This window comes from Mugil cephalus, chromosome 1 (assembly GCF_022458985.1).
Source record: "Mugil cephalus isolate CIBA_MC_2020 chromosome 1, CIBA_Mcephalus_1.1, whole genome shotgun sequence".
NCBI lineage: Eukaryota > Metazoa > Chordata > Actinopteri > Mugiliformes > Mugilidae > Mugil > Mugil cephalus.
The window spans coordinates 19978548-20255605 of NC_061770.1; the positions used below are offsets into that span (position 1 = coordinate 19978548).

A 277058-nucleotide genomic window follows, 5' to 3' on the forward strand; every position below is an offset into this window, starting at 1 on the left:
AATAAAGGGCAAGTCCCCTGCAACCCCCTGCCCACTCTCCGATAAAAGACAAAGTACATTTTAATTAAAGCAAAGGCAAAACAGCTTGAATAAACAGATGGACCTTATTTTCCGAAAATCTTCTTTGGTTCACTTGCCTCTGCGTTGTTTCCACGTGCTCTCGCCATCCCGTTTCTCCGATCTAGATGCCTCAGACCAACTTTATTTACAGAATATCTAAATGCGCTTGTAGACTGACATACAATGTAAACACGTAATTACACACAGTCGCAGAGTCGCATGAAATCCAAGTAACGGACTGTCAAAAGCCTCGCAGCAGACATTACCTGAGACCAATGGGCAGAGAGCATTCGTCATGACCAATCAGAAGAGCCAGCAGAGTTTGTTATTAGAGCTCTGATTTTGGACCAGGGGTGCTCAAACACTCAGCGGTAGGTAATGCTGACAAAGTCCTGGGTTGTGTGCGTCTCATTGCGAGTGTGCGGCACGCTCTATTCCTATCAGACCCCTCTCCCCTCTTGAAGCAGAACAGATCCTCTGGATAAGCTCACCCAGTGGCAGAGGAACCCCCCCAAACCTCCCTCGCATGCATGCACATATGTACATTTCCTCCTACATTGCATGCCACCACCATCTCTCCTGCTTTTTTGCCTAATGCTCTGTACATAAAGGAACAAATACAATTGGGATTTTTCTGTTTTTTTTTCTTCTTAGTTTTAGTATGCCTTTTCAGTTTGTGCGCTTTAGATGAAGGTCCAGTTTCCTGGTGCAGCCAGACAGACAGACAGACAGACAGACAGACAGACAGCCAGACAGCCAAGACAGAGCCGGGCTGAGCTGCTGGGAGCAGACAGCAGCCGATTGTGAATGTGAGGAAACAGATCAGTCTGCCTGGCTACAAGCACCGCAATGTTTTTCTACTTGATTGGTGACTGATGCTGCTTTATCGACACCCGTCCCGCTCATCTGTCATAGTCAAGCACAAGCACACATACCAGCACATGTTTGCCCTAAATGCATTTATTTTAGTATTTTTCCATTCAAGTCTGCAAAATGAAAGAAGATATACCGAATGATGAACATCAAATAATAAAATTTTACATATATTCAGATCATATATTCAGATCGTTATACAGACAAACAATAATTTTACATCCAAAAAGGTGGTTGACATGAAAGAATATTTTTTTTTTTCTGTTTTCCTGATAAAAAACTGACAGTCGTTCTCTTTTCCAAGGTGGAAGGTGATGAAAAATAAATTGTTATTGACCTAAAGACATTTGATTGCAGAATCGCTGCAAAACGGTCAAATTTGCGACATTCAGGAGTTGTGGTTTACCGGAGGGAGGCTGAATCCCAAAAAGCATTATAAAGTGTCAGATTCATTTCCTCTTCACTGGCACTGGAAAGCTGACCGTAGCCGAATTGTCAGAAGACAGTGCTAACCACCAGTTACTGTAAATCAGTCCTTGAAGTCTCGGTAACGCTGGTGGGAACACGCTGAAGCATGTGATGGAATGATAAAACTTTTACATTTCAGTAACCTTTTCTTAAATGGAAATTCATGTGGCGGTAGAGACCATCTGGTAACAATGACCATTACAAAAAAAAAAAGAAAAAAAAAAGCGTTTTCGTAGAGGAGTTCTTGTGATTTCCTTTTTAGATTTGCTTAGTTAATGTACTGGACAATTCCCAGGAGTTAAGTGTAGGGTTACAGAAGCACGCACACACAGAGCAGAGCAGACCATCCCACAGGACTCAGAAAGTCGAGAGGTGCCACCATGACCCCGGGCCTACAGGTGTCTGTAAGCCCAGTCCTCCACACACCGAATTCCTTGCAGCTGACAGGCTATAAGTGTCCCACAGTAGCCTTTTTCCAACTGACAACTTCAAAAGGTTACACTGCATGGGTCACAACAAAACATTATATTCAGCGTACGTGTGACATGACGGTGGGGGGAAAAAATCTCCAAAATAGAGTGGCAAGTTGTCCACTTTTACCACATGGCAAATGTCACAGTGCGACATATATGGGCTCATGAAAATGGCAAGCGAGGACAGGGGCGGATCACAGATCCGACCGTCTGTCGCACTTTATTAGGACAACCAGAAAAGAAGCAAGCTTTCCCCCGTCTTACTCTGTGACACATTTGGTCCACAGATGAGCTCGACTGTAAAACAAGCCCTGGGATGTTAACAGAAACCGCGCTGCCAAATAAAATCCTTCCGATGATGAGCAATCAGCGTTAGCGTGCCGGCTAACCTTAGCACGCCAGCACCATGCTGAGCGACTGTCACTCAAGCGTTCCTCCCCGACCTCATCTAAACAAACATAACTTAATCGTTCATGCCAAAGCTGCACATTCACTTAGATGTGTTTTTGTTTTAGAAATAAGAGCAGAAGGCCCAAATGGTACCAATTTGAAGTCAATAAACTCTTCTCCTCTGAAACGCTCCGACATCAAAAGAGTCATGTGGGTGTCCTGCTCAGTGGTAATGGAATTGTTAGGCGTGCTCGGAGATTTGGCAGCCAGCTCCCATCGGAACAGAGCAGGAGTGGAGGTTGGCAACCTGTTAAATTCCTTTTGCCTCTTACAATTAGGTGAAACAATCAAAACACACAAACACAACACATGAAACGTGTGGATAAAGGTTCATAGGATGTAGACGTTTTTTTTTTTTTATATAAATAGACACTATTTCTTTCATATGCTCATTTTAACAGCATACGTCCAGCTCCAGTCAGCTCACTCATGATATATTTCGTATTTCACGCTCTGACCGGCTCCTGTCTTCCAGCGTAGAAGCGATGCCTCCTCGAAAAACTGGAGAAAGACGGAGGCCCGGTGCAAGCCCATTGTGCAACATGTGTTTGTGCGTCTGACACAGGAGGGCAGTCTTTCAACGCTTCACTCCGTCTGCGCCATCGATCAGTTCAGGTACGAGCCTCTGCAGCTGTAATTATTTTCCAATGCCGCATCGAGCGTTTGATTATCGGACGCCTTTATTCGGATCTATCAGAGCTCTGCCTCCCTTTTGTTCTTTTCCATTCTCTCTGGTTACGTCAGGTCGTCTCGCTCTCCTTCTCCTCTCCCGATATTCCTCATTTCACCTGCCTCTCTGTCACCCTGTCACCCTCTTTGTCCAAGAATGCTTACAACTCCTGCTCGAGCTGTCAAAAATGAAACATGTCCCGGGTCAATATTTATCCAAGTTGTGCATGAAGCTATCTGCCATTTCAGCACTTGCTGTGCCCCTTCAGCAAACAACATGCGGCTCAGATGCACATTGCAACTTCTTGCGCGTGTTTTTCTCTCCTTGCCTCTTTCTTCCTCCACTGTTTTTCGCACTAAGCTCAATAATTATACAGTTCATCCAGTCTTTTTTCTTGTGGGTGAGCGTGTCTTAGAGACGTTCTTCATTAACTCTTCCCCACTGAGCCACCCTGGGGTTATGTGCTGCTGTGTGGAGGAGATTTGGGGAAGTGGGGTGGTCCTGCAGAGGAAGTGGGGGAAAACCCCGGGAAGTGCTGTTGTTTTTGATGTGTTGCCGAAGTCCCACCCAGCCCCCACCTCCACCCAGCATCGCCATCAACCCCCCCACCCCACCCCACCTCCCCACCACCACCCTCCCACCCCCCCGCAACCCTCCACAGGAGCTCCTATTAATCATCTTGTCAGTCCGGCAACATGCACATTTGCTTTCTTGCCGCAGACACACATATACAACACCATGCAACAAAACAAACAAATAAATTATGTAGCTGGTCACTGCCTGTTCTGCGCGAGTCTGAAGAGAGAATGAGAGAATAATCTCGATGGAAATGGAAACGGTGCAGGAGAGCTGCCGGGGTTTGTTTGCTGCTTGCAGTGTTTGTGCTTCAGTTGTTGAAACCTTTATTGGTCTTTGTTGGGTTGTAGAGTGTTTGGTGTTTTATGGTTTGTTTCCTATGTGATGTCAGGCTTATAGTGTAAGTGTGCAGCTCGGCCTAACTTAATTTTTTTCATGCTGGGAAGCCATCTGCTCCTGTTGGGGGGGAAAAAAGGCTAAGTTGAAAATGTTTTTTAGCCAGAACGCAATACACAGCGGTGCTCTGCAGCCCTGTACTGGACGGAGTAAGGTTGTGCTCACACATGGCTGAGTATGTGTCTTCATGAGTGTGTGTCAGGTAAGTTTTACTCATCTTTGTGATTTGTTTATAAGTAAACCTCGGACCAAGGGTCTGTGTGCCTCGGCATCCATTCACCCCGAGACCGTGACATCTGAATGTTATCGAAATAGATCCATGCGTTTCTGAATATTTGGACAAAGTCATATGCTTTCACGCATGAGAAATAATTCACTTTGCTGAAGCAGAATGGAGTTTCATAAGAACAGCTGACATGTTGGCCGCGCCGCACGTGTTTTCGCTTCGGACTGGGCGGAGAAAAGCCTCCGGCGCTGAGCCTTTCGGCGTGCCTCCTGCTAAGCATTTTCACCACTACGAGTGTGTGTGTACGCCGTGTTGTGGGGCCCCGCTATAGTAGCAGGCTACAGTGACGTCACTCCCCCCACATACATTATAATTCATCAGGGCTGAGTCAGTGTTTGCGCGGAGACTGTGGGATATGAAGCTCTTCAGAAAACCGACCACGTTCTACGCTCCTGAAAAGAGATTTTTATTGGTCAGGAAAGGAAACAAGCTCTGATTCTGTTTTTTTTTAAGCTTAATTCAATCATTATTGCTGTGATATAAATCTGCAGCCACGTTCTCCAAGGTATTATAGCTGATGGTGTATTACTTTTGATAGAGTAAAAGACACATCTGTCCATTGCACTTTCTAACTACACATTTCCCCCCCGAGTTATCAAAGCTGCTATGATGAAGACCAAATCAGATCTTTACAGGAGGCGAGAACAAAAATCTCAGGTTAGACTTTCAAGGGTTGTGCGTTTCAAAGATGAGAAGCTGAAATCCCAGGAGCTGGTGCGCTTCAAAGAGCTGTTGAGGGGTGGCAGACTCCTCTCCAGAGTCCTAACCCGCCGCCATGCCAGGCTGGTGTGAAATGGACACTTGTGGGCTCTGCCTGTTCTGTCTGTCCACAGTTGTTAATGATAACATGCACCGGCCTTGGCACTTGATGCTGCTCGCATGAGCCTCTTATATCCTGCCAAGTTGTGTGTATGTTCCCAGCGCTAATGCGTCTGCGCCCGTGTTTGTTACCTACCGGAATCATTCTGCAGGATGGCTGTCACTACGTTTAGCCGGGGAAGTCGCTGTCCACAGCAGCTTTCACTTCAGTGATAATCAGTTATTCAGTAGCCGGGCACTTTTTTTGGGGGGGATCAGATTTGACCATGTTTCCATGGTGATTGATTTTTTTTTTTTTTTTTTTTAAAGAGCACAATTACATTTGTCTTAAAATATGCACGCTCTTTCCTTTATTTGAATGAATTCACAGAGTTATGTTCAATCAGGAAACTAAGTCAAACCATGTGAAAAAAAAATGTACCCAATATTAATGAAACTAGTTTGCTTCTTTTTTAATTAAAACATATTTCCATTTATGACATTCAAGAAAATCCCCAAATAATCTACTGTATCACAAAAAATCATTTGTGAACATGTTTTGTGTGACTGTAGTACCACACTGTCGCCATCGTCATTTTGACCATCAAATAAATAAATAAATGAAAAAAAATAAATAAATAAATGAAATCTAGCCTACACGATTGGTGCTTCCTGCAAAGCCTAACACTGAATATATTGTCTCCACTGCTATACCATCTATACCCATATTGCACCGGGCTTTTCCCGTGCCACTGAACTTGCATAAAACCGTGCGCTCTTTGGCTGAGTTGTAAAATATGACAGGCTATTTCCCCCCCCTCCGCTCTAAACTAAAAGATTAACATTGTGATTCCCAGTGTCCCAGCAGACAGCTTTGATTGATTACATCATATTAAGGTCATTTCTACATCGGGGTAATTTTCACTCAAGCCTCCCGGCGATATTTTAATGTGCATTTGTTTGGCGCGGGGTTGTCGGCCGCTCGCTGCTCTGATCTGCGGGGAAATGAATGGCGACATTAACGAGCGATTAATTAAGAACAACAACATTAATGATGATGCCACGAGAGGGACAATTATTTATTTATTTTCTATTATTTTTATTCTTTGGAGGGAGGTACACCCTATTCCCACACAGGCTTAATCGGATTTTGTTTACATTTTGCAAATTCATCGTCAAGTCATCCTGGGATTTGAGCAAATATTTTTGAGCGGTATTTTTTTTCCCTATGAAATTTATCACATTATGACGTAAAATGTGATAATTCGTTTGACTAAAATATATATATATATATTTATTTTATTTATTTTCGGTATTATTTATTTGCAGGTTACTGCAGGTAGTCAGTGTGTGTGTGTGTGTGTGTGTATATATATATATAATAAAGACAAAACATCTAATTATGTATTTAATGTTTTGTTGTTTTCCTGATCGAAGCGGGCATAGTGTAAAGCATATTTTCAGGCAATATAGATTTGATATGGAATTAATAAACATAAACCCTACAATTTAATTATTTTTTTTTTAATTTATTTTTTTGCAAGATGTTTAGAGACCAGTAGCCAAATGTGCTGTCAGAGCATTTCAGTTAAGTTTGGTTTTCCTCCCTATGTATTTTTCATTCACAATCACCAGCACAATTTAAAATTCACATATTTTTTTTTGCAACATTTTTTATTTATTCGCATTGTTTTCCAGATGTGAAGCGCACTGCATATCCGTCGGAAAGCTCCTTCCAGCGCAGCCCCTCCCCTCCCTCCCCCGCAGAGCTCCCGCGTCTGTCCAGCCTCTGCCCTCTAACCTCTCCATATTCCTGCTCTCGGTAGCTGTGGCGCAGAGCCCGTCCGTCTCTGACAGCATGTTAACAACGCTGCAAAAAGGCCCCAAAGAAACGTCTTGGATTAGCGGTCAGATTTCCCATTTCCCATAGAAGCGCAAGGTCCTGAACCCAATTAATGGCTAATAATTACCAAGGCAACATCACTGTGACCGCTTCTGGGGACTTCATTAGACGAGAGGAGGGAGCGGCCCGCTGTGGAGTGCCACTCCAAACTAAGACTACAGAAAGAGGGGGGGAAACGCGGGGGTTTGTAATTGATGGCTGCTGGAATCTTGGTGAATTTGTGCTTATCGATTTGCGGGGCAGAAAAAAAAAAAAATATTGTGTTCACTCTTGTCTGAGGTGGCATGGATGCCATCATCATCACAACCATCACGGCCCTCGTGCTCGCAATCACACCGAGCAGTGCGCCCCGCCGCAGCTAGTTACCGTGTTTACTCTCCCATTACATCGACTGTGGCAGAATTACAGTTAGCAAATTTACAATGCTCGCTGCGCTCACAAAAGGGCCCGCCGCGGCTTTTTTTGATGCCCCCCCCCCCCGACTCGCCTCATCCGCGGGGCCGGACCGCGAGGTGCTCCATTTCACATATCTAATGTGCGCTGATGTTATCTGCGCGTAACGTCTAATCCAGAGACCCGGAGCCTTTTCCACCGCGGATAAAGCTTGGGTTTCAGCGGCCTGTGTGGGTGTGTGTAAGGGGGTGGTTGGGAAGAGGGAAGAGGGGAGAGTGGAGAGGAGGGGGAGGAGGAGGGGGACGGTGTGGGGGTGTACAGTCACCGCAGTCGAGCCACACCAGTCCAACTAAAGTTCTGTACCCCCACACGCGCCTCGCCTCCCCCAACGCACCTATCACCATCGAGCGGTTAAAGATGAACGGCTGCGATAATAGGTTATTTGGGTGAGATTTTGAAATGCATCTTTTATCATTATTATTATTATTATTATTATTATTATTATTAGAGTTATGTTTTAATAAATGAGTACACGTTACCCGTTGGGTTCTGTTATATTACTGTCCCAATGAATAACTTTCTAAAACCAGGATTTACCATGAAATCAGACAAATATTTTAGTTGTGCGGTGTGAGGCCTGTGCTTTACGATACGGCATATGTGGAGATACGTGGAGATATGTGCAGACTTCAACAATTCATCAAAACGAGATTAAGAAACACGAACCGAAGTGGCGCAAATGCGTCCTTCTTGTCGTATAAGCCGCCAAAACGATTAGGCTGTAAAGAGTCCTCAGACCACTTAAAGGCTCTAAACTCTAGGGGCCACTGAGACAATGGCTCCATCTAAACAATGGAATACCAGGGCGAATTTAAACGCTGATTTAAATCGTAATAAATATAAAAATAATGTGTATAATTATGCCAAATGCACCGCGTGGAGGTGGATCTTGTGTCTGTTTGCTCGCCGTCTCTTGCAGCCGATTGTGAACCTCGCCTGCTTCTGTTTAGTCTTGATTATAGGGATTAATAAAAAAAGCCGAGAAGGGACCCTGTGCAGGGTGCAGCAGCAGCAGCAGCAGCAGCAGCAGCAGCACATCTCTCTTCCGGGGACGCAGCCAGCGGTGCTGCCTTCCTGCGGAGCGAGGTCGGGCCGCAAAAACAAAAGCAAAAAAAAAAAAAAAAAAAAAAAATCCACATCCACTCCTCCAAAAACGAGTCCTTTCCCGCGCGGCCGTTCTCTGTTTCCACCAACCTTTTTAAAGGCCGACGTTTAAATGGTGCAGAAAACTATCCCCCAACGGGTCAGTGTCGGAGACGCTCGCAAACATAATCACAGTTAATTGCTGCTTAAAAAAAAGGTGTTGCACCACGTGAAACGTGTGCCCAACACGCCGTGCAGGAAATGTTTAAAGGCCTGATTTATTTTTTAATTTTCTCTCTCTTTATTATTATTATTTTCGAGCGGCTGGTGGAAATAATTCCGACAAACTGAGAAAACTTTTGCTAAATTTCCCCCTTTCCCTCCAGGTTTTCCTCTGGATGAAGGCCATCAATAAAACTAATCGATTAAGACAATGGATTATTGACATGTTGTAGCCACGCTCCCACGGTCCTTTCAGACACCAAGAAGGAATAAACAGAACCTTTGTACACCGGTGTTCCCATATTCACATAATTTATTATTTGTGTATCGACCTGTTTCCTCTCGGAGTCTTTAAAAACGAATCCCTGGACGTGTTTCAAATGATAAACTTTGCACAGGGACAAAAAAAAAAAAAAAAAAAAACAGTTTTGGGTCGCGTATCAAGGTGGCCACCTCCTGATACCTCACCCTCCCCGGAGCTGTAGCTACGAAAGCGTTAACTCACATCTGGAGCGCTCAGTCAGGCCGGTAAAACAAACCACCTCGCCCCGTGATGCTAGACAAACTCCCTAATATACACAGCTAATGTATGCTAATTACTGCTGATTATTATTGATTAATGATCATTCGTTTCGCCTCAGCTCAGGGGAAAACATCCCACGGCAATTTCTCTCCGGGACAGAGTGGAGACGTGTTTGATGAGCTCAAGCCTTTATTCAAATCAGTTGTTGTTGCGTGAGCAGTGCAATGAGCAACAAGCTGAGGGTCAAACGTGAAATGGCAGCACTTATTTGCATCGGTTAGAATATGAAAAAAACACCAACAAAATATAAGAAAAGGAAATTATAATTTTAATAATATAATGACAATAATAATAAGGATTCCGCATGGATTTGAAAGTGACCCATGTAAATACGGTGCGATTCGCGTCCAGGGAATTGATCCCTGAGGCTCTCCCTCCCAGCAGAGTGCAGTTGCTCCATCACCACCGATCTTTAATAGGCTCCAACATAGAGCCGCCTTTATTCAGCTAAACTAGACGGAAACCATTCCCATATGACATGCAGGCTAAAGGCCCGGGCACCACATGAATATAACGAGCAGCCTACCACCGCCAGGAAACACTAGACTCTGCTCCCTTTCAGCAGAATAAAATCCAAATAAATGTTAATACGCAGAAAATCCATTTTTTAAAGTTATTATGAGAAATGCAAACAAAAAATATTTAAGCTGAACAATAAATAGTTTTAAAATATAATTATTAATAATATTATTATTATTAATAATAGTAGTATATGTATATATTAAATTAATCATAGCTACAGTAAATTATATTAAATAATAAAATACTATCAAATTGTGTGTTAGAAATGCACATGTATGTAAATATATAAAAAACTTAATATGAGCGTATGGTAAGAAAAAAATTATTTCTGCAGAATTATCTTTGATACTTGCTCCTCAATAAATGCTAGATAAAAATGGTCGTTTACAGAAATCTAAAAAAATTACCTCGTCGTCCTTCAGGCTACATCGAACTGCCAGGCGCACGGATTAACGTAACAGGCTCTCTCCTGCCTGCAGCAAGCAAGCAAACAAACAAACAAATAAACAAACAGGTGCAGAAGTCACAGTGGCGCAGAGAAAGTGTGCAGCCCGTCCACATCCGCTCAGGTGACCGGCGCCCATGTGCAGTGTGCTGCTGAGGGTGAGCGCTTCTCCCCGAGAAATAGCTGCTGCACAATACGGTTGTTACAAATGTGGAACATGGAAGGAAGGAAAGAAAGAAAGAGGGGGAGAGAAAAGAAAAAGCGTGGACTGCTCCCCGGCTAGGACTCTGCTGGTGGAGGCTTTATGCGTGCGTCAAAACAGCTGCTGGCCGCTGCTTGTCCTGAGGGCAACACGGTTTACACACACGCGCGCACACACACACACGCACACACACAACCAAATCATAGCCCCTGCAAAGTTGCATCAACAATCGAGCCTCGGACTGTTTTACGCCTGCATGTGAATAAATGAAGTTAAAAATAACCCCTGGAATTCGAGCACTTTTTGGCACACGATGAGAAATCAGCTGCGTCAACAGGCTGCGCACCACGTTTCTGCAAATCTATAAATTAAAAAAAAAAAAAAAGAAACTTCATTCGTCAACATTTATAGCAAGCATGTAAACACAAAAATTTAAACATAAAATAAATAAATGTATATACGAATGTAATCAATAACCATGTGATTAGTAATAATAATAATAATAATAATTGACGTGTTTCCATTTTTTTCGACCTTGACCTCACCACCATACCTCACTGTGTCCGCCGCTGTGTTGGAGAAAACCGAGTAGGCGCTGTTAAAGGGGTAAAAATCCAAGAGGGTGCTGGCAGGAGCTGAATGGGGCGGGTGGGGAGGAGGGGGGGGGGCGCACGGGTGAGAAGGGGGGACGAGGGTGAGGGGGGGAGGGAGGGAAGGTGAGATGGTGAAGAGAGAGCGGGAGGAGGAGGAAGAGGAGGAGGGGAAGAGATAAGTGATCTAAAGGGGAGACGATAGGACAAAAAAGTGATGATGATGAATACATTGGAAAGTTTTTTGGCCCCGGCGAGGGTGTCAGATTGAATGGCCTGTGCGCATGTGCGAAGGTGTCCAAACTGACAATGCTGGTGAGATGAAGATAGTGTTGTTGCTGCTTCTGGGCTCACGGAGGACGACGAGAGGAATCTACAAGCCGACAAGATGAGATCCAAGGCGAGGGCGAGAAAACTGGCCAAAAGTAGGTCTTACTTTTTCCCCTTCTTATCGCTTTCAGCCGCCCGGCTCCAAACTCCCGGTTCCGTACATGTCCAGTGAGTCCTTGTCATTTGCCATACCCTTAACAGAGGATGGTGCGACCCTTTGTCCAGAGAACAACTTTTTCTGCTCCAAATAAACGCGTCCGGCTCCGGGTGTCTGGTAGCGCCGTTCCCCTGCATGCTGCGGTCTTGGCTTCGCTGGTTCCAGTGTCAGAAAGTTTCATGTGTGATGAGAAACGCCGCTGGTGCTTTAGTTGACTACAGAACTGTAAAGGCGCAGATAAACACTGCCGTCCAAATCTGAGCTCCGTCTCGTATTTCGCCGTTTTCGGTCGTCGGAGGGGTTTCTGCGGAGCCTCGGCTTCATTTCCCCGAAGCTACCGAGAAAGTTGTCGAAATGGATAGTAACTTTTTTTTTTACAGAGCCGTTCCAAGTCTTGTGAAATAATATTCCCGGCTTTTGAAATAGTGGGCGCTGTGGCACTGCTCTGCCGCGAGTAGCTGCAGCAGCTCAGAGCCGAGCTGGGCGCACTCAGTCTCTGCAGAGGGAGACGCCGGGACGCACATTTAGAAAAGAAAAAGAAAGAGGGCAATATTTGAAAGCAGACTTTTTTTTTTCTTTCTTTTTTTTTTTTTTACTCGGTCCTGCTCGGTTTAGCAGAAGATATCGCTCTCCGGCAAATGTGTTTGGTCCCAGGGACAGCGGACTGCTGCAGACTGGTTCCTCCTCGAGGGAATGCCAATCAATAATGTGTCTTGAAATCGCCCTTACCACCACTGCTGCTCGCGTCACACGGAAAATTCATGTATTCGTTTTTTTTTTCTCTCTTTTTTTTGTGAACATGAGCACTTTGTTGTTGTTGGAGATGGACCATGTTTATTGTTGGCTTTTGCTCATTGTTGGTGGGTCGATGTCGGAATCGCGTTTCTCTGAACCGTATTTTTATTTCCCTGCATGCTCAAGTTTTACGGCCTTATTATATGGGTCAGCCTCTGTGCTGTTTGTATTTTCCTTTATTGTGTTTTTATAGTTTTATTGCATTCATCGTGATTTATCTCTGTGTAGTTTTGTGGGAAGCCAAATCTTAAAAATAAGACACGTGTATCCTGTCCTTATATTTATGTTTTTAAAAATAATAATAATAATGATAATAAAAATATTAAAAACTGTGCCTGTCGTTTTGTATGTCGGACAGGCTTGACTGCATGTTCACAGGCCTTCATAAAGTTTGTAACTTTGCCACTGGCCTTGTTAATTCAGCCTGCACCCTGACCTCATGTTTCACACAAGTCAGGCTTTTTTTTTTTTTTTTTTTTTAAAAAAAGAAAGAAAAGAAAAAGAACACATCTAAAGTGAAATAAATACACGCATAAGTACGTTTTAAACAAAACTAAAGATTTATTTTACCTAATCCTAAAAAAATTATAATTGCGCCTAATAATAATTAAATGGGATTATTATAACGTTTTAATTGTTTTTTTCCCCCGAGTGTATTCTGATGTAAAATAATAAAAATGAATGAGCGTTAGCGTTATAGTTGTTCCTATTTTAATTTATTTATTGCCGCCATTTTTTTATTTATTTATTTATTTTTTTATTATGTTCTGGTCTTATTATTACCCTTTCACCTTCTACGTGATTGGATGGAGGGGGTGACGGGGATCAAGTTCCCGTTCAAGTTTAAGACAAAGTGGGAGAAAATGAACGAAAAGCAAACCGCTAATTGGGCTACTTTGGGGGTAAAAAATACTTAAACACGTCGAGGATCCCGCTCCTTGCCAGTAATTGCACTTGGTCTTGATCTCTAAACAGCCTTGATAGTCTGTTGATCCGGGTGCTAATGAACACAAATACCTGGCTTTGTGGCACTCAACGTCGGAGCAGCCTGTGCAGCCCGGAGGCCTCAGGTCTGTTGTGTTGCAGCGGTGTAAGGAAAACAGAGCAGACAGGAGACATGAAAAATATCTTGTTCTTCTTAACATTCAAAAACATGCAGGCCCACGACTTTTGAATACGACCTGTGGAAGTGTGTTTCAGTCTCTCTTCTTCTTCTTTTTTTTTTTTAAAAAAAAACAAAAAAACAACTCAGCTATATGTGAGGCCCACAGCGGTGCGCACCAGCTGGTTTATCATTTTATGTTTAACCCTCGCGTATTATTTCTTCTCTTTTACGCACACATTAAAGGCCACCATTTTTTTTGACTCCACAGTCCTGCAGAATATTAATATGTGTTTGCTTTAGTAAAAGCCTCCCATTGATCACTAGTATGAGGCCGTTCTGTTTGTTTACATGCTGCGTTAATGCGTCTTTGGATTATTAAGGAAACTCTCAGTTGCTCCGTCGCCGTTTGTAGTACACACATATGTATAAATATTTCAAATTTAACACCGATTTTTATTTTATTTATTTTTTACTTTGCATTTGTGAAAATGTATTTTCCCATATTTACTAAACATGGAGTAGTCGTCGATTCCTGACGCGACATCTCTTTTTCTCAAAGATACCGGGTTTGATACGAGGCTTGGCCTCGCGTTATCTCAAAAACTAAAGATCGATACAGGCAATCTGCTAGGGAATAAAGACCCAAACCGACAATATAAATGCCTTTGGCACCTGTAAGTTCACTGCTCAGACACTGAAGCTGTGTTTACCATAGCCCGACCCCTGCGTGTGTGTCTGCGCGCTACAGAGGGCTGATTGTGTTTGAAAAGTTTAACACCTTGCGGCTGTTTTGTTGTGGTATTCTTCTGGGCCCATATGTAGCCCTTAAATTGGTTTTGGATCAATTAGGACTTCCGGTTTAGTGAGCGTACATGTATTTAGTTATTTAATCTTTTTTTTTTCTTTTTTCTTTTTTTTTCCTTTCCAGTGGACAGGTGAGACGCATAGAGACGCACGCGTCTTTCTCCCTCTCTCGCTCTGCTGCATGCGCGCAACAACTGCACAGGAATATAATTAAAACAGAAGCAGCTTTTTGTCACATGTGGAGGAACAGGAAGGCGCTGAATCCACGCTGATTCTCACCAAAGCTTATTTATTTAATAGACTTATTTTTTTGAATCCTCTCCTTTATCAGGTGACTACAATGAAAAGTAACACCACATTTTTGTAGTGCTTGATTTTGTCGTTTGTGTGATTTTTTTACGCTTATTATTTGTTTTTAATAATTTTTTATTTTTGCACAAAATGCCCCACTCCTCTCCTCCGCAGCCAGTTCCCATCCACCTCTCTCTGTCTTTCTCTCTGGCTTATTTCTGCTAATTGCCAGATATCCTATTGATCTCTGCGTTAAAGGGCCCTTATTAGATGGACTCCCAGTCATGAACTTGGCCTGGCTCAACAGCTTCTGGTGTTTTGACAGAAGTAATAAAACCCAACCCATAACACTTTAAAACCAACAATGGTAGCTATGTTGAACTTCTGGCTAAACGTTCAGGGTCCCGTGCAGGCTCCAGTGTATTACTGCTATGCAGCTGTAATGTGTGTCAGATAGCACTCCTTCATGTTCACAGATTAGAGCCTGGACATAAAAATTATAGGATCATCAAATGAAACGGAAATGTAGGGTATGGAAGTGCGCTCTTCGTGACCTTTTCCGTGTCAATCCGAGTTTTAGCTGCTTTTATTTTGAAGCTAATTAATAGAAATTCTAGTAATGACTCACGTTTTGGTCATTTTAGAAGACTTCCTCAGTTAAATTTAATTCCAAATTCGTCACTAACGGATGAATGCTTGTGATTTGCTTGCTGTGGCTTTACATATAAATTCTGGATGTACCTATAAGATCTTTACCTTATGGCTGCAGACCTTTCACAAATAAAACAGGATGAGTGTTCTTTAAAAACCCGTTCACTTTCATGTATGATGATCTTTCAAGGAAACTGTTTCAAGACTTGAAGTTTTACATCTCAAAAATGATGGACAGTGGCCTAGGATGATCATTAAAACGTACACCTGGACAAAAAACGCACCAAAAAAATGGATGACGTCAAACGACAATCTGTCCTTTTCTTTATTTTTATTTTTCATTTCACGGGAGCGTTGCTTGCCGTCTCACAGCATCACAGGGGACATCCTGCCTCGCAGTGACTTGTAAAATCCAGTTTCCACGGTGTCGGGAGTTTCGCTCCAAACATTTGGACCGATTTTAGGAGCATTTGTGTCAATCTCTGAATGATTGAAAAATTGTGTAGCCTAACTAATTGCATCATTCCGCACTTGGCGAGGCCACGTTAGCTGCATAAGTACTTGATTATGGAAGTTGGTGGGATGTCAGTTCCTCACGGCGCGCGCGCGTGCGGGACACAGTTCGGCGCGTGAACAATGGGTCCGTTTCGACTTTTTCCATATTTGTTTCCTATTGTTTTCCACTTTGCCCGTGTTTGTTTGGTGAAGTAGTTTTGTGCTTTGCAAACTATTCTCAGAATGAGTGGTAATCCAAGAAACGTTGGGCAATGTACGCGCGATCTTGCCAAAGTTTACCATTCGGTTGTAGCGGAGGGGAAGGTATTTGAGGTCGCTCAGTGTTTTGGACATGGTCAGCTCCCTATCAAGACACTATCTGTTGCCCTAACGCATTTACCTCACGTAATGTAACACAAATAAAGATGCAATAGTTTTTGTAACTATATCTCCCAATCTGCTGCGAGAGGCACATTCTTGAACGACTCCGAGTCTCCACATTACCCAGAAATGTGGAGGACAGTGTTGTCTGACGTCTCCGGTTTGCTTACGAGTCCTAAATCTTTGAAACAGTCAGCCCGTAAAGAAAACTTCTGTGATCTCTTCCACCTGTGTGGGGAGTAAACAGGAGAGAGAATTAAGGAACTGGTTAGGCTTTGATTTACGGCAGCTGTAAAGCTCTAAATCGGGGAGATTCATTCATTAAAGGAATATTCCAGTTATTTGTATAAATAGTGCGTTTTTTACGACCTCTGCTCTGCAGCCGGTATTTAAATGTTTTCTTTCACTATCTTTGACTCCTCCTCTTCCTGCTGCACATTAGGTAAGACGGTGTTTTACCACCGGGGAAATGCTTTTATTGTTATACAGTTGCCTCTGCTGCTGGTTTGGCCGGAGTTAACATTGGAAAGACTCTAATCCGGTCAAATACGTGCCATCCAATGTGAATCTGATGCAAACATATGGATACTAGAATGTCTTCACGCGAGACATTTAATAATTCACTTCTGATTTCATATTTAATAACCAACTCCAGGCCATCTTCTCCCCCCAGCAACCACCCTCCATTGCTTGTTCACTCCAAACTACACACACGACGAAGACAGAGCTTGGTTTTTAAAGTAAGCTGAAGTCGTATTTTTTTTTTTTTTTGCACAATTATGAAGTCGCAGCGACTCCTCTGCACCGGGCCGAGTCCCGGCGAGAGCTCGAAAAAACATTCGTCCGTCTTTCCGTAGTTGCAGTTTGCAGTGACACATGCCCACGCACGCACGCACGCACACACGCACACACGCACACACGCACACACGTAGCGAAACACCCCGCGCGCGCACAGCGACGCGGACGGACGCGCGTCACCCCGCACACCTCGGCGGTGACAGATTTTTTTTGTGCATTGGTATGATTTAACCCCAATCAATCACAAACCAGAAAGGTTGAGTGTAAATGTCACCCGAGCAGCGGGAGCTGGCAACTGCTGGCTGCTGCTAAATGTGCGTGAGCGTGCGAGAATCGGCGTGTGCAGCGTTTTTTTTTGTGCAGTTGTTGGAGGTCCCGTCACTGCTTCGAGCTCTGACCTTGGCCAAGTCTGGCGCGGCGATGGGTGGGCACCTGGACACACGCAGGCTCTCTCACGCCGACACACACACACACACACACACACACACACACACACACACGTTGCGGCCCCCATGCTCCCAGCCCGGTCTCATGCTGGCTAAGTCAAATTTTGAGTTGACATACAAATACCATTGCATTAAGCTCTTGCACATGGCTCTAAATCCCATTCATTCCATTGATACGTTGACCTCACATTATCCAGTTGGCAAAAAAACGCCTCTTTCCCTCCTTGCACCGTGACCTCATCCGCCATGTTTGGAAAAAAACACAGCGTTCTCCCGATCGCTTTGGTAGTGGAGACTTTGACATGCCTGAGAGAGTCGAAGATATATCGCTGATGTTTTCTTTTTCAGCGGCCCCCTGTTTTTCGTCTCTCCTCGTACCCCCTTTGTTTTTCAGCCTGCAAATGAGGGAGGGTGAGGGGGGGGGGGGGGGGGGGGGGGGGGGGGGGGGGGGTTTTGTTAAAAATAGCCGAAACAGAATTCAGACAGCGGCATGTGCTGGTCAAAAAGAGGTTCAAAGAAATGAAAAGCCATTACGCTGAAGTTAAATGCATTTTGTCTTGACCTGTAGCTGCTTATCAAATTGCATATCAAATTACCGAACACCCCCCACACCCCCCACACCCCCTCCTTGCTGGGGTCGTGTCTTGCAGATTCCGTCGAAGCTCCTCCGAGCTAAGAATACGCCACGGCTGCCGGAGACACCGTCCCGTAGGAAATGCCTCATCTTTACTTGGTAGCGCGCTGATTAACGCTAAATGATTATCTCTCCGTGTGTCTGGTGTGATTGTGCACCACCCGCTGCTGAACAGTGTGCGGTGTTTGCAAAACAAGGGGGCAAATGTGTCGGGTCCCTAATTAGCGTGCTCCGGCGGCCCTCATGATTCCCCCACCCCGCATCGTGATATCCCAGGGATTGCTCAGCATTGTGACCAGTCTTATCTGGGTCTAATCCCGATTTGTTTGGTATTAACCCGCTCACTTTTTCTCTCTCTCTCTCTCACACTCTCTCTCACTTTGTTTTATTTCTTCATTTGCAATCGCCTCTCATTCATTCTTGAACTCTCCCCCCCCCATCCCTCCACCCGGCCCCCTCGTCCTCAGCACAGGCGAATCTTGGCGAACGCGTTAAAACAAATGGTTCCGAGGAAGTCGTAATTCCAATTTTGCCAAAAATAGTTTGACATATAATCAGAACCACGTGTAAATGTGAGAATATTCATTATTTTAATCTCTGGTTTGATGTGTTTAGTGAATAGTTTTGCATATAATTGTAAACTTTTAACGTCTCAGTATGTAAACATGTTAGAGCACAATACTAATACTGCAGGTTTTGGATTGAAGGCCTTCTCATCCCATTGTATAAACCCTAACTTTTTTTTTCAAGCTGCAGTCTGTCCCTTTCTCTGCAGCGGCCTCACAAACATGTTGCTCATCTTCACACACGTATGGACGCACACTGTCCATTCCCAGTCCGCTCCCGCTTGATGACGGCTCATCCTGTCCAGATACGATAAGCAGACAAACTGCTCTGTCCCCTGGGCTCCGCGTCCGCCCCCGTGTCCTCCGACAGACAGTGGTGAGCGGAACGCAGCGTGGCTCTAAACTCCCTCCGCCTGCTTCCCCCTTTCATCGCGCCGCCAGTTCAAAGCCTTGGCTCCATCTCCCCTTCCATCTCACCCTCCCTCCCTCCCTCCCTCCCCGTGTCTTCCTCGCCGTGTCCTCGTCATTACCGCAGAGATGGGCAAGCGGTGTCTCATTAAAGCGGATTAGAGGCACATCTCCGCGTCTCACAAGGGGGCCGAGCGGGACGTTTTCTCCCTCTCTGGTCCCCCCCCCCCCCCGCCCCTTCTCTCCCAGAGATCAGGTTCTTTGATTTGGCCAGATAAAGGCCCCTTTCATGTCGGTCGGGACGGTTAGCGATTACACTGTCGGGCCCGTCGTTTTGGGGGAGTTTGACAAATTTGCCGCGCTGGGTGGGGCAAATGCGGGGATTGTGCTAGAGGAGGGAGGGTTGGTGGCGGTGGTGGTGGTGGGGACGGCGTGCAAGGAGATTCACAGTAATTGAGCTGTCATTATCCAGTGACCCTGCCAGGCGCTAGTGCATAGGGCTCACCAGTTCTCTATTTGTTTAATACTTGGCTAACTTTCTTTGTGAGTATGATGGATAGGACGAGGAGGAGGAGAGAGCAGAAGCGGGGGTACGGCCGGTCCCCCCCCCAGATGAATGCCTCCGCTTATTTGACCACCTCTCTCGAGCGCTCCTGTCCATGAAAATTGGCTCCACCGCTCACGTCGGCGCTGAGAAGTTTCCCCTCTCGCCCGGCTCCTCCTCCGGCGCAACACAATTAGGCCCATATCACCAGCTGCCATTTATTTTCATACAAAATGAAAACTGGTGGCATGTTGATTACTGAATCCCCCGGAGACAAAGGGCCACTATTGGTGTGGTTTAATTTCATTAAGTAGAGTGTGGTGCACAGGATAAATATATTAGGCGTCCCCTCTCATTGCAGCACCCCTCCCTCCACCCCAACCTCCACCCTCCCCACCTCCTTCACCCACTCTGTATGCTAAACAAATCCTTAGGTGTCGCGGAATTGGAACAAATTTCTTTTGTTCTCGGATGCAACGCACTTGAAAAAAAATAAATAAATATGCGACGTTGAAGTTTCTGAGTTTTTAGAAATCCTGTTCATGTGTTGGAGACGTAGGCTGGAAAGATGCTGTCTGGAGGAGTGAGGGAAGGGGGGGAAAAGATTTTTTTTTTCTCCTTCTCTCTGGCGGGGTAGTGTGGCTGTATTAGCACAGAAATTTTGATGAAGGAAATAAGAGCCCTCCTTGTTAACCTGGAGTCAGATTGGTTGTGAAGCGATGAGTAGACTGGAATGTGTGTGGAGCCGCTCGTGAGTGCGCACTTGTTTGTGTGTGTGTGTGTGTGTGTGTGCGCGTAGGTGTCGGAGGGGTCCCGGTTAAAACATTTCAAGATGGCCCATTAGCCGGCACAGGCCCTTCCCCTCCTGACACTAGGATTCCTCTGTGCTGACCCCCTCTCCTCCACCTCTCAGCCCCTCTGTCCCAGAGGCCCCCCCCCACGCCCCCCCAACAGCCTCATCCTGCCAAGTGTACGGTTCCAAAGTAACGATGAAGCTGCCTTCGTGTGAAAATATTGAATTGCAAAAACATCCCTGGGTGAGAGGGTGTGTGAATGGAGCTTTCAGCGCCGGGCCCGACCCGAGCCCCGCGCTACTGACTGACGGACAACAAATGGCATTTTGTGTCCAGAGAGCAGGAGCGAGGGGGGACATGGAGAGGAAAAGGAAAAGAAAGGAAGGGAAGAGACACGGAGAAAGAGGGAAGGGGCAGAGAGGGGGGTGGGCCCTCTTCAGTCTGGGGCCCTATATGCAGGTCTGAAATGCCTTATCACATGACCCGTCTGACCTTTGGCCCCCGCTCGGCTAAGGCTGTCAGGCTGCTCTCCAGCCTGAAAGGCCGCCATTCAGCCCCCCCCCCCTCCTCAACGCGCAGCCGTGCTCCAAAGGTAATAGGTAAAAGTAATGTCGTTGACCTTCACTTTGCAACTCTCTGCAGGAGGGCACAACTCTTAAGATCCCCTGATAATGTCAAAGGTAGAGGGCGGCCGCTTTGACTCCTTATCCACTCTCACGAGAGTTTGAAAAGGAGCTGAGGAAAACATTTACGCCAATCTCATGTTTTTGGGGGCGAAGCCGCACAGGTCTTGCACGGTTCTGCCCGCTGCCAATGACGGACCTGGATCCTCATGTTCATTCGTGTGAACGGCCCGATACGAACATCATCACCCCCCCCCACTCTCGCCCCTCACCCCGACACCTCGTAACAGCGACGACGTCAATGGCGGACTAGAGGCTGGTGATCGTGGCCGGGTCCAATATGTCCTGTTGCTTCACCACTACGATGACGGAAAGGAAGGCTGCGCGACGTTGATGCGCGAGCTCCTCCTCTTCTTCTTTTTCTGACTGAGCTCTGTGACCCGGGATACGCACTACAGCCCTCCTACAACTAGATGCGGTTTCGCAACGCATCGACATTTACGGGAGAAATGTCTTTTGTTTTCTTTTACTTACAGAGACACTTCATGTCTCTCGTCTCCAATGCGAAGGGCATGGAAAATGTTAGAAATGTTTAAAAACAACATTTTACTGTTTTCAGTTGCTATGCACTGGGAATATCCTTGGGCGGCTCAGCGCTATGTGTTATCTAAGCGTGTGTGTGCGTGTGCGTGTGCGTGTGCGTGTGTGTGTGTGTGTGTGTGTGTGCGTGTGTGCGTGTGTGTGTGTGTGGGACATTAGTGAATTTCTGATGTCTCAGAGGACCGGCTGGGTCGCAGTATGACCGTAACCTCCTGTCTCGCTTTGCAACCCACACACTGGCATCTCTCTCCCCTCTCCCTGTCCCTCTCCTGACCAGTCCTAGGATTCTTTCTTCTCCTCTCTATTTCTCCCTTTTCCCCTCCTTCCCTGGAACACTGGAGTTTCTCTCTCTCTCCGGTCCCCTTTGAAAAGATGCGGCGTCTTTGTCCGGCCTGATAAAGGATGCCATAGTTCCCCTTTTCCCCTTCTTTGTGGCCCGGGGCTGGCGGCTCCTGTAGAAGTGCAAATGGTATCCTCTCGGAGGGGCTATCCCCGCGGGCCCTCGAGGGCCCTCTCTCTCCTCCAGGCTTGGCTAATTACCACCCTGCCCACCCACCCCCCCTCCACACACACACACACACACACACTCCACCAAAGCTCTCTGGTCCCTGGAACCATGGACGGCACATTCCCACAACCAGCACCTGGCCTTCTTTTCTCCTGGTCTGCTTTGATGGCTGACACCCCAGCCTGCCCCTCCCTCCTCCCTCCTCCCTCCTTCCTCATCCTCTTCTTCTTCTTCTTCTTCTTCTTCTCTCTGCCCCACTACCTCATCTTTCTTTCTCTCCCTCCCTTTAACTTCTCCCTCCCTCCGTCTCTCTCCCTCCCTCTCTCTCTGGCTCTCATTAATAGAGGTTTTAAATTGCTTTCTGACCCTGACAAACTGCTCTTGTTGAAAAGGGAGACGTCAAAGAGGAAGGGAAGCGGATGTGAGCAAGAAATGGAACAGGAGAGAGGGGGAGGCTGTTATATATGTTAGTGTCTGTTAGGGCTGGGCGGTATACCAGTTCATGCTGAATACCGGTGTTTTTTTTGTTGTTATGATATGAATTTTTAATATACGGGCACACCGGTGTATTTGATAACACAGCGTCTAAACACACATGGTGCGACTGTGTCACTGGGACGAGTGGTGGAGATTGAAAAGGCCGAAAAGTGAAGCAGTAGAACGAGAAGATGTGCCATAAAAAGGTGCCATGTTGGTTATTTTGTTTTTTTTTTGTTTTTTTGTTTTTTTTTAGGGTGACCAGATGTCCCTGATGTCTGGGGACAGTCTCCCGGATATAGCTGTCCTCGAAAGTGTCCCCAATTTTAGCTTTTTATGAATGAGGAAAAAAAAAAAAATGTTGCACGCAGTCTACAATTATTACGGTAACTGGTCACACTGACATTACAGACATAGCATTTTAAACATGTTCAAATATGAATAAATATGTGAAAATAAATGAAACCGTCATCTCATCTTGATAACATTTCATTTTTTAAATTTTCTTTTTCTTCTCTGAGCTGTAAACGTCCTTAGATTTCCACATCAGCAGGCAGTGCTAACACGGGGCCATGCAAACCCGTTATTCTACAAACCGGTTATTCTACAATATTTACTCACAGTAAACTAGTCCATCCGTAGTCAATCTACTGTATTAATTCGTCTCTCAACTGGTGGAAAATGAACACGTGATTATGCATGAAAAAATAAAAAATACCATGATACTGTCAGAACTTTGAAAAATACCCTGATATACATTTTCGGTCATACTTCCCAGCCCTAGTATCTATGGTTAGATATTTGATCCAATCATCACACAAGCCAATCATCACACAGCCCTCTCCAAGAGAAAAGTGCAGGTTTTGTCAAGATCCAGCTTTTATCCCATATTTATTAATTCAATTAAAAAAATAAAAATAAAAAAAATAAATGGTTTGTATTTCTCATCAAATGTGAGTGCTGCTTTCTTTTTATCACCAGGCACTGCCTCTGTTTAATCTGCTAAGAAACATCAAATAAACACAGTATTTGCGTTATTGACACCTCCATCGCAACATTAAAAATGACGTTGCATTTAAAAGTCTCGCGCTTTATAAGATGCAGATTAAGTTGATTTCACCTCAGCGCACGCTCGCACACAAACACCAATATCTAATTTAGCTGCATATTTGCGTTCCGCTAGCCGCGGGCCTAATCAATAAAGCGCCCCAGTGGATTTGAGCAATTCATAGCTGGCCTTTGTGCAGTCTGGCGATCCCGGCGAGAGCGTTTTGGACAGCTTTCTGAGGAAAACAAATAGCTCTATTACGAGCTCGCGTCTCTGTGATGCTCGGTGTCCCAGAGGCAGACTGATCGGCCCGTATTAATTGTAAAATGTTCTCCTTGCTGGAAAAGGGGAAGGCTTTCAGCGCAACACGGGCTCATCTGGCGCAGTCCTGAGAGAAGAGGGTTAGGAAACGTTTTCCTGAAAAGCAGTAGTTACACAAACAAACCTCCCAATGTGCTACTATAATTATAATAATGATTCTTTTTTTTTTTTTCTTTTTTTTTGTGGTTTTCATTCAGATAACGATAATTAAAAATCTAGCCTTAGAACGACAAAATAAGTTACTGACATATTCATGCATTTTTTAACTTGCTCTATCATATGATGCATTTTTGAGGAGGAAGGATTACCACACATGGCGGGACAGAGGAGCGCGTTTGCGGCCGGGCTTTTTATTTTTACTCTTTCCAGTAAAAAGATAGCTCGCCCACGCGGGCCTCTGTTCAGGAAAGCAGCAGCGGCTGCGTTTTCTGCGCCGACTCCAACAAAACACAGACAGAAGCAATGGGTGGTACGAGGGATTTGAACACACCCAGACCAGTTACACAAGTGCGGCAGTTTCACGATCAAAACTGGGCTTAACCGTGGCGAGCAGACAATGCCGGCGCTGCTGTGATTTTGAAACGCGAAGACAATGCCCTGATCACTTGGTTTTTAATGTTTGTAACCTGAGCTTTTATGTGGGGGAAAAAAAACATCACTCGGCTCCAATCAAGTTTCTGTGTGAAACCCGGCGGCCTTCCCCTGCCATCTGAAGAAACTCCCTGTTGGCGCTGTCTCCCAGACACAGCTGCCCTCCCTTGTGCATTTCACACATCATCACCTATAGGATTCGGGTGATGTCATGAACTGGGCCGCTTCTTCAGTGTCGCTCTCGCTTGGATGTTACGTCTACGTTGCACCGAAAGGACGTCCCATGTTTGGATACTTTTACGCTGTTAGATGTCAGTCCGGGACGTCTTCGACGTCCTCCGGGACATATCTTCTTCTGCAGCCACAGCTGCTCATTCGTTTTTTTTTAAAGAGGAGTGCACTGAATGTGATGTCAGTGTTGGAGGTGCTCTCCGTGAAGAAACCGGTCATTTCTCCTGTTTTCGCTGATAGACGTCTCCCCGAGGTGCTGACTTTACGTCAGACGGACTTCATTGTCTTTAAAGCCTGAGACGATCGAATTAGAGTTTTTATAGCTCGGGGTTTAAGGAGAGAGACTTCCCAAGTCTCATGCCTCCCTCACTCCCCACCTCTATCCTCATCAAGTCTAGCCACATCCTCTTTTTCGAGCACAGAAAAGGAAAGAGGAAGATCCGGTTTCTGAATTGTGTTTTATGAGTGGTTAAAACGGCCACTTGAGTGGTTTCTGTCTGTCCGCGCTGACCGTTCGGCTCAGGGTTCACGAGCTTTTCCAGGCGTGTCAATTAAGCAGCTTTAGCGGCAAAGATGCTATTCCAAACAAACGTTTGCGCCCCGCGACGCGCACACTGCTCGTTTCAGGGGGGCGGAGGCCGCTGGCTGCTACTGTTACTTTTTTTTGGGTTTTTAGCGCCGTGTTGGCTTTTTTCAAATCTGTTTCTCTTCATTTTCCCGAATGCAGTAAAAGTTCACTTGGATGACCGCAAGCACAAACACACACACGCATACAAACACACACACACACACACACGGGCTGACAGAGACATCTTGTTTTTCAGCAGTGCTGAAGAGCAGTAAGGGCTTAAGAATGGTGAAGCAATGACAAAGCAAACAAAAGAGGCAGGTGGGTGAGGCTGCTTGCGGCCTGTCACCGGCCTCGGCCTCGGCGCCATTTTAATCTCCATTTTTCTATATTGCCTCACGTTATTTAGGGGGATATAGAGACATGAAGTAACACTTCCATCTCACACTTTTCTGATTATTTGTAGCAATAAAAGCTTGATTTAAGGTTAAGTCGCATTTTTTTATTTTTTTTTTTGCATAGTTTAGATTATGATGACGCAATCGCACGCATACGACCCTTTCTTCAACGTAAAGAGAAGAGTGTCACGTTTCTGTGTTTATTATCCCTCCCCCGTTTTAATTAGAACTAGGTGTGAAGTTTTCGCCGTCTCCTCTTTTGACGCCTTCAAATTTATCTGCCGGATGCGGGCTGAGCGCAGGACCTACGGAAAAGAAGGGCAGGCTTTTTTTGTTTGTTTGTTCTTAGTAGAGAAGCGGGGGTGGGTGGCGGGGAGGGAGGGGATCTGATGCCAAGTTCATCTGCGGCAAAAAAAAAAAAAAAAAGGCAAGGCCCCGAACCAGCACATCTGAGAGTACTTTGGTGAAATAACAGCAAATGTTTGTCTTGTATTGTATGGCACGCTGCTGGAGGAGCACTAAAGCCCCTTCTTCCAGCGCCTAAAGCACCTCTTAATAAAATAGTCAAGAATAACTCCTTCACCTTAATCTTCCCCTCAGATTACTGCACTCAGGGCGGGAAATTAGCAGCAGGCCCACGCGCTTCCTTCTCCCTTTAACGCTGTTACATCTTTACTTGCAAGCGCCTCCTCCTCCTCCTCCTCCTCCTCCTCCTCCTCTTCTCCCATGCTCTTACATCCATCACTCGATCCCCTCCTTTGCTGCCTAATGTTTTGTTTCCCTGTCTCCATCCCTCATGGCTTATTGGGTCAGTATTAGAGGCAACATGTGGCCGATGGGTGGCTGCATTTTCCAAGGTCTGGTCTTCATCAGCGGAGAAAAGAGGCCTAAACAACTAAACATGGCTGTTGACAGTTGATACGAGTCCTTTTAAGTGGATCTGCTTCATTAGGGTGGGGGTGTCGGGGATATGTGTGCGCGCGCATGCACGTGCACATTTACTGTTGCGTGTTAATTGGAAAACAGACACATGCACCGGTGGCCTGTCCTTTGGGGAGCCGTGAGTATGTGTGTGTGTCCGTGTGTGTCCTTTGTGTCCGGGAGTGTAACCCACACCTTGAGTACGGTAGCGGCAGGAGCTTTGAGCGTGCTTCGTCCTGCCTCTGATCCTCGTAACCAGAACTCTCCTTTACTGCTTCCTGTCCGCTTTGCCCACCTTCCCCCTTGCCCGCCTGCCATCTGGGTCTACCAAGACACACACACACGCACACACAACATAGTTAGAACAGTGGTCGTCATGCTCTAACCTGTGTCTTTCACTTACAACTGCACCTTTGAAACCAATATCTCACAGAGGAGACGCGATAAATGGACTCCATCTATGTTCTCAACTTTTCTCTCCGCTCCTTTGTTCTGATATAAGGACTTCAAACCTGCTCTTTTCATCTTGTTCTAACTGTGTTTTTGCTCAGCTACATTACGTCTCCGGCATACGTCACGCACTCATTTCGGCTGTTGGGATTGTTGGCGCTTAAAATGCCTGATTTCACTACAACTTTTCCAAAGTGTTGCAAGTTCTGCTCTAAAATTACATTGGGTTGGTTGAAATTCCCCCCAAAAATGTCAACCTTCGTTTCTAACACAAAACGAGTGTCCTGGTACGGTAAAGGCTAGAAAACGCTTCATCAGTACATCCGTAGTATCAGTAGTCTTGGATCCTGGTCCACACAGGTCCGCCTCTTGCTGCCCCCGGGCCCTTCACTAAACATCACTGCTAACCATTCACATTTAATCTGAACCACATTAATTCTCTCCGCACTAGATCTGGAGGCAATAGCCTCTGTCGTGGTAATTAGTTTGGTCTGTTTTCGCTCACTCATTTCAGCCGTTGTTTTGTGGTAGAAAAGTGTTTTCTAATCAATGACTTTTGTTTGTATTCCACCACCACAGTTTATCCCTGCATTCGTGTAGAACATCAGGAAGTTGCCTCGCAAAGTCTCCAGCAGCAACTTTCGTTGGTGAAAGCGTGTTTGCGCCAATGGGGTGAGGAAGCGAGCTCGGTGCTCGCGCCGTTTTTGCGCGGGGGGGAAATTGCTGCAGCGCTGCAACGGCAAATTTGCGTAAAGTTGCGGTGGTTCCACGACGGCAATTGCAAGGTTGAGCAGCCGCCTTGAAGGATCGGATGAATTTGTGTTGATTGCTGCGATTATTGGGCTCTGATTGGGGATTTGCAAAACTCATAAAGGATTTGCGTGAGACTTCAGCTGTCTTTCCTGTTGTGATTACAAGGAATAAAAAAAAATGTTTTATTCCAGAGTGCTCTTTTGAGACAATCTAATATCACTGTTGAAAACGTTACGCCTCATTTCCATTACTGCTGAGGCTCAGAGGCATCATTAAACACTGAGCATCTTTTACATTCCTGAGGAACTTGACGTCTGGCCAACGTCCTTTTTGGGAAAGTCCAATATTTAAAATTCTTTTTTTTCTGAGCCTGTGTCCAAAAGTCCAGTTTTCTACATCAGAACGTACCGTTAGATTCTCCTCGTAGTGAGCTAGTAATAGTCCGGCTAAAACTTTAATCCTCCATTAAACCAACATCAAAGCCTTGTAGTACTCGCGGCGGGTATCTAAATTACCTGAGTAGATAGCGTTTCCGAGCAGGGGGCACCGCGGGTTTTCGGTATCAGGGGCTCTGGTTGACACTTTGATCACTTCCTCCTCTCTTCATTCCTGCATTGTGTTTGAGATCACATCGCACACAGACACACAGCGCGGGTCTAAGAGGCAGTGTCAGGTGTAGCGGCGGGGAACAATGCAGGGATGCGTAGCAGCGAGCCAACACGGTGTCCGTGACAGGGACGGCGGCGCTCGTCAAAGCTGCTCCTCTCCGTTTTCATCACCTACAGCCACGGAGCATGCGAGGAGTGCTTCTGTCGCCCTCCTCAAAAATAAAAAAAACCAACGGGGCTAATCCGTGGAAATAAATCTGTAAAACGTATTTTGGGCTGTGATCTCCTGTATTTATATGAAAAAATGTCTTTTAGTTCTCTTCAATCTCCAAAGGATTTTCTTTACTAATGAATTAATTGATTTAAATGTTAACGTTTAGGTCGGTATTTGCACATTCCTCATGCATAGAAATACAACACTTCTGTGTCTTAAACAGTAGTGAGTAGTGATTTTTAAAGAGAACAGGTGTCAAGCATAAGGCTCGTGGGCTAAAAGCGGCCCGCCAGTGGGTCAAATCCGGCCCACAGCATGTATTTGCAATTTTTCAATGAAAATAACTGCTGTTCCTGATGTGTCCACTGTTTTAGTAAGATCAGTGGACCGAACACAAACACTGAGAACACAGAAGACAGCAATGTGCCCAGATTGCACTTTTTTTTTGCAAATGTAAACAATCTCCTAATTTGTTTGTTCTTCTGTGCGCTAAAACTAATGTAAGAAGTCTGGAGTTGTCATTTACATGTCATTATTCTGTTATGTCGCTGGTCCGGCCCACTTGAGTTCAAATTGGGTCGTACGTGGCCCCCAGACTAAAATGAGTTTGACACCTCTGCTGTAGAGCATGTGCAGGATGGACGTCTTCTCATTTTTAAACGGCTGCCACGGAGCAGACGCTGCGTGGACAGCTTTGGCTGCACGGAGGGAGCGGCTACCTGATGGAAATGGATAAATCAAATTGTTTTCTCAGGTTGTTCATAAGGCGATGAGGGTGTAAGCAGGGTGGGAATGAAAAAAAAAAAAAAGAAAAGAAAAAAGGCAACGCAACTTATTTATTTTCAGTGCCGCAGGTGCCCACTCACAGCTTATTGGTTTTTTGGATGACTCTTTTACTTTAAAGAGGGCAATTTATGTCTCTCTCGTCTCCCTCCAGAGGCGAGGGCTGAAGTGGCTCGCTTATTTTAGCAGGGTCTCGTGGTCATGACTTGTGGTGACATATTAATTGAGCGGTTCCTCTTAAGGAAAGAAAAGGCCGGTGTCGCCATTGGTCCAACGGTGTTTGTAGAGCTTTGAAAATTGGTTTTGTTTGGCCAGAAAGCTCTTAGGTGTTTATTTACACGTCAGAATGTTTCAAATGGCAGCTGGCTCTGCCTCGCTGCTCTTTCTGTCTGTGAGTCTGTGTGTCCACGTCTGGTTGCGTATAGGCTGTGTTTGCTCTCTGGTGTTATATATATGTACTGGAGACTAGAGACTAGATATGTACTAGATATATTCCAGAGACTAGATACTACATATATACTAGATACTAGATATGTACTAGATATATTCTAGATACTAGATTCTGCATATATACTAGATATATTCCAGAGAATAGATACTACATGTATACTAGATACTAGATATATTATAGATACTAGATATGTACTAGAAAGTACTAGTACTAGTACTAGATATAGTAGATATATACTAGAGACTAGGTACTACATATATACTACATTTTTACTAGAGACCAGAGTCTAGGTACTACAGATATACTAGAGACTAGATACTAGATATGTACTAGACACTAGATACTAGACGTGTACTAGATATATACTAGAAACTAAGTATTAGATGTAGTAGATATATACTGAAGACTAGATACTACATATATACTGGAGACTAGATACTAGATATGTACTAGATATATTCTATATACTAGATATGTACTGGATATATACTAGAAACTAAGTACTAGATGTAGTAGATATATACTAGAGACTAGGTACTACATATGTACTAGATATGTACTAGATATATTCTATATACTAGATATGTACTAGATATATTCTATATACTAGATATGTACTAGATATATACTAGAAACTAAGTACTAGATGTAGTAGATATATACTAGAGACTAGGTACTGCATATATACTAGATATATTCCAGAGACTAGATACTACATATATACTAGAGACTAGATATATTCTAGAAACTAGATATGTACTAGATATATACGAGAAACCAAGTACTAGATATAGTAGATATATACTAGAGACTAGGTACTACATATATACTAGATATGTACTAGAGACTAGATATGTACTACATATATACAAGAAACTCAGTACTACATATAGTAGATCTATACTAGAGACTAGGTACTACATATATACTAGAGACTAGATACTAGATATGTACTAGATATATACTAGAAACTAAGTACTAGATATATTCTATAGACTAAATATATACTAGATACGTACCATATATATATATATATATAATATGCCAGTTGTGAGGTGCATGTTGATGAGATAACGAGTGGCAGGTCCGAGGAGACAGCAGGGAGGAGGTTAGCGTGGCTTACTTTCTCCCTGGCTTACTTGCCTCTTGAGTTTCCACATAACCAGTCGTCCTCGCTGTCCTCCCTCATCCATTATTGACCGCACTCATTCTCACCAGCCTCCAGAACTCATTACAACATCGGCGCTTACGCAGTCTGATCGGGATCATGTGCCACAGAAAACGGCCTCTTTCTGTCTTAATTCGCCCTCATAATGTATATATATTTACATGGGGAAATGTTCAGTTACCTCTTGTACATTTCTGTGCGAATGTGGGGCTTCTTCTGCAGGAAGAATAAAGAGTTGCATTCTTTTCCTTTGTGCACAGACAAAGTGATATCTTTAGACAATCTCAAGACATTCTGGGGAGGGAGCTAGTGGTTAGAGAAGCAGCGTTTGGGCCCCTGGTTCAGTCCCCCTCTATGTCCATGACTGAGGTGGTTTGAATAATCACGAAAAAAAAAAAAAACTCCCCAAAACTTCTCCCTGATCCTCGTGTGCTCACTGGGAGGGTTTAAATGCAGTAAAACACATACCTTGGCATACATGGCAAATGCAGCTGATTTGATTAGGCTCTGCTAGACAGTTAGTTGGTCGTCCTAGTGATTAAGTCCCATAGTCTTGAGCTGTGACACTTCCTGTGTGGGTTTTTGAAGAGTACATTTTGTTTCCCGACTTCTGTCCAAGTAGTGATCTAATCACACCGCTGTGTGTGTGTGTGTGTGTCATTTTATGGTATGAGCTCATCTCCGTGGTAAAGGTGGCCGCCGCCGAGTGTAAACTGTCAACAGGGTAATTTACAGATTTGCCGAATGTTTTCCGAGCGCATGCCATGAAGCTGGACGTCTGAAATTCAGACTTGCGTGCGTTGCGCAAACAACGCATGCACAAAAAATAAAAAAAAATAAATAAAAATATTAAAAAAATAGGGCCGTAAAGGTGTAATTTATTTTCTGAAGCTCAGGGAAGCGAGCTCAGCTGTTCGGCGACGCCAGTGACCGAGGGAAAAGTGACTGCTCCAACTTCCTGCCATATCTGAGCGCGGTAACCGAGACAACAATTGTTTAAGCTGGCATTTCCATGAAGAGAAATGTTGAAATAACAACGCGAGGCCACAACAAGTCAGCCCAATGGAAACCTGGACATAATGACACCATTTTTCTATATTTGTTCTGGAGGGAATACTAATTGGAGTTTGCTTCCATCCATTGTTTTCGATCTGATCTGATTTTTTTTTTTTTTTTTTTGTGGGAGATGCGAGACGGGAATTATGTTTGTATTTTACAAAATAGGATGGGCTGATCTCAAGGCGATATGGAGAGAAAGCTGGACACGGCTGAATATATGGCCTTGACCAAACTAAAACCCAAGCTGTCCCACGTGAACCGTTCCGTCCTAAACTTCCACAGGCAGCTAAATGATTCAGATATATTAGCTGTCTTTTAATGAAGTGAGACTGATCTCTCCCTCTTTCTCTCCCTCTCTGTCTTTCTGCTCAACTGAAGTATCAATAATAAGATTTATCTGTCTTCCCCCGCAGCCTTGATTCAATTATCTCCGTCTCTCTCCCGCTTTCTCTCCCCTTGGCTCCCTCCCTATTTGCCCCTTCGCCGGGGATCCGTTTCCAATTGAAGGCAGGTCATGCTTTGTGTTTCTCTTTGTCATGACAGGGTTCCTTAACGAGTGGAGGCTCCCTTCCACTGCGGCTTAATAAGATCTGCAAAGGAGGGAGGTAGGTAGGGAGGGATCGAGGAGAGGAGAGGTGGGGGTAACCAGGTAAACGCGGGGTCACAAATAGTTTAGGTCCAGATCCTCATTGTCCGCATTTCCCCTTTTTAGGTAAATTAGATTTGTGTCGTCCCTCCTCCTCCTCCTCCTCCTCCTCCTTTTCCTCCTCGTAATGTGTGTTTTATGTCCAATCTGAAACCTTTGAAATTTGAAGGCTCCCTTTCCCCCCTCCACGGGCCCACCTCAGCCAAACCCCCTCCAACGAACCTCCCAATACCCCTATCTTATCTTGCCCCTCTCCACCTACTTCCAGACATACCTCATTACCTGAGGCTGTATTGAGTGGCGGCTAATCAAATTGACTCCACTGGTTTTCTGCCATCAGAGGAAGTGGCGGCCATTGAGGGGTCACCGGTTCAACGCTGGGCTTCAGTAAAAAAAAAAAAAAAAGTGGAAGAAATAATCATACTAATCCTAATAAGAAGTAACCGTAATATTCAACCTGTGCTTTGGCGTATATTTATTTTTTTAGCGGAAATGCCAGGGGGGAAAACTAATGCAGACAGAACATTGACGATTACATGCCTCCACTCCAGTGGAAAACACAACTGCTTGGGGTGAACCTAACCTCAGCGTCCCCAATACACATCCAGGTGGTGACCCATGAGTCACCTGCAGCCGCACCACAAAGTCCAACATCACTTATCAAACAAAAAGAAACAAATTTGCCATTTTATGGATCAGACCGTCTGCTGCACAGTTACCTGTGTAATTTTACCATAACTACGCTGGCATGGTAGCAGTAATTCCGGTGTCATTGTGCGGCGATTATTTGAAAAGAAACCCCCTCTGAAAGTGCTGGTTCTCTCGTCTGAATCTGAGGTATGCCATAAAAAAACAAAAAAAACAAAAACAAACGGAGAGTGAACGAGGTCTGAATTCGGAGGGACAGAGTTGAGTCTGTTTACCGCTGGCAGGTCCGGAGTGCGAACATCTTGAGGTGAGCCTCTGGCTAACTTCACAGGAGCTGTGAATGAAGCCTTTCTTACGGCCCGGCCCGATGCAAATGGCTTCCTGCTTCATACCCGCGCGTACAGTAAGTGCGCGCATGCACAAAGCCGTTCCTCCTGCAGGAAAACCACACACATCACTTGGAGGAGGAGGAGAAGAGCGACGCAGCTGTTGAGGCAGCCGAAGGCATTAGTTAGCGCGGTCCGTGCGGCTTTTGCGTCGGGCTTAAAGCGCGCAGGTTTGTTGGGGTGGCTGCGTTGTTTTGAGGGTTGCTAGCCATTTGCAAGGCTCTTGGATTTCCACAGGGAGCGCGGGGCATGTGATAGATAGCGAGCATCTGTCCTATTGTACGCCGCTAGATGGGAATCCCACGAGAAGGAGGTTGGATGTACATTTCTATCGTATAGGTTACACGCTGATGGAAAACCCCCAGCCATTCGAATGACAAATCGGTTACCATGCGCAGATGTTTTTTCACATGCACTCACTCATTGACACTTTCATTCAGAGCGACCTACAATTAGCCGCCGATGAAGAAAGTAGGTAGAAGTTCAGCTGCACGGGACATATGGACACGAATGAGCTGGGACCAGAGTACCACCACGTTTTACCGCGGAGGCCCTTTACTGTGCAGTGTTTCCCGTAACTTATTTTGGGGACGAACACGATCGGCGTCATTGTCCTAGAAGGAGTCTTTGTGTGGCAGCTGTCATCAGCCTGAACGGTTGCATCACACACACACGCAGCCATTGACGTATTTATGATCTGTGTCATGATGGCTGTAAATTCATGAATTGTTCCCTTCCTCGGCCGAGTCGTAAAAGCACAGAGACTTCTAAAAAGCAACATTCACAGGCCGCAGCGTAATCATTTTTTTACAGGGTATTGTTGAAGCAGCCATTCACATCTCACAAATCACCAGTTTTCTCTGCTTTTTTTTTATTTTTTTTTATTTTTAAGTCTTTTATTTTCCCGACGGACAGTTGCAAATGAAACGGAGAAAACATCAGCCGATGAGCAATTTATTCGTCATGCAACGGTTACGTTTTAAACGAGAGCCGTTTAATATAGATGCGTTTCCTCCCGTTGCGGTTGCGTTAATGGCGTGTGTGACATTCTGACCCATCCCTGGTGCGGCGTGCCTGTCAATACTGTGATTAATTAATCCTCTGTGTATTTGCGGATTTGCGTGTGTGTACACTGGACGAGCGCGATGGGAAGCATGGATATGTTTTATATGTGTGTGTATTGGCAGAGGGCAGGAAAAAAAAAAGAAAAAAAAAGACATGCTATCTTCAGTAAGAGTCCTCCGGATTTGGCTTTGTGTTGACCTCTCACCTAAATTAAACTTCCACAGCTCTGCCTCTCCTCTCTCCTCTCTCCACTACCCACTGCCAGGCACTTTTGTTTTCACATGGCCGACTTCTCAGGGAACACGCTCATATTTGTGGCTTTAGGGGTTGGCAGCAGAGTGTGCTGCGCCTGTATAGTTTTTTTTTTTTTTTTTTTTTTTTTCACTCCAACTTACCCCAGTACCCAAATTGAACTGTTCAGTCATTTCCTGTCATCCCCACTCAACCACCTCCCTCATCCAAGAGTTGCCAACAGTGTCGCATTTTATTGTCGAGGGCGAAAACCTCACGTGTTGCGTAGCAGTTGCGCACTTTTAACTTATAAAGTTAAAAAAGAAAAAAGGAAAAAAGCCCCCGCGAAAAACACAGTTGCTGAAAAATCACTTGAATCCAGATAAGAAACTGACAAACTGCCCCGCGGCGCTTTAAATAACCGCGCGCTCTTGAGGGGCATATTTGTTTAAATGACCTACAAAGCGAAAGCAAACATTTTCGACCTTATTGAGTACCCGCAAAATCATTAGCATAAGCTCATGGTGAGAGGAATCCTCCAAGAATAAGCGTCGGCCCATCCAAAGCACATCGCCGGAGCGGGAGGGAAAGAAAGAGAAATGCAGAGAGGAAAGGGGAGAGAGCGAGATGGTTATCTGAAGTGAGGTCAGAAATGAAACATGTCATAGCAAATTAGAGCCATGTTGTTTGAATTACTCCGGCCTGCTTCTTAAAGAACAGGCTGCCCACGGGAAAAAAAAAATAAAAATAAATACATTTTCAAAAAAAATGGAGGATCGTGGAGAATGCTCGCTGAGTAAGAGAAGAGACGGAGGGAGAAATGAGAGGGGGGGGGGGGATTTTACAGTGGGAGCAAAAGAGATAAAAACACGGGGCGATATGAAAAGAAAGAATAACAGTGCGAGTTAGCGAGGGAGAAAACAGAGGGAGAGAGAAGCTAGACGGAGAAAAAAAAAAGATGTTTTCTCTGGAACAAATAATGTGACTTGGGCTGAGTCATGGGCCTGCCGAGGAATGATGATGATGATGATGATGATGATGATGATGATGAGAAGAAACCTTGGAGACGTTCCCGCTCTGAGCTAAGTTTGGGGCATCATTTACCAAACTACTGGAGAGGGGCCCCTGCGTGTGTGTGTGTGTGTGTGTGTGTGTGTGTGTGTGTGTGTGTGTATGTGCAATAATAACCACATTCTCTAGAGCTATCTTCGGGCCAACCGAGGGGACTGTTTTATAGTGGGACGGGATGGGCAAAACTCGTTAAGAAGGGACTTTTGGAAGAGGGAGGGTAAACTGAGGGGAGGATGACCAAAGGGTGTGCGAGGCGGGGAGCCCGCGGCCTTCGCAGACAGGCCCCATCCAATCACTACGTGTTGCACCAGAGATGAGCCAAAGATTTGGCTTTCTCAGGGAAAATGGCCTCCTGGGACTGAGATCCGAACAAGCTTCCCGGACATGATTTCACAACTCTGTAAGAGCGAGAGACACTGAAAGAGAGGAAAAAAAAAAAAAAAGCGTTTTGAACAGTGGTAGAAATGGCATGAGTGACTAAAGTAAATCATCACCAAAGAAGGTTTTTATTTATTTTTTTCCTTTTTTTTTTTTTTGTCGTCATGCGCCCGCATCTCCAAGTTGAAATTTGTTCCGTAGCGGTTTCCTGGCAAAGACGGGGGCGTCACGCAGGCGCAAATTACACCAGAGAGCTGGACGGAGGGCTCTTGAATTCGGGATGTTGCGCAGGTATTAGCTGATTGGAAACACGCGCGCATAAAGGGCAAGGAGAGCAAAACAAGCGGGGATAAGCCGCGCTGGTAATCTTCCCTCCAACAAAGGAATGCGTTTACGAGACACGTGTGTTTGTCTGTTTGTGCGCGCCGCCGTGTGTGTGGCTGAGGTTGTGTATTCGCACGGTGTAAGTATCTGACTTTGCGTTCGTGTTGCGCAGCAGTCTGCCACAGTGCAACTCATGCCACCATAAACATAACAGGAGAGAGTGGGGTGGGGGAGGGGGTGTGTGTGTCGGGGGGGCAGGCGTCTTTGTGTAGCGAGCAGTGTGTGTTGGAAGACATCGGGCGGTGAATCCATCACGTTACCACTGACAGGCCCAGCGATGGGAAATAAATATTTACGCTGAGCTTCCCCAAATCACATCCAGAGATTTCTCCCCGTGCCCGTCTCTTCTTCTTCTTCTTCTTCTCTTGTCCTTGGTTTCTGCTTCTCCCTATTTCAGACTTTTTTACTTTTCAAATGAATCCCTTCCACCGACTGCGCCGTCTTTACCTGTGCACCGCGTCTCGTCTGACTCATTCCTTTAAACACAAGACGGCGCAAAGTAGCAGCGCGGCGTGCCAGAGTTCACGTCTATTAACGCAGGTCACGGTTCCACCGAAGCACGCGGCAACAGAACGCACACACAAACATACCCATCGCGCGCAGAGGCGCGCATCACAGGCTCAGACTAAGATATCCATCTGGGATTTGTCATGTCAGACATGGCCCATGTCTCTCCCTTCTGTAATTATGGCAGTATTTATTTTTTCAGATCATCCCGCCGGGTTAGGAGCGTCCCGTGGTGTGGTTTGGACATGGAAAAGCGCTCGGCTCGAGACATCTAGTTTAGCAGGGAGAAAAAAAAAAAAAGAAAAAAAAAAGTGGCACGTAGTGCACTGACTAGAAATTGGTAACCCATAATTCTAAGATTTAATGTAATGTGAGTGTGGGCTATATTTCTTCTTCTCTTTTTTTTTTTTGGGGAGGAAGCAGTTGTGCGCTCATGAGAGCTGGTTTGCAGCTGTGAGTGTGAGTGTGAGGGGAACGAGGCTGTCATTTTTCACGGCGCAAAGTAAAAAGCTTGACAGGTTGCGTCTCAACATTGCCAAGATCGAGATATTTGATATTATAACTCTGTGCTACATTACATAACATGCATAACACTTATGACCCAGAATCTAACATATTTGCGGAGTCGAACCGTTTTGCCCTGTGTAAGGTGATCGTCTGACGTTTCAGTGCCACTGCCTTGTTGGAAATTGTAATCAAAGTTTGTGAAAACTCTTTTTTCTTAATCTACTCACACATACACTGATCAGCCACAACATTAAAACCACTAACGGGAGAAGTAAATAAACTTTGACCATCTTGTTGCAATCCAGTGTTCTGCTGGGAAATTTTTGGACCTGGCGTTCGTGTGGATGTTACTCAGACATGAACCACCCACCTAGACCAGACTTCCCTGCCCCATAACAATGACACTCAGCAGAATGCAGCCTGACACAGACACAAACACAAAAATGGGTTAGGAACCAAAAAAATAAAAACTGCACAAGGTGTTGACCTGGCCTCTAAATTCACTAGATCTCAAACTGATCAAGTATCTGTGGGATGGTCCACAGAGGCCCCTCCCCTCTACCCAGTCTTAGGAAGGTGGTCATAATGTTATGCCTCATTTTGCACAGAGATATTGTGCAGCGTCGTTATATGTGAACTCCAGATGTGACGACAGAGTTTTAAAAGACGACACTCGAACAACTGGTTCATCTAGAAGCTTATAAAAAGGTGTTTCTCTTTGTTCCGTCGTTGGGCGTCGTTTTAGCTTTGCTCCCGTTCCTAAAAAGGTTCCCATGTGGTCTTGGGAGAATCCTGCCGGCACAGGTGAATCCGAAATCGCATCTCTAAAACTGTGTGTCTGCGTAACCTTTATAAAGTCAGGATTTATTGAAATGCCTCTGCATTAAACTCTCTGGGTTTAGTGGTGAAAGTTACCCTGTGACAACTTGACCACACGAAATCCTGGAAAATCCTGCCTGTCGTAAAGACGGATGTCTCCTTCCTCTCTTCCTCGGGGTTGAACGACTCATGGTAATGAGTGTGTGTGTGTGTGTGTGTGTGAGAGAGAGAGGGAGAGACAAAGTGTGTGTCTCCTCAGCTGAGTGGAATCACCCTCTGTCCTGGGCACATTCAGTGAACTTGGCACTCACGCCACCGCATTCAGCCTCCTTTCACTTTCTCCTCCTCGTCTGTCTGCCTCCTCATTTCTCTTCTCCTCGGTGCCTCACCTTCTCACTATCTTTTTTTTTTTATCTCTTTCCTCCAAGGTTCTTTTATTCCTCTCTCGACAAAAACACAGATGAGTCCCCGTTTTTTTTAAAAAAAAAAAAAAAAAAAAAAAAAAAAGGAACCCCGACAAGATAGAGATAATGGCTTATGTTCAATCGGCCCGTGGTGCTAATCAGCGACCATCGTGGGAAAAGCACAGAGGGATGGGGGCGCTGGTGGTGGCGGAGTTGGAAAACCAGGCCCATTGTCCCGGGGAGATTAAAGCTCCCGAAAAGGCGGCATTGTCCATCGACGGGGATAAATCTTCCTCCTCCCGTCACTCAGGGGCTGAATTCAATTCTCCTCAACCCGTCCTAAAAGAGAGGCTTATCTCCTGCTCAATAGCTTGTTGCGCTACAAGCCAGGCAGGAATGCACCGAGTTGTATCCCTGACACCCGCTCACTGAGTTAAAAAGGAATTAGGTGGAGGGGGGGAGAGAGGGAGAGAAAGTGAGCGCCTGAATTGCGACCTCTATTTTGCCAGAGGATGTGCGCTGGGAGGCAGATTGAGGTGCAGATAGAAGCTGACAGAAGGAGAGGGGACCGGAGTGCGGGACTGATTGACTGCTGCCGGGGGATTGAGGCCAGGGGGAGAAGAATGGAGGCCCGCTCAGTCTGCCTTGTCCGGGGGCTGCGAGCAGCATGGTAAACTGCTGCCCCGTCGGTGGACGGAGCGGGGAACCTCAGCGGAAGAAACCACTTGGGATCTCTCCGCACGCAGTCCTGATGCCACCTAACAAATTCCCTCCTTCCCTTTCTACCCTGCCCTTTGTCTCCAATTGCTACAGCAGCAGCAGCATCCCTCTTGCTCCAGTCTAGGGGGCATCACCAGTTGCTAAGACCCACTTCTTCACAACACTCGGATGCCCCGTACCCCCCCCCCCGCCTTCCAAACGGCTTCAATTCAGACCCCCCTGGTCCCACGAACAGTGATAGACAGAGACAGAGAAAGGGTAGTTGGCGAATAAAAAGAACTTGTACAGACTCGGGCCCATAGTCCAGCTCTGTTTGGCCCGGCGAGAAAAACAAGCCCAGCGTCCCCATTTTTCACCCCTTTCTCCCTTTCTCTTTCACTCCACCCCCATTGGAGATATCTCCGGGAAGAGACACAAAAAGAGAGAGGAAAGAAAGCAAGAGAAATGGATGGTGAAAGAGGGAGAGATATCGATATAACATTCACTGAAAGCCCCTTCACTTCACCACTCCTCCGCTTAGAATAGGCGAAAACAGGATTTTTTTCCCCCCCACTTTTCCTCTTTGTCGGTTCATACCCTGCTCCTCTTGCCCCTTGTATGAATAAAAAAACAAAAAAAAGAAAAAACAGGATTTTTCCGCTTTGCCACCTATTTCCCCATTTGTTGTTTATGCCCACTCTGTCCTCGCTTACACAATGCATCCCTCCTGCCCCTTCACCCCCCTCCCGTTTACTGTGACTTGGCTCTACTTAATGACGGGGCTTACACCTGCTTACAGGATTAAATTAATTAGCACGAAACGGGGATCGGCGGAGGGAAGGGGGGAGGGGAGGGGGGTGAGGGCAACAAGAGGAAGAGGAGGGGGTGGCAGAGGGAGGACAACAAGAGGGGGTCAGGAGGAAAGTACAGCAGGAAGAGGGCACAATAAAGAACAGGCTGCTCGGTGGCTGGTGCTGGGCCTCATGTTCTGCCGGATGCTGGGGGTGGTTGTGGATGAAGGGGGGGAGGGGAGTGGGGGGTAATGGCTTGTTTTCAGAGAAGGAAACAAGGTTTGCCAGAGAGACGGGCTAACTTAAGCGGTTGGTCAGTTTGTTGCAGGGACAAATGATCTCCTACACAATGTCTGGGTGCGTAGGGTAAGAGGTGATGGCTGCCACTGGGGGGGGGGGGACATGTCTACGTATCTGCTGTTTGTTCTTGGTTTATTCACAGTGGTTGCCAGTCTGACACAACAGAAAATGGTGGAAATACGTTTAGGTTTGTGTATCTTAACGGACTTTCTAGAAGACGTTTATCTGAGTAACTTCTTCAGTTCTAAAGGACTGGTGGGGAGTTTGGAACATCTGTGGCATTAGCCCATCAGAAACTCACCCTTGTCCTCTTCCTCTAATCAATGGTTCCCTAATGGCCGGTTCTCTACTTTTTGTCCTGTGAAGTAAAAAAAAACAAGTATAGCTTTTCTGGTCGAGAATTTCAATGAAAACAAATTTGAGAACACAACATCACTTGAACTGTTGACAACTTTGGTGAGGCAGCACGTGTTATATCAAAGTGTGTCTAAATAACAATCCATCAAGCCGGTGCCGTCGACTCCGCTGTCCGTTATGGCTTTTGATCTCGTGCAACGTGTAAACGCACAGGCCTTCCCTCCCTGGTTCGGCCTGTCCTGTGTCATCTGTCTGATTTCTCATGACCTCAGTCTCGTCCGTGTCCCTCTATGCCCGTACCTCTCGGGGACGCTGGTCGAGTGGTTGGACGGCCGTGTCCGTCCCGATAAGGACCGACGGACGGGCCTCTGCTGGCCTCGTTGTCCCGGTGCACTTGACTCATTTCCTTCATTTGTATCTCTGCAGATATTTGCAGGTGCAAAGCAAACAAAGGTGTGTCTTAGTTGCTTACTTTCTGATGTCGCCACATGATTGACAATTGTAATTTGTGTGTAAAAGGAACAAGGGATTATGCAAGTGTCTGTCATGAAGGACATATATGGTGCAGTCTACTTCCAGAGTTGTCCGCATTCAGTTTGCAGCCATAGCCGCATTGTTAGATGATTCAGAGTCTGTCGGTATTAGCGTTCATTCAAACTCTGCCAGGCTGGGTGATGGCTACTGCTGAATGGCTGACACATGCTGCAAATGTTTCATACATGCACTGAAGGGACCCGGCGACAGATGTGGTGTGCTCCAGCCCTCTTGCGTGGCAGTGGTCACTTCAATCCCTTCCATATGACAGTGATTAGGCGGGACACACGTAATACTCGCAGATCCCTGTTCTGACATTTAACACACACACACACACACACGAACCCACCCGACTCTGACCCCCACACTGCCGGGCTTAGCACATTCCGTACCTGCATTAGCAAACAGCTAAGCTATTTGCTTTCCTCTATTAGTGTGCGGCACAGCAAGCGCGCTGTATCTGGACACAGCAGTGGAGGTGGATTGCGGCACAGTTGCGCCGACTGCGTGTGCAACCGCGTGAAACAGAAGTTCCACTTCTTTATTTTATTCTGAAACGACACCAAACGCGTATTTGTTTTTCTTCGCCGTGCAGATATTGGACGATGAGTGTTGCACTCGCGGAGCTGGGGTCAGGGGCTCTGCTGGCATACAGCGGTGTTTGTCAGTCTGGCGGTGGTGTGTATGTGTGAGAGAGTTTACAGCTGTGACAGCGTGTGGCCTTGCCAAATCGGGCCTCATGCTGATAACACACTGACAAGATACTGGCAGACAGTGTCGGTGGATTGTCACAACAGCTCGTTCCATCAACAGGTGAAGACCAGAGGCAGGGGAAAAAAAAAAAAAAAAAAACTGCAGATGGGCAAGATCAAATATGTTCCGTAACCGAACGGAGCAGCTGTGGCGTCGTAAGGTAGCAGGTCGTCCATGAACGAGAGGGTTAGTGGTTTGATCCCTGCAACATGACACATGCTGAAGTGTGCCGGTTGCTCCGAGTGCGCGGCGTTGGTGCGTGACTCACTTGTTCACTCATTCACGTATTTTTTTATTGAAGTGCAGCTCTAGCACCGGGAGAAAGGGGCCACGCGCTGAGACAATGTGTGAAAATAGTACATTTAAGAACATTTAAACATTACAAATATAATGTTAAATCTCCCTGAGATATCAGATGCTCCACAGTTGTTGCAGCTGCCTCATTGCAGAGTAAAGCAGTACGTTTTAAATTAGTGATTGAAAATGATGAATCTTACAGTTTAAAATAGCATAATTCATACTTAAAATGTGCTCAGTTTGCCCAAGTGAGGTATTTTATTCACAACGTATTGGAAATAGTTGACTCTGAGCGCCGACTTTCCCCTTATTCTCGCCTCATGAGCAACTTACAACCTGTTTTTTTCTGATGCCTTTCCTCTGTCTTCTTTCCTTAACCTAACACTTTCCCCCCCTTCTGTATCAGTAGGATCTCAGCTCACAGAGTTGAGATGGTTCATTGCCTACCCATTCCCCATCCCCTGCTGAATGCAATCAGCAGACACTGCTGGTAATAACTTTCACCCGTACACTTTTTCCTCCTCTATCTTCTCTCCATGCCTCCCTCCCTCTTTCCATTTCCTGATTGTATCCTATCCTACCTACCAACTTACACTCTCGGACAAAGGTGACCGAAAGGGGGGGGGGGGGGGGGGGGCTTTGTGCCCTGGCATGACACAAGTCACATGCCCCAAAATTAACTTGCATTCAGCAAACAATTGTAAAAGAGAGAAAAGGGGAGCGGGAAGGGATTGGGGAAGGAGGAAAGAGGGTGTGTGTGTGTGTGACTTGCACAGAGAAGATTTAATGAGATATGAGTTTGACTTTCCCCACACCTACTTTAGTGCACATAAGCCAATCAAAACACTGCAGTTAGGTGCAGTGAAAGAAACAAACGTCTGAAAACATTTCTGCTAGATTTGTGCGTATAGCTCTTCTGTACCTTTGAAGAAATGTAACAGAATAGATTTTCAGGGAGCATTGATAAAGGTGAAGGTGCGTAAAGCTAATCTGAAAGTTCAGTCAGTGCGTTTACATGCACATGAAAAAAATGAATTATTGCCTTAATCGGAATATAACAGGAGAATTTAAGTGAGTGTAAATGGAGTTCTCATTATCCGATTGAGACACCCAGATAATGCGATTGGAATTTGTTTTTCTCCAGCATGTATACGGTAACCGTGGTTTTCCAATCAGGATAATGCACAAAAAGATCCAAGAAAGCCAGTCGCAGAAGAAAAACCTTAACGGAGCCGCTATTAGAACCGTCTGAAGGATATCGCACAACTTATCTGCACCAGAATTAACGCACACATTACGCACAAGATTAAAAAATGTACTATTATCTCTATGGTTATTGTTTGAAATGCCGGTCTGCTGCATGAACGACTCTTGTTTATTCTATGACATAATAGGACAACCAGAAAACGAGCTGTATTAATGTGGTATTATCCCGCTGAAAAGACACGTATCGCCACCTAGTGTGGAGGAGGAGAACGGTTATTCTATTTTCTTGTACTGCATGTAAACTGGCACAAGGACTGTTGTCAGAAAGTCGAATTTTGAGCATGGTAACTATTGCTTTCTATGCTATGCTATGCTAGTGCTAACACTAACAGGATTGTTGGTTATTGGTGAAGACGATAAGGTGACCATAGACTAAGCTGTCAAGTGTCAAGACAATGCATTTTTCTCATAAATTCCTGGTTGTATTTCTACACTGACTGCACGGACTATTCACCGTGTCCACATTGTGTGTGTTTAGGCATCTGTTTGCCTCTTGCCCCCTTCATGATCCAAATGATGTCATTAAAACAACAAAAGTAAAGGCTCCTGCCTCCAGAACTGCCGTTTGCCCCAGGCGCAAGATAAATTGTACACTCAAATTGAGCTTCAACACAGGGGGCAAAAAAGACAAAAGCCAGCAAGGGCCCAATGGCATCAAAGCAATTAGTGGCTTCCCAGGTAAGGCCCCCCCCCACCTCCCCAAACCCAATTCTGCCCCACCCTCATCCTCTCTCGTCTTATCAGGCTAATTGAAGACAAGCTCTTTGAGACGGACACACAATAGCGCCAACGGTAGAGTGGCATTTGAGACGCGACGGGTGGACCGGAGAAAGGGAGATGCTGCTGGGGTATTCTATACGCGCCCCCACCCACCTCCTCATCCAAATCCCTTTCTCTGTCTTTCTTTTATCCCACGGCGCCTCATTCAGGGCCCTACTTGACATAGCTCGACCTCTGAACCCAGAGTTTATGAACTGAAGCAGCAGCTTTTTATTTGGCGCGGAACTAATGTGTGGCCTTGCCATTGTGCGGAGATTTGAGGCTATGTTCACGTCGTGTTTGAGTTGCCGTGTGTGCTCGGATAAGCTGGTGGTCAGCAGCAGCGCTAACACTATCTCAATACCACCTACCACTGGGGTTGACTGAATTGTCATTTGTCAGTAAATCACTAAACTTATGGTAGAAGGACGAGCGTAAGACTAACCCTATTTTTTTTTTTTTTTTTTTTGCCCAAATATGGATTGTTTTTCTTGCTATCTTTGGACCCAATTCTTTTTTTTTATTATTGGTATCACAAAGCTGACTCACTTTTTTCTTTTTTACTGGGATAAATCACCATGGTAACTTGTGCTGCACGGCTAACCAGCTCAGCAGCACTTCAGATCAAGTCCTCAAAAACCACTACCCAGTCAAATCATAGGACATATGTCATCGCTGCGAGATCCTGACAGGGACACAAGCAGACAAAGACGCGGCTTAACAGAATTTACAGGCAGGTATCGTAATTTCATTTGATCTCATTTTAAGCCGCTCATTCACGGTTGCGACATGCTCACTTTTCAATTAACAACTCTTAAAAGTTTTTTTCTCATGACGCTGCTCGTCGTGCCAGACAGGCAAACGCAGACTCGACAGAGCCAGCCGATAACCGGCTTTGTGACATCGGTTATCCAGGATGCCCCCACCATGACGCCATATAACTCAAAGTGAGTCGGACTAAGCCGGCGTTGTACGAGTCCCAGGTCTTGGTTTTCTATTTTTAGTAGGTGTAAGCGCCTTTTTGAGATTGTGGATTGCACCATTCAGAAATCCAAGCCTCCTCCACCCACTGGGTAAACAGCGGTAATCTTTATAAAAAGATCAACCTTCATCATTCATAGTTCAAAGGTGAGATTGTCATATCCCTCTGTGGGACTCTTTATCAAATCTTCCTCTGTTGTTTCGCGCCCACAAAGTCAACTTCCTAACCATGTAGGATCTTTTACAACTGCGCCTTTAATATTTTAGCAACTCATTCATCACTTTAATATCCGAAGGTGTATCTCGGGAAGCGTATGCTTTACATGCAGACACCAAGTCATCCCAGTAGTGCGTGATGGTGTTGTTTTGGCGTTTGCAGCGACGAAGACGCGACGTAAACCAATCCTAAAATCTCGAAAGCTCAAGAAAATATTTGGCCGTGACCGGAAAATGGAAAAGAAAAAAAAAAAAGAAAAAATCACGAATGTTTATCAATAAAATGGGTGCCTTGAAAAGTCAGTCACACATTAACAAGCCGTGGCCTGCCTTTGTGCTACCTGCTGGTGTTTTTGTGTAGGTGTGTGTCTAAAGAGAACAGGTTGAGTTTTTAAGTGATTGCGTTGTTGCAGTCTCTTTGGAGGACATGCCGCTCCAAGCAAACACGGAGCTCTGCTTAAACAAACAGGGGAGGACAGGAGAGGAAGACTAATGATGGGATCCACACAGCTTTCATACACATGTGTAGACACACGCATACAAAGATGCACGTATGCACTCTTAAAGTCACTAGAGCAAAGATGAGAGGAATTTGTCCCCGGAAGAGGAGTGGCAAGAGGATCTATGCAAGAAGATGAAAAGAATAAAGAAAGTCCCCGTCTCAATTTTTCCACGTTTTTTTTTTTTTTTTAATTATTATTTTTTTATTATTCACCTCTCGTTGCCAACGAGGATAAATGCCCTCTTTAAAATCCAAATACCTTAGTCTGATTTCACACCATTGTCTTTTTTTTAGCACAAATTTGCCAAGGTTTTTTTTTTTTTTTTTTTCTTTTTTGGGCGCAACCGGTACTTTGTAGTGATTCTACGTGATCGGGGTAGCTTGCTTTTGTGCACTTTTGAGCGCGCGCGTTTGCACGTGCACGTGCGCGAGTCCACGCCTGCCTGAGTGCCCTGACGGCATTGTGCGGCGGAGTCCTTGACAGAAGTGAATTAATCAGACCCCTCTGGCCCATTTGTCTCTATTTGGGGGGCTAATTGGAAAAGAAGCAGGTGTTAATAGAGAGAGGAGAGAGTCACAGTAAGTGTGTGTGTGTGTGTGTGTCAGCCAGTCGGTGTGGCTTGTGTGTGCACATGCATGTAATAGAAGTCTCAGAGCTAAGTTAACCAGACTTAATTAGGCATGTTCAGGGCTCCAGCCGACCTCATGTATTTTGGAGGTGCAGGCGACGCTGTGAGCAAAAGGCGGAGGGTTGTTGGACAACAACGGGCCTCTAAAAATAAAAATAAAAAAAAGAATGAAAGAAAGAAAGAAAGCATGAGAACGTCCACACGGATTCATGTAGTAAACCTGCTCAACCACACAAAAGCTGAATTCGCCACGTGACGTTTGGCGTGGGTGTCGCAGACAGCGTTGCATGCGCCGCATGTGGCGGATGGGAAAGGCCGCTGCTTCTCCTCTCCGCAGATATTTACCTCCACGGCTGGTGCCTGGGATTGTTTGTTTGAGATGCTCAATTGCGAGTGTGTGGCAGGCCTGCGTCCTGTCCTGCGGGGTAGCTGGCGATGGAGTTTGAACCTGTTTGGGAGCTCAATCAAAGGCCCCACCAAGCTCGTTAGCTCCCTGCATATTTAGCCGTCTAAGTGATGTCAGCAAGTTTTAATGGACGCCAGCTTTTCTCAATTACGCAGGAGGGAGGCAGGCAAACTCCATCCAGCGCGATACATGTATGTGTGTGTGTGTGTGTGTGTGTGAGAAAGCGTGTGTGTGTTTGATGTGGTGTTTACTCAGTTGAAAGCTGTCTCCTGTGTGGTCTCGCCACAGAGTTATCCCCCTCCAGATCGCACACACGCTCACCTGAGGCGGTGTACGCATGTTTGTTATGTACAACCGTGGGTTTGTGTCTTCACCGAGACAAGTAGGTGTAGATGCGGCCGTGTGACGCATCCTTCTTCTTTTTTTTTTTTTTTTCTCGGGACCATCGATTTCCGGTGCACACTCACTCGCAGATGTATGGAGGCAGACACACACACACACACATATACAGACAGATAAACATACACCAAAATCTTCCATAATATTTAGATATTTCCCCGCATGCGCACCGATGGCATACACACAAAAGCACATTGTTCTGGCTTCTCCGCGTTTGGCCTCGTATCTGTTTTTGTTTCAGTCTGATACACCCTGGAGAGCGAGGCAGCTTTACTGCTTTGCCGGTCACACAGCCAAACCCTCGACCCGTCCGTATGCCTGAACGGACACCGGGGAGCATCTGAAAAAAGCCGAAACACTTACATGTGTATTCCTCTTTGCTTGTGCACTGTCCGATTTGAATCATAATCTGTCCAATTTTATTTTTAGTCAGAGACTTCACTTTGATGCCGTAGTTTAGCCTTTATATTTGGACCGGAGTGAAATATTAGAACAATATGTGATTAATCTTCGTATCCATATTTGTTCTTGGACCTAGGCTGGGCCTCGCTCATAAAGCCGTTCTAAATTATTCATTTATCTCACGGTTCTCTTTCCCCATGTCGGCCTTTTCATTCTTCCGTCCTCTGTTTGCCAAAGTTGCTCGAAGCCGCTTTTTGTCGACCAAATAAGATAAACACAAGCGGTACTTCGTTTTCTGAAGTGGAGAAAAGCTGTGAAGGAACAATTGTGATGTTTATTTATGTATCCTATTACGTATTTATTTGAGGCAAGTTTTGTCTCAAATCTTCAAAGCTAATGGGTGTGTTTTTTGTGTGTGTGTGTGTGTGTGTGTGTGTGAGAGAGAGAGAGAGAGAGTGTAAGTAAAGGGTGTGTTAATGTGGCAAAATATGCATCTATGTGAACATTCTGCCCTCCTGAACCTGGGATGCCCCCTGACACACACACACACACACACACACACACACACACACACGCGCTCACACACAAGTTAGAGGTGGGATGGCTGCAGGCGAGGAGGCAGGTCGGCAGCGATTAGAGGGGCTGTGTGCGTAATGGTTGCCATGTGCGGACCCATCTCATCCACCATTACACACACATGCAGCGCCCACCTCCCGAATCCCTCCAAGATACCGTACACTTTTAAAAACATTAGCCACTAATGCTTTAATGCCCTCGTGTCGACGTGGGGTTTGACTGGAGCTGAAATGGCAGACACGGAGGAATGCTGGCTCGTGTTTGCTTAGTGTATGAGGACGGGTTCTGGCTCACTTTTGATTCAAACATGATGCAGCTGTAGGCCAGCTGCACGCCCCGTGTAACGCCGCGCGGACGCTGTTAAACACATACGCCGACGCCGGTCGCCCCCTTTTTTTTCTTTTAGCTTTATTACTTTTGCATTTGTTGTGTCACTTTCAGCATATTTACATTGCGCGTACCAAAGCATCATTTCCTTCGGCTTAGATCATTAATCACAGACTTCCATGCAAAATGCCCGACCGGTGCGGATATTTACATGAGAATGGTGTGGTCACGCTGCCCAGTCAGTAATGACTAACGAATGCTGGGCATGGCTAGTGGCCTGTCTGTGGAGCGTGCCAGGTGTTTGTCACAAGCCCGGGCTGCATGAAAAACAGCATCTGACCTTGAGACGCGCGGCTGAAACCCGAGTTGACTCCACCACGTCTGAATATGGAGCACCTGAAAAAGTCTGAGACTCCTCCCCCGCGCTCCCTCCTGTTTGTTCTCTCTTTCTCCCCCGCCCCCCTGTACCTGTTGTTCCATTCAGCGTAATGTTTAAAAAAAAAAAAAAAAAAAAAAGTGGGAAAGTACCCTCCTCCTGCGCCTCTTCCGTCGTCTCCTCCCACTTCCACCATATGCTCCTACGGAACCTTTGGTCATTGGACGCTGAACGGCTTCCTTGTCTGCGAGGCTGGTGAAGGCAAACACGACCAGAGAGGGCGCAAAAACAAAAGTGTTATTGCGAAGGATTCATTGTGTCAACATCTTGGCTGTGGAGCTCCATAAGGGAGAAGGGGGCACAGCCCGGGCTATTTACTGACAAAGGAAGAGGCGTACAAGGGAGTTATTGAGCATAAGTTTCACCTTTACATGCACCGCGTGACTAATTGGTAAAAGCAACATGTTTGTCACGCAATGGTTCTGCTCTCACATTTCTTTCAGTGCTATTTACACGTATGACACAAACAAACGTTGTGTCACCATGAGTGTGCGAGGAAAATGAAAATGTAAAAACATAGTCTTATTACTGCTTCCTGTGAATATTCGCAGCTGAAGAACAAGTCTTTCAGTGAGATAGATATCTACACACACACACGCACATATATATATATACGCAGCGTATAGAGAAAGCGCCTGCGTGTAATTTATAACACGCACTCAGACACACACCGCGGCGGGTAAGGTGTGGCCGGGAGCCGCCGAGGAAAAAGAAAAGTCATTATCAGCGCCACGTTGTTTCGGCTCTGTGAAGCTGTGAAAAGTAATTGTTTCTCGAATCTCGATCGGTAATTTGGGGGGGAAAAGGGTGATAATGAGGCTGCTGGTAACTTGGCACTTGGGCGCAATTAGCGAAATCAGATCGAGGTTGATGCAGACACCGAGAGGCGCCCCGTCACTTTGTCAATAGAATGGATGGACTTCTGCTCCAGCGTACCTGCTTTAGTTCACTTCGCCAGCGCACTCGCATTTAAAACCAATAATAGTTTGTATGTACTAAAAAGAGACTACGACCAGGCAGGAAACCTGTTACTGATTTTAATTCTGTGTAGGGAGTGGCAGAGAGGAGAGGGAGGAAACAATGGAGGAATGAGTGGATGAATACCTATAAATAATGTGAAATAAAGCAGAAATCCGTGAACGGCTTTACGTGAACAAAACGCTGTAGTGAAAAGCTGGAAAAGAGACACACATTCCATAATATGAAGAATATGTTGTTGTTTTTTTGCATGAACTTCTCACCTCTCTGCAGTTTTCTCTAATCTATCACAAGATGATCAATACATTAAGAGCTCTCCCTCTTTCTCTCTCCCTCTTTTCCCTCCTTCTTAGTTTGACTCTGTTTCTCTCTCAGTCACTCTCCTTCACAGCTGACTTGTCCCGCGGGTATAGCAGATTAATAACGCTAGTTCTCTCTCCATTCAGTGGAAAGCAGGAGGAGAGCGGCACAGAGGCCCTTAATGAACTGGGTGGCCGGTGTTGGCCTCAACACCAATTAACACAGCTTTTAATTACGGCTCTAATCAAAGCAGCTGATGACGAGAGTCCCCGCAGCCCCGAACACAAACGCCCCGCTGGGTTCGCGCGGATGCACGCGGGCACATGCGCACGCCTGGACTGCTCAAACACACACACACAAAAAAAAAAAATAAAATAAAGAAAGTGGGCTTTATGAGAGCAGATATGTGCTCATTTGAAACATGCATTCCTTACCCAGCGTTCCTCTTCATTTATCTCCCGCTCGCCTTCTTTTATTGTTGACTCTAGACCTGTCTCACCCCGCTCGCGGGGTTGAAAGCATATCTGGCCCCAAAATAGCCCAAAAACTTTTATTTAGAATCTCGGCGGCAGCGAGTCAAGGGTACATGTTGCCTCCATCCAAAAACATGAAGCAACAGGAGGAGAATGTCTACTGCAGCGGCCTGCCAACTTCCCAAGCTGAGGGAAGAATTGGTATTTTTATTATGAAGAGAGGACTGACTGTTTGACTTCGGGGCGCACAGAAAAGATCACTCCTGTCACAGGGGAAAGACGCAGGAGACATGCAACAGACTGAAATAATGATGAAATCACTTATTATTTTCCTTGTTATTAATACATCCCCATAAACATGCGGCGCTTTTTTTTTTTTTTTTTTTTTTTTTTTCGCCTGGTTTTAGCTTCAGTGTTTCAGCAGCTGTCTAAGAAGCGGAGCGGCTGCCAGCTTCGAGCGCCCGATTCTGGTAACAGAGTTGAAAGTTGAGCTCTTGGAAGTGTAAGAGTCTGGAGTCAGCTCTGGCTATTAGAGAAGAATATGTAATAGTTGGCAGCGAAGAAAGCTAGCGCTAATCTGGGCCTTCTTCCATGTGAATTTGATTTAGTACAATTATGCAAGTATTGTAATACATGAGCACGCTGCACACTTAAGAGGGATGTTAAACGCTCTCTGACAGGACACTTAGCGGCTGAGAAGGGAACGACTTTCCCCCTTATTAGGTGTACTTCCTCTCAAAGGTTTTTACCGCTCGTGGAATATACGACAAAAGTAGCCATCGTGTCGTGTCAGGTGGCTCAAATGTTTCATAACTTGAGTATGAAGCCTCAAAAATACACATTGCCTTTGCAGCCTGAGTGCCATGAATTTTTTTTTTTTTAATCTGTGTCTGTATGCATGAGTTTTTGCATGAATGAGGCCTTGTTTGGTGAAATGGTGCAATATAAGGCCTCAGATTGGAAGAAAAAAAAAAAACTATTTCAGAGAAACAGAGCTGAACTTGTTGCGTGCTGAAATCTCTATCGATCCCTGGCGTTTCTTTTTTTTCTCCTGCGATTTCTTCATTCTCCCTCCTCGTTATTTCATCTCCATCTCTTTCTTTCGCCGCTCTCTCTTTTTTGCATATTCACCGGGAATTGTTAGCAAAGCTCACCTACGGTTTCTAATCAGCTGCCTTTGTGGTGCCGTCTACGAGAACATGGCTCACCCTCGCACACACTCACTCACACACAGATGTTTAAAAAAAAAAAAGAAAAAAAAACACTTTTAGAACATTTATGTGAATGTCTTTGCCCTCTGCTTGCCTTTTCTACCTCCCTCTATCTCAACACGGCCGCGGATATGCGGATACACGCGTGCAATCTTGTGCACATACAGACGGCGAGATAGCGTCGCAGACAGACTGACATTAAGGAGGACAAACAGAGGAGGAGAGATAGTAAGGTAGACGAGCATGAGGGAATCAGAGCCCAGAAAATGACCCTCTTTAAAGCCTGCTAGGAATCACAGCCATCAGCACACTTGGAGCTGGCATGGCAAAGCGGCCCGTCCGTTTCTGGGGTCTCAAAAGAAGCCCTTTCTTTTCCTTTACTCTCTTTTTTTTTTCCCCCCGTGTCTCTTTGTCACTCTCCAAATTGGTTTTACTTCCTGTAACCCTGGTAGCCTTTATTACTTTCACACAGAGAATGAATTTGTAGTAGCACCGCAGTTCTCGGTGCATTGTCTTGCTTTGGTGTCCATGTTCCCTTTCATGTTTTAGCCAAGTGGAGAAAGAGAGACTCAGACTCAACCGGATTCTCCTTCTCCTTCGCCGTTAGTGACATTTGAAATGTTGCGGTGCGGGTTTTTTACTCCGTGTGTAAGCTCACATTACTACTTATAATACACTATTTGCACCCTTTTCTACATTTCTGCATAAAAATAACCCAAAACATCAGTGGATTTTTAAACAGACAAGTGCTAAAGGCTTCCAGGGTTACAGGAAGTGAAAAATGTGAAGGGTTCGCAAACTTTTGCAACTCACAGATGTGTACAAAAGATGAATTTTCTTGAATAATTAAGCGCACACTTATAATATTTCTCTAATATTTTTAATTGGTTCGTCTCTTCAGGACGTGTGTGGAAATATGTTGAAGTTTTGAGTGATTTTCATGCATAAATGAAGATTACAAAAAATAAGTATACATGCAGCATTGATATGTCGCCATGTTAAGTAAGTTGGTGAGTTTCCAGTCAGTACACATTTGGGGGTTAAAAATAAACCTAACACTGGACGGCCTACGAAGAAGACATTAGATTAAACGGCAACAAAAAGGAAAAACACCCGTTGAAATAATTCTCTAAATGAACTGAGGCTGATTTCAAAGGGAGTCTTGAGTTTTTCATCACCGGTTGTGTTTCCGTCGTGCCAGCCTGTACGTCTGGACCCCGATGCTGAACCAACGCACGCACACATTCATCCACACATCCAACCTAATTAAGATGTCCTGGTTTAGCACCATGCATCAGGGCACAGCAGCGGTCGGTGTTAGCCGTGTGGAGGAGGTAGGCCGTTCCAGGCTGAGTGGGTGGGGGTGGTGGTGGTGGGGGCGGTGGTGCACAAATCTCAACTTAAACGCAAAGAGATTAGACAACTTTTGCAAGATATTAGCTGTTCAAAAATGAGAAAAATGTCGCTAAGCCTCTTGTACGAGCGCAAGATGTGGACAAGGCCTGCTTTTGTTTCCCCGTTGAGGGCTGTGTGATTAGTGTGTGTGTGTGCGTGCGTGTGTGTGTGTGATGGTGGAGAGTCATCAGACCTGTGATGTGCAAGTTGCAGGGACAAGAGTGATCCAGGCTAGTTTGTGAGTTGGTATTAGCATTCTGATTATGGTGTTGCCAAACTTTTAAGCAGCTGTTCCAAAAGACAGGGACAAAGGAAGGAACACGGGTGGTAAATAGTGGGACAAACAAGTAAGTATGTGAAAAAAAACAGCTAGTTACGGCCAATCACATGACACCTCCCTGATCACACCCACAAATTACTTGCTTATTAGCAGAATCGTGCTCACGATTCCAAAAAAAACAACATTGGTTTAATCGCTTGCACAACCTGACAGAAATGGAAAGTTGTACTTTACTTATTATAAACTGAAATGCATGCTGCACATTTTTTAAAAGCCTGCTTCCACAGATGATGAAAGACAGATGACTTTTTTTTTTTTTTTTGTTATATTTGTTTAAAACCGAGGCCAACGAAACGTCTTCGGATTTCGAATATCCCGCAGCCCGCGGATTCGCGGTGATCTTGACCTTGCTATTTAATTAAAACGGACAGGTGGCCACCCACAATGCCAACTCTCTCCATCTCCATTGGAGGTGAAAGGTATGCGGCGAAGTCCCGGCACTGAAACACGAAAATGTCACGTTAAACGCTGACCCGCGAGGCATCCGTCCGCTCGCGGACCTCATTAGAGATGTGTTAGGTTCGTGGATTATTAGCTTTCTTGTGTCCGCGTGTGGCCGTTTGGGATTTTTATTTATTTTTTTATTTTTTAATGAAGACCTCGCTGCGTGATAAGGAGAGCCACCAGAGTCCCTGCTGGGTGACATGGCCTGGCCCCTGTCATCACAGAGCTCCTGTTGTGGTTGAGAAATATCCACATCTACCCCTCGCTGCACCCGCCCCCCTCCTCCCCAACTACTTTCCCTCATCGCGGGAGAGGTGGTGGGTGGTGGTGGTGGTGGGGTGAGGGACAGTCAGACAGACAGAGTCCAGACAGAGGCCATGTGAGTGTGTGTCATATGGAACAGATTTAGTGCTAATGACCCCCTTCACCTCTCATCCCCCGACTGGGTGCCCACCCTCTGCCACCGGCCCCCCCAGCCCCCACCGCCAACGCCGCCCCGGCCGGTATCATCCCTCCGCGAGGAATGCTGGTCTGTTCCAGCTCCAGTGTCCCATGGCTTCGCCCATCCGAAGCACCCGTTCACCCCCTTCCCCTCCCTTCCCCCCTCCCTCCCTCCCCCCCTGGTCATCTACCGCCACAGATTTGGACCCAAGTCAAAGTTAAGTCATAAAATCGAGGACGTTTTATTTGATTTTTTGAAAGCCAGAATTATTCAAGTCTCGTTTCGGCTTCTGGAGCAATAAAATTTTCACCAAAACTAGAGCAGGGCCTGCATTTTGCGGCTGCGCACTAATTATTAAAGTTCGTGGCTTAGCTGGGACGCGGAGGAGTCATCTGGAGATTTGCACTTTTCTCAGATTTGTCTTAAATGACTTGAAACTTTCCCTATGGTCTATGTAACTTAATTTGACTCGTGTTAATGATCCGACCTGAAACTTAAAAGAGTCAAAGATGACCAAGAGAGAGGAAAGTGTGTGTGTGTGGGAGGGGGGAGTTATCTGGAACAGAGGTGTAGGGAACAGATACTTTGCCAGGTCGAGACGAGCGAGGAAAACAAGCGGCGGCGGTTTCGGTGACAGAGAAGGGAAGGATTAGATGAATATCCAAAGGAGACGGCGTTGAAAAGGTTTCCCAAAAAAAAAATGTGAGAAAGCGTCGACAGAAAGGTGGATTTCGTGGCCAAGCGCCGCTCTCTCGCTGTAGCGCTCACACAAAAGAGCCTCCGCTTCGCCGCTTTAGCGTGAAGCCCGGTGATATTTCTCGAGGAAAAATGCCAATGTGATGACAGTGCGTTAGAGTTCCTGCCACTTGAGGACTTGACCTCGACATCGACCTTCACCCCAGCCCGCCGGCCCCCTGCACTTTCCGTATCTGTGTCGCACTGACACTGGCATTCTTTCACGTTAGCGCATCGCAGCGCTGCAGATAGGCCTGCCAGACACCCCCCGTGCTCTCCTAGTATCTCTGTAACACACTCACTCACACACACACAGACACACACACACACACTGTTAATTGGTAACCAGAGTTTATGGGTAGCTGGGGACTCATAGTTCGACGACGCCGTTGGAAGACGCACGAGATGTCGGCTTTCGGTGAGTTAAGACCGGACGTGGTGTGCGTGTTGGAGTCGGATGGACGCGTGATCTTGAGGTAAACACGCGAAGTTCGAGGTCGTCCCGCGCCGCCGTCACGTTTGTCCCCGAGGCATTGTTTGTTGAGGGGGGCGACCGCCTCGCGTTAAGAGGCGCGCAGCTCGGGATAACGCGAATTGTCTGTTACGCCGTAGGCGCGTGAGTCTCTGGCAGTATGTCCTTTAATGCGACTTAGCTACAATCGTTTGTGTGTTTCCAGCCGACATTAATCCTCATTTTCCTTCTTCGTCCGCTGGAGTCTAATCTAATTTATTGCACAATAATCCGGCGAGGCTTTTTTTTTTTTCTTCTTAAGTGAAGTTATTATCCCTCTTTGACTCTTCAATCAATATCAATAAAGTGGTCTAGTTATCTATTGTGCCCTCTTTCAACAGCCAGGAGATCAATACTCATCTGTCATGGTTTCACCACTGAATGTTATCACTTGTGCTGGAGATTAGCCGGCTCGCTGCAGCATCTTAGCCTGACGTTTTCTGCCTTCCTGAGTTATGTAGGGGGGGGGGAGAGGGTTTGTCTGTGTGTTTTTCACATGATACTTAACCAGAGGCTTTAAATGAGAGAAAAAAAGCATTTTTATTTAAAAAAAAAAACTAAAAAGTGTCTTTACGCAGATTTTATTATCACAAATAATTGTAATTATTGTCTCACATTTTTATTTTATTTAGATTATTTCAGTTAAACGGCTCCCTGTAAATCATTGCACACTTACCCCTGCTTCGTATCACTCCACATTTCGCTCTCCTTCCTCCTGTCCACTTACCGGTCGGCCGGTTAAAACGGGGACCTCTCGCTCCGTCACATCGGTGCATGGGGTCATCCATATCCCAGACTGTCACCGCACCCCGACCAGCTCCATCCTTCATTCCGTCCTCATCCTTCAGGTCCTGAACACTCTCCTCCGTCGCTCTGTCAGACCAGGACTTGACCTCTCACCCCCGCGGGGCCCGCCCATCTCGTTACCCCTAACCCCGAGCTGATTGTCTCACTGGCCGGCCGCCGGTTAATGCGTGCGCTTTCTTTCGTTGTCACATTTCGGTTCAAGTCAAGCAGTTTAAAAAAAAAAAAAAAAAGAGAGAAAGAAAAATCTTAAAACCCTTTAAGTTGACGTCTCGGAACTGGGATGTTTAAATAATAAAACTGCTCCGGTTTCGTGCGTAGTAGTAAAATCTGCATCAGATAATTTTAAACATGAGTTTTTTTTCCCCCCCAAGTTCGAGAAGTCGTTAAATGCAATGGGACAATGTCATCCCGCTTCCCCCCTTTTTTGAACACAGGAGCACGACCCCCATTACCATGTGATGGATGATATGCTGTTATCACGTGTTTGTTGATGCACACGCTCTTTACCTGAGACCACTTATACTCTCCACATCTCCGAACCTTTCCCTTTTTTTGGGGGGGCTTCGTCACCGGTTCAGAGAAGTATAAAATAGTGTGGATTGCAATTTCTTCCTCTTTTTTTTGTCTTTCCCTTCTCCTCTCCCCGTGGATTCGCCTGCGATTCCCGCTTAAAGCTCAGACTGATGAGCCCAATTTGGACCGGTCCTGCGTCGGGCCCGGTTTGATTAATGGCTCCCGGTGCCGCGGCATCGGCGCCGCCTCGTCCTGCCCTTGTTTCATCACGCGTACGCGTACAAACGCGCGTGGCCACTCGCTGCCACCGGACCAGCCGTGTAATTGATGATGGAGGCCCGGCATTTGCAAGCCAAATGTGGAAGAGGGAGACAGAAGAAGTCCATAACACCTCTTCTCTCCTCTCCTCTCCTCTCTCTTTCCTTCTCCCCCGTCTCTCCTTTTCCTCTCCGCCTCCTCTCACTGTCCATATGTCCGCTCTTTCATTAGGCGCTCGTCACATTGATATGAAGGGCCGGGGCAGCTTTGTGACATGCTCAGAAGGCAGTATAAATATTTGATTAGCCCTAATGGAAATCATCACAGCGCGCTAATTGCGCGGCAGAATTATCTGAGGTGCAGTATCAGCAGCGGACATCCCCTTTGATCCTCCCTCCGTCTGCCCTTCTCCTCTTCCTCCAACCCATCGCGGCCTCCATTTCTTTTGTTTATGTAGTTTATTTTGGGTCATATGTCATCATTATCTGACCTCACTCCCCCCCCCCCTCCGCCTTCCTGCCTTTTCTTGTCACCGGCCTCTCTCGTTGTTATCTTTCTCCCGGCGCACACTGGCGTCTCTGTCCACCTCTCCTCCTCCTCCTCCTCCTCCTCCTCTCCTCTCCTCGTCACTGCATTCGTGTCTATCCTATTGTTTGTTGTCCTCTCCTGACTCGTTTCCTTCTATGAAGTAGTTGTGGCTAAATAGCTGCAAGGGCCACAAGTGAACGCACACAAAGGACAATACTGGGGACAATAGTCACGGACAGTTGTTGCACTCGCTCTCAGCAGCTGCTCGTGACATAGGACTCTTACACAGACAGAAAAAATATATTTATACATGCACTGATCAGCCACAACATTAAAACCACTGTGCTTTCGGACCTGGTGGATTCATGTGGATGTTATTTGGACATGTAGCACCCACCTACACCAGACCAGGCACCCCCCACCCCATAACAATGACACTCCTTGATGGCAGCGTACACACACAAAAATGGTTTAGGAACAACTGAAAACACATGAAGGACAGCGCAAGGTGTTGACCTGGCCTCCAAATTCACTCGATCCCGAACTAATGATGATCTGTGGGTTGCACCGGTCGGCAGAGGTCCCTCCCCTCAACCTCACAGGGCTCAGAGGCCCCCCCCTTCTAACCGCGTCCTGTTGCCAGACACCCTCAGTCCGTCCTCTGTTTCGGAGGCCTGCACAGTATTAGGAAGGTGGTCATAATGTTACGCCTGATAAGTGTGTATAAGTATTAAAAAAGAGATTAGAGACCGACTGATATGTTGGCTATAGTGTCTCTTAATTTGTGGAACAGGTTCATTTAAAAAAAAAAAAAAAGAAATTTGTCAGAAATGTGTCAGACGCGTCCACGCAGCTGTAACTCAGCCTCGGCGGCCCTAGAGTGTGTTTTTAAAACAAGTCGACACTTTGCTATTTTTAATCACACGTTCGGGGGAGCGTTGTAGTAACTCAGCTTTTATTGCTCCTTTCACCGCTCGGCTCGGCGAACGCGCTCCTCGACCCTTACGGCGAAACCCTCGCACCGTTTCCCGTCTCCGATAAATATTTTGCGTCTCATCTTTCCCCTAACACGTCCTTCCTTATCCTCCATCCTGTTCGTGTTTGCTTGTTTGTTATTTATGGCGCGTCTCCTGCGAAGATGTGTGACACCGTTTGGTATCGCGCCCCCCACCCCCCTCCTCCTCCTCCTCCTCCTCCTCCTCCGCTCCCTCCCTCGGACGTTTCCATTTAGCCAAAGACAAAACAAGTTAATTAGATCGGAAGTGTCGGGCCTATCAATGGGGAATCAGTATTCAGATCAAGGCCTTGTCTGGACACAAACAGCAGGAAGCCAAACAAGACCCCAGCATGGCTGAAAGGGAGGACAGGAGAGGGGAAAGAGGGATGAAGAGAGGGTGAGAGCTTGTAGTCGGTGCAGGCGACACGCAGTTTGGGTGCAGGATCAGCTGCGTTTCTTGGGTTCGTATTTGGATGTGTGATTGAATCGCGACGCCTTCTGTGACTGTAACATCTATTTAATATAAAATATTTGGTTTTGTGTTTCATTTATTCTCACTTTGCTCTACGCTGATCTCTCGGCTGTAATTTAAATAAAGGTTAAGTAGAAATCAGGGCTCCATAAAGCCCACTGATTAGAATAGCTTCATTTGTGACGCTGTAGTCAGGTGTCTCCAAGTAACTGGCGCCACGCGTCTCTGCTGTGAAGCTATAACTGAAAAACAAAAGTCCAGTAGACTTAGCGGGCCAGTATGTAGGCGCTCTGTAGGGTGAGTTTCAGCGCGTTGCTTCCGGTAACTTGTCTTAATTCTGCTTTAAAGTATCTGGACAGCACATGCCCCAGCAGATACGCAACCAGGGGCGAGGAGAAGAGGAGAAGAAAGTGGAAGGAGGAGGGGGAGCGCGGCTCCCATTATCTCGTGCGGAGGGCCACCTGAGCTAAAGACAGCCATTTGTTCCCAAATCGACCTGTCGACCCCCTCCTAATTACCAGCCAATTATTGCCAAATGGACTGCGTTCACCCCGCACCCTGCACACTTAAAGAGGAAAAGGGACAAAATTGCCTGTCTCCCTCTTTCTCCGCGCGTCTGTCTAACTCTGGCTTTTCTGCTTCTCCTTCCTTTCTCCTGTTTCAGCAAATTCTTTTTTTTTTCTTTTTCTTTTTCTTTTTCTCTTTTCAAATCAGTCAGAAATACTTTTGCAACTATTGTTGGAGGCTCAATTGCCCAACCTCCGTACTCACTCAACCGCACGCGCGCGCACACACACACACGCGGTGAAGCGCAGTTCATATTTATTCCCCGGTTCGCTGTGTGGTTCTTTGAGTGTTAATTAAGTGGTCTAATTATGGGAAGAATCAACATCTATCCTTCGTGTGTGTGTGTGTGTGTGTGTGTGACTTTACGTGTGTGTGTGTTTGGCATGTGCATAAGTGTTTTATTTTAAGGAGCAGGAAATATGTGGCTTATTGTGCCCCCCCCCCTTCCCACCCCCACACATGCATATACACATATGCAGGATTATATGAGCGGAGATAGACACAACACAGAGATATGAAGCAGCTACTTAAAGGCATCACGTCTGCATTATTCCTCCCCCCCCCCCCCCCCCTCCCTCCCCCTCTCCGTCTCTCTGGCACCGGTCAGTCTCAGCAGTCCGATGTGTATCGATGGGTCCGGCATTCAGGAGCCACCCGAAGGAGAAGAAGGCTGTGCCCCTGTTCCCAGAATTCTTTGTGGTCGGCCTCCATTGTTCGCAACCACTTGTATACAGTATTGTCAGACTGATTGTGAGCCTCCGCCGCGAGGACAGCTAGAGAGCGAGCGGAGCAGAGGAGGGAGGCGGAGGTAGGGAGGATGAGGAGGAGGAAGGGAGCAGTGAGCATTGTGTCCCTTCGCTCGCCATTCTCCTGCTTTCCCATCTGTTTCCTTCTCTTCCTTCCTGTTTCTGTGGGATAGCGGGCGGATTAGTAATAGCGCCGCCGCAGCTCCTAATAGGGGAAGTCATGGTCGGGAAATACGATGGATCGGTCGGAGATATCATCTGGCTGAGTGGCGCAATAGTTTTGAACTCTGACACCTAGCTACTCGCTGGGCGACTTTGATCACTCGGTCGTGGAGTGAAAGAGCTTGTGTGTGTGTGTGTGTGTGTGTGCGCGAGTAGCAATGGGCTGTAATGTGTGTGTGTGTGATTTTTCGGCTCTTTCGCTCGTGTTTCTTAAATCAAAGTTTTTTCATTTTTTCTTTTTTTTTTTTTTCTAACCCTGTCAGTTAATAGCTAATAGTAAACAGTTTTCAGCACCTGTTCTTTGCCTTTACACTGGGTGAACATATTGACACGGATATACTGTTGAGTTTGTTTTCATTTTCAATTGCTATTTTGAATCATTTTTCAGTATGAATGTTTAGTATGTGGGGGGAAAAAATGCTTAAAATTTGCAACCGGCTTTTCTCTTTTTTTTATTAACCGATTATTAAAAACCTCGTCTTAAATGTGCTGCCATCTGTCGTCACCGCGCTCCTCGCTCAGACTCTGTGGTTCTGGAGTAAACACGAAAACGTCCCGACAGAAGAAAAAAAAAATCCCATCAACATTTCAAATGGTGTGGTTCACATATTTAAACAGCTTTTTTTTTTTTTTTTTTTAACGTCCCGATAAACAGTCCAGCGAAGTTTGGGGGAAATGTCCCCACATTCAGAAAGCTGCTGCTTGATAACCTATCATTAAAATCCTAGATTCAACTCGACAAAAAAAAAAAAAAAAGACAACAACCCGAAAATAAAAACTTCACACAGCCACAGTGTTTCGCCGACGGACCATTGTGTCGACTTCTTATATTTTACAGGTCTTGGTGTTAATGGGTCCACCCCCTGTATAGCCTATTCTTTCTCCTATAATACACAACCTATTGAGCTTCAGCTTAATATCCCCACGGGGCTCATTTACCTTCGTCTGATTTAATCTAATATACATATTCGGGAAAGTTCAGAGTTGCACGGCTTAATGTGTCTGTGTGTGTTCTGCTCGTTTGCGGGCCCGGGACGGGGCTGCGTACCGGCCTCCTGGCTGAGTTTGAAGCTAAGTGGATTAGCATATCTCCCATGTCAGCTCCATTCACTGTGACAGCCTGATGACACGGGACTGTGTGACGGCCGTGACCCACCTGACGTCCGCGGCTCAGGCCTCCCAGCAGGTGGTCTCACTCTGGGAGGGGGGAGGGAGGGAGGGAGGGGGAGGTTGACAGGCAATCATAACTTTCTATCTTTCATCTTTGCAAAACAGTTTGCATATAAAATCTCTGCAGTTTGTCCTGTGAGACTCTTATTAGGTGCCTGCATGGTTAATGGTAAAACTCAATGCAGGCTATTATTCGTGTCTTACTGCTCCTCAATACGACGCACAAAAAGCAGATTTAAGATTTAAATGCATGATTACACAAGGGTTAGTTGCTCTCATTCTATTTTAAGTGAAGTTTTTTAACACTGAACTATAGATAGGTGTAATTGTACGCTGAGAGCGACGCTCAGAAATAACTTGCTCTGCGCATCCGCCTCCGAGACCAGTGATGTTCGCATTTATTTCACTGACGACAATAAGGAGAAATCTAAAATGAAATGAAATGCACACGGACCCTTTCACTATCCGTCTCTCGCTCGGACCGACTCTCCTCTCCTCCGCGCTGCAGCAGTGTCTTACATCCTTCTCCCACCCCTCGGACTCCCGTGACCCTTCCAGTCATCTCGCTCTCGCCCTCCTCCAGCTCCTCTCCCCTCCCCTCCCCTCACTCCCCCCTGCACGGTCTCGTGCCGGCCTAGCCAGGCAATGCTAACACTTTTGTCAGGGTGATTAATAGCACGCTCGATCGTCGTTAATTCACTGGCTAATGACTGGAGGGAGAGGGCGAGAAGAAGAGAGGAGCAGGAGCAAGGCCGGAGAGTAATAGACTGATGCATGGGTGTGTGCTGCTGCTGCTGCTGCTGCTGCTCCCACACAACAACACATGCACACACATACTCAGGTACAACCTCAGACATACAACTACTGGTAGTTCTAACAGATGAGGTTAATTATGAGGCGAATTGTGTTACATATGCTGGTCTATCTTTTGTGGGAAAATGTCTGAAACTTAAAAAGTAAAAGAATTAAAAGTAGCGGTTATGTATGACGGCGGCGTAAATATTTAACGCTTTGATGCTGGGTTGCATTACTGAGTCAGATGTGACGAGAAATTGATTTTATGGATAAAAAGGTGTGGCCGCCGGTTCGCACTTAAACCAAAGAGTTCTGCTCAAACAAAAGGTGCGGTTGCAAACGCGTCTCCTCGGCGCACATCCACATAAACGCGCGCTCAAAAATAGACAGGCGCACCACAGGCCGTACCCCTCTCCTCCCCGGTTAATAAGGATGGATGGGCTCGCTCTGCACCCTGTCTGCCTCTGGTGCTCCCCAAAGCTGCCTGTCTGGACTCCCGAACGGCCTGCTAAATGAAGCCGCGCCGGTAGTGGGTGTAAGGACACGCGACACATTCAGGCGAAGTGGTGCAATAGTGGAAATATTTGAACTGTTGTAGAAGCGTTTATTGTATCGTCCATTCGCTTTACGTTGACGTCACGCCCTCAAAAAAAAACAGCCTTAAAATTGAATCATTGCCGAAAGACGCTATTGATTCCCATCAGTTCTGCTGATATCGACGTCCGTCTCCGTAAATCAGATTCTCCCCTTTAAACATCTACTCCACTGACACTATAACATCGATTTTAAGAATTGCTTTACGTGGCAGACAAAAAATTTGACTGCGGCGGCATTCAAATTTTACTGCACCACCCGGTTTGCAGTATGCGAGCGCCGCTCCTCTGATTATTATCTGAGGACGGTGTTTGCAAGTAGTCTTGACGAATGTATGGACGACTTAAGTAGCAACGAGGTTTAATTCAGTTGTATCATGTCCGTCTGTTTCTTGCCTTTTCACCTTCTTGTCTAATTTTCCATTTTCTCCGGTCTCTTCTTTCCTCTCCCCATACTTCCTGTTTCATCCAGTTCCCCCCCCACACCCACCCATCACCACCTCCCCCACCTCCTCCTCTTTCTCTCCCCCTTGGGTGATGTTTGCAACTCAATTTGGCAAATGTAACTCAATATTGATTATTATTAATATTTATCATGTTTGTGAACATGTTTTCGTCTAGTGCTATTAATCTGCCCTGTTAATAAATGTCTGCAGCAGCCTGGTCCCCGGGGCCCCTCGGGACCACGGGTTCACTGCACGCACAAACACACACAAACACACACACACGCACACACCTGCTCTCAGCTGCAGGAGGCCGCCCGCTGTCTTTTCTCGCCTGGGGGGGCTCGGTCTCGGTGCACACACTCGCATACACGCGCACACTCTTTATTGGAGGATGGAATGGCTCTAGGCCGCTCAGCACAAATGACACATCGATACATCAGCCATGTTGTATTGGCGCTGTACAAAAAAAAAAAAAAAAAAAAAAAAATGCACACTCACTCCTTACTGAGAGGGTGGCTATTTTTCCTGTCCTGCGTATAAAGGGAGGATAGTGTCCGTATGTCGAGGATCGTAAGTGAAGAGACCCGTGTAGGCGCAAACATAACTGTGTGGTTTTCAGCCTTTGTGCGCGTTCACACACTGCTCTTGCGCGTGCCGTTTGTGCAGTTTTACATGTGAATTTTTTATTTTTATGACATAAGCAGTAAAAAAAAACACATTGTGATGTATTGTAATGTAGCCATACTTATAGTTAGAAGATGTTATAATTATCATGTAGAGCACAAGTACATGTGTAACGTTCCGGGGGCCAAAATAGACCTTAAGATTTGTCTTTCTTTCTTTCTTTCTTTCCTTTTTCTTTCCACCCACCGACTCTGAAGTAGCTGTGTTGTAGTTTTAAGTGTTGCCTGGAAATGCTCCCTGGTGCTTTTACAAGGGGAAACAGTGTGGTGTTCTTGCTCGGGGAGAGAGGCTTGCTGGTATTGTAGCTGACCATGCCCCCTTTGCTCACTCACTACTTCCAACCACACGTTAACACACACACACACACACACACACACACACACACACACACACACACGCCAAACACACACCTTCTCTGCTGAATGCCCTCCATTGGCTGCTCGGTCACATGCTTCCACTTATACGTCATGTTGGATATACGGTGCCCCAGTGCCACTGTGGAAAAATACGCTATTGTACAGTTTTTCGCCCTCTCCCTTTTTCTACCTTTAATTTGGCCTCGTTTGATTTTTACAGCTGCATCCCTCCTGTTTTTAATCAGAGCGGAGCGCAGGCTCCTTTTGTGTGGAGACAGAGTCATCAAAAGCCTGCTTACTACAGAGGAACAGGTACCGATATCACTCCGTGGCCCAATAACGCGGCTAAGTGGGACCATATTGACACAATATCGTGGCACAAACAGCCGATTAGGCTTGGCTTCGCACACCGCCTCGTGCACGTCCGTGTGCACACATGTATGCGCGGGGCTCCCACATCAAAATGTTTGGTCATTTATTGCTCAACCAGCTACTCATTTTTCATATCTGTCATGCTCCACACATTCTCCCTCTGCCTTCGATTTTTTTTTTTTTTTTTTTTCCCTTTTTCTTTCACCAGACGATCTTTTCTCCCCATATTTGGAGCCCGTGCAGAATTTTGCATAGTTTTGCCTTTTCCCTGGATACTGTCTTTTCATCAGTGGCTGGCTTTCGTTTTGAACTGAACCAGATCAATTTACGGGCCAGACAGAGATGCAGGCCCCGGCGCGAGTGTGTCCGTGCACGCGCGCGCGTTGAAGGGGGCACCGAGAGGAGACGCGTGTGCTTTACGGTGGCCGCCGCTGGCGCGCGCACGTCCGGTTTCCAGCTCCCTCTCGGTGTTATCGTAAGCCGCGGCCATGACTCCGCCGTGCTGCCTGCTCTCTAGCAAAGCGTACACCTGGCTCCGAGCACTGGAGCTGTTCTTGGCGTCCATTCTGCCCTGTGGTCTGAAGTCGCTCATGTCCACTACATGCATCCCTTTATAGAATTATAAATACACCTTTAACTACAATTTTGCAACGACCCCCCCCTCCTCCCTCCTCCCCACCATGTGAATGCATAACTGCAAGAAATGAGCTGCTGCTTATTTGATGCATTATTTATAGGTCCCTCCCAGAATTCTTGCATGCAGCCAGTGTTGTTTCCCCTCTGCCCAGACCACATCGACAGTGCAGCTCACTCTATACGCCACAAGGCACATGTGTTTGTGTGCGTCCAGGCAGACGGCAGAAAATGACTCCAGATCTCTATCTTTCTGCGTTTAAGTCTAGAGTGCTCTGATTAAACACAACCACAGAACAATTTGCCTGTTGTAAGGCCCTCCGATTAAACCGCTGATTTTCAGCACCGTGTCAAGTTATTTTGCCATGGCAACGCTGATTACAATGTTATCAGCATTTCATATTTCGTTTTTTTCGTTCATTTATTTATTTATTTTTTTTATCCTCACCCTCGAAAAGGAAGCGCGGAATAAAAACGAAAATATGAATTGAATTGCGCTACTGTTATTCGCCCGTTGGATCATTTTGACATTGAAAGATGTGCGCGTCAGTTGTCCGTAAATGTCTTATCTGCGCCGTATCTTGCTATTTCCCTGTTACATGTGGTAATTACCAGATATCATCTTTACCCATAACACCATCTGATCTCTTGCACATGTTCTTAGGGTACAGTAACAGCTCCCTCAGTTGCAAACAGATGTGTGTTTGTGCGATGGCCTGCATCTTTGTTCATACGTGCCCCGAAATCTTTGTTATTGCAAGCCGTGCTACAAAGCAAAAGAGCTCCGTTTATGGCACGCATTTACAATTTATCAAATAAATGGGATGCCTTCATGTGGCCTGGGCCTGGCTCTCAGGCAGAGCAGAGTAGTTTTCCACTGGAATAACAGCCGCTGAACAAGCAGCCCATTGTAGCCACGGCCAGCGCCGGGACCCCCAAGGTGCGAATTAATGATTGACCCCTGATGTAATCAGGATAAATAGCTCCCCGTAAAAGAGAAAGCGATGGCGAGAGGAACACGGAGAGAAAGAACAACATAAGGAGCCAGGGAGAGGAAGGCACTATCTGGCCTGGGTGTTTTTTAAGAAGCCCTCGGGGAGGCGATCCTAACATCTCTTTCTGGGCCTTTTGAGACCCAGAGCTAACACACAGCTGTTTAAAAGCAGCTCAGTCGTCGGTTGTTAGACTCTTCGCCTCCTCCTCCTCCTCCTCTTTCGGCCTCTTCCTGGCCCCCTTCATTATTTTCCTGCTTACTTTTCTCATCTGCGAGTTTTTTGTCGTCACCGCTCGAACATGGTCAACTTGTCTTACATAGGAGAGGAGAAAGAGCTTGTCTCCGGTGGCAAGTAATCTAAAAATTCCCCACTTTTCTCTCCAGGCAGCTCTTTTTTTTTATGAATTAACTGCGTTATGACTGAAAGTTGAACTTGTTTAATGTCACACTGCGTTTGCCATTCCTGCCTCGCTTTACCGCTTCACGTGTCTCACAAAAGATGTTTTGTTCATTAAAATTAGGAGGGATTTTTTTCCCTCCTTTTCCTCATTACTCAATTATTTGACGTAGCGATGTGTGCATTTTTTTTATTTTATTTTTTCTATTTTTTTTTTTTTGTGCGCAGAGGCTCTTAAAGCCAAATGGTATTTAATAGATTTTCCGAGGCTGTCTCTCTGCTTGTCAAAATTGCTCTCAATGGGTCAAGTGCCAGTGAGAGTGGGGGAGTGAAGAGAGAGAAAAGTGTTTAAAAGCCTGAAAACACTTTTGATTGTGTAGGGGGAGCAGCAGATAGGGCAGAGTTATAAAACTTTAATTGATCTGTGAAAAGTGGAAGCTACTGCTGGCTCACATGTTCCAATACTTAATTGCACGCCTGGTCTGAAACCCTATGAAACAGCGATCATTAAAAAACTGGTCCTTTTCCAGCCAGAATCGCTGGATGACGCAAAAACAGTTATAAAATGCCCGGGTTTTTACTGCTACGGCTTTATATGATAAGTTTCCCAAATCTATGTGGACAAGCTGCAGGTTTGCCAGGCGCTGAAAAGCCCTTGTCGCATGTTTCATAGTTTCACGTTTCACGTTTAAAACTCGCATGTAACAGCTTTTCCAGTCCGCATGTGGGTGCGGAGCCAAGTACGGGTCAAAACCAAGGAACTGTTGCAACTGTACAATGACTGTGCTCTTTTAAAAATAACGTCCGGGCCTTTTTATAAGATACATTTGTTAGCGTTACAGGAGATGTATTTAACTTACGAATAAACTCAAAATAAGGCAACTTATGAAATGGCCCTCGTCCTCGTGAACTTTCGTGCGTGTATTTTTAATTATGTCATGTTGCAGTTCCAGTTAAAACCGAGCCAGCTACGACGGGCTTGTCAGCGGGCTGGGAGAAGGAGAAGGAGAAGGGGAAGGAGAAGGAGAGAGCTTGATTGGAAGCACTCCTGCTGTAATTTTGGGCCTAGTTGTCCCACTGATTGCCAGTCCCTGTGTTTAGATAGTAAAACTGTAGTGGTGCTTTGAGTAAAGACACCGGGACAGCCTGGAGATGAAAAAAGAAGGAGACGGACACTGATGTGCTCAAGCAAACACACACACACACAAATAAATATGGGACTGGAACGATCAGCGTAGAGTAACGTGACGTAAATTTGAATTCAATTCATGCTGTTCGGTAAAGGCAAAGTTTCTGCTTGTGTTCAATACTTCAGATGTTTGGTTAAATTATATATATAAAAGCGCTGTTAATCTGTAGTTGAACCTGAAATGTTAAGAATGCACCTTTGCAGTGCTCATCCTCGCTCCCACTCGCGTTGGACCGGTGGGATCTTTGAGCGTAGACTCAGGCGCGCTGTCGTTTTCCTGGATGTCACAATAATAACTGGGGGCATGGCTCACCAGGTCAGTGACAGATAGATTCAACCATTACGTGTAAGATGAGTCCTGGCAGGACACAGCGGCTGCGTCCCATCAAGGACTTGGCCAACTTTGCGTTTCTTCTCTTCGTTCGTGTGGCTGTTCTCAGATAACCTCTGAAAAAAAAAAAAACGAACAAAAAAAAAAAAAAAAACTGTGGACTAAGCAGTTTGCAGCTGCTCGTGGATAAGTATACCTTTCTGAGGACTTGTGAGGCATTTTCTTATTGCGCCGTGTGGTTTTAGATGCCGGGAGGTTGAAGCGTATTTCGTAGTTTTGGGGCCAACCTCTGACGTTGCAGATGTTGCAGAGGTAGCAGCATAAATTTGTCTGCTTACGACTATGTTTTGCTTTTCCCTCTGAAATGTCGACGGTAGAATCTGTTAACTTGATGTTGGTTCTACGCCGTATGTTAACAAACGTCCCTGTCTCTGTCTCCCAGATGACAGTGAGCCAGTGGACAGCATGTACGACACAGAGGCCGACCTCCCGGGTTTAGCGGCCGGCAGCGGAGGCGGTCCCGACAGCCCAGACGACGATGCGGAAGACGGCATCATCAACATGTCCCCGCTGCCCTCACCGACCCCTTCACACCCGAACAACAACCACCACCACCACCACCACCTGCTGCACCCCCACATCTACGCCTCCCACCACCACCACCTCCACAACAACAGCAGCAGCAGCAACGACCAGGACTTCACCACACCCAAGGAGGGCTCGCCCTACGAGGCGCCCGTCTACATTCCCGACGACATTCCCATTCCCGGCGAACTGGAGCTGCGGGAGTCCTCTGTCCCCGGTGCCGGCCTGGGCATATGGGCCAAGACCCACATAGGCGCCGGCGAGAGGTTCGGTTTCCACAGCGCAAAGCATCATGGGGCCACGGGCAAGGACGGCTCCTTCGGATGGGAGGTAGGAACCGCCCCGGGCTCATTTGCTCATTGTTTGGTGTTTATTCCTCGTGCAATTTCACCGCAACTCTTTTCCACCTTTGACCGCTTACGTGTTTTATGGCACCGACATAAAAGAACTTGAAGTGAAGCGGCCCTGAGGAGAATGAACAGAAGAGGCCGCTCTTCGTTCACACCGTCCCATTGCCAGCCATCACACCTCACGCTCACGAGCACATATCTTACCGTCGGCATCGACGCCCCTTCCATTTGCATCCCCTAAAAGACTGGACCTCATCTATGATCCGTGCACACACACACACCACACTCCACACACTCTGCTCTCATCCAGCTATGTCAGATGGAAAAATCTGGCTGATTAGTGGAGGTATCAGCTTTTCTGGGCGTCGGTCTGAAGCGAGCCCACTCATTTGGTCACGCCACCCGATATGGAAATGGAAGAAGCGTGGCCCGGTGCAGCGGCGGCATATTGAACTATTAATTTTCATTTCAACATGACATTAGAGGATATTGAAGTTGCTTCAGTAAGCTCATTAGGGGCAAAAAAAAAAAAAAAAAAAGGGAACTCCCGGTCCCGGTCTCTGTCTCTGTCTCTCTTCAGAGAGACTAATCAGAGATGAAATATACTGGCCTGCTTTTCATTTCACTGACTCCTTGACTGTTCACATAGGTCTTTCACATAATCTCATTTACCGTTTGTATGTAAAGGGGAATAGGGATTTGGACAGGTCGGAAAGGACGTGATGTGCAGAATTAGACACCAAATTTCCACCTCGTTTTTAAAAATATACTAAATAATTGTGAATACTGAGAAGATATTTAATCCATTTTTTCTTTTTTTTGCTTTGCTTTTAACATGTTTACGAAATGCCAAAGATAGTGCCGCAGCTGAGAGGTTGGTTACATTTGGTTTGGTTATGTGGTTTCCGTGTCTTCTACGAGAATATTCTTGGAATATCTCTGTAAATCTTGATTCATGAAAATAGTCAAATCCCTCCCTGACAAGATTCTTAAAGAAATCTCACAGTCGTCTCAGTCTGAGTTTTTCGCTCTGTTTGCTTCCCACCAGTTGTAAGAGCATGCAAATGATTAAAGCGCGCAGGCACACGCTACGTGGCGGCGTGCCAGGCTGGACATTCTCCGTTTTAAAGTTCATATTATGGCTAGCCTTTCGGGGTGCAAAGGGCTTCTCTCCAAAAGCTACACTTTCCCCACAGCTCTCATGTTTTCTCTCAGTTTTCCTCCTCCTTCCTCTTTCCTCCCCAGACACCGGGGCTAATGCATATTCATCAGCTAAGCTGCAGCTCTTTGGCTCGTAGGAATAGGCCACCTTCAGCTCTAAAGAGATACATTCACAGATGTGCTCACAGACGTGTGCTGCCTCATGCGCTCACACCTCCGCCGTGCAAAGGAAGAGAGCTATTTAAGTATGCAGTACGCTCAAGTCTGTTCTTGTGACCACTTCAAGAAGGAACTGTTTCTCAGAAGTGTGAACGAGAACACGAAAATAGTTGCCTTTTTGTCAAATTTTCGTTTCTGAAGCCATGCATTCCAGCAAATACGTGAGCTCAGATCAGATTCTATCGCTATCACGTTGGAAAACACGATTTTCAAATCATGCACGCCGCCGTTAGCCTGGGGTCACTTTTGTTCCCCGTCAAGGTAAAAATCTTTGCCGTTCGCCTCCAACTTGTCAAAAGTGAACAAGTAATCCATCTTCTCTTCTTTCTCCTACTGAATGGTCATTGGAGAGCTCTCTCCGGTTCAGGCTGTACTATTTTCTTAAGATATCCCGTCTGGTTTGGGGCTGGAAGCCTTCAGAGACTGTCCTCTCCCAGACTCTTATCACCAATAGTCATAACAGTCAGCCAGTTGATAGCCATCAACAGACTCCCTCAGGAGTCCCGCACACCCCATTTCTCCTCCATGTACTCTTCTACTCATCTACTGCCTCTGGTCTTAGACAAATACACAGGCCGGAGAGCTGCAAATGTTTGACTAAGTAGAGAAAGATGCTAAAAGAAACGAGAGACTAGCGCTGATTAATGAGGATGAATAGATGGTGAAAAACCCAGTAGGAGTCTAACACGGCTGAGAAAAACTCCATGGACACCGTATGTGTTTAAGAGGGAGAAGCGTGTTATGATAGATAATAAGCGCTCTGATTGATGGTGTTGTGTGAAAACCTAAATCCATCCCCTTAAATAACCTTGTTATCTTTTCGGAGGATCAAAAACAGTTTAAGTGCGTTGACTACAGCCTTGCGGATTCCCATAACTCATTATGTTGACTCTGCAAGCATTGAGGTCTACCAATGAACCCAAACAGCTCAAAGATCACATGATGGATACCTCTGTGTTCTCTGGATAACCGTGCGGAAGCGCAGACCGGTCGAGAGGAGCGCTCGGGTAAACGGAGAGGGAGAGCGAAAGAGTGGGAGCGAGAGAAAGAAGAAAGGAAACGCGTAGAGGAAGCCCGCTATTGTCTGTCCTGCGGCGTTGGGACCTGGAAGAGGTGTTAACTCAGACTCATTTTTGCGAGACGGACAGCTCAATCTAAGAGCTGCTTCGCTGCAGGCCATGGCCATTCTCTTCTGTCTCAGACGCCCTCTCTGGGCCGCCACTGAGTCATCCATTTAAAAACCATTATGCTTCCCCTTTAGCACAACATGATAGAACACCGGGGCCCCGGGTCTACTGTCTTGTGTGTGTGTGTGTGTGTGCGCGTCTGTCTGGCTGTGTGTGTGTGTGTGTGTGTGGGACTGCTAAACCCTCAGGACAGGAAGGCCTGAGCAAGCAGAGTGAGGCGAGGCCCGCAGAGAGTCCAGTTTGGGGATCTAACTGTCAGGGTGACTGCTGCTATTATCTGGCGCGTAGATTGGGCTTGCTTGTCTATTGATAGCGACATGTCACCATACAGTGGCTGGAGGTATTGTGTTCTCCGCTGATTGGCACCGAGTGGACTCGCTGATCCAACTCCCTCTGGTGTCGCGGTGGCAGGAGGTGGTAGGGCTAACGCGTTCGAGGATGCGTTCGGCAGAAGCAGAGCATATCAACGGAAATAAAAGCTGCACATTAACTCCCACGAAACAAGCTGAAGGTGTTAAATTATCACTCAGAAGAATGAAACTGCGCAGTCCTTAACGGAAATAAGAGGGAATTAAAATTTCCCTTTGTATTCAGACAAAGTGCAGCCGAGCCCGCTGCACGATGCATTAATGGTGTTTACACCTTCTCCCTGTCTTGTGATCACTGGGCGTATGATTGCGCCAATGAATCACGGCTTTTGAAACTCCTCCAGCGCTTATTAGCTTTGTCTTTTCCCTTGAATGCTTGATATGTCGAGAGCCACACTTCAGGTTCTGCAGCACATTCTCACCGACTGTGAAAGGATGGACTCACGTCCTTTTCACTTTTAGACAATAGCTTAATGCCAGTTAAGCTCCTAAGTCTTGACTCAATTTCATTTTACCGAACGCGAGACCTTTGAGGTGTTGTGTATCCTGATGATTAATGAGGTTACGCCACTGCAAGGACCGTTTGCGCGTTTAAAATTTTAAGGATGTGTGCTCATGTCGGCCTTTCGCGTCAGATCAAAAGACACATGTGTCAGAGCCCGTGTCCGCCCCGCAGCCATGTCAGCCTGTTTCTAGCAGTGGACCTTGGGATGACTTTGTTGCCAGGCAAACTTCTTTCTCTCCGTCCCTCATTCTTGTTCTGTTTACTTTTCGTGGGGTGATTTTCCATATCAGTATCATTCATCCAGTGATGTGTGGAAAGAGGCGAAAAGAATGCTAGCTCTTCTGTTTAGCCAGTTATTTGCTTAGCGATAGGCTAAGACGTCTGGCGGGCACTCTCATGTCGCCAAGGTCCTACGTGACAGATACCTATCCAGCCATGGCATGATGTATCTTTCTCGCCCTCTGTAAGGCACTAAAGCTCCACCTTGACAGCTCACTTTTCACACAGATGCTGTGCTCCTTTTGTTCGCGACTTAATCACTGAGCTGAGCTAACGTCCTTGTTTTTGAACGTTTGGGAGAAGAAGTCCTGGCACACCCTGACACTTATCTGTCCTGACCCACCTCTTGCGTCCAAAACTGTTTGCTCGCCTTTTGTGCTCCGCCGAAGGAGGGCAGATGGCCAAGTTCTTATGCAGTAAGATATCCCCATACAACATTCAAGGTGCAGCTCGCAACTTGTCTGATCTGTTTGCGTTTCGCAGAAAGGTGTTCTTTATCTTGACGTTTGATCCGCAGGGAGACTGGTACTGAACTGATAGGGCAAAAAGCTCGACTGGAACTGCATGAAGACAGTAGTCACATCGAGCGAAAGGGACTGTGCGAGGCAGCGAGAAAAAGAGAGGGAGCGAGATAACAAGAGTCGTTTCCTGCTTGATTTGACTAATGGGCTTTCCAGCGTTCTCACAGTGGCGGTCATGTTCTGACGTTTCTATTATGAGCGTTGCTTAAGATCAGGCTAACATAACACGCGAGACATTAATCCCGTATAAATCCATTTCTTCATCAGTTCCAACAGTATTTTTAGTTAAACCCCCACTGTGTGGGACTATTGTATAGCATGAGTGAAACTCATACTCAAATGGGGCCATTATCATGTCTTTTAGTAATCAAATCAAGGCCATGCTCTGATGAGCATGGCCTTGAGCTCCGAGTGCTTCTCCTTAAAGCCACTTAGGAAAAACAGCGGGCCTTGTTCGCTTAACCTCCTCAGATCTAGTTCAGTCAGAAAGTGGAGGATAATTAGGTATTAAAAGGTCAATTCACCGAAATCACAAAAAAGAGATTTTTCCTCTTAGCCTTTGTGGCATTGTACACTATAGGTCTGAAGTTATTTGTGAGCTATCCACCACTGAGACTTAAGCCTTCACTATGCAAATAAAATTAAAAAAATAAATAATAAAAAAAAAACATATAAAATTTAAAATATCTGCCTGGTTTTCAGTCTGTTTCAGTTAAAGCTTCACAGTAATGTAATGTTATATTTAACAGACAAGAGTCACGATAGTTAATTGATAACAAACATGAGACAGGAAACACAATATGTCCTAATTACTGCTTCAAAAATTAGTTTTTACGAAAACAAATCCTTTAGGAAAAAAAATCTATATTTCAAAACCTTTGTCTAATCCTACAACTACATGTACGTGTGCTTTGCTCTCATACTCCTCTTGAAGGTTATGGGAAATCATTTGTTAACATAAGGAGCTAGTTTGGCACATGCGCCCGTCGTCCCACATCGTAATGAAAGGGATATCAAACCTGCGGTTTCTAATAACGGTATTGACCAACAGTGTGCGGTTTTCTGTCATCATTATTTGACTCTGACAGAAACCCCAAGTTTACACACAGAGCAAAAACACCAGAGAGAGAGAGCATAACACCACAAGTCCTGGGCCCGGGCTCTGTAATATCTTCCATTCACGTTCATTTTATGTAGGTTTTAAACATGCCATTAGCCAATTTAATCCAATTTTCCCAGCTTTCGGAGCACTCCAGTGGAACAGATTCCATCTAATATTAAACATATGGCCGCTGTTGCCCCTAGAAACACCGCAGCTGAGCTGTGTTTTTGTAAGAACCTGCTAAAGACAAGTCTCCCGTGTCCCGGCGCAAACCATTGTCAATTATCTCCAATGAACATTGTAATTGATAACGAGGAAGCGGGGCAGCAAATTAAATGTCAGGTTTGATTAGGAGCCAGATGCCTTATCATTTGTTCATAACTCGTTACCAACATCTGTTAATTAGTTAATAAATTAATCTGCGGGGGCTCAGATGAAAGGTGCTCGGTGCTCCCGAGGAAGTGCACGGGGCAAAGTCGTCCGTCTTTGAAGGGAGTAGAATTTGACAAATATTGTCCCTGGGATTTGGACTGTTATTATTTGGTCAATGGTTTCAGACCTCAGTCGCTCGGGCCAAGCATTCTCAATGGAACCTCTTGTTTGCCTGAATCCCCTCTCCACACACACACATGCGCACGCATGCACGCACACAATCTCCTCACGCATTTGTACCACAATGCCGTCCTTTATTGCATGAGGTTTCTCTGTACAGACATGCTTTAAGCATTAATTTAAAAACTCTCACATTGGTCCGTCAGTCCTCTCCGGTGAAGCACAGGTAACTCCTGTCCCATCCGCCTCTACCCCTCTCTCTCTCACTATGTATCTAGCGAAACCCCGTCGTTCATCATCGCCTTGATGGATGGTCCCATCAGCCAGGGCCTCGGGGCAGAAGCAGACAATTACATTGCTCTTTGCCACGGTGGAAGACACTGACATTTGTCAAACGCTGTTTATGCTGGAACACTGGATCTTATGAGTAGGTGACCTCTTATCCGTCTCAATATTTGCGTGCCTATACGGCGCGTGGCCGCTGTTGGTTACAGATCTCTCTTTGTTTTGTTTTTTTTTTCCATTTTATTTACTTTTCCTCTTCATCTCACTTTAAATCTCAATCCCTTGTGCTGCTTAACATTTCTGTGACTCAAGCAGGAGGTGGTGACCTATTAATCAGGTTCCCGTGGCTGTTGTGATTGCCATTTTCCATAATCAGATACACAACATGGCCCAAAAGCTTTGGCTGTAGAAATACTTATTTTCTTTAACTCCTTGCAGTTCCCAGCGCTGCGATGTGGACCTCGGCGCGTAGCGCTGAGCCCGGGAGGAAAGTGAAGCACGCGGCTGTGCCTTTTAATTACTTTTTATTAGGTGCAAAGACGAACGTTTCGGCGCAGCGTGTGTGTCTTCGTCAGAGTCGAGCGGGACGGCGTATAAAGGGCCCTCATAAGCATATGAATAGCTGCGGAATGAGAGGGAGGGATCTCGCCGAACAGTCCTCCGGTAATAGTTTAGTCAGTCTTTCCTTTCTTGGATTCTCTTTGTTTTTTAGGGGTTACATATGAATTTGATAGATATTAATGTCCTGTGCGTGTTGAGCGGGGCACAATGAGATACGACGGGAACATGTGCAGGCATATAAACGGCACTTCGGCGCTCGCACATACATCCGCGCAAACATACGGAGACACAGGCAGACAGGAAAAATACATTCTCCCGTGTTTTTCTTTCCCCTACTCGGTCATTTAGAATAACAAGACGGGAGTGAGAAGCTAAGCGCGATGACGCCATTAGATCTAAAAACAGTGTTGAATTGTTGAAGTGTCAAACACACCGGGACGTCTTTACTTTGGAAAGTGTCCGGAATCGCTCGAGTGGTTTTCGCTCATTTTCTCCACCACTGTCACTGGGAGCGGGGCCTGGCGTCTCGTCCGCGTGAGACAGCGCAGAGGGGTTTGGCGGGAGTCGAGATTTTGCGGAGGTGTGTTATTGTGCGTGTGCTCACACGAATGTTCGGCGGCCGTCGTCGGATCTGAACGTAAATCTTAATTCACGGTTGGGGCGATCGCGTCAAGTAGACAAATAGCAGTTCAAAGATTATTATTTTAGTGTTTTATTTTCATTATCCGGCCCACTGGTTAAGGAGACGGGACATTTTGATGTGTATTGTAAAGCGGTTTTAATGTTGATGTTTCTTATCGCCGTCATCGCATGTACAAACTAGAACCTTTGCACAAGCTTTACTGGATTGTTTATATTAAAATATTACATCTTTTACAGCTACATGAATTGAATCCGATGTGTATTAGAATTTCCTTTTAGTTAATAGTGTTTTTTATACGGTTACTAAAAGAAAAAAAAGCTTAAACTAACTTGTGAAAAAAAAAAAAAGAAAAAAAGAAACTAAGCTTTTTAATACCGAACGCAGAGATAAACAAGCAAGCGTACAAATAAATGAGCCACTAAGAACAAATCGGTCCATTTCATGGGCAACAATAACCAGGCTATTAGTCTGGATGTCCGGAGAAGGAAAACAGGGTGAAAGAGGCTAACTTGGTTTGTGCAAATCTTCTTAGCGGGCCGAGAGCCGTAAGCCGCAAGCTTCTCAGTCATTCTGTCCCTGATAAATGTCATATGATTCTGCTCTGTGCCACCGTTTCTGGAGAGGAGGAGAGCTGGTGTCGATGCAGCTGGTACACGGTGGTACCCGGCATGCCACCTCAGAAGAGTGGAGGGAAGAAAAAAAAAAAAAAGAAAAAGAAAACAGAAGCACATTTGGCCTTTGAAACTTTTTAGGCCTCTGCCATGTGATACTGAAGTTATGCCAAACAACAGAGCAGAAGTGTGGTAATGTTGTGGGAGGCTGTGACTGACGCTTGGTGTATGCGACAGGAAAAGTCATAAATTACCATTATAGCACGTTTTTTTATAGGCATGAGTAAAAAGTCTATATGTTTTTTTACCGTTTCTGTAGCAGTTCAACATTTACTTATTATTCAGCGGTTGATATTAATCACGTTTAATCCTAATTCATGATGAACTCTTCGTCGCTTTGTTTGCTGTTATTTTATTCATTCAGTGACAAAGCCTGCTCCCCTCTGCTGGCCGAGAGCTCACAATGCTGCTCTCTGGTGCTAAGCACTTTTAACTTTGTGTGACTGACGTTTTTTTTTTTTTTTTTTTTTTTTTTTCTTCAGAGAGGGAGAGGCAGCACATTGTGTTGTAGAAAAACACACAACCTTACAGTATGAAAGCAGGCCGGCTAATGCACAAAGCGCTTGCATAGTTCTTCTGCTCTGTGAGGTCACAGCTACTCAAGTAGAACAAGTCGGTGCTTTTCCAACCCTTCTTCTTCTTCTTCTCCCTCTCTGGGAAGCTTTCATGTGTTTTTTTACGACGTAATGCGCACCGCGTGCTTTAATTATACCAAAATCACACACTCGAATCTTCTCTTTTGTGAATCATTGATTTTTCCACCCTCCCTTCTTCCAACCTTATGTGGCCTCTCTCTCTATTTTCTGCCCTCCTTCCTTTCTTTTTTTTTTTTTTTCTCGCTCCATCCTCCTCTTTTCCTGGCCTCCGGGGTCCCAGTGCTTCTAATTCGGCCTTATCAGTGAAGTAATTTAGCTGCCACAGCTTGGGTTTCTGTCGCGCGGCGAGTGGCCCCATTGTCCGGCCCCGCTGTTGCTGAGATAAACCCTCAGATTGAACAAAGTCCGCGCTGACCTTTACAAACTCCCAAATCTCGTCGCGTACACCCCTCCGGCAGAGATTCTCTCCGCCTCGAGCTCTTTTTTTTTTTTTTTTTTTTTTTTCCTTTCGGGTGGCGGGGCTCGGGGGCACATACATCAAATGGGAGGAAGAGGCCGGACGAGCGTGCGTGTGCGTGTGCGTGTGCGTGAAAGAGCGAGAGTGCGTGTGGGGTCAGGGTGGATCGAGTGAGCGTGAGATGGACAGGGGAGAGGGATTAAGATGGCTGACTGAGCCTGTCTATATTTCCAATGGCACTTTGCTCTAAGAGGGAGGCAGAGGAGGAAAAAGTGCACTGCAAACAAAGCGCTCAAGTGTGCATTTTTCTGTCTCCTTCAGACGGCTAGAGGAGGCTTTGGTGGGCCGCGTTCTCGGTCCTCCTCGCCCTCCCGCGGAAATATGATTTCTTTGATGTAAAAGTCAGTCAGGATCTCGCTTCCCCGTACGCGCGGTTGATGTCCCTGAAACGGCTCGTTGAGAGAGCGGTGACAAATGCAACCATTGAACCCCGTGTCTTACCTCCATTGTTATTTATCATGTCCTTTCGTTTCCTGGCAGAAAGCCCAAGAGGAGCCTGTTGGGATTTTTGCTTTGACCCACAGCAAAACGACTGGAGTAGAACGGTTGAAGCCAAGTGGCTCGGGGAGGGGGGAGTGTGTGTGTGTGTGTGGGGGGGGGTCAGTGGTGCGGTGCGGTGCGGTGTGGCGGGGAGGTTCGGGGTACAATTCAGCAGAAGTACCCTCTCCATTGTGAACCACTGTCATCCTTCAGAAGCCACTCAACCAGCTCTCCACCACGCAAATCCTCTCTCCTCTCTATTCCGGCCGTCTGTCAGTCGGTCGGGGAAGGGACCTCATCAAAAGGTCTTGAAGTTGGGGATTGGGGCGGGTGCAGGGAGGCAGGGTGGCGGGGGAGAGCAGAGAAAGGGAATGCTGTTAGTGTGTTCGGTGCGGTGTTGGTGTTGGTGTGTGTGAGGGCGAGTTGTGGTCAGAGACAGGTACAGGTGTGGGGTTTAGCGGAGACATTCTGCACCTGTCTCCGGTGGCCCCCGGTGTGCATCCCACTCATCCCTCCCTCGATCCATCCCTTTCCCTTTCCCACCTACCCGTCCCCCCACCCTCGCCGCCCAACACCACCTGCCTACAAGCCACCGCCAGTGTTCCCAGGGAGATGAGCGCTACGGAGAAGAAGGCCCACAAGGGATTAACTTTTCACATGGCTGGGAGTCCTCGTCTCAAAAGACCTGACAACCCCAGACGGCTTGATTAAAAAAGAAAAGAAGAGAAGAGGAAAGGGGGGAGGAAGGGAGGGAGGGAGGGAGGGAGGGCATAGGAGGAGGAGAAGAGGGGGAATTCTTCACATGATGGCCCTGAGAGAGGGATTTTGGATATTGGGTGTCTTTTTTTTCTCTTCGCCCAAAGCCCCCATGTCTTGGTTGAGAATGAGCAAATTGTTCCTCCTGTTCTCTCGCCAGTCGCTGTGTTGCTTGGCCCAGAAGATGTGGGTGGGCACCCGCACACATTATTGACTCCTCGCAGGAAATGTCCTCGAGTCTAAAAGAAGAAAATCATGGGAGGAAGTGGTGGCTTTTGATTCTGCTTTTCATCTTCTTCTTCTTCTTCTTCTTCTGCCGCCAAGTGCTCGAAGGAACCAGAATATTCAGTCGCCGGTTCTTGTCCGCCACAGTGATATGATTCTATCACGCTTCATTATTTATTCATCCATCATTAATGCATTATCAAAAGCCCTCTGTTATTCTGTGTATGTCAGCGTTGCGTTACAGTCAAGGAAGACGTTGGCAGAGAGAGTCGGCGAACCGTTGCCGGCTTAAACTTCTAGTGTTCAAGTGGCAAGGCGCCCTATTTCCCCTCACTCTATCCCAGATAAATTGGGCATCTCAGGTTTGTCTGTGAGAAAGAGAGGACAAAAATCAAAACAAATGCTCCCACTGAAGTGAAGATGGGAGTAGGGGTTGGCTTTCCTCTCTGGCTAACGGATCAGCAACTCAACCTAGCGGGACAGCGGGCCACTTAATACCTCCCATCTTGTCCAGGTAACAGAGTGGCCCGACAGGGAGGTCAGGGAAGGTAGCAGGGTATCGTTTTACAGATCACCACTCACCCTCTGGCTTCCTCCGCATGGCTCACTTACCCTCTTCTCATCTCCACTGCGGGGGATACGCTCGCCCTCTCCTCTTCCCACACCCCTCAGGTGGGATACAGACATTCATTGAGAAAGCTTTCGTGGACGTCCACCCGGTTTCTCTGGAAAGGTTTGTGGGGATGAACCGGCAAGTCACACCGACAACAACACAAAAACAACCCGATATTTCATTATACTCTTGAATTATATATTTGAATTGCAAGCAGCAAAAATAATTAAACAATAGGAATAAAACATGAAAGATGCGACCATGCAGGTTTAGAGAAAATACTTTAAGTGTAAAAATAAATAAATGCTGCTTACAACATCTGCTGTCAACACGAGTACCGCAAAGAACAAGAAACTCCGTATCCAAGGGCCGACTAACACACTCAATTAACCCTTGATATCAGTCACAGATTTGTCATTAATCATTCTCCTTACCAGCCATATGGCCCCAAACTCCAAGAGCCTCTGAATCTATTCTGTGTGCACTTGACCTTGCTGATGCACCCAGGGGGAATACATAAGCTGGATTCAGTCCTCTGGGTCGCTGCGGAACTTCCTTCTGGCCTTCTGGGTGAATACATGAGCTCGCGGGTAGATGAAACAGCCCCTGTGATATTGAAATAGTCCACAGTGATAGTGAATCTCTCTTTAAAAAAAAAAAAGAGAGAAATTAACATATAGAAAATTAAGAAGAAATACAATACATGCTGCTTGCAAAGTCGAATTATTGTTTGAGGCTATCTACAGTATAATAGGAGTAATGTCTTTTGGACTAATGCGCAAAGGCCGTGGAAGTTGTGGGCAAATTTTACGACTATTCCAGTTTCACAGCATGGGCATCAGGCTGCACGGTGTGTTAATGTGACAAAAAGTGAGAGGAAGTATGTAAAGTATGTGATCTCTAATGATATCCACTCAGAACTCGGACCCCCGCCATTCCTGAGGTGACAGAACAGATATGATACACCGACTCACATCGCTCCGGCCCTCACACTAAATCAGTATCCAATCAGCAATTCTTTGTCTGAGCGCTCGTTTCCTGCAGCACGGCTGTCATTAAGTGACTCATTTTGGCCATCACAGGTAGGCCCACATCATAGCCCACTGGTGGCTTTTAATGGGGAAAGGCGTCCTTTCTACTGTAATGCATGCTGAAGTAGCCGGGGCTAATGCGACCCCTATAGTTTGGCACCACATTAGTGCCAGAAGACCCAGCAGTGAGCCTTTAACCTGGGGACGACAGGGCCATGATTATGTTCTCCGCAGGGCAGGCTTGGCCCAGAGGACACTCGGCTAGACACACAAAGGGACATGCATACAATGACTTGCGCAGACATCTGGGTAATTATGGGCTTACATTTTCTTAGTTATATTTTCAGTCGCGTTATATTAGAGAGTTCCAGCTCACGGTTTCGGTGCAGATTTAGACACAACCGTGGTCCTCTTTGAGGGATTGATGCAAGCAAATGGAAAGAAAATAAGCACATACGGGAATAAGCACAAATGAGGGAACAGGTGCACACACACACACACACACACACACACACACAAACACACAAAGAGTCGGGGTCACATACAGTTGGCACACTTCCTGTCTCATTTTCTCTTCACCGCTGAATCCGTACTACAGTTACCATGTTTACTGTCTCTTTTCACTTACTAACTCTTTCACTCACTGTCTCTTTCACACACACACACACACACACACACACACACACAGGTTCAGTCGTATTTCAAGATAATTCTCTCTCCTCTTGCTCCTCTTGTCTCAGTGTCCTGCGCCTCCAGACACTGAATGGACCACAGGGAAAGTTGATCTCACAGACACATATTCACACACACACACACACACACGCACACACACTCACACACTCACAAAACTGCGTGTGGTCCCACCGTTTCAGTCCTCACCAGGTTTCCTAATGCTTCATCAGGTCCCATGGCCGGGGTCCTGGACTTTAGGCTAATCTTTTAAATTCCTCACTGTTTCGGGCTCCTTTGTCTCATCACAAGGCCCTCGCCCACCTTTACTCGCTCTCTCCTCCGCCGTTTCCCTTTGGCGGATTTCACCTTGTTGTTTTCCTCCCCATCTTCCTCTCCGCTTTATTTTCTTTCCCTCCTTTCCTATATCCCCCCCTTTGCATAATTCAAATCAGAATCCCCATGTGAGTACCTTGCTCTTGACCTAGCTTAGAAGGCTCCTGATTGCTTTAATAGCAGTCCTTGGACCTGGAAGGTGGGTGTCTTTAAGGAACTCTGGCGAGAATGGTGTGTGTGCAGTGTGTACTACCGAAGGGTGGTTGATTAGAACTGACCTCAAGAGTGTCAGGAGAAAAAGAAGTACAAATATGCAAAGTGGGCGTGTGTGCTTGCATAATTGGGGCAGAGGAGAGTGCAGCAAGGTCAAGCAGAACAAATGGTCAGTGTAGTGAACTCTATAAAAACCACCACGTATGTATGCGCGTTTTAAGGGGCACTGGTCACTTTGAGGTTACAGAAACGACCGCGCGACGGAAACAGTTGCCAGCCCCTTCTCTGGAAGTGGAGGCTTACGGTTTGCAGCGGGGAGCTCCGAGATGGAAATTAGCAGAAGCGTGTAAAGTAAAGCGACACAGAGAGAAGACTTTGTCGGCTTACCCTCGGCAAGTAAGATTTAAAATATCAGTTGGCGTACACAAAAAGTACAAAAGCGAGCTGACGTGTTCCGCAGAAGAGGCACAAACATGCACAAGGCTAAGTCCTTCAACAGCGGGATTGCCCCGGCATTAGCCAAAGTCAGGAGGCCCAAAGTAAGCCCTGGCTAAGGCTGGGGTGAGGCCTGTCAAACCCAAAGATTGAGTTTGAATTAGGTCCACCATTCAGCGCCACTGAAAGGAGTTCCTGAGCCTCCTATTCTCTCCCAGCAAATTGGGAGGAAATCTGGCTATTGTGCGGAGTTTTGAAGAGGCTGGTGGCGGGGAGAGGGCTGCACACTGCGCTTACCTATAGATGAGAGCGGGGACAAAGGGTCCCGGGACGTCCAGGAGAGGCTTTGAAATCTCTCTCGGCTAGAGACGGGAGGCAGTCTGGAGTAGCTCCTGGTGTGGAAAAGGTCAACAGTTCTCAGCCGGCGGAGACAACAAATGAAAAAAGGGATTTAACTTGAGGGTTCCGCAAGGGCGGAAAAAAGATATGAATGATTAGAGCGAAATTACAAAATAAGATTTGCATAATTTGAAAATAGCGACTGGAATTATTCAAGTCTCCTTTTAGTGTGACATTTTTAACACGTGTTATGACAGTTAGCTGGAGCGGCGGCTTGCTTCAGTATCAGACGTTCGCTGCGAGCTTTTAATATAAGCTGATGTCACGGGCTTTTTTTTTTTTTTTTTCCCGCGATCGGCCCGAATTCATCTCACTTTAAATTAGTTTGACGAGAAAATGAGCGCAGCGACGTCCGCAGAAACTCCTCTCGCCACCATCCAGCTTGGCCTGCGTCTCCGCTAGATTTTATTTTCCGCCGCGTATTCCCGGCGAGTACGTGCGTATTACATTATCTGATCGCGGCGAGGTCCGTTCCCCAGCTTTCAGCCGAGCTTCTTGTGCGTGTGTGAGTGTGTGAAAAACCGAACAACAAAGCAACTTGTGACGACGACGACGATGATGGGTGTCTTTTAGGAACACTTTGATGGATGAGGATTGATGTGACCTGTGTTAAATTGTGTGTGCCTACATGAGGTTTTTTTTTTTTTGCGTATGAGAGAAGACAGACAATCCCTCCGGCTAAAAAGGCCAGGGTTTAACCAGACACACACACACACACACACATACGCTCGTTTTAATGGGCAACGTTACTGCAGCTACCCTCTTCCTGATCAGCAGCGCAGCCCGGGGCTCTTCCGGAGTCTCTCACCCCAACAAGAGTCCGGCTCCACCCCCTCTCCCTGTCTGGACCACTACACCAATGCCACCCCTCTCTTCTTATTTTCTCCCTTCTCTCTCCCTGTCCCTCTCTCTCATTAATCAATGTCAAGCTGTCCAACAACAAGGCCAGCATTCTTCCCCTGCCTGCCTCCTCGGTTCCTTGTATATGTCACTGCGACCCTCCCCCTCCACCGCCGGCTCAGCGGCCACCACCGTCCTTTCACATGGCCGCCTTCGGAGCTGAAACGCGGGCCCTCGCGGCCAACATGAAAGGTTGTTCGGCAAAAGGAAGAGAGAGAGAGAGGGGAAAAAAAAAAAACGAGGAGGAGGCATTTCTCTCACTTGTGTCTTTTCTTCCTCCCTTTTCCTGCCTTCTTCGAACTTGAGGGGGGCGGCGCAGAAGAGGATGCCCTGGTCGTTTACATAATTCATGGGAGACGTAAGAGAAAAGAGGCTGTTGAGGAGTCAGGAAAAAAAAAGAAAAAAAAAAAGAAAATTTTAGGATGAAGCGGCCTGGGAGGGCGGAGGGATGTGCGTGCCAGCCTTTGTGCCCCCGGATTCATCTTCCCCGCTTCTCTCCATTGATCACTCCCCCCCCCCCTAACACACAGTCATTGTCCCATGTTGGTCATTAACCTCTGCTAAAAGTCAGCCACCACTCTTCCTATCAAGACGTGTCTCCGTAGGAAAGAAATCATTTCATCATGTCTCGGCAAAGCAGGGAAATAGATCTTTCATGGCCGTCTTTTTTTTTTTTTTTTTTTTTTTTTGCTGATGTTGAATTTTTGATGGACACAGCCGACGCAAAAGTCATTAACCTGAATGTACTGCACCTATCGAGGAGGAGAAAGGGAGCGGCGCGGCTTTGACGAAATTAAACTTGATTATGTTGAGGCGATGCTGACGTTAGCCGTAAGGACGTGTTCACATAACATTCACTCGTGTAAGCCCTAAAAGCAGCACCTGCAGCACTTCTGTGCGTCCCGTGGGCCGTTTGTCCTTTTCCCCCGTTACGCATCTGTGTCCACCTGATCTTCACAGGCTGCGTTTCGTCTATTTTTATTTTTCCGTGCCGTATTTCCACCATTAACCTGAAAATAAGTAAAGCCAATCACAGACCATCCCGTCACTAATACCCCTTTTAAACACTTAACTGTCCACGTTTACATTGAATAACGAGGCCGCTCCTTGCATGAGCTCCTCGGCGCGCTGTTTGTTTACAGAGAAGCAGATTGCCCTCCGAATCAGCAGTCATTTGTCGGGGAAGGAGGGGGGGGGGGGGCTTAGAAATCCCTTTTTCTCTCTTTGCGCTCCTTCCCCGAGCATCTGTATGTATTTGTTGTACTAATGAACGGAACAAAAGTTTCCGGAGGCCTGGTGGAAAGGGGTAAACGGTCTGTGAGCGAGAACAGCCACGGCCGGCGAGGCTGAAGCGGGCTCCTCTGAGTGGTCACTCGCCGTTAGGCCGACAGTCAGGGAACAGAAGACGGCCGCGGTGATGGAGGGTTGACCTCTTCTCTCCTTTCTCTTGCCTTTTTTTTCCCCTCCGTTCCCTTCGCGAGCCTTCTCCCTAGATGATAGATGACCTTCCCTCTCATTCATGTCAAACGCTCTTGCCCCCCCAGACCCTACGAGGTCACATGCTTATTGTCCACACATGTGCACACGAACTCCACTTTCGCAGCAACCCGAAGACGGCTTTTCATCTGTGCCAGCGGCTACTGAGACTCAGTCATGAGCACATATATATACAGATAGACACACTCGGTGTCGCTCCCGCCGAGACCTTTACCTCCAGGCAGCAGGTATGGATTTGTTCAGAGTTGGAGTCGAAAGAATGGACGGATCAGGAGAAGGGCAGGGACGGAGGTGGAGAACGAGGAGTGCAAAACAGACACTGGGCAGTAAATTACTTTGCCAATCAATCTTCCCCCTGGGTCACCCTCGATGAAAGCTGTCCAAACTTTCCCCGAGTGCTAAGTAACCCTCCTACAGTTCGTCAGTGGAAGGCTGGCAAACGGGATGGACAAACAAGTGGCAAGATTAAATGTTGCTGGGAGGAGAAACGTAAGGAGAGGGAAACAAAACAGAGGTCAAGCTCGAGAGGAAACTTGCCGCATGTGTCGAGGCAGCGGGGCGGCGCAGTTTGGTTTTAAATAAGAGGGAGAGATGTGCAAGCGGGGATGGAAAGAGACACTCATAATGTGGAAAACTGTCAGGGAAGGGTTGCACTGAGGAATGCATCCTCTTTCTGTCTTCGATTTGGGTTCAGAAGCTTCTGCCACACACACACACACGCGCACACCCACACACACCTAAGCTCATAGGTCTTCATGGGTGGCATGTCAGGGTGACACGCTGTGACTCAAAACATGTGACACCTCCCAATTACGGCATCGCGTAGGGCTCAGACCGCAGGGATACTTTTTTTTTAATTTTCCCCTCTTCTCGCAACAGTGGCGTTAAGTGGCACTACCACCGCTCGCACACGCAAAATGCGCGTAATACACACAAACACACATGGCCGCATACACCCATAGAACTTTTTTTCTCTTTTACACTTGTTCTCTGGCAAGTTACAGAGCGTCTCTGCCCAGAGCTGTGAAGGGAGGCCGAGGGCTGTTGGGAATGTTAATTTGGTAATTTGTTGTTTTATATAAGCAGAGGAGGGATGGCGGTGATGGCGGTGGTTGCAGGGCACACAGTCGGTGTGTTTGTCTGCCGGGAGGAGGGGGGGGGGGGTAATTCTGGGTGACAAGGTCCGGCTCAGTGATGCAGATGACTCCCGACCAAGTTATTTTTCTTCGAGAGAATCGGGCAAAAATACCATGACGGTCCGAGAGCAAGGAGCGCCCCATGCCCATAGAAGGTATCAAGATGTCTCCGATACATAGCTGCCCTCCTCCTTCTCCTCCTCCTCCTCCTTCTCCACCTCCTCCTCTTCACATCTCTTACACTCAGTCACTCTCTCCTAGATCTGGGATGGTGGCCAAGTGCCACCAAGGACACTAAGGCTAATAAATCATCCTCATTTCAACATCTGTCCGGTCCCAAAGGGCTGCCCACTGCCGCCACCCCACCCCTTGTGAAGATGGGTCCTTGGCTTTTATTCGTCTTTCAGCATCCCCCCGCTGACACCCCCTCCCAGACTGACAAAACGTCTATTGTCCCGTGCCCAAGTGAAGAAGAGACCCTCTTTTCCCTCTTTGACAAAAGCCGTCTGAAGCCAAGATGGGGACTGCCAGTCGAGATGCCTGGGACCCTGCAGGGGTGCCCCCCCTACTCCTCTCCCCCCTTCCACTTTTCTCCCGCCCTCCGGTTCATCCATCCCCTCGCTCTCGCTCTCTTTTTTTACTTTTAATACTCCCCTCCTGTGGGGGTCACTCGCTCAGCTCACCCCCCCACCCCTTTCACACTGGTGAACTCTCAGCCTCGCATAAAGACATCAAGTGACAGCAGTGAGAGAAAACAGCCAGATTTGGCAGAAAGAGATATTCGACATGGCTGTCAGTGGCCATTCTGCATGCCTTTTGTTCTCTCGGGTGTAGTTGAAATAGATAAATAAACAGTCATAGGCTGAAAAGCCGGGATCAGAAGCTTGTCGCATTTATTCATATTGAGCGGAGAAGAAAAAGAGGCAAAAACCTGCTGCTGCCAATTAAGGAGAATGAGACGAAACTCACAATTCACAGTGTTTAGACTTGTTTTCACGACTGAGGCTAAAACTAAGCTATTCAGGGTTTTTTTTTTTACGGTTTTCTTAGAGGTGGCAGAAGGTCTTTAGCATTGTGGGTGTCTCCGTGCGGCAGAGATGATCTGGGAAGTTGTCTTTGGACTCATCAGTTAAGGAGCGCTCTCGCCACGGTTACTCACGAGGCTTCATTCGCTGTGAATGCACACTGCTTTTTCCCAGCACCTCCAACTCACCCCCAACAACAGGGAGCACCGCCCACAGCGGCGCATGGGCCAGACTCCAGCCATGTTCACAGGACCGTCTGCATATAAAGAGCAAAGTCACACCACCTTACAATTTCCAAAACAATAAATAGATGCGTGTCTCAACGCACTCCATAAATTCCATCTGCGCGAAGTGAATACGTTTGATGAGGTGCTGCTTGTTATTGCTGCTTTGTTGTCTCAGTCTCCAGTGTTTACCGGTGGGCTTCAAATCTTAACTTCATGCAAATGCTCTCATTTTGCAGAAACTGCTCAAGCAGTGAAGAACATTTACCAACAAGGTCCTGTGATGAATTAGTCAATTAGTGTTGGTGGCGTTTTTTTTTGCTTCATATTTTATTCTGAATTATGTAAATGGCGCCACTGTAATTAATGTTTTTTTTCTCTCTTCTGTTTTGTAGTCGGGTCATTATGCATGGAAATGTATTTGCTCCTAATTCAGAGTTTCGAATGTTGGCTTATTATAAGTGGCAGGAGAATTCTGTTTTGACGTTTTTCATATATTTATTTTTATTTTATTTTTTTGCCATTTTTCCAAACGTGGTGATGTCACTTTCAACTGAAAAACAAACATGAGCGTAAAAAATAAAATTTTTATTATAGCAACAAAAAAAAAAACAACAACTTGTAATCTGATTTTCCGCTCCCAAGTAAATCGCATTCCTTCACCGCTCCTCTCTGCAAAACATTTAGATTTCCAATTAGCCACAGAGAAGAATGGCTAATTTACCGCAGCACGCAGGCGCCTGATGTCTCAATCTGCCTGGTGTCAGCTCTGTGAAAAGGAGCACTCTGTACCCATGCAGACACACACACACACTCATAGAGACACACAAGCCCATAAAAGAAAACAAGCTGGACTGAGTGTGAGGGCTGCGAACAGATCAAATCCAGCACGAGGGGGAGCGCAAGAAAAAGTTAAGAGTTTCAAAAAAAAAAAAAAAAAAAAATGAAATAATGATTCAAAACAAATAAGAGAAGCACACTTTAAAAAATTCGCGAAGAAGGGTCTTATTGAGGCGCTGGAGCAGCAGGACAGGCAGCAGTTCAGAAGTGGCCCCAGATTGACTCGTCTCAGAGTGGACAGCCAGCCAGCTCCTCCACACAACACCCACATTGTCCGCCGTGCCAACGAGCCGGAGCAGGGCTCCGCTCCTCGGGGGGCTGCCTGAGACGAACACATTATAGATACATGTTAGCCTTGGCCCGACCTTCTGTATACTGTGTGAGGCATTCAGCGGAAGGGAGACAGAGGAAGGAGGGAGGAGATGAGAAATGAAACACATATGGAAGTTATTGAAAGCTGCAGAACGGATAAGTCTATTTCGACAGCTTAACGGCCTCAGAAAACGTCTTAAAAAGTCTTATAAAGAGAGCGGCCGTATCGCTCTCGCATCTAGAGAAGTTAAGATACTGTGAAACGAGATATACTGTTTCTGCGCGGTGGGCATGGGAGTAGGGGGGGGGGGGGGGGGTGATGATAAAGGGGGAGATTTTGTGGGACGAGATGCTTGCAAGAATGCGCTGGCCTCGTGAGCTGGTAGTTTTTGGCTTTGATTGTCTGTCAGAACGCGCCTTCTGGATCTTCCATCTTTTCCTTTGTGCCTTACGAGGCCCCCGTTCTCGTCCTGATGGGAAACCACAAAGCTGCGGCGCTGTCATGCTGTGTAATGGTCACCGGCGAACGGCCGAGCCTCCTCCCTCGGCTCTGATGAGGAGAGAGTCTTGTCCGTCTCCCTCGAATCTGAACATTAGTGGCACAGGCCTATTTATCCTGCCTTCTCTTTCCCAGCCTGCTGCTACTACTACTACTACTACACACACACACACGTAGTTCTGCACAAAAAGTTGTTGTTTCGGCTTTTAGCTATCCGCTGTCATTAACCAGAGGCCGGCCGACTGACTGACACTCCCCCCACTTTATCTACGCATCTGCCGCCAGTGCCTCATTCACTTAGGGCCCATCAGCGGCCACGGTCTTTATCTTGCCCAGGGCAGCCTTGTGATAACACTGTTAACAACAGTAATGTGCGGCGTGAAGGAGCCACTGAAGCTGCCACTGTCGGGGTTGAATAAGTGAGGTCAAGGGCTTTTAACATCGAGTGACGTTCGCGCCCAGTCCGCTCCATTCCCCCCCCCTCTTTATTGGCGTCATACTCCGGCGCGGCGTTTCTCATATTTTCTCCCTTCAATCTCTTGTCCATCTTTTTTAGTTTTCTAACCCCTTCCCTTGTTCCCTGCTTTCCAACGCTAACAGCGTGGGGGGAAAAAAAGAAAAGAGGGGAAGAAGAAGAAGAAAAAAAAAACCTGACAGAGCTGAGGAGGACTGAACGGGGCCTTCTCTCCCCACGTGCCTTAGGGAAAACACTGGTGTTATTATAGAAATCACACTGTTAAAGATTAATGTGGGCCTGGAGGAGTGTGTCATCGTTCCTTAACGACAGAGCCGAGACGCTGAATAAAGCCGGCACTGTGCTCCGTCCCTCAGCCCAAGGACAGATAAGTTTCCTCTCACCAATCTCGCCCCCTGCTCCCCCTCCTCTTTTGTCCAACGACTCCCCCTCTCTCCAAGTCATTCGTCAAAACATGGTTAAATCGGTCCAAAATCGAGTTCTTCCCTCTTATTTCTTTTCGTCTTCTTGTCTATTTTGATATTAAAAAGTGTGAAAAGTTGCATGCATCCTGGCTGTCCAGATATAAGAACAACAGAAAAAGGGGCCAAGGGGGTGTTTGCACACATATTCCACGCTGATTGCTTGTTAGATGACTAATGGAAACTCCCCAACTCCAAGTTGTGACCATGCAACTCCCCCCAATAAAGTCATCCGTCATCATCCCACAGACAGGCCGGACAGACAGACAGCTGTAAACCAGGGTTCAGAGACCAAAACAGCGCATCCTATCTGTGCATATCATGCCTTTGTTACACCAACTGCCAGGATGATGATAGGTCTACGCTAAAAAAATAAAACCGGTATCACAGACACTAGCGGCGCGATAGCGCTGATAAGAGTTTTTAACAGCTTGCGATGCCAACGATAAAGACCAGCGAGGTTTGATGAGTCTCAAGTCTGAGGTGTGCATATGGGACTTCGTATGCCTCGCTGAAGGTTTTTCCTGATAACGGAAGCTCTCGATAAGCCGGGGGGGGAACATCAATCTTAATGACAGAGATAGTCTCTGCTTCACACTAATAGGGTTGTAAAATACCGTCACCTTATATGGCCCAGCTAATAAAGTAATTTGTGATGAGCCCGAAGGTCAACTGACAGGATATTCATATTTCACCTGCATATCCGAGGCGTATTTTTGTCTCTGACAAAAAGTGTTTGGCAGCCTGACAATGATGGAGTGCTCGGAAGTGAGATGACCACCGATGCAACTGCCTTTAGTTTGCGAATCGTTGGAGCGGTTGAACTTTGGAATGACATGAGGTGTCTGTCAGATATTAAAAATCTACTTGGCAGCGTCTTTCACCACAAAGTCCACTGTTACTTCCGCCCGGCGCCTCGGGATCCGTGGCAGCATCGTATCATCGCTTTTGCAACATCGTAACCACGCTTCCTTTTGAAGTCCGAGACCATCCCTGAAATTATCAAAGTCAGTGACACTTCAGCTCAGGGTTTGATGTCAAAAACATCAGACAATGGCCTTTGTACAAGGGAGTGGGATTGCTACTTTATCTCCGCTCAATTATATCGTCTTCGTCCTCAAGGCCAAACTGTGCAGAGTGATGACGGAGACGCCGAAGATGTAACTGTATCGGTTGTCAGGCGGTGGTGAAACAGCGCGTCTCGTAACCTGTTTTCCACCTTAAGCCCAAACACACCGGCTTCGAGGCAGCTGAGAAAAGAGCACTGTAGTGAATCATGCGATTACAATGTTCTGGGACATTGTAGCCATCTAATCAATTTCATTAGTTGCATAAATCACGACAGCTTGACATTTATTGTGGAGGTGATGGGTTGATCCTGTGGACTTGGAGACAGCTCTTGGGGTGATAAATGTTGCTATCTCTTGAGAACGAGGATAAACAGTACGAGCACAGAAAGACGTGCGGGGGGAAAAAAAAAAATAAATAATAGAGCACAAAAGGCCCAAAGAGGGTTGCCGTGGAGCAAAACAGATTGGGAGCGAGCGAATCAATGAGCGCTGAATGGAGGATGATTTTTTTTAGCGCTGCTTCGGTGTTGCTCTTTAAATGTGTATTTGCGGTTTATTTATTTTCGTGTGAAGGCTCAATTTTGGCGATTTGCGGGACAAGTCAACATATGATCCAGCCATGATAGTTGCTGTTGTGTCCTTCGTTATTTTGTTGCCATAGCCTGAAAGACTGCAGAAGTTTTTATAATAGTATTTAGCATGCATCTAATTGTTCTTGGTCTTAATCGCTGGTGGAATAACAGACTCTGAAAAGGCCGAGTCATCATGATTTAGGGGCTATTACATGCGTTTGGCAATCACGTTAGTTGTCTTTTTTATTTTTTTATTTTTTACGTAGAGACTCTATGCAAAAATCTCTGGCCACCGTAGTTAAAGAAGCCATTTATAGGCAGTATCTCCAGACGGTATCTTTTGGCAGTAGCAGCCGCCCTAACTGCTCTGGTCTTTATATGTTTCCACCGTGTAAATAATCTGATCGGCCACCAAAAGAAATCACAAGGATAAACACCGCACCAGTTACAGTCCATTTGTTGTGCACAAGCGCTTTTTGTGCTTTATCTGCACATCACACTAAAAATAATACGCACGCTAATAGCTGCCATTACAACTATTAAGCTGCCATTATTATTTTTGGTATTTATATCGTGTACGTGCTTCAGTCAGCGGTAATTGCATTTGAATTCATCAAGAGAAAAAGTTTAACGTTTAACCTGTTGGTGGTATTTGAGAATCCCGAATGAATCGCGTGAACGCAGAAACAGAAAGGCACTCTCCGTTCCCACCGCTGACGTGTTTCTGTCAAAGAGAGGGCACGTTAAGCAGATGCGGTGCTCGGCGTTTCTCGACCGCTTCGGTTATGTTTGCTCACGTTGGTGCAGTTAAAACAACTGAAGGGGACTACCTACGACACAAAGAGTGACTTATGAACATAGCTGCACATTCGCTCCATTCACTCCTGTCCTGCTGATGACCTTACATCTAAGCTCCGTGTCTTCCGTGTAAACACAGAGGCCGTACCAGCGCAAAAAAAAAAAAAAAAACAGCATTGAGAAAATGAAGACAGGGTGAAGAACGCGGATGCTGACACTAGAGCGTCCAGAAGACGGACGGCCTCTGGGTGGCGTTTGATTATTGATCAGCGCGACCGTTACCGCTAATTGCAGCGTGTACCGTCCGTGGCGTGTGTGTAATTTGTCACGGTTTGATGCGCCGGATCGCCGTCATATTTCCAAAGCGCTCTGCCTTACGCATAAACAAACACACACTCTTACCCTTGAGCAGGAAATCCATGGTCAAGCCTTGTTTGTTTATCTGCTGGAGAAATCTCATCAGCGAGTCACTCGCCGTGATTTGGCCTCCTCAAGCATCGCCGTAATCACCGCGCACGGAGCTTGACCCCCGTATCAACCCCTCGAAAGCCCCGAAGAAAGCCCCCGCTTGTCCCAGGCACCAACCCGTATATACATGCACTTAGCCTCCAAGTCACTGGAGACTTTTCACTTCTATGTTTGGGCCCCGTGCCCGAGCCCCCTTCTATATGTGTGTGCGATCCAAAAAAATAGCGAGAAGCCACAGCATGGATTTTCAAGGGATCGCCGCCGAAAAATCCATGCCGCGGCTTTCCGCTAACACAAACAGCACACACAGATACTAACACAGGGACGTAGAAAAATGCGCGCTGTCAAGGAAAAGCTTGACTAACCCTCCGAAGTCGTCTCTTTTCCTCATTTCTTCACTTGCAGTGTCTAACATCTGTCCACGTAGGTCCTCGCGTCCGAGCCAACATATCCTTTCAGTGCGCATATTGGACGTATGAGGGAGAGAGGAGAAATGAAAAGCTACCAAACCCCCATGTTTATGTTGAAATATGCAAACGGTGTAAATATTTAGCCAGACCCCGATAAACTATATGCAATTTACTCGCCAGTTGTCAGTCGCCACATGACAATATCTCAGTGCTTGCTGTCCAGAAAAGCCCCGATGTGATGAGAGATCCCCCCCTCTCTGTGTTTCTGTGTCCTTTTCTACCTCCTAAAAGGAATTCCTGGTTTGAATTAGGCATTCATATTGGCACTACACGGAGGGGACAGACAGTGTGGTCTGGTATACGTTTCTAAATACACAAATTCAGTTTGCGAAGGGAAATGGAGATATGAACCATATGACATTGCTGAGCTGAAAAGGCCGCACCGGCTTTATGTAGCCGGTGAATGTAAACATTCATATATGCATTGGCCGCGTATGCATCTCGCTCAGCTGAAATGAAAAGTATCTGTGGCGTGACCTTTTATTCGATCTATATGCCCCCAAGTCAAGACCTTAAATCTTACTCCCATAACCTCTTGCTTAGTAAGAGGCGATATGTGTCACGGGAAGAATGGGAGATCATTAGAAATAAAGCAATATTATTTTTCTTCCGGCTGCCATGTGTCAATAAAACGCAGCCTTTATCAAAGTGGAGGGGGAAGACGCGATATATCATTATCTGAAAGGCATGCTACGGCAGCTGCCGATGCTGTGTAGGCAATCCTCTTAGGCCAAAAGGTAGGGTTATTTATTGGGCCTCAACCCTGCGGCTGTCACAGCATCTGCTAGCAGAAGATCTATCGGCGCGCCCTTATTCACTTATGATTATTACTGATCATCTGCCCAAATGGCTTATCAATAAAGCGGAGGCCAGGCAGATAATTTATCTGTACGGTTGTGTCGATATCAAGTTCAGAATCAACGGCCTTAAAAGGATAAGGGGCCTTGGACGTTGGGTGATGGATGGTCGTACAAGGCTCCCATGAAAATATGACCCTTTTAATAAATTTGTAGAACCGTGCTCTCTTCCTCCTCCCTCTACCTCCCTTTTGCATTCCTTTCTCTTTTTTTCGCGAAAGTGAGCTTCTTTCCCAAGGTTTGTTTGCTTAATAAGTGCAAACCTCAGTTTGTAACATCACAGAAATAACTTCAAAACTCTGCGATTGTCAGCGTATGAAGGCAAATATTGAATGTGCTCCCTTTGTGCCAGGTGTATGACATCTAGGCTGCGTGCCTGCGCAAGTCCCGTGAATCATACAGGACACTGCGATGATGAGACAAGCCTGTCCGGGGTCAATGTAAACCCTGCCAGGATATTTCACTATGGCATTTTCTTCATAAATCACACAAAGACTCTCAGGACATACAGGGTCAAAGCTCGTTCTGTAAATACCAGCCGCTTGTATTTGACAAGTGGCCGTGACTTTCCCGAGTCGCGCAATTGTTCTGAGTGTTTGCCTTCCAAATCTAACCTTTGTGCACTAAGCTCTATCTCACCAACAGTTCTCAGTTCCGTCACTGGCCGCACCCTGACCCATCTGGATGTAGGGTTGGGTAACAGAGTTAGCTTTAGCGCTACGTGATAAGTGTCGAGCAGATTTGATCGCCCTCATTTCTTTCGCACAATGCATTCCTTTGGCATCAATTTCCTTTGCTTTTACCAATGAACTGTGCAATTTTCCCACATTAGGCTTCGAACCAGAGTGCAGATAACAATTTGTAATCACTGATTATATTCTTATTATCTTTTGTATCAAGTCAGACAGAAAGATCAGGAGCAAGGGAGTGAAAGTTTCCTATCAGCAGCGCCCTTGATGTTTGCCTTGGCCAAAGCACCTAAGGTCTTCCGCTTATTAAAGTCATCATATTCAATCTGATGGACGCCCAGTTTCCTGGTATTTAGCAGCGCAAATTTCTAGCCTGCTTCCTCTTCTCCTGCCTCAGTCTTCCCACTTCCCTGCTTAAAGTTCTGCGAGCAGCCTCATTGTTAAAGCATGTTTTTAAGACGTTGTGGCCCTGGTCTTGTTTTGAGTCGGCTGTCAAAGCCCCTATCTCTGGGAAGTCCCAAAATAGCCACATTTTACACCCTTTTAAAGAACGCGCCAGAGAAAAGACTTGGAGCGACATGCAGGCACTATCTGACTTGATGCTAAAAAGCACACTGAATCAGACGTGTATCCTTAGCGAAGCGGCCTCTGCCAGGAATGCGTAAAAGGTTTGTTATCTGGGTTTCCAACAGATAGCAGGAGACCATAGAGGGGGGAAAAAAAGCACAGGAGGCTTGTTATCCCTGCTTCTTTTTCTTCCTTTTTTGGGGCAGTCGTGTCGTTTCATTGATTGTGAAGTGCTCCAATCAGATTTGCCAGTATCGGGGAGTCGCAGGAGTCAGATCCATTTGTTGTGATCATGTTTGACATGATGGTTAGCTCCTTTTCTAAAAGGTTCAAGCTATGAGAAACAGGACCTCCTTTCATTTTCTGTCTCTTTGTTTTTCCTCCTCGCTCCCCGACACAAATGCACTTTCTCTGCAGTTTATTATTCAACACGACCCAAAAGTGAAAGACCGCATCCTCTCCCATCTATACGTCTTAAAAGATCAATAGCCCATCCAGCGTTGCCACCACAATGACGCTTTGTCAAAGTGCCAAGGAGCTGCAAAAGTTCCCAATAAATGCGTAGCAAAACTTTCAATTTGTGGCTTTCTTGGTGTGGCTCTTGCAGCCAATGGGTTGTCAGTCAGGGCCCCGGTTCAAAAAGCCCTGAGGTTTGTTTGCTGCTGGTTCTTTTTGGAAACTTGTGGCTTTGTGACATCCGCAGCCATCCACTGGGCTGTGTTGGAGTATTGCCTCATATTATCCAGGGTTGAGGAGAATTGTTTTTGGCAACAGAATGCTAACATTTTCCTACGGTGCAAACCTCCAAGTGGGGGCCTCTTCTTCTCCTCACGCCTGCGGACGATGATGAGCAAGCTTTTTGAGGTTCTCCTCTCTTGTGATCGCTATGGTTACTCTCCCAGCCTTCCCATTGGTGCGTTTTGTGACTGAGGCGTACGGGCCGCCGTTTCACAGACGGGGCTCTTCACGCAAAAAAAAAAACGGCGCGCGCGCGACCGGCCCCTCGGCAGAAACCCCTCGCGGGGAATTTCTGCTGTTTTTTTTTTTCATATTAAACGAGCTCTGGAAATAAACTGGAGGATTTTCTCTCCGTCATGTGTTGCAGGCTGTGACATTCTTGTAATAACAATGAGGCAGTCCACTTGCTGAGTGTCTCTCCTCACGTCGTGTTTTCTTTTGTCCGCGTGGTCATCATGGCATGTCAATACGAATGGTGTTAAAGTGGTGTTGAAAAACCCCTGACTCTATCCAATAACAAAAGCTGCGCTATGAAACACTAATAACGACGGGGTTTTCCCTCCTGCCCTGGGTAAAAGAACACACCACAGACATGGTGAGATATACACACTCTCGCATACGCAAACGTACACACACGCACACACACAGTTACGTATATTCCTAATGAGGGTCTGGACAGCTCTCGGTGGAAGGATTCTGCAGGTGGCTGCACTTTCATCAAGCCACGGCTGGATTTGTTTATGTTTGAGGTCATACGGGCCAGAGAGAGAAGTTTGTGTGCCCAGACACACATTTATACACTCTTTCTAATTACCCTCACTTCGGTGTTTTCTCTTTTCCACAAGACATATTGACATGTCAGCATTCAGCGGGCTAGATACAGAACAAATGGACAATTTTACCCTTCTCTGTGTAGTGGAAAACGTATCCCCGTCGACATAGGCCAGTCTGTATTTGGACCTGTCTCACCGACGCGGCGTAAAAGTCACTTTGAGATGACGGTGACACGTGCAATAAATCATCGCCGCGCTAGTCAGCGGCCAATCACATTTTCCTTCCCTAATTAATAGCTTATTTATTTGTTTGGCTGGCTCCTGCTGCAGGGCTGGAGTGCTCCGTGTGTGTGTGTGTTTGTCTGGAGCGAGTGTCGGCGTGTACGCGTGAGTGTGTGCGTGTGTGTGCATAAGTGCTGAAAGAGCATCTCCACCTGCTTTTTTGTTAAAGTTATTGTCATCACTGCACAAGTAGTCATTTTATTCTTTCATTATAGTAAAAAAGCAACAAACCCAGATTCGGCATCCAAAAGCAGGAAGCTTCACAATTAGTGTATTTTTGATGATGAGCTCCTTTTTTTTTTTTTTTTTTTTGGGATGTAAAAGTGAGGTTTGGACGATGGAGCGCCCACACAGCCCCGACCCCCCACCTAAAGCTGAAAGACATTAAGGCATCAGTAAAAACCACTCATGTCTGCATGCATGTCTTCTGGAGTTTTAGGTTACTCTTGCACAATTTGATACACACACATATTTACACTTGGCATGTAGCGGCGCAGAGCAGAGGGAAAGTCCAGAAACTGTCCTACAGTTGCAGAACGCCTGGTAGCATTTTAGGTGACCCAGCCAAGCTGTTGGTTTTGTAAACTGTTGCAGCTGGTTCGGTGCATTACAAGAAACGGGAAAGGCCTCCCCGCCCCGCCCCTCCCCTCACCTCCCCCCTCCCCTCCCCTCCACCCCAACCTCTCTTTCCTAAACACTCTCTATTTCACTGTCAATTGTGTTTCCATGTTTAAGCTGCACAAGCACTATTATTATTTTGTTTTACTTCTCGAGCAGATATATTAACCGAATTTATCTTTTCCCCCTAGTAATTGTCATGCTGAAATCCAACGAATAAACAGTTCTTGCATTAAAGGATTATACAGTGTATTCCGCAAAATAAATAAAACTCAGCTGAACAGCAAATTCAAACAAATGTGCGCAGAAATTAAAGGGCCTCGCGCGCTTTAGAACGCGTTTAACTCTTCGCTTACAGCTTTTTTTCCGCGTGCACCTGCGTGTATGAGTTCGCGGACGCAAAAATACTTTCCCCGAACGCTACACTTTACCGCTCTACTTTGCACGTTTTAAAAAACAAAAAACAAAAAAAAAACAGACGCGCTCCAGTTACGGGCCGAGCGGATGACGCGCTCACCGTTGCTTTGTCTCTGGAGCCGGTTTTCAGGAACAGGATGCGTCTGTAAAGGTTTAGATGATGTGTACAGTAAGTAGGTTGAGAACACTGTCGTAAGTATCTGCGGTGTAATTACTACCATTCGGTGAGGCTTAGAAACACATCCTTTGACAGCTTAATGTAGGAAGCCATTGTGGGCCCGCGCGCACATGGCCCATCTGGTTCGCTGTGAAGTTAAGGGGGAGAAAGAAGAGGGGTAAACTTCTGTGTGCTACTATGCTTTTAGATAACCGTTTTCTGTTCTATTCAGGGGAAGAAAAAAAAAATAGTCCCGAGGACTATGCGTGAGTGGGCACAAGCTAAAACTCCTCATACACACATGCGCTCATAATCACTTCCTGTGAAGTGAGGCCTTGTAGAGAAAGGTGCATAAAAGAAGCTGCTGTGTGCCAAAATTCAAAGAATAGCCCCACAGTTTCCATGGGAGATTCCAGAGCAGATAAATGTCTCTTTCCCAATCGTGGTGGGCCACATTGGTTAAGGAAATACAAACTTTAATATGTCAGCTCTAATATAAAGGCGGCCAGTCTTGCCGCAACCCACCAACAGCACGCCCACTGTTAAAGGGCAGATAGATAGGATAGGGAGCAGGAAAAGGAAGGCTCAGATACGCTCAGAGTCTTTGCTTCGGGGAGTATTATAGGCCTAATTTCATCTTAACTCGGTAAAGTGCTGCGCTGATCTCCCCCCCCCGCCCCCGCCCCACCCAGACCTGCTCTGAAAACAGTCTGCATCACTTCTGCGATCCCTCGCCTGGCGTCAATGGGCTTCAGAGCGGGACAGAAAGAAACAGACGGACGAGGAGAGGCTCCGTGTGAAACGCCCTCTCATTGCCGCCGCGCTGCCCCATCTCTTCATCATTCCCCCACTTCCTTCATTTCCTCTGGCAGACACTGGGAGCATTCTACCACCCATCTGCCCCCAGTAAATATTGCTTGAAGGCTTAATTATACACACACTCGCCGCCACACGTACACACACACACACACACACACACACACACACACACATTCGGCCGCGGTGAAATTTCCTGCAACGCTGGAGCAGAGAATTAACGTCAAATGGGGGGCATTCATTCATCAGAGTGTGTGTAGTGTTATGTTTGCTTCTGTGTGTGTGTGTTTTGGTGACCTCTCGGCCCATTATTATATCCCCGCGGTCACATTTGTAGCCCAGAGGCTCTGTGCGATGAACCGCGAACGCCCCGCGCTCTTGTCTTCGAGCAACCGAAGGCCTTTGAAGAGCTGGAATCAATATTTCCTTTTAATGCTTTTTATAAACAAATTCTTCCCAATCAACATCAGATGACGCCCGATCTCCCGTATCGCCGCTTCATTTGGCACCAAAGGAAAAACTAAATATGTGTCCTTTTGTTTTTCTCAGCAGATGATGAATGACCACGAAGATGACTCTCCTGACAGCTGCATCAAAAAGGTAGGATGATCGTGTTTCGTTGTTCCTCTTACAAATTGCCTTTTCTCTGGCACAACGACCGTCTTGATGCTTTAGCCGATACATCAGAGGTATCTGGTGGGAAAGTGGCATTTCGATCCAATCACAAAAATGCACTCCTATCCTTTATCTAGCTCTAAAATACCTCCATGCGTGCACCTCCGATTACAGATGTGAGACTACATTCACTTTTAAAACGATATTGTATCTGGTAAAAAACAACAACTGTAAAAATCCCTCTGCAGGCTTGTTTACACTTAACAAATCTTCAGCATATGTGTTTTAAGTCGTGCATTATTTATTAGTCTGTTAGCAGCGAATAAGCTCCGCGTATCAGACAGGGCTGTGACCCGCAGTCTAAACCCTTTCCTCCCTCAAGTGACAAAAACACTCTCGCAAACTCCGTGACACCGACACATCTCATTGTCCAGTCACTGACCACTTTATGAGGTGATGAATTTATCGAGTTGACTGGGCAGTTTGTTTTTACGGCCAGTGTCACCGGGTCAAGGCGGAACAGCACGAGGGTTCATGTCCATCTAATGGTCCATGAAAGAACAATGGCTGGTGCAGAGGAGGCACTCTCTCTGAGAGATTACTGAAGCCGTGCAGGCGCAGCTCCGGCCCGAGTCGATGACACGAGCTTAAATCGATGGTAGAGAATGGGGACGGCTGTGGGTTGAGCAATATGTTTATTTGGCAAATCCGGCCACTGACATTGTATGTTTTGTTTTTATATTCACAAAAAAAAAAGAAAAAAGATGGATTGATAACACCATCAGCACGAGCGCAATCAGTAACGTTTATTTATAGCATTGTGAACTGGCGTTTATTACGTAACGCGACTCACGTACCGGCTGACGTTGTTAACTCGTCTAAGACTTTGGTCTTATCTCAGATGACAGGACGGTAACAACATCAGTAGCAGAGCTGATGGCAGACTCCTTTTTCAATATGGCAGACCGCTTTCCAATACAAAGTCCAGCGCCCTGATAAAAAGCAGCGCGTGAGCCGAGAGAATGCGGGTACTCCGGCAGGAACGGCTCGCCGGCGAACCTCACTAGATGTATTTCACTTAAAATCTTTCTTGCTGTAATTTAGAATTATGGCCAATTTGGGTCGTAGAAAAACAGAATCACTTAAATTCCCTCATTTGCATGTCAGGTCAAGGGTCTTATTGCGGCACCTTCTATAAACAGGCTGGCAGGCATGTAAATCACAGACTGCCCGGTTGATTTGAAATCCTACATTAGTCAATGAGCTTATTTTAAGAGTTGACCGCAGGTGGTTTGGGCTGTTCCGTGTTCCCCACATGTTCGTACAATGTGGAAAAACCTACTTGGTTTTATAAACTACCTAACCACCTTCCACATAAGAGTGGCCCATGCACTACATTCTGCACACTCTCACACGCACACACACACACACACACACATACACACAAGCGCGCGGAGTAGGCGCGCACGCACACACGCACCGATGGGGGCATGAAGTTGCAGCTCACGCAAAATGACGCACACGCACACACGCACACAATGCTTACCTACACTGCATAAAATCCAAACACACGTGCACGCACGCAAAAGGGGAAAAAGAAAAAAAAAAAAAACACACCGGCCACATCTCATTATGCAGAGTGTGAGTTGCGGTGGGCCCTCGTCGGGGCGGCGGCAGACCACATGCCTGTTATGAATATGAATGAAATTATGCATGAGCCGTTCCTTATGACATGACTCATTCATCCACACGCAGTCGCACACCAACACGGGCGCACGGGCAAAAACACTGACTACTACCCGCCTGCACCGTGTCATTACCATCGCCATGCTTGATTAAGGCAGAATGTTAATTGAGGTGAGCCTCGTGAATAAACTAGTTCATTGCTCGAAAGGTGTGTTTGCGTGACTGCGTGTTAGCGGGCCCTCGTTTGTTGCGACGCGCCTTGCGTCGTGGCAAACAGAACCGGTGTTGTGTTTGTGTGTGTGTATTTTATGGAGAGATGCGCATCCATGTGCGAGTGCAGCATGAATTAGTGGGAGGTGTACGCCGCGGTTTTAAGCGCTGCAGTCACAGAGTGTTTTTTAGAGGCGGCAAATTGGCAGAGTCTTGGACAAAATGGATGAATGAGATGAAAGGGAACTTCCTTTTTGCTCCAAAGTTCATGTTGAGCATATAAAATCTCTTTATAAAGCGCCAATTGAAACACAGTGAATGAGATTAATATGAACAAAGTAAGGTTAAAACTAGTTCCAGTGAATATGAGACGCACACTTTTAAAAGAAAGAAACAGTGAAATAAAATAAATGAATTTAAGATTCGATTTATGGTAAAATCATGTTTTAGTTTTCGATTTCTCAGTACATGCACATGAATCATAGAGATATAGTGAAAAGACCCTTTTGTCCTCATAACAAGATACTAGTTGGTGTAAAAACACGATAGCGCATCATAGTGGATTCATTCTGCAACTGATCACGTAATAAAGGAGCAAAAATGTACAAAACCTCATAGAATTTTACAGTTGAAACTTGTTTATTTGTGTTTCTTAACTTTTCTAGTCTAATACGACGTGCAAATGTAACAAATTCCATCAATAGCAACGAGCTATAACTTCACTAATTAGCAAATACTCGTTTGAGGACATTGGGAATTCATTATTTGCAATTCTGTATTTGCATGTTCTGACTTTATTATAATATACAGTGAAATAATCCCCATGTCCACATATAAGGACGTGATTTTTTTTCCCCCAAAAACTACCCCCTATTCAAAGACGATGCTTAGTTTTTATAGTTCTTAGGTCCAACTCATTCCAAATACCTTGGCGAAATAAAAAAATGCATCAGCTCAGGCCTCATGAGGTTAATGTCTTTCCTTCTTATTTGCATATAAAAGTAAAGCAAGCATATTATTGTAGCTTCCCCAGTCCACTTACTGAAAGCTGCCCAGAGCTGCTTTAACAGCTCTACCTGTGTGTATATAAATATATATATATTTATACATGTGTGAAGTTTAAGGCCTCGGGTTCATACCCTCTCCCCTCGCTGAGCCATTTTGGCTTATGCGCATGCAACATAAAGACGCGTGCATCCTCACGCCACACGCGCCCAGACAGAAAATGAAAAGATCTGTTATCTGAATCCCTCCTCTTCTTACTTCCTCCTTCTTCTGCCGCCCTCTTTCTGGGCAGAGACAGGATGGTGTTGTTGCAGCTCTAGATCGCTATCGGTGGATATTGGCGATGGGATCAGGGATTGTTTGCTCTGGTTCGGGTCCGGCCGCACAAAGCACAGGACTATCCGTCTGTTTGGCCGCCTGGGCCCTGCTTATGTATATTCCCCCATTCACACACCGCACTTATATTTAAGTCTGCGAGTGTGTGAGGGAGTTAATAGGCTGTCGGACAACTTGTGTTTCTTTTTGAATTCCTCGGATTTAAAAGTGGTAGCTGGATATAGAGCCGGAGGGGGTGGGGGTGGGGGGGGGGGACAGTCTGTGCTCTGTGTGTGTCTGTGTGCGTGTGTGTGTGTTAATCCTCATCTTCAGAAGAGCTGCTGCTGTCCATGCCGACGTGTGTAAACACTCCAGCAGATCAGATTGCAGATAATGACTTCCAGATAGACACCCTCCATTCAACCAGCAGAGAAAATCAATGAGCACTGATTGCTTTTTTCCCAAGACGATCACCCCCCCCACCCCTCCTCCGAAGGATACTATCTATCTCTCTCTTTTTCTATCTCTCTATTTCTGCGCCCGTCTCTCTCTCCGGCTCCCATTCATTCGACCTCTCAATACCGCCGAGATTGAATCAATTCACGCTGCTTTTCAGCGGGGATTTACCCCCGAAAAGACGCGGAGGACTATCTCTTTAAGACGATCGAGTCTCTTTTGCTCCGACCGTGTCGCTCTTCCCCTCCTGTTTGTCTGACTGGAGGCGGCCATGCTTGTTCCGCGAAGTGACACACGTCTCCGCGTGACACCGACAGCGACAGTTTTTTTTTTTGTGTGTGTACGTTCGCTTGAGCTCTTCATCTGCGTCAGTAAATGTGCGTTTTCAGTGTGGAATTAGCTGTAAATGGGAATATGACAGGGGGTTGATATGAACTCTGACCTATAAGTGGGTTTTTCTCACTCCACGTTGAAAGACCGGGGAGCCAAATGGGGGTCAGCTGCAGTTGTGACTCTCTGGGTGTGTATGTGCACGCACTCAGTACCTTTTTTTTTTTCTCCCTTTATATCAAGCTGGGGAATTGAGTCTCTAAATACACAAGCTAAATGGCCCTAAATGTATGAGGGCTATTATGTGGACAGAGGGAGGCTCATGGGTCACAGAAGTGATCCAGTGCTCCGGGCCATAGTTTACCCTCTGCCAACAGCCCCGCACTCCCCCATCTCACCCCCCCTCCCTGCTTAAATAGGCTCATGATTGATTGATAATTATGATAATTTGTTTGAAATGATTATCTGGATATTATAATCACTGCCACCCCGGTGTGCCACGGGGGCAAGTCATTTTTCATAATGCTGAACGTCACAAATACCCCCTGGCTCTCTGCGTGTGTGTCAAACAAGCACCACACATAGACACAAAGCGCAGTGCAGGAATAAGACCGGGTCGTACGAAAATATCTCTGTTACATTTGTGTCCTAAGAGACGCTGTGTATGTGTGAACCGATAAGAGGACGGAGCGGCGAAATGAGCAATCGCACACTTAATCCACAACAAATTTGATAATGCACTAAGTTATTTGAACACGAAACAAGCCAAAATGATCTGCTCATTCTGGTTTCTTCCATTTTTTTTTGTTTTTATGTAAATGTACTTTATTTATATAGCCCTTCACAACAACCCACAGGTGAACCGAGGTGCTTTACAAGGGGTCATACAACCATCGAAAGCACACCACAAAAACAGGTACATGAGTAAAAGTACGATAAAATAAAATAAAAGTGATAAAACAATAAAAAGAGGATAAAAGTAAAATTAAATAAGATGAAAAAATAAAATAAAGAAATAAAAAAGTGTCGCCACACTACTGGGTGCTAAAAGCCATTCTATGAGTTTTAAGCTTAGATTTAAAACTATGTTTTAATATTATGTTTGTAAATGGGATTTTTGGGGAGTTTGTAATATTGATTGGGAAACACAAGCAGATGGACAGACAGACTTTCTGGGTGACCCCTGTAACATATATCAGCTAATAACAACTAGACCTTTAAAAAACAAAACCAATATCCAACACTTATGATTTAGATGGACAGATAGGAGTCTATGCAGAAAGAATAATACACTACAGACCTGTATCATTACCTTCATAATTGTGTAAAAATGATCAGGACGTTCCCAAACAGACAGTGAGCAAACAAACTGTAGCTCCAATCATCCCGTCTTCCCTGTCATGTGAAGGAAAAAGAAGGGGAGGTGTGTGTAAGAGTGTGTGTATTGGTTATTGGGGGCGGTTGGACGGTGGACGGTGAGGGGAGGGGAGACTCGAGGAATAATATTTGCGGTTTTTGCTTCGCCCCGAGATGACATAATGATGATATGGGTTTCTTTCTTCTGCTGGGCAGGGTTACGTTTTAATGGGCCCTGAGTGACATGTTTTCATTTGGCTCCGTAACCTGCCCCCCCATCACCACCACCACCTTCCCCACCACCTTCATTCCCTTCCCCCATTCAAAATATACATCACCAAATGCTGAGCTGTGTCAGGTCCAAGGACTAGAAAAAACTGGTCTGAATCCGCAGGCCGTCAACGCCAGAGCTTCCACCGAGTGTTTGTGTGGCGATTATGGGAGGATCATGGTCTGATCCCATGGTGTGGTCCTGTGGTGTGATCCCATTCAGAAAGATAAAGCTGCTGAAGTGGTTAAAGTATGTTATGTAATGTTTAAATTTTACTCTGGATAGTCTTTCAACACACACCTTTGTAACTACTGATATCTTAAGGCTCTTTTAGAGTACTGCGGGACCTAAAGGCTGTAACTTATGCATGAAACCTGCACCAACGGCTTCAAACACTAGTCGGCCTTTTTGCCGGTTGGGTTAATTTGTGTTTCTACTTCCTACTTCCACTTTCAACAGTGTCAACAGTGGTGACTGAAACGTTCGCCGACATTTTGCCGAAAGCAAGTCGTACAAATGTTTGTTTCTCCGAGCCTCCTCAGTTGACCTTTCCTCAACGTGTTCCATCGTCACTGACCCAAAACAATCAATTGGAAAATTGCAAAGATGGAGAAGCAGCTGGGAATACTAAAGCGGAAATACGTTGCTTCCAGGTGGACCAATCGCAGGTCTTGCGGTCTGCATCTCCATAGCGCATAGTTACATTTTTGGGTAGGGATGGGTACACGAAAAGCAATGCAGATTTGGATTTTTAATTACCACACAACTGAATTGTTAATTTATTTCTTAGTCTTAGTTGTATTTTAATCAATATTCTGTTCAACTTGCACTTCACAAAATGCCTTAAAAATAAATAAGCACCATTTTTGAACAAACTTTGTATGTTTTCCGTTCTTTAAGCTCCGGCATCATTTCAAAAGCACCAGTTTGGCAACAAATACCAGTATCAGATAAAACCTTAACGATACCTACTACTACTCAATGCAGAGGTGTAAACCGCGTATTAGTGTGCATCAAGATAGACGACTGAAATCTTTGTCGCTTGCTCCTTTGCAAAGGATGGATGGACTGAGACCAATATCCCTAGAGGGCAATAATTCCCTTTTCTGTTGTTATCACAGTGCATATATTCCACCTGGGTCATGTTATTGATCATTTATTGATCATGAATCCGTAAATGCTGCAGAAGTAGGCTGAGAAGTTTCTACTGAGGGTGTGCAATACTTACAAGCAGTGAGGACTTTATCTTGAAAAGATGCGTTTTTGGTGAAGTGCTCCTTTAAAGCTTCTGCAACTATTAAAAGACTCGTATGTGCAGACTTTGCCAGCCAATAGTGTAGATTTGTGGACGGTCACATGGTCCAGACAAAGTCGGGGTTGTTGGAGAGGAGGTGGGGAGTAGGAGGAGAGGTGAAGACAGAAAGAAATGGTCTTTCTCTTTCTCCGTCTGTCTTGTCTGTGGGAACTGTCCCAACTATGGTTACTGCAGAATGCTGTCATTATGTCTTGTGAGGAGCATTCACTCAAAGGCCACTGGTGTGTGTGTGTGTGTGTTCCTGTGTTCATGTATGTGTGTGTGTGTGTGTGTGTGTGCTCTCTTTCTCTCTGGAGTGCCACTTTTAACTTGCACTGGCACTTTTAACGTGTGTGTGTGTGTGTGTGTGTGTGTGTGTGTTTCTGTGTGTGTGGGCCCTGACTGACGCATCTCTGTTGTTATCGTCGATCAAAAACCAGCGTCACATTGGAGTGAAGCGCTGGGAGAGGAATTCAAGTGGGAACGAAAGAAAGAAAGAGTGGAACAGATAGAGAGAGACAGAGCGAGGGGGCGGAGGAGAAGCACGAGGTGATCGGAGGCACTTTCACATCAGCTGGCTCCCTGACCCCTGTCTCTCTCTCTATCCCCCTCTTTCTTCCCTTCTGCCTTTCACTCTCTCTATCCTTCTCTCGTTCCCTCTCGCCGTCTTTGTCTCTTCATAATCTCTCTCCCAGTGGCCATTCCCACCGCATTCTCCGGGGTCACCCAACAAAAGAAGGAGGGCCGTAGTCTTGACAGTTGCGGGGGCTGTCATATGAGTTTCCTCACACATATGCACACACACATTCGCTTTCACACATTTGATTTTGCTATCCGTGTGGGGACGTCGTGTTGTCGAAAGAAATAAATCTTCCTCGTGAAACTCGGTGGCAAACTTTTGTTATTTCACGGAATAGTATCTAATCTTGTAAATGATCTACGCCCACTTGCCACTTCATTAGGTACGCTAATGAAAACAGACACATTAGTGAGCTTTACATGGAGACTCTTTTCTCATTCCGATAGAAATCATTCTGAAAGGACATTGATGAAAACATCATGTGACTGATCAAATATGTCCACTTTTGCGATTGCTATTGTTCAGCCTTATAGTAGCGGGTCTTTAAGATTTTCCAGCAGCTCCGAATTTATTCCATGCTTCGGCTTATGAATTATTGTTGGACCTTATTAAGTAGTTTGATGCTTCTATTTTTCTGCCGTCCAAGCGTGCGATAATGTCTAGTTCTTCTTATTAAAAATAAGCTCTTCGCAGCACTTGCAGACCAGTTGAGGAAACGTCATTCGAACGTCACTGCACATTTACGTCAAGGCAGAGCATGCTCGGACAGAACGGAGACTGACTTCATTTCAATTTACCGTTTACATGACTTTCCATCGGTTTGGGAAAAGGAATATTCTAGCCCAGTGAAACCGAAGGAAATTTAATTTGGTTTGTGCCTGTTTATTCCAGTTGAGGTGTTTATATGGAGCATTTTCATTTTGGTTGCTCTTCTAAACCGATTGTAATCGGAATATTTGGCTCCATGTAAACCCAGCTATTGTAATATCGCATTCCTGCTCTAAATTCCCCTTCATGACTGATATAAAGTTCAGTTTGTGGTGCTGTTAACTGTGCAGCTGTGTTGAATTAAACACAGAAGTTGTTATTTATCCCGGCCCGCTGACTAAAATAGAGTTACCGAAACAATAGGAACATGTGTTGGTACAACAAAATGAAATTCTCCAGTACTACAAACTGATCTCCACAATGAAAACACATTACAATATATCGCAATATCATAATATCGAAATAATGTATCGTATCGTGACTCAAGTATCGTGATACATATCGAATCGTGAAGCCTTAATCTCTCTCTTGAAACTATTGCTGAATACCATAAAGATGAGATTTAGTGCAGGACTGTTATACTAACATTGCAGGAGTGAAAGTGACTGCACACATTTATTTATTGTGAACACTTGCACCGGGGCTTGCCATTTATTTATTTAGTTATTTATTTTTGACTGCTCTCATCAATCAGATCCATTGTAAAGACCCACAAACAGTAGCCTAAATAGACCACAATACAATTCAGTCACACCCAGGACCTTTACAGATGTGCAATCAGCAGTGTGTGTAAAATGCAACGTTTCAACACTTCAGCTTTCCTGAAGCACGTTTCTGAAGATGAAACGGTTCTTTCATGGTTCCCTAAACTTAAACAGGCACTGGAAAGGGTGCGTCAGAGAATAACTCGCTGCAAAATACGTAGCACCAGTCCCCCTCACTTCCAGTTATCACTCATAAAATATGCTCACTTTGAAGGATTCTCTTCACCGCCAAGGGCTTAAAAATAGCCACGAAATACACACACACACACACACACACACGCACGCACTCACACAAATGCACACAGACACACTCTGCCTTGTCCGTCAAGAAAGCGGTGAGTCCATTAAGGCAGACGGGGTGAACGCGGAGGGCCGGCTGGTCAAGAATCGGCGATAATAACACGGCGGTCCACATGCCGTTGCCACGGATACGTGGAAGGCAATGAGGGGGGGGAGGGGGGAGGGAGGGAGTTAAGAGTTGTGTGGTCCCGTCCGTCAAGAATATTTTCACGTGTCAGGAGAGGGAGATAAAGGCTCATCTGCACACGAGAGGAGAAGCGTAGAGAGCATTCGGCACTTTGGCATCACAAGGGGGAGTGTTTCTGTTGAAGGTGGAATGTGAAAATCCTAACACGTAATAAGTACAACAAGTATATATGCACATATTCACCACTTCTTCTTTTAAATAAAAGCTTTTCTCCCCCCACCACATGTTAGTTTGTGCATCTTATCCCTTTGTTATTATTTTTCACAACACTTCATTAACTCGGCCAAAAAGAAGAAAGACCAAAAAAAACAAAAAACAAAGAATCTGAGATGGCGTCAGGGATGGAGAGGTGTTGACACACCGTGCCTATAGATAGAAAGGCGTAAGAGGAGTTAAAGGAAGAAGGTGAACGTCAGTAAAGATGGAAACGATCTAAGGGCAAGAGACAGCCGGAGGCAGGGGGATGAGGGGGCATGACAGGGAGGAATGCCAGAATGCCCAAGAGAGGCAAGAACTGCCAGCCCAGTCACAGACACAGCCCGTCTGGGGAAGAGAGACAGAGAGTGGGATGGGGGGGGGGAGGTGGGGGGGTGGAGAGGCCAGCCCCCGTCAACATGGGGTCATGTGAAAAAGGATCCCTCTTTCCACACCCACCTTCCCATCCGTCCATCCATCCCTGTGCCCACACGTCATTTCGAATAGTTTTCGACAGACAAAACATTTAAAGATTCGGCTGAAAAAAAAAACTAAAAGTTGTGATTGAACTTGGGGCGAGGGAACGGTGTATGAAAGTGAGGGATGAGGAGATGGCGGGAGACAGTGGGAGTGTGTCTGGGCGTAACAGGTCTTAAGGGAGCCTTTAGCCACATAGTGGTAAGTGAAGCGTGCCGTGTGTTGAGGCTGATCTGGTTAACTGTCTTCATGCGTCGACTGAGAGTCTCAGAAGCACATTACACACACACACGCAGTGACTAATGGATGTACATCTGTGTTTTAGTGTGTGTGTGTGATGGGTGCCACAGATAGGCAAGAAACTTTTTTTTTATTTCCTTTCTATTGTGGCTGAAAAGTTCCAAAATTCATCAACTTCTTTGGAAACAGAGAGAGTTCAGAAAGAGTCACGGTTGATCCTGATAAATAAACCTGAAAAATGACAATATGAAGAAGAAACAAATACGCAAAGAACCCTGAAGCACATGTATGAAACTGTTCATTTTGTGTTACAAAATAATATAATATATAGTATATATATATAAAAAAAAATATTTTAGTCAATGATGCATCTGAAATGCAAAGGATCAGCTCGTCGTCTTCGTTTCACATACGTTTCCTCAATGAATAAACCTGCTCGGTTGTTGAAGAGATAGATATTTTCCTCAGAAGTTCATGAAGGACGTGCACAACTTTTCTACATGTGGCATAGTGACAAAATAAAAATTACCAAAACCTTTCAAGTGAATACTTTCGCTGTTCCTAGTTTGTGTATTTTAACTTCCTGGTTACGATATAGGGTTAAGAATAGCAAGTTTATGTCCAAATTCATGCTGCAATCATATTTTAAGAGGTCACCTTTAATAGCTTGTAAAGCAGTCGGTGTGTTGTGGATAAAAACCTGTTTCTATTTAGAGAAGCCAGCGTGCGTGTCCTCATATAGCATTTTACGCCGTTGTTTGTTCCCTGTACCTGTTGCTGCAAATTAGGATAATCCACCGGCAAACACATTCTGAACATGAAGGTTTCTGTCCTTTCTATCCCTACTTTATCCTTTATCCTCACTTCCTTCCCTCGACCCCCCCCTCCTCCCCTTCTTCATCCCTCAATCCTTCCCTCCAATCTCGGCTGAACAGTATGGTCTTTGACTGAGTCTTAATCTTCATTACAGGGCATTAGTCCGCTGGGGAGGCCCTGTCTCGTCTCCCCGCAGCGCAGCCTGGCACTGTCCCACGAGGGACGTCCTGCCACGGCACAGCACAGACACCCTGCCAACCCCTCTTGCCTCCCACCCGGCTTCACCTTGGTCGCCCCCTCGCTCAAATGAACTGTTAAATAAACGGCGGGGCCTTAATCCACATGAAGGAGAGGAAGGGGAGGGGGGCGGGGGCGGGAGGTGAGGTGGTGGGGCGGGTGGCAAGGCTGGTCAGGAGAAACAATGGAGTCGGCCATGGACGCCTCCATTTAAAGCAACCATCAATCATACTCACCATGAGATTTCACTTGCTTTCTTTTTTTCTTTTTCTTTTTTTTTTCTTTTTTGTGACACGGATTTTATCATTAATGACTAAATCTCGGGGAGTCGGAGCGACAGTAATCTGAGGCATGTGGCTCGGCGCTCATGTGCAGACCGCGAGCACGGCCTAGTGATGTGTCGGTGTTTTTATGCGAGCGTACGTGTGTTTCGCCTTGAGAGGAAAAGGGACGTTCAGACCGCGAGGCTTGGCTGCCCCCCCCCTCCCCCTTTTTCTGCCTTTTCGCCGTCACACAGCTCATTTCATACCGGTCTAACGCATCCACGCAGCTGCGTCGGACGCAAGTGCATCAGCCTTTTTCCCCGCGCTCGCTAACGAGGACAGTTATTTATGCGAATTAGATAATTAAAGAGGATGGCTAATTGAGTAAACAAGCGTCGGGGCCGTCACCCCTAATTAAGTGATTACAAGGAAGAGCACACTCAGCCGGCACAGTGCTAATTAACGCAAACACAAACACAGACACGTGTGAGGACATGGAGAATTATCTGTTAGAGAAACAATGATTAGGCTGAGTGGGGGATCCCAGGAGAGGCCTGCACACACACGCGCTCACACACACACACATACATGTAGAGCATCATCCCGAGAGAGAGGGGATTTCTGTGTCTTAATTCATAGTGGATAATCCTTTTATTCAGCTAGCAACACTGAAACTGATGGGAAAGGTTGGGTGCTGTCACAGAGCGTGACCCGCACACTTGCGCGTACGAGCCCTTGCAGACGGCGCCCGGGCAAAGGCTCAATTTAAATGCAATTACACCTCCTTTCTTTTTTTGATTATTGTCTCAAGGAACGGACTCTCGCAGAACAAAAAAAAAAAAAAAAAATTCAATGCCCAAATGTAATAATCCAATCAAAGCCTTGTATACATTTACATATTTTGTCTTCAGTTCGCTGTGTTAATGCCGAACCCCATTTTGTTTTTCCACACTCCATAGGAACACGCCACACACTGGGAAACCAGCTCCGCTCTAATCTCGGCTCTGACATTTCAGATCAGGATGCTCGTACCGGGATATTATCATAGAGAGCGTTTCCCTTGGGAGAATTATACAGAACATTAACCAGAGAGTCAAAATGATTATTTTGCCCCAATTCTCCTAAGGGAATATAAGAGCAGGAATATGACGTGATTTATTTGAATATACCCTCTATCTAGTCAAATATTTATGTTGATATTAATGGGTTTGCTCAGTGAAAGGGGATCCGATCGCGAAAATGCAAAAAGGTCGGTCTGTAATTGAAACTATACTGATTTTATTTATTTATTTATTTATTTTTTTTTTAGAGAGGAGAGGTCCTAAAGCCTGATTTAATTTCACACAAAAAAAGGAGATTATTGCATGTTTTTCATTACTCATTTCCAATCAGCTGTTTTTCCTTAATGCGGCGGCTCAGATGTAATATTTTCCTGAGTGTACAGGATTTTCACAGCAGCGCACACAAAAGTAGATCAGCTAGGCTTAAAATCCACTCACAATGAGGCGACGAAAGAAAAAAAAAAAAAAAAAAAAAAAAAAACACGCATTAATTAAGAATCGCTCCGGGGATGAAGTCTAATTATTTTTGGAGCAGAAAAGATTTTCCATGTTGGTCGGGATAACTGCGGTGTGGTGTTATCTGCTAACAACAAGGCCCGGCCTCTCCAGTCCCCTACCTGCACCATTGTGAGGCTGATTTAAGATCCCCAGCTAATGGGCATACCTGCCTGACAAACATGACTTCTTAGCAGGTGACTCCTGTCAAGTATGTCTGAAATAACAGGTAAATGAATTAGCAATAAAATGGACTTAGGGTTAACAGGCAGGGGTGCCCATTATTACAGCTCCTAATCACTAAAGAGATGCCATTCACTTGCCTTAAGAAGGCAGCATTTTTCACCGCTTGCTGGCCACCGGCCCCCTCAGAGCCACAACACATTTCTAATGGAAGGCTCTCTGCTTGAGTTCCAACCTCCCGAAAGCCCCCAACCATTTCTTTCTTTCACTCTCTTTTCTCTCCTCCACCCACACCCCACTCCCGCCCCCCCTTTCTCTCCTGTAAGATTATCAGTTTTGATTACCGCCGGCAACAGGCTCTTACCAGCGGTCGGAAGCGGCGTCTCACAGACCTGAAAGGCCCTCAGCAGGTTGCAAGAAGCTTTTGAAATTATGGGGCTGGGCTCAGAGGTAAAGTGCTCTGCGCGCCGCTTCGTGGCCATTTAATCAACTCCTGACTTTTGATAGTCAAATAATGGCTAATTACAGTAGCACCTGCCCACAGGGTTAAAGGGTGGAACGGATTTAATGAGAGGAAGGGAAGAAAGAGACAAGAAAATGAAAGAGAGTGAGGAGTAGGTTGAGGAAAAGATGGAGAATGTGTACCATTATCCTCCCGTCCTCCTGATTGGCCGCTATGAATCGGTAAACCCTGGGATGCTCTTGTGCCGCCGCCGCTTCCCTAACAATTAGGAGTTGTTTTTCTCACACGGAGCGCGTGATTGACAAGGGCGGCGTGGTGCAAGGTGCGAAGGCCGCGCGGTTAAAAGAAGTAAGATTGACTTTGATTAATGGTTTGTGTAACTCGAGGGGGTTCGATCATGTTTATCTGAGCTTCATTTCATTTTCATATTTTTTTTTTTTTTTTTTTTTGCGTGCTGTGGTTCAGGTCAGCTAACAGAAGTGAGTTTGTGGGCTTTTAAGAATACACATTACAAAAAAGGAATTCATTCATTCATTCAAAAAAAAAAAATCCTCATCATTAATTCCCTAATAAATATCTCCACAGAATTCTCCTCTTTCTTCAGATTCTCCCTCCAGCTTTGTCTCATTCTCCGCCATCTCCACGAGGCAGTTAGGGAGATAATGAATGATGAAGAATGGGGCTATTAAAGGGACTATTTAATAGTTCACACACCATATCCGGCGTCCTAAAACAAGATGCACTTTGTAGGGCACACCCCCCCCTCTGAACACACACACACACACACACACACACACACACACACACACACACACACAATCAAACAATCAAAACAACCACTGGCCCAGCTGGGGCGACAGATCAAAGCATATTAAAAATGACCTACGTGTCAGTGCATTGATCTAAGACCAGGTGGCACCCATATATGCAGCCTGAGCCGCTTGTTTGCCTTTTTACCCCCCCTCCTTCCCTCTTTCTTTCTCTCTTGCCCTCTCTCGCTCGGCCCTCTTCCGCCTTTCTTGTGACCAGCGACAACTTAGTCCCGGCACTCTATTGTTCAGGCACAAAGGCTATGTAAAGACACGTCAGCGATTACAAAGCTGCAATGGCACAGCTCAATTACTCAAACGTTGCCGTGTACCGCGCTGGGATACATGTGTTTTCGGAGGTGAGTGCGGCGCACGGTGCGCGAGAGGAGGGGAGAAAGAAGAGAAAAGAAAAAAAAAAAAAAAAAAAACGTGTGTGTACTCACAGCGAACCCCTGTGAGATATTAACCGGGTTGTGGCTGTGTCAGCAGCGCCGCACTGTGTTTTTAGTCTTTCATGTTCCATTTATTTGACCCCTGACCCTCAAACACACAGCAGCCTCACTTCGGCCCCCTTCCCTGCACACAAACACTCGCGCAGCCGTGCACACATCTTCGCGCACAACACAGTAATTCACCCCCCACTCCCTCCTCTCCCTGACCCTCTCTCCCCCTTTTTGTGCTATTACAAACCATATTTGCCCCATCCAATCAGTTTGATTAATCATGCGCCCAGACCACAGGGCCTCCAATCAGATGACCAGAGCATTGGACCCCTCTCCGCACATAAACACATCCGCACGTAGACACGAGCGCACACCCTGGCGCTTGTGGGGAAGTATTTCCCCACAGACGTCCTCGGTGTGACAGCACCATAAACTGGCCATTTATCAAAGTGTCCCCCCAGAACGCGCACACACAAAAGGGGGACACACTCGCAGACGCGCACACACATACAGATTAGAGAAAGAGTCCCAGGGCATTGTCTTAGAGATGGGAAATTTGCCGGTATTGTGTAGTTGCAAATAGTCCCGTCGTTCCTAAAAATAGATTGTCGCTTATTGCAATTATCAGTGGAATTGTGTTTCACTGTTAGCTTCTTCTCTTTCGCTAATATTCTAGTATCGCGGCTAAACTCGCATTTTTAGCAGGCTTTGCTTTTTGTCCTGATTGAACGATGCATGCAGAAGTTTATTTTGAGCGTGGCCTCTCTAATAATACCCTGGGTTTGACTGTGTGTGCGGCAGTGTGTCTGTGAGTCTGTTGCCCTTTAGTAGCATCCACATAATTCTGAGCCCCTGCCATTCTTTATGGCACACGGGTCAATAGTAATAATAAAAGAGATATTCATAGACATGTGTGTGTGTGTGTGTGTGTGTGTGTGTGTGTGTGTGTGTGTGTGTGTGTGTGTGTGTGTGTGTGTGTGAGTGAGTGGAGGGTGGGGGTCTTACTCTGCCATATCAGCTGAAGATTTAAAAGCCCTCTTCCCCCCCCCCCCCCCCCTTACTGTTTGTATCTTTCAGGCAGTTTAGACAAAGTGGAGGAAGGAAACAAAAAGCTCTGGTTCTTATTGATTTCTGCACACATTCATATTCACTTTTTTCTAGTTATTTTTTTCAAACTTGAGTCCTCTGTCAGTGTGGCTAAGCGCGCAGCTCACTAGATTAATGTCTCTCCTCCCAGTCGCAGCTCCCGTCCGACTCGGCCGCGCAGGCAGCAGCTCATTGAAGCCCTTTTTTATTGCTGGCCTATGTTCCAGGGGCCACTCTGTGTCAGTAATCAGGATATGGGGGTTATCCTGGCTGACCTGTGTATTGAGCCTGCTAGTGGAGCCATTTCCAGTGTGCTTACACAAGGGCGGCAAAGAGAGCCCCCGGACTCGTGCACTTAAAGGCCCAGGAACGAGCTGGTCGCCTCACCTGGCATCGAATGTTTGAGCGAACGTTGTTAAAAGATTGTGGAAGAGAAATGATTGAGATTCTTAATCTAAATTACAAACATTTGTTGAACGTACTACTTGGAGAAATAGACCCTTTCCTTCAGAACGAGGAGCTCCAATGAGCACGCTTCATAGCGGGGTTATCACCCAAAGGAATGAACACAGTCATTCTTGAAGGACACTTTTTAATGTGTGATTTGAAGTGTGAAAATCAACACAGTGAAATCCAGCTTTGTGTTGCCCGACTAGCAACAGAAATTGTTTCCCGTTTCAGTGAGTTATTCTTTTGACATCCAATATATTGTCTATTTCAACCAGTAATGTAACCCTTGACCTTTGTGCCACCACTCGAGGGTCTTTCAAAACGTCCATCAGCATCAAGAAAGTCAGGACAGCTGCCGGGGGAGAGGACAAGATGGCAGTTGATTGTTTTCCAAAGGAATTAACTTGGCCTGACCCTCTTGAGCCTAGCCATCTTTTGAATGGCTGACACTTTATTTGCTTTGTCCCTGTAACAACAGAATCTCCCGAGCACTGCAGCGCCCCGCTCACCCTGGCATTGTCACAAACAACCAGACTCACTTTTCCTCTCCTTGTCTCTGTGGCGTAGGAAAGAAAAAAGCCCCAGGCTTTTTACACAATCACAGGAGGCAATGCTGAGGTATGTGATAAGACAGAGCGATGGGAGACAGATATGGGAAGGGCAGCGGTGGCCACGCTCTCACAAACATAGAAGCACGCACACACACTGGGCCAGCCTATTCCCAGAGAGCAGAGTCAGGGAGCGTCATGCAGAAAGCGATAGTGTATTAGCTATTAACGCTGGACTATTTATTTGATCTAATTAACGACACACATGTACGCATACCTTCTCTTTTCACAGCTTGTTCTGTGTGCGGTTGCAGTGGCATTACTTGGACGTCCGGCTGTGTGCAGGCGCCCCCTATTGCTTATTATCCTTCACTTTCCTTTCTGCAAACACGTGAAAAGTTACAACATGTGAACGCAAAGGCACCCACGCGCACGCGCGGCCTCACCTGCGCGCGTGCAGAAACATTCGCGTTGTCGTTGCCACGTCACGGCGCATACATTGATCAAATCTCCCGCGGTCGACAGCGTTCATCAAAATAACGCCGGACTTTAGAGTGAAACAAAGGTGCTTAGCTTGCATGATCTCATAATAGCTCCCTACAACACTTCCACTCTCTCTTTTTTTTTTTTTTTTTTTGCAGCACACACACATAATTCTCACCCATCAATCCCGGCATGACCCCGTTTCAAATTCATTAACAAGGCTTCAGAACTTGCAGACACAGCAATCACCCCAAGCAAAATAAATTCCTGCGCCAGAGGATAGAGAGAGTCTGTGTATTTGTGTGTGTGTGTGTGTGTGTGTGTGTGTGTGTGTAAATTATAGCGGTGCTGTGTCGTCCACTGCGGAGCGGAGTGAAGAATCTGTTTGGACAACTGCTGAATGTTTTGGTTCCCCCACGGTGCCTTGGAAAGCCATGCGGCCGCTGTATCTTTTACAAATTAGCCCGCGTTGTCTACCAAGCACTTTCTCTTATCCTCGGCCTAAGCCCCGTCTGCCCACCGCGGGCCAACCCCCGAGTGTGTTTGGGGTTTGACGGGGTTAGGGGGAGAGAGGGAAGGCGGGATTATGAGTGTGATCATGTCTGACAGTTTAACTTTCGGTAACGACCGCTGGGCCTGGCAGGGCAAAATGTGTAATGTCGCTAAATTCTAAACATGATTAAATAATGAATAATGATGAGTTTACGTCCAGAGTTCCAGTTTTTGAGTGATGCGGCCAGATCTGGGAAGCCCCCCGAACGTTTTACAAGCAACTTTATTAAAATCTCGATCAATTATACCTGATTTCTGTCCTTCATTTTAGCTACATCGTGCATTTCTTTTGTGTATTTGCATACGTGGCATTAGCAGATTTTTATTTTGTTTTTTGGCAGACTTAGACTTTTTATTGGTCAAACTCAGATTTGATTAAAATGCATTCACGGAGCAGGACAGGTAATTACGAAAAGCAGGAGCTTTTTTTGAAACACGGCACAGCAAATGAGGCTGTACGCCGTCCAGGCTGGACTCCGCGGGTGAAGTTCTTTCCATCTGCTGTCAGTTGTAAACGTCCATCTGTCTCTGGTTAGCAGCGCTGCTAAAGGCTACAGTAGGCTGAGGTGAGAGATATTTGATGGAGAAGGTCAAAGCTAGTCATGTGACGAGTGGAGCTGCTACACGGAGAGATGTTTTTACTACTGATTTATGATGTAAAAGCTTTTGGGCTCAGGAAGCAATGGAAGAGAACCCATGTGTGAGTCAGACGGTGTGTGTGCCGAGAAGGTCCGAGTGTGTTTGTAATGAAAAGTGCAATTGTCTGTCTACCTGCCTCTCCTTCAAAATCACCCCCCCCCCCCCCCCCCCCCCAACCGTCGGCTCGTTGCCAAGCTCATTTTTTTGTTGAGGTAAGCAGGGGTTTGGGTGTAAATGTTCCTCTTAAAGAGGTCAATTTATTGCCCGCGTCATGAAAACAAGCTCTGGCTCTTAACAACAAAAGTAGGAAAGCGCTGACGTTTGGAAGCCGAGACAAAGCAAACGTGTGAATGCACCTCTCTCTTTCCCTCTCTTTTCCAGGTTTCTTTAATGAGTGCCTCCTCCTTGTCACGATGTACCGTGTCATATAGTATTAGGTAGTCCGGGGCTGAGGAGGAAATCCTCTGGGCCGACTTGAGTCGCTGCTCAACAGTTTGACCATTGTTCACTGTCTCAGACACCAAGACCCCCTTTAAAAAAAAAAAAAAGAAGTGGAGAACTCTTCAGGCAGCCACTCTGTTAAACTCACAGCATGCCACAGTGAGAGAAAGGAACAGAAAGGTGTGTGTGTGTACACTCGCTCGACAAAACATTTGGTAGACTAGTGAAAATGAATCCACTCTGTGTGAGTTCAGGAAGGTCACCATTCAACGGGATGATCATTTTGCATGGATGTATGATTGAATTAAATATTTATGTTATTCGGCCGAGCCCGCTGACTAAAATGTGGTTGCGAAGATAAGAGAAACATGTGTCCAAACTGAAAACAGTCGCATCAACATCTCTCTGGGGTTATTTGGATCCAATGCTCAATACCGCAACCTTCATAAAGGCTAGATTTACAACTACAGGAGTGCATAGCAGAATGCATCAGTCTTCACTGGCGCTGTGCCTAATGAACTGAGCAAGTGTATACGAGAGAGACTCTTGAACTTTACGTTACGTTTCTTGACTCGCCGTGTACGAAGCCCCTTTAAAGACCTGCAGCTGTTCAGGAATTACAGTAAATAAAAACAGCTATCAGTTGCTACAGTCTTTGGGGTATTTACCGTTTCTGTAAGTGGTCACGTAATCGCTCTATAATGGGATCCTGACAGAAGTTGTATACGTTCGGATCATCAAATATATACAAATCGCGGTTAATGGAGACGTGGAGTTTGAAGCGACTGACGGCGACTTGTGCAGTAGTTTTGGGTTTGGGTTGAACCTTAACCGAAAGCTTGAAAAAAAAAAAAAAAAAAAGCAAGTGTAGATACAAAGAAGTACTTGCAGTTAAAATATCAAAATAGCTGAAATATTTAAAAGGAAAAAACAAAGCTGCAGCGAACGATTCCTTTGTGAATTGAGTGAGTCAAGATACTGCAAATGCAATCAGTTCTGTCTTAGAAAAGGTTGGGACCTGGCAAACTTTGGCGTTTAACCGCTGCTTTTTGTGCTTTGTTTAGAGCAGGGGTCTTCAACGCTTTTCAGGCCAAATACGGGACTATATATAATACAATACTCATAATCAACCAAAGATTTTGCGCCCCCCACTGCAATACCTCTGCGGACCCCCTGTTGAAGACCTGTGGTTTAAAGGATATGATCCGGTGCTCAGGGCTTCAACTTATAGAAAGAGGGAGACAAGTATAGACAGAAACTTTGTCATCATTTATATGTAAGAGGCTGCAGTGTCCATCCAAGCCCCGTACGTCATCGGCCTCGTATCCTTATCAGTATGACATTTATTAAAATGAAAATGTCACATAGTTTGTAGAGGGGGGAGGGAGACACGACGACAAATCCAATTAGTTGGACGGACTTCAACAAAATGTGACCGTATTTAATGCGCACTCATCCTCCCTTTCCCACAAACAGTTTCCCCTCTCAGAAGAACATAAATAATAGTTCCAAGTGTGAACATACACTCAAAACCTGTGATTTCTGACAACTGGTAAATAGCAAAGTATGAACAGGCTTCTGTTACAATGTTTATAGTCACAGATGAGCCCTCATAACTAACTCAAGCTTGTCTGTAATTGTAACCAGCAGTTACATGAAAATAACATAAACCAGAAGGAGAGCTCTGTCTGGTCTGTATTCATCCACTTTATTTTAAAGGGTCCTGATGAGTGGTTGTCAGCTACCCTCTTTGCCAACACACAGACCATGTGTTGCTGGCTGTTATCATGGGCACTGAGTGGATATTTGCGGTAAAAGCTGGTAGCCCTAAAAAATAAAAAAAATAAAAACTTCTGCCAGTTTTTTTTTAGCTGTTATTAAACCCTGAGAAGTGGTACAAACTGGGATTTACCTTTTTAAACCCAAATTAAAAAAATACTTCCATAAAGCCTTTTCACAACTCATTCCACTAAATCCGCCATTTTTTTTCCGTAATTAAAGTTCCACCCACTGTGATTTTTCTCACTCGACAGTTCATTAGGTACACCAGTGAAAACGAACGCGTTCAGATTTAACGGTCCCGCACTAAATCTTATATTAATGAAGGCTACGGCGCTCAGCAGTTGTTTTAAAGGGCCGAGAGAGCTGTTGATTCGTTTTGGAGGCCGGGGTTTATGGCGCTGTTTCGTTAGAAATCCTTCATGACTGGTTTAATGTTCAGAAAGATGGTTTTTCAACTGGATTATCAGTTTGGACGACGTAGGTGTTTGTGGTGCTGTTAAACTGGATAGAATTAAACGCCGAAGTGTTTCTGTTTACAACTTGTGAAACACATGTTGGTACAATACAGTTCAAACTGGAAAAAAAATTTATTGTACTGTATTAAAAAAAAAGTTGAATCAGCAGCTCTGGGAAGCTAAGACTCGATGCAGGACCGTTACATCAGAAATCTTTTTTTTTTTTTTTTTTTTTAACTTGTGTACCTAATGAACTGGCAAGTTAGCATAGTTGAAATGCAACATGTTCATAAGCGGGTGAGAAATTACAGAATGATCAGAAACTTTTCAGTGACCCTGGTTTGACAATCATTGCACACACAAACACGCACACACATAAACACACTCAAAGACTGAAACAGTTCTGTCTTTGCAGCACAAACGCATGCATGCACATGTACTCAGAGCTAGACACCCAAGGGGGAATGTTCTCTCACGGCGGTGGTGCTAGTAATTGAATCAAGCCAAAAAACCGAACCCCGCAGCCCCCCCCTCCACCTCCCCGCCCTCTCCGTTTCGTTTCCCTGGCCTGCCCTCGCGTCTGCCTTAAAAAGGTAAGCCTTGTGGCTGATGGGAAGCAGATGTGGACTGAGCCCCGCATGGTAAAGGTGCAGAGTCAGACCCCACATCCACCTCCAGCCAGGAATATATCTTCATTGAGCAGAATAAGGGTGTCCACTTACATCTGCTACAGCACATCAAATCACACTCATCTGTGTGCAAAGAGGTTAACGATAATGTTGTGTGTGTGTGTGTGTGTGTGTGTGTGTGTGTGCGGGGGTGTGTGTGAGCGTGGACCCCTGGGATGTGACTGACACCCATCCCTATCACTAGACCCTGACAGCTCCGCACGTCTGGCTCCAATATCCCCCCACTGTTTCCGCGGAAACACCATCCCGTAGAACCGTCCACTGCATAGTGATACTTGTTAGCGCTCGTGTGTGTGTGTGTGCGTGTGTGTGTGTGTGCACTTGTACAGCTATATTTCTGAGAACCAGTTTAAGTTTTATACCATCAGATTAAGGACATTTATGCAAAGCGAGGACATTTTGGCTGTTTTGAAAAGTAAAAGTCAGTCTCAGGGTAAAGTTTACAGTTAGGTTATGGTTAGGGTTAGACTTAGGGATTTAGTTTTAGTGTCCTCACAAAGATGGCCATACAAGAATGTGTGTGCGTCGCTACCTAGTCTCTGTGAGCAACACCAAGTTACAAAAATTTAAGCTTTATGGCAGAAACAAGAACTCAAGCTGGTTCATTAAACTGTCTTTAACCAAAAAAGAAAAATGTATTTCACTCACATATGACACCAACTCTGCTTTCTAATCATGATGAGGAATACCTACATCATGAACGAACAAAAGTCTGGCTTGTTTCAAATATTCACATGGTATTTATTTTAAAAACGGGGGAATTTATAAATCACCAAATATCCACCACTAATAAAAGAGACCACTTTGCGCCACAAACTCCCACACAGGCTAGGTCACCAACATCGCTTTGTCTTAATTATGCTTTTTTACCAGGCCTTTTTTCTATTTTGGACCTTCACTATACGTATATAATTATGGTCTAAAACACTATATGTTAGACCTAAATCTGGCTTGTCTCTTGAAAACCTCTGGATTGCTTTCCAAGACCTATAGCTGTAATTCTATCCAGCTGTTGCATAAAACATATGGAGGATAGTAGGAATATAGTACTACTACTACTACTACTACTACTACTACTACTACTACTGCTGCTATTAGTGGGGTGGTTTCTAATGCTTTGTATTCTACCACAAGTCTGTGAAATGCATTGTTTTGCGTACCAATAGGCAGTCTTCTTCGTCTTAATGTTTTTATTTTATTCGATATTGAGTTTGGCGTGATTTAGCCTTCGTGGGATATCTCTCCATCTCGTTTATCTGGCCGGCCTTTATCTGGACCGTGGATCCAGCAGACACAACACAGACTCCAGGGCTATCCCCCTTTCCACTCTTCCCTCGGTGGATTTGGCGGCCGCCGTAAGCGGGGGGAGGAGAGGAGTGGGGGAGCGCACCGCTACCTGTCAATCTCATCAGTTTTCAGAAAGCGAGGGAGAGAAAAGGAGTTGTCGGGAAGAGAAAGGGAGGAAACGAGGTATTTTCTTTCACTGTGTTGTAAAACTTGGTGAGATCACAAAGGAATTCTCTGTCCTGTCACAGAAAAGACTTTTAATATGTATTTTACATGTTTTTTATTGGAGCTGACAGTTCATGTGTGCCATAGGTGAAGCTTTGAATCCTTTTTAAAAAAACGAGCTCGCTCTTTGTTTTCCTGTCTGTTTAACTTTGTTACTTTGGACACCGTTCATGTTAGAGGGTCATGTTTTGAGGGGAGCGGTTATTTAACTTTAATTCGTCGGTAATGAGTAATCGTTCCACTGATGACATTTTCAGATGACACAGAAGCTGCAGTCGTAGCTGCGTCTGCTCTGTTCCTATTTAATTAAAGGAGCAGCGAGTGGAAATATCGTTGCATTAATCTTATCGACACTCGTTCTCAGTTCCAATTTCTAATCCTACCTACGGACTGCAACCATCCCAAATTAGGAAAACAGTCATCAGACTTTTTTGAACCGCTAAAAGGGGGATCTAAGAATGGAGGTTTACAAACGCGCGCCAGGCTTTCGTAATTGTATAATCGTCAAACTGAAGGCAATCCTGTTATTGTGAGCGTTCCAAAAGCTGATAAACACAGAACAATACCGCGGAGCATCCATAATCAGCCTTGACGAGCGCAGAAACAAACTTTGATGCAAAGAATGGAGGGAAAGATTGAAAGACAAAGCACAAATGAAAGAGTCTAAATACCAGACGAGCGGGGAGGGAGGTTACGGACGGAGCCAAAAGAGAGGAGAGAGCCAAAAACAAGGAAGGAAGGAAACGAGGAGATGCAGAGGCAGCGCAAGAAGAGACGTCCCTGGAGAGATGGGTAGGGTGAGTTAGCAAGTGAGTAGCCCAATGACAGACAGACTGAACCGGAGATGAGTGGGGAAATTCCCTCTGTGCACACATTCAATAAAAACACCCAGCTGCACAGTGTGTGTGTGTGTGTGTGTGTGTGTGTGTGTGCGTGTGTGTGCCTGTGGGTGTGTTTGCTTGCATGTATGCACACAGTGTAACTGAGACAGTCAGAGGGGTGTATTCGGTTTATACAGTGGATTCTACCCCAAGGACTCCCTGTCTATATTATGTCATCCAAAAGCACTTATACAGACCTTCTGCTGAAACACACACAGTCCCTGTCTGACACACACACACACACACACACACACACATGCATAGAGAGGTCCTAATATATTCAGAGTCAAAGGCCTCCCACTCTGTCAGATGGCTGGGAGCAGTTCTGATAGCTTGGATATGTTTTGGCTGGGGCTTCCTGCCTGATTTTGTCTTAATGCTGCTCCACATGGTATCTGATGGCCTTAACACACACGCACTGTGAATGTCTACGAAAGGACAATTAAAGGTACAACATATTTTATGCGTACGTACACTTTCCCATATACTCATCATAATACATTTTCATTTCAGCCGACAGGATCGCAGATAGTACAAGATAGATGATGTAAGACGGGATGTTCTGGCGCTTTGATTTCAGTTCTCCCAATTCTCCAGGAAGTGATCTGGACGCGGTTCAACGCTGTGATGCAATTTTGGCACGAAAGCGGAGCTCCATCTCAGGACACACACTGGCTGAAAAAAAAAACTTTTTTCCCATACGGGATCGCAAGAAAGGGAGCAGTTGTAAATTGCCCCGAATGCGTGAGCAGCCTGAATCTACGAGGTCAAATAATAATATTCGGAAAGTGCAGAAATACCAAATGATTCAGTTCTTTTACGACATTCGCGTTGTGGCTCTACGCAACCCTCTGCGCGTAGTTCCCATGCTACTTTGGCCCAGAAACGTGTAAGCTTCGGGAAGCTCGCAGAAGCTTTTTCCAAGGTGCGTATCCAATGAGCAGCTTTCATTGAAGGGAGTGATATCTTTTTCAGCCATGAGGGCAAGAAAGAGACGGCACGTGGGACATGTGCCTGAATGGATTTGAGGTGGGGTTAGCAAGTGGCCCGTCTTAAACTTCCACAAATAGCACAGTTAACTTCTGGAAGTCGGTGTGGAAAAAATCACTTGGATGCTCGACGGGAAGGTTTTAATGCCTGTAAGTGCAAGCGAGTATGTGACGGACGGACCTGAACCTACCCAAGGCTCAAACCAAACGCACGAGTGGGAATGAAGGAAGAGAGAGGAGCGGGGAGAGGAGATCCACGGGTTATTGTGTCGGCCTCCCTCGGCGAAGGACTAAATATGACACCTCTTCACCCCGACCCTGTCTTACAAGGAACGGGTAGGAGAGGGAAAGGAGAGGAGAAAGAGACAGAATGCTTGGTAGTGACCCGCCTCGACCCTGCCAGCTCTTCCTGACCTCCCCTGTAGCCCCATGCCGCTTAATTCTCCCTAATTACATTCCTCACTGACAGAAAGTTGGCCCCCGACCACCCCTGCAAAAGGGCCCAGGTAGCAAAACCTGTATATAGCGCGACCGGGGGACTCATCTACTGTAGGGAGGTGGGTGGAGGGGGGGGAGACAACCAGTGATGACAAATTAATTAATGCAAGTAGAAAATGTGCACCCATAAGCACACACACACACACTCATCATGTTTAGGTGTGTGTAGCTACTGTGCATGTGGTCTGACTTACTCTGACGGGTACATCCAGTGAGCTCGGTAGCATGTTGATATGACAGGCAGTGATGGATGGTGTTTAGTGTTGGACTCAGCAGTAAGTGGGGAAGTGGGACCAAATCGGCTCCACTCTCGCTCGCAGCATGTGTGAATCTCTGTGCGAAAGCCTGAAGTAAATACTACTGGATATCGGGAGCATTATAATTAGGGGTAAATCTAAACTCGTTTAAAGTGGAAGTGCGCGTTTAACATTAACATTATTTTGTGTCTGCAGGAGTCTGCATGTGAAATCGCTGCATTATGTGATGCACACGGTTCGGAAAGCTGCTCCCCGGCCCGTTGTTTTTAAATCTGGCAGCGTAGTCTCCAACCGATGTTTGCTTCAGCTGCATGGGGTAGGGTTACAGGAGTTCGCCAGCATTTGTCTTTACAATGTAATTAAGGGATTTTTGGGCCCTATGGCCTCAGAATGACAAACTCCTCTTGCTCGGAGAGCTGGATGCTTGATAGGAAATCTATCGGCAAATAGAGAAGTGATACATCTTGTAGCCACGGCACAGGCTGTTGCTGTGCGAAATAACTGGAGTCCGCAGCTTATTTTCCCGTGGGTGTTTATCAGCTGCGCGCCGATGTTGCCATCAAGTTCGTGTCCTGCCGATGCTGTAACATTAGCGAGCTTTTCGCTCAGTTGGGCCACACGAATTTATCTGGAGCTATTAACCAAAGTTCAAATGTGACCTCTGAAAGAGTGGATTGTCGCGGAAAAACCTGTGCATCCCCCTGGCAATTATATCAAGCCCCAACTCAATGCAGCCGTGGAGGCCTGCATTTGATATTCCATAAACATAATGGTCTCATATGACCGTGTGTAGATAAATATCATGGAATCAGCCCGAGGGAGAGAAAAGGGTTGACGTTCCTCTTTTTTTTTTTATATCACATAATACGGCTCTTGTGTTCCCACAGAATACAAGGGGTCCTTCTCTTGGCCCCCTCTGCTAAATCCCTCAGCTATCTTTCAAACAGTGATAGTTACGGAAATTAGCGTCGCAGAAATCCATAAGCGTCCGTCATCGGGGGGCTTATTAGCGTCTTTGTGAGGTTATGAGGGGAGGACAGAAGGCCCGGAGCGCTGCAGGAGCGGCCGAGACGCTCCCTCGACATAACACAGAGGAGCACATGCGCGAGGACATGTGCATTCAAAGTGACACGGTTACATAGACAAATATAAGCAGACACGTGCACGCACATGGACAGAACCAGGCGGACCCTCTTTACTGGCTCTGGCGTTAGGGTTAAGGTTTACGGACTTCAAGGGGGCTCAGAATGTCCGACTTTTCTGCCACCAGGAGGTGCAGAGATTTATCTGACAGAAATGTACCAATTGGTCTCAGCTTTCTTTATAGGGATACATGCCCGTAATATGTCACTCCACAGTTTAAAAAGAAAAAAAAAAAGTCCAGTTTGAAAAAATATATAAAAATTAAGGTGTAAACAACTGGCCTCCTGCAGCTGTGTAAATGAAGTTCACGTAAAATCCCCCGTCACCACCGTAGTCAAGAAAATTACATTTTACGTCCAAATCATTTTTATGTCTAAACTTAACTGGATAGTGTGAATATTAAGTCAACCACTGGGCTAAACCAATAATAATGGTCCAACATGGGACACAAACCCAAGTCTCTTGCGTGAAACCACCAATCCATCCCACTTCCTCTCAATGTGTCCACTAACGTAGATTCCTTTTTCAAAACAAATTGAGAAACAAGAGAAACAAATTAAGATGATGTTATTTACACCAGCATTTGGTCGGTTGATGTCGAAACTGTTACCACACTTATCATAAGTGAAGATGCCATCTGATTTCATTTTTTTGGAGCAGTATTTATATTCACAAAACTACAGGTTAATTCGGTAAACGTGTTTTCCGTCGGCCCTGCTCATTAACATGCTTCTTTCGCCTTTGCGTGATGATCTCATCTCATGTGAAACAATGCAAAACGTTGATTACGGGCGCGCGCACGCGCCGAGGAAATTAAAGCAGGAAGAAGAAACGGGCGCCGTGAGACAAACAACATTACTTACCTTTCAAAATCTGCAAATCGCTGCTTATCTTGGGGCACGAATGTGCTATAAAGCGCACGCCGAGATTCACAAGCCAAGCAGAATTTCCATGCCATGGAACTTCCCGATACCCCCCTCTCCCCCTCTCCCCTTCATCTCATTTCAGTTTATGTTGCGTGCATGTGTGTTTGGTTCTGTGTGTGTGTGTGTGTGTGTGTGTGTGTTGTTTGTTGGGGGTGGTGGGGGATAATAAATGGCGGCAGACATGGACATCGATTTTGGTAATAACACGGAGAGCAGAGCAGAGGCAGTGGCAGACGTCAGCCTGGGGTCCATCCATCTATGAAACAGGACATGCCAGTAATAGGAAAACACCACACACCGTTATGGCCAGGGGCAAAGCACACAGGCAACTTATCACAGCACTGAACTTTGATGCTTCGTCGCGCGCAGGGGAGAAAATATATATAATTCCATTATTTCTTCACAGATGATGAGACACAGGCTCAGTGTGTGTGTGTGTGTGTGTGTGTGTGTGTGTGTGTGTGTGTGTGTGTGTGTGTGTGTGTGTGTTTGGTGCGTTACGCCGCCTTGAACCAAAGAGGAATCTCGCTCGCACTCACAAAGGAATAGGCTGTTTCTGCTGACCTGGGAAATACACTTGTTTATTTATTGAATTATTATAATACCCTTTCTTTTCCCAAGAAAGGTGCGCTCTCCGGGGACGCGGCCGGTTGACTGCTTCGTGAGTGTTTGAGCATCCGCGCGCTGGAGTACGTCTTTTGTAATCGCGCCTTAATGCGCGTGTCATGCAGCGAGATTGCGCCTTTATTTTCAATAAATCAGAAAAGTGCGAACACAAAGCTCGAAGCGGACCATGTGGAAACCCGAGTCCGAGTCTTTCTGCTTCATAAAATAGAACTTTGGTTTGACTTCTCTGTGAGCCTCAGTGACGTCCGGGACAACAATCCTGACTGCAAACTTGTGTTGCTCCGACTGCATGACACAGTAAAATTAGCTCTGACCAAAAAAATCCGGGTTCCCCCTGTGCATTCTCACTTTATCTGCAGTATGAAAAGCATTCGGTAACAGGAAGGTGGGTTAATTTGTAACCTGTCACGTGTCTGGAAGGATCACTTAGGGCTCTTGTTATAGAGATAAAAAAAGAGATTTATTAGTGTTCGTCCGTAATTTAATTTAACCACTAAAACAATATCCTTAACATTATTTTATCCTGGCCGGGATCGCTGCCAAGTCAAAATGTTTAACAATACCTACCGCAAATGTATCAATATAATTAAATAAAAATGAGTCCGATTAATGACCGACCGCGGCTCTCAAAGTAAGCAAACATTTTCCACAGACTTGCAAGTAATGACGATAGCGTGTGTGCTCTCCTGTTATTAAAATCCAAACAAGCCTGGTGTCGTTTATTACAAAACGAGAACTTGGGTTACTTTTCTTTGGCAGCCTCGTGTTACTCTAACATTTTTTTTTTTTTGTTTTGTTTTGTTTTTTGTTAGGATCTGTCTTTTCCTATCTCTGGGCTTTTAAATTACATGGCAGCGGCTCGGAGCGTTTCGCTTTCGGATCGGAAAGAATGAATCACCGTTGATGCTCTCGGTGTACTCAGTGACAGCGCGGAGGTCTCTGTTGGAGGAATGTTTCACATGCACGCGCGCACACACAAAAAACCAAGGAACACGAACAGGGGCGGCTTCCTCCCTGATACTCTTGAATTCTCCTGTTGCACCTCCATAACTCCTTTGTAATGAAAAGCAGATCGGCGCTCTGCCGCCGCGGCCTGTCACTCATCCGCATCCAGAGGTGTCTATGCCACACCTCTTCTCTTTCATTCTTGCACTCCTGCTCTTATTTATTATTTTTTTTTGCATATCCCTATTTGTGCATGCCCTGACCTCTGCTCTTACTTTTTTTTTTTTTTTTTTTTTTTTTAAGAATAAACCCTAACTATCTGGCCTCTTCTGCAAAAACCTTCCCTCTACACGCTGCTGCGTGCGTGACGCAGTGGCCTGAACCTACATTATCTCCGTTAACGTTTGTGTTACAGCGTAAAAGCGCTAAATCGCTTCCTCCTCTACTTATTCACTCCCTCCTATACCTCCCTACTAGTAAACCAATAAAAAGTGTTGATTTGAGCCAAAAGCCTCAGCTGAGATGTGTGTGTGTGTGTGTGTGTGTGTGTGTGTGTGTGTGTGTGTGTGTGTGTGTGTGTGTGTTAGAACAAGAGAAAGAGAGGGGTGGCGGGGGTAAAGGGATCTGTGAATGGTGCGAAAAGCATTAAGTGCCAGTAATAATTGGAAGCGGGCCTAGAGAATCCAAATATAATCTTACAGCCGGACCTCTTGTAATACATTGGTTCTGGAGATGGGCCCAGAACACATGTGCGCACACACACACACACACACAGTCACACACGGTGGTTTCTCCTGGCCTGCTAATACAAGGGAAGATGTTATGCCAGACGCTGACAGTGCTTCGCAGATGCGCTGTCTGTAACCCCCACGCCCCAAACCCCCCCCAACCCCGCGCCCTCCCACCACTGTTAAACTGTTAAACTTCCCCCATTAGCCTTCATTCTGCCAAAAGGAACACGGCTCATATTTTACCTGGCACGCTCCGACACATCTTCCCTCGCCTCATTCTCACCTCCGAGTCTGTGTCAGTAAGCAGGAGTGACAGTCAATTTCTCGCTGATTGACGTTAAGTAAATTAGCTTTAGCATTTCTGCGTGTTTGACGGTTATTTTTGGAACTGATCGATGTGATGCTTTTTTTTTTTTTTTTCAGTTTTAAATCCGTAAGAATAAAACGTCCCTAACGGAAGCTTCGTCCTCGCTCGGTAAATAATAATTATCACAACTGTTGCTAGCGATTAGAAGTGAGAAACGGGCTAGAGAGGGGGTGGGTGGGTGGGTGGTGGTGGTGGTGGTGGTGGTGGAGGGGTCTCGATGTCCCGCAGGCATCTCTAGCAGGTGCCAGCGGCAACTTGTCAATAGCTGTTAGGAGGAAGCCGGCGGTCGGCCCGTGCATTCCAGCGGCCAGCTTGCCCCGGGTCCCTTGGCTCATGCCTCATGGCCGCAGAAATGCCAGCCTCCCCCCTCTTTCACTCTCCTTCTCTCCCCACACACAAACACGCAGCTGCTGGACCTCACACTCCACCAGCATTGTATTTTTAGCTGTTGCTGTTTTGAAAACCCCATTCGGTGCCCTTTTTTTTTTTTTTTTTTGGTGGCAAGAGTTAAAGGTTTATTTTAGGGAGTCCTCGTATTTTAAGTGCTGGGAAGCAGGTAGTGCCGTCGCTCTGTAGCGGCGGTTTGAAAAGAACTTCCTAACCGAGGCAACTTATATTTTTTTTTCCCCCTTTCTGTGTCTTTTTTTTTTTCTCTCTTGGTTGTTTCTGGGATTTTCTTTCCAGCAAAGCAAGTTTGTGGTTTGTGAGGTGTTCCTATTTTAATCTGTGCCCCTGCTTGGATGTAACAACAAAGTTTTATTGAAACATGGCGCGGTTCTATTTATTTTTTTCTCCACTGTGCTGCATGCAGTCACCATGCAGCGGTGGAGATTTCTTCCGTGTGCCCTCGCGTGTGTGTGTGTGTGTGTGTGTGTGTGTGTGTGTGTGTGTGCGCCGCTGTTGCCAGGCCTGCTCTTTGTCACCGTAATTCCCCCAAATGAGGATCTGGAATGAGCCTCCCTCCTTTACCGCTCACATTTACAGACCCCATATCGGATGCCTTGCTCTCTGCGCACCAGCCGCAAGCACTTCATTTTTATACCGGCCCGCGGAGCAAAAAAAAAAAAAAACTCCGGGCCAGCCTCAATCCAGCTGCCATATGGGGCGCGCGGTCCTCCCCGGCTCTGCCAGACGGCGGTATGAGTGAGCCCCCTCTTGTTCAAGCAGTAAATGTTTATTGAATTACCGTGTGTTTTCCCAAGCAAAAGGAGGAGTGTACCATAACAATAGAGAAAGGTTTACGTTTAGTCTCCCCGCCAGCCAATGTACCCCTGACACTAGTCTTTTCCCAAGAATGTGGAATTCCTCCTCCTCCGCGTGAACCCATTTCCCGTTTTTGCAAGTGCTACACTAAATCTCCTCAAACACCTGCCGTTTATTTTTCCCTTATGTTGTTTTCCCTGCTCCTCTCTCCTCCGCACTTCTCCCCTCTCGCCACCTCTGAACTCCGATTATTTTGTCTGCATCTCCCATGACACCTTGTTCCTCTGTGGACAATCTTGTCGGCGCTTGTATGTTTATCCGTGGGATGGCAGCTTTCAATAAACCCGGCCTCTGGACCCTGCGCACAGGCGAAGCGCGCTCACGCCGGCGTCTTCCTACAGACACGCAGGCCTCGGTAATTAATCTAAGATAAACACGGAGCCTCGCACGTACACATGTGTTAGGCAGAAGTACCCAGTAGGAAAATAATCACGCCGGAGAATGCTGGAGTTTTTAAGCAACGTGAAATCCTGCCACCGCGTCTCTCTGGATGGGAAAGCGAGGCGATCGGGAGGACAAACACCGGTGGCCTTTCTGCAGACAGGCAAGGGCCGACAGCGGACACGGCCGGATCTCGTTTCCGCACGCTTTCTGTTATTTCATTTGTAGGGAGAAAAGTTTGATGTGGATTCAGGGTTTTTCAGGCCGGAGAAAGGACAGGTCAGAGAGGTGACTTCGCGGGGTCAAAGGTGCACCTCGAGGGAGGGGATCACACTTCACGCGCACGCACGCACGCACGCACTACCTGAACAGAGGACAAGCCGCATCTGTGAACAAGACGGAGCAGGAGGGCAACGAAGGCCGGAGAGGGACAGACAGAGACAGAGAGAAAGAAAGACGGAAAGGGGAGAAAGCCGATCCGGCGGACCACACAGATAAAAAGAGCGTGCTCTGTTCTTTTTCCTCTTCAAGGAACCTGAAGGAGGAAACTCCACCTTTGGGATTAGGGCTTGTGTTTCCCCAATTTACTGCCGTGGCTGCCTCAGACAATATATTTCTGTTCGGCTCGTCTCGCGTTATTGCTTCTGTTCTGTTTTATTCTGATCTGTTTTCCCCCTTCCTTTCCTAATGTCTTCCTTTCTTTTCATTTTGCATTCATAGCACAAATAAGGTATAAAAGTATAGTGTGTATAATCTAGACTGAGCTGTCAGTTGATCATTAACCTTCCCAGTGAGACAGTCCTTTGCAATCACCAACCAGTGACTACAGTTATTAATCCAATGTAGTATTATTATTATTATTAATTATTATTCCTGCTCATCCAAACCTCTAGTCAAATCTTCATTCAGAAAGCCAACACGATTACAGTGGGATAATTCTTCCAGTTGCTCTAGAACCTAAGTGAGTGAGTTGTTTGTATATTACAGTGAGTAAACACCACCGCGTTGCGATGCCGTATATGATATCCATGACACGAGGGCACGCTCTGGTCCATTTGGTGGTGGAATTATCGAATTTGCTGTGCGCTGCCCCTGAACCACCCTACCTAACCACAAGAAAGACTAGAGGAGGAGACGATGGGTCTACACACTCCAAAAACACACACACACGCGCGCGCGCACACACACTGAATCACCCCCAGCACAAGGGGATGCTCTGCACATTCCCCCTAATTGCTTGTTTCAAGCGGAGGCTGATTGTGGAAAATTATACCCTTTGCATTTTCTCCTGTGCTCCCCCTCTGCCTTTTTTTTTTTCCTTCCTTCTTCTTCTTTTTCTTTGTGTCTGCCCATATGCGTACATGCCGAGGGTCTGAAGGAACGGTGCGCGCCTCGGCGCGTGCCTTAATCTACGCGTGCACGCGCGCACCTAGGTGTGTGGCAGTCGCGTGCGCACGCAGAAAAAATGGAAAGATAAACTTTTTAAAGCCGTAGTTTATGTTGCCGTCGCGTGGTGAAAGACGAAACGTGGCAAACTTCCATTTTCTTCGCACTTCAGGTGATTGCGCCGAAAGCAGGTGATTAAATGAGCGGTTAAACGACAGGATGAATTGACAAAACTTTTGAATAGACACTCAAAGTGGCAGGTATGAGCCACTCAGATGTGAGAAGGGGTCGTTTCCCGGAATATACGGTACACTGTTAATTCAAAATTTGAGAACCTCAGAAAGAAGACAATATGTCACAAAGTAAAAAAATAAATAAATAAATTAAAAAAATCACAGTGGTTGATTACATTTCCTGTTCTGGAAACCGGACTAGCCATCGCCGAAGAATCTCTCCCACATTTTTTGTTCTCTTCCTCTTCTTCCTTCTCCCCGCCTCTCCCTTTTCCAAACGTGTGGCTTCCTTGCAGCGAGCGCTGCCAGACTCGGCGCATGCAGTATGTGCATTGGCTGAGCATTGGCCAAGAGCAACGTATAGGTCTGGAAACCCCACTTAGAGTGTGTGTGTGTGTGTGTGTGTGCGTGCGTGTTTGTGTGTTTGTGCGAGGCTGCGAAACCAGGTGCCTCTGGCCACAAGGTGCGCTTTGCAGGAGAGGCTGTGGTGGTCCTATTACTACTACATAAGTGAGGAAATGAATTAAGTGGACGCCGGTGTAAAGGTGAGTGGAGGCAGTGTAAGTGTTGAGGCGGCCTCCGTTATTCAAATGAAGCCCACACACGCAAGGAAAGCGGCGAATGTGCCCTGATGCCGCGTCGTGATTGTCGCGACCGGCGGCGGGCGAAAGTATAATAACAGAGTCGGCACAGCAGCAGAAATGCAGCGCACGGACAAACACACAACGTACGTGAACACACACATGCACCCAGTCTGGTCTGAGGGGGCCTCGTCTTTCTCTAACAAGGACTCTCTTACAGTATATTCAGCCTCGCCTGTCTGGTGCATTTAAGGGGCCAAGTAAATCTGTCATTTTAGCCCCCGAACATTCAGTCACACACACACACACACACACACACACACACACACCCTCACGGCCTTGCAGCTGGAAGGAATTAAGCTGTCTCTCTCTACACCAGGGATGATAACCTCCCCTGCTCGCTGCCCATGATTGGAGAGCCATGATTTTCGCCATTAACAACGTATCTGTTGGCCCCTGGGCTAAGGTTGAAAAGACAGACAACCTTTAGTGTCTAGGTGAAAGGCAAGACTTGTCTTCTGTCTGGGAGTGCGGCTACTGTATCCTTCGACTGTATTTACAAGTACGAGCTCCGGTCCAACCAATGCAAACACGTGCTCAGCTTACAGTTTTCTTCGCCCTTAGACACGCAGGTCTTCGTGGTGCTTTTCACCACAGTGCAACATATATTTTTGTTGTCACATGTGAACTTTTGGCTCATGATGTCAGTGGCCTCTCTCGCGAATGTTTTCGCAATCCTTTCTGGCATTGTGTTACTGTATTCACTGTTAAACTGGCTCGTTGTCGTGCGCGGAGACTCGCGTGCTGTATTCGTTTTTATCTGATTCATGTGAATATTCATTCGCTCGTTCACCTTCTGTAACCACTGCGGGGGGGCATGGGGGGAGGGGATTGGGCCCCAGTCAGCCACCGTCTTCAAACAGTCTGCCTAAATTATATAAAAATTGGACATTATTGGAAATGATGGCACGCACGCGATTTTATCTGTATTGTGGAATAAACAGATGAATTACATTTGCATCAAACTAAGGATGCAGAGAACAAACAAAAGACCTGGTGCTTTACATCAGTTTGACTATGCAAATATCAGCTCTGTGCAGAAAATGCTAGTTTGGCTATCAAACGTACCATTTTACCCGGACTGAGCTCTAAAATTAAGCTATGCTCGGCGTTTAATCGTCCCACAGTAGGACGGCTACATCTATTTCGTGAGGTGTCATCGATACGAAAATAGCTGATTCAGACAAAAGACAGCGTGGCACACGTGTGTGTGTGTGTGTGTGTTAGTGTGAGTTAAGTGTTGGTCACAGTGAGACTGCCAGCCAGCAACAAACACAGGTTGACATCCTCAAAACAAGCTTACCCTGTGTGTACACTGAAACACTACACCCTATTACTACCCAGACAGAAACATGTACCATCAACGCACACCCAGACATTTGTGCAAGTGTCCTTGTTAGAACATTGCACTGACTTGCATTCGCTGTACAGTAAGCAAACCTCAGGTCACACCTTACCCCGAACCCTAACTAAGGCTGTGACCGCTGGTCCTGACAAGATCCTAATCCTAAAACCTTAATCCTCATTTAATAAAAGGCTAAACTCTGTGGGGTGAAGCGTTTTAGCCTACCGAAATTAGTCAGAGGTTATTAAAATTTAAAGACAAACCCGGAGAGCACATGCACCATGGCTGCATCGTGAGATGCATAGAGGCAACCTGTGCATAATGCTTCAGGTTCTCACCTTCAGATGCCTTCAACTCGTTCTTCTTCAACCCATCGCTCTCTTATTCATCTCCACATGTCATTAGTAAAAACAATGGCGTGCCCTTTGAGGGGATTACCGAATGCATAACACTGCATTTTTATATTAGTTGAGTATATATACTGTAGTTGAATGTGTTTTGCTAGTGGTGAATATATTTAGCACGGGTCGCAGAGGTTAACTGTTTATACACGACGGTGTAGCGCACTGATTGGGCCTAAATTTCTTTTTGAAACAGATTAAATTTCCATCTACTCGCCCCTCCTGATGTTTAACAGGCATGCAACATTAACGCTTTGATATACACACTGGTAATTAGATAAATGAGAGCTTTATGTAAGAACACTACTTATTTATAGAAGCATTTGAACTCTTTTTTTAAAAGTCTGCTACGGGGAGAAATCCACTCCACAAAACAACCATTTAGGAAAAAACCGCATGCTCTTTGCTGTTGTTAAACCTACGTGTTTTGTAAAGCACGATATCTGAACTCGAGATAGCACGAAAGAGGCTAATCTGAGCGGCGCACTGTAAATATTATGGGATTATGATTAGAACCGAGCCTGTAGGCGATAAGTCAGCTGATGATAATTGATGATCACTTGCAGTTAAATCTGTTTCGCCGCAGTGAATTTAAATATCCCCTTCGCTTAATTTGAGTTTTCCTTCCTGATTTACTCATGGGGTGTGCTCTGTGGTCCAGTTGTGTCAGCAGTGACTTTCAGCCGTGTCACGGCGCAGGTCACAACTCAATACTTACAGTATTTCAGTCGATCCTAGGATCAAATACATTGCAATCAAAAAAGGCCCGATGAGCCCCTCAAGCAGAAGTGGTTTCCTCGGTTTTCTTTCTCTCGGGCTGTCAATCCATCGCCGTTCAGCGCGCGCTTGGCTGCGGCGAAAACAAGAAGTTTACACACTCTGACAGCCCGTCAGATTCAAAATAAACGCCCTGTAGGTAGCTGTGAAGGAACTGAAATGTTGCATCTGTAACAATGAGCTCATAACATTTTTTCCCCCCAAATTCAGTTTTCAGAAAAGATCTGACATCAGACCTGAAGTGAGGATGTTTTATTCCAAAAAGGGCATTTGTTGTAGAGTTCTGAGAGCGACTCTTAAAGTCTTGATCATCTAATCTGCTCGTTTTGATGTGATGTCATTCTCCTGCTGTAACCTAATAGCATGCCTTTAGCATAGATCGCTGGCATTACAGGCTCATGATAATGCCTATAAATACACCCGGCATCAGCCGCCAGGCCCTGTCTGTCTATCTGTACCCATCTCACCATTTTGGAATGTATGACCTTAAATAGACATGTGCGAAGATTTTGTGCTCAATTCTAGTCCTAAATGAAGTTTAAACGCTTGTATTGTCTGAGGTTGTATTGTCTGATCCTGTGATTTCATTTAATCCTCACTTGGCGTCTGGTCTTCGTAATTAGTTTAAAGGCTTTCATAGCTCAGCTGGAGGATTTATTTATTTCTTTATTTTTTTAATTTTCATCGCCCATTCTATCAATCTAGATCCTATATATTCCCTTTGGTGTTATTTTCTTTCCTCCAGTGGCTATTTTGTCCATTGTTCTCTCCATTAATCACCATCTGTGTGCGCAACCTGCAAGTGTTAGTAACCATGAGGGAGCGAGGGTCACCTTATAGCTGTCAATGAAGCTACTAAGCAGAGAAAATGAGAAGAGGGAATAAGGAAATGCCAAGAATGTGGCGTCACAAAAAAAAAGAAAAGAAATAGTGAATGCAAATTTGTGTATGTATATATATGTGTGTGTGTGTGTGTGTGTGTGTGCGTGCGCGTGCGTGCGTGTGTGTGCGTGTGTGTGCGTGTGTGTGTGTGTGTGTGTGTGTGGCAGGTGCTTTCCTCAGGGAGCTCTCTTGGCCAGAAAAGAATGAGGATGTGAATGGAGAGGATATGTGCACCGCGGTGCACCTGCAGACGTTGTGACAAAGGCCACACACAACCCCGCACAGCTACACAGGCATGCAAACACTGGACAAAGGAAGGAAATGCAGGATCCCACTGCTCATTATCACTGCGCTGCATTGGCTCAATTACAAATAGTTTTCCTAAAAAAGAAAGAAATCACCTAAGCGAGGAACAATGTGAGAGCCATTAGGCTGTTGATGTTGTTGTTGACGTGAAATTCCTGCAAAATGTCTTTAGCCAGGGTCTTGTATTTTTTTTTTATCTCACATTTCTTCATAGTTGCAGTTTTTCAGAAACAAAAAAACATATGTATTTTATGTATGTTTAATTTGATATTTCTTAGCTCTAGTTGTTATTTCCTTCCATGTGGAAGCAGGACCAGCACTGTCCCTGGGGTGGCTCAGTCTGCTGCTGCACCACTGTGTGTTATCACAAGTGTTTAGACAGTTGGACAGTAAATAGACTGATCTAATGGCACTGAACACGCGCACACACACACACGCACACACGCACACACGCACACACACGCACACCTTGGTGCCGTTGTCCTCCTCTCGAGGGAGCCGTGGTCTCCATTCTCTCCTGCTGGCTGCTGCAATGACTGCGAGGTCGCGGGGTCTCCCAGATAAGACCGCAGGGGTTTTGTAAAGGGAAGCTTGACTTTCAGAGCGCAGGAAGGAGGGATGAATAACCCGGAAGAAAGGAGGAGAGTATGGAGTGAGGTCGAATGAAACTCCAAACCTCCCGCGCATCTGATAAGGCGGCGCACATTAAGGTGAGCGTAAAGGAGAAGGTTAGCGGGGAAATGTCAATAAGAGCCCAGAGAGAAGAGAGTGAGGAGCTGGAGGGAGAGAAACTGAGGGAGACAGGTAGACAGGAAAAAAGGAAAGAAAGGCCCAATCCATCAGAGAAAGATCATGCATGCACAATGCGAGAGGCTGGGAGGAACAAACAAAACGGATGAATGAATTATCAATGAAAGAAAGACTACAGCCGCCGACTTGAATAGGTGATCTTTGACGCAGCACAATGGCGCTTTGAAATGGAGAAGTTCACAATCATCGGAAAACACCAAAAAGATTTACACCCACCTCGCTTGCCAATAGCCTCCTGACTGGAATGCGTTGTAGTTTCTGCTCATTGATGTATTGAGCGGTTATGACAAATGAAGTGTGGGGGACCTCAGGTAGCTCTGCGTGGAACCATTGATTTTCACTGTCCGCGCAGGGCTGCTGATTGATAGGGCAGGGCTGGAGTCATTAGATGCATTCTCAGCCAGCATCTTAATACACACTCTCAGAGCGCTGTGCTCGGTAAAAGATGAGGGGAGTATACCAGCGTGAGAGAATGCACGACTGCCAAGTTTAAAATAAAGCACTTCCTGAAAGGGATCACTTCCAAATAACATAACTCCAGATGTAATTATACGGTTTTATTGCAGAAAAGTGCGCCGCAAATATTAGATGCTAAGTCAGCGATACAACAAACATATAAATCTAACTGAGCCATTTGGTCTGATGATGTTCTCCTCAGCTCCCCGCTGTCCGCCCTGACCCTTGTGCCCTGTTTCACCATGAGCCGAGTATTTACGGATGTGGCGTGAACCCAGGGCCAGGACTTTACAGACCTCGCCATAAAACGGTCAGCTTGAAAATATGAGAGACTTGGCAGCGGGGACATGACCACCGTTTGGATCCTATTGCAAATTGGCCTTGTTTTAAGTGGGGATGGACACAATGGGCCTCCCGAGGGACACAAAAACACTGGTGGGCATTGACACGGCGGCTGAGACAGACACACGTTCACTAACGTGATTGCAGAGGCCAAAGGACGAAACGGCTACGCATCCAGCTAACGTCTTCGCGTGCACTCATGACATGCTTATTTAAATCATTGTTGGATATTTTGAATATTAAAATTCATGTAGATTAACCAACAATATTCCTACACAGTCAGCAGCGTATGTGCATTTTCCTTACGTTTCCTTTCAGTAATTCTAACTGTACTTAAGACCGAACGATTACTTAAAATTACCGTAAAACCAACCTGCTTCTTAAATATTAATTTTTAAATGGTGGATTGGTGAGGAGGGCAAAACCATTAAAATGCCACTATACTTCCCTTACATCATAGGTCTTCAACAGGGGTCCGTGACCCCTAGGAGGTCCATGGAGGTACTGCAGGGGGGTTGCACAATCTTTGGTTGATTAGACATTTTATATGTATATATTTATATGTATATATCTATATATATTTTTTATTTTTTTATTTTTTTTTATTTAAATTTCTGTATATTTATAAATAGTACTAGACCAAGTTTAATATAGAACACTATCTTTCTATCAGTTTGGGGGTCCTGAAGACCCCCGCCTCACATAATTAATTAATAAATAAAAACAACTACAATAGAAATGTAAATTAATAATAATCCAGAAAAATATTTGACTATTTGTTTGATTCGTGCTGCGTGATCCACCTTTATTTCTAACATCGTACCACGGGACGTTTGTAGATTTGTCTTCTTTTCACAAATCCTCACCAACGGTTTATGTGCGCATGCATTTATTCATCCTGCTTACATTGTTTTTAAACCATCACAGGTACAGCCCCCTGCCCCTCTGTTGTCTCTTTGTGATATTCCATCTGTTGCCACAAACAACGGCGCTCCGTTAAAAGGAAGGAAATTCTCCTCAGGTTGATCCTGACACTTGACATTTAAATAATGACATTATTCACCTTGGCCACTGAGCTGGAAAATGTTACCTTTTCAAGAGGGACAAGTCCGGATTTGAGATTTTCCTGCAGAGAGGGAGGGAGAGAGAGAAAAAAAAGTTTACTTATGAAGACGATGCACTCTGGAAATGAGCAGAATTAGTGGAAAGTGTTGAAAAGCACTGCAAAGTTGGAATGTTTGCTTTGTGAATAAGATGAGATTTCTGACTCCATCGTGAAGCCCAGATCTCTCTGGAGCCATAAGACCTCTGAATGTGTCTTTGTGAGTTGGCACACACACACACACATACATACACTCACACACATACACACACACACACGCACAGGCCAGATGTCCATTTGGCCTTGATCTCTAATTTCATGCAGTTTCTGAACATCTCTCTCTTTGGGACCGCAGCCACCAGCTGTGGAACTGTGTCATTAAATTCGATCCAAAACATACACATGCTCACATGCACACATATCTGTTCATCTGTTTATCTTTACTTTTATTTAAAACTTTGCTGTAGACATTTCTTTCCATGTAATTCAGAAGTTTTTTGCTTTTTTTTTTTTTTTATTCCCAACTGTAGAGGCTGAATTTATAGGTTCTAAATTCAAATAGTTCACTCAGCCTTGAAAGCTGAAATTCTGACCCGCACCGAGGTAAAATATTGCCCCATTCTGTACGATGATTTTTATTTTCTTAGCTCATACTGTGTACAGATTCTGTTCTACCCCGAGGCTCTTGGGTGTAAGTATACCCAAGTTATCATTCAGCTCTTCTCTCATTAAAGCTTACTCTGCAGGGAAATTAAAACCTGAATGTTGCAAGCCTGTTGAAGGCATCACTGAATTTAATATGGAGGCTCTTTCCAAAAATCAGGGGAAACATGCTCAGACGAACGTCAGGACGTATTACAGCTGACAGACTGAAACTCTTGACACCTTGTTTTGGGATTATGACGTGCGGGGCCGGCGGAGTTTAAAAGTTAACTGTTCAGTTTCGAGGCTAAACGATCTCGTTCCCCTACAGCGCCGCGCACAAGCGCGTGTGCTCGCACCTGAGGTCGCAATCCAAACTCTGCGACTTGTTGGCCTTTCTCCCCGAATGAAGCATTCCACGGATCAGCGAGCCCATCGGCCTACCCTCTCCTCCTCTTTGCTCAAATCTCAGCAATTATATTTGACATGTAACATCAATAATCTCATTTATTTTCTTGCCCCCTCCCCTTAGTTTCTTTCCCTCACTCAGCCCGCTACGCGCACACACACACACACACGTTGGTGCACGCACACCGAAGGCCCCGCTCGCTCCCATTCTCTTATCTGTGTCTGCAGGAAATGTGAGCCACGCAGCATTCGATAAAAACAATTTTTTGCACCATTGATCCCACAGCGCTCGCTTCTTGTTTTTCTTTCGTCTCTCCTCCTCCTGGTCCTCCTCTATGAAAATGGTATTTGTGGCAGGGTTTTGTCGCTAAACGATGAGGTAAATGTTAAGAGATGGTTTTTATAAAGACCAGCGGGGGAACGAGCGTGACGGTTCACGCTGTGATGAAATGAAACGCCGGAGGAGAAAAAAAAAAAACGCACCGCTGGCGGAGCGGGGTCGCTCGCGCGGGCCGCGTCAGGTGCTGTACACGCACAGATCACGGACTTGTGCAGTGTGTTGGAGAGAATGGGGGCCCGTGCAAGTCTGTCTGGGCTCGTGTTTTCATGTGGACGCTGATGGCATTGTCTCCGCCGAGTGGAGGAGCCATGCATGCTCAGCGGGCGCCACTTTCGGCTTCCTCCACCACAGTGCAACAGATCAATATAGCTAAAGTCACCCACCTCCACACGCTCGGCCTCTGTAATCATTCCCTGCACTGTGTTCTGCTTCATTCCCTCCATCGGCCGGGTTGTTGTTTATCCTATTATAGCCCTAATTGCCATGCTTATGGTAACCTTTCTTCAGCTTGTAACCCCCTGCACTAAACTAATGGGCAATAGCACAGGAAGGCTAATGCACCCAAGCTCATTTGGCTGGGCTTATATGCCCACGTGGACACCTCGGCGTAGCACAATGCCGACGTCCATCATTCTCTCGCTGTTTTTTTTTTCTTTATGTGTCTTTCCTTCTCTCACAGCTACCTAGCATCAGCGCTCAGCGGCGCAGGAGCAGGTTGCGGCTAATGAGTTACCTTCGCGCGCTCAGCGCCACGGCTTTTTAATTAGTGTCACGCCGCTAAGTGTCCTGCACGGACCCTTCCCAAGCCCTCTTTCTCGCCATCCGTCATCCGCTCCTTTTGTTTGCCCACCATTTGCATATCTGCACCAACCCCAAATTAGCCAGTGGCTCGTTAATTGCACGTGTGGGGAAGTAAATGGATGGCGGTGCGGAGGGGTGGAGGTGCAGTCAACATGTTTACCTCCTAAATACCCCCCAGGACCACTGAGCTCCAGCACGCGGGGAGGTCACAGTGAATACGCCCCTCGGGCTAAAAAGATCCAAATTGGAGTAATTAGTGCAACTAACAAGCTCAAGCCCACATTAGGAGAGACAAATGAAAATCCATTCTGTTCCTTTTACTGTGGTCACAGAATACGTCCATGCTAAAGGTTCGTGATGCCTGCGAGTATCTGAACCAGTGCGAATAGAAAATGTGTGTACAGTTGCGGGGCCTGTGCAGGGTGAAAGCCCCCTGGTCTTTGACGTGATGGAATTAAAATACTTTCTATTGACTCTGCGCAGTCTATCAAATTAAGTTTGTTATGCTCTGTATTGACGCCTTTTGGCTGAAGTGATCGATACGCAGTCAATAGTAGATAATGACATCTAAGTGCTGAGAGAGATGACCTGCTGCACTTTAAGTGTCGGCAGTGTTATATATCATGCTCAAACGGGCTCACGGAGCCGCTTCTGTCAACTGGCATCAGTTTTATTAATTCCCCTGTTGTTGGGTGAAAGATTTCCATCTTCAAATTTACTTTTGTCAGGAAGGACACATATAAAATCTTCTAATTGAATAACACCGAACATGAAACTCGAAAATCATCAAAATTGGTAATATGAAACAATTTGTTTTTTAAATTACGGTTTTGTAATTGCGGTTCCATCAGTTTTAGTGGAAATAGAAACTTAAAAAAAATTAAGGTGATCGAACGAATTTTTCACCAGTTACGATCCTCAGAAGAACTGTGGCAAGAGGCTCAGTCTGAGCTACCTGCAAACACATGAAGTTAATCTATAAATGCGAACTAACCGTTGCATTTCTGACAGCATCACCTCTTCACATCTGTGCATTTATAAATATAACATTTGTATAAGTTTAAAATTTAATTTAACTTTCACACCCTCAAAGCAATGAATTTTACCGTTCCTATTCTGTATCTTAGGTAAAAACGACACATCCGTACATAAAGATCCTTTGAGGACACAATACAGAGCTTGTGTCATCAGCCAGTCTTTAATATTTATACTCAGGAGAATAACAGGAATAATGTGTCAGGTCCTTTTCCTCTTTACTTTTGTGTTTGAGGTCTTGTCCACATGACTCTATCCGATAGCCTCACTGTGTGAGGTATATCGTTCTGTTTGCTCCCACTGCTGATTGGCCAATTATGCCTGATTGTGTTCCTTTAGGGAAGCATTCTCTGAGAGTTGTTAGTGAATGGCCAAATTATGCCTTAGATTTTAATGTGGCCATGGGGAGCCCAGGACCACTCCAAAAAGTTTTTTTTTTTTTTTTTTTTGCTCTTTACAATGCCACAAGTAACTTGTACCGACAGCCTTATTAGTCAGAGGATAGTTTGAAAGTCGTTGTTATTTGCTGGTGTGATTTTAATGGCGACTTGGACGCCGTGGGCCGTTTAAGGTTTAATGAGAAGTTTCCAGTTGGGAGTTAGAAGTTGGGTCCGTGCCCTCTCTCTGTCCTTCATGACCCCTCGGTACCGTGCCAAACACCGTGTGTGAGAGTGCATTCTCTAGCTCGTGTCATTTAATCCTGTGCTGAAATTAATAATACATAATGCTGAATGATATAGCGCATATAAACACCCTGCAGTGTATGTATACGTACCCCACGTGTGGGCCTCCGCGCCACACTGGCTGGTTGTGTGATGTGCAGGTCGCACTGAGTGTGTGTGTGATGAGCTCTGAAGAAAAGCATGTAGTCTGACATCCTTGAAGCGGTAATAGAGCAATATGTCGCGTCGCCCTCCCAGTAATCCTCCCCCCATCTCCTCACTCCATGTGTCCATGATTGATGACACTACTAATGGTGTGTCTAAACACAGGCGGCCCAGTTATCTCTTATCTGACACAGAGGAGAAGGCTTGTGTCAACAGCTGCTCCTCCTCCTCATTTATCTCTCTCTGTCTCCTCATCTCCTCCCGTTTTGTTCTTTCTACACAAATCAAACCCTTTCTCAGTAGGTGCTTATTGCCTCGAGTGATTGTTTATTACTTTTTATGTGCCCACACGTACTGTGTTTGTTTGTGGATGTCAGTTATCTAAGTTAGTGGTTACATATTTTCTTTTTCCTATATTGCTCTATAAACTGTCAGGAAGCAGTAAACCCACAAAATCTCCAATCAATCAAATAACTGAGCTGACTGTTAATTTCGTTGTAATTTGTCCCCGCGGTGACGTCAAAGTTACGGGAGATAGGAAGCCCTGTATGAGTCCAAGTCGCCGTATTGTGCGTATTTAGCCGTTAGCTTCTGCGCGCATCCCGTCACACATCAATGGGCAGATTGATAACCATCAGCCGGGACTCCGCCACAGACACACTCTCAATATTGTGTCTAACACGAACCAGATGGCCGCAGGGCTCTTCTGCAACACTCACGTGAAACGCTACCCGCTGTCCGTTCTTCCGTTTCCCTCTTCCTCAAGAGAAGGGATGAGCGATCTTAATTAAAAGTCAGATATATGGGCCTCTTGGTGGAGGTGGTGAGGCAGGATCCATTACCTGCACGCTGGGGCCCTGCAGAGTCAGAGTTAGGGTGAAGGTTAAGATGATGGGATTTGGGGGGGGGTGGGAGGCGGGAGGGTGAGTGCAGCGAGTCTGTCTGTCTGTCTGTCTGTCTGCGCCGTATCCTGCATCAGAATAAAAATTAACCACAGGGGAAGAAGAGAAAGAGGTAGTTGTGTGCACTTGAGCGTGAGGTGGTAGCTGCGGGCGCTAACGCTAGCGCAGGACTCGGCGCAGGCCAGGAGGTGCGAAGCATGATCTCAATAGCTGTATTGTGTTCACACTTGAACGGGAGCCAAAAACCCTGTGAAATATCAGAGCAGAAAGAGGGAAAGAGACGTGTGGAAATGAAACAATGGTTTACACAACAGTGAAATGGGTCTTTTCCTCTGTGTCTTGCCAGCGGGCCCAGCACTCAGAGAGAGAGAAAGCTTTATTGGCCCTCCTGTCCTGGCTAGTCTCAGCCCCTGGTAGGGGAGACGAGGAGAGCGCTGGGCTCCGCATGTGCGTAGCGGGACATGGAAGTCTAGCGTCGGGTCACGACACGCGCTCAGATACAGACGTGGGCTCAGCAGCCACACAGACGAGGAGTCACATGTGAAGTAATCTGTGGTAGCGTTGAGAATAGCCAGATATTCGTCTAATCCTCTATGAGGAGAGTCACATGTCTCGCGGCGTCATTTCTGCCTCTATGGCAACAGCTAATTTTCCTGGACAGGGCCTCCTCCCCTCGCAACTGCCATACAGTGTTCTTTACTTTTATTATTAACAAAAAGGAGATGAGGGTGGACTTTAAGTACATTAAAAAAGGAAATGGATGAAAGTGGCCACAGTTTCCTTGCACTCGTAATTCTAAATCAATCATTTTATTATATTTTTTCTTTTTTTTTCTTCTTATTGTGTAATAACTAATGTACTGTTATTATAAACTATTATAAAACGCATACGTTATTAACACATTCATTTGTTATTATTACTTATGGAAATATCTAGCTTTATCTTTGCAATCTCTGTTTGACTGATGCTGTTTGCATTTTTTTTAAATAGATTTTATGAAATATTCGAGCACCACACTTTAAAAAAGTCAAAGCATCAGATTTATTTATTTTCTTTTTTCTTTTTTTGTATGGAAGCCACCTCAGTAGTGAGTTAGAACTATTTAACTGGTTGCCTGTACTTGCTTGAGTTTTGCTCCCTGCAGAAAATAGTCACCGTTCATTTTTGTGTTTTGCCGCCATGGTTGCGAGCAGTTTAAAAATCTTTTACTGCAGAAGTAGACCAACTTTCTACAATGCATGGATGAAGGAGTCACAGTGTCACATTTACGGTGCAGTGTGGTGCTGCTTTAGAACGTTTTAGTCACCACAAGGAAGTTTTTCTTTATTGATTTCACACTAAATGCATGATTATAAATTATAAGATCTGACAGTTTGGTTGTGAATGACTTTGGTTGCATATGTTGCATATGTAATATAGTGATACATTGTGATAGTGAGATATATTCTGCTTGTATTACCTTATTGTTTTTCTCAAGAAGTCTTTGCCTAAAAGGATAAAACTGTTGAGTCAGTCTAAAGCTAATCTGGACTAAATCCTAGGTCGAGCAGTATTGGAGAGGAGGAGGGGGAGGAGGGGGAGAGGAGAAAGTGGAGTCTTGCGGTTGTTGTGGTAAACAAAAAGTTGTCCTCAGATGGTTCCAATATTCCAAGACGTTGTAGATCTGCAGCCACACAGGGGTTTTGCCACATGCTGCGCTGGCCACCAATTTCCTGCACATTGCAGTTTTGTCAACCTGTGCTCCAATGGCCTCCTGCAGAAAACCAGGGGGGCTGCTGGTGATGACGATGACATTTCACCTTGTCGCAGCGCTCTGTCGCATTGATTGATCACGGCGTGCACAGGGACGACGTGTAGAACTTTTAAACAATGCGGGAAAGAAATGCCTTCCACCAGACACAAACTTAAAGAAGATGGCTCGGAGACAGATGTGACATCTTCTGCTTTGTGTCAGGCTGCTTCTCTGAGATTCCAGGAATGAGGTAGTGGACATACTGCTGACATACATAGTGGAAAATTCCCTTTCAACTCATATTGGAATAGTCTGGTTTGGATCACTAGAAAATGTGATTATGAATGAACCGCTGCATCAGTGTGTTTCTGTCCCTCATCCTCCGTTGTACTTTGGAAGTAAATGTTGCGCCCTGTTAAAAGTTGTCATCACTACCATGTCCTCCGCCTCACATCTTTCCAGAGCCTACCTCGGAAGTATTCCTTTATTTGGGTGTTAATAAATAATTGATAGTGCTACGTGCTCCACAAATTTGTCCCGAACGCCACTTCCTTATTTGTGTTTGCACAGTTCCAGGAATTGTACGGTTTTGTGTTTCACTTCCGATGTCAGTCCATAGAGTGGAGGTCAAGTCGTGTCGGTGTTGAATGCGAGCTTCCTCGCCTCATTATTATTTGTCATTATTCTTGGCACGGGTGCGTAAGATTTGACTGATTTAGCCGCTTTGCTCGAGCTCAGGAAATTTTGATTTAAGGCCCTGCCATTTGAGATCTTGGGGAAGAAGGGGAACACCGCGATCGCTGATAGACTCCAGGTAGTCACGTTTATTTCACGCCCCTCGCTCTGATGTCACGTCGAGTGAATAAGAATCTAGTAGTTCTGTATATATGTATTGTGTAAATGTGTGTTTGTATATCTTTATGTGTGTAAGCTCGGCCTCAGTAGCCACTCGCCAACCGCGTCCCTAAATGTGCCTTCCTTCCAACCAATAAACACATATTTTGCCAACTTTACCTCCGTCTTCATTAATGTTCAGTTACTTTACTCACTTTACGCTTGTTTAGCTGATTTCCAAGTGTGGAAAAGGCTCTTCATTGGTTGTACGGGTCTGTTTCAGAGAGACCAGCATGAAGAAAGAAAAAAAAAAAAATCAAAACATGTTCCCTTCGTCTGGCTCTGACTGATTCAGTGTGTGCCCCTGTTTGTCACACACATAAGTCTGCCTGTTATCCTTCAAACGCCACCGACAGAGTGTGTGACCCTAATGTACTGTTGGTATATTTCGCCATTTACACTGCACCTGCTTCGTTATAATGAGCCAATATATCTGCTCACTAATTGCCCTAAATACATATCATAAAGGCCCGCCTGTAAAAGCTGGGCAACAGCGAAGCAGACGTAGCATGATGTGGTCACACAGTTGCACACTCTGCATGTCACACATACACAACGCACACGTGCACACGGGGAGGGAGGGGCAGACACCTGCGCATGCACACGGCGCACGCAGATAACGTGACACACGTTTGAGCACACGTGCACGCACGCGCGCGCACAGCTCCACACACTCATCCAGCCTTTTAACAAGGGGCTGTAAATAACACAAAGCCATTTCATTAACAAGGTCCAGCCTGAGAACCCGCTGCCTGTCTTCTTTTAAAGTGTGCACACTTCCTGTTTTAAGTTACCCTAACCCGGCAACCCTGCACACGGCAACCTGCTCATTCAGATGAGCTGCAGGGGTGCGGAGGTGGACCCGGTGGCGTGATGCTAAAAATAACGCGGAGCGGCTGCAGACATGCAATCGCCGAGGCAGCGCGGATGAAAAGCTCCTCTCCCCTTTATGATGAAATTTACTGCCTGAGCAAAATTAAACGAATGTTTATTGGTGGATTTTAAAAACACGAACAAGTGTGTGGATGAGATATTTAGCAACTGGCAAGCTAATAGTGAAAAAATAAAGAAACGGAAGTACAACACTTAGAGGGATGAACTCTAACCTGTTCCCAAACTAATACATATTAATCCATCAGCAATGTGTAAAATGAAGCAATACTTTTTAATGTCATTACATTGTCTGGGGTTTATTATAAAGACGTCAGGACGGACATTTTTGGATTTACTCTTTTGTCGTCGTCTCCACCAAATTCAAGCCTTATGAAGTTAAATGGTTCCACATCCAGCCCCAGACGTCGGCATGAACGGGGGACCAGAGCGAATTCAGCTCTCATTCACTTAAAGTGAAAAAAAGTGAAGATTATTCAGACTAAATGAGATTTGACTGCGCCGCGATTTTGGGGGCGAGTGTGGGAGAAAGACGCTGGAACTTTTCACATGCGTGTTTTTCGGCGCGGCACATGCGCGCCCGCACCGCAAAGTGATAGCTGCGCGACGGCGGCTGCAGAGACGTTGATTTAATGGAAGCAAGTTGGGTCATTAGTGAGCGGGGGCCACATTCTGACACTCGCAGTGCATGTAGACACACACGGGCGCGCGCACACTCACACTACAACCCAGATGGCTTTTACAAGGCCCCAGGCCCTCCCTGGCCTGCCTGCCTAGTTTTTAATTATGTCGATGGCTGCCCCGGCCAGATAAAATGGGTCACATTTAACACGCCTTCACTCACCTTCACACACACACATGCTACAAACACACGGCCAACACCTTGCATACGTGTATTTTACTGGTGATACAGCAAAAATGCAGACACATGCTTATTTTTCTTTTTTTTTTTTTTTTACTGTGGCACTGTTCACCTGCGCCTTTGACAGAGACCAACAGTAAATATGTGATACCCAACACAAGGGCTCCTACCTCAATAAAATGTGTGTGTGTTGTGCCCGTGTGCGTGTGTGTGTGTGCGTGTGTGTGTGTGTGGATTTACAGCCTGTTTCCTTTTTAGCTGTCATTAGGCCGCCAGACATGGCTACACAGGTGTACTATTACCAGCGTCAGTCATAGGACTTACACGCATGCACGTTCACTCTATTTTTAAAGGTCCAGTACTCACAGCGAGGCTCCTCCCGATGGAGCACGACCACTGACGTTTGGCTTCTGCATATTTTCCAAAATTCAGCAATTTAAATGTATTATTAAGCGTGCGTGTATTAGTTAAAGATTATCCTGAGCCAAGAAGAAAAAAAAAAAAAAAGTACCTTTTGTCACACTGGCACTGTTTAAAGAGCCATTACTCATTAGCTTAGCGTACTTAGCCGCATGAATAAACTTCAGGCTTCTTCGTGTAACTGTTAGGTCTGATTTGGTGCCTTTCTCTGTATGCATAGAATACACTGGGGGGGAAAAAATTGAGAAAATAAATTCTTAAAGAGAGAGAGAGAAAAAAAAACGAACGATTGAATCATTCTTGACAAATACAGTCACCGTCAGAGCGACGCTGAACAAAAAGCAAATTGCCCCCGGTTGATAAATGTGACACGGGGGTGAAAATCAGATTTTGAATTAACCGAAATGGACTGAAGCCTTATCAAAAGAAATAACATATCGACTCCCCTACATCTGTTCTGGTGTGTGGTTTCTCCCACATCAATTTAGCATTTTTAGTGAAACAGTGTGTGTGTGTGTGTGTGTGTGTGTGTGTGTGTAGTGTAGTGTAATGTTCTTGCATGTCTTTTTTAAGCTTTTTTTTTTTTTTTTCTATGGGATGCAATCAGGCTGAGCTAGATTTTGAATTTCGGGAAAAGATGTTGAGAGATGGTTTCAAAGCTGCTCGTTGTACGTCACGTTTAATCCCGTATAAATCATCAGGATGAGAAATTCAGGGTTTGTGAAAGTATAGAATATTTGTTGAGATTGCAGAAATAAAATTTCATTTTATATACGTGTGATTTCAATGCTGAATTTTGCCTTTTTTGAGGGGGGGGGGTGACCTCATCATCATTATGATTTGTGCACAAATTTTATCCGGATGACTATTTCGTTCTTTTATTATTTTATTAATTACAACTACAACACATGTTTTATACGTTCAAAAGCATCAATTTGGCAATTTCTGGAACTCAATTTTGTATTTTCTTTATGTCAGCCCACAGTTCACCCTTCTTCTTTCTACATTTGCATGTACCCACACACATTTTCTATCTAATTTACATACCTTCATCAGTTTATTTCTTCTTCCTTTGTTTGTGATTGATAAAAAAATATATATGAATAAGCTCTTTTATGCTGTCTTTTTCTTTACAAGAGAAGTGGCAGGACCCCTTGTGTGCCTGTCCACCCCTCCCACAAATGTGGACAGACACACACTCATTTAGGGCCGTTGAGTGATGTGGCAGGGTAGGGTCTTCTCTGCAGGCCCCTATCCATCACACACACATATGAACGAGCACAAACACATCGGACGCTGTCGTGGTCTGTACTCCGTCAGCCGCTTTATTAGCCTGTGTGTGAGTGTGTGTGTGAGTGTGTGCGCCCTCATGTTTAAGGGGGCCTCCCAACTGGAAACAGACCTATTTCCAGAAAGGATACACACTCTTAACACACACTTCTTTATTTCTTGTTAGTCGTCCAGCACCTTAATTTGTAACACTCCTAACGACCAGCTCCTCAGACCACTTCACAGCCACTCAATCTGTCACTGTCACCGCTCCGTTTCTGTGATTGTCCCCCTCGTCCGGGTGAAACACAGCATTTACGTTTGTGTGCTCGTGTTCTCCTCGCTCTCTCTATCATTTTTACATCATCTCCAACCGCCTCGGCCTTGGGTTTATATATGTGCATGCATGTGCAGCTGCAGAGAAGGAGGGCAGTTTTCGTTTCCACTTGTGTGCTCTCCTACCTGGACAGTTTTCATACCAGGCTGCCCCCTACCTGCACCAAGGAGAAGTGCACCCAATCCTGCAACTCATTTTTTATTCTTTATCTGCATCGGTTCCGTGTGTGCTGCGTTTCCACATATGCTTCGTCTAGAAAGATGAAAAGCAGGATCAATACTGAAAGGCAATCTGCCTCCCCTTCTTTTCTCTTCCTACTCTACAAACGGCCTCTTTTTTTTTCCTTTTTTTTTCACTTCTCTGCAACTTCCCCAGGATATGAGTAGGTGAACCAGGGCAGGCTCCTCTTTGCGTGTTTATAGTGCTGCTTTCCTGTTTTCCGCGTGCAGAAAAACCTCCAGTGCACAGAATTCTGTGCTGAAAAAGAACTAGAGGCTTGCATGCACGCATCTCCAAAACGTTTTATCGACTTTCTCACGCGTGGATGAGCGGATATCACGACAAACCGCAGATTTCCTGAGGCATGTAATATTATCTGTTTTCTGAAAGCATCGAATTCGAGCGAACTTACGGCATTTTCTCAGTTTTGAAATGACACAGCCTGCTTTGTTCTCTACCAGACATGTATACAAATGCATGCAAACTAGGGTGTGTTCACACATTGGAAACCAGGGCAGCGCAACAAAGCACTATGATCACACCTCATAAAAATATTCCCTCGGAGACACACAATAACCTGGCAGTTACGTCTCACATGCTGTAAGTCGGCTTCTATCTCCATCTCACATCAAAATCACAATCACCACCGCGCTCCGAGCTGCCATTTCCATTTTCTGCCCTCCGTCAAACAGAAAATAATATGTACCTTGTCACCAACGTCTACCCTTACAGGCAACTTTCCTCTACTAATTCAGCCCAGTGCGCCACACACATCCGTCAGATATAACTGGCGCAGGAGAAGGCATGCCGAGACAGCCATTAAAGGTTCCTAGCTGTCAAAGGTTCCCCTTTGTGTTGTGAGGAGCGATATAAGTGTCGTGCTCTTATCAGAGCTTCCCGTGGAGTTTGCTCTGCATCCTGTCCACTTAGAGCTGCTTCTCTTTCTGTGAGGTCTCATTGTGACGGTATGTGCGTGCGCGCACACCTTGCGTGCATGCTGTCAAGGGAGTCGTTTTTTTTTTTTCGATTCCCGTTTAATCAAGTCAAACTATAGGTCAACTTCTGCGATGGAAATTATTTTTAAAGTTTTGCAGAAGTGAATAAGTGCTTGTTATTTAGTCTGCGCTCACCTTGGATTGATACTCCTCTGGTCCTTGTTCGGTAGCGCGCGCATGCGTGAGTTATAATTACATTAATGAAACTGTCAAACAGTTTAGCCGCGCCAAAAACTAAAAGCGCTCGTCTCGGACATGTCTCATTACGCAGTGTCACACTGTGTGCTCAGGCTAGTTTGGTGGTTCAAAGCCGAACCAGGAAATCATTCTTTAGACTGATAAATGATTACAGTGGGATAACAGCTTTATTGTTTTCGTCTCCAAATAAGTTTGACTAGCCTGTTTAAAACTCCACTCGTCTCAGATCTGCAGTTGAACTTAAAAGTTTAATTACACTCTGATCAGTGATCAGCGTTCGGCAAATATAGATTGCATTGTGTGATAGTGTTGTCCTACTGTGACCTGACCGCAGTGGAAGAGAACGGAGAATGAAGGAGATCAGTGAAATGTCTTGGAGGGTGCAAGTGGAAATGAGCAAACTTCCAGATTAGATTAATGGCTGGATACGAGGCGATTTTTTTCTTAATCAGCGTGGAGTTGGCGCAAGATAGAAAAAAACAGTATCTTTGATCTCACGGTCACTTTCTTTTAAGAGAGGAGGGAGAACGCTCTGAGTAGCAAAGTTTGCCTTCGGTTGCTTTGTTTTCTTTGTTTTGTTGAAACTCTTTCACACATGGAGCTGATGATTTCCAGCCAGGTCCTCCTCCTCCTCCTCCTCCTCCTCCCCCCCCCCCTCCTCCCTCTTCTCCTCCTCCTTGTCACATGTGGATGGAGGTAGGTGGAGGGAACGAAAAAGAAAGGTAAAGGTAAATAAACAAACAATCAGCCGCAAGCTTGTTCTGGCTCTCCTTCTCTGTTGCCCCTCATTTGAAGCCTTATAAATCAGCCTTCCGCCCCGAGACAGGGTGTTAGCAGGCCTCCCAGACAACGCACGCACACACACATAGAGAAAATGCACAACACACACACACACACACACGGGTCTGCTGCTCATTAAATCCATGATCAGACCCTCGAGTGTGTGTATAAGAGAATGAGGGGTGAGGAATGGGGGAAAGGGAGAGTATGAATTGTGCTATGCCCCAATATGTAGGCATGAACGTATTCATATATGTGTGTGTGGGTACACAGAGGAGAGCAACTCCACCTGGATCCCAGCTTTGCTCCATGTGTTCATAAAACACTTAAAATACCTGTTGCACCTCCACAGCAACCCCATGACAAGTGCACTCTGACTCCGTCGGCTGCAGGAGAGACACGGGGTGGAGGAGAAGGTGTGTGTGTGTGTGTGTGTGTGTGTGTGTGTGTGTGTGTCGAGGGGGTACGCCTGGTTAGTTTTCAGTGACTGTTTTCACACATAAAATAAAAGCCTGGACTCCATCAAGCCGAGAGTTTGAGCTGTAAACTGGGAGCAGAAGAGACGGTGGCTGCACACGTGAAAAATTGACGGGAATCTTTTTTTATTGTTATTATTATTTAGTGAAAAGTATCAGAATATTTCCCTCTGAATTATAGGAAATGCATAAACAGAACAGTCTCCTTCCCCATTCTCACGACCGGCAACATTTACATAAGCAGCAGTCACAGTTTTTATTTCAGAACATGCTTTTGAGCAGAGGCTAAGGTTTTGGTAAATCCTATTCAGCACTCACTTGCATTGTTGTTCCAGAAAAAGGCGCGCGACGCGAAGCTCACACCTCGGCTCAAAAAGTAGCGCGGCGTCGCCGCCGCCTCGGCCCGCGCTCCCAAAAAGCCGTGTTCGCACAAACAAACGCGTGGCAGTTCTTCCACACCTCCGTCCAGACCTCTTACATATTTACTCAACAAACTTGGCACCTGCACCCCCACCCACAAAAATACACCTTCTTGCACGCGCTCGCTCAGACAACAAGAACACGGCCATTCACACTTTTACGAGCCGGGGGCAGGGGGGGGGGGGGGGGAGAAAACACGAACATGCCTTTGAGAAAAAGCGGCCTGTTCGAGAAGTTCACGAACTTTGCACATCTAAAAACGTCAGACGATTTGTTGGTTCTTCTCCATCACACCTCGGTTTCCTTCAGCAGGACATTTGACTGTGATTAGGAGCGCGGGGAGTCAAGCTAGGGGTCAGCGCTGAGCTCGGGCCGGGCTGATTGGTAGATGTAATTAGAGGAGTTGCCAGTTATCCCTGGAGGATTCACACAGGCTCAGTATCACACGGAGCACCGAGGCGAAATCAGAGCTTCTGCCCCGGCTTGGTGGAGAGGTTGAGCTTTGGGGGTTTTTAGACACCCCCAGATTCCCCAGCACCACCACCACACACACGCACACAAAGGAGCTAATTGTAGAAGGCGACATATTCTGGCCTTGTGTTTGACAAATGCACTAATACTTGTCTCATGTCTCATTCCTTTGACAAATGCGTTAGGACTCAAACTAACTTTACAAAATAGTTTACAGTTCAGTAAAGAAAGAAGTCCCCGTCTCTTCTTAAAAAAAAAAAAAAACATAAAGCGTCGTGGCTCCCTCCCGGTTTTCCCCCTCATGTTTCACCTCACATTGAGCACCTCTTCTGTTCCCCTGCTCCTCCTTCTTCCTCCTTCCTTCGCCGCCACCCCTGTCCTCCCTCATTCTCTGTGAAAGCGGGTAACATGAGACCCGCTCTCGGGAGTCGTGGGGGCTGCAGGGGTTACAAAGGGTGATCAATATGTGCCAGAGAAAGTCTTTAGACAAGTGAAAGAAGGCACAGTTCGTCCACTCCCTCCTGCTTTCCCTCTTTCCTGTTCTCGTTGTCGGGATTGACAGGGTTCGGTGGCCCTGACACCCGCTAACACGGTGGCTGTGTGTCTCGAAAGCTTACCGACATCGGCCGGGTCTCGCACCCTGATGCGTTCCCTGCACAAAAATTAAAATAGTATTTTGGTGACATCAGAATCAGTCAAAAGCATGTTGCTGTTTGTTCTTTTTTCCACTACCTGTCTAACCTGTTGCTCTCCAACAGGTGGTAGACGACATGGGCAACGTGAAGTTCGCCCTGGACACAGGCCCGGACGCCGCCAGCAACAGCTGGCTCAAGTACGTCCGCTCCGCGCCGTCGTTCGAGGAGCAGAACCTCGCCGCCTGTCATCTCACGGGGGACCAGGTGGGTGACGTGTCAGCATTGTCCTGGCTGGACATCTCCCGTGTTTACAGCAGTGAGCAGAAACGAGGGGGGAGTGGCCCGCCAGCGCTTCCCCATCGACTATTAGAAGACACTGGGCTGATGTGTGTGAATGTGTGTCTGTGTTTACCATTGTGCTGCGTTGTGCTCATAATGACCGAGGAATGGCTCTATTGTGCGTCTGTGGCTGGGCTGGTTGCCAGTGCTGTTAAGAAATGACCCATGTAAAGAGGCTGAAGAATAGTCTGACACTCCCAAGTCCCATAATAACTATTATCCGAGGCACAGTCTTCTTCTGTGGAGTCAGTAGTTTCTCTCCCCTTTCGCTTCCTATGCCCCTCTCTGTCTTTCCCTCTCTTTAAAGAAACATTAGATAGGTTTGGATCGATGCCCAGCCGTTGCCCATAAAACCCCAACTGCTTAACTAGGTCCTAACCCCATGCAATGTGTGCACCACAACTTACTGCTGCAATATATTAGCATATTCTTCTGTTTCTGTTTATCATGCAGAGGCTCTTTTTTTTTTCCTCTTTTGCTTTCCTTGTCCCAGTTTCTGCAAATAAAATAAAGGTGTTGTGAGTCCTCGGTCTTTTGGACAACTCACAATCACGTGCTATCGCAGAAGCGCACATTCGAAGGCTAACGATGCTCCCGAAGGAGAGCCGAGGAGGGGAATGAGATGAAATGACACCGGGGCACAACATGGGACGTGACAGCAGTATGACAGTAGCCAAATGTATCCATATGACTTGGCTTCCACATTCCTGTCACTCCGCTCTTATTTGTTTCCTAATCCCTGCCTACACGGCTCGTTCCCCTTCCTGTCTCAGCCTCCAGCCGCCTGCTCCTTGCCGACTTTGTCTCCGCTCTCTGTCCTCGCGTCTCGATCTGCCACCTGTCACTCTGTCACACCGAGGGGATAGGCTAGTGTGTCCATTTAAGCTTCAGACATTAAGTCTGACCGATAGAGAGAAAGGGGGCTTGGAGCAAGTAAAAGAGGGAACGCACAGGGGCCTCCGAGATTGACAAGCACCAATTGGCTGGCAACACCAACCCGCCTAATCCTTTTAAGATTTTCACATCAGTGCCCCCTGCCACTGCCACACAATGTCAAAGAAAGAATCAGGGCACGAGAGAAAATTGTGGAGAATAATCGGACCAAGAAAAGGCCACGTGCATGATTGCTTTTTGATGTGTTTCGCAGTTGTTTGTACTTAGCGGACGGCTCTTGCTTTTGTTTGCCTGACCACTCGCTCAGTGTAGTGGCTCACAGGTATGACCCTATCATTTATTTACAAGCAGCGCACGAGCACACACACACATGCATACGCGCCGGGGCCACTCAGCTCGAAAATGTATAATTTAACAGACCATTCAGAGATTTTTTTTTTTTTTTTTTCCTTTTTTTGTGTGTTATACATCAACATGCACAATGCATGAGTTTATGGAAATGTGTGCACACCGGGCAAATTTAAATGCAGGCAGTAACCTTTTAAAAAAAAAACAAAAAAAAAGCAAGTGGAGAATTTATTTGTTTGTTTGTCATTAATGATGCAGGATGAACAAATGTGCGCAAAATCATGTATATTTTAGATATTTAGAGTCATGCAAAAAAAAATAAAAATTAAAAATTGGCATTATTTGTTCCCACGCATCAGGTCTGGACAGTTTCTTTGGTAGTGCTGTAGGTTTTTGAGTTTGTGTGTTTGTGTGTGTCTGTGCTTTGTGCATCTGCAGACAACTGTGTCATTTCCTTTTCTTCTCAGTCAGTCCTCACGCAAACACATTCCCAGCTACTGATTTTGCTTAATGTCGCTTGCAGTTTCGTCATTATGCAATATTCAGGCTCATAACTGATGGCTGAGGAAAACAAGACAATTCAGCTTTTTTTGTAGTGTGTGTGTGTGTGTGAATGTGACTGTGTGTGTGAGTGTGTGTGCATACGTGTGTACCCCGATGTAATAGTTCCCATTCATTTAGAGTGCCCAACGGTTTTCCAAAATTGGTGGGTAAGTGAGCTCATTCAGTGCATGATCTAAGGCCAAGTTGCATCTAGTGATTGAATTGAAAGTCTGAGAGAATGCAATGAGTGCTGTGTGTGTGTGTGTGTGTGTGTGTGTTGAGTGGGTTGAGTTGATGGGAGGGGGGGTTAAAGAGAAGATGAACCTTGTCCACCTTCTTGTCAAGCCTTCATCTTTTGTGTTTTGGAGTAGAGTCCTTCCCAGCGCTGTTTGATCTGCCCTTCTACCCTCAGATGGATCCATCAATTCATAGACCCTGTTGTGTGTGTGCCTGAGTGTGTGTGTGTGTGTGTGTGTGCGTTGTGTGAGGCCACAGTAGGGGATTATTGCGGGCCCTACGGCTGGCATTGATCGATGAGGCATCTGTCTCCTGAACACTGGACAGTGATGGGAAGGGGTCAAGACAGGTCTGAGTGCGCAGGCCTTACTGTAGAAAACACACACAATGAACACACACATAAAGATTTCATTTAAAAAAAAAAAGGTTGCCATTGACATACTATTATTAATTAGTGTTGCAATTAGAAATCCCTTAATTATTAAATGGCTTTGTTATTTTTCTTATGGTAAAATTTGCTGATAATATTCTAATTTATAATATAGTCATGTGAGGAGGAGGAGGAAGCTGCGTCATTAATATCACAAATTAAGCTTGTATAAAAAAAAAGCTTAATTTGCTTAAATAGTTTTTTTAGCTTAAATATAAAAAAGAAAATTAAATAAATAGATTGCAGGATATATTACACATGAGGTAGTTAAATTGAGTTGTTTTTCGTGTTTTTCCTTCTAAAAATATTCCAATTATTGAGAAGAATTAGACAATAGTGATAGTTTTTTTAAAAAAGCAGCCTGGTTATGATTAAATATAAAAATATATTATAGTAATCAAATAATAATAATAACAATAATAATGATAATAATAACAACAACAATAATATAACTTAAAATAGCATCAAGCTTGTATTTTGCTCTAATTTATTTCAAACGACTTTTAATTCGAATCATGTTTGGAGCAGAATGTGAACGAAATAATCCACCCCGGACAAAACATTTAAAAGGCCTATTTGTACAGGCCTATTTTTGTGTATATGTATATGTGCGTGTGTCTGTGCTATGAGTGATAGAGTGACTGATGGAGTGAGTGCAAGTCTGTCAGGCTGCTTTATCCATTATTTACATCAATAATAGATTTATCAAGCGGCCGAAAGCGGCGGCTGGGAACGGAGATGCGGGGAGGGGTCTGCGCCGCAGATCCCTCAATCCTTTTGGCTGGAGATAAGACGAGGAGGAGTGGCCGACGGGTAACCGAGAGAGCACCAAGGGGCAATAGGGAATCACTAATGAGAGAGAGAGAGTCAGAGAGAGAGAGAGAGAGGGAGAGAAAGAGAGAGACAGACTCATCATCATCATCAAAGACGCGCTCGGTGACTAGATTAGAGAGTAGCGCAGCAGAGGAGCGTCGGACTTTATCCAGCCGCAGGGAAAGACTCGCCGACCGTCCGCAGCTCTGCCGGCCGCCCCCGCGAACCCTTCCACCCGGCCCTGTCCGCTCCGGCGCCCCGCTCCCTGTTCTCCCTCTCCGGTAGACCTACTATGGGTTGCGTCGCCAACTCCACCGGGACTGAAGTGCTTCTGCAGCTGGAGGCTCTCCGCAGCGCCGCGCAACTTTCTCAACTCTTCCGACTCACGGAGAAAAGAAAGGTCAGGCTGATAAAAAAAAAAAAAAAGTGTATAGAGGCTGCAGCAGTGTCGTCTAATTGTTGTAAATAATAATAATAATAATGATAACAATAATAATGACGATAACAATAATCAGAATAGATTAAAAATTAATAGAAAATTTGTCCTACGTGTTGTTTTAATTGATTTTAGGCCTTTGCTCCTCGGCTTCTCTTCTTTCTGAAGAGCGCTTAGTCTTGAAGTTATAGTTTCTCCTGCCCGTCAGTGCGTCTGTGTGCGTATGAAAGAGTGGACTCTGCCCTCCTCGCTGTGGTGACATTGTCCGGTTGGTACAGAGCGCCCCCATGCGTTCAGACATCTCGTCTTCTGCATTCGTTCCGAAGCGCTTCTTTGCGGTTGTGGCTCATTCTGACATCGTTGAATCTGTGGTTTTTATTCGAATGCAAAAACATGAATGTTAATTCCGACCGTGGATTTTCTAAAGGTTACATTATGCATGTGCTGCATGAGCTGGTTGGTTCACAGATGTTGCGCAAACCCGGGACAGGCCTCGGCTCCGCATGGCCTCGAAGTCAGTCATCATTTTAATTCTCCTATTATCTTATGGCAAAAAAAAGAAAAAAAAAAAAGGATCGTTGTCCTTTGAGTCAAGAGTCGAATTCCCTCAATAAAATGATTTGTTGTGCACAGGCTTGATTTCTAGGTTTGCTGCAGCTGTAGGCTAAGTTTAAGGAAAAAAGTGCTAGAGCAGCTGAGATGTTTGTTTATTTTGGCTTCACTTACCATTTTTCTCCCAGAAAGACATTTGTGAAGTCTTGATTTCTTCTGCCCTTATTATTATTATTTAAAGAAGAAGAAGAAGAAAAAAACGTTTGTGTTGTGTGTTTGTGTAGGAGCGCGGATCCATTTTAGTTTCACTTTAAGTGATTTATAGGGTGAAATTAATCTGTATGTGTTTATGACATTGAGTTAAAGTAAATGATACATAAAAGATTGTTGTACAATATATTAAAATAATCTCCGGTGGACACGTTTTTATTGTAATCAGAAGGGATATTGTTTTTTCTTTTTTTCCTGAACAAAATATGTCCATCAGTCTTTAAATAATGTGTCTTGTTTTAGACAATCATTTGGTTGTTGTTGTTGTTTTTCTTACCAGGAGTCATCATAATTTCCTAAGTTTATCACTCCCAACACAGGCCCTTCCTTTAACTGCACAATAAATTTATGGGGCCCAGGCTTATTAAATCTATCATGACCTTAAGTTAAAGTCTCCCTCTTTCTTTCCCTCTCTCTTTCTCTCTCCTCAGTTTTATTATAAAGCTGTCCGGGACATTGAGGCAGGGGAGGAGCTTTTAGTGTATATGAAGGACGGTATTTTCCCCGAGGGATCCATGGCACCCAACCTACAAGGTAAGATTAATGCGCGTCATTAGCGCACATTTTAAACAAACTCCAACCTGCATCCTGTGCTGCTTTCGCGGCCAACAGCCCCAATAACGGCTTGAAAAAGACACCATCCAAGTTCTTTTTTTTTTTTTTCCTCCTCCACGAGAAATGTGAATTATTCCAACCATAAATTTCCAGGATGGAACTGAATCCCGCATGAGATTGAATGCCTCTTTGGACTTGTCATTTAAAATGGGCCTGCCAGTAACGAAGGATATACTTATAAGAGCCCTGGTCTGAATTGTGTGCTTTGTACAATGCACCGATGCAATGGGGCCTCTTTTTTTCCTGAAACACTGCATCAGGGCGTCAATTGGCACTTGTCATATTCCATCCAATGCGAGTAGAAATCTTTTGTTAAAGGAAAGCTGGGATCAAACAGAACTTATACAGCAGTCATGCATATCATTAAGTACACATTATGGGAGCAAAGAAAAGAAAAGCCGCGCAAGGCGGGGTAATGAGGGGAGGTATATTAAAAACCTTTTTATTTCGGGGGGCACGTTACACAAGTCGCTGCGCGATAGCCATCAAATCGGATGTCGGATATTTTAGTTCTTTAATACACCGCAAAACAATATTGTACAAATACCTTGTACACTGACATCAGAACATTATAATAAAATTGAATTGCTTATTTAATATAGTTACTAATTCAGACGTGAATATCTTTGAACAGAGAATTCCAATGCAGCTCTTTTTGTTTTAGCTCAAGAGTCTACTATTATGTTAACAAAAACAGACAATAGAAAAATATGTTTTTTTCTATTGTAAAAAAAAAATATATATTTTTGTTATTTTATTATGTTTTTCGGTGCAGTCATTCTGTCTTTAGCTCGTCTCCTGGTGCGTCAAATGCAGATTTGACGCGCGTCTAGTGATTAAATCCTCCGGGACTCCAGGGTTTAGAAAAAAAAATAATAATGATAGCAATATCAAACCTATTTATGTTGTGTTTAATGTTTCTCTAAACAGCTTTAATTATTTCTGTATTTCAAGATCACGGGTATGGTGTGCGCCTCTGCGCCTCGCTACTCTTAGGTAGACTCGCATCGCGTCACATCTATAGATGCTGTCTCCCACCCTGGTCCCCTCGGCGGGTAACCTGATTCACTGCACTTCGCTACCTTTCAGTCGTGCCTCCATAAGTCGGCCCGAATATGTCCAATATTTTATCTCCCAATCTAACTTGGACAGCTGTTCACTGTAGATCTGGGGACTTTCTTTCAAACTCCACTTAAGCGGAAAAGAGGCCGTGGTTCCGCTGCGTTTTTTTTTTTTTTTTTTTTAAACATCTTGGACTTATTGTGGTGATGTGCTGTTGTCAGGTAACGTTGTTTTTTTTTAAGTGTGTTTCCAGTCTTGCTGGAACCACGAATGAAAAAGAAAAATATCTGATTACTGTTCCTTGTCATTGATTATAAAATGGTTGAGGGAGAACAAGCTGTTCGTGAGATGTTCTGCAGTTCAACCACTTGATGCACAGTTTATGCAGGGGCCTCCATGCCAGAGGAACATGAGGGAGCAGAAGCTCAAAGCCAGCGTGCTTATTGAAAAGAAGCAGATCTGTGTGTTGCGGGAGTGCGTTTGAAAATGGAGCAGACTTATAAATGATTTGTTCAGTTCATTTGGGTATGTATGCACGTGAAATGCAATGAGAAGGAGGCAGAAAGAGAAAAATTCCACCTGCCAAAATGTGTGTGTCAGAGCCAAAGTATTTGGGTTTGTGAGAGAGAAGGATGAAGGCAGATAGAAAATGAGCATTGCAGTTAGAATGCTGTTTGAAGATGCTGATTTTTGAGTGAGAAAGACAGAAAAACAGAGAACGGGAGAACAAAGAAAGACGAAGTCCACCCACTGAGGGGATGATAGTGTCTGCTTTGTGTTCTTGTCTCTGTGCATTTGTGAGGAAAAGAGCGCGAGTGAGAGACAGAAAGGTAGCAGGGTTGAGCGGGAGCTTGGCAGTGCAGCCCAGCTCTCTGAGTCAGGCTTATCGGAGAAGGAATTTGAAGTAGAGGACTTGAGGAGTCCCCTGAGACTTCACCCATGCTCCCAGATTAGCTGCTAAACTGCACATAATTGTGCCTCCCTTCGTCTCCCAGAGAGCTATTAGTCTCCACTTTATAACCCCCCCTCACACACACACACACACACACGTACACACACACAGAGACACGCACACACACACACCTCCCCACCCATCCCCAGACCAGACTAACTGCATAAACACAGACCCGCTGATATGCACGCGCAAGTATATGTGCATCCTCACATACCTATACACCTGACTGACCTCTCACACCTTTCCTTTTATTTCTCAAACCTTCCTGTTACCGGAGTGGTTTCCAAGTACCCTTTACACGCAGAGATGCTTTCCCCCCAATTAAGTTCGTCAACATTTATCGTAGGGGCATATGAACCACATCTTTTTTTTCTCCAAAAACATTTCCCGTACTTAAAGGTGGCAGACAAAAACACACATAACCAACCCTCTCAAAGTAAAATACTGGCTCTGAGTAAATTACGTGCACACACTGATGTCAAAGTAAACTAGTTAGTTTACTGTTTGAGCTCAGTGTAATGGTCCGTTGACTATAAGGTCATTTATTCTACTCCCCAAGGTTAGACACATTGATGTTGCTAGGCTAATGCCCTTTTAATGTGTCCAAGAAGTTCCAGCTGGATAAACGGTCACATGCAGTAGAAAACAGGTGAGCCATGCACTGTAAGTCATTTTGGATAAACTCATTTAGTGCAGCTGGAGTTGATGGATGGGTGTGCACGGCGTGTTGGGACACCTGGGGGGGCCGAGTCAAGTGTTGGCTGCGAGGGTCATGGCAAAGAGGGTACGGCAGGTTGGCGCTGAAATCACCATGGGGTTGGCGCCACCTTGCCCCTGCTTTGCTTCTGTTCCTTGTGGCTCATTTTGGAAAATATCCACACAAACACAACCACACTTATGCATGCACGCTCCAGCGGGCTTTCCCCTGAGCTGTTGAACTTGGCTTGCGACTCAGGAACTTGCTATTGAAAAAGCTGGTCTGAGTTTTATGCATTTGACCTTGGTGGTGAGAAGTATTGTAAAGGTTATCAACATGGAAGGGGAAGGCAGGGCCCTATTGTTTCCCCTGCGTGCTATTAAACCTCGAGTCTCAAGAAAACACTTGCTTTAACAAGTAATTAACTGTGCTAATGAAGGCTACATTTCACTGCTAATTGATTTCCATTTTATGTGGATGTCAATGGCTTCTACCATTTGTAAAACCAGTCTGTTTAGCTGTAGCTGAAACACAAAGTAGGAATAGATTATGTTTCTTGTTAAGTAAAAGTAACCATTAGTTTCTATGCCACACTCATTTACTGCACAGCCTCAACTCTGATGAATAAATACCAGTATGCCATTAAATATCATCTAATAACAATGAAAGTTGCGTGAAAAATGTGCTTGAAGTCTCTCTTTTTTATCCTAGTCCAGAAATCCACCATTGGTTTATGTGAAGTTGGTGAAGTTATTTACTCTTCATTTCTCTGGGTTATTTTGTTATGTGTGTAATTTGCAGTTGCGTTATTTACTTTTTAATGAATGGTTAAAATGGAAAAAGCGTATAAAAACATCTGCGCAGTTCCTTTCATTGTAGAACGACTCATATCAAACCCAAAACCTTGTAAATATTTGATGTTCAATATCGAATACGTGCTAAAAAAACGATATTTACGTGAGCTGAGCGATGGCTATACAAACGTATGCGCGTGCTTGCTTGCAGACGAGCAGATGTACCGCTGTGAAGACTGTGATGAGTTGTTCTCCTCGACGCTTGAGCTGCGGCGGCATCAGAAGTACTCGTGCTCCAGTGCCGGTTCCATCTTTGACACGCTGAGAGAGGACTTCAAGCAGGAACGAGAGGACAGCGACGAGCCCATCCACGAGTGTAAAGACTGTGAGAAGATCTTCCCAAATGAGTACAGGTATGCAGACACTTGGACGCTATTATCACTGCACTGCTGTCCACTTATTTAGTTTGTGAGGAGTGTTCCTTTAATAGTTCATGGAATTCACCGATGCCTCTCTTTATAAAGTCTGGGCCAACACATGATAGTCCACACAGAGGAGAGGGAATACAAGTGTGACCAGTGCCCCAAAGCCTTCAACTGGAAGTCCAACCTCATCCGTCACCAGATGTCACATGACAGCGGCAAGCGCTTTGAGTGTGAAAACTGTGATAAGGTACAGCATACCCGGCACGTAAGTTGTGCACAGAACACACAGGCTTTATCTGTTTTGGATTTTAAGCTTCATTACATGATATGAAATTCTGAAAGTACATAATATCTTAAATAAAGAACGCAAAGACAAATAAACATGTCCTTAACAGTGCTAAGGATGGTGATGCATTTATATTTTGCATTGTTACTCATGATGTGCGTTGTGTTTTATATGGTTATTTTTAAATTTCAGGTGTTCACAGATCCCAGCAACCTCCAGCGCCACATCCGCTCCCAGCACGTGGGGGCACGTGCTCACACGTGTCCTGAATGTGGCAAGACCTTTGCCACCTCGTCAGGCCTCAAGCAGCATAAGCACATCCACAGCAGTGTCAAACCCTTTATCTGTAAGTAAGGGCTTTGAAAGTTAATGATCGCCTTATTCATGACGATCCCTTTATTTACTTTAACCCTTATGTCTTCCTCATAGTCCAATCTCACTTGTCCAAGGATCATATTTGTGTTGCTGTGAATTTGAAATGTTCACTTAAAAAGGTAGTTTTTGTCAAACTTAAAACATCATGACACAGTTTCACTTTGTTTATTTCTACAACAATGAAAAAGAGGTTAAGATAAGCTGTTGCAGAATTATTTATTATTCAGGATCAAAGACTTCACAGTATGAGCTTCATGATTTTGTCCATAGAAAGCAGTTTGTTCGTTATCTAGATGTCTGTATTTCTGTTGCTGTTTGGTATACAGAGTTAGAGACAGTGTTAAAATGGGTTTAACCAGGCCCTGATGGGCTGCGTCTTTTTGCTCCCCCAGGCGAGGTGTGCCACAAATCCTACACCCAGTTCTCCAACCTCTGCCGCCACAAGCGTATGCATGCTGACTGCCGCACCCAGATCAAGTGCAAGGACTGTGGGCAATTGTTCAGCACTACCTCCTCCCTCAACAAGCATCGTCGCTTCTGTGAGGGCAAAAACCATTACGGCTCTCCAGCAGGGATGTTCAACCCTGGCATCCCAATGAGCTCCAGCCCCATCATGGCCAAGGCCAAGTCCCACCATCCCCATCTTTCAGGTCTAAACCAGTCAGGATTAGGCTTCACTGACTACTTTCCCTCCCGACCTCACCCTCACGCAGGCTTGGCATTCTCCACAGGACCCCATGGCTTCCCTTCCCTCCCACATGGTTTCCCAGGTATCTTTCCCCCATCACTGTATCCACGACCACCTTTATTACCGGCTAGTTCGTTGTTAAAGAGCCCACTGGGCGGCGGCAGTCAAGAGGTGAAGCTGCCTCAGAGTCCCTTAGATGCACCTCCGCTGTCCTTGGTTAGCTCCACAAACAGCAATGGGGTTAACAATTTGAGTCAGCTGGAAGACAAAGGGAAGGAGAACAAACTAGATTTGTCTTCTAGCGGAGAAGCCAAGCCAAAATCTAAGATGGCAGACATGTCTGATGGTAGTGACCTTGAAGACGTTAATACCACAAGCGGGACAGATTTGGACACCACCACTGGTACTGCTTCGGGTGATGGTTCTGACCTGGAGAGCGAAGGAGAGAGTGAACGCGAGCGAAGTGGCAAAAGAAGGAAGCCATCTGGCACCGTATCAAGTCAAGAAGCCCACCAGTTAGAAGACACTAACAGTGCATTGATATCAGCCATGTCTAGTTCAGGGAACTTCTCTATTGATCGTCCATTTCTTGGTTCCGCATCATCCCAGCACTCCTTCTTCCCTCCACCTGATGAGCAAGCCCTCCCGCCCACCACCAATGCCAACTCAGCCGCCACTGATTCCATCAAAGCTATTGCTTCTATCGCTGAGAAATATTTTGGTCCAGGCTTGATTGGACTTCATCAGGAGAAGAAGATGGGTCCACTGCCCTATCATTCCATGTTTCCCTTCCAGATCCTTCCCAACTTCCACAACTCCCTCTATCCATTCAGTGCTGATCGAGGCGCTCTCAATCCTGGTATGTTCTTCAAGGCAGAGCCCAAGTCACCTCGCGAACAGCTGCACAAGATGGTTTCTAGCTCTCCAGCAGCTCCTGCTTCCACAGCAGAGTCACCATTTGACCTAACCACAAAATCCAAGGAGGCCAAGTTAACTCCACCAACCCCAGCCAACCCCTCAAACCCCAACAGTAGTACTGGCAGCAGTAGTGGACCTTTAGCAGTATCTAGCAGTGAAGAACAGCCACTGGACCTCAGCATTGGCAGCAGAAGCCGAGGAAGTCATAATGGTGTGCCACCTGAGCCGCAAAATCGAAAGAACCACATCTATGGTGTTGGAAAGGGGGTCATCAAGGATGAAACCCCGTCTGGGTTTCCACACCCCCATTCCCAGTCGTTGCACCAATCCTCCATAACCCAGCACCAGCAGTCCCAAGCACAGCCACACCAGCCTCCCCCGCTGCACTACGCCAAGCCCTCAGCATTCTTCATGGACCCCATATACAGGTATTTCTGCCCCGATTAGACCAGAAACTGCTACTTCTGCATGACCGAAATTAAGGATTGTGTGAAGTGTGTCGGCGTCATGTTTTAGATTAACACTGACCTTGGTACGTAACCCTCTGCCTCGTTGTTGGTCCAGCAGGGTGGAGAAGAGGAAGCTACTCGACCCTGTAGGAGCTCTCAAGGAGAAGTTCCTCAGGCCCTCACCCCCACTCTTCCATCCACAGGTAGACTCACAGCACTCAGACATAACTCACTTGGGGCAATCTTAGGCACAAACAGTAAATGGTACATGCAGTTTGAACAAAAACTACGGCAAGGGAACACCAAACAGGGGAATTGACCTCCAGGTATTGCATACAAGCTGATTATTCCCAGATGGTATTGACTATTATTTTCAAACCATGTATTATGTGAAAATACTTCAGCCCTGCCTCCCACGCTACTGCAACCTGAATTGATAGGACCCTACGCGCCATCATTCCACAGTGTTGATGTTATTTTCTCAAGGGTTCTGTATGATTTCTTCCTTTGTTTACTGAATGGCGCCTGTGTACCTCGTCGGTTCTACCTTTTTCAGAAGACACAGTCTCTTATCGCAGGCCCTTTGATAATCAGTCACATTGTTTAACTGTCCCCAGACCTTCCCCACCTTTGCAAATCTTGATTACAAGCAATGATAGTATTAATAAAGGAGAGAATAATAACCGTTTGAATTGTAACAAACTGCCTCTCTTGGCCACGCTAATCTTAGTTGTGGCATTGTTTTATGTACTGGGAGCCCACAGGCCAGCTAATAACTCAACCCCCTCCAAGATTTTTTTTTTTCTCTGTGGCTGGCTGGCTGGCTAGATAATAGCACCGTGTCCATCAAGGACATCCTGTGTTTGTGTCCAGGAGAATGGGGGGCTCTCGTTGGGGAAACAGTTTAATCTGACCTGGAAATCTGTGTCCTCTATCAACCGTGACTTTGCAATACACACATCTGGTGCATATGCAGCCAGATAAATGTACACATGAACAAGTATTTGCATTATGGCATCATGCATATGTGTGTAATTATGCCTTTAGCTATCATAGACTTTTCTCAACGTAAATTGCAAGAAAAATGAGTGGCACCTTTTCTGTGCTTCATTCCCCCTGTATTATTCATCTCTGGGCCACGGATGATAACGATCTAATCTTTCCCTTAGCTCCCTTTGAAGCCACCATCTGATAATTGATTAATATCCTCCAGATGAAGTTTTCACTGGCTCCCATGTAAAAACAAAAAAAACCCCTCTCATAACAGGGTGTCTCAGCTGTGATCTTCCCAGTGATCCAAACACAATGCCACCTCTAATTCAGTCTCATGACGGAATCTCCCTACTCCCCCTGCACCCGTTCTCAGACAGCGAATAAACACATCGAGACGGAGTGTCTGTCCCTGTGTCTCTCCCGTCCCGTATTCACTAAAAAAGGAAGGATGTAAGCTGTTTTTGGCAAATAAACTCCTACATGACTGCCCCCCTTTGTTCACATGCTTCTAGGGGAAGGGAAGCAGCTATCAGTTGGGGGTATCACAAACTATATTGTGCTGCTCCAATCGTGGCTCTTGAATGCCTCATTTAGCCAGTTTGCTGGCTTGCAACTGCACTGTTGGCTAGAGGAGGTAAGAGGTAGAGAACAAAGCGCCGGTTGAAGCAGACTTGCGGAGGGGGTTACTGGCAGAAAGGTACTTGAGCATTTGTGAATGTGTTATAGGTCAAAGAGGTGACTTGCTTTTAGCACAAACAACAAGGTTAACCTCTGATATACTGCTTCCTCAAAGCTTCCGCTCTCTGTTACGTTCCCTTGCTCCCTGTTTTTTTTTGTGTGTGTGTTTTTTTTGTTTGACATTGTTTCTTTGTTTTCAGTGCTTTCTTGTCTCTTTCCAATTCACAGACACATACGTGTGCATCCACATAGGACTAAATGAGCCAGCGTTTCTAAATAAACCCTTAATACTAAACCCCAGGTCTTCCCCTGGGATCAAGAATTTCTTGTTTCTCCTCAAAATATCTAATATAAGCCATCCCCGACCTATTTTTTTTAATATTTTTACCATCTACTCAGATGTCAGCCATGGAGAATATGACAGAGAAGCTGGAGAGCTTTGGTGCTCTAAAACTGGACGCACCGCCCAATTCGCTGCAACACTCGGCCCATCCACTGTTCAACTTTCGCTCACCACCACCGTCCCTCTCTGAGGCCATCCTTCGCAAGGGCAAGGAGCGCTACGCCTGCAGGTTAGTGATGTTACTCCCAGCACAATATTCTGTTCCCGTAAACTTATTGTTTGCGATACTAACCACCTTTGCGGTCCTTTCTCCCCTTCAGGTACTGTGGGAAAATCTTCCCCCGTTCAGCAAACCTCACCAGACACTTGCGAACACACACAGGGGAGCAGCCCTACAGGTATTCTGTTCAAATCCAGTCTTTGATTGCTCATCCCTTTGACTGACAGACATTATACTGATTTTTGAAATTAAACAATACAGGAGTACTTCTTAATTTTATTTTAAATGGTGCACAAAGAGAAATAAAGTGAGCCTTAATCGGCCTCTTGCTCGCCTCAGCGGGTGGTTAATAAATCTCTCTTTACGAGGAAAGCCACTGCTCGCGCCGCTGCTCTATCAACCCACATTTACATCCCCCTTTTCCCCCTTCGGCAGGTGTAAATACTGTGACCGCTCATTCAGCATCTCATCCAATCTCCAACGTCACGTCCGCAATATCCATAACAAGGAGAAGCCCTTCAAGTGTCACCTGTGCAACCGCTGCTTCGGTCAGCAAACCAACCTCGACCGCCATCTCAAGAAGCACGAGCATGAGAACATTCCTGGTCAGTTTGCCACATCTACCGCTGTTTTCTCTGTAGCCGATGTGCCATGCGTGAAATGTAGTTATTAAACGGGGACTGTTTAGTTGGGGAATATCTTGCATTACCCACGTGTGAAATTTTAAATCATCACCACTATAAGCGTTTAGGTTGAATTGATTTTAAGAGGGAAAACTGCTGTGTTAAAGGATTCCCACTTGCCTTTTCTGCTGCATTTCCAAAGAAACTGTGGGCTTGTGCGCCGCAATGGAAGTTTGCCACTGAATATGGATAGAACAAAAAAAAAAAAAACGTTTTGAACTCAATATTTGTGTATCTGAGTGTTCACATGGAAGCGATCCACGCTTAACAATTGTGGGAACACTTTTAAAACACGATGATGAAACAAGGCGGCCTCCTCTGTTCCCCCCTTATTTAACAATGAAGCTGTAAATGTCTCTGACAGGACTAGCACACAAACTAAATTGATCAAATGTCAAAGATTGCCATTGTTTGACAAAAGAATGTTAATAAGGGGAGATTTCAGGACAGGCAGCGTCTAAGATGTCTTGTTTTCAACATTTCTGATCTTATCTCCTTAAGCTTTGAACCAAGGTACAGCTTTAAAACACTGATTGGCTTATGCTGGTAAAACTTTATATTTGGCGTCTATTATCCTTTATTCAAGAACACAAACACAACTGTTCTTGCATTTTGTAAATGACTCTGTAATTTCTCCCCAAATACAAATGTGAGTCATCCAAGAGTGATGTTATAAAGTCTTCAGAAAAAGAAAGAAAGAGCCGAAATAATGCAACGAGATGGGAAAATGACTTTACCTAAACCCATAAACGCTGTTTAATGACGAGGCCCAACGTAAATATCGGGTTTGATTACACACTGGCCAACAGTAGAGGACCGTGGAAGAGTCGCGCTCGTGTGAGTGTACGTTGAGCTGGGTGCTGCCAGTAAAGAGCATTTGTAATCAGCACCATTAAGACGGAGGATGTTGCGTAAGAGATACACTCTGATAGTCTAAAAGTCTTAAGTAACAAACAGTACATTTCAGATAACTATGTAAAGGATAGCATCTGATGCTCCTTTTGTGATTTTAGTTTAGTTTTCAGGATGGCGGGATAGTGGTCTGCCCCCTCTGCTTCAGTGCTCAGACGCAGACCATGAACTTCAACGTCTGCGCTTCAATTATTAAATAGACAATTTATTTATTTTTTGCATTAAGTGAATAACTGAAAGTATATAAAAGACCATTTTTACACTAAAAGTTACAGTAACTGAGATAAACACTTTAAATATATTTGTCTCTTCATGCCTTTCACAGGAAGGTTATGTAGGAAAACATAAGAACACAAGACTTCCTGACATCAATTTGCAGTGTTCCTTCTTTTTTTTTTTATCCATGCACATTTTTCTATTCATCTAAATCTGTCATCCTGTTTTCTCATAGTTTTCCCTAGAAAGATGCATAGGTCTTTGATGTAATGATGATATATGGCGGAATAATTTATTATTATTATGTGTGTCTGATGATTATCAAACTAATCATGCGCGTGTTTGGTTGTGTGTTGGTGCGTGCGTGCGTGTGTGTGACTGGTGTGTTCACGCACATGGATGTCTGCATGCTTTCCTCCGACAGTGAGCCAACAGTCCGGGATGCTTTCCAACTTAGGAACCACCATCTCCTCGCCAAACTCCGAGCCAGACAATCATGCACTTTTAGACGAGAAGGAGGACTCGTACTTCTCTGAAATCCGCAACTTCATTTCCAACAGTGAGATGAACCAGGCCTCCAGCTCCACGGATAAAAGGTAAGAGGAAATCAAACTCACACGGATCTCATTTATATTGTGATTCTAGCAAAGACCTTCGGGGATTGCCTTCGATCCCTAAGGATAACTCTTCGCCGCTTGTGCCAATCTCTAATTCTCACCCCGGCCTCATCCTAAATCCAACACTAAGCCTGAACTAAAGTAGAAAGAAATGGTCAAATGTTCTCAAAAACTCTGTGGTACATCTCCCCTTATCAGGACAGTTAGTCCTATGTAGCTGAGATGGGAATGCAGGAAGACTCACAAAATAATAGTTGAACTGATATGAACAGTTTTATTCTTCACTTCCAGAAATCAACAGCATGCATCCTAACACTTGGTGCACAGTGCCCTCTAGTGGCTTAACTACTCCCCAGCAAGAGCTACACACTACTGATAACTAAAGAAAGACAGACAAAGATAAAACATTTCAAAGCTCTCTTTCATATTTTTTGTCTTTCTCTTACTGTTTCAAAAGCATCCACTTTTTTCCCCTCTCTCCTTCCTTTAAAAAAAAAGTCAAATTTAGTTAATATAACTTCTCTGGGACTTTTCAACTTCACTGTGCACACTCCGGAAAATCTGAGCTGAGTAGAATTTGTGACATTTACATTTAGTTTGGAATCTCAGTCCAAATTCATAAAAGGTGTATATAATTCTGCACAGACGTTTCTGATCTCTCAATTTCATAAGCCTACGCAGCCTCGTTGCATAATGGGGTTGAGACACCGCTCGTAAACTTGTGCGTACCCCCTCCCCCGACACGAGTCCATTTTTAACCTTCAGCATCTTTCCAGCTTGATTAATTTCAGCGACGTTTAAAACCGCATTAGAGTCTTTGTGCAGGACGGCAATTTATACCGACTGATTGCCTCTCTGTTGGTTAATTGCTGTGCTTGCCAGTAACGCTAGCAGGAGAGTGATCATCCTGTCTGTGTTGCATTTTTCTAGACTCTCCAGAAAAAAAAAAAAAAAAAACACAGAACTTGTTTGTAAAATGATTAAAAAAAGAAGAAATGCTTGGTCTATTTATAAGCGGAGTCTGTGGATGAAAAGGTCGGCTTCGTGCTTTAAGTCGTGAAAGGCTTTAAGTGTGAGTTGCTCAGTCTGCGCCAAGCTCCACAGGTTTCAGACAAGAAGAGGGCACTGGAAAATAAAAATGTTTTTTCCCTGTCTCAGTCAGTGGTTCACCCTCTTTCCTTGACTGTACACACTCTTCATCTTTCCTTCTCATTCTTGATGTGAATTCCTTTCTGGTAGTCTCACTTTCTGTCTGCCTCTTCTTCCAACCCCCGCCTCCCCCCCCTCCCACCCGCTCCCCTACCCCACCACCTCCCTCTTGTCAACACTCATTATGGCCAGCAGACCCAGTGGCAATTTAGCCCCTCTGCCATCTGGGATCAATACTGAGTCTCATCCACAACAAGCCAGCCTGACATTTTAATATCTGTAATTCAGACTAAGTGTTATGCTTTCTGTCCTCCCACCAGACAGCCCGCTGTTTATTCTCCCTCTGACTGACTGAAGTCAAACACTAAGCACAAACACACATTCACGGATGACTATCTGTAATGACTCTTAACTGCCCTCGCTACATAGTTTCTCCTTCTTCACAACTGCTTTTTTTTTTTTTTTTTCAGCATCACAGCCAGTCAAAATACGGGTCCCTGGTAGCTGTTGTGTTCCCATACAAATGTTGACCTGTTTCCAAGCCGGGGGGATTCGTGAGGGTGGGAAGTTTTACAAACAATAAAAGTTAAGAGGGTACAGACACGAAGATATTTCCAGAACTAAGAGGTATCTGTCTCCATAATCCCAGACCGTGGCTTGAGCTTTGTGATTTGGATACGGCTGCAGTTGGAGCTGGGTCCACGTCTGGGCTCGGGCTCCAATAGCTGGCAGTCTGGACCCCGAGGGGGACTCAGGTTGAGGCATTTATCTAGGAGATCCACTGATGATTGAGCTCTTCCCCCCTTACACCCGCTGTACCCATACCCCCCGCCCGCTAACACAAACACCCGACTGACGTGTTTAGACTAAATGACAAAACCCAGGGCCCCCTCCGTCAGAGCTACGCTTCTTTCTCCGTCTGCAGGCATGGACCTTTTCCCCCGCCAACCAGCTCTGCAATTTGATTATGGTGATATTTAATCTAGATTGAAAGAGAAGAAACCCCCCCTCCCACTCCCCTCCACAGAAAGTCCCACTACCGGCATTCACCCACCCACTCTGTGTGACCCAATCCTGTCCCTGCGCAGCCCGTCCCAGAGGTAACCCTGTCTGATTTGATAAATGTCCGCTGAGTGGCAAAAAAAAATGGAAGGGGTAAATTTGCCATCCCAAAGGAAATGATATCATGAGCCATGACATCGTGGTCTGGGGGTGATGAGGGGGAGGAGGGGGGGAGTTGCAGGCTGGAAAATGTACAGATGGCAGGTCATAATGGTGGTGTGCTGATAGCCTGTTTGCAGCCGGGGCCGCGGCCGCGGCGGCGGCCTCCCCTCCCCTCCGGTCGCGCGAACTGCGCCCCACCGTCGGCGGCCGTGCGGGCGGAGGTGGAGGTGGAGGTGGAGGTGGAGGTGGAGGTGGAGGTGGAGGTGGAGGTGGAGGTGGAGGTCTGAGGTCTGAGGTGAACCATCTCCCCGCTCTGTTTGCGAGGAGCCGGGGCCAATTAATCATCCGTGGGCCGTTTGAAAAGCGCTCGGGGCGCACTGTCATCGCCCGTGTTGTTTGTGTGGACACTGGAGTCGGACTGCACATGCTGTCGTCGGATTATTTATGTTTCCCTCTCTGCTCGTGATGAGTCATGCCTTCAGATGGTTAGGAAATGGTAACAGCCACCCAGCTGCAGTCTGGACGTGACGCTAATGCTACAGTAAACCCTTCTCACATTTTGATCATTGTTGGCAAACAATAAAAAGCGATTTAAAATTACTTATAATAAACAGTTTGTGTAAAATGAATACAAATCCAGACATATATTCCCCCTCGGTTCCTCCACATCTCCTTCTCCTCACTCTCCCTGGCTACTACACTACCCATAATTCAAATGATTTGTGTCTTTTGGCTCGGACTCCACCTGATTGCCTGGTTTACACTGCCATTAACTTCAACCTGCCATCACAGTTTTGGAAACCTCTTGCTCCTCGCTACGGATTTTCCAAAAGGAAAATGCATCGCTGCAGACTGAACAGATACCGTTTTAAGTGGAGTGCACTCTATCTGCAACGTCGCTGATGTTTCCACTCTGCTTTGACATCTGATCCGTGTCCAGGTCAGAGCAGCCTCACGAGGAACGCCCACCCAGCCACAGCTTGTCCAACTCCAAGCTGGGGCTGCAGGGGCTGGAGGAGGAGGAGGAGGAGGTGGAGGGCGACGACGAGGAGGAGGAGGAAGGCAGCCTGACGGAGAAGTCGCACGACGAGGCGCCCGAGTCCCCGTCCCCCGTCACGACAGGGGTGTATGAGGAGGACGAGGAAGAGGAAGAGACGGAGGCAGCTCCACTAGCTATGAGCTATGAACACACTCGCAGGTAACTCACCCTGTTGACTACGCAGGGAATCGTATGCGCCGATCAGGCATAACATTATGACCACCGACAGGAGAATCGAATGTCATTGGCCGTCTCGTGACAAACTTTTGAACCTGGCATTCATTCATGCGGATGTTGCTTAGACTTAGACGCCCCCACCCCAGAGCAGTGACACGTGCACACACACAAAAGAGTTTAGGAACAACTCAAAACAAATATGAAAAAACAGCACAAGGTGTTGACCTGGCCTCCAAATTAACTAGATCCCAAACTGATCAAGTATCTGTGGGATGATCCACGGAGGCCCCACCCCTCAACCTGTACAAACTAATAACATTCTGCTGCCAGACACAACGGGACCACCCTCAGAAGGTGGTGGTCATAATGTTATGCCTGATCAGGTTAGCAACCACAGCAAATGTTCACCAGATATTCCATCTATACATTTTTTTATTCTACTAAACCTTTACTGGGAAAAACAAACAGATAGATTGATGGATTGGACAGAAAAAAAAAATAAAATCTTCGCTCAACTAAACAAATCCGAATCTTCTCCTATTCTTCTGGACTTTTTTCTTCTCTTCCCTTTTATTAATCTTACCTCTCCTTTTCTCTTTTCCGTCACATCATCTTTCCATCACCTTCCTCTTTTGATTTCCTTTCCTCCCCTTTCAATAACATTAACCCTCCATCCACCCCACCACCACATCTCCATCTCCATCTCCATCTCCATCTCCATCCCCATCCATTTACCCATCCACCCATGCCACGGCGTGCAGGTGTATAGAGGAGGAGGGCTCTCTCCTGGACCTGGAGGGTCTGCCCAGCTTTCCCAAGAGCCTGGACGGTTTACGTAAAGCGGCCAGTGAAGAGCAACCCTTTGACGTTAAAGACATATTTAACTCTTCACTAGAGTCTGAGGCATTGAAAGAGACATTGTACAGACAGGCTAAAACACAGGTATGTGACTACTGGCCGTTAACTAAAGGGGAAAGACACGTAATTCTGATAAGACAGGAGGAAGGGAAAAATACATCCACGGGATGCAGAGATTAGGGATGAGATGGACTCTTTCATACTTGCAGGAGATGTAGCTAAGCAACACCCTTTTCTCCAACCTTGCCACATCTTCTTCTTCAGCTTGTCTTACTAACATTTCATTTGTACTCTGTTATCTTTTCTGTAGATCATTTAAGTTTAGTAACATGTCAGCGATGTCACAAAATAAAGTCCACAACTCTAAAAGTATTCCTCGACAAGAGAGATGTCCCTGAAGTGTTGAGATATTTTCAAGCATGCAGTTTCCTTCCATGGATTTTAAGTTATTTGTCTTCTCACGCAGGCTTATGCAATGATGCTGTCTCTCTCCGAGAACAACACTTTGCACGCACCCTCCCAGAACTCTCTGGACGCTTGGCTGAGCATGGGAGGTGGACCGTCTGAGACGAGCAGCTTTCACCCACTCAACCACATCTAGGCGGGAGAGAGAGAGAGAGAGAGAGTGAGGGAGAGAGAGAGAGAGAGAGAAAGAAAGGTGGGAGGAAGAGTGGGAGGAACATTAGTTTCGCAAATGGATAGAAACAAGAGACCGAGCGGACATGAGGAGTGGGAAGACGTGGAGGCCGGAGAAGAATTCATTGTCACATACATTCAAGATAGAGAGAGTTTGTGTGGATATGTGTGTGTGTGTTTCTTTGTTTCTCTGTGTGTGTGTGTTTGTGTGAGCGTGTGTGAATGAGAGAGGAGGGGAAGACTGTCCCTAGGTTAGGGGTCTTGCAAGACTCTGTCCAAGAGAAAGCACTGCTAAGCTCCTGTTGATGTGAAGGACGTGATGAATGCTTCTCGATAGCATTGAAACTCTGCATTACTCTGATCCTCTCCGAGTGCACAAGGCTCACTGCAGCATCACAGAGGGAGGCCCCCGCGTACGGCTCCCGCAAAGACACTTAATGACTGACATGTCTCTAAAGTCCGTGTACACCGCCTGCTACAAACGCTGCAGCATCAGCGCTGCATTGGCACTGCATGTCCACAAGGTGACACCGTTTCACCAGGAACACACAGTGGGCGTGTGCACAATTGTCTCCAGGTTTCACCCCCCACCCACCAACCCACCCACCCAGCCCGACCACCCACCACCAATCATGGGTGACCCGTTGACTGATCTTGTTTCAGTCCTAACAGCAGAATCAACAATAGCACCGCACTAAATGTTACTTAAAGAACTGACGGATCCAGTAGACTGATGATTTTTTTTTTGTTTTGTTTTGTTTTTTTGGAATGATTTTGGAGAACAACGTTCGATTTGCAAATGTGCTTTTTAATGAGCTACCTGGGCCACTAGCCGTTGTAATTGGTCACTCAATTTGATCTCGCGGAAAACGAATTTAAAATCAAAGGAATGAGTCTTTCTCTGCTTGTTTATTGTTTTCATCATTTCATCGTTATTCGTTTAACTTTATTTACGTTCTTTCCTCGTAGACGCCGCAGTATTGTTTCTCTTGTAGGCACCACAGTGCTAAATTGTTAATATAATTATTTTAGAGAAGGACCAAATTTGTATGATATTGTCATATGATGTACAAAATAACCTAGATGTTCAAAAGCAAGAGTGGTATGTGCCAAATAACCCATAGAAAATGTTTTGTTCTCTGACAATCATTTCATTTCCAAGGGGCTTGCATTCGCTGTCGTTTTTTTTTTTTTTTCCTTCTTATTACGCGCTTATATATTTGATTTCAGAAGTGTGTGTATGTATTTATTTTTGGTTGTCACGACTGGAGGAGTGAAAATGAAGACGAGTCATTTTATCCCTCTTTTCTTGTTGCTGAAGGATCGCCTATCAGAGCGCGCAGGGAGATTCAGAATCTCTGGTCCTGATGGGTCAGTGTGCCAAATTGGAAAGAACCCATGAAATGAACTATTTTTATTTATAGTGAAAGATAGCTGTAGTTAGTTTTAGGTCCTATTTGGCATTGAAATGTCCTGCAGTGTTTAGTCTTTTTTTTTTTTTTTTGTCATTGTTTTGTTTCAATTCAGACTGTTTTACCCAGTAGGCTGAATGTGTCTTGTTCAAATTGGTATTATTAGGGTCAGACTTGGACACATTTCACCAAGAATGTCAGAGTAAGGGCATTACACTGTCACACTATTGAAAAAAAAAACAACAAAAAAACAAGCTCCCTCTTCCCTCTGTTTGGCATTCGACACATGGACTGTAATCTATGAATATCCTTTTTTTTAAAAAAAAAAAAAAAACTTCAAACACATGGTCACATTTGCATGAACATGACAGAATCGCTGCAAGAAGAATAAAGGCGAGGACTCCTGAAACCAAAAGAAGAGAGCTAACTAAACCCCAGGTAGTATTAAAATGGACATCAATTATTCTGCTGGTTGGTCCCCATCTACAGAAAAAAAAAAAGAAAAGTCTAGTTGATTCTGGACAGAGGCAAACAGGAATATTTGATGGTTTCTCGACTTTAAACTCCCTCTTCTGAGATCTTACTGAAAACTCATTCCATGCGGTCTGACTGCGCCGTGAAGGGCATGACGAATTTACTGTAGATAGCTGCAGGAGGCAGGGGGGGCGAGCACTGTTGATCACTGCTCCTCCCATCATTCTGGGGCTTTCAGAGCTACGCCTGATGCTGTATTCTCAAACTAGCACTTAAAAACACATCGGTCCGAGCCGGTAAGTCCATCAGGCTCGGGTCTCTCTCTCTCTCTCTCTCTCTCTATACATATATACACCTTAGATCACCGATACAGTTTTTCAGACTCACGTTCAACCGATGGGCAAGTTGTGCTCGACACAGACGGAAAAGAATTAACAGAAGCACTGTAATTTTTTCTTCACGACAGCAGGTGGTAGTGCGACGCCGGGACTGCTGCATCATCTCATTTTTTCTAATTTTATAATTCTACTGAATGAGATTCCATTCATGGTAAACACAACTCGTGGTTACAAAACGTTAAAGACTTGGGGCACTAAGTTTTTAGGTTAACTATGTGTAGTAATTCATGTCATGGACTACTGTAATAAGTACGCGCTGTGTAAAGCAAAGGAACTGAAGGCATTGAAGTATTCCATTAAGCCATCTTCAGAAAGTGTTCTGGCAGATGGTCACTGAAATATGTTTCAGCATAAGAGAACGTGGTTGCTGTTTGCCCCCCGCTGTTACAGGAGAAAGTAAAAAAAAATATATATATACATTGTTTCTTTTTAACTGTATAGTATTTTAAAGAATGAAAAACAATGGTGCATTTGTCTGAAGAAAAAAAAATCATTGAAAAATATGGGTTTAAATGGATGGTGCTTGTTTTGTTTAAATCTGAGTTGTATATCGCCTCTGTTATGTTTATTGAAAACAAACAAAAAAAAAAGTTATTGTGCATGACGTGTTTAGCAGTCATAATGATGTCCATTTGTGAAATGTGTATCAAATCAAAAAATGAGTAAAAAAAAAAGAAAAGAAAAGTGGTAAAAAAAAATAAATAAATAAAATAAAATAAATAATGAATCCGTAGATGCACTTATTGTACATGTGGTTTAGGTTAGTAGGTTTGACTTCAAGTTCTGACTGCCTTACAGGTGTCTGGGCAGGCGGTTCTGAAACACATAGAAAAGACTCGTGGGAGAAGACATAATGAAAAACAATAAAGGATTGTAGAATAATATTGAACAATTCTGAAATTGCAGTTCTTTTGATGCTTGTGATTATTGCAGATGTACTTTAGAGAAATTTCATTGAAAAGATATGACTCTGATGTTAATTCTGTAGAATAGCAATGTATACCAAATGTAATCTTTCCAATGCTATGAAGAATTTATACATGAAATTGATATGCAATAAAACCTGTGTGCTTTTTAAGTGAGGCGTCCGTTTGTGTGTTTGTGAGCGGTGAACAAAGAAGAAGACACTCCCAAGTCTTTTTGCCTCTCTATCCGGCTGTCATCTGATGAGGAGTTGGAGCCTATAGGGGCCTGTGCTTCAGGGATTTCGGTGCAGCCGAATATGGCCGAGCATCACAGAAAATAATTGAGAACCACTGCTCTGGTGAGCTCTTCCGAGAACGGGCTGCTTCTGTGTCTGTACCTTTAAATGCTAATGAGCTGTGTATGTCCACGCCTACTCCATGATGCAGACTATGGCTGGTAGAGATGCTGTCGTTCAACGTTACCAGTTTGAACCAGAATCTGACCCAGAAGGAGAGGTCCCTGAAGAAGTTCAGACTCTGCGGCTGCCACAGGACGTTTCTGAATGGTTAGTTAAAAATATTCTGTGTCCGAATATGTTACTTGGGTTGTTTGCATGTGTTATTGCAGTTACTGCCATGTAGCTAACGCTAGCTTCCACTAACTGTGAGGCTAATTGTTACAGTTAATAAAGGTCAATAATTAATATTAAGAATTTAAAATTGTGTTGTGATTATTTATATATTTTATTATTTTATATATATATATTTTTTTCAGTTATAAATTTTGACTTTTTTCTCAAAGTGCATGATGAAAAAAAATCTGCCTCCTTCTTATTTTTTTTTTCCTGGGTGGCCCTAATACTCTTCCATATTTTCCCCCGCATGACATCAAGAAGGGAAAAATCTCAGAAGCACCTGTCTGAGCACGCATTCGCTAAAATAGTGGAACAAGCAAGCGAGGTAAGTGACAGAATTTTTTTAACTTCTTAGTCCTCATACACAGGTTATAGGGATTACTGTGATATGATGATATGGGACCTTCAAAGGTTACTGTAAAGTAGCTACCAGATTACAAATACCCATGAGAAAGCTTCTTATTCATATGCAGACATCTGTTAATAGAGATGATTTTATTCCTACTTTAAAATGTATTATAGGAACCATAATTTTGGATGAGGCCTTTCAGGTCCTTTATTGAACAACAGTTATAAACATTTGTAGTTTCAGCTTTTCGTAGCTTCTCTATGTTGTGGATTTTGAATTTAAATTAATTACTAAATTAATTACTAAATTAACTACTAAGCATCTGAAGACTCATCCTGGCCTCTGAAAAAAAGATACCCATCAAAAGTCAGAATATTCATTCACCCCAAACCCAACTCTGTAATGACCACCATAGATCATAAAAAGTAAAAGTGAACATTGTTCCATGACTGATGACGATGATGTTTTTGTCTGGTTGTGAAATGATAATCTAGGATGTCGTATGAGGCAAAGCTAGAGTCATAAAAGGTATTTCTCAGTGTTGTTGAAAGTACGATTTAAAAAAATAGTTATCATTATAATATACTCTCTGAACTTGAACCCCCACGCAAACAATCAGTGACGCTTGATGGAAATGGACACAGAAATTTGTGACCGGTGCTTTGTTTGGCTGATATGCTTCTTTTCTTCAGTTTTGTTAATAATACGATGAAAAACAAACAAAAATGGGGTAGGACTAGATAAGTTTATTAACTTCATCCTACACCCTTTCAAACATGGAATGGCTATTTATGTTGTCATAGAGTAGTCCTACCAACTTGTTTTTTGCCTTGTTTTTTTTTTTTTTTATGTTATTGTTTTGATTGTTTGTTTTAACCTGTTTTAAAAAGCTGCCATCAAGGCGCTGGTCCTGAACCCGCTTGTGACACTGGGGGGTAAAAGCGGCGAAGGTGTTGGATGTGGGGGTATACGAGGTGTGATTGCGACCCCCTTCGTTTAGAACTAATGGGGGAAACTATACAGCAGAATACAAATGCTGGTTCCTGCAAAGCTTTGTCATCTAGGTTTTATTAACAGGATAAAGAAGAGTTCCTTGACCTGAAATTACGGTTCCGAATAGGTAGATGTCTTCAATGTCCTCCACAATTTGAACCCAGGCGTACAAATTGTGTCAATTGCGTTGAGAGACCAGTTTATCAATTCCATGATTTTGTAGTTTCGAGAGCAGTGCGGAGAGAGTCTCTCAAAAGGATGCACAATAGTGTCGGCGTGTTCATTAATTCCTCTGGAAAAAACACTATGACGACTTCCTGCTCTCAAAAGCTATTTATTCAAATATATTAAAGAATATGGAATTACATGCACATGGACCTTGTCTGTTCAGTTAGTCTTGGCCAACGTCCCAGAAAAGGATGATTTTCAGTAGTTTCACATCATTATCACAGTTTCAATAAAATGAATATGATTAGTTGTGTAAAGGTGGGGGGAGTCGTGGTTTAGACTAAACTCTCCCGTCGGTGGTGGACAGGTCGGTCCCGACCTCCAGCCACTCAGGTCCTCCAGTCTCCGGGGACAGCGCCCTAGAAGAAAGAGAAAAGTCCATCCTATCTAGCCCTCCCCAACACCTATTTCCACCCTTCCACAATCAGCCTGTTCTCAAACAACACCTCTATTGTTCTCTGTTTTATCTCACATGCTTTCGGGTGAATCCCTTTCGTTACGGCAAGGTCAGTTACTTGTTTGTATCCCCTCAGACAAATACCCTATACAACTAATATTTTCAACCTTACCACTGTCATGAGACTCCCTTCCTATTGATTATATGTATGTTAGTAATTTGATTATGTAGTTATTGATTACGTCAATGTCCACACATCTACTATGAATCACATACAGTTATTGATTACACCAGTGTCAGCACATCTAATTTGAGTCACTTCTATATGCTGAAAATGTTAGTATTGTTAATATCCTCTTCTAAATAATTATCTAAGAAGCAGGGAAGATAAGGGAGAAGAGAGCGAGGGAAAAATGAGACCGCCTTCGTTGGGAGCTGAAGAGAGAAAGTGTACAGCAGAATACAAATGCTGGTTCCTGCAAAGCTTTGTCATGTAGGTTTTTTAACAGGATAAAGAAGAGTTAATGAAGTACTGGTACTCTGGTCATGTGTTACTGAATTATCTAGAAAAAGACACAAAGCATTCAAAGGTAGAAGGAAGTTTCTACAGATCCTAACGGTGTAAAGAATCAAGAAATAAACACTGAAACACTAAATACACACTGAATTACTGTATTTACCTAATGAAATGTTTACACAAACACTATTTGTCTTCAAATCAAGACACGGATGCAGATGGGAAAGACTGTTATCATATGTTATATCAGCAACTAAATAGATATTATAATGGAAATGTTTCACAAAATCTATAGACATCACTTAGATACTGCTTTACCATTGGTTGACTTTAAGAGTAATTTCCGCTACAATATACACTGCATTCTTGTCTATTGTATAAAGTAGATGAAGACAAAAAAGGTTTGTTCTGCTCACATGGCGAAGAGCAGATGACCACTGAAGGTACTATGGTGATTCTCACTGTCAAAAATCCTTGAGTTTGTCCACAAGCGCAAAAACACCACATCTCCAACCTCTAACAGCAACGTAGCACCATTAGAACTGCTCCCATAATGGGAAGGCTGATGTTCATATGCAATAAAAACATGCTCTCCATTCCTGACCAGCACTGCACCTGAAGGATATGAAGTATGTCCATATGCACCAATGTAGAACTCAAAGTGGTAGGCGCCTCTCACTGGTGCAATGAAAAAACCTGAAAGACACATTTTTGTTTTCTTCAGTAAACGAAGAATTGTTGTGAATTGTTGTCAATATTGACAAAAGAAAATAATGATATCATTTAAATCTGTGTATTTGAAGTACCTGTATGTGGACTGTAGGCATTTCCAATATTTGTAACAACACGTCTGAAAACCAAAGTTGTTAGTGTGTTGAAGGGTCCAATGTATCCATCCATGTCTGAATCCAGCAGTGAGGCTGAGAAAGCCACTTGTTTCACTGAGAGAGAGACAAAGATACTGAGATTACAGTGAGTGGATAGTTTCTATAAAGAACTTGTTTCTAAATTCACAAACCTTCTTCTGCTCTCTTCAGAGCCTCCACATCGTTTTCTGTGATCTTGGTCCTGTCTTTAAGGTTTATCAGTTCTCCTTCCTGTCCTAACATGAAACCAAAAAGTGGCAGCATGAAATCAACAGTAATCTCTGGTGTAAATAATCACTGATTTAAGTTTTTCAGTACTGTCACTACTGAAGAACTATGCCAAATCCCTTGCAAATACATTTAGATCTTCAATAAAGGAAGGTGGACTTGTTGGACTTTCTTGAAGACGTTTCACTATATATAAGTCTTTTCTTCAGATCTGAATGACAACCAGTCTTTTAGAACCAAAGAAGATATTTGGATGGGGATACCTTGGTACTGTTCCTTCAGCTCGTCCAACTCAGTCTTCTGCAGCTCCAGTTCTCTCACTTTAGCTGCTAGAGCTAAAAAAATGAACACATGGTAAAACACGTTCTTTGCAAACATTTCAGTTCTTCAAAGCTGTCATACTTCTAAATTACAGACTACTGTACCTTTGTTCTCTGTCTGTAAGTACGTCACCTCCACCTTCAGTCCTCCCAACAAGGCGCTCATCTCTCTCAGCACAGCGTGGATGTCACTTGTACAGGTTTGTTGGTTTTCAGAGGTGTTAGCTGGTTCCTGTTCTGTTGATTCAGTTTGCTGTAAGTGTGGAATAATGTTGCTGTCAGACTCTGTTTGGAGTTGAGTTGAAGAGACACAGCAGATCAGCAGGAACAATGGGAAAAACATTGCCATCTTTGTTCGCAACATGTCCGTTGATGAAGATGAATTTTTTAGTTGGTTTGTGTTGAGCCCAGCCTTAAATAGTGTCTTAACTGTAGGTGATCAATTATTACCAGATTACTGTCGGTGATCAATTATTACCACATTAATGTAGGTGATCAATTATTACCAGAAGTTGTATTTTTTTCATATCTGAAACACGTGTATGAGATAAGATATTTGGACTTATCCTCATTAAGGGGAGTTGCTAGAGCCTATCCCAGCTGTTATCATGGGCGAGAGGTGGGGTACACCCAGGACAGGTTAGCAGTCTATCACAGGGCTAACACATTCACACACACACCTACAGCCAATTTATAATTACCAATTAGCCTAACAAGCATTTCTTTAGAGGGTGGGAGGAAACCAGAGTAGAAAATCCACGCAGACACAGGGACAACATAAAAACTTCACCCAGAAAGCCCATGTCAGACCTTCTCACTTGGAGGCACGGTGCAATGCATCCAAGGCCACGTCAACGATCACCGTTATATGCAGCCTCATTCATTCGGAAAAAAACATACGGTCACTATTATAAATGATTGCCTGAAAAGAAAAAACACCGTAAGAGATATTTGTTCACAATGAAAGTGTTTTAAAACATTCTGTTCCTGTAAATCTAAGTAAGAATTCACAAATGAAAGAATTTAATATGAGCACACGAGTGTGATTGTGTATTAATTATTGATGAAGGCCACGTTGTTGTATGAAGAGCCACGTGTATTTAAGCTACATACTTTCTCAATCACCGATATCTTTATTTACCTTTATTACCAATGATAGGTTGGAGTTATAATCTGAGATTAGTGCAGGTTTAACTAACGTCAGGACATAAATTGGTAAATATTAACTTAACGTGTGTCAAAGTTATGACACATACACACACACACACACACACATAAAACAGGTCTGTTCTTGGATCTGGGACAGCGACAGAGATCCATAAGAGACATCAGCCGAAATTGAGATAGGATCTGGAGACTCATTTGGGAGACACATGTTAATACAAGGTCTAAACGAGCTGGTCACTTGTGATCGAATCGCCCAGATCAGAGCTTAAAGCAAGGTCTAAACAGGCCCTAAGGTTACTTAGTATAATGAACTTTCCTCCACAATCACGTTACTGCACATTTCTGACATCAGAAGAAGATTTTTAGAACATTGCCAGATCAAGCTGTAGTAACGTGTTTGAACACACCGATCTAGTTGTCCATCAACAGACAGCAAAAGTACCGTATTTTCCGCACTATAAGGCGCACCGGATTATAAGGCGCACCTTCAATGAATGGCCTATTTTAAAACTTTGTTCATATATAAGGCGCACCACATTATAAGGCGCACTGTCAGCTTTTGAGAAAATTGGAGGTTTTTAGGTGCGCCTTATAGTGCGGAAAATACGGTTAGTTTCCCAGGTTACGTACAGACACTGTGTGTTTGCTGCTGCATCCAATAAACCTACCGTGGATTTAAAGTGAGTAGTCACTTATTCTTCTCACACACACATCAACATGGTGGCAGAAGTTGTCACGGATCTATCACCTGTGAGTTTCCCGTGATTTTTTTTCTTCGTCCAAAAGTGGGTAAGAGGATAACACCGCACTCGGCGGGAGAGATGATGGCAGAGGGATTCCGCAGACTCAACCCTTGTGTTTTTGATGGGAATGTTGCCAACAATTGGCGGGTTTTCAAACGAGAGTATGATATTTTCATAGAGACGGCGCACTCAAGCATGCCTGCTAAAACGAAGGCATATATCCTCCTCAATCTCGCAGGAGCAGAGGCTATTAAACGGCTGAGTCCAGAGAGGACCAGAGAGAGTGCTTAAAATTGAAATTTTGGGAAATATGCAACCCTCAAAACAACAAAACAGTGGGAGGACACACATTCCATTCACGAAACCAGAAGCAAGGTAAGACAATAGAATCTTTCATCGGTAACTTGAAGATTAAGGCAAAGAGTTGTCATTTTGGAGACCTGACAGATGAACTGGTTTGTGACATCATAGTGTGTTGGATCAGCAATGACAGTATAAGAAAGACTGCTACCTGACAATGACTTAACCTTAACTAAAGCTATATCAATCTGCCAAATATATGAGATGACTGAGGAGAATACCAAGGCCCTAGCTAAGCAACAGACCACTCTCACCACTGTTGATGCAGTACAACCAGGCTCCAATCGGGACTATAAAAAGACAATACACAGACCCCAAGCAGGTAAACAGAACACCAAGAATATTGCAAATTGCAGCAATTGTGGAAACAGCCATGTTGCACAGAGAGATAAATGTCCTGCATTTGGCCAGCAATGCCATAACTTCAAGAAATGGAATCATTACAGGAAATGTTGCAAATCCACCCCACATGTTCAAGCTCATGAAATGAACAGATATGTAAAGAGAAATGAATACAGGCAATCAGTGCACCAGTTAGAGCTAGAAGAGCCATTATACAGTGCAGCTGATGACACTTTCTATGTGGACAGCATGGAGTTTATTGATGTGTGTGTGGACATTGTCAATCCTCGGGCGGAGGAACAAGATGACTGATTTGTTACATTGTTAGTACACAACAAGCCTGTCGAGATGAAAGTAGACACAGGAGCAAAATGCAATGTAATATCAAAAGACACTTTCAAACAGCAATCAAAGGGGCAGATAGTGAAATGCAGCAAACCATCAACCTAATGGTTTACGGAGACAGCAGACTACAGACTGCTGGTTTAGTCACACTGCCGTGTTGTCTAGATGGACAGCAACACATGCTTCCTTTTTTTTCTAGTAGAGTCTGTGTATTTGAAGTGCATCAATGTGGACTGTCGGTTTCCAATATTTGGAACAACACGTCTGAAAACTAAAGTTGTGAGTGCATTGAAGGGTCCAATGTATCCACTGCCTGAATCCAGCAGAGAGGCTGAGAAAGCCACTTGTTTCACTGAGAGAGAGAAAAACATACTGAGATTACAGTGAGTGATGTTACAGTGAGTGGATAGTTGCTATAAAGAACTTGTTTCTAAATTCACAGACCTTCTCCTGCTCTCTTCAGAGCCTCCACGTTGTTTTCTGTGATGTTGGTCCTGGCTTTAAGATTTATCAGTTCTCCTTCCTGTTCTAAAATTAATCCAAAAAATGGCAGCATGAAATCAACAGTAGCCTCTGGTGTAAATAATCACTGATTAAAGTATTTCAGTACTGTCCAGAAGAACTATGCCAAATCCCTTGCAAATACATTCAAGGTGGACTTGTTGAACTTTTTTGAAGATGTTTCACTATATATAAGTGTTTTCTTCAGATCTAAATAACAACCTGTCTTTTAGAACCAAAGAAGATGGGGATACCTTGGTACTGTTCTTTCAGCTCGTAATTGTGGAATAATGTTGCTGTCAGACTCTGTTTGGAGCTGAGTTGAAGAGACACAGCAGATCAGCACGAACAATATGAAAAACATTGCCATCCTTGTTCGCAACATGTCCGGCGATGAAGATGAATTTTTTAGTTGGTTTGTGTTGAGCCCAGCCTTAAATAGTGTCTTGACTGTAGGTGATCAATTATTACCAGATTACTGTAGGTGATTAATTATTACCACATTAATGTAGGTGATCAATTATTACCAGAAGTTGTATTTTTTTTCATATCTGAAAGACGTGTATGAGATAAGATATTTGGACTTATCCTCACTAAGGGGAGTTGCTGGAGCCTATCCCAGCTGTTATCATGGGCAAGAGGTGGGGTACACCCAGGACAGGTTAGCAGTCTATCACAGGGCTAACACATTCACACACACACCTACAGCCAATTTATAATTACCAATTAGCCTAATAAGCATTTCTTTAGAGGGTGGGAGGAAACCACAGTAGAAAACCCACGCAGACACATGGACAACATAAAAACTTCACCCAGAAAGCCCATGTCAGACCTTCTCACTGGGAGGCATGATGCAATGCATCCAAGGCCGCATCAACGATCGCCGTTATATGCAGCCTCATTCATTTACAAAAAAACATACGGTCACTATTTTAAATGATTGACTGAAAGGAAAAAAACACCGTAAGAGATTTGTTCACAATGAAAGTGTTTTAAAACATTCTGTTCCTGTAAATCTAAGTAAGAATTCACAAATGAAAGCATTTACTATGAGCACTCGAGTGTGATTGTGTATTAATTATTGATGAAGGCCACGTTGTTGTATGAAGAGCCACGTGTATTTAAGCTACATACTTTCTCAATCACCGATATCTTTATTTACTTTTATTACCAATGATAGGTTGGAGTTAGGTCTAAAGCAGGTCTAAATAAAGTCAAGACAGAAATCGGTAAATATTAACTTAACGTGTGTCAAAGTTATGACGCACACACACATAAAACAGGTCTGTTCTAGGATCTGGAACAGCGATAGAGATCCATTAGAGACATCAGCCGAAATTGAGATAGGATCTGGAGACTCATTTGGGAGACGCATGTTAATACAAGGTCTAAACGAGCTGGTCTCTTGTGATCGAATCGCCCAGATCAGAGCTTAAAGCAAGGTCTAAACAGGCCCTAAGGTTACTTAGTATAATGGACTTTCCTCCACAATCACGTTACTGCAGACACATGAAACGCACATTTCTGACATCAGAAGATTTTTAGAACATTGCCAGATCAAGCTGTAACGTGTTTGAACACACCGATCTAGTTGTCCATCAACAGACAGCAGGAGTAAATAAAATGATCTCCTCCCTCAGATCATAAACTGGTCGTAAACTCAGCTGATAAACTGAGATTTGCTAGGAATTGAAGGTAGAGGAATGTTAACACCTCCAGTGGGAGGTTAAAGCAGTCATCTACAGTTTTTCCTAATTCGGAAATTCCAAAGAAAGAAAAGTGCTAATTCATAAATTGTTAGAATGATAATCAGGAGAAATTCTCATATAGAACAAATGGGCTACTTTGACTGAACTTCTAGGTCCAAGGTTTATTGTTGTACTGAAACATATGTACATGATAGGAGACAAATCTGAGTACTGAGTCCTGTCACAGCACAGGACATCAAAAACTCAAAGCGCAATAAAAACTAAACGGTCTTAAAACAATCAAGGATAAAGCAGTAATGCATACTGTGGGTTGAACAACCTTAAACATCTAAAGTTGACTAAAATGTTGAGAGTCGAGTTGACATTGATGACATCACTCATAAAAACAGTAGAAAGTCATGCTTTGTAACAATGAAATTTATATTCTTACTTGAATACATATTGTAGGATCTCTATGGAGGATATTCTGCAAATCTATTAAAGCTTGTCAACTAATAGAATACAACAGGACCAAACATATGCACTTATCAATCATGTGCGTTGCAGAGTTTTGTAGCTTATATTTGGCACCATCAATAGGGTTTAATGGTACTCCACAGCAGTTAAAGCAGTGTGCAGCACGCAGTAGTAGTAGTTACAGTAGTAGTGTGGGCTTCATCTTTAGTGAAGTATTTCCACACACTTGAGTAGTTGGTACAACTCCCAATGCATATTCAGTAAGGTACTGCACATACAAATAGTTTTGCATGTGAAGGGTTTAGTGGCAGAGTGAGTGAGTTCCTGAGTCTAGTTGTTCTGGACCTGATGCTGTGTAGCCTTCGTCCTGAGGAGACAGGGGTCCATGAATGGGGCAGAAAGAGTCTTTCATGATACTTGAAGGACTGGAGGAAGTGTGGTCAGGTCATTAATTTTATTATGATCTATGTAAGTAAGCACTGAAAGTAAAGGAATGGGTATTCACAGAGCTCATCAACACATCTACATCTATGGCTTGCAAGGAAATGCTGTCTGACAAGAGCTCAAAATATCACCACAAACTCAACCTCCACCATGGACTATTCTCACTGCTGGCCTCTGGATGGAGCCAGGCCTCCTCGCCCACATACAACTACACAGGACGGTTCATTAATAACCTCTGTGCCATATTGCTGTGTAATATTACCCAGTAATAAGACCATGAAATATATTCTTCTATACAAAAAAAATTCATATGTAAATTTCCGCTTTCTTTTTTTCCTGTCATTATTGCGGCTGGGCTCTGAGCATTTGCACCAAAATTTAATTTTGATGTAAATCTGAATCTGACAAAGTTTGCAGCATAAGTACATGGGCAGCATGTACAATATGGAAAACAAGTTTTTGCACACCCCATGCATTTGTGAAATATTGCATTAAGAATCACTTTTAGGTGTTCAGGTGCAATTCGTTTTAGTACAGTAACAGACAAAATACTAAACAAATCAGCCATTAAAAACTTAAAATTGATTGATCCACTATTGAAGGTTGTGCTTTTCATTAAAATACACGTTTTTCTGTTACCGTGTGTAAAGGTCAATACGTTAATGATTTAATGGTAATAATTTAAAAAAAAAAAAAAAAACTGTTAAAGGTTTAAAAGGTCTTAGTTTAAAAGGTAAAATTTAGAAATATGTACATGATGATGTACTGTGCCTTTAAATTTTTTGATGACAAAGGTAACTGTGACCGAAGGTAACAGTTTTTTAGTGTGGAGTCAGACATTGTGATTTACATTTTCAAGTTTTCAAGTAAACTCAAGGAAAGTTGTCATGTCTCGTCGTTCGCGTAACAAAACAGTGTTTGTGGACTGACTTAAACTAGTGGTATAAGGAAGGGAAGAGAGAACAGAGTGCCACCACACTGTGCCTTGCGTCTATATAAAGCCAGTACATTTGAAAGTTGTTCAGAGACAAAAATGGCTAAAACAAGGAACCTAATGCAGGAAACACGCCTGAAGATCCAGATTCTCAGCCAGGAAGGGTACAGCTGCCGCCAGATCACCAGGAAGTGCAGATGCAGTCCTTCAGCAGTTGGATCCACTCTGCAGAGCCAGAACCACTCTATGAGCCAACAGCTTGGAAGACAAACCAAGATCTAGGCATCCAAAGGATTCCTCAGCAAGAAATAACTGCAGGGAACACCCCCAGATGACATCACAGGAGCTCCAACAGCAGCTTTGGTCAAACCAAACTGGTGTCCAGTGTTCCACCCGCACTGTACGTTGTTGACTTTCAGATCAGGGCTGTCAAGAAGCCCCTGATCAATGAGAGACAGAGGTTAGCCTGCCCTTGGTGGAACCAAGCACACAAGAACAGTCAAGAATTGGAAGAAGATTCTGTGGTCAGATGAGTCCAGTTTTCAGCTCTGTCTGCCTCCTGCTAATGTGAGGGTACGCAGAAGGCCAATCCAAGCATTATCTCCAGCATGTGCAGTACCTACTGTCAAACATGGTGGAGGCAGTATCATGGTTTGGGGATCCATGAGTGCTGATTGTGTTGGTCATCTGTCAAATTGAACTCTGCCTGTGCTATTCTCCAAATCCACATGCTCCCTTCCATCGAGGTCCAAACTGGATGTTTTAACCAGATAATGGCCCTTGCCACACATCCAGAGCCAGAAGAACTTGGCGGCAGGAGCACATATCCATGGTAAATCTGAGGTGGAATTGAAAGTTGAAAGTTCTGTTTCAAGAAGCAAACCAAAGAATTTAGAAGAATTAAAAGTAGTAATTAAATAAGAATGGGACAAGATTACCCCTCAACAGTGTGAGAGGCTTGTGGGGAACATGCCAGCCAGGATAAGAGCTCTACTGCTGCTAACAGCGGGATTACTAAATATTACTGTATTTTCCGCACTATAAGGCGCATCTAAAAACCTCCAATTTTCTCAAAAGCTGACAGTGCGCCTTATAATCCGGTGCGCCTTATATATGGACCAATATTGAGCCACAACAGGTCTCGCAACTACGGTAGGCAGCCGCCGACTTCATTTTCCCCCGTAGAAGAAGAAGCGCGCGGTGCATGCTTGGATATATGACTGCGCGAGGCGTGCCGTTTCATTTCCATTTGTGTGACGCAGAGTTTAAACTCAAGGCGATCAGTCACGCAGTAGAACACAGGAATAGAGCAGCAGCGAGAGAATTTAACATTAACAAATCAATGGTGCGGAAGTGGAGGAAGCAACAAGATGACCTGCGCCAAGTAAAGGAGACTAAACAGAGTTTCAGAGGGAACAAAGCGAGATGGCTGCAGTTGGAGGACAAACTCGAACAGTCGGTTGTTGAACAGAGAGCAGCAAGTAGAAGTGTCAGTACAATCAAAATTTGAATGAAGGCAACAGCGCTAGCAAGCAAACTTAACATTAATGAATTTAAAGGCGGTGCTTCTTGGTGCTTTCGGTTTATGAAAAGACGTAATCTCTCCATCCGCACACGAACTACTGTTTCACAGCAACTGCCAAAAGACTACCAAGAAAAGCTGGCCACTTTCCGGGCATATTGCAAAAACAAGATTACTGAAAAAAATCCGCCCAGAGCACATCATCATCATGGACGAGGTTCCACTCACCTTTGATATTCCTGTGAACTGCACTGTGGATAAAACGGGAGCACGTACGGTAAATGTTCGCACCACAGGGAATGAGAAGTTGAGAAGGTTTGTAATCTATTAATAAAGTTTGACTGGCCTATCTGACTGTTTTGTTGACATTCCCTTTAGCGCAGCTCCATCTAATGGATGCATAACGTAACCCCAGCCTCTACTGTAGCGTCTATTCTATGCGCCTTATAATGCGGTGCGCCTTATATATGAACAAAGTTTTAAAATAGGCCATTCATTGAAGGTGCGCCTTATAATCCGGTGCGCCTTATAGTGCGGAGAATACGGTAATTTGATGTTGTGATGGTTTATTTAGTTTTTGTTGAGAACTGACATAAAGAAACTGTCAAGAATTTAGTTTTTTGTAAACTAAATAAATATAATTTGTATTAGTTTGTATCTATCTAATGCAGTCACACCTTTTGAAACACAACAAAAGATTTTTCCACAAATATTTTATGATAATATTTGAGATTGTATAAAAAAAAATTGTAAAGGTGTCCGCAAACTTTTTTCCACTACTGTATGTTAGTGTAACACACCTCAAAAAAATTAAGTTAGGATGATGATGGGGGAGATTTACTTTGGACTTTGGACAGATTTAATTATTATTATCATTGTTGCTTGGGGTTTAAAAATTGAAATTGTAAGGTTTTGACAGGAAATAGTGTTGAAGAATGATGAAAAACAAAACCAAGTATTACAGTGTGTATGTGTCTTTCTTTGCATGAAGATTTATAGATACAAAGATTAATTACTTATTCAGTATCTGTACATTTTGATAACATAGGTCACAGGTTGATAAAGAACTGGTTACATAATGGCAGACTCTTTTTAACTAAAATGACTGTTGAATGATGATTTGACACAAGACATTCAAGACTCTTAGCTTTTCCTCTAGCATCTTAATCTGTCCTCTGGTCTAAAAGAATCCAGTACTCTAGTGAGTTAGTGCACTGTTTGTTAGCATTTGTTGTGATTTTATAATTCTTGTATAATTATGTCATCATCTCTATAGTTTAAATGTGTTTTTATTATTATTATTATTATAATTATCGGTAGGATAGTAGGTCACATTATATAGAAACACTGTAAACAAAGGAAAATTCCTTGCACTGGATTTTCACACTACTTTACCTTTACCCACTCGCTGTCTCTTTAAAAGAGCCTCATGAAGACAAACGTGTTTCAAACTGAAAGTTACCTGATTAAGTTAATAGTCTATTTGTAACTTATGTTGGAAGATGGAAATAATGCAGTTCAAGAGCTCTTCTGAATGGTGTTCATGTCTTGGGAATCTCACTATGGAAATCCAACAGCAGCAAATATATTCTGTGATGACCACCATAGGTCATAAAAAGTAAAAGTGAACATTGTTCTCTCTCTATATATATATATATTATAATAGATACTCTCTGAACCTGAAACCCCACACAAACAATTAGTGGTGCTTGTTTCACAATAAAAAGACAGATACATTTTTTTTTTATTAGCGCTGAATAACTATGACTAATGTATTTAGTGCTCTGCTAACAATGAGAAGATATTTCATTTAGAACCAAAGTTTACCATGTGATAGATAATTGTCCACATGTTAATGTAAGAGAACAATAATACAAACAATATAATATACAGTAGAATATGTACAAATTCTTGTTCTTGCAAAGCTTTGTTTTCCAAGTTTCAGGATAAAGAAGACTTGTTTGCATGCTGTTGTCCACTGCCAAATATTTTCAAACTTTTCCACATGATCTACTGCACTGACCTAATAAAATGTTTACAAAAACACTCTTTGTCTTCAAATCCAGACACAGATGCAGACAGAAAAAAAGGTTGTTGTCATAGTTTGTATGAGTAAGTAAAAACATACTGTAATGGAAATGTTTCACAAAGTCAACAGACAACACTTAGATGCTGCTTTCCCATCGGTTCAGTCGTATGTTCTGTGTTCTACAGGTTTTTGTGTTCTCTTCTTTCAGGGGCGGTGTCAGGGAGGAAGCTTTGTGTCTATGTTCATTAACAGCTCTCTGCCTGGTTCCTTGCCTGTGCTGTGTCCAGAGTCGTCTAATTTCTTTTTATTCATTTATTAATTTCTTTTTTTTTTTTTAATAGAAATTTCCACCACAACATACACTGCATTCATGTCTATCATATCAAGTATATGAAGACAAACTTGGTTTGTTCTGCTCACATGGCGAAGAGCAGATGACCACTGAAGGTACTATGGTGATTTTCATTGTCAAAAATCCTTGAGTTTGTCCACAGGCGCAAAAACACCACATCTCCAACCTCTAACACCAACGTAGCACCATTAGAAGTGCTCCCAAAATGGGAAGGTTGATATTCATATGCAGTAAAAACATGTTCACCATTCCTGACCAGCAGTACACTTGAACCATGTGCATTATCTCCATGTGCACCAATGTGGAACTCAAAGTGGTAGGCGCCTCTCACTGGTGCAATGAAAAAACCTGGAAGACACATTTTTATTTTCTTAAGTAAATGAATAATTGCAGTGAATATCTGTCAGTATTGCCAAAAGAAAATAATTCTATTGTTTAAATCTGTGTATTTAAAGTACCTGTATGTGGGCGGTAGGCATTGCCAATATTTGTAACAACGTGTCTGAAAACCAGAGTTGTTAATGTGTTGAAGGGTCCAGTGTATCCACTGCCTGAATCCAGCAGAGAGGCTGAGAAAGCCACTTGTTTCACTGACAGAGAGACAAACATACTGAGATTACAGTGACTGATATTACAGTGAGTGGATTGTTTCTATGAAGCACTTGTTGCTAAATTCACAAATCTTCTCCTGCTCTCTTCAGAGCCTCCACATGTTTTTCTATGATGTTGGTTTTAAGGTTTGTGTGAATGATGTGTTAGCCCTTTTCTGTGTTAGTCTGGTGACCTGTCCAGAGTGTGCCCCATCTCTAACCCACGTACTACTGGGATAGACCCCCTCTAGAAGATAAACATGTACAGATAATGAAAGAATGAGTGTTGCTCATTTACCTTGGTATTGTTCCTTCAGCTCGTCCAACTCAGTCTTCCGCAGCTCCAGTTCTCTCACTTTAGCTGCTAGAGCTAAAAAATGAACACATGATAAAACACGTTATTTGCAAACATTTCAGTGCTTTAAACCTGTTATAATAATAATATTGCACTGGATTTATGTTGCGCTTTTCCAGATGGTCAAAGCATTTATGCATTATTCATTCGCAGTCACACCCTGGTGATAAACGGAAACGTGTCTGCCAGTTTGCACCTACAACCTGGACGCAAGGTGGGTTAAGTGGCGGAATTGAACCGCCGACCTTTCAATTATTGGACGACAACTCTACCTCCTGAGCTGAGTACTGTACCTTTATTCTCTCTCTGTAAGTACGTCATCTCCACTTTCAATCCTCCCAACAAGGAGCTCATCTCTCTCAGCACAGCGTGGATGTCACTTGTACAGGTTTGTTGGTTTTCAGAGCTGTTAGCTGGTTGCTGCCGTTGAGATTGAGTTTGCTGTAAGTGTGGAATAATGTTGTTGTCAGATTCTGTTTGAAGCGGAGTTGAAGAGACACAGCAGATCAGCAGGAACAATAGGAAAAACATTGCCATCTTTGTTCGCAACATGTCCGTCTATGAAGATGAATTTTCTGGGTTGTTTGTGTTGAGCCCAGCCTTAAATAGTGTCTTGAATGTAAGTGATCAATTATTACCAGAAGTTGTTTATTTTCTTATCTGAAACACGTGCAGGAGATAACAGTTGTTATTTTGGACTTGTCATATTAAAATAAGCTATTGGTACTCACACCAACTCTTCTGTACATACATTCAGATTATCCTTTAGTTGTGTCTATCCATACACTGTGTATTCTTTGTTCATTAGCCACTCTCTCTGCCTTGTTCCCTGCCTGTGCATCAGAGTCTTCTGATTTCTTTGATTTTAGAAGAGATTTCCACCACAATATACACTGCATGCATGTATGTCATATAAAGTAGATTAAGATAAATAGGTTTGTTCTGCTTATGTGGCGAAAAGCAGATGACCACTGTAGGTACTATGGTAGTGGTCCCCAAACTGATGGAGAAATTATGTCGGGACCCCCTATTTTCTTGGGGAACTCCAGTTTCCTCCCACCTCCGAAGACATGCACGTTAGGCTAATTGGTGACTTCAAATTGACCGTAGGTGTGGTAGAAAAAAAGTTTTTTTTTAGTACAGTCACAGACAAAATACTAAACAAATCATAAAACAGCCTTTAAAATTTAAATGGATTGTTTACATAAAAATACAGCAGTGTTAAAGACTGTGGTTGGATTCAAGACTTTTGAGCAGGACTCCATCTCTGCTCCTACTAGTGAGATCTGTCCATTATGTTTTACCTTGAAAAGTGAAAGAAAACTGAGAAAAGGAAAAATATACTGAACTCTAAAGGTACAGGGGTTGTGCACAACGGAACAGAACTAAATCTGCAGCTACTTTTTTTTTAAATTTTATTTACTCTGGCCAGATTTCATTTTTGTTATTACTATTATCATTGTTGCTTGGGGTTTAAAAAACTGAGATTGTAAAGTTTTGACAGGAAATTGTGCTGAATAATAATTGAAACAAAACCAGGTATTACAGTGTGTATGTGTCATTCTTTGCATGAAGATATATATTTCCAAAGATTTATTAGTTATTCAGTGTCTCTACACTTTGATAACATAGGTAAACATCACAGGTTGATAAAGACCTGCTGACATTAGCATGTATGTTAGGATAGGATCCTACATGACACGTAAACAGTCTAGCTATAGCCTACGTTCTCAGGACTTCATTACTCTCACTGTTCCCTCAGTCCGTGCAGAGTTCAGGAGAATGGCATTTTCTTACTTGGAACTCGATGCAGCAGAGTTATAAGCTTTCCTACTTGATTCTCCTTGAAGACTTCAAACTCTTTCTTAAGGTCCTGGAAAGATCTAATATTGGCATCTGTCCCCATTTTATTCCTGACACTTTCACTTAAAGTTTGATGTTCATGTCTGTCTGCGTTAATGTGTCTGTCTGTCTGTGTTAGATTTGTAATGATCATCCAGGGAATGTCCCTTAGTGTGTCTGTCTACAAATAGTGCTGTGTCATTGTGTTGTTTTAGAATTGGTCTCTTGAAAATGAGTCTTTGCATCTCAGTGAGATTTACCTGTATAAATAAAGGTTTACTATCTAAAGATAAAACATATTGTGATCAGCTGTTGGAGTGCTCATGATGGCAAACTCCTTTGTGTTTTTTTTTTTGTTTTGTTTTTGTTTTTTGTTTTTGTTTGTTTGTTTTTGTACAACTTTATTTATCCTTTTTCAGTATTGAAAACATTCAAATAATTGTTTAAGCATTTCTTTAAAAAGTTGTGATATTATAGCAACAAATATATTCTGTAATGACTATCATAGATCATAAAATGAAACATTTTATGTTCATTTTTAAGTGAAGAATGTTCATGTAAAAGTGAACATTGTTCCATGACTGATGACTTTGACATGTTGTTCTTTGGTTGTAAAAATCATAATCTAGGACTTCTTTTGAGGCAAAGCTAGTCATAAAAGGTATTTCAGCAGTGTTAAATGTATGATTTTTTTTAAAATAAAATCATTATAATAGATACTTTCTGAATTTGAAACCCCCCACAAAAAATAATGACGCTTGTTTCACAATAAAAAGACAGATAATTGTTTTTTATTAGCACCGAATAACTATGACGAATGTATTTAGTGCTCTGCTAACAATGCTAGCAGTAAGACGATATTTCATTGTTTACCATGTGATAGATAATTGTCTATTGTAAGAGAACAGTAATACAAACAATATAATATACAGTAGAATATCTACAAATTCTTGTTCCTGCAAAGCATTGTCATCCAGGTTTATTAACAGAATAAAGACGACTTGTTTGCATGCTGTTGTCCACTGGCAAACATTTCTACAATTTTCTACATGATCTACTGCACTGACCTAATGAAATGTTTACAAAAACACTCTTTGTCTTCAAATCCAGACATGGATGCAGACGGAAAAAAGGTTGTTCTCATAGGTTGTATCAGTAAGTAAAAAGATACTGTAATGGAAATGTTTCACAAAGTCAATAGACAACACTTAGATGCTGCTTTACCATCGGTTGAGTCATATGTTCTATGTTCTACAGGTTTTTGTGTTCTCTTCTTTCAAGGGAGGTGTCAGGGAGTGAACTACGTGTCCTCCAGTAGAGATGAATTATAAAACAGATGTACTCTGTGTATTGGATGTTCATTAACAGCTCTCTGCCTGGTTCCTTGTCTGTGCTGTGTCCAGAGTCGTCTGATTTCTTTTTATTCATTTATTTTTTTAACAGAAATTTCCACCACAATATACACTGCATTCATGTCTATTGTATAAAGTAGATTAAGACAAACTTGGTTTGTTCTGCTCACATGGCGAAGAGCAGATGACCACTGAAGGTACTATGGCGATTCCCGTTGTCATAAATCCTTGCGTTTGTCGACAAGCGCAAAAACACCACATCTCCAGCCTCTAACAGCAACGTGACACCATTAGAACTCTTCCCAAAATGGGAAGGCTGATGTTGATATGCAATACAAACATGCTGTCCATTCCTGACCAGCACTGCACCTGAAGGATGTGAAGTATCTCCATGTGCACCAATGTGGAACTCAAAGTGGTAGGCGCCTCTCACTGGTGCAATGAAAAAACCTGGAAGACACATTTTTGTTTTCTTAAGTAAACGAATAAGTACAGTGAATATCTGTCATTTATTGCCAAAAGAAAATAATTCTATTGTTTAAATCTGTGTATTTGAAGTACCTGATTGTGGGTTGTAGGCATTTCCAATATTTGTAACAACATGTCTGAAAACCAAAGTTGTAAGTGCGTTGAAAGGTCCAGTGGTTCCACTGCCTGAATCCAGCAGAGAGGCTGAGAAAGCCACTTGTTTCACTGAGAGAGAGACAAACATACTGAGATAACAGCGACTGATATTACAGTGAGTGGATAGTTTCTATAAAGAACTTGTTTCTAGATTCACAAACCTTCTCCAGCTCTCTTCAGAGCTTCCACGTTGTTTTCTGTGATGTTCGTCCTGGCTTTAAGGTTTATCAGTTCTCCTTTCTGTCCTAAAATGAATCCAAAAAGTGGCAGCATGAAATAAACCATAGTCTCATGTGTAAATAATCACTGATTGAAGTATTTAAATTTCAATGATTCAGGACCGTCCAGAAGAACTATGCCAAATCCATTGCAAATATATTTAGAGCTCCAAAAAAAAAAAGGTAGACTTGTACTCTCTTGAAGATGTTTCACTGCAGTGAAGTGTTTTCTTCAGATCTAAATGACAACCCGTCTTTTAGAACCAAAGAAGGTATTTGGATGAGTAGTGAAACGTCTTCAAGAAACCCAACAAGCCCAGCTTCCTTTGTTTAAATTCTAAATGCATTGGTCATAAAATAGCCATAGAAGGGCATGTGAGTGTGAATGATGTGTTCGCCCTTTTCTGTGTTAGACAGGTGATCTGTCTGATGGTGTGTACGCTGTCTCTAACGCAAGACTACTGGCATAGACGATAGAAGATAAAATAGAAGATAGAAGATAAAATAAATGAGTGTTGCTCATTTACCTTGGTACTGTTCCTTCAGTTTGTCCACCTCAGGCTTCTGCAGCTCCAGTTCTCTCACTTTAGCTGCTAGAGCTAAAAGATGAACACATGGTAAGACACATTGTTTTCAAAGATTTCAGTTCTTCAAAGCTGTCATACTTCTAAATTACAGACTACTGTACCTTCGTTCTCTCTCTGTAAGTGCGTCACCTCCACCTTCAGTCCTCCCAACAAGGCGCTCATCTCTCTCAGCACAGCGTGGATGTCATTTGTACAGGTTTGTTGGTTTTCAGAGCTGTTAGCTAGTTGCTGCCGTTGCGATTGAGTTTGCTGTAAGTGTGGAATAATGTTGTTGTCAGATTCTGTTTGAAGCGGAGTTGAAGAGACACAGCAGATCAGCAGGAACAATGGGAAAAACATTGCCATCTTTGTTCGCAACATGTCCGTCTATGAAGATGAATTTTCTGCGTTGTTTGTTTTGAGCTCACCGTTAAATAGTGTGTTAACTGTAGGTGATCAATTATTACCAGAAGTTTTATTTTCTTATCTGAAACACAAATAGATAACAGTTGATATTTTGGACTTGTCATATTAAACCTAAGTTATTGCTACTTGTATGTAGGACACTGTACCTCCTAAGTTAGAGAATCTAGTGGAAGCCCAACTCTACAAGATAATCACAATGTTTGTTCTTGGGAAGATTTGAAAATATGTAACACGTGGTAATGTGTAAAATAAAATGTTAATATTTCAGTTTAAGCTAATTAAGCAAATTATGCTTTGTTAACTAACCTAACCATATGCCTCCCTCTCCCTGTCCATCCATCCACATGTTCTCTGTCACTTGTAATCAGATAGCCCAGGTCGGCGCTTAAAGCAAGGTCTCAACAGGCCCTAAGAGTACCTAGCATCATGGACTTTCCCCCACAATCACCTGACCCATTAAACATTTCTAGGGCACTAGACAAACATTCTTGACATCAATAATAAAGCAGTTATCTTCACCACAGTCCAATCACAGCACGATCAAAAGCACAAAGAGGAATACAAACTAAAAAGTCTAAAAATCAAGCAAGGATAAAGCAGTAACGCATGGGTTGTACTTCCCATATTTTAAAGTCGACTAACATGTTGAGAGTCAGGTTGACATCTACTAGTCACTAATGACGTGACTCATAAAAACACAGCAGAAAGTAATCATTTGCAACAATTAAATTTATATTCTTAACCTGAATATATATTGTAGCGTCTCACACAAAGGAACCTACAGAAGATTTTCTGTAAGTTGCCAGCGTAGTCCACACCAACACCATCAACAACATCAGTCTGACAGTTCTAATATGCGACTCTCGCTCAGCAAAAGTCTCAGCTCCACCATAACCATCTCTCACGTCATGCATTCACTGACATCAAGGACAGAAAAATACGATCTACAACCACAGCAACAATATCAACTAATAGAATACAACAGAACTGAACACAAACACGTGCTTATCAATCATGTGCGTTACCAGATACGTTTAACCTATATTCGGTGCCATAAGCGTGTCTAGCCAATTTTTAGAGGTTCTTGGCTCTGCATCAGGTCTTGAGCTGTTTCACTTATACTCTGCACTTTGTACTAATTTGTAGCAAATGCCATAAAAATGAGTGACAAAGCATACTTTAATAAGTAAACTGTAGTTAATAATTATAAGAAATCAAGATTACAGGTAGAAAAAAACTGCACAAGCACTGTAAAAGAAAGACAGTCACGACAACCAGTCAAAGGGAAATAATACACTGGGTCATAAGCTATGTAAGTAAGCACAGGAAGTAAAGTATTAAGTATTCAAAGTATTCATCCACACCGTAGCTCCATCTATTGCTTGTTGTTACCAAGAATCTCCACTAGAGGGGATTGTTTAGTTATATTTAATTGTACGGTATTTCAGTCTTACTGAACTGAGATACTTTGAACTAACAAAAATTACTATTGCAGCAAATGGGTACAACTATCTTTTATTTTTGCATTAAATTTAATCTGTGGTTTACGTGTGACTTCTGATTCAGGAGCTCAGACAGACATTATTATGTGGTCCAGTAAACGTACTGTGCAGTTACAGCATAAAATCATGAGAATTAAAAAAAATGAAACTAGGTCGTTCAACCAGGAGTGGTTTAAGCAGTCAACCTGGTTAACCAGAGCTGTCAAAAAGGGCTTGGTGAGTGTAATTTATTTTTAATCTAAATGGAATTGGCAATGTACTTTACATGTTGTTTCAATTATAATGGAATTTGTGAAATGTGGAACTGATGATATGTGTGTGTGTGTGTGTGTGTGTGTGTGTGTGTGTGTGTGTGTGTGTGTGTGTGTGTGTGTGTGTGTGTGTTACAGAGCGGTTCACCTGTCTGTGGAGCTTTTCTTAATTTTTGTTTTTATTATTTATTGTTGTTGCATTATTGTTTCGATCTAGAGTATACATGAAGGTCCGGGTTTGAGCTTGGCTCAGGGCATTTGCATATTGCATGGATTTTCTCCGGTTACTGTGTTTTTTTTTTTGTTTTTTTTGTTTTTTGTGAGGGCATTGATTATGGTCTTTCTAGACTGCATCATAAGATTTTCCTGCATGGCCCCAATAGAATTTCCTACCCAACATCTGCACTGATTCCATGAATCATGATGATGACATGTTGTTGTCTGGTTGTAAAATGATAATGTAGGGCTTCTAAGGAAGCAAAGCTAGAGTCATAAAAGGTATTTTCTCAGGTGTGCTACAAGTATGATTTTTCTTTAAAAAAAAACTATACATTATACTCTCTTAACTTGAAACCCCTCACAAAACATTAGTGACGTTTGTTTAGGCAAAAAAAAAAAAAAAAAAAGACAGATAAATCTTTTTTACTGGCGCCAAATAACTATGACAAATACATTTAATGCTCTGCTGACAATAAGAAGATTTTTCATTTAGAACTGACGTTTACCATGTGATAGATATGTGTCAGTAACTGAAAAGATATTTTAATGGAAATGTTTCATAAAATTAATAGACATCACTTAGATGCTTCTTTAGCACCGGTTGAGTCATATATTAAATGTTGTGCAGGTTTTTGTGTTCTCTTCTTTCAGGGGCGGTGTCAGGGAGTAAACTACGTGTCCTCCAGCAGAGATGAATTATAAAACAGATGTACTCTCTGTATTCTTTGTTCATTAACAACTCTACCTTGTTCCTTGCCTGTACTGTGTTCAGAGTTGTCCTATTTCTTTGACTTTCCACCACAATATATACGCTGCATGCACAACCATCCTATGAAATAGATTAACATAAATAGGTTTGTTCTGCTCACATGGCGAAAAGCAGATGATCACTGAAGGTACATAGGTGCTTTCCACTGTCATAAACCATTGAGTTAGACAACAAGAGTAAATACACTTCTTCTCCTACCTCTAACAGCAACGTGGCACCATTAGAACTACTCCCACAATGAGAAGGCTGATGTTCATATGCAGTACACACATACGATCCACTCCTGGTCAGCATTACTTCTGAAGGACATGTATCATGTCCATAAGCACCAATGTGGAACTCACTCCTCTCACTGGTGGATGGAAAACACCCGCAAGACAGATTTTCCTTCAATAAATGTGAATAAAGAATTGTTGTGAATTGATTGTTGTTACTATTGCCAAAAGTAACATAATCACATTGTTTAAATCTGTGTATTTGAAGTACGTGAATGTGGGCAATAGGCATTTCCAATATTTGTAACAATGTTTTTGAAAATCAGAATTGTATGTGTGTTGAAGAGAGAGAGAGACAAACATACTGAGATTACAGTGATTGATATTACAGTGAGTGGATAGTTTCTATAAAGAGCCTGTTTCTAAATTCACAAACCTTCTCCTGCTCCCTTCAGAGCCTCCACATTGTTTTCTATGATGTTGGTTCTTGTTTAAAGGTTTATCAGTTTTCCTTACTGTCCTGAAATGAATCCAAAAAGTGGAAGCATGAAATAAACCATGGCCTCTTTTGTAAATAATCATTGGTTTTCACCTGAAGGTTTGATTTAGTAACTGAAAACCTGGATGTCGTTTCAGTACTGTCCAGAAGATAAAAGATAAGATATGCCTTTATTCATCGCACCATGGGGAACTTCTCATTGTTAAGAGGAGCAGAGGCATTCAGCAATCACACAGTTAGTGCAGGTAAGGTAAGAAAATGTAGAATAGTTTAAAATAATAGCTTCGTCAGATTTAAATGACAGTCATTTAGAACCGAAGAAGCTATTTGGATGAGAAACATCCTCAAGAAACCCAAGAAGTGTTTGTACCATACAATAAGGTGAATGGCTGAGAATGTTAATTTGATTGATGAAAGTGGCCATAGGTGTGCATGTGAGTGTGAATCATGTTTTTTCTCTTTCTGCAGTTTTCTGTGTTAGACTGGTGACCTTCAGAGTGTACCCCGTCTCTAACCGAACGACTACAGGATAGGCTTCCCTCCAGAAGATAAACATTTACAGATTATGAATTAATGGGTGTTGCTCATTTACCTTGGTACCGTTCCTTCAGTCTGTCCAGCTCAGTTTTTGCAGCTCCAGTTCTCTCACTTTATCTGATTGAGCTACAAAATGAACACATAGTAAGACAAGTTCTTTGCAAACATTTCAGTGCTTCAAAGCTATTACACGTCTAAATTACAGACTACTGTACCTTTGTTCTCTGTCTGTAAGTGCGTCACCTCCACCTTTAGTCCTCCCAACAAGGCGCTCATCTCTCTCAGCACAGCGTGGATGTCACTTGTACAGGTTTGTTGTCTTTCAGAGCTGTTAGCTGGTTCCTGTCCTTTGGACGGAGTTTGCCTTAAGTGTGGAATAATGTTGTTGTCAGACTCTGTCTGAAGTTGAGTTGAAGAGACACAGCAGATCAGCACGAACAATGGGAAAAACATTGTCATCTTTGTTCGCAACATATCAGTCTATGAAGATGAATTTTCTGGGTTGTTTGTTTTGAGCTCAGCCTTAAATAGTGTCTTAAATGTAGGTGATCAATTATTACCAGAAGTCGTTTCTTTTCTTATCTGAAACACGTGCAGGAAATAACAGTTGTTATTTTGGACATTAAAATAAGTTATTGCTACTCACACCAACTGTCACAGTTTTTCCTTTAAGATAAGATAAGACTTTATTGATCCCCATTGGGTTTATTCAAATGTTACAGCAACACAAGTCAAGAGAAAAAGTGACTAGAAAGAAATTAAACAGGACACAGGGAGCAGGCAGCAAACGGTATTAAATGGACAAACACAACAGGCAACAAAAAGTGCAGTACACAAAGTGACAGCAGTTGTGGATAAAGTGACGTATGTGAGTGAGTATGCTACATATGGGCTCAGTGAGGTCAGTGCTGTGTGCTGTCCACACTGCTGTTGTACGGTCTGATGACAGTAGGCACAAAGGAGTGTCTGAAGTGTTGAGTTCTGCACCGGGGGGGATGATCTGCTGGCTGAATGAGCTGCCCATCAGCCACAGCTCATCATGCAGAGGGTGAGAGGGATTATCCAATATTGCACAGATTTTGTCCTTCACCCTCCCCTCAGCCACTGTTTCTAAGCAGTCAAAGTTTCCTTACCGTGTTTCCTCGCCTCACATGTGTGTGTGTGTGTGTGCGTGTATATATATCTCATGGAGCTGTACTGTGCTTCTCTTCTGCTAAAATTGCAGCGTTTCTGGAATTTCCCAAAGGACTAAATAGGCTCTCGGCCAATTGTGAGAACCTGACAGAGTCTGGGGCATTGTGATTAGCTCAGGAGTGATAGAGGCGGGTCCTACTGTGACAGGTCTAGTGTGGCACTCTGTGTGAAACGGTGGCTGTTGAGACAGCTCCTGCATCACTAAATGAGTTAAGTGCCGACTGAAAGATTAGATCTTCTGCCTCCATTTATCCCTTTACTAAAATATGTTGGATTCATGTTAATGTGTATTTAAAGAAATATAAAATTGTGGGTAAAACAAGCAAACTAAAAAATTTTGAGAAAAAAGGGTAATAAACAAAAGATTTTGCGACCCCCCTGCAGCACCTCCAGGACCCCCTAGGAGTTGCGAACCCCCTGTTGAAGACCTACGGTCTAAGCCTTGACTGTTCACCGTTCAACTGCACAGAGCTGCTTTAACTTAAATTAACGTAAATATGGAATAAATATGGTATTATTTTTGTTTCTACTGACTGATTTTGAGGGATGTCCATTAAAACTATTTTTCCTTTCGAGCGATACCAGATAATACAAAGTCTAATATCCTGATACTGATATCGACGTCTACTTGTTTATATGAAAACAATGATATTCACAATGAACATCTGTGAATGTAATTATGAAAACTGTATTTTATACCTCAGTATAAGAATTAAACAAGCTGACAAATATCAAACTTCTCTTTAATCAGAAAAATCTCTCTCAAACGACAAACAACAACACATTCTCTATCATCTTCCATTTATATGTTTTTGTATGTTTGTGTACACGAGTGTTCATGAGTGTGATGGGCACTGAGGTCTGTCTCAGGTGTGGGGGCATTTCCCTGCACTCCCTATCTCTGACACTCTTTACTTATTTAAAATTGATTACAGATCCGTTGTCATAAAAGTATTAATATTTCTTGTGAAAGCAGACTTGGTATTGATATTTTGATATGAAGATTGATTGCAGCCATTTGACTGTGGATTTAATGGAGGATGGTTGAAGCTACGATTGAATGAATCAGTAAATGACAAACCTTTTTCTGTGTATTTCCTGAGGGAGACACAGCAGATCAGCAGGAACAATGAGAAACAAAACACTGTAATAATAATAATAAATTAGATTTATATAGTGCCTTTCGACAACAGAAAAGACAAATTAGACAAAAGACAAAAGTCGACAGGACAAGCTTTGTACGCAAAGTGTCTGTCTATGAGACATTCTAGTTTGTTTGAGCCCAACCTTAAATAGTGTATCAACTGTAGCGATCTGTTATTACCAGAAGTTTATTTTTTTCTTGATCAGTTGTTATTTGGACTTTTATGGACTATTAAAAATATGTTGTAAACTGTAGCTCCTCAGTCAGAGAACCCAGTGTAAGTCCAACTCTAGTGTAAATCTGCAACATAATCACAATGTTTGATGTTGGGATGATTTGTACATGACGCGATACAACGTGTAAAATAAAGTTTAAGATTGTTTAAGTAAATTAACGCAGTTATTGTTCAACTTTGACTGAATCTCAAGTCTCGTGGTTTATGAAACTTTAAACAGTGGAGGATGTGGTAACAGAACTACAAGAAAAGCTTGGAAAGATTTGCTTTCACGCCATCAAATCATGGATAGACCGAAGACCAACACTAACCACATCATCAGATCAATAAATCAAGCTTATCAAAAATACTAACCCGCAAGATTAGTAGCAGAAGTCCTGTGAAACCAGGTTGCTGTGGTCTCAGCAGTTAAGTCGTCCCTTGAAACCACATATCAGGATGGGAAACAATGTCAGATACTTGGGTTCAACCTAGGTTGAACTGTACTTGACATTGGGTAACGGGGATGTCTGGGTAACGGGAAGAATATTTTTCACTCCTGTTTAGATCTTGCATCAAGATCCGGTCGAGATTGACAGATGTGAACACCCCCAGGTTGAATTGAGATCGCATTTGGGAGATTTGATCTCTGACCACCTTTGGATGCGGTCTTGTCTGCATTGCGTTGGTAGCGTGAACGTAGTGCTTCCTAGGTCCATAACTAACTAAAAAATATATGAATCTATGTAAGGATTTACAAATGAAACCATTTAATAGGACCACACAAGTGTGATTGTGTATTACTTAGTGATGCAGGCCACTCGTATGAAGAGGTACATATTTCCGCAATCACCAATATCTTTATTTACTTTCATTACCAAAGATTACCTGGTGCGTAATGGGAACTTCCAGGGTTTGAGTTATAATCTGAGTTTAGTGCAGGTCTAACTAACGTCAAGATGGAAGTCAACAAAAACAACTTAAAGTCTGTTTTTGGTTCTGGGGCAGCGGCAGAGATACATTACAGACGTCAGCTGTTAAAATATTCTACTGCACATTTATGAGTGTTAATGCAAGGTCTAAACTCACACGTGGTGCAATCACAGACATCCACGACAGAAAAACATATTTAAGCCTCGTTCAGGAAGTACAGGCTTTGACAGGCCTTCCTCATTAAGGTGACACAATTATTGAAGTGAGGTCATTGTCAAAGTTCATTCCTTTGTGACAAAGCATACTTTAATAAACAAACTGTAAAAAGTAGTTAATAATTGTAAGAAATCAAGATTACAGGTGCAGATAAACAAGCACTGTAAAAGAAAGACAGTCATGACAATCAGTAAATAATCTGGGTCATAGTCTATGTAGGTAAGCACTAAAGGAACAGTATTCGCCGTATTCATCAACACTGTCCATCTATTGCTTGTTGTCACCAAGAATCTCCACTAGAGGGGATGGTTTAGTTATTTAGTTATCAGTATTTCAGCCTTTACTGAACTGAGATACTTTGATTATGTTGGTCAGAATTAACATGTCCATGTCCAGGATCTTTTATTTTTGCTTTCAGATCTAATCTGTGCTTTACATGTGGCTCTTGATTCAGGAGCTCAGTAAACATACTGAGCATTTAATGCATGATAAGAAAAGAGAATTTTAATTAACATGCAGACAAAAAAATATTAAAATACTATTACAGTCAAAAGACAGGAAATAGTTGTTGTGGCACTGATCTGGTTTAAAAAATATTCTGAATTGCTACATGACAATGTAAAAGGTATTAATTTTCACACTGACTTGAGAAAATGACATATGATTTAAAATATCTGTATTATTGTGTCAATTTAGATGCATATTTGGATTCATCAGATCTGCTTGTGGAGGAGGAAAGAAATTGTCATTGCCCTGCTCTATCATCATAACCATAAAGTGAAAGTAAGATACTCAAAAGGTTTATGATGTATTGCGTACCAGAGTAGTTTATGGCTTTTCACAATTCTCAGTAGAGTTTATAGCGGATAGAATAGTGGATAGAGTGGAGTGAATATTATAAATATCATTACAACAGAACTCTTATAACTATCTGACCCTACACACAAGATTTCTGCGACTTTTCTGGAGTCATTACGCTGGGAACTAATTATGCTCTGGCATAAGTCTGCTGGGTCAGTCAAATTTTTTAGGTGGGTTTTATTCATCTGAGTGTGTGGAGGCCACATACACCTACACAGGACGGTTCCACTAATGACCTCTGTGCCATATTGCTGTGTAATATTACCCAGTAATTAGACCATGAAATATATTTATCTTTTATACAAAAGTTTTCATATGTAGATTTTCTCTATTTTTTGTTTCTGTCAGTATTCCTCCTGTGTTCTGAGCAATTGCACCAAAATTTTATTTTGATCTGAATGACAAATAAAGTCTAAGTACATGGGCAGCATGTACAGTGGTGAAAAAAATTTTTTGGACACCGCATGCATTTGTGAAATATTGTATTAAGAATCACTCTTAGGTCTTCAAGTGCAATTTCTTTTAGCACAGTCACAGACAAAATACTGAACAAATCCTAAATCAGCCATTAAAAACTTAAAATTGATTGGTTCCGTAAAAATACAGATAATCTGAACTTTTGAGTATTGGGTAATTTTGGCACCAGTGATCCACTAATGAAGGCCATTTTTCTGTTGCCGTGCTTTGTATCTATATAAAGCCAGTACATTTGAAAGTTCTTCAGAGACAAAAATGACTAAATCAAGGAATCTAACGCAGGAAACACGCCTGAAGATACAGATTCTCAGCAGGGAAGGGTACAGCTGCCAGGAAGTGCAGATGCGGTCTTCAGCAGTTGGAGTCACTCACAAATAAAGACGAACCATCAGCTGGGAAGACAAACCAAGGTCTGGGCGTCCTAGGGTTTCTTCAACAAGAAATGACTGATCCACATGTGCAGGGAACACCCCCAGATGACATCACAGGAGCTCCAACAGCAGCTTTGGTCAAACCAAACTGGTGTCCAGTGTTCCACCCGCACTGTAGGTGGTCGACTTTTAGATCATGGCTTCAGGTCCAACAAGGCTGTCAAAAAGCCCCTGATCAATGAGAGACAGAGGTTGGCCTGCCGTGGTGAACCCAAGCACACAAGAACTGGACAGTCAGGAATTGGAAGAAGATTCTGTGGTCAGATGAGTCCAGTTTCCCGCTTTATCTTTCTGCTGCTAATGTGAGGGTACACAGAAGGCCAATCCAAGCATTATCTCCAGCATGTGCAGAATGTACTGTCAAACATGGTGGAGGCAGTATCATGGTTTGGGGATGCATGAGTGCTGATGGTGTTGGTCATCTCACTGTCTGTGATGGCACATTGAACTCTGCCAAACGTTGTCCCATTCTCCAAACCCACATCCTCCCTTCTGCACATGCACTGTTTCGCCAAGGTCGAAACTGCATGTTTCAACAAGACAATGGCTCTTGCCACACATCCAAAGACAATAAAACTTGTAGGAGCACAGATCTTAGAGTGACCAGCTCAATCCCTGAACATGAGGCCCATTGAAAATGTGAGGTGGAATATGAAAAGGTCTGTTTCACAGTGTAAACCAAAGAATTTAGAAGAATTAAAAGTAGTAATTCAAGAAGATTGGGACAAGATTACCCCTCAAAAGTGTAAAAGGCTCGTAAGGAACATGCGAGCCAGGATTACTGTGTGGTAATGGCAGGAGTACTAAATATTAATTTGATGATGTGATGGTTTATTTCGTTTTTGTTCAGTTTTGAACACATTCTCTGTTATTTGTCTTTATTTGACTTTGATAACGGCAATGTTGAGAACTGACATGTTGAAACTGCAAAGAATTTAGTTTTGTTTTTCTGTTTTACAAGATAAATATAATTTGTAATGGTTTGTATCTGTCTAATGCAGTCACACCTTTTGAAACACAAAAAAGTTTTTATCCATGGATATTTCATGATAATATTTGAGATTGTGTAAAATTTTAAGGGTGTCCGAAAACTTTTTTCCATCACTGTATGTTAGTGTTACACACCTCAAAAAAAATGGTGGTTACATATATAACTCTTCAGCAGAGGTAAAAGTATGTTATTTTAACATGCCATTTGATATCAACATCCTGATTAATTTAATAGTTTAAATGTAACCTTTATAATTATAGTTATAGAGTTTCCTGTTTCACTCTATTATCAGACATGTATAGCCCAGGTTGAGTGAATTTAGTTGTTTGTCATCTTTTCTACACACTTTGTTCCAACTGGCAGTAGGTGGCAATTGTGTCATGCAATAGTCTTCCTTTTATGAGCCTGCTTCAGGGAGAGAAACAATGTAAAGTTAGCTGTCTGAAAGAAAATAAGAAAGTAACATTTAACCCTGAGGAAAGTGTTTAAGGAGAGTCTAAAAAACATTTATCAGTTAATAGACTTAATTGTTAAAGCAGTGGTGTGGGTGACCAGTGGAAGGAGCAGTGTTCATTGCTGTTTTGCTGTGGGAGAGAGGAGAGCAATTGGTAGACTGTGGTTGGATTCAAGACTTTTGATCCTGAATCAGAACTCCATCTCTGCTCCTACTAGTAGACAGACAGACAGACAGACAGACAGACCAATTGATCGACTGATAGATGGATGCCTTATTAATCCTAAACTGGAAAATACCAATGTACAGTAAGATCTGTCCATTATGTTTTACCTTCAAGAGTGAAAGAAAACTGAGTAAAGAAAAACTATACTGAACTCTAAAGGTACAGGGGTTTTGCACAAGGAAACAGAACTAAATCTGCAGCTATTTTTGAAATTGTATTTACTCTAGACAGATTTAATTATTATTATTATTATTATTATTATTATTATTATCATTGTTGTTTGGGGTTTAAAATTTTGAAAATGTAAAGTTTTGACAAGAAACTGTGTTGAATAATGATGAAAAACAAAACCAAGTATTACAGTGTGTATGTGTCTTTCTTTGCATGAAGATTTATAGATACAAAGATTTATTACTTATTCAGTATCTATACATTTTGATAACATGGGTCACAGGTTGATAAAGAACTGGTTACATAATGGCAGACTCCTTTTAACTAAAATGACTGTTGAATGATGATTAGACACAAGACATTCAAAACTCTTAGCTTTTCCTCTAGCATCTTAATCTGTCCTCTGGTCTAAAAGAATCCAGTACTCTAGTGAGTTAGTAAACTGTTTGCTAGCATTTGTTGTTTGTATAATTCATTTAATGTTGTGTGGTATTATATGTCAGTTAACAGAATTAACACACATCATCTATATAGTTTAAATGTGTTTCTTTTTTAATCATTATCTGTAAGAAATACTGTAAGATAGTATATCCCATTATATAGAAACACTGTAAACAAAGGAAAATTCCTTGTACTGACTTTACACACTACTTTACCTTTACCCACTCTCTCTCTTTATAAGAGCCTTATGAAGACAAATGTGTTTCAAACTGAAAGTTACCTGAGTTAGTTAATAATCTATTGGTAACGTTAAGGCAGTTCAAGAGCTCTTCTGAATGGTGTTCATGTCTTGGAAATCTCACTATGTAAATCCAATAGCAGCAAATATATTCTGTGATGACCACCATAGATCATAAAAAGTAAAAGTGAACATTGTTCCATGACCGATGACTTTGACATGTTGTTCTTTGGTTGTAAAAATCATAATCTAGGACTTCTTTTGAGGCAAAGCATAAAAGGTATTTTAGCAGTGTTAAAAGTATGATTAAAAATATAATAAATACCCTCTGATTCTGAAACCCCACACAAACAATTAGTGACACTTGTTTCACAATAAAAAGACAGATACATTTTTTTTATTAGTGCTGAATAACTATGACTAATGTATTTAGTGCTCTGCTAACAATAAGAAGATATTTCATTTAGAACCAAAGTTTACCATGTGATAGATAATTGTCCACATGTTAATGTAAGAGAACAATAAACCAAACAACATAATATACAGTAGAATATGTACAAATTCTTGTTCCTGCAAAGCTTTGTTTTCCAAGTTTCAGGATAAAGAAGAGTTGTTTGCATGCTGTTGTCCACTGGCAAATATTTCTACAATTTTCTACATAAATTATTGCACTGACCTAATGAAATGTTTACAAAAACACTCTTTGTCTTCAAATCCAGACACAGATGCAGACGGAAAAAAGGTTGTTGTCATAGGTTGTATCAGTAAGTAAAAACATACTGTAATGGAAATGTTTCACAAAATCAATAGACAACACTTAGATGCTGCTTTACCATCGGTTGAGTCATATGTTCTATGTTCTGCAGGTTTTTGTGTTCTCTTCTTTCAAGGGCGGTGTCAGGGAGTGAACTTTTTGTCCTCCAGTAGATGTGAATTATAAAACAGATGTACTCTGTGTATTTTCTGTTCATTAACAGCTCTCTGCCTGGTTCCTCGTCTGTGCTGTGTCCAGAGTCGTCTGATTTCTGTTTATTTCCTTATTTATTTTTTCAAGAGAAATTTCCACCACAATATACACTGCATTACTGTCTATCACATCAAGTAGATGAAGACAAACTTGGTTTGTTCTGCTCACATGGCGAAGAGCAGATGACCACCGAAGGTACTATGGTGACCCTCACTGTCAAAAATCCTTGTGTTTGTCCACAAGCGTAAAAACACTACATCTCCAGCCTCTAACAGCAACGTAGCACCATTAGAACTGGTCCCATAATGGGAAGGCTGATGTTCATATGCAATAAAAACATGCTCTCCATTCCTGACCAGCACTGCAGCAGAAGGATATGAATTATGTCCATGTGCACCAATGTAGAACTCAAAGTGGTAGGCGCCTCTCACTGGTGCAATGAAAAAACCTGGAAGACACATTTGTTTTCTTCAGTAAACGAAGAATTGCAGTGCATATCTGTCAGTATTGCCAAAAGAAAATAATCATATTGTTTAAATCTGTGTATTTGAAGTACCTGAATGTGGGTTGTAAGCATTTCCAATATTGGTAACAACATGTCTGAAAACCAGAGTTGTCAGTGCGTTGAAAGGTCCAGTGGTTCCACTGCCTGAAGCCAGCAGAGAGGCTGAGAAAGCCACTTGTTTCACTGAGAGAGAGACATACTGAGATTACAGTGACTGATATTACAGTGAGTGGATAGTTTCTATAAAGAACTTGTTTCTAGATTCACAGACCTTCTGCTGCTCTCTTCAGAGCCTCCACGTTGTTTTCTGTGATGTTGGTCCTGGCTTTAAGGTTTATCAGTTCTCCTTCCTGTCCTAACATGAAACCAAAAAGTGGCAGCATGAAAAAAAACAATGGTATCTTGTGTAAATAATTCTTGATTGAAATATTTGATCATCAGTTATTTTCACCTGAAGGTTTGCTTTAGTAACTGAAAACCTGGATGTTTTTCAGTACTGTCCAGAAGAACTATGCCAAAATCTCTTGCAAATACATTTAGAATCAGAATCAGAATTACTTTATCGATCTCAGGGGCAAATTACTTTTCGTTACAGCAGCTCCAACCCAAAGTGTACCAGTGTTTAAAACAAAGAGCAAGTAAGAGACAATAAGAATAAGTAAGAGAATGTAAAAAATATAGTAATATATATATAACAATATGTACAAGTATAAGTGAAGTGAACCTGTGTTCCGAGTTATTGCTCTACAGAGAAAAAATTATTGCACATGGTGAGAAATATATAAGGAAATATGTACAAGTGTATGAAAATAATGAAGTTACGCATGTGTTATTCCAAAATCTCAGGGTCAGTATAATTATAAAAATGGATTATATTATAAACATTATTGCACAAAGTAAGACCAGAGTCCCCTAGTATACAGGGAATGTGTGCTGGTATATGAGATGAGGTGAACATAACAAAGGAAGGTGGACTTGTTGGACTTTCTTGAAGACGTTTCACTGCATATAAAGTTGTTTTCTTCAGATTTGAATGATTGGTAGGGAGAGGTGGTTCTCCATTTCTCAACCAGTCAGAACTGAAGAAGGTATTTGAACAAGCAGTGAAACATCTTCAAGAAACCCAACAAGACCACTTTCCTTTGTTTAGACTCTAAATGCATTAGCCATAATATAGCCATAGGTGGGCATGCGAGTGTGAATGATGTGTTAGCCCTTTTCTGTGTTAGACTGGCGACCTGAGTGTGCTCCCTCTAGAAGATAAACATGTACAGATAATGAACGAATGAGTGTTGCTCATTTACCTTGGTACTGTTCCTTCAGCTCGTCCAACTCAGTCGTCTGCAGCTCCAGTTCTCTCACTTTAGCTGCTAGAGCTAAAAAATGAACACATGGTAAGACACGTTCTTTCCAAAGATTTCAGTGCTTCAAAGCTGTACTAATATGAATCCAAAAAGTGGCATGAAATAAACCATAGTCTCTTGTGTAAATAATCACTGATTGAAGTATTTAAATTTCAATGTTTCAGCACTGTCCAAAAAAACTATGCCAAATCCCTTGCAAAAACATTTAGAGCTCAAAAAAAGGGAGACTTGTACTTTCTTTAAGACGTTTCACTGCAGTGAAGTGTTTTCCTTAGATCTGAATGACAACCAGTCTTTTAGAACCAAAGAAGGTATTTGGATGAGTAGTGAAACGTCTTCAAGAAACCCAACAAGCCCAGCTTCCTTTGTTTAGACCCTAAATGTATTAGCCATAAAATAGCCATAGAAGGGCATGTGAGTGTGAATGATGTGTTAGCCCTTTTCTGTGTTAGATGCAATGACTACTGGGATGGACCCCCCTCTAGAAGATAAAATAAATGAGTGTTGCTCATTTACCTTGGTACTGTTCCTTCAGTTTGTCCAACTCCGTCTTCTGCAGCTCCAGTTCTCTCACTTTAGCTGCTAGAGCTAAAAAATGAACACATGGTAAAACGCGTTCTTTCCATAGATTTCAGTGCTTCAAAATTGTTATAATAATAATGCACTGGATTTATATTGCGCGTTTCCAGATGCTCAAAGCGTTTATGCATCATTCATTCGCTCACACAGTCACACCCTGGTGATAAACGGAAACGTGTCTGCCAGTTTGCACCTACAACTTGGACGCAAGGTGGGTTAAGTGTCTCGCCCAAGGACACAACGGACAGACTAGTGATAGGGCGGAATTGAACCGCCAACCTTTCAGTTATTGGACAACAACTCTACCTCCTGAGCTGAGTACCGTACCTTCATTCTCTCTCTGTAAGTACGTCATCTCCACTTTCAATCCTCCCAACAAGGCGCTCATCTCTCTCAGCACAGCGTGGATGTCACTTGTACAGGTTTGTTGGTTTTCAGAGCTGTTAGCTGGTTGCTGCCGTTGAGATTGAGTTTGCTGTAAGTGTGGAATAATGTTGTTGTCAGATTCTGTTTGAAGCCGAGTTGAAGAGACACAGCAGACCAGTACGAACAATAGGAAAAACATTGCCATCTTTGTTCGCAACATGTCAGTCTATGAAGATGAATTTTCTGTGTTGTTTGTTTTGAGCTCAGCCTTAAATAGTGTGTTAAATGTAGGTGATCAATTATTACCAGAAGTTTTTTTCTTATCTGAAACACGTGCAGGAAATAACAGTTGTTATTTTGGACTTGTCATATTAAAAATAAATTGGAGCTTTTCCTCTAGCACCTTAATCTGTCCTCTGATCTGAAAGAATCCAGTACTCTAGTGAGTTAGTGGACTGTTTGTTAGCATTTGTTGGGGTTGTATGGTATATTTCATTGAAAGTTGTGTGGTATTGTATGTCAGTAAAAGAAAATAACATACACAATCTCTATAGTTTAAATGTGTTTTTTTTTTTATTATTATCATTATCTGTAAGATAGTATGTCACATTATATAGAAACACTGTAAACAAAGGAAAATTCCTTGCACTGACTTTACACACTACTTTACCTTTACCCACTCTGTCTCTCATTATAAGAGCCTCATAAAGACAAACGTGTTTCAAACTGAAAGTTACCTGATTAAGTTAATAATCTATTTGTAACTTATGTTGAAAGATAGAAATAATGCAGTTCAAGAGCTCTTCTGAATGGTGTTCATGTCTTGGAAATCTCACTATGGAAATCCAACAGCAGCAAATATATTCTGTGATGACCACCATAGGTCATAAAAGTAAAAGTGAACATTGTTCTCTCTCTATATATATATATCATAATAGATACTCTCTGAACCTGAAACCCCACACAAACAATTAGTGACACTTGTTTCACAATAAAAAGACAGATACATTTTTTTTTTTATTAGCGCTGGATAACTATGACTAATGTATTTAGTGCTCTGCTAACAATCAGAAGATATTTCATTTAGAACCAAAGTTTACCATGTGATAGATAATTGTCCACATGTTAATGTAAGAGAACAATAAACCAAACAATATAATATACAGTAGAATATGTACAAATTCTTGTTCCTGCAAAGCTTTGTTTTCCAAGTTTCAGGATAAAGAAGACTTGTTTGCATGCTGTTGTCCATGGGCAAACATTTCTACAATTTTCTACATGAATTATTGCACTGACCTAATGAAATGTTTACAAAAACACTCTTTGTCTTCAAATCCAGACACAGATGCAGACAGAAAAAAAGGTTGTTCTCATAGGTTGTATCAGTGAGTAAAAACATACTGTAATGGAAATGTTTCACAAAGTCAATAGACAACACTTAGATGCTGCTTTACCATCGGTTGAGTCATATGTTCTATGTTCTACAGGTTTTTGTGTTCTCTTCTTTCAGGGGCGGTGTCAGGGAGTGAACTACGTGTCCTCCAGTAGAGATGAATTATAAAACAGATGTACTCTGTGTATTGGATGTTCATTAACAGCTCTCTGCCTTGTTCCTTGTCTGTGCTGTGTCCAGAGTCGTCTGATTTCTGTTTATTTCCTTATTTATTTTTTTCAAGAGAAATTTCCACCACAACATACACTGCATTCATGTCTATCGAATAAAATAGATGAAGAGAATCTTGGTTTGTTCTGCTCACATGGCGAAGAGCAGATGACCACTGAAGGTACTATGATGATTCTGATTGTCATAAATCCTTGTGTTTGTCCACAAGCGCAAAAACACCACATCTCCAACCTCTAACAGCAACGTGACACCATTAGAACTGCTCCCATAATGGGAAGGCTGATATTCATATGCAACAAAAACATGCTCTCCATTCCTGACCAGCACTGCACCTGAAGGATATGAATTATCTCCATGTGCACCAATGTAGAACTCAAACTGGTAGGCGCCTCTCACTGGTGCAATGAAAAAACCTGGAAGACACATTTTTGTTTTCTTAAGTAAATGAATAATTGCAGTGAATATTTGTCAGTATTGCCAAAAGAAAATAATCATATTGTTAGTCTTTGTATTTGAAGTACCTGATTGTGGGTTGTAGGCATTTCCAATATTGGTAACAACGTGTCTGAAAACCAGAGTTGTGTGTGCGTTGAAGGGTCCAATGGTTCCACTGCCTGAATCCAGCAGAGAGGCTGAGAAAGCCACTTGTTTCACTGAGAGAGAGACAAACATACTGAGATTACAGTGAGTGGATAGTTTCTATAAAGAGCCTGTTTCTAGATTCACAAACCTTCTTCTGCTCTCTTCAGAGCCTCCACATCATTTTCTGTGACGTTGGTCCTGGCTTTAAGGTTAATCAGTTCTCCTTCCTGTTCTAAAATGAATCCAAAAAGTGGCAGCATGAAATCAACAGTGGTCTCTGGTGTAAATAAGCACTGATGGAAGTATTTAAATTTTCAATGTTGCAGCACTGTCCAGAAGAACTATGCCAAATCCCCTGCAAATACATTTGGAGCTCAAAAAAAAAAAAAAAAAAAAGGTGGACTTGTACTCTCTTGAAGATGTTTCACTGCACTGAAGTAAATGGTCTTGCTCTTATATAGCGCTTCTACCTACTCAAAGTGCTTTTGCAGTCAGAGACACATTCCCCCATTCGCTCACACACACATTCACACAGTTGCAGTTTTGCTCAAGGACACTTCGGCATATGGCACACTCAGGGGATCGAAACGCTAACCCTTCGGTTCATGGACAATCCGCTCTACCTAATGATCCATATCTGCCCCGTGTTTTCTTCAGATCTAAATGACAACCAGCCTTTTAGAACCAAAGAAGGTATTTGGATGAGTAGTGAAACATCTTCAAGAAACCCAACAAGCCCAGCTTCCTTTTTAAACTCTAAATGCATTGATCATAAAATAGCCATAGAAGGACATGTGAGTGTAAATGATGTGTTAGCCCTTTTCTATGTTCGACAGGTGATCTGTCTGACAGTGTGTATGCTGTCTCTAACGCAATGACTACTGGCATAGACCCCCTCTAGTAGATAAAATAAATGAGTGTTGCTCATTTACCTTGGTACTGTTCCTTCAGTTTGTCCAACTCCGTCTTCTGCAGCTCCAGTTCTCTCACTTTAGCTGCTAGAGCTAAAAAATGAACACATGGTAAGACACGTTCTTTGCAAACATTTCAGTGCTTTAAAGCTGTTACACGTCTAAATTACAGACTACTGTACCTTTGTTCTCTGTCTGTAAGTACGTCACCTCCACCTTCAGTCCTCCCAACAAGGCGCTCATCTCTCTCAGCACAGCGTTGATGTCATTTGTACAGGTTTGTTGTCTTTCAGAGCTGTTAGCTGGTTCCTGTCCTTGGGACTGAGTTTGCCTTAAGTGTGGAATAATGTTGTTGTCAGATTCTGTTTGAAGCGGAGTTGAAGAGACACAGCAGATCAGCAGGAACAATAGGAAAAACATTGCCATCTTTGTTCGCAAAATGTCCGTCGATGAAGATGAATTTTCTGGGTTGTTTGTGTTGAGCTCAGCCTTAAATAGTGTGTTAACTGTAGGTGATCAATTATTACCAAAAGTTTTTTTTCTTTTCTTATCTGAAACACGTGCAGGAAATAACAGTTGTTATTTTGGACTTGTCATATTAAAAATAAATTTTTGCTACTTGGATGTTGGAAACTGTGGCTCCTAAATCTGAGAATACTGTGAGAACTGATATTTATTTTTACCACCTATTTTCCCTTTGGGGATCGATCGATCTATCGATCGATTGATGTATCGATCTATCTATCGATCTATCGATCTATCTATCGATCTATCTATTCACAAAAAAAGCCTGAATGAAAATATTCTGTTGTTGTACCTCTGCACTAACTAAAAAATATATAAATCCAAGTAAGAATTTACAAATGAAAGCATTAAATATGAGCACATGAGTGTGATTGTGTATTAATTATTGATGAAGGCCACATGTATGAAGAGGCACGTGTATTTAAGCTACATACTTTCTCAACCACCGGTATCTTTATTTACCTTTATTACCAATGATAGGTTGGAGTTATAATCTGAGTTTAGGGCTAAGGTCCAATAACTTTGACCATGAAGTTCACCAGCAAATGGTTAATTTGCAGCCTCCTTCTCTCTGTTAGAGCATTTGGTCTTAAATTGGCCGCTGTCGTGATGATTCCTCTGCTAGAATTAACAGGTGCCTTTTCAGTTGAATGTGAACTGCAGCAGTAGTATGAGCTTCACCTTAGGTGAAGTATTTCCACACACTTGAGTAGTTGGTACGACGCCTAATGCATATTCAGTAAGGTACTGCACATATAAATAGTCACACATGTGACATGTGTTTAGTGGCAGAGTGAGTGAGTTCCTGAGCTTGGTCGTTCTGGACCTGATGCTGTGTAGTCTTCATCCTGAGGAGACAGGGGTAAGCAGGCCATGAGTGGTAGGAAGAGTGTCTACTGGAAAGACTTTTCCTTCCTTTGCTGGTGTAAATGCCCTATATGTTTCTGTGTGGACTTCTGTGAACCACTGCAGAAGCTTCTTGTCTGCATCCGAGCAATTTCCATACCACAAAGTGGCACATGATGTAAAGACCGCAGTACCCATTAAAACCTACCAAAACCCATCCAAATGTACAGTATTTCACAGGCCTTTTATGTTAAGTTGACAAAGTTGTTGTTCAGGGGAGGTCATTGTCAAAGTTCATTCCTTTGTGACAAAGCATATTTTAATAAGCAAACAGTAAAAACTAGTTAATAATTGTAAGAAATAAAGATTACAGGTGCAGATAAACTGCACAAGCACTGTAACAGAAAGACAATCACAACAACCAGTCTCAGGTAAATAATACACTGGGTCATAATCTATGTAAGTAAGCAATGAAAGTAAAGGAAAAACACTATTCATCAACACTGTATCTCAATCTATGGCTTGTTGTTACCAAGAATCTCCACTAGAGGGGATGGTTTAGGTATTTAGTTATCAGTATTTCAGCCTTTACTGAACTGAGATACTTTGTTGTATGTTGGCCAGAATTAACACGTCCATGTTTGCATGGAGATATCTTGATGAAGATATTTTATTTTTGCTTTCAAATCTAATATGTGCTTTACATGTGGCTTTGATTCAGGCTGAGACAGACATTATTATGTGGTGAAATGAACATGAAGCCAAAAAATGTTAAAATACTATTAGGTCAAAATACGGGAAATAGTTTGTGGCACTGATCTGAATTAAAGATATTCTCAATTATTACATGACCATGTAAAAGATATTAATTTTCTCATTAACTTGAGACAATGAAAAACACATATCTGTGTATTATTGTGTAAATTTAGATGCATATCATCAGATGTGCCTGTGAAGGTGGAAAGAAATTGTTATTGTCCTGCTTTATCATCATAATCATAAAGAGAAAGTATAAAAATTGTTTACGATGTGTTGTGCACCAGAATAGTCTATGGCTATTCACCTCTCTCGGTAGAGTTGATGGAGTATGTAGACATAGAGAGTGGAGTAACTGAGTGGAATGGTAGGTAATGGCTGAGAGCTGTGTACTGCCAAATAAACAAATAAATAAATATTATCGTTACAACAGACTTTCCCTGCACACAAGATCCCTGCAACTTTTCTGGAGTCATATTCAACTCTGGATTGCATCAGCCACTTCAAGTATATTGTCATGTTCTCCTTCGTCTACTTTGTATATACAGGATATATTTTATCTTTTTATATATTCTCAACATTTGCACATTTCATTTCTTGCTTACATTTTTTGTTTAGCTGCTGCATCATAGGCCTTTGAGGATGGTAATTTCAATCCTGTATTGTGTTGCACATGTCAGAATTGACAATAACGTTGACTGACTTGACTATCCTGGGAGCCAGATTATGTTGAATTGTTTAGGGGGGGCTTTAATCATCCGAGTGTGTGGAGATGCATTTGTTTCCAACTAAATGAAATGCTTTGCTTGGTTGAAGGACTGTGCAATTGCGCGTACAGATCATCAGCCTCAGGTTCCTGGTGGTGCAGATAATCTCTTTGAGCTGGTCCGAAGCTGGAACCCTTGTAAAGAGGGCACACTTTGTGTGAGTATACCTACCCGCTCCCAATCTCACCACTTTCAACATGTCTGACAGAAAGCATCTCTGTCTGGTCAGGGGCCTGTAGTGCCTCTGACTGGAAGTCCCTACAGAGGGTGGTGAAGACAGTGGAGAAAATCATCAGGACTTTCACTTCCTCCCATTCCTTCTACCTTCACCGTGGACTCGCTGCTGGCCTCTGGAAGGAGCCAGGCTCAACAACAAGTTTCTTCCCGCATGCTACAAAACTGCTTAACTCATTATAATATTTCCCTCCTCCTCACCCACACACACCTACACAGGACTGTCCCACTAATGACCTCTGCGCCATATTTCGGTGTAATATTACACGGTAATTAGACACAAAAGTTTTCAAGTGTATATTCCTCCTGTGCTCTGAGCCATTACACCGAAATTTCATTTTGACGTAAATCTGAGTGACAAAGTCTAGATGTGTGCAACTTCCTTCTCTTGGCAGAAACACGCCCTGCAATGAAATCCAAATGCCCTGACAACTCAAGAGATACCACAGATGGCTCTGACTAATACATTACAATTATTAGAGTTATATAATTAGAATTATTTAATAATGTAGTCCAATTAATATCCTGATTAGAATTGTTTCACTGATGACTATTAAGTGAGCTCATCCACACCAAACACCTGTTTCTGTTATGGGCTAGATTAAAAACCACTGTGCCCCTTTAAGAGGAAGGAAATCAAAGGAGGGAAGTGAAGCGAGAGGGAACTACTTCCTCGTCACCCCCCACAATCAAAACATTATTCGTCGTGCGCAATGGGTGAGTCCGCATCCTCGGAAGGACATTTTCTGATCTAACAGTCAGCGCAGTAAATCGGGAAGCTCCTGGAACAGCGTTGCTTCCGCCATGCTTCAGCTGAACGACACCGTGGAGCCGGAGAGCCCGGGCGCCGCGGTCCTCCACCCCGCAGGAGCCGAGGAGGGGGTCGAGGTTGCCTTCACGCCCCCGGAGGCCGAGCGAAGCCTCGGACACGCAGCCTCCGTGGCCTGCTGCCCCCCGCTACAAACGCTGACGCCGTTTCACGTGCACAACCCCACGATGCAGGCGAAAGTCAAGGACTACTTCGTGTTCAGGGTAAGTTGCTCCGTCAAAACGCTCGGGCTCTGGGGGTAACGTGCGCACGCGAGTCGGTGCGGTGCGTTGTTGTTGTTGTTGTTAAGACAGCTACACGCCCGGGATAATGCTGCTGATTGACAGTCGTGTGATGCTGATCTCAGCCAGGTACCATCGAGCAGGCTGTGAGCGACATCCGGAGCGTGGCGCTTCCATCGGAGGATGGAGAGGTGCAGAGCGTCTGGCTGCTAACCGAGTGAGTGGACCACCATCATGGAGCTGTTGGTTAACAGAGCTCAAACAGGCTGAATGCACTGTGGAGCTAATTCAGATGGAGGATCCATACTAGCTGATGTTATTTTGACCCATTTTACTTGCATTTTGCCAACTCTTCATCAAGACCGTGCGTCTTAATCTGCTTTGCAACCGTTTAAAGCGGGGGTGTCAAACTCATTTCAGTGCAGGGGGCCACATACAGCCCAATGTTTTAGTGTAAAGAAGAATAACTAAATTAGGAGAATGTTTACATTTAATAAACTATCCTTTAGAAATGAAATCTCTTAAGAAAAATAAGCACATTGGCGTCTTCTGTTTTGTCTTGTGTCTCAGAGTCGTGCTCTGTCTACTTCTCTTACTAAAACAGTGGACACATTAGGAATAGGAGTTATTTTCTTTGAAAGATTGCAATCTTCTACAGAATTATTGCAAATTCATGCTGCAGGACAAATTAGACCCACTGGCAGGCCGCTTTTGGCCCACGGGCCTCATGTTTAACACCTGTGTCCTAAAGGTTATTTTGTTTGGGGCTTTCACAGAATTGACCACTGGAACAATGAGAAGGAGAGGCTTGTGCTCATAACTGATAGGTGAGTTAAAAAAGCCTGTTTTTCTGACTTAAGTGTGAAATATTCTGCTGCCTGGACGCTTGGATAGCTCTGGACGCTTGACACTGTCCGCTGACGCGGTCTTCTGTTTTGTGCGATCAGGTCCCTGCTCGTGTGCAAGTACGACTTCATAAACCTTCTGTGTCAGCAAGTGATCAGGATCTCCCTCAACGCTGTGGACACCATCTCAGTGGGCGAGTTTGAGTTCCCACCCAAATCCCTCAACAAGTGCGTCCACACGATTTAGTCCTGAACAGCAAATGGATGTTGATGCTTATTGGGTAGATTGACGTGTTAGAAGCATGTGTCCAGTCCAGTCATGAATGTGACACAAGTAATTGATAAAATAGTGCAGCTAGGAATTCATAGTTCCTTAGTTGTAAAACCTACACCATTGATAATAATATAGTTATTTGATGTTAATGAATTATTAATAATGCAGTTGATTTATAGGCAGACCCTTTAAATAGAGTTCCCTTCTTTAAGCAGCCAAAGGTAATTGGTTAATGGACGGATGTGGATGTGGTAGTTTTCATTTCGGAGGCTGTGGTTCGTAGTACTTTTGTGCTCTATCAACTGTTATTTTGTCAGCCCCACCTTAATAGGCTAAAGTGTACCTAATGAATTGGCAGCTGAATTGTCTTAACTATGAATAGAAATGTTTCCAAATGGGCCGAGAGCTGTAAAAGACAGAATGGGGGGGGTAACAAATGAAACAATTAAAATAAACAAAATATGAAAGTTCAGCTTGACAGGAGAGCTGTTCTTCCGCCGTCTTTCAGGAGAGAGGGCTACGGGATTCGTGTCCAGTGGGACAAACGTCCGCGCGCTTCGTTCTTAAACCGCTGGAACCCCTGGTCCACGGACATGCCCTACTGCACCTTCACAGAACATCCCATGGCCCACGCTGATGAGAAGGTGGCCACTCTCTGCCAGGTACAATCCCTTCACCTTCAAGGGGCTGAACATTAGTTTTGAGTATAATTTAAGTTTTTGGTAAAATCGGAGCATTTAACGCTTGAAATGAGAGGCATGGGTTTGGGTTGACCACTGCAGCTGCAACAAAAACAGCTCGAGCACTCAGAGGCCAGCAAACAAACAACGGGCTGATTGCTGCTGCCTTAAAGGCGTATTTCATTCCTTGAGAGAATGATGGTCATTCATGCAAATTAAGTCAGCACAGATAAGGCTTTGAAAAGTTCTTTTCAAAGTTGTGTGTTTCTTTCCTTATTGGCAAGGCAACGTCACCACCCGGGGCAATTTATTGGGAATATTTTCTCATCCAGAGCTAAATGGAACTAATTTTGCTGTGTCCGTTATCTCACAGTTTGTGAGGCTTCATTCTAGACACTGACATCTAGTTTTGTACAGACACTCAGAGACACAGATTCTGTGTTATGTGAAGAAATGTTTGGAGGCCTGTTGTGGTTTCATGCTCTTCTTCTCTTATTCCCAAGTTGGACAACTTCAGGACCCAGCTGGTGCAGGCAGTGAAGAAGGCCCACAAGGAGCACCCCATCCCCGGCCGCGCCAACGGTGTCCTGATCCTGGAAAGACCCCTGCTCATCGAAACCTATCTGGGGATTATGTCTTTCATCAACAACGAAGCCAAGTTGGGCTACTCCATGACGCGGGGCAAGATCGGCTTCTAGATTCACTCGGCTTCTCTAAACTACAAGAGTTCAACCCATGTGTCTGTGTTACACTGCACTGTCTGACGGAAGCTACAGCGTGATGTGCGAACTGTGTGTGTAAGTTGAGCCCGTGAGATGTACGCACCTCGTTAAGCTGGTGCCACAGGCAAGTGGTCGGCCTTCTGTAGGTAAATGATGAGCTGCATGGACTGTTGTTTGTTTTTTTTGTACCCTCAGTTGCTTGCCATCAAAGAGCTGCACACAGACCTGCCAGGACTTAGCCATGTGCAGGAGATAGCGGACAGAGCAGTTTCTTTATAGATTGACCATCTTGTAGTCTCACGCTTCCTGTTTAACATGGCATATTGTCAAAACTAATGTGACATTTAAGGTTAAATGATTATATTTGTGCTTTAGGATCAATGAAAGCATAACATTAGCCGTAAACATGTTCCACACTTGCTACACGATACGGTTGGAAATGTAGAATTGCTTTGTTCAGAACATAAAGCCATAGCGTAGCTTCTTGTTATGGAAAAGCAGCTGATGGATTTAGCTTAACGGTCATGTCACATGATTACTGTAGCATATGTTACAGTAGGGAAACTGCAGCAGGACGGGATTGGACTGTACTGCTACACTGAAAAGTTCTGGGCTCAGCTTCAAAATTACAGGAGGAATTCACGTGTTATGATCCACGATGCTCGATGAATACAATATTGAGTTACATTCTGAGACCCTCCATCACTATTTGGGCTATGTTTTATTCCCAGTGTTTATATTTAGCTAAATGATATCTTTGTTGGAGGGGCTGTACCATAGACTGAATAAATATGGACAATGGGCCCCCACTTCCTTGCACTGGCCAAAATCAATGCTGTTTCTCCAGGGATACAGGCGGCGCCATGTTGAACAACATGCACCAACATTATATTAACTACCTGAAATTACAGAAACCATCCTTAAAAGATTATTTGATGTGTATTTTAGTGTTTTAGTTTGTCCCAAGTTCCATCCACTAACATGGAGCGTATGACCTATACTGCAGCCAGTCACCAGGGGGAGCTCTACTTGCTTTGGCTTCACTTTAGATTAGCAGTTCCGTCCATCGTTACACAGTCTATGGGCTGCATTAGCTACTATTGCAGACATGCTCTTATATGTCACAGATGTTTTATGCAACGTGAACCTGTAAACCATGCCTTTTTGTTTGTTTGTGAATTGCCTTAATGGTCCTGCAGCCTGCGTTCGTTTTAGGCATACTTTTGCACTCATCTGCATTAAACTGCAGACAAAATAACACAAAACGAAATACATGCAGATAAAGCTTTTCATCCGTTCATTAACCACATACTGTATGTTTACAATGAATGAGATTTAGGTGATTTCGTCCAATCATCCAACCAAAGCTTTCAGACAGTATGTCCACGCTCAGCAATGCCAACAAATTGCGTCCCAAAATGACTTTTTCTGGTCAGTCTTGTGCATGTTCCCTGCACGCCGAGTTTGCATGACAGATGTTTTTTAAAAGTATATCCTGAGTGAATTTGTACATACTTGGTTGATTTATTTATCTGCAGTTATTTTTGATGCGGTCGACTCATAACGGCTTCTAGAAAACGAATGATGAACGAATGAATTTCATTGCCAGTTTGCTGGAGGGTTTTATTTAGGGAGTTAAACTTCACGGACACGTGAAGGCTTACTTGCCGTTCCGGATATTTGCAGCAGAGCGGCCACAGTGGAAAATAATAAATGCCTATACGTTTTTGGCAGGGCCGCAGCTCTGCTTGTTGATACAGACATGCGTTTGGATGACATCTATAATGTCAAGGACTGCAGCTAAGTGATTTAAGTTACAGTTCGTGTGGCTGCACAATTCAGGCTTATATAAATGGGCAAGCACACAGGCAGACGATGCCTTGAGACCAACTAATACAGTCCTAATATATTTAGTATGGCCTGTTGATTTATTGTTTGGATTCCTACCGATGTTTCAGTTTGGTCATAGCGGGTAACAGCTATTACATTCTGTAAGTAATGATGCAGCATTTGCAGGTTAAAGCAACTTGTGTCATGAAGAAACGCTTTAAAATTACACTTTGAAAAAAAAAAACTGTCTCACGTCTTTGTTCATTAAACACCACAAACAGCAAGTTTTTTTGTGAAGACTCCATAACTACTGTTTTCAGCACCACAACAGAACTGAAACATTTAGATGCACACTCATCTTAAGGAGCATTATTTATAACAAAATTTTATTCAAAATAATTATAGTTTCATACAAAATAGTGACACTAAAAGTACATTGAGATCTCTAAAGTTTTGTAAATATTTACATTCTCACAGTGTTTGCAACTAGTGCTTCAGGTTGAGTCTCAAAAAGAGTTTTAACAAGGAAAAGAACGTCCCAGTAACCTGCACTGAGAACTTTAAACGCCTGGTAAGCAACCTTAACGGAGTGTTTTCATTGGTCCATCACTTTAGCACAAGCGTGTCTAGTTAAACGAGATTGTTCAATAATCCAGTTACTCATGAGGAAAGTGTTTCTGTGTGTGCTACTTGTCTTCCTGGTCAGTGTCCATGTAGCACAAACACAGCTGGTCCTTCCCGAGCAGGATCAGAGACTCTCCGCTGCAGTGCCAGTTTAGGGACTGGACCTGAAAACCACCTGACAGGAGAAAAGGAGGGGTAACTGTTGAGGCAGTGTATGTACCAAAAAAAAAAACAAAAAAAACCCTTTAATGCTATGCCAGTTTTAATTTCAGGGCTTTCTAAGCAAAATACACTCATTTAAATCTAAAACCACAAACTTGTTACTACTTGTTACTTAACTACTATAACAATATTAACACTTGTCATGCCTAACAACCAGCAAGGCATCTGATCTGTAATCAAACATCTTATTACATCATTTTAGTGTTTAATGCCTTAATAATCTTTAAATCTGAGGTCTTGCTGGCAGTGATGCAAGAGTTGCCTTGTTGTATGCTTACATCAAAACGATTTCCTACATGTTTAAACAATACAGTGGAGCTGTGTATTACTTCTACTAGTCCAAACCTTCAGTGGGGACTTGAACAGAAACGCAGCCTCCTGGGGACCAGAGATAGAGTTTGGTGTTGCCTGTACACAGCGCCAGCCGGGGGCGTCTGGGGTCCCACTGAAGGCAGCGTACACCCGACGTCTGCTCCAGCACAGCCTCCAGACTCATCTTCTGCATGTCCCACACCCACACAGCAGTGGCCATGTTGTCTATGGAGAGAGAAGAGAACACACACCATCTATGCTTCTCTCAGCCTATTAAGCCATGAACTACTAGAACTGGAGCAAAAAAATAGGCTAACACAAAAGCTGATGTTGCTACCGACACATATATAGGTTTCTGGGTTCACCGTGAAGATAAATAACAAGAGCAACAAAGTCTTACCATTTCTGGTGGCTAGATAACGACTGTCTGAGCTGAACGCCACAATAGAGACGCCAATCTTGGGGTTGGCTCGGTCTGGGTCTGGTTTAACCACAGGAATCTGGACGGGCAGTGGGCAGATCTCATCTGGACAACACAACAACCGTTTGTGATGAGACAACGTTGGTAACTCGCCCATCGTCATATCAATCAAAGAAAGCTGCCGTACATTTGCTCTGGATATTGAAGAGGGAGCTGCCAACTGTGACGTTGTGCAGCGACAGTTCGTCACTGCTGACCGTTGGCCTTCTCTCCACTTCCTTATACACAGTCTGGAAAGACAACAAGGAGAGAATTAACAACATGACTGCGATGTCTGGAAGGCTCATCGTGAAGGTTGAATAACACTCACAGCTTTTGTGTTGTCGATGGTTGAAGGGTGTTCAAACTGCGCGATTTTCTTCCACGTGATGTGATTGACGATGCGAACCTGACATGAAGGTATGAAAGTCACTTTTATATCTATCCATTTGCATTCAGGATACAAATCAAATCTTCTAATACTCTGGATTTGCAGAAGTTACTGAAACCATTCATCAAAGGGAATAATTTCACACATCAGTCTTAGGTAGCGTTACTACATATGTAAATCGAATTGTGCGAGGCTCCAGAGGGGACTAGATAAAATATGTTGATCTGGAAACCAGCCCGACGTTTCTCATCTGCAGCTATTCAAAAGTATTGTCTCACTTAAAATCAAGATGGCCGACAGAGGGGCAGAAATGCCAAGTACCAATGGAATTTTGTGTAAATACTTCAATAGCAGGGAAGCACTGAAGGTAAAAAAAAATAAAAATAAATAAATAAATGATGGCATCAAGTAACATCTAAGAATTATTATAACTGTTAAAGTTTCTGGATATTTATTTTATACTAGGAGAAATTTGTAGTTAATCATGTGAGTGGACAATTTTGTATCTTGAAAGGGTTAAACATGAAAATGGAAAATAATCTGAAGCTGAGGAGTTTGAAAGAAGCAATCATCAGCAAAGAGAGACTGTCCATACTTTCTCATCAAAGCTGCCAATGGCCAGGAACTGACTGCTCGGACTCCAGGACACGGACTTGACGCCCAGTGACCACTCGTAGGCACTGTAGGTTGAGAGCAAGCGGCCGTCCAAAGAATACAGCAACACCTTGTACTGTGGAGAGGATAAACACACATAAAACAATACTACTAAGCAACCTCACACTGAGGTTTAGGGTATCTCGTATTGACTTTTTTTTAATTATTATTCCAATCAGTGCTATTTACAGTGTAAAGCATGTTGTGCAGTATATACGTCACTTTCTCATCCTGTTACACTCTTGTGTATTTATAACATGTGCATTTACATTCAGCGCATCTATCAAGCACCGTCTTCTCTTTTAACTATGGCCACACACATCCAAGACATCAACAGGCCATAAACTCTGCTTCAGGAAAGACATGTGGCTACGGTCCACACAGTTTCAGTCCCTGTGTGTGTGCCTTGCATGCTGAGCTATGATGTATCTCATTCTACTACTGTATCCTACATATTTAAGGCAACTTACTAACCTCTAGACAGCTGTCCCACACTGCCAGCACACAGCCATTGGGAGACCACTCCAATCCAGCCAGGTCTTGTGTCTCAGTCTCAAAATGCTGTTAAAAAAAAAAAGTACATTAGGGGATAATATACTTTAGATTTCACATTAACAGAAAACACACATACATTTCTAATTACGTGTCTATATGGTCAATGACAGTGTCAAAGAAATAATATTTGGAGACGTAGCAGTACTATAGACGAGGCACTGAGACTCCTATGTCATGCTGTAAATTCTTTAAAAAGAGGCCATGTTTTATAACTGTATCTTCTCTGTGAACCATATAATCTATTCCATGCTGTTGGCTCTGGGAATCCAGCTCCTGTCTACCACGTCCCCAAACATAAATGGTTAATCACACTCTGACTGCAGTGAACTCTTTCAACATCATGCCATACTCAGTTGCTGTTTGAATATCGAGAGTTTAGTGTTTTGTCCTGACCTCGAAATTTCCCAGATCTTCATATGACTAACATCTGTGGGAGATGACAAATTCAATCTGTGAAAGTGCCATCTTGCAACTTTCAGGGCTTAAAGGGTTCCAGACACTATACAGCAGTGTGGAGTCCAACCCGCAGAGGGCTGGAGCCATTTTATTAGCAAACTGCAGAGGACGGGGTGAAAGGATGGCAGCCATTATCATTTGGTCTATTATTGCTTATGTTTTCTAAATGTAGGTTTCTTGTCAAACAGAATCAGATGACATGCAGTACTTACCCTGAGCAAATGCCAGTCGTCACATACAAATATGCTAACATAGTCTTTGCAGTCACGGCGTTCAGCCAAAGCCATGTAGCATCCATCTCTGCTGAAGTCTATACCTGTGGGCGATAGATGGTGGGAAAGAATTAATAGTTTGTAGGAAACTAACAGACTGCAACAGAATCCAGGAAGCGGGGCAGTTATTATTTCAACAAATTACCTGTGATATTTTAATTTAATTTTAATTTAAACTGTGCACATATTTTTCTTTATTATTTATATATATAAAAAATATTGATTTTATTCCACAGGTAGGTGGGGCTTTTTATGCTGCTTTTATGTGTTACACATGTGTACTACTTTGCATCAACTATCAGCTTTTACTGTATCATTGTTAGCAACAACTATTATTCAGTGTTCCCGAGAAACTCAAGTAGATCAGCCTCAAAAATGCTTTTGTCAACGCTGTCATCTTCAAAACATGTCTCACGGTTGGCTAGTACAATAGGCAATTGTATGTTAATAACTATATATATAACCTCGTGCCTTGCTATGCATTCCATCCGGCGTAATTTTTCGATTCTTTGGCACCTTCAAGTCTGCGGCATGCAACTATCATGGCCATATTATTTATATGACAGCTCTGTAGATACACAGGTCACAGAGAGGCATAGGATTGCGCGTGGAAAATGGGGAGAGTCACAGACAATCATTTTTCCACTAGTTGCTGACAGGTCTGTTATGAAGAGCATGCCCCATTTACTGAAGAGGGGCACAGCTGTCAGCGGAGAGGACCATAGTTTGGGCACCTATCCTCGGTGGCCAAACTATGTGCCACAAGGTAAAGAACAGCATGTGATTCATGGGGCACGCCAAGGCGCTCTGCTGGCCGTGTCCTCAGGTACTCTGGCATGATCTACATATACGCTCGTAGTATTATTCCCATACTTACCCTTCTGACATGCTTTGGGATACTTGATGTAGGAAACGGCTTTGGTGCACAGCGACCAGACGGTGACTCTCAGCTGTCAAGACAACAGAGCACAGAAGGGAATGAAAGAATGAATTATAGCCGTGCGAAATAATGAAGTGGTATTCGATAAGAAAAGCATGACAGATGTGTTATGGGTTCTGGATGTCGACAGAAACCTATAACAGTGGTCTCTAAACACCCCTCTACACCTCAAGATGTGTCCATCAGCTATGAAGATCCAGAGTACAGCACACGTTGGGAAGGTACTCTGCGTACTTTAATGACTGTGGACAGACTGTCTTATGTTTTAGAATAGGTAAATCTCAGTGAGGCATATGAGACAGTGACTTAAAATCCACCCGTCGTTAGAATGATGGCGCGGTATGGCCAAGTGTGGAGTGCGGTCTATAAGCGTACTTCCACAGGGACTGAAAGCTTAAGCGTTGCAGTCACTGACAGGCACTGAAAGAGGTTACACTGAGTAAATTAAGATGTGAGCACGTATGAAAAAAACAAAAAACAAAAAAAACAAAACAACATCTCAACACATGGCAGGAAAACGGAACGGGTCTGTTTATTAGCTGAGGTGTAATGTTAGACGCGTCTGCTACAAGTGTGACAAATTAGCAACACGTTGTGTAGCCAGCATGCTGTATGTATTCACACAAATGGGAAGCAGCGCCAAAGAATAACTATCTGACCGCAAGTCGGAATGACAAAGAGAGCACATGTGTTGATACTTAAATACCCTCCAGTGTCGCTTCAGCGAGAGTCATGCCAACAAAGGCACTCTGCCAGCTCTGCAGCATATGTTGACCTCAGGAAGGGCATGATATGTTGCATCTAACCCTTCGAGATAACGGAGCTCCAGACAGGCTTTTGGACAGTGTTAGACAGCGTTGTGCTACTACACAACCGCCAGGGTGTTAATGTATTCACAGTGTGAGTTGTGGCTTCAATTCCACTGAGTGACTTGACAAAAGTTATTCAAACTCAGTTGAGGACCTTCTTAGAATGCGGTTAATATTGCAGCTTAATATTTGGCCTTCAGATGATTATACTCGTGTTCAATAGCTGAGAGCTTCAGTCAACAATCGATTAAATTAACTTTTGTTTTTGGACAATGTGAAAATTGCTAGAAGGACGTCAAACGCTTAAGTTTTCACACATTTAAGTAAGACTTTAGATTCAAGGGAGGTTTCACATCAGTAAAGCGATCCACTCTATAGAAGACCTAAAGACCATGTGCAGCAGAAAAATGTTTTCAAAGATGATGTTTGACTTAGTCCAAAGAAAGCTGCTCACATAAGTATAAGGTGAAAAAACGTCATGTTTAAAGTATTCATCCGCATTGCTAGCAGTGTTTGTTACTGATGACACATTAATAAAGAAAATAATTTTTTTGTATTTAATAATTATGTATCACATTAAGCCTCAAAGCAGTATTTAATTTTTGCACTGGTCACCTTGGAAAAGTACAGAAAAAAAAAATTACAGGTTGAACAAAAAAAAAATTGTACCTGAAACCACGGTCCTGGCACACTATGGCATTGCACCATTATGATAGCACTTGAAGTTTCTTTTCCCAAAATCTTGTAAGTAAAATTTAGAGAAATTCCGAGCGCCATCACGGCCAGATATTCTGGATGGAGATAATAATAACAACACATTAATTTTCAAAACAATATCTAAAGGTTAAGCATACCGATAATGCTGTATTTTTGCTTTGCGTTTGAGAATGTGCAAGGCTGCTGGAGTGATGAGGCTTTCATCATAGCGACCAGACAGACATTTGAACTGGGCGAGTCTGTCACCTAACTGGGCTGAAGTGTCTATCCTCCTGTTTGGTCAAGACATCCAGCTGTGTAGGTCCTGTAATAACACCTCAGTGCACGCTTCCTGGACATCCCCTCAGCCGTAGCTCCGTGGCAACCGATATCAACACTGCTCAAACACAAACACACTTACACTTCTTAGATGCCTTGAACCCGCCACATAGGGGATGCGGGGAGATCACGACCCGAAGGCAGTGTAACTTTAAACTGGCTGCAGGAAGAGTAGCATGAGGAAAATAGGTGGGAAATGCTTTTCCATGTGGGGTGCCTCGCAACAAGATCCTTAGTTGGTAAAGCTACCCTTTAGATGAAGTATCCTCACCAAAGGTGAGCAGCAGCTAGGGAATGACTTGAGGGTGGCGTGAAAAGGCAAAACTGTACTACAACAGCTGCTGTTTATCCATCAAGGTTTGGTGCTGGGTTAGCATAAGTGTAAATAATTATCAGTACCAAGCGGAATTAAAGTCTGGCATATCTATTTATGGTTACACTCATGTCGTAATAACGTGTAAGGTTCACACATTAGGAGTTGTAATGTAGATGGACGTCCATTCATACAAAAAAATTGCGGGAATCAACAAATTTATGTTCAGAATTTGTGGGTTGTAAAAGCCTTTAAGAGTATGAACTGATACATATAAACCTCATTTGCCATGTTGTGACAAGACAATCTTCTTAAGATGTTGCCAATCAAAGCAATTGAGGCTCATTTTTACAACGACATCAATTTACAGTAGTATCTATTAGCGAGTAACCATAACAAGAAAACCACAGAATTAGGGAACATTCCCAACAGGGCCGCTGGTGGGCAACATGATATGATAACTATGATCAGATGTAGACTATATACTGACAGCAACCTGGAATAAAACCTATCCATCAGCAATTCTTTTCGCATGCCTAAGCGAGAGCAAGAGAATGGGAAAGTGCTTTTGATGGCATGTAGGCCTGTCTGTCAGCAGAGGATTAGACTTTGGGCATTCCACATAGAAAGCCATCTCTAAACTAATATAGACTATTTCTCCTGTTACAGCCTCTGATGATTCTACCAAGGAACTGGAGCCTTTCATAACCCACATAAGGTATGGTTGAGCTATTGTCCCGTGTTGCGCTGAATCAGCTGCCTACGTTTACAGTTTAGCCCGGTAGCGTCGTTGCCAACAATGCTACACTTTAGCGAGGCTCCAACTGCACCGGCCAAGAATGCTACTGCTAATCTGATCCCAACAATGTAAAAACCATTAGAGAAGTCAAGCTCAGCAACGGCCTTGGCTGGAGTTTTTCCACCCCCCGGTTCATCCCCCCTCTGTTGGTAAAGGAGGATTAATGTGGATGTGTGAGTGGCATTTTGTGAGGTCCTAAGATAAATGATTGGAATTCAAATAGGAGACGACTTGCATGGAGTCTGGTAATACATAGGCTGAGTTTCAGCAACGTGACTGTCCATTAAATCTGTGACAGCTGTCTTTTAACTTGTGCAAAAACAAAGAAGCTAAAAACTGGCATACCTCGAAGCCTTTAAAGGGCTGCATTTCACGTATCACAGAATCCCTAGCTGGCTGGAATAGCGGCACGCATCACTTTTCTGTCTACGGTTGCCCGTAAAAGCTCCGTTAGCACCATTAACTGCATATAAAATGTTAACACCAGAGACCAATACACTCACTGTCCCTTTCCTACAAATCAAAGAGACTTAAAGATGCTGGGTGAGTCGGATGTTTCTGGTTGGGTTTAAAAAGAAGAAGGAAAAAAAAACAAAGACAGCCAGACACATACACAGCCAACTAAGCAGATTTACAGACAAACACATACACAGCGGCATGATCCACACCACGAGCAGCTGTTCTTAAACAAGTTAATATAGCAGGCTGTTTATGAGTGAGGCTGAAATTCAAGCCTGACACGAACACCCGACTGGCACTGCCTTAATGAAATCTTGGGTTGGGGTGAAGGTAAGTTCAGTGGTCGCCTTGGAAATGTTATAACAAGTGCCTACTTTTCCTTTTGTTAAATTGCTTTTGTAACCTCTTCTACAGAAGGATGCTCAGAAAACACTACTCGAACCTCTTACTTAAAATTAGCCAGTGATGAGAGAAGGGAGTAATTGCAGGGTTTTTTTTAATGCACGCAACAATGATGGCATGACCGCAGCATCCAAACAATAACCATATCCATCCACAGAGCAGCTGCTGCTCTGCTCACAACTCGTAGCTACACAGTGTCTGAGATCAGCCTTTTAAAATGTGTAATGAGCAATAAATGTATCGTCTCCTTTCTATGGTATCGGGAGAGGTTTTCCCTGTTTTATAACTGGAGTGAACCAAAATATCAAATGTTCATATGTATAAAAGGAAAGGAAAGAAACTGTTTGCTAGACAATAAAAGTCCTTTCATGGTCTACATATGAATGAAAAGTTGATCCAGTGAATTCTCAGGGCTGTCTACAAGAAAGACTGAATTGAAGTGATTTACATGAAGAGAACTCAATGCTTTCTTTGTCCATTCATTCCATTTTCAGTCCGACTTCAAAGTTAGACTTATTACATGAAGCGTAGTCATTATAGGGTGTTCTATTTAGATTTATTGCTCTGATCCAGATTTTGGTTTGTTATTCGTCATTTTTTAAATGCATCCAACATCAGATTTAAGTGTGAACTGATTACATTCATGAACTGAACCGAACCCTGCATATAGATAAATCTGTCAATAAAAGGCATTTTTTTTTATACATTATTCATGACCAGAGTCATTAAACAGCTTGCTATGTTGGACCAAGCCTCAAACTTCCACTTTGCTATGACAAAAACCAAAACATGCTACTAAATATCTTGACAAAACATTAATGACAGAGGTGGTAATTCAACTGTATGATCATTCTGGTGGGTGTAGTGTAGTGCTGTTAAACTCAATTATTTCTCTCAGTTATTCAAAATATATTCTGAACATCATAACCTTAATGAAATTAATATTCCATGCCAGACATATCAACTTAAGTTACATAAGAATGGATGTGTTGTCACTAGTGCACCTGACGAACTGTCTAGTGAGTGTATATATTAATACTGATCACTGGGAATTTCCCTACATGTGCTTGAACATAAGATTCCAAGTCAGTCTGCGCTCAGACCTAAGCAGCACTGCTCTATACGAATGCCCCAACTCCTCAGGGAAACAGACTGCATTCTTTTCCAAGTTTTTTTTTTTTTTTTTTTTTTTAAAAGATGCAGACAGACACAAAGCGGTCATGCTACAGACACTTGCACTCCCCGCACCCTTCTCCAGACCAGACACAGTTGTGAGTTTGACCACAGCACCTGTCAAATGATTCCTGGAATCAGGTTCAACATGACGGACAGAACCCACCACGGTGCCTCTGTCATACTCGACATGGCTTGAGGATAGCTGTTATACAGTATCTCCTAACCCATTACAACACATGCTTAGTATGGAGGCAATACAAGCAGGAATTATGGGGCACAGAAAAGATCCAAAGACATCTGTTATTGGTCTGGGCGTCTAGGAACTGCACAAAAAGTGAGGCGTTTTTTACACCGACATTTTTACATAGAGTATTTAAGGCAATGTGATGACATCTGTCAGCTACAGGTACTGTTCTCATGCATAAAGAGTGTCCAAAATTTCCACTACTCACCCCCATTACTGAACAATAATTATATTTTACTAAAATAAGCTGGGAACATTTTTTATCTAATTACAGTATTGCCAGATTTGATCCACCGTTGTATCTGGTGCACCCCAGGCTTTGATCAGTGGTTCTTTACTGCTCTGTGTACTACATATTTCTAATTCACAAAAACTCACTATTTCAGTCCAGGCCTTCTCTAATGGACATAGACATTAGTTTATTACAGACAGATGTTGCATCAAGACAAGAATTCATTCAGGGGATATGCATATGTATATTCACTTATGCTAGATTCAATATAATCCATGCTGCCTGTAACAAAGAAAATCAAAATAAAAACTTATTACAAAAAAATAAATGAGTGAATTAATTCAGAAACACTGTCTTGTTTGTCCTCGAAAGTATTCCAGCTGTAAAAAAGTAAGGCCACTTTATACTAATCACCACTTGGTCAAGGTGTATTTTTAATAAACCGATTTATGAGGTCTGTATCAAAATGTAACAATTTATGATAAATGTTTAGATAAAAAACGATACTGACTGATGTACAGTAGCAGTAGAAGACATCTGGTTAATATATTTGCAACAGCCTCAAAAATCACGAGGTCAAACAACTGCACCTTTCCAGAAGCTTCGTACAAAACTTTGTTATATCACTGCTCCGGTTCTGGTTCAGACGTATTGTATTTTCCTTCACTGCACTTAACTTCGCTATTGTGATATTTTTCATGAGTAACCGAAACCATATTAAAAGGACTTGCTGCCAAAGAAAATACCAGACCTAGATCAGAAGGGCACATACACATTGCGACCATGCTCTGGAGGCACTTGAGACCCATGTATGACAGGACGCTAACAGGAGGGGAGCTATGAAATCAGGCTGAATACATGCAGCAGGTGGGGTGGTGTAGGGGCAGTCAAGAAAGGCTCTGGTGTCTGGCTATTTTCAGGTCCCCCCTTCCTTGCGAGCCAGCAACAGTTGAAACCAGACAAGCATATGTATAAACACACTTCCATGTGCATGAAAGCACGCACACACGCACGGACCGACTTCACACTTACATGGAACTCGGTGGTGTTGAGAATGTGACGTCCGTCTGGACTCCAGCGTGAGGAGACTAGTCCTATTGAGCCCTCGTCAATCTTACAGTGCCAGTCTGGTTGTTCAAGAGACCACACCTGAAGAAAAAGACAGAGAGAAGATAAGAGATTGATAGAATCCACCACTGCTGATGACATCTTGCCACGCACACCTTTTATCTTCCTCAGCCTGAATTTGAAGAGCACCACTTAACCATCAGAAACCATGAAAGACTGGCGCTGGATACCACTTCAAAGGTGAGCTACTTGTGCTATGATGGCCATGAAACTGACTCAACTAAACTGACTAAACTGAAACATGACAAATTGGCTTTTTCACCACAGTACTAACTTTATACAAGGCCATTTCTCTTTGTCACTTACAATAATAAAAGCATGAAAAGTAGGTTATATTTGTTGTTGATGCTGAAAAGGCTGTTACTTCTGATATACTTATCTTTTTTTGTTGTGGAAAATAGTAAAATTAATTTCAAACAACAGCCTCTGGGTTTCAGCATCATTTACCTCCTATGTGAGACCAAAATGTGGAATAATAATAACAACACGTACTTAACAACTTAACACTTAACAACAAGTATTTAGTTAGTGCCCACACTGAAGTACCCTATGTGACTCATTGATAAAGAAGAAAATAAAAAGTTTATGGATGCATTCATAAAGCTATTTCTTTAAATCCTAAATAATCTAAGAAAGGATGACACCATCTAAATATATAACATAACAGCACATATCTAAAACACAACACTAAAGTGAAATTTATTATAATTTTCAAAAATTCAAAACCCTACAAGTTAAGATGCGCAACAATTGTTTCACAGAGATAATGTTACTTTTGCATTTCATTAATCCATTTCTAAATGTGGGGCAGGTCCTTGAATGATTGGCATTAAAACCAAATATCTTTTTGCTTGTCTGCCGTTATCAGTTCTGCACTAATAAAATCCAGACAACACTTCATTGAGCACTTAATTTACGCTGATACACCATGAAGAAAAGCAAGAGTACACAGAATATATAAAAATATCTATTATTAATACCAGCAGCTTGTTCTTAGTAATGACTGTCACTTTCTTACCTGTACTAGCCCCCTCTTGTACATAGCACAGAGGATAAAGAGAGAGTCGGACGACCAGTCCATGTGGGATACTTGGTCTAGGCAGGTGTAGAGCTGCAGGATCTGCAAGGTGCTCACATCTCGCACCACCAGCCTGTACTGCACGCAGGTGGCCTGAGGAGTACCGTCAGAGAAAAATCAGAAAGACCTATTTCACATGTAATTAGCAAAATCATGCAACTCCAATACTCACCAAGTACTTTCCATCTGGGGAAACTTTACAAAGTTGATTGGACTGCTTGAAGACTTCAGAGAAATTCATTTTAACTTATCCTAGCTGCTGTTCCTGTACAAGAACATGACAAAAGCTTATTCAGACAGCCATTAACTGCACGGCATGTGGGCAGTTTGGGCTCAAAGATAACTCCACTCCCCAGATGTAGTATCCAAATACTAACACGTGATGGCACCAGAAGTCCAACAAATAAATACCCTTTATACAACAGACTTAGTCCATACTGGGGCTCAGATAAAGATGTAGTTTTTCATTTTAAAAAATAAAAGAGTCGTTAAAACTTAAAAAAAATGTATTCAGAACCTTTTAGGACACAACTTAACAGGAAGAATGAGCTACAGGTGGCTAACGTAGCCTAGCTAACTGACTCGCTAGTATAAGAAGCAACAGGAGCAAAATGAAGCGATATAATAAACAAGTTAAACTCACTAATATCAATTGCCCATTGCAAAAACTTAACCGAAAGAGATAAAGAAGTAAGCGTTATACGCTAACTCCTGAGTTAGCTGGCAAACTGTTGTTGAGCTCGCTCGCTCAACGCTAATATAGGACATAACGTTAGCTAGCTGGCCGTCCTAATCTTCAGTAGCAGTGGAAACACTTACTTCTTCAGTCAGTTCTGTCGATTAAATCAGAAGAGTGAAAAGTCCCACATGTAACTTGTAAAAGTTTCCTTTCCTCTACATAACAACCTGCAGGGCATAATCTGTTGATAGCCGTTGCTAGTGTGTGTTTGTATGAATTGATGACGACATAACGGTGCGGTCCAATCAGCATCCGCCCACAGCGTCTCTAGCCTTCTGGGAAATGTAGTTCATTACATTTTTTTTCGCCTGTTCTCCCCTGGGTGTCAAAGTATACGTGTGTACAAAATCAATACAGACCAACAAGCAACGATGTATTTTTTCATTACAAATAAATCTTTTTTAAGTTTTGAATATATCTGTGATATCTTTTAAAAAGTCAAGTTCAGCCATTGTTTGTCTATTTACCCTTCATATGGCACTTATTGAAATACTTGGAAATTCAAAATTTCAACCCCCCGATTTTACGAGATTAGCGAATTTGCCATATATGGTTCCTTGCCGCTAAGTGGCAAGCACATGTAAACAAGTATTAAGACCATCAAAATATAAGTGCTGATTCAGGCACTTGTCAACATACACATTATCACGTTAGACAACGTTAGGACACATCTTCATGGTACCTTATAAATCAGTTATCATACAGAGCTGGCCTTTACAGACTATATTTGACAGGGATTAGGTCTGAGAATGTTTCCTTGATCTTCTCTGATTGGCTGAGTGAAACCCACATGCTTATAAACCTCACTGAGAGCTACAGGGATGAAATTTAAAATGTGTGCTGAAGTTACCATATATAGCTAGTTCCAACATAAAGAGTTAATCCTTAATCGTTTAATAGAATAGTTTGTACTCACACAAACCTGATTTGAAGTTTAAATACACAACAATTTAATTCGTGTTTACATCCCCCAATATTTTTTTTTCTGGTTTCCCGCTTGTGTGCGGCCAAACCGCGCTGTCTACCGCCTCCCTGCTTCTCCCAGCGCAAAAAACGCTTCACCTCCTCCTCGGTCTCCCTCAGCAAGGCTCACACTTGTCTGAACTGCATGCAAATCAGATTTCCCCTTGTTTCCTCGCGGTCAATTTTGCTTCTTCGAAAAGTCAATCACCTCCAGCAACTGCTATCACACCTAAAGTCGGTCGATTTATTTATTTTTTCTTGTTTCTATTTTTTTTTTTTTTTATTTTGTATGGAGGGTCACTCGCTTGGCATGTTCGATAATAAACAGACAGGTGCTCGGCGCAACATTATTCCTGCGTGTTTGGATTGGAATAAGAGTAACCTTCAGGTACGTCTATGTTTGTAATATGCTGTTTTTCCAGTCATTCCCAGGCCTGTTTTTATCAGCATTTATTTCGCAAAATATGGGCTAGAGTAAACAATGCTATAAAACAAGCCTGCTGACAAAAAAAAAAAAAAAAATGTCAGTCTTTTAAAAATGTATTATTGTTACCTAGCAGTTGCTACTGATTATAGTTTTGGTAATGGTTTGTTATTATCAGTTGTGTTTCATATTTGTGCGTCTATAGTTAATGCAGACATTATTATAAAGAAAGATAATCATTTTAAATGTAAACTTAGGCCCTATAAATAGTAGTAGACATACGCACTGTGGTAGCCTATCTATTTAGAAAATTTAGTCCAAATCTCTCATTATTATTATTTTAAATGTAGCTCAGTATCATTATTTTCCCCATTTTCATTAACATTTATGAAAAGCTAAGTCGTGTATATAAAAATGATACTTAGACACTTATTTTTTTATATATTGGTATTATTTTTAATAAATTTCACTGTGGAGATTTCTAGAAGAAATGTCGAGCGAGAACCAGATACACTGGCGTCGACCACTCTTTGAATTCTCAAATGAACTATTTCACTCGGGCCTATAAGGGGGATAAAATCTATAAACTATTTTAAAATTAATTTCTCCTCAGCTGGGACCGTGTATTTATTGCATAAAGTGGCCCATGGGAAGCCAGTGTGCATGTATGCCTGTTGTCATGGCGCTGTAACCCGGGAGTGGAGACACCAAATAGAGACAGGTGAATATCACAGACGCACCATGTCAAATGTAGAAGCGGAGGGTGTGACGATGAGCCAGCAGAGGCCGTTCTTCGTAGAAATAACACACGATCTCAGTCATTATTAAAACTTTTATATTTAAATCATCTAGGAACAAATGTTTTTAATCCAGGACAGGTTTCAATCGATATTTTCCCCCAAACGCTTATCGACGAATATACCACAAAGTATCATATTTTGGTTTAAATTCGATGTCATGTCTAATCCTCTGTCTAGTTTATGTGCATATCAACTATTAAACGCGTTGTGATTGTTTGATTTGAGAAAAAGCCGCATGACTTTTACGGTTGCGTCTTTTAATATATGAGGACATAACACGCCTGAAATGAACCCATAAGTTCTGCCTTTATTAAATAAAAAAAAAAAGTGTGCTTCTTCCCCGTGACGCGGGCTAAGCAAATAAAGAGGTCTGTCTCCTGGTGGGATCCCAATTAAGCTGCACAAAGTGCGTAAGAGAGTTCTTCCTGCACCCCATTTTCTGCTGCTCGCCCTGCAGTGACACTTCGTCAGATCCCCAGAGCAAACACACAAAGCTGACCTGGGATCTGACGACGCGGCGCTGAGGGAGTAGCTGGGAACGGGAGCTGCGTTCAGCGGCGGCAGGCGCGTCGAGAGCAGCGCGAAACTGCAGCCACACATCTGCTGCGCAAACTCCAAATGTGTGGCCGCGAGTGCTCGTGAGTGACTGTGGGCCGCTTTAACATGCAGCAAAGCCCGGGCTTATTATGTGAAGTGAAATGAATCATGTGCATTGAAACTTAAGTTTATTAAACAAGATTGAATGTTCATCTACGACCACGGGGTCGATTTGAAGAAGAGGAAAAAACAGCCTTTGTTCAGCAGCCATGACATCACTTGAGATGTTTACTGAGCTGCATATCTCCAATCGACTCAGACCAAAGTGAAACGGCCCGTGTTATGTCGAGATAAGGTTACAGTACAGGTTGAACTTAACCTGACTCACTTTGGGCTGCGTGGATTTTGAAATCCACCAATCTGCAGCCGCACTATAACCATTAAGGGTTTGCATCTGTTTGTTGCAGCCTGCATCTTTCAGCATGCACCTTTGCCACAGTTTTTTTGTGTGTGTGTGTGTGTGTGTGTGTGTGTGTGTGTGTGTGTTTTTGCTTGCGCAGTCCTGCAGAGGGGTTACTAGGGAGATGAGACGCTTCTGTGGTGCGCAACTGTGTATACAACAAACTTGAGTAGGAACAAATATGCCCGAGAGAGTTTTGCATTGGATGCGATCCTCAGCACTATCAAACTGGAGAGAAAATGAAAACTCAAGACATCTCTTTGTCCGCGGTAGGTCCGCAACGCGGATTTATTTGACAACTCGGATTATTTTACACTTTAGGCCTACAAATGTGCGCGGATGTGGCCTTGGGGAGTACATTTTCTAAAACTTGACGAGCGTGTCTTCATCCTCAGCATCATCGTCTGCTCTGCCAAAATAAGACACCGAGTTCTCTGCATCTGGGTGAAGTCAATTCTGCAGAGGTTAAATAGTCCACATCTACTCCATTCGCTGCGGAAACTCCATAATGTCTGAACCCATCTTAGAATTGTAGCGTAGGTGTTATTTACAGAGACGCACGATATGCTCAGAATCTGAGGAGGAGGAGAAGCTTCCCCTCGGAGTGAGACGGTGATGAGTCGGGCAGGCCCGGGCACGCAGGCCCCCTGATACTGCACCACCTCGCTGGGACTACATTAGTGTGATCACACCTGGCTGAATGTGTGTGTGTGTTTGGAACTAGTTCCCCTATTTTTTTATTTTATTTATTTTTTATTCAGAAAGCAGACTATACTAAGTGACTATGTATGGACTAATTAATCCAGAAGTTTTTTTTTCTTATTCCCTCTGGTTGAGGATTTGGGAGCTTGAATACAAATCAAAATCTTGCTCTGCAGCCTCAGTGCAATATTTCACTTACTTATTATTATTGCTTTATACGATATTATTCATATATTTTTTTTTACATATTGGCATGTTTTATATAATTGATTGACTTCTTCTAATATGTGATCTGGCCTTTTTTTATTGATTGAATATTTGACTGTAAATTCAGATGCAGCACTCTAGTTGTAAAAAAAAAAAAAATCCACTGGAAAATATGTCTGTTTATAGCTGAGTAGCTATATTTATTTATCATTTTAACATTTGATTCTGTGCAGTTATTGTGATCTTTTCTCAAGTACATCCACATTTGTTTTTAAAAGCAATACTCCAATTGGAGTTTGTCATTATTCGTGATATTCATCAATGGCTTTTTGCCAAATAACTTAAGCTTGGTACAGCAACTGTAAATACATTTGTAGCCATAATAACTTTTTGCTGTTCTTGTCATGCCGCTGTACATTTACCCTCGGGGCTCTATAAAACGTTATCTTATCTTACTCTTATACAGTTACAATAAAGGCTTGTCTCTTATCTTACATAGTAGTTTGGTTTTTTTGTTTTTGAAAAAAAAAAAAACATGTCAAGCCTCTGCCTTTATTCAATTAGCTAATTAATTTTTGTCTCTCATTTTAAATGACAAAGATTCAGAAATGTTCTTTGTGTGTGCTCCGCAGAGTGATCTGTCCCTCACCAGACTACCCGTCCTCTAAGATGTCCCAGTCCACTGAGGGAGGCACCTTCGAGCACCTGTGGAGCTCCCTGTGAGTCTTATTTCATGGGCTAATTTTAATACCAGCAGTCTAGCATAGGAGGAAAATCTTTCATTTATACTGGATAAAAAATTTGGAATGAAATGACAAGACTTTGACGGGATTTTCTGCAAACACATGAACTAATGTAAGACTTTTCATTAGATGGTTTATACATAAGGAACTAGGTCATTTCGCTGTAGTTTTTTACAAGGTGTTTTGTTTTGGTGGTCATATTAGGGGTGTAAATAACAGTTTATTCTGTAATAAAATATCCTAAAGTATACTTTAACTTCTACAACCTCTATTGTCTTTTATTTTAAACTATCGAGATATCAGTAGTCTCTTCCTTTGCACATCTGGCTCCCTGCTAAAGACACGCTCACCCGTCTCTGATCAGCTTGTACCCGTGTCATCGTGCGTTCACAGAGAGCCAGACAGCACCTATTTCGAGCTCCCCCCAAGCAGCCAGCCAGGTGATCACCCAGTGCCTTCGACCAGCACCCCGGGGAACCACTGCAACACGGCAGAGGTCTCCATGGACGTCTACCACATGAGAGACATGAACGACAATGTGATGGTAGGAACACGAGCTCACGTTTCAAGCTGCGGTCAAATGTTTGGTTTTTCCTTCCGAGAAGTTGAGGGTTGGTTTCTTCACTAGGAGAGCTCAGCGCACTGCAGCGCAAGAAAACCCACACAAAAAGAGCAAAGAACAGTACAGTAAAGAAATGAGAAAACAGCAAATGCACAAAAGTGCAGCCAGCAGTGAAAATGATGATGAACCTGGGACACGCTTGTTTTTTTTATTTAATGCTTTGTGATTTTTGGAGTTGTCTTTGCTTCCTGTTGTTTGTTTGTGCGTTAGACAGACAGACAAATAGTTCTAATTTCATTTGTGCAAATTTGCCGTACGTTTCTGTGGGGGATTGTGATTGTTGTTGTGCTTATTTGCATCACATGCTGTCAAATCAATGAAAGTGTTGTCTTGCTTCGCTTGTGTTGAGATCACACACACACACACAGGCACACACACACACACACACACACACAGGGTTCTTTTTCAGTCTTTTTTTTTTTTTTGCATCTTCCTGCTTTTTCCCTCCAGTTGTAAAGGAGATTCCCTCTCGTAGTTTCCCTCTCCTCTGCAGCTCTTTCCCTCGCTCTATATCCCTGCTGAGCGGTCTGTGGGGACTGTGAAGTGGTGGTGTTGGTGTGTGTGTGTGTGTGTGTGTTGGGGGAGTACTCATTAAATCCCAAGCCTAGACCCCTTGCTGCTCCGCTGCAGAGCCATCTGGGCTGTACCCGTGCATTAACAAGCACGCACATATGTTAACAGGTGTAGGCACCTGCTGAACTCCGCACCCACAGAAAGTAAAGGAAAGTATTTATAACAATTTATAGCAAATTTCCCCTCACGTCATCTCACAACCACAGCGTCCATCTATCTACCTTTGTCTTTCACAGAGGTACGGTAGGTCCCTCTCTATCAACCACACCTATGCTTCCTTCCCTTTCCTGTTGGGAGCATTGGTCAGATCTAATCTTTAATTGGACAAGCCTGGGCCTGCCCGGCTGGTTAATGAATAGTCATATCAGTTTTAAAAAAAAAAGAAAAGAAAAAAAGAGGTGGAGTCAAGGTTTGTTGTTAGATGCGAGAGGAGTAGGGAAGGCCCACCAGTCGAGCAAGGGGAACAAGTGGAGGAGAGGAGAGGCGGGACGTCTTCGGTGTCCTCCATCATGTCCTCCTCCTCCTCCTCCACGGCGGGATCACCTGGCCACAGAGAGCTCAGCTCTTACAGCGGAGTGTGAGTCCGACGAGATGCAGAGGTGTCACAGAAATAATTCAGGAGCCTTAAGATGCTGTGTGATGTGGTAAGTGAACAGCCGTGAACCTTTAATGCTCTGGCACATTCAGATTGTTTGAACATTGCGGCGTTGTGGTCTGATAGTGTATTTTTTTTTTTTTTATGGTTTTACAGTTTTTAAATGAGCGAATATGCTCATGACTGATGTTTGCGCTGTTTGAGAGTCGTGCTTGCTGCCACCGTGGTCTTGTCAATATAAACTTGCATGCTCATGATTCAGAACAGTTTAGTGAGTGTCCTGGTGAAACCTCAGAAGTTTTATCAATTCATTCGCATGAGGAATCAGAAGCAGGCCTCTCAGGTGATGCACGCTCATCGTACCACACGATGTTGATTCGAACTTGCTGAACTGTCCGACCGACTTGTCTGACTTTAATCATTAAATATTTGATTTGTTTTAACTTCAAATCCATGAAATCCAAATATTCCTCCTGTATACCTTGGCTCGAGAATGAGCTGCAGTATATGCAGTTACTGCACTTTGCCAAGTATTCCCAACAGGGGGCAACCTCCGTACACGTCACTCCGCCTCTTACCTCCCCTCATCCTCAGCTCCGTTCAACATAGCTGAAGTCGTTTAGACATGCTCCACTTTTCATACGGGGGGTGGGCCGCGCTAGCTGTTAGCTGTGTTTAAAGTGACACTTCTAAGAAAACATGTCACATATTCTCTTCAGCTACAAGTCTATTATCACTCATCTTGACAAGTGGAGGTTGCCGCGGCTGGCTTATCTAGGTTTCTAAATGGCTTTAAAAGCTTGTCTGTGAGTGGCAGCTACCACGATGGCTGCCCATAGGGGACATCAAATGCTACCAGGAGTGGAAGCGTAAACACATATAGACAGTACACACAGTAAACACACATACACACACACACACGTTTGCTCACACACTGGAGCAGAGGCTTTAGCTCTGTTTCAACTTGTTGCGGATTGAGTTTAGGCATTGAGACCGAGCACACCTGCGAGTGTCTGTGTGACAATGTGTGTGTGTGTGTGTGTGTCAAGCGTTTTCTCTTGTAGATGCATACACCTGGGCCTCTCTTGTGTCTGAAAAGCCCCTTTGATAATACCTGTTCGAGGAAGATTTCAAAGGTAGTAAACTGTCAGATACTAGGGAGGGGTCACAATAAGTCTTTCATGCACCGTCCACCAGAAAACGAACATCAGAGCACGTCAGCCTTGATGCTGACTGTCATATTATTTTAGATTTAATGTGGGTAAATTATTTCGGTGATAGTGATTTAATTCTTCCACCGAACATGAAACATTTTGTGATATACCTTAGTGGGGAAATGTTTTAATGTCTAGTAAAGTAGCAATTGTGACATAGGTTTTCCCGAACCCAGATGTATTCTGAGTAAAATGCAAGGGTGCATCTGAGGTAGAGTCAACGTATGGATCCACACACCAGCGCATGCGCGCATCCTCATTTAACCTACATAGTTTGCATTAAGTCTTGGACGTTGACCTGGACCTTTGCTTTAAAGTGCACACATGGGGTTTACACATCCTTGTGCAACTTTTTCAGAGCTATTCCAGTTATGTATGTTCTGTGTGTTTTGTTTTCATTTTTATCTTTTCCGGAGTGGGTTCACCAGTTTCAGTCTTTATTTTCCTTATTTAAAAATATTTTAAAATATTTCGTTTTACTTTACAATTTACTTACTTTTCTCGATTCTCTGTTTCATTAAGTGTATTCCTCCTATTTTTTATTTATTTAATTTTAATAAATTAAGTACATGATCCCTTTCATTTTTTTTCTAAAGTCTAGTTAATTTTCTTTTTCTCACCTAGTTTTTCACTTTAATTAATTATAATGACCCTGGCGTTACACGTTAGCATCTGAAATTTAATACACAGACCAGAGCTGAGGTGGAGGAATCTCTAGTTAAAATGAATCCATTTGGGATTTAATAATATTGCATATGAACATGAAGATAAAAGCCTAAATCAGATGTGGAGTAGTCTGTATGTTTTTAGGTGGAATTTTAATTATGAGCAAAAAGGAAAAAAAAATCACCCCAATGATGCTGTTTTATATCTAATATTGCTGATTTATTTCAAACCTTTCAAAGTTTTCAAAAGTCTGTGTTTCTGAGGATGTTTAGTTCCAGCTGCTGATTTATTGCCCTATTGATAAATCCTACTGGAAGGGCTGGGGAGGGACCGACCCTTGAACTCTTGTCCTTTCGTGTGTTTTCCTTCTTGCCTCTTTCTCTCTTTCTCTCTATCTGTCTGTCTCACTCTTCAGTCAGACCAGACAGTGTTTACTTAGTGCAGGCCTTCACAAGGTGTTTTGGAGCGTGTGTGTACATGCGCCCCGGCATTGCCGTCTATGTCCGGGCATGCCGTAATTAGAATGTCGTACCATTTTTTGGGTTCCCATCCCTCTTTCCCTCTCTGCTTCTGCTCCCTTCGTGTCAGTCTTTCGCTCCTCTCTCTCCACACCAGTCCTCACCTTTCCTTTCTGCCCGGTCCTGGCGTTACATGTGTCTGCGTGTGCGAGGTTGCGCTGCGTCCACTGATGCACACCTTGCTTGAACTCTGTGGTTTGGCTATGGTCCTGCGCTCTCTTTGCTTTGCTGTGTTTGGACGTCTGACTGACTGAGGATTAGACAGATGAGACTTAAACACTAGAGGATGTACTACGTGAAGAAGAAGGTAAAGACTTTGTTTTTGTCTGCTCCGCTGTGTTATTGGATGTGTGTGTGTGTGTGTGTGAAGTGGCTACTTCAGTGTGAAACTTGCATCAGAGTTAATTACTTGACACCGATGGGGTTTATTTAGTCTCTTGCAGCCGGTATAAATCTGGAAATACATTTTTTCTATTCCTCTTATTAATGGAGATTATTTCACATGTTACATGTTGGTCAGTTTATCATGTTCAGTCTGAATCAACTGGTGTTTCATTGGTTGGAAAGTTACAAATAAAGTTAATGAGCTGAGTGTGGACAAGTGGACTTTAGCTGCTGCTGCTGTTGTTTTCTGGCTTTTTTTTGTGTGTGTTTCTGTACATAAAGTGCTGCGGTTAATCACCAAAAATAAATAATGAGCATTTCCTTCCACAGCGGCTCTCGAGTTTGTTTGCTGCTATGTGCATCGGCCTCACAGAAAACATTAACTTTGACAAGTGTGTCAATCGCACTCAACTCCGGTGCTTCAAATCTTTCCTCTCCTCGAACAGGGGGAGGAAAAAAAAAAAAAAAAACGAGAATGGCAGGCAATTAGGCAGAGCACAGATTATGTCTGTTTGACATCTTGCCCCAAACAGCCCCGGGGACGCTACCGTGCAGGGGTCTTCACTTCAACTGCCACTCACTCACTCACACACAGAGGCAACCAGTTGCCCTGCAACTTGTGAAGATTGTCAGTTTTCAAACACATCACACGAAATATGTCCAGCATCGATCGTGGACAAGACAGTTAGGCGTGCACCCACACTCACGCAGCATCTCACACACACACACACACACACACACACACACACACACACACACACACACACACACACACACACACACACACACACACACACACACACACACACACACAGCACTCCCTTCTCAGTGCAACCCGACCTACGTTTAAGCCTCCGAGCCCCTGTCTCTCTGGCACCTCTACCTGTGTCCTCCCTCCTCCTCTCTCCTCCTCCCTCCGTCTTCACCTCGCTCATTTTCCTCCCTCTTCCCTTCTCCCCAGTCCCAGTACAACTTGCTGAGCAGCAGCATGGAGAGCCTGGGGAGCCGCGCGACGTCCGCCAGCCCCTACAGCTCAGAGAACGCCTCTTCGTCGGCCGTGCCCACCCCCTCGCCCTACTCCCAGCCCAATTCCACCTTTGAGGGCCTGTCGCCTGCCCCGGCCATCCCTTCCAACACCGACTACCCCGGGCCGCACGCCTTCCAGGTGTCCTTCCAGCAGTCCAGCACCGCCAAGTCAGCCACATGGACCGTGAGTACACTCACTTTCGTGGCTTTGGCCAGCGACGAGTGCATTTGTGTGTGTGCGTGTGTGTGTGTGTGTGTGCAAGTAGTCTTTTTATTTCCTATCTTTCAAACTATCCATGTTTGTAAGTTACCACCTTGCACGCATAAAAGCACACACACACACACACACACGCATGCACACACACAAAGACACTCTTTCATACACACTGACTCAAGCCAGCACATGTGCAGGCGTGCAGCGTACAAACGAAAGTAGTACTAACATTCAGTGATTCATCTTGTTTCACCTCTTTTAGTTAAATGTGCGTGATGAATGCAACAAAGGAAGTTTGGTCAGCGCCAGCTTTTTGGAGGCTTTTCCCCTCTAAGTAAACCCACTACTTGACAAAACAAAAACACTGTCTTTCAAGCACACGATTCAGTATTAGTTTCAGGTGTTGTTCTGGTTAATGTGTAATCTAGGAATTTCGGATGAACCAGTTTGTCAAACACAGTTATTGTCATTTCATGGGCACAGATTTCTTCTCGTCCATTTCCGAACACGCTTCATGACATTTACAGAATTTACTTAAGGATCTGACGCGGAAAACTTTGCGTAGCATGTGACGGTGTTGAGAGACAGGTGAAATGGGAGCTGCATAATTCGCCATGACCCGATGAGAAATCTCCCGCTGGAAAAGGTGTCACCTCCGACTGTCACACAGTTGACCTCCCTGAAACAAGGGAAACAAGAGACAAACTGCTCTTCCCTCACTGCGCGTCCGTGATGGAATAAGCTCCTCCGCGGGCGGCTTTGTTTGCTGGGAGTAACCATGCGTGGTGAGCCCCTTTACTCAGCCCTCGGTGATGTAAGGAGATCCCCCCCCTCTGGACATTAGAGCGGTGGTCTTTGACCTGCAGCCTTTCTTTCTTTCTGTGTCTGTCTTCCTTTCCTTCTTAGGACACACTCAAGGCTGTCACCTCTGGCGCCTAAAGTTTCTCCCTGTCCTCTCCTAGAATGTGTCCATCATCTCCTTTGTCCCACTTCCGCTCTCCCACTCAGGAAAACATAGGTCGGATATCAGTTACAGTTCCTCAAAGCAGTTACTGCAACGAAATGACATACCTAAAGTACGACAAACAGGGTTATTTTATTCAGTGTTATAATTTTATGTGCAACTAAGCTACTGTGACCAAGTAATTTCCCTCGTGGATCACTAAAGTCTGCCTAAGTCTAAGTCAATTCCACTTAAACTTTCTGATGTATCCTCCAGGACGTCCCATTAGTTTACAGCCAAGATCAAGATCAGCTACTTTGAATTTAAAAGATCTTCTCTCTATTTTTTTCTTTCTTTTTTTTGTTTTTAATTTTCTTTATTTCTGCCTTCGACTTGCACGCATGATTTTTCACGTTATCTATTTGTTCGTATCACTTTTTTTTTGGCATTACCACTGGAGTAGAAGTGAAGGAGTGCTTGACTGTCGCACGACTCACGATACAGATAATGAGGCAGCAGAAAAGGGATTGTGAGGAAACCTGTGATTATTTAGATGCCTCTGCTACCATTAAACCGGATGGATTAGAAGGAGCGTGAGGGGGAGAACGGGTGATTGCTCAGAGCATTTATGGAGTTTGTGGTAATGCTTCGTTTTTTGTTTTTTGTTTTTTCTTGGGTGCCTGAGTCTAAGAGGGCACAATTACATTTAAGTGATTTATGATCAGTAGCATGAAAAACCTGATTTATGAGTAAAAAACACTAAAAAAAAAAATAATGTAGGATCTTGTGCTATCTTGTAAATGCAGGTAAAATTAAAAGACAAAAAACTGCAGTTAACTTGGGTATTAGAAAACCACGTGTGCATAAATGCTGGCCAGACTACGCAAAATGTTTTTTGAGGGCTCAAGTCTTGTCGGCGGGACGATTTGGAAGTGTTAGACGCGAAAGGATGAGAAATTACGGTCATGCCGCTCAGAATGAACATGTTTGTTCGAATGGGAAGGGAATTGCCCAAAGATTACATTAGGGCTGCATGAGGATTTGTGTGTGTGTGTCTAATGTGCATGTACATATGGGTGTGAGTATTTATGCTGGATTCAGTTAAATATCCAGGTTTGAACATGTTTGGGGGAAAAAAAGGGATGACTGTGTGGACCAGACTGACTCACCGTGGTTTCTCGCTGGTTCTTTGCGGCCTCAGGCAACGGGGAATGCCGAGTGCCATAGGGGCATATTGACTATAATCAGTTGTGTGGCCGCCCTGCTTCCCATCCATCTGTCTCCCACTAAGAGCGGGTGGCATGCATTGTGCTTTGAGAGATTACGAGAAAGGTGGCTGCCTGTTGCATCAATCATTCCTCATTAAATCCCATCATCTGAAGTTGGCAACTAATGACTTACGGAAGGTTGGATTTGCAAAGAAGAGAAGAGAAGAGACTCATTTTTTTCCTCATCACAGTGTTTCCACATCGATAAGTCCATCCAAATCCACGTTAAGCTAGTCTGGTAACCCCCTCTTGTCTAATCAAGACACAGTGCATTAGTGATAATAGCTCTGAAACTGTGCCGCTCTCCTGCTCCTAGAAGATGATTCCTTGGCTTGGATGCAGGCGAGCGTCACCATGGCTGGAAATGAGATCTAACACCTCAGCATTGTCAAATAATAGGACCTCTTTCCATACACTCAGATTTTAGCTGATGCTGTGCGTGTGTGCGTGTGTGCGTACACTACGTGTCAGGAGTGTGATGCGCTGGGGCTGCAGGCTCGAGCATGCACTACAGAGCAGCTTGTCAGAAGCTGCTCTTCCCAGTTATTAGTCTCTCTCCGTTAGGACACAGGTCCCAACACGTTCCCGCGCGATGCATCCCTCCCTTCCCTTCACCGCGCATCATCCACGGCCCCATCACCTCTGGTCTTCCTGCCAAGCTTCGGATCGAGGGAAACACACTTGATGAGGAGGGTTTTTCACACGCACAGATGCGTTTCCCCTGAGACAGTGCACAAGAGAAATGTATGAATTTATTCCTATTGAAATGACCTCCCGTGATTGAGATTCGTTCGTACAGTGAACACAAGGGCATTCATAGTCACCCAGGGCGACGAAGGGGTTAACAAACCTTGTACAACAGTGTACATTGTACAGTATCAACTCTGTTCAGGAAGTTTTTTAGGCTGGGGTGCTATCAATCCAGGAACTAATAAGCTAAACATGCTCTATTCTGCTGTGTGTCCCGTAACACTCGGCGTACACCAAATACTGTGTACACTACGCTGACTAAAAGAGTGAAGGTTTATCTCCACGGACGGTGCCAGCACTGTAAATTAGAGTCATTGAATGTGCAGCGACTAGCAGTCACATCTTGAGTGTCTCCGAGAACCGCAAACACTTTAAGTTCGTTAGAGTCGACAAAACAGCAATTACCCTAAAAAAAGTGGGAGATTCTGATTTGAATCCAGTATAATTACAGACTGTATAGAAAGTCAGATTAGACTGTTTTGGACATGTGCAGGATGAACAGTGCATGTCAGCTCTATGCGCTTGTTTACATGTGTGTATGTGTGTGTGTGTGTGTCTGAGAATCTGCATAAACTTATTTGATATTTGTTAAGCGAATTTGCAGCGGGCAAGTTGTTGCTTGTGCGCATGAATGACGGACTGGCAATTATCACCTTGTCTCCAGGAGCCTGTCAGAACCTGCCTCCGCTGGTCCACCATGTAGAGGCATGGAAGGAAAGGTTGAATGATGCATGGATGGCTGATTGGATGGATGGAAGTATTTCACTCGCATCGATATACTAAAATGGAACGCTTGAAAGTTTAATCGCGTCCGTCTTGCACCGAGGACCAGTTCAATATTAACAGGGAGACAATGCGTTGTCGATTAAGTCCGTCGACTGGCTACAGAGATGGGCGAACCCTCTGTGATGTCACCCCTAGGATTATGAAGAATGGTTTTGAAGCTCAGTGTGGGTGGCAATTGCAAGGACTGCAGTTTTTGGCTCAGCTCGGTTTAGTCACTAGCATCATACAATCGTGAAACGCACACAGGATTCACTTTCCTTTCATGAACATGTAGAAACTCACCAACATCTCTGGGCTTGTTTCCGTCCAACAAGACGGTTGCATCATGGGGTTACGGAAGATATCCCATGTTGCTTATGTCCTGCCCAGAGACATAATGTTGGAAATAAAAGCAACATTTCATCTCAGTATTCAGTCTCAGCCTTGACTTTGATCCAGGATGCTGATTTTTTAAACCCTTAAAATTTGCCTTTGGCGATCTGTTAAAGCTCACGGTTTTTGAATTACCGTAACTCACAGTGGTTTGTGCTATTGACAAAATTTAAAGCGTGGCTAAACTCTGGGAAGTCGTGCTTTTGTCTGGAAGACTTGTGTGACATCTCAAGGGTATAACTAACAAATTCCTCCAAACAACTCTCTCTTGTTGGGTCTCCCTGGTCTGCATCATCATTACCATAATGGCAGCTTTTTTTTTATATATACATTTTCCCAGTGTTGAGCTACACTTTGACTTTTGTCCATTGGTCATTTTATCTGCAGGCCAATGTTGAGGTCTTAAAGGGTTACGTCAGCCCTACTATCATTTGCGCCATCAAGCAGTTGATCTCCTTCCTGCATGGATATTGTCAGGTCTTTCACAAATTCATAACAGAACAGTTCATTTGAATTTCTTGGGTCATATTTACGTTTGAAATGGTCAAATTCTGTCACCGACAAAGACAGATGACTGTGTAATAGCTAAAGATAGTACAGCGCTCTGTCAAAACTTTGCGTAAATTTAAAACAGAAGTAAAAACTGCCTGTCAGTCTTTTCCAAAATCTCAGCTAATATGCTCCTGTCCACCTCCGCCCCCATAGTTCCAGTTTGGCCTTGGATGCCATGTCATCTCCCCTTTGAAGAAAGAGGCTGCACAGATAAACTGTGCATGGTTCAGTGTAGTTGCCAGTTGCGTTACGGTTCCCAGCCTGGAGGTTAGAGACTTATAGCAATAATACTCAGAGTTTCTCATAATGCAGCTCAAATAGCATCTTTTGTCAGACCTCTGGCAAGTTTTTCGGCTGCTTTCACAGGCTGGTTTTTATAAGTAAACTGCTGCTCATTTTTTAAGATTCGTGAGACAGCACATAGGAAAAAAGTGGATGTGCACGTACGCTTCTAAAATTCTAGCTCATGTTATGTATTCTCTTAACACAGCATATAATGATTATAGCAGGGTGATATTTGGCACGTTTGGCTAATAATAGGGTTCAGGATTGAACTCAAATTCTACAACATCACCATGCATGGATCTCAAAAAACACATTCACCACGTGGCATTTGAAGAACCAAATGCAACTGGAAAATAAGTAGCACGTGATACAGACCTGGGTACGACTGAAGCCACTCATCGTCATAAAAATACAAAACAAGACAAAATTCCACTCGGTTCTTTTTCATCTGCTGCGTCATAAATGCTGAGCTGTCTGCTCTGTACGTCTGCCATATAGGGTGCGCTGTTACCTTTGTATTATAACAAGTCCACACAGGACTGAACAGACTTAGATTTTGATTTCCAAAGGAAATATTTTTAAAATTTTGCGGTTTTGTCGGGGCATGTTAAGGCTGCTCCATTTCTCGTCATGTCCTCGAAAGCATGTCTATTAGCTCTCTCTCTCACACACATGCACACACCCACACACATAAACACTCATTTGCATATTTTCATTTAAGTTAATCCGAACTAAAAAAGAAAAAGTGACACGTTAGACTGCTGCACCAGACATTTTTCTGTTTTTTTGCATTTATTTATTTGTTTTTGTCACATGCTGAACACACCCGGACATAATCATTTTCTTTTCCAGTGTGTCCTTTTGAACTTCCACTTTTTATCTGCAGCATCTCACATCACAACCCTCACACCCAAGCCTGCTGGATTATACTCGGCCCCCGGGTGTTTTCCCCTTCCATGCAGCTTCTCCTGCTCTTAATGTGACACACTTTGCCCTCATGTTATGATTGTATGTGGTAGTCACGGCTTCGTCTGGTCACACCTGACTCGTCTGTGGTCTTCATTTGTCCCCCTTGTACTCTATTCTTTTCTTTGTGTTGGGGATCAAAACACATTTTTTTTTCGCTCATTGGCTCTATGCACAGCTACTTCTTGGGAAATTTGACAGTGAGAAGAAATTCTTTCTTCATCTATCAGAAAAAAAAATCTGAATTTGACGATTATCATTCAGGGAGAAGGATGAATTCCTTCCAGCCAAGCGTTGAAACTTTAACCTGACAGCATTTATTTCCAGGCAGAATTGTAAAGAATCACTGCCTGTTATGCTCCTATAACATCAACATATTTAAGTCTTTTCATTCATGAGTTACAATGACTCCTTTTAATTGGCTGCGTATATTCTTTTCCTACACAGTACTCTCCCTTGCTGAAGAAGCTCTACTGTCAGATTGCCAAAACCTGTCCAATCCAAATCAAGCTGTCCTCCTCTCCGCCACATGGCAGCATCATCAGAGCCATGCCCGTCTACAAGAAGGCGGAGCACGTCACGGAGGTGGTCAAGCGATGCCCCAACCACGAACTAGGGCGCGACTTCAACGACGGTACGATCGACGAGATTGTAGCCCTTTAACTGATTTTTATTTGAGCTTATCCAGATATATGAAACTCAAAATGTGTGCCAAAATAAAAAAAAAGTTTCTCTTGAAGCACAAACAAAGCTCACCTCACTTTTATCATTATCTTCTCAGGTCAAGCAGCCCCGGCCAGTCACCTGATAAGAGTGGAGGGGAACAACCTCTGTCAGTATGTCGATGATGCCGTCACTGGCCGGCAGAGTGTCTTTGTGCCGTATGAGTCTCCACAGGTTGGTTGTTCACCTGTGCATCGTATAGATAAGCCATGTATTTGTATTAGTTACTCTATGGACTAGAAAGGAAAAGAAGATCTACAGTGACCTGCGGAAAGTAGAATTTCCACAGGGAAGTCAGTCAACTGAAGCCTTCTTGATTTCCATTTTTCAAACCCACACCAGCGTATAAATAAACTCAAGCTGGTGTTAAATGAACCCTGGTTTAGTCACTAAAATTTTTTTTTTAGCGAAGATCATCAGAGTAGTCACATATAAATAAATATGTCAGGATCGATCATCATGTCTGTGATTGGGCCTGATGAGGGTAATGAAAGGTGTAGCTGGCTCACTTTACATTTAAGTGTGTTGCAACACTGCCCTCTCATGGAGAATGGGGGGAAAAAACTGACATTCCTTGATAATCACCAGGCAGGCTAAAACCAACAAAGCTTAAGTCCTCCATTGTTTTGTGTTTCAGGTGGGGACAGAGTTTACCACCATCCTGTATAATTTTATGTGCAACAGCAGCTGTGTGGGCGGCATGAACAGGCGACCCATCCTCATCATCATCACTTTGGAAACCAGGGAGTAAGTCAAATACAACTTAGCTCTTTGACGCTTGCTTTGTTTTAGTTTTAAACTGGAGGCCAGATTAACTCCCCCGCCCACAAACTGGCAACAGCTTCACTGCAAACTGATTTTGCTCTGGCAGTGATCTATCTAGTACACAGATGTTATTAGATTTTCCTTATTTTGTTGATCCTTACTCATGTTTGCAGTGGCCAGGTGTTGGGCAGGAGATCATTCGAAGGTCGGATATGTGCATGTCCTGGTCGAGACCGCAAAGCCGATGAGGACCACTTTAGGGAACAGCAGGCCCTCAATGAGAGCGTGGCCAAGAATGGCAGTGCCAACAAGCGCAGTGAGTTGAATGAAACTGACAGTTGAATAACACGTGGCTGACACATTTTTAGTTGTTGTAGTACGGGACATCACAGTTTGTTGTCCGAAAGACTGAGATCGTGAAATGTGTTTTTGTTTTGTCCGCAGACTTCAAGCAGAGTCCACCAAATATTCCAAGTCCAAATATGAACATGAGGAAGAGGCGGCACGGAGAAGAAGAGATTTACTATATTCCTGTAAGAATAGCCTTTCAAATACTCATACATTTAAATAAAAAAGCAATATACTTAAGGCATGTGTTATGTCGCTTTAAGCCATAGGTATTCAACTGAGGGTCCGTGACCTCTAGGGGGTCCGCGGAGATCCCCTAGGGGGGTCGCAAAATTTTTGGTTGATCAGACATTTTATATACATATATATATATTTTATTCCCCCTGCACAAATTTAAATTTCTTAAAATACACATTAACATGCGTCCAACATATTTTAAGGATAGCTTAATACTAAATGCAAAATGATAATAACAATGTATATTTATAAATATAAATATCACTAGGCCGAGTTTAATACAGAACACATCAGTTTGGAGTCCTTGGCCTGAAAAACGTTGAGGACCTCTGCTTTAAGCGATCAAAAATGTACATGTACCAACCTTTACCTTTACGCCCTGACTGAATGCATGTGTTGTGTTTGTTTTGTAGGTTCGTGGTCGTGAGAACTTTGAGCTGCTGATGAAGATTAAAGACAGTTTGGAGCTGATGGAACTGGTGCCACAGCCCCTGGTGGACTCCTACAGACAACAAACACAGCAGCAGCTGCTGCAGAGACCGTGAGTCACTAGAGTACACACACACACACACACACACACACACACACACACACACACACACACACACACCGATCCAGCACAACATTACATTATGACCACTGACAGGAGAAGTAAATAACACTGAACATCTTGTGACAATTCGGTGTTCTGCTGGGAAACTTTTAGACCTGGCACCCACCTAGAACAGACCAGGCACCCCCCCAGTAGCAGCCATCCCTGGCTGGATGCAGCCTGACACAGACACACACACAAACACTCAAAAAAACATGAAAAACAACACAAGGTGTGTTGTGACCTGGCCTCCAGATTCACTGGATCCCAAACTGATATAGTGTCTGTGGGTGACCCTCTGAGGCCCTCTGCCCTCAAAGACAACCGACTAACATCATTCTGTTGCCAGACACCACAGGACACTCTCAGAATAGCCCAGGACCATTCTGTGATGAGTACAAGGGAGACCTACACAATATTAGGAGGGTGGTCATAATGTTATGCCTGATCAGTGTATGCACAAACACACAGATACTAGTGCACATAAATACTCTAAATAAATTGTGAATGAAAAAATTTGACATACACTATTCACAAATGATCACGCACAACGACACGTAACAACTTGCACCAGTTTGTCTTCTCTGACAATCACAACTGGGAGTATTTGTAAGTCACAAAGCAAAGATTGTTACGTTGTCTTCTTCGCTTCATTAAACCTCACTAATGACACTCAGAGATACATTTTTCTCTAACTTCTGCCTCGTTCTTTTCTTGTCACTAGAAGCCACATAGCCTCTCCCTCCTCATATTCTCCACTGCCCAACATGAACAAGCTGCATCCTCACGGAGGCCTCAACAAACCGGTCAACCAGCTGTTGGGACAGCAGAACCACCAACACCAACACCCCTCTGCCCCTCCTTCCATGACTCATATGGGTGAGTGTTACGTTCACTCGCGACACCCCGCGTCTCAAACCTATTCGAAAGTAGGCCACGGCAGTTGTTTCTTTTTTCTTCTGTCTTAGCCTGCAGCTCATTGCTTTATTCGTCACCATCTCTCACAGGTTCAAGCATGCTCAACAGCAACCACATGCAGGCCAATGGCGAAATGAACGGCGGCCACAGCAGTCAGAATATAGTATCCGCTTCGCACTGCAGCCCACCCCCTCCGTATAACCCTGACCCCAGCCTCGTCAGGTACCTCACCCTCCAATGACACTCCTTCTTTATCTTCTTGTAAAGGGCCAGCAGACACTCAGATGCACTTGTTGCATTCATTTTGTCAGTTGTTTTTTTTCTCATTTCTTTGGTTTAAATGTCACTTTTGCCGCAACTTGTGTGTAGACTGAACTGTGTTATGCAACGGCTTGATTATAGCTGCTTGGTAAAGGCTTGCAATTGCATCACAAGTTCCTGAGCACGGTGACGTGGTGCCATAATGAAGGTCCACTGGGGAATTGGCAGTGTGGAAATAATGTCTACACAAATCTGAACTGGAAAAAGAGCAATAGGTGGAAAGGCTGTGTCATGGGAGTCTTTTAAGTTAAACGTGTGGCCACGAAAACATAAAAACAGTCCTGTCCTCAGTATTACTGCATCACTAACAAAGACAAATAGTGTTCTTGGATGAGATATCTACTGGCTTCATATGCAAAGACTCTAAATCAGATGTGTTGATCAGTTCCTATTAAAACATTAGTCATGTGCTGTTACCCTGCCTGCACAGCTAAGCTACTCAAGCATTGTGGACCTGCACTATGGCTGCCAGAGGATTTGTTTAATCCACCCCCCCAAAAAACCCAAAGTGTGTGTAAATCTCAAATCCTTAACTGTGTATACAGCCATCCGTTGCGAATTTCCGTCAGTAGAAATGTCTCTATTTAATTTAAAAACTGTGTCCTTGTTTATTTTTTGTTCTTGTTTTTTTTTTCTTTAAAAAAAAAAAGCTTTTACGAGATATCGTGCGGTCTAAATTTAACTTTTTTTGATACAGCAAACTTTGTCGGTCATTTTGTTTTCTAGACTGTGTTCTAGAACTTGTACAGTTAGCTTATTTTTCCAGTCACATTGTATGTCACCAAAATTTTAACATTTCATGTATTTATAATAAAGGTTCTTCACCAAAGCAACTATGGCCTTATGAATCATTAATATAAATGCATTCTTATGATTTTACTTCCACTCAATTACCGAGATGTAGAGTTTCCATTCACACGAGGCTGGACATGTGCTCTAAATCACTCACTCAGTTGTGGGATAAACCGTAAACGTTTGGGTACATAGTGCATAGATAGTGACATGTGACAGTCCTGCATGCTGACAATATTATAGAGTTGGGATATTATTTGTTCTATTCGAGCACAATGAAGTTTATATTTTGGTCACATAGCTTTGTAGCTGTGGTCTAAGCAGCCCTGCTTTTCTCCCCGTACAGTTTTCTCACCAGTCTGGGCTGTCAGAACTTCATTGAGTACTTCACCTCCCAAGGCCTCCAGTCTGTCTACCATCTCCAAACTCTCTCCATGGAGGTAACCACTCTGCACTTACAGTCTCACAGTGGAGATAAAGATACATTTTATGCATATCATAAAAAAAGAAAAATAATAATGACGTAATTGTGTCAGGACGCACATGAAGTATGAATGTTTTATGGAGAATTTTTACTCTATTCTTAAACTCCAATGCCTTCACCAGGATTTAGGTGCACTGAAGATACCAGAGCAGTCCCGCCTTGTCATCTGGCGAGGTCTGCAGGACATGAAACAGGGTGCTCCGCTGCAGCTGCCCACCTCGTCTCATCACCACGACTACCATGGCCAGCAGCTGCTCCGCTCCAGCAGCAACATGGCCGCCTCCGCCATCGCGGCTATCGGGGCGGCGGGCGGGGAACTGCAGCGGCAGCGCGTCATGGAGGCCGTGCATTTTCGCGTGCGCCACACCATCACTATCCCCAACAGGTCCGGTGTGGTCGGACCGCCAGGGATGGCAGCAGGTGCCGATGAGTGGTCTGACTTTGGTTTCGACATGCCTGACTGCAAAGTGTCATGTAACAAGCACTCCATCAAGGAGGAGTTCATGGACAGTGATGTTCACTGAGAGCGAAATGAACGAGATGCTGTCAGCGTCGGCCGATTACAGAGTCAAACCACGTGGATGGGGTCTTTAAATGTGCTGTCATGATTTAGTCAGTGCTTTGCAGTGTGTATTATTTTTGTTGAGCAGTTGTTCGACCTGGAAGACAGGATGTGACACGAATGGTAGCAAATACCATAGTGACAATAGCATTGTCAAAGCAATGCATGGCACACATGGTCTGGACTATACTATCTCGGTCTCTGACAAGTGCAGAGAAATGTTTTCTGGGTGCACTGTGCAATAATACATGACTTGTTTATCTTTTTACATTCATTTACAAGATAATGTGCACAATCGCACAAATGGGAAAAGAGCAAACAGACCTATCTCCACTATCAGCTTGCTAGCATCCATTTCCATTTTGTATTTGGATACAAAACATTCATTCTCAGCAGACTTATTTATTTTTTTCGTTCAGTCATTCACTTGTACAAATGTACATACTGCATCTTGTAAATGTTTTGGACTAGGCGTGGTTGAAAAATGAGTATTTAGATTCAAAATGATGTATCACTTGTTTAAACCACGTGTATAGAATTGAATAGCAAATCAAACACGAGGCTTCGGGGACACGGTCATGTGTATTTTTGATGGCTGTGATAATGTGATGACCTCTAGTTCAGTATACCTTTATCACTCATTTCACTGTAGCAGATTGTTTATTGGGCTTTGGCAGTAATAGTGTGTGCGTCAACACGTATTATCAAATGTTAGGACTTCTACTGTTTATGAAGTTGTAGAAAAAATGGTGTTAATTCTTGTATAGATACACATTGCAAAACAGGTGAGAAACAAAATATCACAAGCAGTATTATATCACAATAGCAGGGATATATTAGATTTGGATTAATAATAAAAAGAACAAGTCCCTGTTTATCAAGACACTAGACAAGACAGTAGCGTTTTTGTCCTTCTCTGTATTTTGATAAACCTTGCAGGGCAAGGTCTTCATATACTGATAATCGTTAACCGTGTACCATGTCTCCATGGCACTTGTTTGTAGATATTTATTAGCAACATTCCAGTTTTATTTCTAGCTTGCCATCCGGCACGACTGATCATGGTGCGATTCTAGTATGGTGTCAAGAGTTATTCGTAGTAGGTACTTGACTTTTTACCATGACAAGAATTGTACCTTGACTTGAATCATTTTTTTAACGCCCACTCACAAAGAAACATTTCACGTACTACCCACTAACTGGTCAGAGAAAGAGCACTTTAATGCTTTAAAGGTGAACTATATTAGGATTATCAGTATTATGCATTGGCCACAGTGTAAATAAAAATGATTGTGCTTTGTTTTAATATTCTGGTGAGTCTTTTTTTTTTGTTATCAGTTTTGTAAAGATTAAGATGTGTACCTATGTATTGCTGTTCATCGATGGTAACTAGTTGTTCAGTGTTTTCGTTAAAATCATGGATTAAATGGACTAAAACATTTGTCTTCCTCATTGTCTCTTAAGGAAAGTAAAAAAAGGGTTTCGACTCGGTTGGCAGGGTTTGATTTTAATAGGCATTTAGGTCGATTGAAGATTCATGTCAGGAACCGTTTAACGGGACATGTATAGAAATTGCATTTCAATCTGTTTTATTTTTGCTCTAGTAATGCCTTGCATCGTGCTCGGTGCTCCATTACTCTGTCTGTCGTACATACGAATCCTCGCGGAAGTACTGACGTGTTCACACCAGTTCGCACGAGAAGTGGCTAGTTTAGCTAGCTAGGTAGAGCCGGGTAGTGACACAGCGGCCGTATCAGGTAAGAAAGAACCGCCATTGATTATTTTCACTGCAATTGCAAATACAGCCGAGATACACCCACAAGTCTTAAAAATAAGGAAGACGTTTTAAAGAAACTATATTATTCGATAATTAAGAGCGTGTTAAATGGTGAATAGTTTGATTTTCTCACCGTGCTAGCTTGCTAGCTGTGGAGCTGTGGCAACGTAGTACCGTATCACCGGAAGTGAGTTGTCAGGTCTTCGACATCATTGTTGGGTTTTGTAGTTCCTTTGCTCCATGATAAACGAAGCGTACAATGAAAAGAGAGAGATTAATGGACTACAAATGCGTTTTAACCTACGTTTCGGCGGAGTTATGGGAAATGTAGTTACCCAAATTCAGCTAATGGCCGATAAGAGTTGACTCAATCACTCGAAAAACTACACAACCCACAAAAGCGGAAACTCAGGCCAAAGGGTAATGTTACGTTTCTCGGGCTAATGTGTAAGCTAGTGCAAAGAATTTAAAATAATACTGCAGGCAAAACGCTATTAATAGTTGGCAACGTATAGCATTTGATTGCAGCCCTGTTGTAGTTTGAAAATATACCCGTTTTCTTACATATACGACGCGCTAGATGCCGTCCTGACTGCTTCAGTCTGTTAGTTGTTCAGCTAATGTTAGCTAGTCACAACCACTAACCCTTCTATGCGATTTTCAATTTCTAAAGCAACGACCACACGTTAAATTTCCCCATTAATCGTCCCGTTGTTCACTGCGGCAACGCGGCTTGTGTTAATCGTCGATCAAAAACTGGACCCCAAGCTTCAATCGGCAGCATTTTAGTTTAGGTGGGCAACCGGCCTAACAATAAATAGATTTATACTACACCCATCTCTGGGTTTAGATCAGGAAAAAAAAAATAGCTAGGTAGCTTATTTTATGAGAAACATTTTCGTTATTAAGACCAGTTCCACCACAATCGTTATCCAGTTACATGTATTTAATTCCGAACCACTTCTTGCCCATATTTCGTGTTTTACTTATCTAACGCAGTTATCTCGAGGCAGCTATTTATCTGGACTTACTTCATCGATGTTGAATGAGTACATAATACACAAATTGAACCCTGATTCTGCTCTCAACACTAGGCTAGGTTGTTGTACAACACGTCAGGGGTAACTCACACATTCCACAATTAGTCACAGTCTCTCACAATATTATTAAATGATTTAGTTTTTTAGTTTTTTTAGCCGAAGCAGACTATTTTAATACTCCTTTTGTAGTAGTGTGAGTCAAAATATATAAGTAGAATATTTTCACGCTTGACTGCATTTTTTTTTTTTTTTTTGTTTCATCCTAATTTTCAGAATGTCAGAAGGGGACAGTGTTGGGGAGTCAATCCATGGGAAACCATCTGTAGTTGCTGCCTTTTTCACAAGGATCGGACAGGTAAAGCTTTCCAGTAATTTCAGCAGTAGACGTGAACTGAAAGTAAAACCATCTCCGCAGTTTGTGTCTTGGTTGCTTATGAATGACATTCTTTTCCTCTGATGATAACTTTCTGAAATTCTTTTTTGAACAGGTCTATCAGTCATGGCTAGACAAGTCAACGCCATTCTATGCAGTGCGATGGGCAGTCACTCTACTACTAACTGCTGTCTACATGATCAGAGTGTACATACTACAGGTAATTGATTCACTCAGTTTTTATTTTCAGGTTCATTATATGCCCCAGGGCAGAATATAAGCAGCAACAGTTTTTAATGGCTGTAACACAAATAATACTGCTGATGAAGTGTATTGTAATTGTATTTATGGATCATTGTTTTTCGTTTGTGCTGATTTTCACCCAAGGTAAAATATTGGCTTAGGAGACATAATCATAAAGATTTTCTTCATTTTATGCATGCACGCACTGAACGTTTATGCAGTAACAAAGATTACTTCATGTTTTCTGGCTTCTGAGAATGCATTTTAACGTGACTTTTTTCATTTGCTGCTTTATAGGGTTGGTATATAGTAACATATGCTTTGGGAATCTACCATCTCAACCTGTTCATTGCTTTTCTTTCGCCAAAAGTGGATCCCTCACTGCTTGACGAAGGCAAGTTGACTCGGTTAAATCAGAACAGTTTATTTTTTAATGTTGATGCACTTGCCCCTGTTCTTTTAGGCTTTTGATTAATTACAATTATGTTCAATATCAGTTCCATCAAAGCTTAAAGTAAAACTAGATGTCTAGGTAGGCTTTACAACACTGGTGGGCATCAACTTGTTATATATTAAAGCTTTCTTTGTAAAGTTATCTCAACAAGTATATATATATACTTGTATATTAATGTATATTAAAGTGTATTAATATACATGTATATTAATTTATTTTAGAATGGGGTGGAAAGTGCATAACTTTAAACTTTGTTAGAACAATAAAACACAACAGAAAAGATCGCTACCGTGTATCCAAATACAAAACTAACACAGGCCGTTCATTTTTTTTTTGTTGTTGTTGTTGCTTGTGACCTAAATAAGTATTAGTTCATAACATGTTAGTGAATATGAAAACATCAACGTCACGCTTTTGACCTGTCTCTACAGATGAGGGCCCATCCCTTCCTACCAAGCAGAACGAGGAGTTCCGCCCTTTCATCAGGAGGTTGCCTGAATTCAAATTTTGGTGAGAGCCTAGCTCATGGTCTTACCTTCTATCAACCACATCCATAGAGTTATTGCAAATATTGTTCTTTCATGTGGTCTGTGTGGTCAAAGATGAATGCAGTCATGCAGGGCTTGTTTGGAAAAGGATGATACATTTGAACATTGAACGAGGACTGTGTTAAATTAATCCTCGTGTGTTTGGTTGTTACCCGAGATCTTATACACCCTCAATAAAACGTTACCTACACTGATGAAAATGAACAGGAATTAGCCGTCCTGCACTAGATCCTCCTCCATGACTGCTCTAATGTTTGGTTTATGTTAAAATAGCACAAGAAAACTCAAACCACACTTGAAGCAACAGCTCTCTCAGTGCGTGACTGTTATATTTGAGTGCTTGAGTTTTCATAACTGTACCCAATGAGCTGTCTGGTGAGTCTATAATACAGCCATAGAGTATTGTACATGACAAATTAAGGAAATGATTGAGTTAGGGATGAGTACGTTTGTGAATTCTTCTGCAGTGTCATTAATGCAGTTCCACTGTCGTGACTAAGGTTGTGATATTTCTTTTCTTTCCAGGCACTCAGCGACAAAAGGCATCGTCATCGCCATGATTTGCACATTTTTCGATGCCTTCAATGTGCCAGTGTTCTGGCCTATACTTGTAATGTACTTCATCATGCTCTTTTGCATCACCATGAAGAGGCAGATTAAGGTAAACACTGACAAGCCTATACGTGCAATCCCTACAGAGATACTATAGCTTTGCTTGATATTATGCAAACATTTCACTCCACACAAAAAGCATTTTGTCACAGAAAACCAAAACTTCCTGTTCTTCACTGCATGTATTTTACATACTTATGTTCGGCCTTTATCTGTCACACACTTGTTGTAAGAGCACACTGATAATCTTTCGTTGTACAACTCAGTCCTATGACTTCTTTCTTTTTTTAATAGGTTGCACAAACTTGAGAAAAACCTGTTTCTAATTTTCCTCTTTTTCTTCCTCACCTTCTCTAGCATATGATCAAGTACAGATACCTACCGTTCACACACGGGAAGAGGACATACAAAGGCAAGGAAGACACAGGGAAACCTTTTGCTAGTTAAAAACTCCCACTTCCCCTTCCTCTCCGTCTCATTGAAAATTGATTGGTCACAGCTAATGGGGAGTGATGCGGTTAGAGATTTTCTTTCTTTTTTTGTAAGCTGGACAGTAACATTAAAACATAACATGAAAAAAAAATACAAGTTTTGATCCATGGTTCACAGTTTTGGATGAGGGCTTGAGCAGCATGGATCAAAATAGTCTGGAAATATTGCCTTTGTCCTTTTTTTTTGTTTTCGAGGATTGGTTTTTCTTTATTTAGTATTCGATGACACTCAGTTTTGCCTTTTTTACGCCATTGGGTAAGTATAAAGTCATCTAAGAACCACATAGAAGTAAAAATTGTGAATTTTTTTTTTCCAATGACTGTGATTCCACGACATCTTCCTCTCCCATGTCTGCCTATTTTTTGATCGTTTGCTCTTATTTGTAACAAGTTACATATTGAAAAACAGCCAAGTTAGTCACGAAAGGACATGATTAGACAGAAGAAGAAAATCTGACGAAAGTCTTCGAGTTGAATCATTTGTTGTGATAACACAAAAAAAGTGCTTACTTAGAAATGTCTCAGGCAGTTGTCCTCTGTACTAAATGAGGAATTGGTCACATTTCACTTCAAAACGCATTCATTATGGGCAGAAAAAAAACTTATTGGAATTAAATGACCACGTTATCACAAAAGCTGTTTAAATTAGTTACTATTTGTATTGTGTGATTATCTTGGACTACATTTGAATCAACCTAATTGAATGCATAAATCAAGGAGGATGTTGCTTGTCTCAACTAATTTAGTCTCCTGTAGTCTGTGGTCTACCACTAAATCAGATCTGTCTACTTATGCACCTTTTAGGGTTTAACAAATGGGACTCTGTGTTGCTGACCACCTCTGTAGACAAAATTTTTAAAATCATTTGGGTGTGGGGGGAGGGATCGGGTATTTAGTTAAGTTTTTTTTTTTTAAAACACCATTTAAAGAGAGTAATTATCTAAACATACTGTGTCTTAAAAGTGCACAGTCAGTATTCAAATTCAGCTCACAATGTGATGAGGTAGCGGTCAGACGAAGCGAGTTTGCCCCCCGCAGCCTTTCCTCTTTGAGACATCTACCCGTTAGTGTTTCAGAGAGTTGAGGTCCATTTGGTTTGTTTAAGCTAGCTGTTGCAGTCCTCTATGATCTGTGTTTGCTTTGAAAAAAGTTCTGATAAATATAGTCATTCCACGCAAACTGTTGTTCTCTTTCTTTTGCAGAGGAAACATAAGAAAAACAAAGATTGAGAGCTTTTATTATAACAAATGGATGAAGTGGGTGGAGATCACACATTCTTTTCTATGAACCTGTTGATTTTTGTTTTCTATCAGAATGCTGGGAATCTGTCATTTCTAAATTGAACAGCTCTGTAGTAAGGGATCAAACCATTGTCCTGTATAAAAAAAAGTGAGTTTCAAAGGGTTGTCTAGATTTGTGTGTGTATATATATATATATTATATATTTTAAATATAATTTTTTTTTTTTTTTTTTTAGATTATTTTGTTTTCATCCAACCACCATATTGTTTCAAGTGTCCATTTCGTTTGAAATTTAATGAGAGCAAACCTGGTTAATTGGGTTCTAGATCTGATGAATTATATGTTTTACATTGCATGTCATTATTTTCTTGTGCAACAGTTATAAACAAAAACTTGATTTTAATAACTTAAGTGTAATTTTTTCACTCCAACTGCTATTAAAGAGGCTTGTCCCTTCGAACAGTACATCCGTGTCTTGGCTTCATATTTTGTAGTTATTCATGAGGAACGATCTGAATCTGACTGAAAAAAAAAAAAGATCTGTGAATAAATAAATAAAAATATGTGTGTCCTATATGTTTGCATTTACTCCAGTTAAACCATCTAGACTGGATATAAAAGATGGATGTAGCCACTGTGAAATTTATTCCCTTTTGAAGAATAAACGAACACCAATTCTAATACCGCTGAATATGAAAACTCAAGACAATCTGAATGAGGCTTAAAAGCACAATAACACTAGCTATGTTTACATCGTCAATATTTCTTAAAGCCAGTTAAAATAATTCTAATCAGAGATCCCTTGTACTTTGCTGTGGTTTGTTGAGGGAGCAGTACCAGCAACAAGGACATCAACAGGACAAACTGTCACATCCACTACATCAGACTATAGATGCCTTTAAGGTTTGTAAACAATGTGATGTTTTTTGAGGGGCGTGGCTTAACTGGATGCAACACATCTCAAACATTATAAATGGCGGTTAGCATATTTCAATAGACTGTTTCAGCACAAATGAACAAGAAAAACGCATGTTTTAGAAAGTATATTAATACACTCACTCTCTGAGACCGTGTGTGTTATTTTAAAAAGTTTACTGACTCATGGGACTATATTCACCTACCCCTACGTTCTCACACACTGGATGGACGATTTGACCATTCGACGATTTGGACACCCCTGAAATACACAACTAATGTGGTAACTGGCAGTTAGCGTTAGCATTAACATGTAACAAGAATAAATAAGCACTAACTTAACGTAACTTCAGTTACAGTTTATTCTAACCCACGTCCCTCTGTTTTGCCTCCAGTTAACATTGTGACGTCACAGTGACGTAGGCCATGAAGGGGTCTGTAGAGGAGCAGCAGAGCTCATTCTCCAACAGACTGAACTCCCACAGTGAACAGTACAGAGCTTCTTTCATACCCAAGTAACAACTTACTTTTCTGTAACAGATGCTATTGAAGTAAATGCTCATTATTGCACTTGTCTCTATTTCTTGTATATTTGTTCATATGCTAATTTTGTATATTTTTGCTTATACTGTTTTATACTATACTTATACTGTTTTTTTTTTTTGTTTGTTTGTTTACTTCTATTTTAATGTAATGTTACTTAATCATGCAAA

At 43.7% G+C, this 277058-nt stretch overlaps 7 protein-coding genes and 1 long non-coding RNA gene across 18 annotated transcripts; 4 read left to right on the forward strand and 4 right to left on the reverse strand.

Moving 5' to 3' along the window:
* The first annotated feature begins 11133 nt into the window (after nt 1-11133).
* Nucleotides 11134-184391, forward strand: prdm16 (PR domain containing 16). Of its 4 annotated transcripts, none has more exons than XM_047579019.1 (17): nt 11134-11478; nt 70042-70514; nt 102069-102119; nt 159342-159482; nt 164512-164614; nt 168415-168616; nt 168728-168893; nt 169107-169260; nt 169649-171323; nt 171460-171547; nt 173415-173587; nt 173679-173756; nt 174014-174183; nt 175814-175985; nt 179260-179517; nt 180297-180477; nt 180860-184391. In XM_047579019.1, exons 1-17 carry the CDS (start codon nt 11442-11444, stop codon nt 180992-180994), a joined length of 4257 nt encoding a protein of 1418 aa, XP_047434975.1. In that variant the 5' UTR covers nt 11134-11441; the 3' UTR covers nt 180995-184391. The 4 variants fall into 4 exon arrangements, with proteins under 4 accessions (XP_047434975.1, XP_047434982.1, XP_047434991.1 ...); XM_047579026.1 differs by lacking the exon at nt 11134-11478 and adding an exon at nt 56292-56436 and having other exon boundaries at nt 168728-168875; nt 169682-171323; XM_047579035.1 differs by lacking the exons at nt 11134-11478; nt 180297-180477 and adding an exon at nt 56292-56436.
* Nucleotides 184392-186554: 2163 nt separating this feature from the next.
* Nucleotides 186555-189123, reverse strand: LOC125020933. The gene is made up of 5 exons (XM_047606601.1): nt 188857-189123; nt 188695-188766; nt 188356-188439; nt 188144-188278; nt 186555-188033 (listed from the first exon to the last, which is right to left on the reverse strand). The coding sequence occupies exons 1-5, from the start codon at nt 189113-189115 to the stop codon at nt 187750-187752; spliced, it is 834 nt and encodes a 277-aa protein (XP_047462557.1). The 5' UTR covers nt 189116-189123; the 3' UTR covers nt 186555-187749.
* Nucleotides 189124-203577: 14454 nt separating this feature from the next.
* On the reverse strand, nt 203578-204479 carry LOC125021864. Its single transcript, XR_007114387.1, has 2 exons — nt 204356-204479; nt 203578-204244 (listed from the first exon to the last, which is right to left on the reverse strand). It is a non-coding gene; the product is annotated as an uncharacterized LOC125021864 (long non-coding RNA).
* Nucleotides 204480-204571: 92 nt separating this feature from the next.
* LOC125019359 lies at nt 204572-225134 on the reverse strand. Its single transcript, XM_047604121.1, has 7 exons — nt 224692-225134; nt 220388-220459; nt 219355-219438; nt 219135-219266; nt 205325-205504; nt 205164-205235; nt 204572-204663 (listed from the first exon to the last, which is right to left on the reverse strand). The coding sequence occupies exons 1-7, from the start codon at nt 224933-224935 to the stop codon at nt 204572-204574; spliced, it is 876 nt and encodes a 291-aa protein (XP_047460077.1). The 5' UTR covers nt 224936-225134.
* A 3141-nt stretch (nt 225135-228275) lies between these two features.
* Nucleotides 228276-233323, forward strand: tprg1l (tumor protein p63 regulated 1-like). Its single transcript, XM_047608064.1, has 6 exons — nt 228276-228669; nt 228813-228904; nt 229464-229514; nt 229635-229760; nt 230315-230468; nt 230990-233323. Exons 1-6 carry the CDS (start codon nt 228442-228444, stop codon nt 231182-231184), a joined length of 846 nt encoding a protein of 281 aa, XP_047464020.1. The 5' UTR covers nt 228276-228441; the 3' UTR covers nt 231185-233323.
* An 84-nt stretch (nt 233324-233407) lies between these two features.
* Nucleotides 233408-246578, reverse strand: wrap73 (WD repeat containing, antisense to TP73). 4 transcript variants are annotated; one of them, XM_047608034.1, is made up of 13 exons: nt 246419-246578; nt 245772-245864; nt 245540-245692; nt 244426-244542; nt 237862-237934; nt 236925-237028; nt 236176-236262; nt 235643-235777; nt 234988-235065; nt 234805-234907; nt 234597-234722; nt 234230-234421; nt 233408-233837 (listed from the first exon to the last, which is right to left on the reverse strand). In XM_047608034.1, the coding sequence occupies exons 2-13, from the start codon at nt 245838-245840 to the stop codon at nt 233725-233727; spliced, it is 1350 nt and encodes a 449-aa protein (XP_047463990.1). In that variant the 5' UTR covers nt 245841-245864; nt 246419-246578; the 3' UTR covers nt 233408-233724. The 4 variants fall into 4 exon arrangements, with proteins under 4 accessions (XP_047463990.1, XP_047464013.1, XP_047464005.1 ...); XM_047608057.1 differs by lacking the exons at nt 244426-244542; nt 245540-245692; nt 245772-245864; nt 246419-246578 and adding exons at nt 239403-239524; nt 239702-239881; XM_047608049.1 differs by lacking the exons at nt 244426-244542; nt 245540-245692; nt 245772-245864; nt 246419-246578 and adding exons at nt 239403-239524; nt 239697-239881.
* On the forward strand, nt 244566-270091 carry tp73 (tumor protein p73). Of its 3 annotated transcripts, XM_047608007.1 has the most exons (14): nt 244566-244701; nt 251064-251150; nt 251568-251718; nt 256708-256956; nt 263356-263542; nt 263690-263805; nt 264269-264378; nt 264570-264712; nt 264841-264929; nt 265395-265522; nt 266298-266452; nt 266581-266713; nt 267951-268044; nt 268211-270091. In XM_047608007.1, the coding sequence occupies exons 1-14, from the start codon at nt 244670-244672 to the stop codon at nt 268610-268612; spliced, it is 2076 nt and encodes a 691-aa protein (XP_047463963.1). In that variant the 5' UTR covers nt 244566-244669; the 3' UTR covers nt 268613-270091. The 3 variants fall into 3 exon arrangements, with proteins under 3 accessions (XP_047463963.1, XP_047463978.1, XP_047463969.1); XM_047608022.1 differs by lacking the exons at nt 244566-244701; nt 251064-251150; nt 251568-251718 and adding an exon at nt 252610-253013; XM_047608013.1 differs by lacking the exons at nt 244566-244701; nt 251064-251150; nt 251568-251718 and adding an exon at nt 254885-255669.
* A 178-nt stretch (nt 270092-270269) lies between these two features.
* On the forward strand, nt 270270-275895 carry rer1 (retention in endoplasmic reticulum sorting receptor 1). 3 transcript variants are annotated; one of them, XM_047608095.1, is made up of 8 exons: nt 270270-270407; nt 271741-271822; nt 271956-272060; nt 272381-272477; nt 272969-273047; nt 273611-273746; nt 274055-274109; nt 275391-275895. In XM_047608095.1, the coding sequence occupies exons 2-8, from the start codon at nt 271742-271744 to the stop codon at nt 275399-275401; spliced, it is 564 nt and encodes a 187-aa protein (XP_047464051.1). In that variant the 5' UTR covers nt 270270-270407; nt 271741; the 3' UTR covers nt 275402-275895. The 3 variants fall into 3 exon arrangements, with proteins under 3 accessions (XP_047464051.1, XP_047464032.1, XP_047464041.1); XM_047608076.1 differs by having other exon boundaries at nt 274055-275895; XM_047608085.1 differs by lacking the exon at nt 270270-270407 and adding an exon at nt 270824-270847 and having other exon boundaries at nt 274055-275895.
* Nucleotides 275896-277058: the final 1163 nt, after the last annotated feature.

Bases quoted from the DNA above. Each gene is read 5' to 3' on its own strand.
- tprg1l (XM_047608064.1), top strand. From the start codon at position 228,442: ATGCTTCAGCTGAACGACACCGTGGAGCCGGAGAGCCCGGGCGCCGCG. The intron at 228,905-229,463 runs GTGAGTGGACCA...GGGCTTTCACAG, and splicing joins AGCGTCTGGCTGCTAACCGA to AATTGACCACTGGAACAATG. The intron at 229,761-230,314 runs GTGCGTCCACAC...GCCGTCTTTCAG, and splicing joins CCACCCAAATCCCTCAACAA to GAGAGAGGGCTACGGGATTC.
- tp73 (XM_047608007.1), top strand. From the start codon at position 244,670: ATGAAAGACTGGCGCTGGATACCACTTCAAAG. The intron at 256,957-263,355 runs GTGAGTACACTC...TTTCCTACACAG, and splicing joins CCAAGTCAGCCACATGGACC to TACTCTCCCTTGCTGAAGAA. The intron at 265,523-266,297 runs GTGAGTCACTAG...TCTTGTCACTAG, and splicing joins CAGCAGCTGCTGCAGAGACC to AAGCCACATAGCCTCTCCCT.
- wrap73 (XM_047608034.1), bottom strand. From the start codon at position 245,840: ATGAATTTCTCTGAAGTCTTCAAGCAGTCCAATCAACTTTGTAAAGTT. The intron at 236,263-236,924 runs GTAAGTACTGCA...TTTTTTTAACAG, and splicing joins ACGACTGGCATTTGCTCAGG to CATTTTGAGACTGAGACACA. The intron at 235,778-236,175 runs GTTAGTAAGTTG...TCCTCTCCACAG, and splicing joins TGTGGGACAGCTGTCTAGAG to TACAAGGTGTTGCTGTATTC.
- LOC125020933 (XM_047606601.1), bottom strand. From the start codon at position 189,115: ATGTTGCGAACAAAGATGGCAATGTTTTTCCCATTGTTCCTGCTGATC. The intron at 188,767-188,856 runs GTACAGTAGTCT...TCATTTTTTTAG, and splicing joins CTTACAGACAGAGAACAAAG to CTCTAGCAGCTAAAGTGAGA. The intron at 188,279-188,355 runs GTTTGTGAATTT...TCTCTCTCTCAG, and splicing joins TCTGAAGAGAGCAGAAGAAG to TGAAACAAGTGGCTTTCTCA.
- rer1 (XM_047608076.1), top strand. From the start codon at position 271,742: ATGTCAGAAGGGGACAGTGTTGGGGAGTCAATCCATGGGAAACCATCT. The intron at 271,823-271,955 runs GTAAAGCTTTCC...TTTTTTGAACAG, and splicing joins TTTTCACAAGGATCGGACAG to GTCTATCAGTCATGGCTAGA. The intron at 272,478-272,968 runs GCAAGTTGACTC...CTGTCTCTACAG, and splicing joins TCCCTCACTGCTTGACGAAG to ATGAGGGCCCATCCCTTCCT.
- LOC125019359 (XM_047604121.1), bottom strand. From the start codon at position 224,935: ATGGCAATGTTTTTCCTATTGTTCCTGCTGATCTGCTGTGTCTCTTCA. The intron at 205,505-219,134 runs GTACTTCAAATA...CGCTTCAAACAG, and splicing joins TGCTTACAACCCACATTCAG to AATCTGACAACAACATTATT. The intron at 204,664-205,163 runs GTAAATGAGCAA...GATTCATTTTAG, and splicing joins ACTGAAGGAACAGTACCAAG to GACAGAAAGGAGAACTGATA.
- prdm16 (XM_047579019.1), top strand. From the start codon at position 11,442: ATGAGATCCAAGGCGAGGGCGAGAAAACTGGCCAAAA. The intron at 168,617-168,727 runs GTATGCAGACAC...CTCTTTATAAAG, and splicing joins ATCTTCCCAAATGAGTACAG to TCTGGGCCAACACATGATAG. The intron at 175,986-179,259 runs GTAAGAGGAAAT...ATCCGTGTCCAG, and splicing joins TCCAGCTCCACGGATAAAAG to GTCAGAGCAGCCTCACGAGG.